Source organism: Podarcis raffonei, chromosome 16 (assembly GCF_027172205.1).
Source record: "Podarcis raffonei isolate rPodRaf1 chromosome 16, rPodRaf1.pri, whole genome shotgun sequence".
Taxonomy (NCBI): domain Eukaryota; kingdom Metazoa; phylum Chordata; class Lepidosauria; order Squamata; family Lacertidae; genus Podarcis; species Podarcis raffonei.
The window spans coordinates 33,684,482-33,895,813 of record NC_070617.1 but is presented as its reverse complement, the minus strand read 5'-3'; the positions used below and the strand labels follow the sequence as shown (position 1 = coordinate 33,895,813).

Below are 211,332 nucleotides of genomic sequence, written 5' to 3'. Positions count from 1 at the left end.
TCCCAGTCGATCAAGAGGTTTTCAAGCGGTGCATCTAGCTGCTTGACTAAACACTGCATCCCTAATCAGCCAACCCTCTTACATCCCTTGCGACGAGATCTCTGAGAGCCTTGGAGAAAAAGGTCCACTGGACCCAGGTGAGAGCGAAACAGACAAGCGGAACCATAACAGCGTGGCAGCCTTAAGAGAAAGAAATTGGTTCACGCCACTGGAGATGCTTGTGAACCAGGCCCAGTGCCAGCATGGAGGATCCTTGAGAAGCTGCTGTGGTCCTCGCTTGCTCCCATCTTTCCTCCAGTCAGTGCCAGGCACCCAGGCCCTTGTGCCAAGCTTAATTCCATTGGGTTCACCCTCCCACAGACCTAGGAGAGGGTCCCATCACCCCAGCCATCGCTTCTTGCTCTTCCCGACTCCCCAGTACTCAAGCCAGTAGCTTTGCTCCAAGGTTCGCTTCGCAAAGAAACTTACCTTTTCCTTCCCAGCTGTTTCTGAAAGGCAGTTCTTTAGAAGCCAGCTTTCAAAAGCCGTGGGGTTTAACACAGCCACCTATTCTCTGCCAGCTCTGCATTTAACTTCCAGCTGTACGTAGTTACTTGAATGTATCAAAAGTTGTCCACAACCATCCTAGTTGCTCTCCCCATGTCCCTCACATCACACACAAAAAAAGATTATGTGGTTTACAGAACTTCGATAGATAGATAGATGATAGATAGATAGATAGATAGATTAGATAGATAGATATAGATATATTTTCCTCAATACTTGAAATTTAGCCACTGCGCTTGGATTACAAATAGTAGAGGCAAGTTATCTCTTTTTGCCACCATGTGGGTGATTTTAATATTATTTTTCAATCTTAAAACTGCACGCAAGCATGAAACGTCAGGTGGGTGGGTTTGTGTTTGTGTGCTTTTGTTTTGCTTTCGGTGGGAAAACTAGTATTTATTGCTTTGTTTAAGGAATAGAAGAGAGGTTTGGGAAAGAGAGCAAAGGAAACCAAGCAGAAGTGGCTAATCCAGTCTATTCACTCTCATTCATGGGTTTGTTACTGTCTCAGCGTCCCGTATGTAGCGTCCTCACTAGATTTCAAGGAACCTCAGCCCAGATAACATGTATGTGAGAAAGTGTGCTGTATGGGGGTTTTTCCCCACATGGTTATGCTTGATAACTTTTGTTGGTTGTTATTTTTTAAAATTTCATGTTGTGTGACTTTTTTTTTTGTTCGTTCTTGCTTTAAATTGTACAATGCCGACTTAAGAAAATAAACTGATTTTTAATTGTTCGTTCTTTGTGCAAAGACTGCTACTGTACCTTTCCATCTGTTCACAAAAACGGGATGTTTTCTAAAACACGAATCCAGCTACACTAGCATGAGGACTTTGAGATGCCCAAAGGAACTAGCTAGCTCCCCTCTAAATGTGTTCTGGGAGGTTACACCAACACCCTGTCAAGCCTAGATCCAGGAAATGCTCATAAACCATTGTTTCATTTTTATATGCAGTTTTGTATAACCCCCCCCTCCCCCATTAAAATTATAAAGTGATCTTAGACATGGGTGTATTATGCCAATAGCTTATCAGCAATTGCCTCTTAATATGGGAACACCTCTGGTTTAAATGATGTCAATCGGATAACAGCTTTTTGGGCACTCTGGATGCAGTCTGTGTGTGTGTGTGTCATCATTGTCGTCTTCTGTAAAAGTGCCGTATTTTTCGCTCTATAACACGCACCCGACCATAACACGCATGTAGTTTTTAGAGGAGGAAAATCCGTAGGTATGCCACCCGTAGGCATTCCCTCCATAACACGCACAGACATTTCCCCTTACTTTTTAGGAGGAAAAAAGTGTTATGGTGCAAAAAATACGGTACTTTCCCTTGGCCAAGGCTGAATAAAACCAGTGAGAAATGTGTACAGTTCAACCCCACACATTTCTGCAGACCGAAGCTGACGTACAATTTGACCTCTGGGGCAGCTTAGCTGCAATGGAGGAGGCCTGAGAAGTTTGCCGGGAATCTCAGAACGGGAGCCTGTTTGGCTTGAAAACCTAGGCAGGCGTTTCCTCTTCAGAAGTGTGGGAAGAAATCTGGAGTAAAAGGGGGGGCTTGTCTAAGGTTTCCAGATTTTTTTCCCATGAATCCGGGGACACTTTTTAACTTCAGTAGGAGTGATAGGAATTTGTAGGGGGACTGATTTGTAAATCTGGGGACTGTCCCGGGAAACGGGGACATCTGGTAACCTTAGGCTTGTCGTTTTCGTGGGCTACATCCCAGCAAAGAGTATTCCGTGGCAGATTAGTACTGGCAACGGAGGCTTCATATGGAATGAGTGCCAGTTGCCACAGCTAGGTCTCCTTCCTGTGAATTTGTCTGGCCCCCTTTCAAAGGGCATCTACATGAGCGGCCATTGCCACCACCTTTTCTTTTCCAGAGCAGAAATGATGACCAATAGCACCTGGGTAGTTCACAGACCATCCTCCTTGCTCTGCCCCATGCAAGCGTTTCAAATTCACTTTGTGACAGATTAGCGTAGTAGGGGATGTCGGAGAATCAGTGGCCGCCTCTTGGGTTTGTGTGGCTATGGGGTTTATCATCATGACCTGCTACACTACAAATTGGACCACTGCATTACTGATTTGCCATATTTTGTGGCAGCAAATACCATTAACTAAAATGAGAGAGAGAGAGAAGACACAAAAACTAGAAAGACCTTTCTGGATCAGGCCAAAGGCCCATCTAGTCCAGCATCCTGTTCTGACAGTGGCCAACCAGTTGGCGGTGGGAAACTCGCAGGCAGGTTTCATGCACAAGAGCCCTTTCCCTTCCCATGGATTCCAGCAACTGAACACTTCTGCTAGGCAGAATAGTCATCATGGCTTTTAGTCCTTGATAGCCTCATCCTCCTTTTCTAATCCTCAGTTGGCATCCATTACTGCCTCCAGTGGGAGTCAGTTCCATAGTTTAACTACAGTGGTACCTCTGGTTAAGAACTTAATTCGTTCTGGAGGTCCTGAACCTGAAACTGTTCTTAACCTGAAGCACCACTTTAGCTAATGGGGCCTCCTGCTGCTGCCGTGCCGCCAGAGCACGATTTCTGTTCTCATCCCGAAGCAAAGTTCTTAACCCGAGGTACTATTTCTGGGTTAACGGAGTCTGTAACCTGAAGCGTATGTAATCCGAGGTACCACTGTATGTTGCTACATGAAGTTACTTCTTACCTGTCCCAAAATTCAGCTACATTGGAGGCTCAATAGTTCTAGTGTAGGGGTCGGCAAACTAAGGTCCGCAGGCCGGATCAGGCCCAATTGCCCTCTGGACCTGGCCCGCGGACGGTCCTGGAATCGCTGCTTGGATCGGCGTGATCGGGCTGTGCCATTATTTTGCAATTGGGGGGAGCCATCCCCCCCCCTCACATACACCGCGGCGGCACCTCCTACCTCCCTTCTGGCTTCTCCCCACCCTGCGGAGGAAGGGAGCTGGGCTTTGATTGGTGCCAGCAGCCAGTCAATCCGAAGCCTCGCTGCCCGTGTGCTGAGGCGCAATCCAGACTCACCACCTGCCCACCAGCCTCTCTGTCCATGGCCGGACTGTGAGCATCATGACAGGTGTGTTGCGGGGCTTCAGCTGGAGCTTGGTGCGCCTGCTGGCGCGCCTGGTGCCTGGCAAAGCTGGTCAGGAAAGGAGAGGTGCTGCCACCACTGCCGGCTCCCAACCGCAAGCAGAGTGGAGGAGGAGGTAAGAAAGTAAGGAAGGGGGAAGGGGCTGGGGGGGGAGAGAAGCCCCCCTCCGCTGCATGTGTGTGTGTGTGTGCATGCATGCATGCAGTCCAGCCCCAAAAAAATACAGTCTGGCCCATCACATGGTCTGAGGGACGGTGGAGCGGCCCATGGCGGAAAAAGGTTGCTGACCCCTGAACTATCCTACTGTACAAAAGTAAATTTTGCAATCATTGCTTTACCCACGATTGCTCCTGGCGTGTGGCGGCTTGTGCAGAAGGGAAGGCACCCCTCAGGCTCAAAGGGGTACCCCAGCCCTGGTTCACAAAACAGGAAATGAGAGGGCATACTATGCATTTAAAGCATATCTCCCTCACCCACCTGCTTTCTGGGAACTGTGGCTTACCCAGAGAGCTACAGTTCCAGCACCCTTAAGCAAACTGCAGCTCCTGGGATTCTTGGAGGAGAGTGGTATGCACTAAATGCATGGTACCCATGGCAGGCTTTGCAATCTCCCCTAAAATCTTCCTCCTGCTGCAGTTCTACAGGTCGGTTTGGAGGTGCAGGCTGCCCTCTGCTGCTCAGTCCTAGCATTTCGGGGAAAGAAGGTGAGATTCTTGCAATAGCAAAAGAAGCTCCATCTGCACCAGTCTGAAAAACGGCCTCTTTTTTCACTTGCTCCTTCAGTTTTTTCAGACGAACCATAGGATTTTTATGCTGATCGGATTACATGCCGATTACATGTGAAATCCGCCTTTCTACTAGCTGGCACAGTGAAGGTTTCACAACCAATTAGAATAGGTGGTGATTTGCTTGGCCATATGGCTTTTGGGTTATCCAATTTTCCCCCCTGTCTCTTAACTGCACTTCTGTGTTGTTTCCTATGCCCCTTCCAGCTAATCTCTGCCCTGCTTTCTTTTCTGCCTTGTTTATTTTATGTTGCTGCTGCCGATCATTTCTGGGTGTAACTTTCTCTCCTGAGGGCAATTTACTTGGAAGAAAGTCTCTTTGCACTTCGTGGGGTATGCTTCTGTGTTGGAGTGCCTGAGACTAAGGAACTCAGGCTGGAATATCCTTTATTATTCACTTGTAGGATCGCTGATCATCAAAGCGCATTGTTAGCTGCATTCGGAAGTGAAGTTTAGCTGGAGTGCAGTAGCAGTCTAACGATGCCCTGAAACCACAGGCGTTTTCCTTATTTTCAATAGGAAACAATGATAGAAAGAAGAGTCAGCAGATTTTATGTAATGCTTAAACACTGAACATGGGCTTTTCTTTTAAATGAGCAACATGACCCTAGACCTGAAAAACGAATAAGCAGAATTTGTGGCCCTGGTCTAATGATAGGTGAGAACAGTGAACAGACCCTCCGTAGTTCTACGCTTCCGGGTTTCAGCAGGCAAAACAGATTTCAAAAATGTGTATTTTCAGCTGTGGTGCAGGTGTGCCTAAACTGATTGTGGACATTTCCTCCCACTTCTGGTGAGCCAGGGTGGCTCAGCAACGCAACTGGTTGTCTCCGGTGGAGGGGAGTTCCTCTTTCACCTTCACGGAGCCGCCATCTCTCCAGGCGATGAGAGTCTGAGACCAACCCTGGCAGGCATGTCCAAAGTCTGTTTCCGGGCCTAATCTGGCCTGCCAGTCGGTTGAATCCAGCCCCTGTAGCAGTTTATTTTGTGGGGTAAAATCCTAAAAAAAGCTCAGCTTCAACCCTAAAAAAAGCTCAGCCGGGGTAAAATCTACCACAGCACTGACTGCGACATGGTCACTCCCTGGTGGTGAGCAAAGAGGACCTGTAGCCAATCTAAGGTTCTGCACTTTGGCAGGAAGAACCAGCGGCGCCAATATAACATGAAGGACACCTGGTTTGCTGGTAGGGAAAAGGATCTAGGGATCTTAGTGGACCACAAGCTTAACATGAGTCAACCTGAGAGTAATGCAGCAGCAGCAAAAAATGCTAATGCTATTTTAGGCTGCAACAACAAAAGCGTCCAGATCAATGGAAGACAATAGCACAATGAAATTCAAAACAGTAACAATTTATTGTGCATTTATTCATAAATTCTGCCTCACAGGATGAGGTCGCAACAAATCCTTGTTTCTTTGACCTCCATCCAAAAAATATTTATTTTTATTCCATTCTCTTCCAGTTCTTTTTCTTCTTGACATGTGGAGTTACACAGGGAGTAGATCATATATCCTAAGGAACGGAAAAACCTAAAATTCCGTGAGATCTTTCGAGGCAAAATAATATTAACAGTTTTCGGATCTCTCTCTGTCCCCTGCCCTGTCCTGTCTTTTGCAAAACAAAGGTGTCAACCCTGTGCCCAGACAGCAAGACCCTCCCCCCTTGGCCTCCCTGAGGTGGTCCAGAAGAAAGAAGAGCAAGGCATAAGGCACCAGCTGGGCTGCAGGAGTTGCCAGAAGGAGGCCTGCAAAATGCCACCCAGCCATCTTAGGGACTCCACTCTGCATCTGTGTAGGGTTTACTCGGGAGCCTTTTCTTCCCCTGAAGCCATCCGATGGGATCCCTGTCAGTGTTTGTAAAAAAAAAAAAAGGAAAGGGTTCTGACCTCCCTTTGTCTCCTCAGACCCTTGTCGGCATAAGAGAGTCCACAAGAATATCCTTGCAGAGTGCTTTCTGCTTTTATTCTTAAAAGTCTTTGTGCACAAGCGACTGACCAACTGTACACACCTCAACACTTCCAGCTTTCACTAACTAACCAACCAACCCAACACCAAACTAACATTTCTCACTCTATATATACAATCTGGTGCAGACCGCTGACTCATGCTGACCCAGCTTTTTAAAGCATTAAAGAAACAGCGGCCATTTTAGCCGTGACACCCCTTCTGTTTCTTAAATGCGAAAAACCCCAGAGGGTCAAATACATACATACATACAGTACACTATATACATAAACCCAGTTTTGTCATCAGTTCATTATGACATGTTGCTGGCAAAGGCTTGGTAAACAAATCAGCAATATTATCCTGTGATTGACAATACTCCAGTTTGATTACCCCATTCTGTACACAAATCTCTAACATTTGCATGACGGATAGCAATATGTTTTGATGCGGATTTCATTATTTCCGAGTCCGCTAACGCAATGCACGATTGGCTATCTTCATACACTTGGATAGGCAAATCTACTTTACAATCTAGATCTTTTAGTATCTGTATAAACCACATGATTTCACTGCATGCTAGCGACAGGCTCCCATATTCTGCCTCACAGGATGAGGTCGCAACAAATCCTTGTTTCTTTGACCTCCATCCAATTATGGAATTGGCAAACATCATAACCATTCCACTTGTAGATTTTCTAGTAGCTACACAGCTTCCCCAGTCCGCATCAACAAATACTTCTAGTTTTTCGTCTTGTGTACTAGATATCTTCAAACATACATTTAATGTCCCCTTTAGATATCCGATAAGCCTTTTCAAAGCACACCAATCAGCAGTACTGGATTTAGATAAACGTTGGCTCAGAACATTTGTAGCGCATGCAATGTCTGGCCTTGACCACTGGCTTAAATACAGCAGTGATCCTATTTTTGAGTGATACAACTCAGGCTGATCAAATTCATCCTCACACACTGTCTTTGGGAAATCTGGTGTCATGGGAGTCTGAACTGGCTTGCAGTTTTCCATGTCAAACTGCTCTAACAAACAAAGAATTTTCTCTTTCTGGCTCAATAGGAAGCTTCCATCAGCTTCCTGACTTACTTCTACTCCCAAGTAATTGCTTACAGGCCCTAAGGCTTTAAGCTTAAACTTCTTTTCCAGTTGACTTGTGAGCTTCTGGATCTCATCTGTGGAACTCCCTGCTACAAGCAAATCATCAACAAAGACTAAGAGCATTAGATATTTGTTGCCTGTTCCCTTGGTGTACAGGCATGGATCAGCCGCACTCCTTTTAAAACCAAGTTTTACAAGGGCTTCATTTAAACACTGGTTCCAACACCTTCCACTTTGTATGAGACCGTAAACAGCCTTTTTTAAAGGCCAGACTGCACCATTCCCTCTTCAAACCCAGGGGGTTGTCTCAGCAACACTTCATGGTCTAAATTTGCATGCAGATATGCAGTATCAACATCAAAATGGTGCACTGCTAATTGTCTTGCAGCAGCAATAGAGAGCATTAAACGAAAAGTTTCACTCTTTACAGTTGGAGAAAACACTTCATCATAACTCTCCCCTTTAATCTGAGTGAACCCTCTGGCTACTAATCTGGCTCGAAAACGTGGTTCCCCAGATGCAAGGGTTTTCCTTTTATAAACCCACTTGCATGACACCACTCTGCCACCAGGTGGCGGCATTATGACCTCAAACACTTTGTTACGTTTAAAAGAGTCCATTTCTTCTTTCATAGCTTGTTCCCACAAAGCACGTTCCCCAGGGGGTAAGTCTAAGACTTCATTATAACTTTGTGGTTCCACACAACTCACATTGCATACTCTCACTCCTCCTAGGGTCAAATGCTGAGGAGGTACACCCTTGTTTGAATGCTGGGAGTGCCTAGGCATAACTACTTCTCCCCCCCCCCATCTCTGGCTCTTCTTCCTCTTCCTCTATAGAAGTATTATCTATTGCCACATCTTTTGGAGAAATCTGTGCCTCCTCCTGCTGCTGCTCCTGTGTTGCCAATGGCTGAGAAGAAGCCTCTTCTCTTACTTGCAGAGGCAGTAGGCAATCTGGGTTGGCATGGATCACAGTCCATCTGTCCTGGTCAGCAAAGTCTGCGCTTCGTGACAGAACCACGCGTTCTGGGTGTAAATTGAAACACCACCCTTTGCCATAGGGTTGATATCCCACAAACCGCAGTCTCTGCGCTCTAGCCCCCCCTTTCTGGCGCTGAGCTTTGGGGATATTTACATGAACCCAAGAACCCAGTTATGAAGCATTGTCCACTCTGGTTCTTTCCCAAACGACACACGATAAGGAATATCTTTTATAGAGCTAGACCAGCTTCTATTAATCAAAAAGCTTGCTGTAAGGAAAGCCTCACCCCACAGCCTATGGTTGTTACCCAATCCTGCATCCACTAGCAGGCAGTCCTTTACTGACTGTATTACAGCCCCACGTCTTTCACACAGACCATTTCCAGCAGGGCTATAAGGGTTAGTCAAACGGTGAGTGATCCCCTTACGTCGCAACCATGCTCCAAATTGTTTGTTCAGAAAATCTGCACCCCTATCTGTTTGCAACTGCACAACAGGGTGAGCGAAGAGCTTTTCAGCTTGGACAACCCATTCTCTGAATGTGGGGAAACACTCCGATTTCTGCTTTAACAAAAACAACCAACTAAAACGTGATTTATCATCTGTTACCAGAAAAGCATATCTGGCGCCCCCTTCAGTCTTCTGTAGAAAAGGGCCTATCACGTCACAAGGGACAAGTTCTAAAACCTCTTTAGATACTCTGTCACTTTTAGAAGCCAAAGGTTTCCTCTTAGATTTGGCCATTTTACATACATTGCAATCTAGGAAACAGTTACAGCTATTTACTTTTAGGTTCTTGCACACCTTTTGCATCTCTGAAAGCACACGGAAATTGGTGTGACCCAGTTTTCTGTGCAGTTCATGTACACACCCCTTATGAACTGGCAAATTATCCTGAACCACCTGGGCTGCTTTAACAGGCTTGTCCTCCATTACATATAACCCATTTTCCAACTTTGCATGGCCACATACCTGAGTTCCATTCTTTATCAGACAACCATCCTGCGTGAACTTAACACTATACCCTGCATTAATCAGACAGCTTACAGACAGTAAACAATAGTCCTAACTGCTGACAGAGTCTCTGGTACAGTAGCGTTCAAGCACTGCAGGAAACATGTTCCCTGGCCATCGATCTTGCTTCTACGATCATCAGCAAGATAGATTCTTTTCCATCAGCTGGCTTCCCCAGGGTCTTAAAGTCCTCCCGACTGTTGCAGATAATCCTGCTGCTACCAGAGTCCAGCAACCATGTTCCTCGAAGTATCTTCCTCTCCTCTCGTCTTGAGAAAATGCAGACACAAGTTGAGCAGAACGCGTGTTCTTCTTCCCTGAAGAGAACCCCTTCTGCTTACATTTCTGCATTGATTGCTGTCTCTGCTCCATGTCGTCTCCTGGAGGCTTTGCCCTGCATTGACGTTGGAGATGCCCGGCTTGGCTGCATCTATAGCATCTCCTCACTGCCATGGCCAAGTCCCAAACTTGGCGTTGCCCCATTGGCAGATTCTGCTGCTGGCCCCCTCGGCTATAACTCCTCCGCTCTTGGAGTTCAGCCTGTCTGTCTGACCTTCTTTCTGCTTCTTCGGTCAATCTTCCAACCACATACTCAAGGGTCAGATCTCAGGGACGCATACTCTCCATGCTGTTAATCACAGGCAACCAGCTTTCAGGCAAACTTGAAAGGATAACGTAGTTTTGGTCAGTTTCATCCTAACGCTTACCTCTCTGTTGTAGTTGAAGAAACAGAGATTTCAGCGTTTGAAGATGAGCTGCCAAACTCTCACCTTCTTTCATAACAGTCCTGAACAGCCTTCTGGTCAGAGAAATTATAGTTCCAGCAGTTTCTCTGACATGCATTGCCCTTAATAAATTCCAGCACTCAAACGCTGTGCTGGCATTTGCTACATGCAATAACTGAGAGTTGCTCAAACACAGCATAATTTGGGCATGAGCCCTTTCATCCAGCCGTCTTTTCTCAGTAGAGTCCCGTCTCAAAACCGCAGTTTCAACACAGTCCCATAGTCCATCTCTCCTTAACAACTGCTGCATTTTTATTGACCAACTCAGCCAGTTGCTTTCTGAGAGAAGTTCAAAAGGGATGCCTCCCCCAATATTTACAACTTGGGAAGACTGGAAATCTGCCATCTCTGCTGGTGCTTGCTGAGCCCCTTCTGTGGGGTCTCCAGCGATCTCTCCTGACTCTCTCTTTAGAGTCCGACTGGACAGTCCTGGCTGGCACTCACCGGCTTCTAGCTGCTGCCTCTGTTGACCCTCAGGTCCCGCCTGGCTCTGCAACTGGTGTAGCTGCTCTGTGAGTCACCTACTGTGGTCCTCTAGCAGTTCAAACTGTTCCAGTAGCCGACGCTGAGTGCTTTCCTGATCCTCAGATCCTAGCCGCTCCAGCGTCACTGCAGACAGTTATGGCTATAGATCTTCAATGATGATGTCATCTGGATGGAAGAGAATGAGAAGAGAATGCAAATGAAAATGAAAATAAAAATGAGATTTTCCCACAGGCCTTTAGTCAAAGGTCGCTGTCTCCAGGTGTGGGGCTTACCTTCTTTTGGCTTCCGGCGGAAACAAGCCAGTTCTGGCCGAACAACTGTCATCTGCAGAGGAAAGAAAAATCGGTGTCAGATGGGAGCAAGAGAGCACAGAAGCAGCGCCAAATCAGGAAGGACGGGTCTCCCTCTGTCTTGGGCCCAATCCCTTGTTCCAGAGGACCTCCCTGGGCCCTGCAGCCTCCTGGGCAGAGGTGGAAGGGCAGCAGCAGGAAAGGGGGCAGTAAAAGCCTCTGGCCTCATCCTGGCCCCCAGGGACACACCCCGCAAATTCTGCGCTAAAGATCACTTGGGGATGTGATCTTGGGGGGGATGGAAGTAACCAAAGAAATGAATAGAAGAAGGCAAAGTACTTACTCTGAGTTTGGGGTACTTCCTGGCAATGGCCAGCAGCAAAGAGATGCTGCTGGCCGCAAGTTGTTGGGCCTCGCCACTTTCCCCCAGGGCGTATCCTCTGAGGTCCTGCAGGAGGAAAGAGCATTTCAGAGTCAGGGGCCAGTCTGGGCCAAAGCGGCCCCCACTGCCCCCACCACGGAGTCCCTGGTACTTCTGCACCATGAGGGGTTGCCAGCTTTGGTCTTGGACCAAATTGGGGGCCAAACAGGCTCTGTGCCCCAGAAATGGGGCAGTCCATTGGGTAAGGGATTGGGGGGGGACAACCCTAAAATCACCCCGGATGCCATAGGGACACTTACACTGAGAAGTTGGAGGAGGGTGGCAGGGTTGGGTGCCTCCATAAGAAGACTGCCCAGCAGAAGCCGGTAGTGCCTCTTCAGTTCCTGTGGGAAAAGAGAGAAGAGAGTTAGATTCTGCAAGGGTGTGATGAAGAGGAAGAAAGAGCCTGTGAAGGGAAGTCAAAACAAAGGACATACATCTCTCTTCTCCTCCTCCTTCTCCTCCTTGGCCCCACTGAGCACAGCCTCCAACATCCTGTGCAGGATGGCACTGATCATGTCAGTGGTGAATCTGGGCCTCATCGTGCTGCAGAAATGAAAGGGAGAGGGTTAGAGTCTCCCTTGCCCCTTTCTCCCTCCCGCCTGCTCTTTCCCCCTGGAGTTCTGCCCCCCCACCCACAACCCCATCCATGCCAAAGACCCCACTCACCTTAGCTGGAGGAGGGCCTCCAAGGCAAGGGCCAGGGTCAGGGGCCGATCCCTGAAGTGCTCCAAGGGCCCCAAGATGTCCTGGAAAAGAACAGAGGAGGAAAATCAGCTCCCACCCCAGACACCAGGCTTGGCTTTGCAGGGGAATGGCAACCCCACAGCCTAAGCCGGCAGGGTCCTCCTCCCCACAGATGCACAACCCCTTCCCCCCACCTCCCTGTGGGGGTCCCTCACACCCCCCATCACTCACCAGAATTTTATGGGCTGTCTCCTCCTTGGAGCACTTCAGGGATCGGAGTCCCCTGAGCTCCGCTGCCTGGCAGCTCTCAATGACCCCCAGGATGTAGCGCTGTTCATCCTCCAGCAGCTGAAATGCAAAAGTCAGGCTGTCAGTTCCTCGTGAGGGGAGGGCTTCTCCGCATCTGAGAGTGCAGAGTGGGGGGCAAAGAGCCCGGGGGACAGCGGGGGGCAGGTCTGAGGGATCCAGTCCCTGCTCTTGTTTTCTCCAATACTTACCCCTGGGGCTGGGATGCTGAACCGCAGCAGAACTGCAAACAGAAGGAAATGGGAAGAGGTGAGTCCTCTTTTGCATCCTTGGACTAGTCGCCCCCCATGCCAATCCCTGCCCTCCTCTGTCCAAAAAAGGAGGGCCACTGGCTTACCTGGCGCCACGGGCTGCTCTGTGTCTGGCTGGGGGGCCACCCTGTGGCAGCGCCTGAAAAGGCGTCTTAAGCACCTGATCCTAGAAGAGATGAGCGGGAAGAGTGACTCAGATGCTGGCAGCCCCAATTCTTGGGGGGTGTTTGGGTGTGAGGAGGGGAGTCTGGAGAAAACAGTGAACCACTGCCGAATTGGCAGAATGGAAATATGTATGTGGAGCCTAATTGATCCTTGCCGGCCTACTCTGACCAATTCCTTCCATCTCTGCAGTTCAGTGACCTGAAGGGGCATCATCAGAGCCTGAAAGAGGCAGCCCAAAGCATGAAGGGCTGGCAGAGAGAGAAAGGAGGTCCCAAGTGCTCTGGGTTCAAGAGCTACCGCCATGTCAGGGCCCAGAGAGCCTGGCCCCCTCATTCATGCAGTCAAGCAGTGTATAAATTTCATGAAGCATTGTTACCAGAATTTTTGGAAAGGGTGGCGGGGGTTTCGCCCTCTAGCAGGCACCATACCCCCCTCCGACCCTAGATCAACACCTTCACGTCTGCAAATGTCCCCACAAAAGACATCCTGATACAGTCCTTTCCTTTTTCTATTCCAAAGGCTGCCATAAATAAGGGTAGAACATTTGCCTCAATGAAGGCCGAGCCTTTCGCTCACGAGGCGCTCAACCAATCCGCTCAGACTATCCAAATATCCAACAGCAACCAATGAGCGCCACGAAACAGTGCCCTCCAGCACAAAGCACTGGCGACAACAACAGAACAAAGCACACAGGCACTGCAGCTGCCGACCAGCCGTGGCCTCTGCTCTACAAGTAGGAATTCCCACTGGGAAAAGGGGAAAGTCAGAAAAGCATTCTTGGTCCATTGAAACTAGTCTTTCAAGTTTCAGTCTAGGCTCTTGAACTACCAACCCAGCTGTACGCTTGTGAAACATGGACCACTTATAAACGCCATCTCCAACTCCTTGAAAGATTCCATCAATGGTGTCTCCGAAAAATGTGACACACCAATTGGGAAGGCAGGCGAACTAACACCAGTGTCCTGGAAGAAGCAAAGATCACCAGTGTTGAAGCAATGATTCTTCAACACCAACTTCGTTGGGCTCGTCATGTGGTTCGGATGCCTGATTATTGTCTTCCAAAGCAAAGACTCTACTCCAAACTTAAAAATGGAAGGCATAATGCTGGTGGCCAACAAAAGAGGTTTAAAGACTATCTCAAGGCCAATCTAAAAACATGTTGTATAAACAAAACATAATACAAAAAGGAATAAGAGAGGCTAAAATCAAGCATTTACAAGAAGAAATAGGCAAACAAGAAAAATTATTAGCGAAAACACCAAAAAAGAGATCGCAAACCAAACCATTAAAATATTACAAACACAGCTCTCAACGCTCTTAAATGATGAAATAGAAAGAAATATAAAATGGATGAACAAAAATCATTTGAATTTGGAAACAGACCAGGTAAATTACTTGCGTGGCAGATAAAGAAAAGACAAAGAGAAAGACAAATAAAGTAGTATATGAAGGAAAAGCAGTGGAGACGGAAGAAGGAATAAATAAATGCTTTGTAAAATACTTCACCAATCTATATAAAAAAGGTGCAGAAACTCGACAACAAATTATAAAATATCTTCAAGGAAAACAAATCCCAAAAATAGGTGAAACCAAACAGAAGCAGCTAAACGTACCAGTAACAACAATGGAGATACAACAAGCAATTTCCAATCTTAAACTGGGGAAGGCTGCAAGTGCAGATGGACTATCCGTGATATACTACAAAAGGTTAGAAGATGCTATAACAATGCCTTTTAAAAAATTAATGAACGAGATCATGCAAGAAGGAAAAATACCAAAGTTGTGGCAAGAAGCCAATATTGTATTAATTCACAAACAAAGCACAGCTAGAGAATTAGTTAACAATTACAGACCCATATCATTATTAAATAATGATTATAAATTGTTTGCGGGGATATTAGCAAATAGGCTGAAATCGGTCCTAAATGATGTAATAGACCAAGACCAAGTAGGATTCCTCCCAAATAGGCATATAATGGCAAATAGGAGAATAGTATTTGATCTAATTGAATATTTGGAAATGAGACCCAACAAAAAAGTGGCGTTTATGTTAACAGATGCCGAGAAGGCTTTCGATAACCTATCAAAATCGTTCCTTCAGGAAGTAGCAGAAGCAGTAGGACTGGGTGAAAACTACTGCAGAGCAATAAACACAATATATGAAAACCAGCAGGGATGTTTAATAAGAAATGGTGAAAAGACGGATCCTTGAAATCTAGAGAAAGGTACCAGGCAAGGATGCCCGCTTTCACCATTCCTTTTTATACTAACTTTGGAAATCCTGATTTTAGAAATAAAGAAAGAAATAAAGGGAATTACATGAGGCAAGGATGTTTTCAAAATTAGAGCTTTTGCGTACAATATTATATTAGCACCTGAGGAGCCAGAAACCAGTCTAATGAAAGCACTGAGGATAATGAATGAGTTCGGGAAAGTAGCAGGCTTCAAGATAAATATGTCAAAAACAAAACTTATGGTAAAAAACATACAGGAATTAGAAAAGAGCGAACTACAGGAGAAATTGGGTTTGGAAATTGTTACAAAAGCAAAATATTTTGGTATAGAATTGACGATGAAAAATATTAATCTATTTGGAAACAATTATGAAAAAGCCTGGAAGGAAAATAGAAGAGATCTAGAAACTGGGAGTAGATTAAAGCTGACGTTAATGGGGAGAATATCTATAATTAAGATGAATGTTTTACCCAAAAAGATATATTTGTTCCAAACAATACCAATAATAATGAAAGAAAATTGTTTTGATGAGTGGAGAAAAGATCTAACAAAATTAATATGGCAAACCAAAAAAACCACGCACAAGGTATAAACTATTAACAGATAAAAGGGAGAGAGGAGGACTGGCATTACGAAATCTAAAATTATATTATGAAGCAGAATGTCTGGTGTGGTTAAAAGAATGGATTATATTGGAAAACACTAGTATTTTAAATCTAGAAAGTTTTGACAATAGGTATGGATGGCAGACCTACCTAGCATACGAGAAGGTTAAGGTACATAATGGCTTCAAAAATCATATACTCAGAAATTCATTGTTTAAAGTTTAGAATAAACTTTAAAGTTTTAAAGTTTTGGAATAAACAGCTATTAGAACCACAAATCCCTTTATGGATCTCTCCATTAGAAGCCCATGCAGTTAAAAAACACAATATGAATCCGAACTGGGCAACATATAGACAAATACTGGAAGAAGACCAAGGAAAGTTAAAATTAAAAACATATGAAGAATTAAAACAATCTGGGATAGATAATTGGCAATATATACAATTAAAAAGTGTGTTTAAGGCAGATCAAAGAAAAGGTTTTGCCAAAGAACAATTGCTATTTAGCACCATTATATTACGAAACAATAGGAAATTATTATCAAAAATTTACACTCTATTATTAGACTATGATTTGATGAAGAGGTAAAAGAAACAATGGTCAAACGGGCACAAGATATCGGCCATACTATATATTTAGAACAATGGTAGAAACTCTGTCGTGAGGATGTTCGCTTTGCCCACCAACCCAAACAGATAAGCTTTGGGATTTTTTTATCAAGGGTTTGTTTAGCATTTTCTTAAGTTCCTCATGTATTATTCCCCAAAACTTCTTTATTTCCTTGCAACCCCACCACATATGAATTATCATTCCAGGTTCTTTGTTACATTTCCAACAAAGGTTGGATTTGAATTTATAAATTTTGGCGAGTTTAACTGGTGTTAAATACCACCTGTAAAACATTTTAACCAAATTTTCCTTTATCGTATAGCAGGTGGTAAAGCAAATATCCTCGCGACAGAGTTTCTCCCATTGTTCTAAATATATAGTATGGCCGATATCTTGTGCCCATTTGCCCATTGTTTCTTTTTCCTCTTCATCCATAGCGATTGTTCTTTGGCAAAACCTTTTCTTTGATCTGCCTTAAAACACTCTTTTCTGCTCAGAAGGAAGATGGCGACCAGAGGAGGCACTTGGGACAAGGCTAGGGGCAACCATCAACCCTGAAGCATGAGACCATGTACACAGCAACCCTTCTGCCGGGGTGATCATCACTGCCCTCCTGGTCTCTGAGTGCCAGACAGGTAGCCATCTCAAGGACAAGAGTGGATCTGAAGGAGGTGAGGACAGGTGACCCCACCTAGGCCCGAAGTCACCCCCCGCAACCAGGCCTCAAACTGTCCAAAATTCCTTTTCTCTCTTCTAAAAAATCCACAGCTAAAGTTTTCCTCTGTTTTCTCACAAGATGCTGTTGAAAGGCAAAATGTTACTCTTTTATCAGTACGAGAGAGCTTCAAAAAGCCAATGAATAGACTCTGTCAAGCAAGCCTGAGAACTGAGTCTTATCTCGCTCTAGTTGCAACATCTTGAACACGCTGAACCGCAAGGCTCCTCGACCCCCCCCCATGGCTTCTCATCCCTCTTTCCTGGGAAGAGTCCAAAAGAGTCCCAAGACAGGAGCTTTCTGTTCATGCTCAGAGGCAGGACTCTTGAGGAGGAGAAGGGGAGGGAACTGGAAGGGGACTATATACTCTGTGCAAATGGCTGTGAACTCGTGCTTGTTTTGTGACTATATCACACTTGCTCCTTCTACCAGCCGGATGGCAGAATAAAGCTTTTTCTCTGAAACTATTCCTTGAGTGTCTGTTGACTCCCATTTCCCTTTCCCGGCGCAAAGCTCTTCTCACCCAAGGCTAAAAAGGCGACATGGATTGGGGACTTGGCCAGGACAATAGGGGGTACTCAACTTGGCTGGGAAACAGGAACATGTATATATTTTTCTTTGTTTTACTGAATGGGTGTAAGGTGGAGGTCAAGGGAGGGACAGGGACAAACCTGATACTCAGGTGTCCACTAGAAAAACCTCCCAGTTTGTGACACACACCCACCCCCCGGAGATGAAGAGAAAGGATGCTACTTACAGTCTGCCCATGTCGTCCACAAAAACCCTAACTATTCCTCTATCTAAAAAATAAAAATATATACAGACTATGCACAGGTGTGCACAAAAAAACAAAAAACAAAAATATTAAAACAAAGAACAAAAAATAAAATAAAATAAATAAAAATGTTAAAATAAAAGAATAAAAGAAAATCAAAATAAATCAAATAAAATAAATAAAATAAAAGTAATAAATGAAATCAAAATCAAAATAACAAAATGAAAAAAGAACAAATCACTAAATCTCCGCTTGCTCTCACCAACTGCCACCACCAACTGCCACCTCCTCTAAGCTCTCCTCACTAACCCACAATGGCCGCCTGCAAGTCAGTGGCTTTTAAAGGAGAAGCAAGAGATGTCATAAAGGAGGGCGGGTCCTTGTCACCGTGGCAACCCCCCCACCAGGACCTGGCCCCACCTGGCCCCTCCTGAGTGGTGATGCTCCTCTGTCAGAACTCGGAGGCACCTGCTGTTCCGCCTGCAGAATGCTCTGATCCCAAACTCTCTAGCCCTACGACTGGCTCTGCCACGTTAATCCATTTGTTTCTAAGGTGCTTGGTGGCTCTCTTTTTCTACGTTTGCTGCGGGGGGCTTAAGAATATCACTACCCTTCTGCACTCTGTGAATTAAGCAGGGCATGGATTTGCAAACATTTGTAAGTTCTGCCACATAATTTTCAGGTGGAACTCAAATCGGGAGAGAAAAGGGTAAATGCAGCCTGCTCTTTCCATGCGGGGGGCACATTTCGTGGTGCATGCAAGTTTAACGGTGGGCCATAACATTAAAGGCAGGCACATTGTGGACCTGTCCGGCCTAAGTGGGGAAAGGAACCATCAAATCCGCTCATAAAACCTCTCTGGCATGGGAGCACATGAATTCCAGAGCCATGGGCACATGAATGCTTCACAGTCTGTTGTCTTTCTGCGGAATTCACATTTGGAAATATGCCCAGTCGACTGCAAAGAGCACGTACCTGCTTGTTTCCAAAGGAGTGCTAAAATCAATTAACAAGTCCTCAAAGAGGCAGGCCTGTTCCAGTCCCCCCCTCAGATAGTCTCAAAGGGCGAGGAAGCCAGTGCAAATTTATCCGCAATTTCAGCAGAAGTTGTGTCTCAAGAGTGCAGCAGCTAACTTTTGGCTGACAAAAATTCTGGCACCTTGGCTGAGTGTCCTGGAGCATGCACAAAAATCCTTGACCTCCAAGGGGGATGTAGCATTTCAAAGACTGCAGGGCAAATGTGTTCCTGAGCATATGCAGAATCCTTTTCCTCTGGTGAGGTGTGGGGAACCTTTGGCCACCACAGCTCTTGCTAGACTGCAACTCCTGTCAACTCCAGCAAGCAGGAGTTCAGCAACATCTGGAGGGCCAGAGGTTCCCCACACCTGAGCTAGAGACTGTGCAGGTATCTGTGGATTTTGGAGTCCCAGAATTTGCCTTAGGTATATTTTTCCATGGATGTTAGTGACTTCACCTGCCTGATGCTGCATAGGAGGTGATGACCTAGGATGAGATGGCTGGCAGGTACTCATGCTACGGCCTGGCTGACTTGCTTGCACAGTAAACGGGAGACGACTACTCAGTGTGTAATCTGATCACAGTGAAGAACGATTGCAACTTCCCCAAATCTCTTGCTAAGCAGCAAAACTCTGTATTGCTGTGTCTGCCTGCTGGTGTTCACAGCAGAAAGCCATTCGTACTTCTGCCTCTGTTCTGGTCTCTGAATGGAAGCATGGTTCGTATCCCAGTACTGACACCAGTGTCTGTTGACCCTCAGCTGCGGATTCCAGAGTTTTGCAGGAATGGGTAACTTAGCAGCACTTCAAACAGCTCTTGTAAAGTTGGAAAGGACCACAAGGGTCATCTACTCCTGAAATGCAGGGATCCTTTTGCCCAACATGGCATGGCTTCCACCCTGGGATTAAGAGTCTCATGCTCTACAAACTGAGGCGTATGTTCTGGTTTAAAATAAAAATAAATTCAGCTGATCTTAAGAAAGACCCTCAGCTGTGGATTGTTGGTTGACACTGCAGGGGTGTGTGAGAGAGAGTACAGATCCTCCAAGTGTCCCTATTTTCCAGAGACAGTCCTGGATTTACAGAAGCCATTCTGGTTTCTGATTTGATCCCGGAAAGTCCCGCTTTTCCTTCGGACGCCCCTATTTTCATTGGAGAAATGTTGGAGGGTGTGGTATGATGTCCCTGTTTTGATCAGAGAAACGTTGTGAGGGAATGGAGTCGTGCTATCCTGGAGCCAAGAAGATTGCGTAACTATGCAACCTTTAGAAGGCAGCTGAAGGCAGCCCTGTATAAGGAAGTGCGTAATGTTTTCTTATGTTTTTATGCATGTTGGAAGCTGCTCAGAGTGGCTCTGGCAGCCTTAGTCAGATGGGTGGGGTATAAATAAAATAATTATTGTTATCATTATCATATTATATCATTAATATTATATTATTTTTATCATCAAATATTATTGTTATAAGAATTTTAAGGTCTTACATATATAAAATAAATGTTCATAAATGTACCAAGCACACACACACACACACACACACACACACACACACACATATACCACATGTCTGAAGCCCACAGAAAAAGTTCTGAAAGCCTTTTGTCCCTCCCAAATTTACCTCAAATATTGTCTCCCCATTGTCTTTTTGCCCACAAATCCTGTCTTAAGGGCACATTTAAGATTTCCGAAATTAAGTACTTATCATCACAAAAGAATAGCCAGGCTCTCCAGGTAAACCCATCCACAGGTTTCCTGCTGGCCCCTTCTCTGATGTATGTATGATGTATTGGGGGTGGTCTTGGGCTACACCCCTCCTGTGATGTATGTATGGGGCTGGTCTTGAGCAGCAGGGCGGGGAATTTCAAAAGTTTCTTCGTATAGGAGTTTGCCCACCATTGTTCTGGGTCCCTCTCCCCCTTTGTGTGTGTGTGGGGGGGGGAGGCGGGAGCACCTTGCTGCAACAGCTTTAAGAAAGATCAGGCTTACGAGCTGCTTTGCTTTTTAGCATTCTCTGCTTGGCCTCTGTTATTTCCTCCTACCGATAGAGAACCTACCAAAGGACTCTAGATGAGCTCTTGGGGACCCCATAAGCGGAAAGGACTTGTTCTTTTTCTTGTAACAATATCATGGGATAGGACGTTCCTATTTTGCGTGGGAGAAACCCTGGAGGGTATCTGAGCGCGCACCACATATGCAGACGCCGCTCCCCCGCAGCCCCAGCCGCTTCGCTGGGGGGACGATGCCCGGGAGCGCGCATTCCCCCGCCCGCCCCGCGGCGCTCTCCCTCGCCCTCCCCGCCAGCTCCGGGCTCCTCCCCTTCGCGAAGCCGGCGCGCTGCTGCGCTCGGCCCCGTTCCGGCCCTCCGCGGCTGCCGTAGTCGGGCACCGCCGCCGCCGCCGCTCTCCCTTCCCTTCCCTTCGCTCCCACGTGGTTGCCGGGCAGGAGCAGCTGCGGCGGCGGCGGAGTAAGTGGCCGGAGCGGCTCTTGGCGGAGGGCAGGCGCGGGGAGCGAGGGGATCCCTTGGTGGATGGAGGAAGGAAGGAGAGGGAGAGGGACCCCGGCTGCGCCCCGCTCGTATGCCCTTCCTAGCCTGGCTGCGGTCGGGGCGCCTGGCCGCTCATTCCCTCGGGAGACCAGCCGGTGGCTGGCGGCTGAACGGCATGGCTAGCGTAGGTATCGCCTCTTGATCTTCGTCCGGCAAAGCTTCCTTACAATATGACTCTTATCAGCTGGCGATTCTTAAGCAAGGAGTTCATTTTAGGGCGCAGGAGTTAAAGCGCGGAGCTAGCTCAGGACTGCCGCCTCTTGCAGGGTTTGAGAGGGGGGACTTGGAGATGCCACCGGGGGGCGTTCGGCATCATCGGCATCCTTGTTCTTACAAGGATTATAGAAATTTAATTTCTATACCGCCCGACATCCGAAGATGACTGGTCGGTTTTGGAAGACACAAAGATTCATGCGGTAATAACAAACCCAATCCATACAGAAAAAGAGATACAGTGCAGATAAAAAGATAAGATGCATGCCACTGGACTACAGCCTTTCCCTATGCAATGTGGTGTTTCTGTTGGTTTATATTCCTTTCTTTTTTAATAAGTGTAGTTTTACCTCTTTGTCCCCTGAATTGCAGGGATTCTTCTGTTGTTGATGCGTTACCTGATCTTAAGAGATGTGCCTTGTGAGCTGCGCCAAAGTTGCTCGTTTCAGCTCGGCGTATGGCCTTGCGTTGAATGATGATGTCTGTATACGTATCTATATGTGAAGCAGAATTAAAACGCCACCAAAACCCCATGTAGCTCCTTTTGGACTTACTTGCTTAGTTGCCTTAAGAGAACTGTCTTTTGTCAGTTGATTTTGAGTGACCGATTCAATATCTGTGTAAAGAAGGTTTCTATGGCTGACGTGCCCTTTAAATGAAGGACTTCATTATTTTTCGGATGATCTCTTCTAGTGCTTTGCAATGGCTGAGGAGTTGAGAACCGTGGCCGGCAACCAAGCCAAGAGGCTGAAGAGCAGCTGCAGCAACATAGAGGAGGCAGCGGAAGAAGTTGGAAAGCAGGAGGAAAACGGGCATGAAACGAAACGGATCAAGACCAGTGGGGAGGAGGTGGAGGACGAGGTGAAGAGATTCCCCAAAAGGAAGGTTGTGATGCTGATGGCATATTCAGGGAAAGGCTATCATGGGATGCAGGTGAGTGGCTCAGGTACCTATGCTTGGGGAGTGTGTGTGGAGTTGCCAGTCTAATTTGCCATTGGCCTTTGCTTAGGCATGTAGGTATGAGATGAGGATGGGGATTGGTGGTCTTGCTGCTGCTGCTCTGTTTTGTTCACCTATTTATTTATTTAAAGCGGTGGGGAACCACTGGCCCTCCAGATCTTTGAGGCTGGTAAGAATTGTAGTCCAACAACATTTGGAGGTCCAAAGGCCCCCCCCCCGGGCTATGATTCTCACAGGTGAATACCACTGCTTCCTCCTGTGCTATAGGGAGCCTTCACTGCCTTTGTGACAGTAGAATTTGAACACAAGGCTGCAGAGTGGAAGAGAAGCAGGGCCACTCCCATCTCGCCTCCCTTGAGAGACCATGTGCCTTTGGGTCCCCTCTTAGCCACCACTTTTAAGACTTGGTGTCTGAGTTTGCTTTCCTCCCTTCTTCCTCTCCATTGCTTTCCCTGCAAGTGCCATGTCTTCTAGATTGCAAATCTGAGGGCAGGGACTAGCCCACTACTGATGTTTGCAAGTTCTTCCTTTTAGCTAAAGGGCAGGCTAAAGAAACCAGACCAGTTACCACGTTAACACCTTTCTTTGATCCATCCCAGGCGCTTGTACCTGGGCTGACTTCCTGATCCTTAGCTCATCCTGGCGAGTGAGATGCATTCAGTCTTTTCTTCTTTTTCATTCCAGCGCAATGTGGGGAATGCTCAGTTCAAGACGATTGAGGATGACTTGGTGACAGCCCTCATTCGATCAGGCTGCATCCCAGAGAACCACGGTGAAGACATGAAGAAGATGTCTTTCCAGAGATGCGCCCGGACAGACAAGGTGATGCGGTTTTGCGTGTGCAAATGGGAGTTTCAACAGCATGGAGTATCAGTATTGTGGATTGCAGCCCTGGGGAGCTCCTGCCACACAGTTTAGAAAATACTGAGCTTGATGGGCCAATGGTCTGACTCTGTATAAGGCAGCTTCTTATGTTTCTATATGTGTCACCCTAACACATATGTAAGATACATGGTCCCCAGGTTATGGTTCGGCATAGAGACCCTTGCATTCTTCAACTCAGTTCCGTTTTGCTTGCTTTCAGATTATACTAACTTCCTGAATCCATGCTTAGGACCCTCAGCCCATCACTGTCTGATGGAGACTTTTCTGGTTCCCTCCCCCCTGTTGATTTTAATCCCTACCTGTTGATCCACGCAGGGTGTATCTGCAGCTGGGCAGATTGTGTCGCTGAAGGTCTGGTTGATAGACGATATCTTGGAAAAGATAAACCACCATCTTCCTCCTCATATACGAATTCTAGGTAAGGGAGTAAATAACAGGAGCTTTTGGTTGTGGGCCTTGATCTTGGTGATCTCACCTTTCAATCTTTCATAACCAGAGCAATAGGGATGAGCCCTTCTCGCCAGCTTGTAAATGCATAGGCGAGGTGGGCCTTGGTGTTGAGGGTGCTTTGAGTTAAGCTCTGTGACATCAGAAGACCCCTCCTGTCCCCCAGGTGCAGGAGTAGCCAACCTGGAGCCCTGCAGATGTTGGATTCATGTCTACCAGCCCCAGCCATCATAATCAGTGGTTAGGGATGATGTGAGCTGTCATCTAACTACTTGACTGCCTGGCTCTTCTGGATAGACTCCAGAAGGGACCTACGATTAGTTAGGAACACCACGTTTCCTTACTGGTATCCACATGAGAACAGGGCATTTTAGAGCTCGTTAGATGACCACAATTCTTGCCAGCTTTCTTAAGAAATGCCTTTACTGAGTTGCGTTTCCAAGTGATGCCCGCCGCAGTCTTGGATGACCGCTATAACTAAGGTCCCATACACAGATAGACTTTGTATTTGTGGTCAACCACAGGTGAAAGACATCACTCATTATCTGGTAACCTGCCTCTTATATAGGTTTCTGAAACCTTGGTTCTGAGGGACAGCTCAGTCGGTAGAGCATGAGACTCTTAATGTCAGGGTTGTGCATTTGAGCCCTCTCCTGGGCGAACAGTTCCTGCAATACAGGGGGTTGGACTAGATGATCCTTGTGATCTTTTCCAACTCTACAATTTTATGATTCTGTAAAAGCATCATGGCAGAAAGGGTTTGGTTTGAGTGACAGTAATATCTTTGTAACGCACAAAGTAACCTTTTTTGCATCGTTTACAAAAAAATATCAGGAAAAGGGGGTTCAATAAAATCACTATACATTGTTTCGGTGATTCGGAGGTTTAATCTGAGATATAAGACTCTCTTACATCATGGAAGCCCGCTTATATTATGTAGGTGTGTGTGTGTGTGTGTGTGTATTGCATTATTTTATTAATCCTATTGCTGCAAGTTTGTCATGGCCTTTGGCTAGAACAATAAACTTCTGAACTGGCTCCCCATGGCCCTGGAAGGTTAGCAGAGGCAGGGTCTTTGGCAAGCACAATTTTTTTGCTTTTCTTCACCAGTACCAATGTTCCCTATGACCTGGGGTGAGTTAGCATTTTTAAAGTAGGCCCTTACACTTAGATGGGAGAAGCTTATGTGCCAGGCCAAAATGATATAATTGCTGATTGTGGAAAGTGAACAGTGCAGCAGCCAAGACAGTTGTGCCAGACATGATGCACATCCTTGTGTGGTCAGTTCCACACACACACACACACACACACACACACACACCCTGCCAATGGAATGTGAATAGTTTTGCCACCTATACATTTTGAAGCCTCGGTGTACTGAGAAATTTGAGAGTTCCATTAAGCCAAAACTGTGGACCCCTGAACCTAAAGCAGGCCTGGGGGGCCTGTGATCCTTCTGATGTTGGGACTCCAGCTCCCATCGTCCTCTGCAAGGATGGACAGTGGTCAAGGATGATGGGAGCTGAGCTTCAGTGACATTCGGAGGGTTACAAGTTTCCCCCCATCCCTGAGGTGAAGTATCCTGGGTCCACGGTTCAGCTGAAACTTGATGGGATTGTACAGACCCTGTTAATAGAACATGCGTGTTTTAATCTAGGACTGAAACGGGTCACAGGAGGATTCAATTCCAAGAACAAATGCGATGCCCGGACATACTCTTACATGCTGCCAACTTTTGCCTTGGCACACAAAGACTGCGACCTTCAGGATGACATGTACCGCCTGAGCACGAAGACGCTGGAGACCGTCAACAGCCTTCTGGCTTGCTACAAGGGGACACACAACTTCCACAACTTCACCTCTCAGAAGGGGCCCAAAGACCCCAGCGCCAAACGCTACATCATGGAAATGTACTGCGAGGAGCCCTTTGTGAGGGAAGGCATGGAGTTCGCCGTGATCAAGGTGAAAGGGCAAAGCTTCATGATGCACCAGATCCGGAAGATGATTGGGCTGGTGATCGCCATCGTGAAGGGCTTCGCTTCCGAGGCCATCATGGAGCGTTGCTGGGGGGAGGAGAAGGTGGACGTCCCCAAAGCCCCGGGGCTGGGCCTGGTTTTGGAGCGGGTTCACTTTGAAAAGTACAATAAACGTTTTGGGAACGATGGGCTCCACGAGGCCCTGGAGTGGGTGGAAGAAGAAGAAAAGATTGCTGCTTTTAAAGAGCAACACATCTACCCCACAATCATAAGCACGGAGAAAGAAGAGAAGTCCATGGGGTGTTGGGTGGAGACGCTCTCCAACCACGACTTCAATTCCACTGTCTCGAGGGCACCGGTGGACAACAGGGATTCGAAGGTAACCCAATTGGTGGCCATCACTGCATTCCAAAGTTTAACTATGCACAGTGTGAGGAAGTGTTTCTTTCATCTGTCGTGAATCTTGTAACGTGTAGCTTCATTGTTTTTCCACTATGAGAGTGGGAGGAAAACCTTCCTGGATCCACTTTCTCCACGCATTCCATAATTTAAAAACCCGTATTTGTGAATGCCACTGACAGTTGTGACTACTCTGTTTCTTTATCTCCTTTTTCCAGAGTGATGATCTTGAGGGCAGCGATGGATGCGGAGATGACTCGGACTGAATTGAAATCCGCTCCAGAGGGCAGAAATATAACAGCATGTGGGTTGCCCCACACCGTTCTGGGAAACTTCTGCTTGATAACCTTGGGGTCATCTCTCAATTGGTGGTGCTTATCTGCTTGGGTGATGAGCACTGCCCACTAGGCCAAGCTGTGGGAGAAGAAAAAGGACCTTTAGAGCAACTTTGTCTACAGTGGGAAATAATGTCAGCTGGAGCCAATAGTGCATTAATTATGCTTTACAAAAGAATTATGTCATTTTTACTGTGTCCAATGCACAATAGAAAGTAATTAATAATCGGACTCTTAAGGCAATGGAAATGTTTTTTAAGTATCATTTTCCCCTCCTTTTTAAAATGAAGGCCAAGGTTTCTTCCTCCTTTCTTTTGGGCTTTTTCTGATTGTACTTCATTCCAGCTCAGCTTGCGGAAGGGGAGAGAGATACCCTCTACCTTTCCTTAGCTTGCCATGTCTTTGCCTCTGGTGTTCCAAGAGACAAAATAGTTTCTCTGAACAAAATCTGACTGTGGAATATCAAACTTTTCACCTTCTCTCCTTTAAAAAATGAGCTACTTGTGTCAGAGGGCTTTAAAGAGAAAAAAATTGTCTCTGGTTTTTGTTTTCTTTTAAAAAAAATAAAATAAAGACTTCTCGTGGCACAATTAGAAAAGGAAAATCATCCCTACGTTTTCTGTGTACGAAATAAAAGAGCTTAAGATTGTGAGAAGAGCCATCACCCTGTTCTCACTGTGGCCAGCAATACTCTTGTGGGAAGTTTGAAAGTAGGACCCGAATGCAACAACGCTCTCTCTACTTGTGATTCCTAAAAACTGGTACCCAGCAACACATTGCCTCTGACAAAGGAGGGAGAACATTGCCATGACACGTGTGTGTAATAATAGTAACAATGGGATGCTTTCCTGCCCTGATCCTAGGTCTGCAATCATATAGTACCTGGGTCAGTGACTCTGGGGTCATAGATCTGTGTGGATCTCCGCCTCCATGGGCAGAGAGGGGAAGTTGCATCTGGAGTGACAGGTGCCTCCATCTTCCTTTTTTTCATCAGATGAACACCACATCAGCTTTTTAGTGGGGTGCACGGTTCTCCTCCCTCGGCAAGTTAAATCCTTGCAGCAATGCTGAGAGACAGTGACTGGCCCAAGGACACAGTGAGCTTCCTGGCTTGAGTGCAGATTTGGACCCTGGTTTCCTAGATCCTAGTTCAGCATCCTAACCTCTACACTGCATAGGATCTCGGTGGGATCTTGCTTTAATACTGGCAATGGGGCAGCTTGCTTCTTGACACCTGAAGGAAGAAGGCTTTGCACATACTTTGTGATTGTATCATTAACTGCTAAGCTGCACCGGTCATATACACATAGCACTCTTACACAACCTGCACAGACACCCTAAGAAGAATACTGAGAACCAGTGCTCCCCCCCAAAAAAAAATGTTTAGGGGTGCTCTCATTTTCCTACTCATATTGAAATACTGTCCCTCAATGAGACGAAACTTAGATTCACAAAATGTTTAGGGGTATGCGTCCCCCCGCCCAGAAAAAAACACTGCTGAGAACTGTAGTTTACCCCACAGTGCTACAGTTCCCAGGATTCTTTTGTACGGTGGGGTGTGTGTGCTTTAAGATTGTGCTTTGCAGGCAGCCAAAATATGTTTTCTCATTTATATGTGCAACTTTCACTTCAGAGGAGGTAGGGATCTGTGTCTGAAAGTGAAGTGTGGTGTCGTGGTTTAGGCTAGGTTTGCAGAGGCCCACGTTTAAATTGTTCTTTGGCCAGCGACTCTACTGAATGGTTCGGGGGTGATTGCTATTTCTCAGCCTGGACTTCCTCACTGAGTTGTTGTGGAGGACAGAGTGGATGGTAGTAAAGCCGGGGGTGGGGAGGAATTAATGGTCCACCTTGAAAGTTTGCTTTTCAAAGATTTCCCAAGCAGCCTCACAATAATTACAACTCCCATGGTTCTCTCTCTCTGTGAAATAACCCTGTCAGTTGTTTTTCATCTGAGTATATACTACAGCAGGCATTCAATTGCCGCCAGGTTTGTTTACTATGCATTAAAGAGATTTCTATCCCGCCTTTCCTCTTAAGGAGCTCAAGACAACTTATACTGTATACAGTAGTTTTTAATAGATTATAACTATCTATATGGTTTCAATTGTATCAATGTTTGATACTTTAAAAAAAAAAGTTTTGTTCTGTGTTTTTAGCAGGTTTTTTTGGTCTGTAAGCAGCCTTGAGTCTGTCAGGGTTTTAACAAACGTATGTATGTATCAGTTACAGAAAGGTAGCCGTGTTGGTCTGCCATACTCAAAACAAACAAACAAACAAATTTCTTTCCAGTAGCACCTTAAAGACCAACTAAGTTAGTTCTTGGTATGAGCTTTCGTGTGCATGCACACTTCTTCAGATACACTGAATCTGAAGAAGTGTGCATGCACACGAAAGCTCATACCAAGAACTAACTTAGTTGGTCTTTAAGGTGCTACTGGAAAGAAATTTGTTTGTTTGTTTGTTTTGAGTATGTATGTATGTATGTATGTAATAATATGGTTCCTATTTCTTCCCTCACCCATTTTATCCTCACAAGAACCCTGTTAGTAGGGTCTCACTGAGAGAAAGCAGCTGGCTCCAGGTCACCTTAAGCCTCTGCTTTAGCCCAACAGCCTTAACAGCTGCACCTTAGTAGTGTAAAAGCCAGTTCTGAGAGGAATGGGAATTTAGTGGGGTGTGTGTGACTTGTGACGTAATATGACGTCCCAAACGTCATGGTTCATGGCTTCCGAACCGTCATGCATCTTGGGAAAGAGAACGCGCATCGCGTAGGACCCTCCTTATTACGTCCCTGCTGGGTTACCGTACCCTTGCTCGCCAGCCCGCCCGCCCGTCCCGCTATTTGACTGCTGAGCTTGTGATAGGCGGGCTGCTCTAACAGTCACTACCGCTTGCCCAATACCGCGAGAGCTCTCGAGCGGCGCCGGCCAATGGCACCTTTAGCTCGCGCAGCCCCTACTTCCCGAGCTCGCAATAGTATCCTATGGAAGGGGAGATCTTGCGCGCGCGTCCTTCCCCCTACGGTGTCCTTCAAATGGCATCGCCCACCGTAGATCCTCCGCGGGGCGGTGGCGGGACAGACCAAATGCAATCTTTCGAGAGGGGTGAGCGTGTTTAATGGATAGGTAGGCTTGGTGCAAAGGCGGGTGAGGTTTTTAATGTTAGATACTGAGGTGGTATTAGCATTATTAGCTTGACTGCCTTTTCTTTTCTCTCGGCAGGAAGGTGGGGGGCGCGATTTCTGCAGTTGGTATGGAGCAGGCTGAAGTTCCACCGGGAGAGTTTCCCCCCAGCCTTGCATTCACTACCCAGAGGACACGAAGTGGCACAGAAGCGAAGATGTAACCTGCTGTTGGAGGCCCTCTTCTGTCTTAATCAGGATCTCTGTTGGGGCCTTCTGCGTGCAAAGCAGGTGCATTCCCACTGAGCTGCTGTCCTTTCTGCATGGTGCTTTAAAAATGCAATAAGAGAGGTAAAGTGATTAAAGGTAGCGATCAAAATCACGTATGTGTGCATGTGATGGTGGCCTCAATATCTTTATTCCTTGCAGCATTCCAGTGTGGTGGTTGTATAAACTAACAGCACTGAATTTTGAATTGCATTTTTAATGTTTGATGTTTTGTTATGTTTCTGTATACGTTGGAAGCCACCCAGAGTGGCTGGGGCGACCCGGTCACATGGGCGGGGTACGAATAATAACATTATTACTATTATGGTAATATAAACTACCAGTACTGTGGTGGGTAATTAGTCCTGAGTGTCTGGGTTAGCACTTGTTTTCCTCTACCTTACTCCAGAGGCTCTCTAACCAGTAGAGTGCTTTGGCATTGCCTGAGGATATATTGAAGTCATGCTCATATCCCTCCCCAGTAGGATGCTTGGTTCCCATTGGGGTCTACAATTTGAGCAAACATTCATCTGATGGTAGGTACTTACAGACTCTGGGCGCAGGCATGACGCGGCACATGTACAGAATGCATACAGTGGTACCTCGGTTTACCAACTTAATCCGTTCCGGAGGTCCGTTCTTACAGATACCATAGTAACAAAAAGATACAATGCCCCACAGTTTAAAAGGCCACAGATTTATTTTTATATGGAGACAAAAAAGTGGTGTTTTTATTTTCTATTCATATATAGTTAATACTCTTCTGTTGTTTTTAAATTATTATTTCTTTAGGCACTTTGATCATAGCTGCAGTATTCATGCTGAAGAGAGTTTGTGGCTCAGCATCATATTCAGCCATAGCAACGCTATGAGTGGACCTATCCTGCAGTTAAGCCAAGTTTCCAACACACCTGCTAGAAATGGAACTTCCTGGCGGTGTCTAAACTCTGAAGTTTGTGAAAGGAACAAAGCTCTTGTTGAAGGAACCATTAGTGCTGTTCTTGTAATTAGTGCTGTTCAAGCTAAGCAGCTGTGAATAATTTGTATGCATCTAAGGCATTACCTATAGGGATGCGGGTGGTGCTGTGGTCTAAACCACAGAGCCTAGGGCTTGCCGATCAGGAGGTTGGCGGTTCGAATCCCTGCGACGGGGTGAGCTCCTCTTGTTCGTCCCAGCTCCTGCCCACCTAGCAGTTTGAAAGCACGTCAAGTGAAAGTAGATAAATATGTACCACTCTGGCAGGAAGGTAAACGGCGTTTCCTTGTGCTGCTCTGGTTTGCCAGAAGCGGTTTAGTCATGCTGGCCACATGACCCGGAAGCTGTCTGCAGACAAACAGCAGCTCCCTCGGCCAGTAAAGCAAGATGAGCGCCGCAACCCCAGAGCCGCCCGCGACTGGACCTAATGGTCAGGGGTACCATTACCTCTACCTTTAAGGCATTATCAATTAATGTTCATATTTTCCATTCATCCAAACTTTATTAGATATTTATATAAATATAGATACATATATAATTTCTGAACTTTGAAGTCCGAGAAGATACTTTTTAATTTTTTTAATGCTGTGTCTGATGTAATAAAGTAGATCATTATTTGTAAATTGAATACAGTAATAAAAAGTTTGATAGTTATTCATATTGAATATTATATTAATATATTATTAAATAAAGCATACCTTTGCACAATTCTTCTTGAGTCTTTGGTATTTTCCTCATCTCATCCTGTTTATTAATATAATCAATAAAGCAGAATCTGTTTCATAAAATGAATCCATTTCCTGTTTTTGTCTTTATGCCAGGCCTTGATTTAGTTAGTTTTTCTGCTAATATAAAAATGCAAACTTTATTATACCAAGCTTCTAATGATGGATCTTTAGAGTATTTCCAGCATTTTTCAACCAGTAAATACCATGATACCCTGATAAAAACAAGAAGAAGCATTTCCTTATATAGGATGTGGACATTTTGACAATGAAAGATTTGATAATGATACTAATTTTGGAGCTATCTGTATTTCCTTCTTTATAATAAGACTATACAGTATTTTTTAAAGATGCCCTGTCAAAACCCATGCACATATTGGCATTCCCAGTATATGTAGGAAATATGCCTCCCATCCCTCGCATCTCCTCCAACAAGTTTTGTGCCCATTATTCTTTTAAACTATGGGCTGTTCCCATTGTCCCATTGTAAATGTTTGATGCCAGAACTTTCATTGTAAAGTCCAAAGCATCAATTGCTCAAATCCTGTTAAAGACCTAGTAGCCTGATTCCTGCTATTTTGGTTTGAGATAAAGAAAAGACTGATGTAACTGGGACCAGTTTACCCGTATCGTACCCAAGTTGACCTAATTTGGGAGCTTCCCCTTCAAAAAGATCATGTATAGAAACTATGCCCCACATTTGCCACTGGCTTAAGTATTGAATTTTGCTCCTTAAAAAAAAAGTATTTAAAAGGGAGTAACAGGAAAGAAAATGGAGTTTACTCTGTCAGGAGTTCAGCCTACACTCGAGTAGGACCCTGGCAGAGACACATGCCCAACTGGCATGTTCTCTCCCTCCTGGTCTTTCATTCGGGAGCTTCATAAGTTTTCTTCAGCCCAAACATCACAGCAACCAATGCCAACCGACACCGGCACACTTAGGGATCCGCAGAGTTTGCGCATGGCTTGTGTGACAGACCTCAGCAATTCAGCATTTTGGCTAATCTACTGTATTTACATATAAACACACACGGAGCACTGCAACATGGCTCCCTCTCTCTCTAGCATCAGACAGCAAAGAGATAAAGAACAAAGGACAACAGTCCCACTTCACAGAACACAGTAACTCAAAACATCCTGTCTTTGTCACTTCCCACCCTGTGGAGCCAAAACATACACAGTCATGTGAAAGACAACAATTCTATGACTGCAATCACGGAGCCAGGAATTCTAACATACTCTGCCCCCCTCCCAGGCTATAAGTGTGTAACTGAGGGAGGGATTATCTGTAGTTTCTGGATCCCCCCCCCCCAAATTTGTAAGGTAAACTGTGCACTGCCCTGTACTTAGTTAAACCCTCCAGGGAGACTCACCAGGTACCATAATTGTATACTGTACAGTGTTTTTCTTCTGGAAAAAAGTGCTGGAAATACCTATCCTTCAGTACCCCCCCCAAAAGAGCACTGATTATATACAGCTTTAGGTGCCAGACTTTTGGCTCTGAATTCTGTGGCCTCCTTTTGAGTGGCTGGAAAGTTTCAATCTTGCCTTGTTTTTAATGGATTGCCTTTCAGATTTTTCTTTGTTTTTCTTTGATGCTGGTTTTGAGTTATAATAATGATAAAAAAAATATTATTTATACCCTGCCTATCTGGCTCGGTTTCCCCAGCCACTCTGGGCGGCTTTGGGTTATCACAGTAAAAAAGAAAGAAAGATGAATAAATCCAATAAATAAAAATAATTGAGAATTTATTATTCTCCCCATTTCTTTTAGTGGATTTATTCATCGGTTTTCAATGTTCTTTCAAGTTGGATGATTATTATGGATTATTATTTATTGTATTTGATTGAAGTGGTGCACATTGCACTCTTAAAAATTGCTGGCATTTACTGCGTGATTTTACAATCAGGAATTATAGCAGATTTTTTAAAATGGCTATTTAATTTTTTAACCCGAGTCTAAAATTATGCAGAAAACAACTAGTGCGCATGTACCAATTCAGATTCTTTCCCTCCCTCCTTCCTTCCCCCTCCTTTTCTGTCTCTCTTTGGCACATGCGCCGTCAGGGCCGTCCCTTCCCCGCGCTTAGAAAACGTACTTTACGTTCACGCTGGGCGGAGCCTCTATTCGCATGCGCATTTCTCCAATCCGAAGCCAACTAGTGGAACTGGGCGGGCGAGGGTGGGGTGAGGCTGGAGTAAGCGCGCTTACCCGAGTTGACCGGCGCGACATCCCACGAATTGACTCTCACCGGCGCCCGTACCACCAGCTGATGCGCATGCGTCCCTCTCTTTTTTTTGTTTCCTCCTCCTCTTCCCCCGCCAGTTTCCTGTCAGGAGGCGGATGGCAGAAGCAGGGCCCGGCTCGGAGCGGGAGGGACGAGTTGGGGAGGCGCCTTGACTGGAGCGCAGCGGGCTGACGCCTCGCCGGAGAGACAAGGTAGAGCCGGCCGGTCCCGGGAGGGCTTGGCGGCTTGTGTGTGAGGGCCGAGGTGCCTAGGCCGCTCTAGGCCCGGCCTGAGAACCGAGCCAGGCCTCGAACTCGGACCTCCCCCCCCTTTCTCGCCTGAGGGAGTTAACGGGCGCCGGGAAGGGCCAAGAAGGGCCGGTCCCGCCGGCAAGAGAACGCAAACGCCGCTCCAGGCTCCCAAGGGAGAGCTTTTTCTGCCGGGTGGGTTACTCGGGCGCTTCCACGACAGGGTGACGGGACTTTTTTCGCCCTGCCGGATCGGGCCAGCGGCCCCTGTATCCCCAGCATCCTAGTCTCAACAGTGGTAGCGAGGGAAGGGTTGTGCCGGTCCGTGGCTGCAGTTTAGGGCATCCGCTTTGCACGCAGGGTGTCGCAGGATCAGGCCAGGTAGGCTGGGAGGAGAGGAGCCAAACTGAAACCCTGGAGAGCCAGTCGTTACATATATTTTTTTAATTGCAGGCACCCGCAAACTCGGCCCTCCAGATGTTTTGGGACTACAACTCCCATCATCCCTAGCTAACAGGACCAGTGGTCAGGGACGATGGGAATTGTAGTCCCAAAACATCTGCAGGGTCGAGTTTGGAGATGCCTGGTTTATTGCATTTACTCCCCGCTTTTCTCTCCCCAAGGAGCTCAAGGTGGCACACATGGTTCTCATTTAACCCCCTGCAACAACCCTGCGAGGTAGGCTAAGCCGAGAGGCTGCAACTGGCCCCAAGGGCAAGCCCACTGTGTTTCGTGACTGGGGATTTGACTGGGTTCTTAGTCCGCTAACACTAACCACCACACCACAGTGTAGAACAGCCTTTCCCAAGGCTAGGGTGTTGTTGGACTACGACGCCCATCATCCCTGGTTAGTAGGACCGATAGTCAAGGACGATGGGAGTTGTAGTCCAACAGCACCCCAAGGTTAAGAGGTGCTGCTGTAGCTGTACCAAGCTAAATGGACCCAATTGTCTGACTTGTTTAAGGAATTTTCTTGTGTTTCTTTGCCTATTTTTTTGTATTGTTGTTAATATTGATATGTTATGGGCGTAGAGAGCTGTTGCTTTGGGTGTCATCGATCATTCGCTTCTCACGGCCAGACCCTTACACAATGACTTGGAGAAATAAAAGTAATAGAACCATTCAGACAAGAGTACAGATTTATATGATTCATTTTAAAAGGATCATGAACTCCTTAATCAAATAGATCTTTTAAGTGCCATGCATAATAAAATTGTCGATAAAATACAACTAAACTCCACCAAAAAAAGCATGCATAGAATAATTTTTAAAATTCAGATTTGTTTTAAACATTTTACAAATTAAATGTAAGTAATTAAATTACATGTCTGGATAGACTTGTGAAAGTGCTACTAGGTGCAGAGAAAATGATACTGTACTGGATTAAGACACCAATTTTTTTTTCCTTAAGGAAAGAAGATTAGCAAAAATAAGGTTTTAACTCCCACAGTGACATTTATTTTAAGTTTGTTTCAGCAAAAACCTACAGAGAATCTTGTGGCTCCTTAAAGGTGACCACATTTATTATGGCACAAGGTTTTGTGGACTACAGTCTTCTGTATCAGAAGTATGAGATTTTTAAGGCTTTCCTGAATACTAGAACTGAAGGGGCCACACAAATGTTAACTAGAAGGGAGTTCAATAGCTGCTGAACTACCACCTGGAAATAACTTATTAATTAAATATTTAAGAATTATTTTATTTTTATTACCGTAGTGCTTTGGGAACCTGCTGCTATTATTCAGAGGCAAGTGAATGTGGTTCTCTCCCTCTCCCAGTTTTTTAAAACACCCACAACAACCCTGTGAAGTAGCAAAACAACAAAACAATAACAGATGTATTATGACATAAGCTTTCAAGGTCTGCTAGAGTCCTGTCCTTCAGATGTGTGAGGCGCTGCCCTGAGTTGAAGTAGGGAAAGATTGTAGAAAGAGGTTAGAGAAATGCTGAATAAGCATGTTAACGGTGGCAGTTCCTACACCCAAGTTATTAGCAACTTGAATAAGACTTCATGCATCATATTGTCCACAGACGTGAAAGTCATAATAAATGTGTTTGGTTTTAAGAGCCAGTGTGGTGTAGTGGTTAACAGCAATAGACTCGTAATCTGGTGCACCGGGTTCGCGTCTCCGGTCCTCCACATGCAGCTGCTGGGTGACCTTGGGCTAGTCACACTCCTCTGAAGTCTCAGCCCCACTCACCTCACAGAGTGTTTGTTGTGGGGGAGGAAGGGAAAGGAGAATGTGAGCCACTTTGAGACTCCCTAGGGTAGTGATAAAGCGGGATATCAAATCCAAACTCTTCTTCTTTAAGATGCCATTTCATGCTTCTATTTATGTTTCACATCATAAAAATGAGACAGTAACTGCAGAAAACAATTTTAATCCTATTGTGGTTCAGCATAAAACATTTAACAGAGTGTGCAGTACTATCCAGGAGAATATTAACCTTTCCTTTCTTGTCTTACACTTGAAAGGTGCAACTTGTGGTAATAGATCTAGTAGCAATCAGGTGGAGCACATCTGTTTAAATAATTTGGAAAAGTTGGAAAGAAATTAAATACATTTATTTCTATAGTTCCACCAAGGTACATACATGCATTTTCCAGGGTGACATAAAAAAGCCTGGACTGGAAACTCGGGGAAATCTTTAAAAACCCCTCACAATCATTTAATTTCAAAAGTGGTTGAGGGCACAAAGGGAGTGGAAAGATAAGCTTGACAAAACACTGGAGGAATTCTGTCTTTATTGTGTTGCTTAATGAACTTTTCTAAATTTCCCTTTAGACATTGAGAACATTAAAAAGGTGATAATGCACCATGGCAATGGTCCTCAAAATGCCCAACGCCAGCTCCAAAGGTCCCGCTCCTTCACTGGCAGCGAGGGTGAAGACCAACAGGCGAACCTACCCCAGTCCCCAGCACCTTCGTTTGCTCCTTCAGCAAGCCCATCAGCACCACAGTCTCCCAGTTACCAAATCCAGCAGTTTATAATGAGCAGAAGCCCAGTCGCTGGGCAGAATGTGAACATTACCCTGCAGAATGTTGGACCGGTTGCGACAGGGAACCAGCAGATCACACTTACTCCGTTGCCGATCCCGAGTCCGACCTCCCCGAGTTTCCAGTTCAGCCCTCAGCAAAGGAGATTTGAGCATGGGTCCCCCTCCTACATTCAAGTTACTTCGCCGTTGCCGCCACAGGCTCAGTCTCAGAGCCCCACGCAGCCTAGCTCTATGCCAGTGCAGTCCATATCAAATGTTCGGGCGGGCACCCCAGGACCTGGCTTGGGGATGTGCAGCCAGAGCCCGACACGAGGCTTTGTTGATGCAAGCGTTCTCGTGAGACAGATTAGTTTGAGCCCTTCAAATGGCGGGCACTTTGTGTATCAGGAAGGCTCCGGCATCACCCAGATATCTCAAGGCACCACAGCTCAGGTGCAGCTTTCATCTTCCGGAGCACCTGCTGCAGTTCGAGAACGTAGGCTGTCGCAGCCCCACTCGCAAACCGGTGGCACCATACACCACCTTGGACCACAAAGTCCCGTCGCTAGTGGAGCAAATATCCAACCTTTACCTAGCCCTGGTCACATTGCAACAAATAACCTGCCACCTCATATCAGCAACATCATCCAAGGCATGCAGCAACAGCAGCAGGTTCTCCAAGGTCAGCAGTTGAGCAGATCCCTGGGATATGACCGGACGTCTAGTGGGCTGATAGCTGGGGTTGGAGGAGCTTCTGCTTTTGGAATGACATCGCCGCCACCTCCCACAAGCCCTTCCCGGGCCAGCATGCCACAGGGGCTGACAAGCCTCCCTCTTGCTCCTTCAGTAAGTGCTGTGGTGAAAAAAACAAAGAAACTGGAGGAGATCCCCCCAGCCACTCAAGAAACCGCTCAGCTGAGAAAGCAATGTTTGGACCACCACCTCAAGGAAATGGAGGTGTTGAAAGACGCTTTCAAAGAGTATTTGATTGAGTTGTTTTTCCTGCAACACCTGCATGGAAATATGATGGATTTTTTAGCTTTCAAGAAGAAGCCTTGTGCGGCGTTGCAAGCATACCTCAGGCAGAATGACTTGGATTTGGAGGAAGAGGAGGAAGAGGAACAATCTGAGGTTATCAATGATGAGGTAGGAACTTGCTGTTCCAATAATTTAGAAACCTACTGAAGCCTAGAATTATTTATACCAGTTATTTGATTTCTAATTCTATAGTCTGTAGCGTGCATACTTGGAACTCAGTACATTTGAAATCAGTTAGATTTGCATTGGAGTACGAAGCACGATTGGGTTGCAAGATTTATTAGGCCAGTAGGTAGCGCAGCATATCCTGCAGCATTCGTCTTTAAGGTTTGGTGTTTTGATATTGCAAACAGATTTGCTGGACTTAGGTTTAGGATCTTAAATTTAGCTGTTATTTGTAATTCCATTTGATCTTATTTGTGGTTTTGTTCATAGATTGGTTATAGTGTAGTAGGTAGAATGTTCCTCTTTGATCAGGAAGGTGCGAGTTCAAGTCCTGTTCTTACTTTAGCCATGAAATCCAGTTGGTGACTCCAGACAAGTAGCCACCTCTCAGCTTAACTTGTCTTGCAGTGTTGTTATGATAAAATTAGAAAGTGAGGGAAATGGAGAAAATTCCTGTGCAATGTTGCCCTCAACTTTTTAGAGGAAGCTCAGGGTACACATATGAAAATGATACGAAGTTATGATGTGCTGGCTTGCAGTGTTACAAAAATAATGGCAAAATCCTTCGGGAACCCCTTAGGGAATTGTCACTTTATGATATAAATATTTTCTAGTTGTAACCAAAGTGTCAGAAAAGCTGGTTTAACATGGAAGCAGAAGTTGTAGGGCATTTTTTTGTTTGCTTGCTTTCTCACCAGTCATGCTCACACAGGAACCTTAAACTTGAGTATAAATTTGCACAGTAGGTTTACTGGCACTCAGCTCAAATGGCAAACTTAGCTGTCAGTTAAAAGAAGGTTCAGCTATGTAATTTGTGGTGAATCCAGTGTGTGGTTACTCAGAAGCAAGTCGCACTATGTTAATTGGGGCTTACACCCAGGTAAGCGTGCATAGGATTACAGCCATGATTTTGTAATAACATCAAGTGAAAACTTGAAGCAGGCTTAATTTAGGGCTCCACCAGTTTCTCCAAGTATCACTGTAGTGCAAAATAATGATAAAGGCCTGGATACAAAGAACCCGGTAGCTCGTTCCACATTAGCAAATAATACACTCTGGGGCTATGTTTATCAAATAGCTTCCTCCTCTCTTGCTGCATAGCAGAGTTTGAAACTGAACTTCTCAAGCAGGCTCTGGTGTCTGCTGTTGAAAAATGGTTTGTTTGTTTTTTATAATCAGCCCTGGTGAAAGAAAGCTGTAAGCAGCTACTGGGATCCTGATCCATGTGTCTAATTTTGCTACATTAAAAAAAAAGTGCATTCCAAAAGAAATTTAAACTCTTCATTATCTGTAACTATCTGGCGCAGACACCACTTTCTGTTGTTATCTTGCAAAAACTGTCAAGCCTAAAGTCTGTGTCTTTTTTTATAAAAAGCAAATTAGCAATGCAATCTTATACATGCATACTCGGAAGTCAATTCCATTGAGATTTGCAACTTGAATGGTTTTGCAAGCTTAGCAGTAAATTGTCTAATACTTATACAAATGTTTACCGGTAAAACTCAGGTATAAACAGGATTTCTGGAGGTCCCATATTTCAAAGGAGTTCATTCCAATTTATGATACTATTGATTCTAAAGGCGATGTTTACCTACTTTAAACTTCCAAATAATGTGTTTATTTTTTAATTTAAATAATTTATTTACCACTTAACTACAATAGTCTCTAAGTGGTTCGCAAAGATACAATACAAAGAGTAAAAATATGTTAAAATTATAAAATAAAACTTCAATTAAAATGCCTGCTGGGATAAAAAAAGCCTTCAGTAGGCACTGGAAGTTCAATAGGTGACACTTTATGTGATGCCAGATCTCCAAAGTGTTTCCTTTTGTGACGAGTTGGAGGCCTTTGAATCCCCCAGTTTGGAACAAATTGATCACTCACATAATGGGAGCTTGTAATGTCATGAGTGAGGCATATAGTGCTTATATGCAGGGAATACCTCTGAAACAATTTCAGGACTGAGACCTTGTAATAGGTGAAGGATGTATAGCTACTGACTTGCAAACTACAATTTCCAAAGAGCCAGTCTCTTCTTCCAATTCAGTATTGTAAATATGTTGACATTTTCAATACTATCTTGATTACCTAATTAATGGCAGTTGTTAGTACTCTAATGACCTATTTGCTTCCATCAAAATGGTGGGGGCTGTGTGGTCTCACAAAACTATAGAGTGGAAAGCAGGTGAACATCAATTTGAAATTCATTTTACTGAAAAGTGACATAATCAACAAAACGAAAAGGACAACAAATAAAAAACAAAACAAAAAGGACAACAGGCACTTGACATAAAACTCCTCAAGGGGTTTCAGAGTAAGACACTCCTCCTTCAGGAGCTTGAAATGCTTGAGAGTTCTTAAAATTCAAGAACTCATAATTAAATATAACCAGCTCAAGCTTGAAAAAATAGTACGTACAACCAGGGCTTTTTCCAGCCAGAACTCACTCAAACTCAGTTCCAGTACCTCTCAAGTGGGCGCCATTGCCATTCTAATGAAGGAGGTGTTCATGGTGGGCTTTGGCACCTCTTTTTCTAGAAAAATAGTACTGAGTACAACTATGTTTATTTAATTCATAAAATTTATGTACTGCTTGACAGTAGAGGACCTCAACATGGCTGAACCTCTGCAATTTATAATCAAAGTGATACTACTTTGGACCAGTGTTTCTAAGTTTTACAGAAGTGCTTGTCAGGAATACTCAGAACACTAAATGTGGAATCAACTCTTGCTTGTCAAACAAAATCAAATATGTTTTCCTGCAGAATCAATTCTAATGAAAAATGCAGCAAAAAACTATCTCATTGGTGTTGTGCATCCCTTTGGTTTCAAACTTTTGCTATGAAGACAGATGCTCATAATTTTCGAAATAGTTATTCTTCAGAAAATCTTTCCAGAATTCATTATAAAGGTTGAGTAAAGTTCATCTGAGTAGGCCTGGTGGCATGGCACATAAAATCAAATGTATCACTTCTTAAATTTTGATAAAGTGCATTCCTTTCTATAGACAGTAATTCTATAGACTGATTTTAACCTATATCCCCCCCAACAGTATATCATTTCCCACCCCTTTACTTTTTGAATGCAGGTATCCCTATTTAACACTCAATTTAAGAAAACTTTTTTCCCTCTTTGTAAAAAATAAAATGGACTTACGGAAGACGTTTGAAGAAACAAGTAATAAACTTCCAGGAACATTGACAATGTTACATTTTCTTTTGAAAAACAAGGCACTTTGGGGGGTACCTCCTTCTCTTTGTATTTTGTGCATTTCCTCACTCTTATTCCCCCTTCCTTTTATCACCTTCTGCTAAAGCAATGCAACTTCATCCCTTGCCTGGGTGGGCTGATTATTATGGGAGTTTGGGGGAGGCTGCGAGGAGGGGAGAGAATGCAGGCTATGCTCATTGCTTAATAAATGTTGGGGCTCTTCTGAGTGTGAACTGTCTGTCATGCTAATTTTGTTGTCTGTTAGAAAGCCAATATCTCAAGTTAACCCATGTTATTTGCCTATTCTAAATTTCAGTGGAGACTTTAGGTGGCGAGTGTTCGCAAGTAGCCTGTGCCTCGCCCCATTCTGCTGTCTATAAAGACAAAGCAGAACGTCTTATTTCTTCTCTTTTTTCTTAAAAAAAAGTGGGTTCAAGTCCCATCACACCTATGGGCCTTTTCTTAAAATCCCCTCTTCAGTGAGGAACCATCAATGCAATGCAAAGTCGAGTGTGTTGATCAGATTTTTTAAAAACAGAAGAAAAGAAAATGATTTCCCTTTTTGTTTCCCCCCCAAAATATCTTCTCTCAGGTAAAGGTTGTGACAGGAAAGGATGGTCAGACTGGTACTCCTGTTGCTATAGCAACCCAGCTTCCTCCAAATGTTTCTGCTGCTTTTTCATCCCAGCAGCAACCATTTCAGGTACTTTTTCAATGGTTCTAAACTTGTAGTTTCATCCCAGGTGATTATTACTATTCCTTTTTTCTCATTCAGATTTGGTATTTGAAAATAGAACCTGCATTTCCCCACCCCACTCCCTGAGAGCCCATCCCTTTTCATCTAAAAAACAGAAATGAATAGTAAAAAACCTCTTAAAATTTCAGATGCATGAGTGTTTATGGAGCTTTGAGGAAGTTACTTTTTCCCACCTCTTGTTTCAAAGTTGCTGGCTTATTTCATTAACTTTCAGCTTTTGATGTGTTCCGCTTTGGTTTGCTTGTCTTTGGTTCCCTTGTGCGTTCTGCCTAGTAACAGTGTGGGTCTCTGTGTCTGTGGAATATGACTGTGGATTCTTTCTAAAATTCTGTTCTCTCTCTCCTCCCCCTTTTGTCCTTGATTTTGAAGGTTTTTGAATACAGATACAAAAAAGGGGCAGAACTGCCGCTGCACCTTTTCTCTTTCTGATGTAATTTAAATTACCACACTTTACAAATGCATAATAAAATGCCTTGCTGTTTCATAGTCAAATGTATGCATAACAGACTTTATGAATTGTTGGATTAAATTGTGGGTGCCAGAAAATAGAGTGAACGAGTTATCATGCCCTGCGCTGAAGGGTTGTGCTCGAAATAATGGTCTGGTTCAGATGTAATGTAATCATGTAAAACCATGATTGATTGTAAGGTTAGAGAGCTTAACTCACATACTATTTTTCTCTCTCTTTTTCTCCTGAGAGGAGGACAGCTTCTGCTTTGACCTAAGCACAGTTGTGGGACCTCCTGTGGTCTGCTGTAACTATAGCTTGTTCTTCACAAACAACCTGTGGTTTGGTATCTTGGTTTGTTAACTAACCGCAGTTAGAGCAAACCATAGCTCTCTGAGTTCAGAAATAATGGAATCGTGGCTTAGTTCAAAACTGGAAGGTTTTGATCATAGGAACATAGGAAGCCGCTTTATACTGAGTCATGCCACTTGTCCATCTAGCTCAGTATTGTTTACAGTGATGGGCAGCATCTCTCCTGGGTTTCAGGCAGAGAAACGGGGAAGACATAAGTCTGAGCCTTTGGCCAGCTCATTCTAATAAAGACAAATTAGCTGCTTCTTTTTTTGTTTCTTAAGCAGGCCATTATGACAGACTAGGGTGGCTCCTAGGCAGAAAGGCAGTTCAAAAGATTGCGTACAGAAAATGTCATCTACAATTAGTGTGTGGGACATTATTTTAATGATATTTTAATTGCATATATTCAAATATTAAGAACTTGTTTTGTGTTCCACACTTTATTTGGTATTACAATTTCTTTTATTATTTTGCTCTAAACCATATCTTTATGGCAAGCATCAATTCTTTACACAGGGTGAGGGTTTTTCCCCACCCTTACCTGATTTATCATATGTGCACCAGGTATTACCCCCTCGGTAAACAAAACAAAACAGAAACCTAATGTCTACAAGTATATCTCAATCTGTAAATCTAAATTTATGTAAAGCTAAATTTCATATTTACCTAAAGTGTATATTTTTTAAAATTGCTGCCTCTATTATAGTTCCAATTCTAAGCCATTTGGTAGACTCTGATGAAACTCTCCAGCCTTAGGCTGTTATGCCAACACACTAATGCCAACACACACATTCAAAGGAGAATTCAAAGTAGGACTTGCGTCCAAATAAATGTGTTTAGGTACTGGTGCTAATGGTAATACGTACACAATTTGTAGTAATGTTAGATCATAGTCTTAGATACTCTTACCTGGGAATGAGGCTGCAGTCCCACATCCCTTTATTTGTGAGTAAGCCCCTTGAATTCAATGAGACTTACCTCTGAGTAGACATGTGTAGTGTTGCACTGTTAGTTTAATGTTCCATTAAACATTTTACACTATATTGACATTTCCATTGGAATCTAGATGAGCTCTCCGACGGCAGCAGTCTAATGATCTGTTTGCTCCCATCAAGACAGTGGTGGCTATGCAGTTGCAGAGAACTAGAGACACTGACTACGTGAGCAGATATCTGCCCAACCTCCTGCCCTCCAAGCGTTTTGTACTACAACTCCCATCAGCCCCAGCCAACATAGGCATGTTCGGGGTGATGGGAGTTGTGGTCTGAGACATCTGAAGGGCACCAGATTGGGGGGAACCAATGGGGGAGGCTTCTTTTCCTGCCAGTGGGAACTACAAGCCCTCCCTCCACTCAGCAGGCCTATAATAATGATGGACTTTTTGCCATTGTATGGTGATTGGCTTAATGAATCACTTTTGCTCGTACCCACTTCGTTTTCAGATTTCTGCCTCCAGTATCTTGAGGATTGGTCTGTCCTAGCATGGTTGTTTCTTGCATACACTGGCATCTACTGTTTTGGGGAAATGGGATGGTCCCTGTGAACTGGGGGTGATGGGAAGGGCACAGAATCTTGGTGGGATTGGTTGTAGTATTGAAAGCACCAAATTCTCGGTGGCTCTATACGTGAAGCAAAAAAAGGTTATGATTTCATTCCAGGATCAAGCACATGAAGGTTTTCAGCTGTGGGGGAAGAAGCTTTTACCTTAACTTTGCTTTGTTAGGAAAGAGAGAGAGAAAGCCGCGTAGATTTCCCTTTCTGTAGCATTAACTGTGTCATATAAAAAAAATTTCTTTGTAAAATGGATTCAAAATCATCTTAAATAACAATCATTGAAAGCTAAGAGGTAAGTATACTGGGGTTGCTTTACATTCCTTCATTATAGACATGTTTTTAAAAATGGCCAGCAGCTCTTGGACAGATTTTTCTCTAGATTTTCTCATGCACCATTTTTCTTATTTAAAGAAGGGTTCGTGCATATAAGGTTCTGTCAAAGAAGTTGAGGATTTAATTGAATTCTGACTGCTCTGTTTTTGTTTTATAATAGCAGGCGCATGCAGGGACTCCAGTAACAGGAACTGTGAATGCCATAGAAATTGAAGCTTTTAAGAGACAACAGGCACTTACATCAGCAGGTATGGTTCCTTTCAGTGGAACTTTGATCATCCCTTTCGGCTATTAACACCAGGACCATCTTAAATCTAGTGCTTACTTTTTAAAAAGCGTGCTTCAGTGTGACCATGTGGCCTGTTCATTGCGATGGGAGTTTTGGCTTGTGCCATGTGCTCCTCCCACAGCCAGTAAGCTGGATTTCACATGGGCATGGTGTGCATTTGAGCCAACTACTGCCCTGATTCTGTACTTTTCCACAGTAGAGTTGTAGATAAACAGAAAGCCGAATTTAAAACTCACGGGGCATCTTTTTAAAACACTGTAACCTGAACCCCTTCCACTATACCCTGCCGTAAATGGAATTTGAATATCACCAGATTCGTCTAAGAGACCCCGAATTGAAGTGGGCCGTCATGGGATGGTTTTTCAGCATCCAGGTGTGACTTCAGGAGTCCCTCTTCAACAACTCATGCCAACAGCACAAGGTACTGTGTTGCCACATGCCAACCGCAGATTAATTTAGCAAGGGGGGGCGTTGGCACCAGAAGCAGAAACCTCACAAAACACAGCCTTTCTGAGGTCTCTGGTTCTGCCCTGTGCTTTCCCCTTGTAAATTAATATTTGGTATGAAATGCCTCGTTCCCTTCGAAGGAGCTGAGTCGTAGGCTCCAGTAGTGCATGTGGGCCTGGAAAATGGCCACGCGAGTTGATGCAGAATCATTCACTTGGGAGCTTTCCAGTTTGCAAGAAGGGTGGTTCTCTTTTAGGCGTTTTTCATTTTAATTCCACACTAGTTCTTGCATTTGTGCGTATTTTGTTTTGTTTTTGCTTACCATTAACCATGTCAACAACATTTTAAGACCATAGGACATGTAGGTGACCATTTAATAAAGTTGTTTGTGTTGTGTTGTGTTGTGTTGTGTTGTGTTGTGTGTACGTGACTCATGATTGGAAAAAACCATAAGATTTTGTGCATGGTAGATTGATGTTGACCGAATTTCTTACTGCGGTTCACCAATGCTAATCTTATTTTAAGTGACGCTGTAAGTGTGTCAAAGTAAGTACAGTCGTACCTCTGCTTACGTATCCCTCCGCTTACTTAAACTTCAGGATACATAAGTGGCAAACCAGGAAGTATATTTCTGAATTTATGCCACATGCACAGAAGCGGTCCCTCCGGTTGCAGAAACCTCAGGATCCGACCGGAGCTCCGGAACGGATCCCGTCCGCAACCGAAGGTACCACTGTAAAGAGTTAACTTTTATCTCCTTGACATGCTCTGGTGTCCTACGAGTCCAAAAGTCTTGGCTTGTGTAATTCAGCTCTTTCCATTTTTCTTCTTGCTTGCAGGTGGAATGCCTCCCACCCCTCAAGCGGTACAGCTCACTGGGCAGAAGCAGAGCCAGCAACAGTATGACCCCTCCAAAGGGCCTCCTGTGCAGAATGCGGCAAGTCTCCACACTCCTCCACCTCAGCTGCCTGGGAGGCTGCAGTCAAGCAATGTCCCCCTCCCGCCTCTCCCAGCGACCCTGCAGCTTACGCAGCCACCACAGCCGCCGATCACAGACTCTCTGGCGCAACCTCAGATTCACGTGAAGGCCCAGCCGCAAAGCGTATCCGTTGCCGCTGCCGTGCCGCATGGTCAAGTTCAAGTGCCACTTCAGCAGCAGGTTCAGTCAGCGGCACTTGTACAAGGGCAGATAACAGCCCAGGTATCCCAAGCACAAGCTCCAGCACAGCAACAGGTATTTGGGCAGGAGCATGTGAAAATGTAGCCTTGGTGAAAAGTCTATCCCAAATGTTTATTTATCTGTGCAATCTCAGGAACTCCAGCCTGCACTTCTACAGGCACCACACTGTTTCCATTCTGCATTTGCAAGAAGTCATTCTTTTGGTGTGGTAGCATCTGTACTTTGCAACTCCCTGCCTGTTGATATCAGGCAGGCACCATCACTGTATTCCTTTAGACTCGCCTGTTGAAAAAACATTCTCTTTCAGCAAGCCTGTTAGACACATGATTTTTTAAATAATCAGATGTTTTATTGTGTTATTTTTAGACCTTTTTTTACAGCTTTAAAATGTTTCAAATGTGTTATCATTTTATTTTTTTGCTGCCCTGAACCCCTTTAGGGAGGAAGGGCTGCATATAACTTGAATGAATACACGGAAAAGTAAGGGGCTGGAAGGTCCCATCTAGAAATATATAACTGGCCAGTCGCATGTGTGTTTTGCAGCTGACCAGCTTGTTCCTTTTTATGGAGGGTAAGCGGTCATGCAAACAGGCTTCAACACAGGGGTACCACAAATAGAATTATTTTCTATTCAAGTGTGATACCAGGATACAAAATGCACAGGGTGCACACATGTGGAAATGCGCACATGTGTGATGTCAGCTGCTTGCCTTCTTAAAAATATATGCAAGATGGGCAGCTGATCATTTTCCAGTCACTGCTCACATCTGGAGAGAAGCAGCTAAAATGCACAGGCATTCATATTGGATACAATACATGACTTGCACACTTTGTTCCTACACATCGTAACCAATGCCTATCTAGGTGCTCATAGGTGGTCTAGATTTGAACATTCCTTGTGGTTTGCTTCCCCCCCCCCGCCAGGTGAAAGCTGAAGTTAGAACGAGGAGATTTATAGGGGGGTGTAACTGACATTGTCCCCCAACACTCCCCTGCTTTTCATGTTTTATGGTTACAGTTGCAGATGTTAGAATCCAAACCATGTAGTCTGAACCCCTGAATTGGCAGAGAGTTTCAGTTGGCATGCTTACTGCAACTTAAAAAGCTATAAATGAATAAATTATGAGAACAAACTTCTTTAAGGTGAATTGACATTTGACGTTTTATTATCTTTTATATTCTGCTGGGTATAAATAAAAAGATGGTGATAATTAGTGTTACTTACATGTGTATATTTGTGCACCCAGAGTGAGGCTAATCAAGATTAAGGCTTTCTCAGTTCTCAGTGGCTTCCATTGACTTCCACAGAACAAGGAAAAAGGATGAGATGGGTGCTGCTTTTGGGGACGATGAATGCAAAGGCTACCCTCAGTTTCTGACATTGGGTGGCATGGCCTTTACTTGTAGGTAAACTGCAGCTCTTCAAGCTTGGGATGGCGCTTGCTTGTGTGCTCATTTTTGCAATACAAAGGCATTGCACCAGGCACCTCACAGGCTAAAACAGCTGGTGTTTCCTATGTGCTGTTGTAACTGGCTACAGTAGTATTTTCTTTGAAACAGCCTAGTTTGCATAATTAGGCCAATATTTGTCTTTGTATCATATTGTAATTCAAATGGCAGCAGTGTCTCACTCCTGAACCCCTTTCATTTGGTCTTTTTAACATGGATGTGTGCCTTTCACAGGCAGTGACCCCAGCGCGACCTTCGGCAGACACCGTCCAAAATTCCCAGCGTCTTCCAGCAAGCGTGCTTCCTCCTACCTCATCCAACCTACCAGCAACTGTTTCCAACGTGGCACCACAGACCACTTACCCAACACAAACCAGTCGAACTTCGCCAGCGACAAATAAAGCAACTTCTCCTATTGCTTCCAAGCCCCCAGGCTTGGCTGTGACAACAGCACCAAAGATTCAGAGTCCGGCTCAAAATACAACAGTTCTAGCACAGGACAGCTCCCAAGAGAAGCTGGCAGAACAAGTTAAGCTGGTAAGAAAACCCACTGCACAATCCGATGCCAGAATTCCCAGTATACACACAGATTATTCATTTTTTTTAAAAAGAGAAGCTTTGAGGTGATGGCTGGATTCTTTTGCTGCTGCATGAGAATATTTGCAATATCATCTGCCTTACGATTAGCGGTAATGAACAAGGAGACCCTTTGTTAGTGTTGTTGAGTTTCTCAGAACAACCATCCCTGATTGCAGATCAAAAGCAGAACTTGGGTTTGTCCTCTAGCTGTGATTTGATTCCAGACAGTTGCAACGGTTTCTTTTATCGTACCAGTTAGACATAGTTCAGGAAAGATTACTTTAGGTGCCTCTCTTTCCACGGGTTTCCTGATCTTTCAGATAGCGGCTAACCACAGGGCACCCATCTCAATCCTGATAAACTGATAAGTCACCACAGATGCCAGTCTGATGGGATGGGGCATAAACTGCCTAGATCTTGCAGGATGGGAGGTGTGTTCTTTCTAGGTATCCAGTCATAGCATCAGCTGACTGGAAGTCAGAGCAATGAACCTTCGCCTATGTGCCTTTAAACCCTTTCTCTACTAATGCCATGTCCTGGTGAGGATAGACAATACAACAACCAAGGCCTGTGTGAACAGACAGAAATACCCAGGCCCAACACCCTAAGCATCCAGACCGAATCCCCTCTCATCTGAACAGAGGCCAACCTGTTACCCATCTTGGCACAGCTCATAGGACAAATTTTATTACTTGAATTTCTAAACTATGGATCTGGGAAAGTGGGCCTTGTATCAAGAAGTACTTCAAGAGTTCTTCTGCCCTCCTCTCTTCAATTTTGTTTGCATCTCCAGAAAATACAAAACCACCTTACTTTCCCATGGTACTTTTTCATTTGAGCAGAGAGCATAGATGTGTTTCACTCTACCGGGCTGAGGGGCCTCCTGTATGTCTTTATTCCCATCCTCTCCGCCTGTCCAGAGTCTTGAGAGAAAAAAAGCTGGAAAGGGCTACTCTGTGTTTCTGATTGCCCCTCAATGACTGAAGAAGCCTTAGTTTTCAGAAATCTCTGTTAGTATGACATCTCCCCTAGTCCCACTTTCCTAGGGTTCAGTACTGCTCCCACATCCTAGCTGGCTGCATCCTGGTGACTGAATAGTAGGCTCTCCTCAATTTCGGAGGTGTAGCCTGAATAGTACATATAATGCTATTCTCCAGATTGTTGTCGTTTAGTCGTGTCTGACTCTTTGTGACCCCATGGACCAGAGCACGCCAGGCACTCCTGTCTTCCGCTGCCTCCCACAGTTTGGTCAGACTCATGTTTGTAGCTTCGAGAACACTTTCCAACCATCTCAACCTCTGTTGTCCCCTTCTCCTTGTGCCCTCCATCTTTCCCAACATCAGGGTCTTTTCCAGGGAGTCTTCTCTTCTCATGAGGTGGCCAATTCTCCAGATAGCATTCTCCAGATAGCATTCCACTAACGGAATATATGAGACAACCTGGAAGGCCTTCATAAGGTGCTTCTGCTGAAAAAGCCTGGACTACTAAGATCTCTTCAGAGTGGCCTGGACCGGGGACTTGAGCCCAACAGCCTATACGAGCAGGCTTCATCTCCCTCTTCCGTACTGTGAAATAAAGGAATCCAGCCACATTTACAACCCTCATATAGTCCATAGGTTATCTTGGAGTCTTCAGAGGGTCCCCTGAAGCTCTCACATTCGTTTTCTTTGAACCTGATAAGGAGGTGCAACTTAACTACTTATTTTGAAGGTACCTTTTCTGGTGGCCAATAATTGCAGCTCACAGAATATCTGAACTGGGGGTCCTATCTGTGAGTAGTCTACACTGACGGAGCCATCCTGTGGATGTATTCCTGAGGTGACCTCGGCCATCCATTTTGTGTAGGAGCTGATTCTTCCATATATTGCACCTGATACGTCATAAAGCTTAACAATACGGTATATTCCCTACTTTTCCTGGGCAGAAGGATTACTTAACCGATTACCTACTGAAAGTGTTGTTCAATCCAAAACAGAAAGGTCATTCATGACTTTTATTTAAGTGGGCCTTTTAATCCAACTTGTTTCCATTCTTGTTAACGTTAAGTACTGCCCCCTTTTAGTCTGTTGCAATCTTCAGTTTCGTGTTAAAATTGGATGGTTTTCTTTATTTTACTCTTTGTGTTTTATTATTATCAACATCACATACCCCAGTGAGTTTTACTTCTCTATGCTTCAGTTCAGTGAAATAAAATTTTCAGCAAAGGGTTATGAAACTCTAGAAATAGGCACAAACCTGCCTATTGAGTTAAGACCCTCATTGTATTCTTTTCAGCACCTGCTAAAAACGTTCCTGTTTAGACAGACCTTTCCAGATGCTTAGAAAGTTGAAGTAATTTTAATCAGTTTTAGTATTTTAATTTTTCTTGATTTTCCTGTTTTATCTTTTGTAAACCACTTTACTTTTTTTTGTTTTTGCAATCAAGAGGTGTATGCATTTTATGGAATAAATAAGTGCACAAAACAATAGGAGCTGCAACAAAATGTTTCAGTGTGGAGTACTTCTGTTCAAGATAGGTAGCCAGCCATGCTTTCTTTCAAGGTAATCCGTTCCATCCTCACTTATACTTGGTTTTCTGTCCCATTCCCCCACCTCAAAAGTCAGAATTCCATGGCCACTGAGAATGCAGTGAGCTATTTTGGGGGGGTCTCTCCAGTTTTTCTCCCTGACTACTTTTTTTGGTACTTCTGCAAACATCGAGGTACTTCTGCAAATATTGATTATACCTTCTACCTGTGTGTTGCTGGTTCCACTTGAGCTACATAATGATCTGTCCTTGGAGAATGAGTTCCATATCAGTATGCATACTGAACTTTTGCCTGCTGCGTGTGGAGAAACAGAATGGGGTGGGAGCAGCCTCTCTCTTGCTTCCTAACTCTTTATGTGTCTTAATCACAGTCCTCCTCTTAAGCCACACCAGCATGTGTGGATTCAGTGAGCTGTAACCCCTCCACCCCCTGAAATATATTACGTGACAATGCTTCAGGTAGCTAAATTACCTTTTCACCTGTTGCTGTTGATGTTTACTTTGGCCTATTGGAAACGCAATTTATTTTCAACAGCACCCATTTTTATTGCTTGCTTGCTTCAATAAGGAAAACCAAGTCCATCAACGGATAGCAGAGCTGAGGAAGGAAGGTTTGTGGTCTCTGAGACGGCTGCCCAAACTTCAAGAGGCTCCCCGACCCAAATCTCAGTGGGATTATCTCCTGGAAGAAATGCAGTGGATGGCGACAGACTTTGCTCAAGAAAGGAGGTGGAAGATGGCCACTGCTAAGAAGGTATTACTGTGTTTCATTTGTATCGTATTGGCAAAATATTATTGTTAATTAAATTTATGTACCTCCCTTCATCTAAAGATCATAATTAAATTTATGTACCTCCCTTCATCTAAAGATCTAAAGGGCACATTACAACATAAAAACTCAAAACCACAAACTACTTAACATTATAACCAAAACAATAACACCCCCCAGACACATTTAAAAGGCCATAGATCGGGGTCGGCAAAATTTTTGTGGCTTGGGCCGGTTCACGTTCCTGCAGATGCTGCGGTGGGCCAGAGTGTGTGCGGACGCATGTGCAGCTGCTATTTCCATTGTTCCTATAAGGCTTTATAGGTCAAAACCAGCACTTTGAATTAGGCCCGGAAACTGATTGGCAGCCAGTGCAGTCAGGTCAGGATTGGTGTTATATGCTCAATCTGTCTTGTGCCAGTGAGCAGCCTGGCCTCTGGCCTTCTTGGTGGCTGTTTCCAGACTTAGGAACTTTCTCCCTAGAGCAGCTGGCAGGTGAAGACTTACTTGTTTCAACAGGCTTTAGGGAACTGACTGCTTTTAATGAAAGTGCCGGTGCCATGCTGCTTTTTTGTAATTATTCATATGGTTTTAATAGATTTTTAAAGTATGTACTGTATATAGTTTTCATTTTATCAGTGTTTAATTGCTTTTTAACTTTTTTTTACTACGTTTTTAGAGGTTCTTATTTTTATCTGTAAGCTGCCTCGAGTCCTATCAGAAAGAATAATAATAGTAATATTAGTAGTAGTAATAGTAATAATAATAATAATAATAATAAATTTGCACCAGCGTTGGTTTCTAAATCATCTTCAGAGGCAGCCACACGCATAACATGTTGCAGTAATCTAACCTAGAGGTTACCAGAGCATAGACAACAGAAGTTAGGCTATCCCTGCCCAGTAGGGGTGCAGCTGGGCCACCAGCTAAAGCTGATGGAAGGCACTCTGTGCCACCAAGGCCACCTGAGCCTCAAGTGACAGCATTGGATCCAACCTCTACAGCTAGAATAGGAATAGCCAAGTTCTGTTCTGAGGGACTGCACTGTTTTCCAGGGCATGGTGGCTCTTTTGCCTCACAAATTTAGGTTTTCTTTTCTTAAAATTTCTCCTGTGCTTGAGTATAATGGAGGTTTTCCCTTCTGGTTGAGATATTGAAATTCCTGGTCTCCCCTAACAAATGGTTAATACAATTGTTACTATGGTGTGTAAGCCCTCAAATGACTTTTGTTAACAAAGAGCAAAGCCTGCAGTAAGCTCTTAATGCTGGGAAAGCTTAAGTGACAAGGAGGGCTCAGTGTCCTCCATGCTAGGGAGCTTCTGTTTCAATTTCAGAAGTAACAGTGAAAACCTAGTTTTGGTTTTTCCACATCCTCTTACGTTTGACAAAGTCTAATTCCTTTTCCAGAAATTTCCTGTTTATGCCTTCACTTGACAGTTTGCTTTTCAGTCCCACAAAAGTGGAGCCCATAACCCACCCCCAGTATACATGAAAGCTCCCAGGTTCAGTCCCTGACATTGCCAGTTTAATTTATTGGGTAGCAGGTGGTGTGAAAACCTTTTGCTTGGGACCCTGGAGAGCCACTGCCAGCCACAGAAAACCAGCCTTCCTCAATTTGGTGCTCTCTAGATGTTGTTGCGCTCTGAGCTCCCATCAGTCCCAGTCACTGTGGCTAATGGTCAGGAGTGATGAGAGCTGTGGCTCAGCAACATCTGGAGGGCACCAGGTTAGGAAAGTCTGGAGCAGACAGTACTGAAATGGATGAACAAATAGGCTAACCTGCAATACAGCAGTTTTCCTGGAAGCTGGCTACTTGATAATTAGATATGCTAAAATGGCCATACAAGTAGTTGTAAAAAACAAAAGTGTATTGGCATGGAAGAATCCTTTCTCATTGTCCGGTGATTTTATTTTGATTAGATGGTCCGGACTGTGGCTCGATACCATGAAGAAAAGAAGCTTAATGAAGAGAGGGCCAAGAAAGAAGAACAGAACAAGCTGAGGCGCATTGCTGCGACGATCGCGAGAGAAATAGAGTATTTCTGGTCTAATATTGAGCAGGTAGTGCTTTCCTTTCCCTTTGCCATTCAGCAGTCAAGCGGTATTGGTTTTTAAAGCCTAATGCCACAATCCTTCAAAATAAAACCTTGTGTGGAAATAAGTCCTGTTGTGAACCCAGTCAAACTTAACTTCTGAGTAGACATGCAGTATACATTGAGTTGCACGTCATGTTTAATTATTTGTTTAAAATATTAAATACTTAATTTAAAGCATTTTAACCTCCTATTTGAAGGCTCTTTGAGTGGCTTCCAGTGATTAGCAGTAAGGCAGTCTCTTTTACCACCTTGGCTCTCTTAAATCTTCTCCATTTCTTGTTTTTTTCACTGCCTCCTGAAGCGGGGGGGGGGGGGGGGAGCAGAGTGAGCTGCTGGCAGCTGCTCCATTGCTGGTGTGGAGGGCTGCAGTAGGTAGAGGAGTACAAGTAAAAATTGGATGCCCTGAATTGTAGGATACAACCGCCTTATCTCCACTAAGATAGTTTTAAAGATCTTCAGTGTTATCTGATTGTTCTGTCTGTCACATTTCATACCCACCTTTAGGTTGTGGAAATAAAGCTTCAGATTGAATTTCAAGAGAAAAGGAGAAAAGCATTAAATTTAAAGCGACGACATTCCAGGAGAGGTAAGAATTTCTACTTTTGGATTGCTTTCTGCAAACAAGGCTGCTGCATAAATTGCAGGATGTGTGTTGTTGCTCAAAGATAGAATGCCCGCTGATAACTACGGTAGTATACTGAGAATGATGTAAATATCTTTGCATTCTGCAGTACATTTGGAGATGCCTTAACTAAACAACTACCCTAATCTGCTTGCTCTCCTTGCTATTCCTACTAATCTTTGTTTACTAAAGGGTTAAATTTTTTTTTTAATACAAACTTTACAGGACAGGCAATGCTAAGTGTTTCCCTTACGTTGCAAGTTACAGACATTTTTTTATTCTTCTATATTTGTTTTAATATTTTATATTTCTTGTATTTGCATTGTGAACTGCGAAAGGTTCACAGTGAACCCTATGGTCTCTCAACGAATATTCACCTGTTCTTTACTGTGCAAGATTTTATGTATTTATTTTCCCCTTGTTTCTAGGAAATATAAATGTTAGGCTAATAAATGCAGGAAGTATTTAGTGACTTATAAGAGGCATAACACCTAACAATTTTACAGGTAAAGATGCAAGACATTTAGAAGATATTCTTATGGACAAAGAAACAGACGTGGTAAGATTATATATAGGTTAATGGCTTTTGCAAATAACAAAGTATTTCATGGATTCCCCTAACTGAATCCCATGGGATGTCAGGTGACACAGTTTTTGCACACTGTTTCCCAAGAGCTGACAATCAGCTGATCGTCAGTGCTGAGGAAGCCCTGCGCACAACCCTTCCCACCCAAACCTTACCTTTACCTGCCCTGCATCTGATCATATACAGTGTAAGTGTAGGGCCAGTGAAACAGCCTTGCAGGAGTCCTGGTGGGCCTCATTAGGCCTGCAGGTGAGCGGTTTTCCAACTCCGATTTATAGAGAGAGGCCAATATAGAAATGTATCTTTTTCCTGTCCTCTTGACCCATAGAAGCAATGTGTTTCAATGGCTTGGTTAAGATCCTCACAAAGTTTGATTTGGAATAGTGAAATGTAGCAAGAAGCATAAGCTCTGTTGATGGCTCTCTTAGTTTTCCAGCTGCCAGTCATGATATAAAGTTGGCCCACTTTATGGATGGGACTTGGATCTTACAAATACCAGGAAATATGCCTGGGTTGTAGGAATCTTTTTGTCTTCCCTTTGATGAAATTAGCAGGAAGAAGTAATGGCATTTTGACTTTAAACTTAGGGACCCTTGTTTCAAACAGGAAGTGTTAGGTAGAGGTCTCCTCTAGGTATTACTGTGTGTTTGGCATGTATACCAGTAATTCCCTTGCTGCTTTTAAAATTTATTGGAAACATTTATATGTATTTTCAGGGGCCATGGACATCTGGAAGAAAAAGAAAGGCAAGCACTTCATTGACAGATGATGAAGGTTGGTCACTTAATATACAGTGGTACCTTGGTACACGAACTTAATCTGTTCCTGAAGTCTGTCCTTAAACCAAATCCGTTCTTAAACCGAGGCACGCTTTCCCTAATGAGGCCTCCCGCCGCCGGTGCCCTTCCACCGTTCGGCTTCCGTTTATAGACCGAGGTAAAGTTTGCAAACCGGAGCACTACTTCTGGTTTTGTGGAGTTCGTAAACTGAATAGTTTGTAAACAGGACTGTTCGTAAACTGAGGTACCACTGTAGTAATTTTCTGCTCCACTGTTTTAATCTTAGCTTATCTCACCCATTTCTCTGTAAATCTGATAAAACAGACTGCGCAAAATGGTGAGGTGTGGAAAGCTCCTGTTCACGATGCTCTGTTGCATTCCCCTTATCTTTAGGTTCCCCACCACCACACACAGGTCAGTCAGCATTATGTGGCTACTGAGCATGCTCAGTCCTCACTGGGCTCTTATAGGGGATGGGGATTGTCACCTCAAGGTATTCTTTCTAAAGATTTGTTGGTACTTCTGCAAACCTCGTGAGTTCCCTGACCCTGTCGACGCCTCCCACTTGTCCATGGATTTTGCCATTTTGACTTTGTAACGGATTGGAACTCACACAGCTGCCTTTCAGCCATACAGTTCCCAAGGGTGGCTTAGAATAATTTAAATCACTATCACAATGGAAAAACCACACCAGAAACCCAAAGGAATTAGTGAGTTTTTAGAGTGGAAAGAAAGGGAGATAAAAGTACAGCTTAAAAATACAGAAATCTGTTAAATGCCACAAAATCATTGGTTTGGAAACTTCAAGTGGTGCAGAAGGACCCTCGTACCTACGGGACCGCCTCTCCTGGTATGCCCCACAGAGAAACTTACGGTCTTCAAATAAAAACATCTTGAAGGTCCCAGGCCACAGAGAAGTTAGGCTGGCCTCAACTAGAGCCAGGGCTTTTTCGGCTGTGGCTCCGACCTGGTGGAACACTCTGTCACAAGAGACTAGGGCCCTGCGGGACTTGACATCTTTCCGCAGGGCCTGCAAGACAGAGCTGTTCTGCCAGGCCTTTGGCCAGGGCACAGCCTGACTCCCTCCCTCGGCAATCTTCGCGGAGCTCTGGCCCAATGGTGGCCAGTGGCTTGAATTTAATTAATTTTATAATGTGTGATTTTAGAGTGTTGTTTGTGTTGTACTTTTGTATTGTTTTATTGTTGTTAGCCGCCCTGAGCCCGGCTTCGGCTGGGGAGGGTGGGATATAAATAAAATTTATTATTATTATTATTATTATTATTTTATTTTATTATTATTATTATTATTATTATTAATTCAGCGGCTAGTTTGCTCACTGGGGCAAGACGGTTTGAGCATATAACTCCAATCCTGGCTCTGCTGCGCTGGCTGCCAATTAGTTTCTGGGCCCAACTCAGAGTGCTGGTTTTGACCTCTAAAGCCTTAGACGGCTCAGGACTGCAATACCTCAAGGACCACCTCTGCCCATATGAACTGACCTGGACCCTGTGATTATAATCTGGTCCTTCTACATGTGCCCTCTCCACGAGAGAATGGCTGGTGGCTCCCCATTGTGGAATGCTTTCTCCAAGGAGGCTTGCCTGTCACCTTCATTACATCTATTTAGGCGCCAGGCGGAAACGTTCCACTTCAAACAGGTGGAACTATCTATGGCCTTTTAAACGTGGTGTGTGTGTGTGTGTTATTGTTTTGTTTGTTGTTATGGTATGTAGTTTTTTGTGTTTTTCTATTTTAAACTGCCCTGGGATCTTTGGCTGAAGGGTGGTGTATAAATTTAATTAGATGATGATGTAGTAGTATGTAGAATATGACCATGAAGAAGGTCATATCATCACTGGTAGCTGCCTGCCTCATCTCTGAAGGCACGAAGACCCGGATCAGGTCCTCGAGTGAAAGTCTTGATCCAGGTGTCCTCACCCTTTTTGGGGCCTGGTGGCACATTACGAAATAATGAGAAACTGTTATAGGCACCACATAGTGCCCATTTCACTTAAAGGAATACTGGTCATGTTCAGAGAGACACTCCTCAGCAGGCAAAATACCACATGTGCTCCCCCACATAACCACAGGCAACTCTCTTTGCAGCAGCTAGCTCCTCTGAAGCAAACCAACAATATACACACTACTACCACATTCATAATAAAAATAGGCATACACAAAAAGCAGGAAGCATCCCTTCTCAAAAAGCAGCAAACGAAAGGTCAGGGGAAACACCACACCCTAGTTTCCCCTCCATTTCTCAAGCTTACTGGGTAATGGCAGCATTACCAGGAGTTTCAGCAGGAGGGTGGAAAGCTCAGATTCCTCTCTAGCTGAAACGTGAAGGGAAGAAGGCAGGGCAGCTTAATGCCTACATATTGTTTTCCAGCCAGTCCAGTTGTTGCCCAAGTTTAAAAATGAAAAAGTTCCAACCTTTAAAAGGTTTCAGACTTAAAGAGAATATCAGCATCTTAGCTGGTGCTAAGGGTAAGTGTGTGTACGTATCTGGGGGTGCCGAGGGGACCCCAGCTCTTGGAGTAGGAGCCTACAATAGATGCTGGTCCCTATTAATGGCAGTGCAACTTAGGTGAATGTATTATGAATGGGTGTATCTTTAGCACTATGTTTGATTTTTAGTTCTTTTTACAGGGGCGGGGTGGGAGGGCTATATACTGTAATGCTAAAGGTGACAAGCTGAATCTTATGCCAGCAACATGCAGCTTCCTACACTCAACTTGATTCATTGAATTTGTGTTGTCTTCTAGTTGAAGATGAAGAGGAAACCATCGAAGAGCAGGAAGCTGAAGAAGGCAATGTCAATCATCAAATCGAGCTATCCACTTTGGCAAAGGAAGGTGAGTCCAAAGACTTCTGAATAGCATTTCCACTGAATGACTGAGAATATATGCCTGAGAGTATATCCCTTTCTCTTTGCATACTGCTTTCAGCCTTAGCATCATTGATATTCTCGTTGACTTCTTATATATTTGGAGAGGTGGTAGGCTAGACACTTTTGGAGTTCAAAACGCTTTCCAATTCATATGTTGGAACATGGCACAGATAAGAAATGCATGATGGTCTGGTTCACACATAGCGAATGGTTTACTGTGAACACGCTGATCTTTATGTTGTTTCACTCCTCCCTGCTAGTGCGCGGAGAAACAAACCACAATCCTTGGCTTAGTCTTCCATCTGTGCCAGAGAATTCTGGTTTGTTTTGCTCCAAACAAACCATGGCTGGCAAACCAAGAACAAACCTTGACTTATCACTATGGTTTGTTTTGTGTGAAACAAACCATAACCTCCGGTTTGGACATAATTCTAAGTTACTGTGTGTGTGTAGCGAAGGAGGTTAGTCAGGGTCAGGAGTCTTTCTCTCTACCCTCCGCCTCCTCTTCCCATCATCCATAGATGCTCCTTTGGTTAGACCTGGTCATACTACTCCATATTGGTTTGAGCACTGATGAGACCAGCTGTGGAAGGAGCATGGAGATCTAGTTGGAAAAACCCAAAAACCCAAGAGAGGTGATAGGGAAGGAGTGGTGTGACATACTCAGAATGCCCCCTTGGCTGAGAAAAAGAAATCCAGAAGGAGGCTGAACCACCTTCCCCCTGGTCTGACTCTGCATCTGTGAATGAGTCCTCTTTTTCCTCTCCCAGCCCTCCCAGTGCCTGTGGGAACTCTGCTCTCTGGTGAGCCTGGGCATATAATCTCATTTGTGATCTTAATTAAATTGAAGCTTGAGAATGCAGACAAAAAAAGTCTTTTCTGCTCTAGAAATGAATACTTTTCAAAACGAAACATTTTTTAAAAGCGCTCTGTTGATGTTTACATGAAAGCCTTGCGTGGATGTTAATTAGGAAGTGCCCTTTTAAAAATAATATTGTTTGAAAACACACGACAAAATGGTTTTTGTCGTGCTCAGCTTTGGTGCTAAGTAACTGCAACGGCATCACACTTTGCTTTTTCAATCTCATTCAGCTGAACTGTCGTTGGATGATTTGGTGAAGATGTATGAAGGTGCCTTTGCCGAGAATTTTCACTGGCCCCAGCCAAAGCTTGAAGAAGAGACTAGTGAAGAAGGTATATTTTGGTGGCGTTTCATTCCAAAATGCCATTGAGCTGCTCTAACCTTTTTAGGGGGAATGTTTTGCATCCACAGTTCCGCAGATGTGTTTTGTTTTTTAAAATTTAAGTAGCCTACCTTCATCCTGTGTCCTTGGGATGGTTAATATAATAATACAGTGGTGCCTCGCAAGACGAAATTAATTCGTTCTGCAAGTTTTTTCGTCTTGCGAATTTTTCGTCTTGCGAAGCACGGTTTCGGAAAAGTTTTGGAAAAGCTTCAAAAATCACCAAAGTCTTCAAAAACCTCAAAAAAGGCTACCACACCGCGTGCTATGAGTTGCTCCTCGAAGTCAAGTCGCAACTGTATTAACGGTTTTAAGAAAAAGGAAACAAACTTGCAAGACGTTTTTGTCTTGCGAAGCAAGCCCATAGGGAAAATCGTCTTGCGAAGCAACTCAAAAAACCAAAAACCCTTTCGTCTTGCGAGGCATTCGTCTTGCGAGGTACCACTGTACTTCATATTTATGCAGATCTTTAGAATTTTCAGTGGATGCTGTCTAGTAATCCGTGCAACAGCTCTGTCAGGATTATAATCCTCATATCGCAGATGATGGGTGGAATTAAAGCTGAGTATGAGAGCCTTGTTTAAGGCCACCTAGTTGCAACCTTGTAAATTTGAACTATAAGGGCATATTCATTCTTAAACTGCTACAATACACCAACAGTGTATTTGCTCATGCTTTAACGTTAGGAAGGTTGCAGGGGAGGAAGACAAAGGAGAGAACAGAATTCAAAGCATGTGTAAACAATTAGCAATCTTTCCTCAGTTATGCATGTTAACAGGGATTGGACGTACTCATGTGCACAAGATCCCTACAGTCAGTGTGCATTTGTCCCATGCATTTTTGTTTAGTTGGTGGCCGCCACAGGAAGTGATCAGGCTGCGTTACTTAACAAAGCATGATTTCTTCCTTTTTCTCTCAGTGGTAGGGCAGTGCGGGGTGTGTGAATGGGCCGGCCTTTTCCAAAGGCCCTTTCACAATTCTGCTGTTTAAATTTTATTTTGTTCTCTTGATTGTTTTGTTTAGAAGTGCAGCAAGTGGTGAGTTAGTCTGAGAAAGACTGACTTTCTCAAGGCCACCCAGTGAGCCTTGTGGAAGAGCATGGATTTGAATCCAAGACCAGCTCTACACTATATTTCCTGACAGTGGAACGGCTTCATGCTGTCTCCTGAAGGCCTGCATGCTGAGATGGAATGCCATCTAAACCAGGCGGGGTAGATAACCCGTGGCCCACTTTCTGGACTCCCAACTTCCACCAGCCCTGCCTATTGGCTGTGCTGGTTGAGCTGTATATGGAAGTTGGTCTCTCCAAAACATCTGGAGGGCCACAGGTTACCCTTTCCTGATCTAGGTCACTGGGTTATTGTTTATGATCCCATTCTCATCTGGATTCACTGTCTTGGATTCTAGTATGTGCAGAAATATTTTAAAGTGTCAGGTGGTACTCTGACGATTCTGCCTGTGCAAAAATGATTGTTTGGTGTATTGTTTTGTCAGAGATGGAAGACCACACAGCTGAAAGGGAGAGTGTCCAGAAGGAAGTTATCCTGATCGACTCTCTCCTTAGCATTGATCAGTATAAGGGCGCTGAGAGAGCAGTTCCTACTAAGAAACATGGGAGGGACATCGCAGAGGTAGCGGCTGCAGCAGAAGCGCTTTTGCCAAAAGGCAGCGCCCGGATCACAACTTCGGTAAGTATTTTCTGTTCCATTTGTGGCAAACAGTTGACTGCATGTAGAGATGTCCCCACCGCATTCTTGCAGTGCAGTTCTAAACTCATTGGCTCAGAAGTGAGACCTGCTATGTTTAACAACACTTTCCCCCCAGATAAGTGTGCACAAGATTGCTGCTACTATCTGCTGCTTTCTTCTTGCAACACCCGCCCCCCCGAATCCATAGTTGTACAAGTGTAAAAGTGATCTTTAGTTTGAATGCTCAGCAATCTTACAAAACTGTTTCCTCCGTGCAAGCCTAAGAATTGATATGAAGGTGTCATTTTTGTTCAATTGACCATTTGAGTGCCCCTGGAATTCCTTTAACATTTGTATTATGAAAGAATTCTGCAATGGTGGGGGTAATGCTGCTAGATAGAAAGTGGCGGTAGGCTAAACAGAATTGCCCCATATTTTAAAAAACAAATATCCACCGGCATCCAAGACAAGTTCTTTGTGAACTGCTCTGAGATCTGAGGATGAAGGGCGGTATACTACCACTAATTCTGTTTGAGAAGGGGGAAACTTGTCTAGATCTTTAGAAATAAACTTGACTACATTAGTAAAAAGCTGCTGGTTGTCCTGTGGAGGAATCTTGGAAGTTTTTAAAGTGTGGGGCTGCATGTCATTTTGTTGCAGGTTAAATACAACACTCCTCCCCTCTTGTACGGGTCCCTTCGAGAGTATCAGAAGATCGGATTGGACTGGCTTGCCAAGCTGTACAAGAAGAATCTCAATGGCATTTTGGCAGATGAAGCCGGGCTTGGCAAAACGGTGCAAGTTATTGCTTTTTTTGCACATCTGGCGTGTAATGAGGGTAAGCCTGCCCTCTGCTTTGTGGCTATTATTTACTGAAATGGGAAATGGTCCAGGGCTGGCTTTCTTTCTTTTTTTTTAATAAATTTTTTATTAATTTTTCAACACATATTAAAAGACAATACAAAACAATACATAAACAAACAAACATATAAACACTTATAATTTCTTAACCTTCTTTTCCTTAAGCCTTCTTTCAGCGACTTCCCCATACCTCCTTTTTCTGCATCCCTGTTTTAAATCTTTCCAGCAACCCCTGATTTTAATTACTTATAACACTTCCTTTAAATCCTTTTTCTCATGTCCAGTTGTTTATCGCTGCAATTCTATTTTGATTACTCAAAACATTTTAACACTCATTAATTTTACAACAGTTCTTAAGATAAACTTTAAATTTCTTCCAATCTTCTTCCACCGTCTCTTTCCCTTGGTCACGGATTCTGCCGGTCATCTCAGCCAGTCCCATGTAGTCAATCACCTTCGTCTGCCATTCTTCCAGTGTGGGTAGTTCTTGTGTCTTCCAGTACTTTGCTAAAAGTACTCTTGCTGCTGTTGTCGCATACATAAAAAACGTCCTATCTTTCTTTGACACCAATTGGCCTACCATGCCCAGGAGGAAGGCTTCTGGTTTCTTCACAAAAGTGCATTTAAGCACCTTCTTAATTTCATTATATATCGTTTCCCAGAAGGCCTTAATCCTTGGGCACGTCCACCAAAGGTGATAAAAAGTACCTTCAGTTTCATTACATTTCCAGCATTTGTTATTGGGCAAATGATAAATTTTTGCAAGCTTGACTGGGGTCATGTACCACCTATAAATCATTTTCATAATATTCTCTCTTAAGGCATTACATGCCGTGAACTTTATACTGGTGGTCCATAACTGTTCCCAGTCAGCAAACATAATGTCATGTCAGGGCTGGCTTTCATGCCAGCGTTGGGCTCCTCAGAACTGAAGAGCTCTCCTACATCCCTCTCCTTCTCTTCCCTTTGCCAGGTGACTGGGGCCCTCATCTCATTGTTGTTCGGAGTTGTAATATACTGAAGTGGGAGCTTGAACTGAAGCGATGGTGCCCTGGGTTGAAAATCCTGCTCTACATTGGCAGCCAGCAAGAACTTCGAACAAAAAGACAGGTACAGCACTCTGTAGATATTTAAAAAAATAATAATTCAATATCTGACGGCTGAGCAAAATTCCACCTATATTTCTCATTCACTATAGCTATGCCCCATCTTCCAGCTGAGATTGGCTTAGCAAGCAAGTAGCTTACAAAAATTAAAATCCAAAATATATGTGCAATATATTGGGAATAGTGTATGTACATGTCAGGGTGTTTTTGCCCCTGGCAAATTGCCTGTAAAGGAGGAGTGGGGGAGCATCAGACCTGGCAGATAAATGTGTTCCTTCAGGCCTCTAGCCTTTGGAAATCTCCGCAGGTCAGATCTCCTTCCCAGGGCTCAATCCTTAACTGGATCACTACGTAGTTTTCCTTAGCTGGAATGTCTCCTTGAAATCTGATAATGCCCCTTTCTTGCCTGGATGGAGGATGCAGAAGGGTGTGTAAGTATGTGTAGAAACTAGCATGCTGTACAAAGGCAAAAATTCACATTTGTCGCCCACTTTTGCCTCTGGCCATGCCCACCACATGCATTTTGCCCCCAGAGGATTGCAAAGAAGGAAAAGTGGCCCTTAGGCTGAGACAGGTTCCCTACCCATGCACCAGATGGATGAGGCAGATTGACCTGGGCTGTTGAATAGCAAATGGTGCCAACTCACAGAGATAACCGCCTTCCATTGACCTGAAGGCCTCTTCTGATCCCTGTCGTGAGACACAGTCCACTTTCCACAATCTGTGGCTATGGACGGTGTGGCTGTGAAGCTCACTGGGTGACCTTGGGCAAGCACTGCCTCTCAGCCTAACCTACCTTGCAAGGTTGTTGTGGGGAGCAGGAGAACCATGAGATCCTTGGAGCGAAAGGTGGGATATAAGTGCAATAAGTAAATAAATTGGTTGCATTTATATCCCCACCACCACCTTCCTTAGAGTTGCTCAGAGCAGCACTTAATTCAGTATTGGTGGATTTGGCTCCTGGCAAGAGATTCCCCTGTAGTAGTTTAGACCAAGAGGAAGGGTCAGTAGTTCAGTTGTAGAATTTTTCCATTGCACGCAGAAGGCCTGGAGTTCAATCCACAGCATGTCCAAGGAGGGTTAGGAAGGTCTGAAAACCCTGGGAGCCCCTGTGTGTCAGTACAGAAAAGATTGAGCTAGATGGACCCAGTAGAAGGCAGTATAAGTTGTAAGGTAGCTTCCCATGTTCCTGTTTTATATATGGAGCTGCACACCTCAACAGGGACTTTGATTTGTGTTTGTAAGCTTATTTAACACCAAATTATTTAGCCCTTGAGGTAGCCAGGACTTTTCTCTTCCTTGCTCTCAAGTCAGAATCTTGAGAAGGCAGGCAAGATGGGCATAATTTCTTGTCCCGAATCTGGATGTTTTTCGCTTTCCTTACATTCGCCAGGGGCCTTAGCAAGAAAATACAATACGAACATATGAAGGTGCCTTTATTCTGTAAGACTTAACAGTTCATTACTGTGATTGGCAGTAGCTCTCTTCAAGAGCACTGGCAAAGGTCATTCCTGGCCTTGCTGTCTGGTATCTTTTCAGCTCGGGAATCAGTTTGCAGTCAGTTTGCAAAACTTGTTCTCTTATCCCTTTGCTGGGTAGATCCTTCTTATTTGTTGTTGCCTGGAGAAGCTGCAGTTCATTGGGAATGAGCTGCTGCAAGAACTCCCCACCCCTTTGCAGAGTCTATAAACAGGGTAAGGGGCAGGGGCCTGCCTGAGGGAAGAAAGTGTATTGCGCGCTGATGGATATTTATTTAAATGAACATCCTCAGGGCAGCTTAGAACAGAGCAATAAGATGCAATAATAACAACCAGTGAACATTGTCAATCGAATCCAAAGGGACCAGTAAAAATAAAAAATTGTTACTCTCTCTCTGACACTGTACTAAATGCTTAGTGGTTTAGCAGGTATGCTTTAAAGTGCAGTGAGATTTCTGGAAAGAAAAGGCCAGGGGAAATCCTCAAGTTGTCTCAAAGGGGGAGCAGCCAAAAGACTGATATTCACCACTCCCTTGCTCTTCATCCATATTGCCTGCCTGCTGACACACGTATAACTGTATGAATGCCCTTATTTTGAATAAAGCCATAGGCTTGGGAAGTTCTGTTTTCTGACTGAAAGTTTTGACAAGTATAGTCATCTCCCTCCCTCCCTCCCTCGTTTTTTGCAGGAGTGGATGGAACCCAACCGCTTCAATGTGTGCATCACATCCTACAAGCAGCTCTTCAAAGGCCACCAGGCCTTCACAAAGATGCGGTGGAAGTACCTCATTGTTGATGAGATGCAACAGATCAAAAACATGACGGAGAAACACTGGGAAGCACTTTTCAGTCTCCGCAGGTCTGACACATGTGGAAGTCTTCCACCTTGCACTTCATAGTGCTTTATGTTGGTCTAGGACAGTGGTGGGTAGCCTGTGGTCCTGCAGATATTGTCGGAACAACTTCAGTTCCCATTATTCCTAACAGTTGGCCATGGTGGCTGTGTGATCCTAGTTTGGACCAGGAAGAAATCTGTGGGTTGAAAGGGGGGTGAAATTGCTAAATGGGACACCCCAAGTACAGGTGAGCACAGCATTCAGTGCCACAGGACACTACTGTCTTACATGAGAGGTTGGAGTGCAGATGAGCATAAGCTGAAGACTTTCTCCCATCATACTGAGTTCTCAAAATAACATCTAAGGCCAGGGCCAGGTTATATCTTTGCCATGTGATTGTCTGTTCTGAAGCCAGCTGCAGGGAGATAGATCTGGACCACAGCATGTAGAGAGGGGGCGTGTTGGCACCTTTGTAGTCAAGTAGCAGCTGAGCAGTGTAATTTTTGTCGAGAAAATGAGAGTAGTAGTTGTCTTAGAATCATGCCCCACCCCACTTCAGTTCTAATTGGGGAACCCAACTGCAGTTGCTATTTCTAAGGGAAACCTGAGCCAGGCATAGATAATCACATGACAACTTTATTGTTAATTCCTCATCTTAACTGGGGCCTGAATGTGTTTCCTTTTTACCTGTGTGGGGTTCCCCCCCCTCTTGATTTTATTTACTAGTTCTAGTAAATTGCTAGATGGACACCAATGGGATAACTGTCCCTTCATAGCATTTTGAACTGTTCTTCACAGCCAGCACCGCTTGCTCCTAATTGATACACCTTTGCACAACACATTGATGGAATTGTGGACCATGGTGCACTTCCTGATTCCAGGAATCTCCAAACCTTACCTGGATTTCCCAGTAAAAGCAGCCAATGAGGAGAATCAGGATTACTGCCACAAACTTGTCATCAGGTTACACCGAGTGAGTGAACTGACTTTTGTCTGAGCGCATGCATGGTTCTCCCAGCTTTGCTTTAGTAATATGGTTTAATTTAATGAAGACAATAGTTATGTTAACTTTGGTTTTTCTATTTTCATTCCCCCCAGATGATCCAGCCGTTTATTTTGCGAAGATCGAAACGAGATGTTGAAAAGCAGTTAACCAAAAAATATGAGCATGTGCTTAAGTGTCGGCTTTCAAACAGACAAAAACTGATGTATGAAGATGTCATTCTGCAGCCAGGGTATGAGATATGCAACTTGTTGAACTTGTCGGTTATGCAGTTCACAATGCAGAAATTTCAGATTGCGTTTAACGTGCTAACCAACTCTTTAGCCACCTTCAAATAATAGGATGTAGTTTAGTTGTAAGCACCTGCACAAAAAGCCTTGTTGCTGCTTTATTCCTCCTCCTGTGCAAGCTGCAAAATGAACCAGGAATCACAACTTCATGTTGCATTCAAACTAGGAAGTGTGGTTGAGGACTTCTAAATGTGCCAGATTCAGAAACATGGTTTAAAAATTGGATTCTGAATCTTGCTCATTTGGGAAGCCTTTAACCAAACCTAGGTGGTTTGCATGTAACAGGAAAGTATGATTGACTAGTGGGTTCCTGGTTTGTTTAACTTCTTGCCTGAAAGGAGGAACAGATTGGCTGCAAAGAGCACACATAACTCATGTATATTCTGGCATATTAAGTCAGGATTTAGTCAGTGTATTGTAGCAAGGGTTGGGGGGGGGAGGAGTCCTAGCTTCAATTTTAATGTAGCTTTTAGAACTATAATTGAATCGTGTGAGTCCTGGTCAGCACATGCTCAGAATGAGGTAGAATGGGCTGCATCTCTTCAGTCATCAGGTGTGGAGACTTGCAGTATGGAATGTGTACCTGTGTTTAAAATGCCGTCACTACAGATCTAGGAAGAGTGCCCACTGTTGCAGAACTGCTTAAGCTAAGCTGCTGTGGATCTGATTAGTGTTTTGATAGGAGGCTGTCTTGTGTCTCATGTAAGCTTCTTTGAGCTTTCCAAAGAAAAGTGGGATACAAGTACTGTGTAATAAATTAACGTTTGAGAATCTGCACCACAGCCATAAAACTGGTTCAAGCGATGAAGGATGTTTCATGGGGCTTTCTTAACATTTGATTCAAGTTGCCATGCTTCTTTCCTTTGGCAGAACCCAAGATGCTCTAAAAAGTGGGCATTTTGTCAGCGTTCTTCATGTTCTGATGCAGCTGCAGAAGATCTGCAACCATCCTGATCTGATAAACCCTCGGCTCTCCAGTTCCTCCTATGTCTCAGAGACACTGCAGTATAGAACTGCTTCGCTGGTCTTAAAAGCACTTGAACGTGACGTTTGGAAGGTGAGTCAAACAGTGGACAGGGATTGGGAAGCCGTGGCTCTGCAGATATTCTTGGACTCCCATCAGCCCCTGCCAGTATGGAACAAGGATGATGGGAGTTGTAGTTCAGCAGCTTCTGGAGCAGGGTGGTCCAACTTTTCATACCAAGTGGACTGTAAGAGTACTTTGACATGGAACCTGCAGGCCACATACTGCCTTGCGTGCGCAGTGACGGGAGGGAAGAACAGCAAGACCAAACTTTGACAAGCTTGTAACTCTATTTTAAAAGAAGAAGAAGAAGAAGAGATATTCATCTGGCACGACTTGTTTGTGAAACCCATGCTGGATCTTAGTAATCTCAGCATCCTTTTTTAAGCGCTCACAGACCGACCATTCAATTATCTGTTTTATGACCATTCCTGCTTTACTCAAGGGCATTGTAGAAGGTGATCTTTACAAGCCTGCTTCTGTCTACACAGAACAGCATGGCATCTTCATCAGATAGTTAGTAGCACAATGTTGGGAACTGGCCTCATCTATAGAATTCAGTGGGAGTCACTCAGAGATCAGGATCCAGTACTCTCCCTGTGAAGATTCACTGTTGCTTTTAATACAGAAATTGAAAACAATTTCTATTCAGGCAGTCTGTCACTTCTTAATATTTTTAATTAGGCCCCCCATTGACTATTTGAATTCTTGAATGTGTGGAATTGTAATGGTGGTTCATATAATGTGGTACGCTGCCTCGACAAGTTTGTCTGGAAAGGTGCCCCAAAAAATACTTCAAGTAACTAACTTGGTGGGTTTTAAACATTTAAATTATTATTTCATTGATGTTTCTTGGGTTTGTTTTGTTTTGTGAACAGAAGAGTAGGTTATAAACGATAACGTCGGATGAGTGGTACTAATGCTTTAAATTTCTCTTTGTCTACCTGTAGGATACGGACCTGAGTCTCTTTGATTTGATTGGGATTGAGAATAAAATGACTCTGTATGAGTCACAAGTGCTGCCAAAGCAAAAAGTGACCAGAAAGCTCATTGAGGAAATATACACCTCTCCTCTACCTCCCCCAAGGCCTAATCCAGTGAAGTTGAAGCCAAGCAGGTATGCAGCTTTTAAAACAAGCCTTGAAAACACATTTAATTTGAGCAGCTATTCAGTTGAGGCATTGAGCTGGGCATTTGACTGCTTAATGGCTTATGTTGCTGCTGGTTTGAAATTATTTCTGAAGGGAGGGAACATCCCCCCCACGTGTGTGCCCCCAAAATGTACTCCAGAGTGCTGGGGGGGGGAGTCTAGTGGAGCAGATGCAGAGGGTGAGGTACAGATGGAAGGAGAAGAAAGGGAAGCTAACATTGGGAGTAATGCAATTAGTTTACATGGGTTTTACTGAGCGTTCTGCTGGACTGTGAAATGATTTTAGACTGCTGTTTCTAATGGTTTAGTTTTATTGGAATGAGGCTTTGGGTTTGTCTGTTTTTAATGTTTTATTTATGTTTGCAAGCTGCCTTCAGAAGTGCTTTTCCCTAAAAGGCAGTATGGAAAATTGTTCTAATAAACTGGGACTCAATTGCACATATTTTTCATTGAGGGGGGCAAAGTGGTGTCTGTTCTGTTCTTTAAAGTTTATGTTTGTTGTGCACTGCCTAGAGTGCCCTGTGACTGAAAGGTGATTTGTAAAAGCTACTTTCAAAACATTCTGTTTACTGTAATGACAACCACGTCCCATGTTGTACCGTATTTTTCGCCCTATAGGACGCACTTTTCCACTCCAAAAATGAAGGGGAAATGTGTGTGCGTCCTATGGGGCGAATGCAGGCTTTCGCTGAAGCCTGGAGAGCAAGAGGCATCGGTGGGCACCGACCCCTCTCGCTCTCCAGGCTTCAGGAAGCTATCTGCAAGCCTTGCGAGCCCGGGGGAGTTCCCGCGGGCTCGCAAGGCTTGCGGGCAGCAGCCTACAGCCTGGAGCACGGGGCGTCCTCCGGAGGACCTTCGGGCAGGTGTCTGCAAGCGGGCGCGCCAGGCTTGGGGCGGCAGCCTGCATCCCGAAGCATGGGGCGCCCTCTGGAGGACGCCCCGTGCTTTGGGAAGGTGTCCGCAAGCCTCGCGCGCCCGGCGGGAGGTGCTGCCGGGCTCGCAAGGCTTGCAGGCAGCAGCCTGTTCTGGGGGCTGGGGTCGGGGGAAGCTCGGGCTTCCCCCGTGCCAGCCCTGTGCCTGGGGGGGGGGATAATTTTTTTTATCCCCCCCCAAAAAAAACCCTAGGTGCGTCTTATGGGGTGGTGCGTCCTATGGGGCGAAAAATACGGTACTTTTAAGCTATGCAAGTGCTTATGTTCTGTTGTCCAAAACTGTAATTCAGAACGAGGTTTTGTTAGTGTTGTGCTTGTGGGAGGAGGTAATAATGAAGTAACGGCCAACCTTTTCAGGTTGTTCCAACCCGTTCAATATGGCCAGAAGCCTGAAGGCAGAATTGCGGCTTTCCCCAGTGCTCAAGTGCAACAACGCACAGTGACGACAGCTACGGTGGCTCAACAGGGGCAAGTGCGTGGAAGGTCACCTGTAGCTACAGTGTCTGCAAATCAAGGTACGAAAGGTATTGCCACTCTAGTTTTCTTCTGGGTCTCAGATTGTCATATACCAGTCTGATAAATTGAAATTGTCCTCCCACCTGACTACAAGTATGGCCGTTTCTTTCAACTAAACTGCCAGGTTAAAGCTGTGCACTGAGTGGATCAGGGTGAAATTTAACACGGTTGTGATGGTGTAAGTGCTTCCTCTCAAACTCTGTTCATCACTCTTACCTGTGTTTACTACGCCATCGGAAAGCTGCCCAAAATAGGTTGACGGGGAATTTTTGTGTGTGAAATGCGAAGTATTTGACTTAGGTTTGCTGCCTTCCAACCTAAGCAGGGTCCTGTTTTAGCAGTTTGAAATTGGCTCTTAGTTGCATGCAGTTGTGGTCCTCAAAATGTGAGGTGAGCCTCCCTGAGAAAAGATTTAAGCCATGTCCTGACCACGCCACTTTTTTGTGGGTGCTGACCTTTCCTGCCACCTGAAAAAGGATGCACCGTCGGCTTTTGCCTACACAACAGTTCGTTTTGAGATCAAGCGGAGACCACTCCACGATTTTTCACGAGCTTCTCTCTGAAAGCTTTTGAACCAGTTAATGGGACAAACATACTACAGTGGTACCCTGCAAGACGAATGCCTCGCAAGACGAAAAACTCGCTAAACGAAAGACGAATTTCCCTATGGGCTTGCTTCGCAAGACGAAACGTCTTGCGAGTTCTTGCGAGTTTGTTTCCTTTTTCTTAAAGCCGCTAAGCCGTTAATAGCCGCTAAGTCGTTAATAGCCGCTAAGCCGTTAATAGCTGCTAAGCCGTTAATAGCCGCTAAGCCGCTAATAGCTGCTAAGCTGCTAATAGCCGTGCTTCGCAAGACGAAAAAACTGCAAGACGAAGAGACTCGCAGAACGGATTAATTTCGTCTTGTGAGGCACCACTGTACTATGATAACAGTTATTTGGGGGCTATGCCAATATTAGGATATGGTTAGCGAACTGTGTGTGGTTTTTTTTAATGCTTTCCCATGGCAAGAGCTCCTTGTTGCATTGAGAAAAAGGATTCTAGCCTAGTCTGTTTGCTGATGTGCTAGTTTTCCATGTGCAAGGAACCCTTGATGTGGGAAGAACATTAAGGCCTCTGAATACCAGTTGCTGGGAAGAGAGTTGTTGTGCTCAGGCCGTGCTTGTGGGTTTCCCATAGGCACCTGGATGGCTGCCATGAGAACAAGATGTTGCACTAGATGGGCCTTTGGCCTAATCCAGCAGGGCTCTTCTTATGATGCTAATCTTAAGTATGCCGTTTTCACCTTCACTGTCCTGGGAAGGAAGATACCATATGCATTTTTTTTGGGGGGGGGGGGAGATTTCTAATGCAGGATATTCAAGCCTGCACTCTTTTTGCTTGCAATGTCCTGGAAGGCTTGCACCATATTCCTCCACTCCTCCGGTGTTTCTATCAGCTTGGAGAATGAGCATTGTAAGATTTTATCAGCCTTAGTTATACTGGCAGTGGGGTGGGGGCATAATTCCAATTTGTTCATCGGGATCTTTGATTTTTGTATTAGATTTTGTCCGAGCAGCTCATCTTTGGCACAGCTCAAGAACCCCACGTCCTACAATACTAACGGCTGTGGAAACAAACTAATAGCTGGTTGATGATTTTGTGACCACCTAAAGTTGTGTGTGTGTGTATAATGAGCAGGAGGGCCTAATTGATAACACATGGAGTTTTTCATGACTTCTGTGACCAAGTTGGTATTTACGTTGCTGGTTGTTGTTATAGCCTGTGAAAACAAAGGATTTTGCAGCACTTCTGTACCTAAAAGCTGTTTTGTTTTGTTTTTTTAATTACAAAAAAAATCTCCAATGCTATAACCCTTAAAAAGCGGACTGAATCTAACAGCTTGCACAACCCAACCTTATTGATTGCAGCCTCCGCAGCCGTCTCCTCCGCAGCTCCACAGTTTCAGACAACTCAGTCTTCCATCAGTGCTCCTCCAAGACAGCAGCCAGCAGTGACCTTCACAGCAGCAACTAGCCCGGCCAATCCTGCGAAACTGCGGGGTCAGACCACTGTGCAGGCCTTACAGCTAGGCCAGGCCCAGCCACAGGCCCCCCCGCACACCATCCAACAGAGTGTGCTGCCTCAGAGGCTGGTATTGACCTCTCAGGCTCAGGCACGGTTGCCTAGTAAGTGCCCCACCTCCCCACCCCACCTCCCCTCTACAGGTTTCTCCCACTTTTTTATTTTTATTTTGTTTCCAAAGCTTCCCTGAGGTTAAGTTATTAGGCACCCTAAAAAAAATGTGTACAGAATGATTTTGTTGTGGTGGCTTGTTTTGTGGTTTTTTTTGTTTTGGTTTTTTTAAACACAACCCCCCCTCACTCTGAGTAGCCTTGCTCACTGTTTTCCACTGCTTATAGGACCATGGAGAAAGGTCCCAAATTTGGATGAGAAAAAAATAATAATAGAAGAAAAAAAATTGCTGTGGACATAACATTAGCGGTGTCAACTTAATCTCTTCATTTCTGCATGTTTCCTTCGCTGGCCAGACTTCTTTTGGACCCGGAAACAACTTCTACTCCCCCTGCCTTTTTTCTTTCCTGCAAAGCTCTCCTCTTCCTAATTTGACTCTCTCTTCTTTCTTTTTTCCCTTTTTTTCTTTTTGAAAACACTAACTTCATCCTGCTAAGAAGGCCTCTCGACTTCCTTGGAGGCGAAAACTGCAGCTGTTAGGTGGAATGGGGAGGGGAACGGTTCAGATTGTATGTGCACTGCCTACAAGCATGTCTAGAGATTATTGAGCACTGATATACTAATGTTTTCATCCCTGGGGGAATAAACTGCCTTTGCAAAAGTTCAAAGATCCATGGTGACTCGGATCCAGAAATTCAGGTGAAATTCTTATTTGGAGCTTTCTCAGTGCATTGAAGCACAGATCTATGCTTTCAGATTTTAAAAACCTGTTGCGAATATTTTTCCAGTTGACCTAAATTATTTTATGATTGTTGTTATCATTACTTTAAATCTGTTCTGAGATTAAAAAACCCCCAACAACCATACCTTAACAATGCAGTTTTTTGAATTAAGTAGATTGTGGAACTGATGTGAAACAAACTTAGCACATTTTGAAAATGCATTATAAAATGCTTTCAGTGGAAGTTCTACCACAAGCACGATAATGATTTATTATTCTTGATTTGTTACCTTCCTGTTTGTTTCTTTCTATCAAAAAGGCTTACAGACAGGGAGTACAGGAAACAAAATTGCTTCAGCCAAGTCACTAAACACTGACAGTCCTGCTGAAATTCTTGGCGTCCCTTGAATGCGTTTTGCTTTTGAAAAGGCAGTGGAGTCCCGCTTAATGACTTTCTACTCTCTGGTTTACAAAGTGTCACATGAGTTTTTTCAGGTTGCTGTTGTTTCCTGCAAAAATGGAAGGGTAACTTCTACACACCGCAACCCCCTGCGTTGTTCTACATTAAAACAAAACAAAAGAAACCTATTTGTTCACCCCCTGTATGCAAGCAGTACCTGTGGAACTTTTATATGACACTTTCCGCCCTCTGCACTATGTATAATTCTGCATGGGAGCAGCTTCAGCATCAGTTTTACTAACTGGAGTGAGGACAAAGACTGTTTGGAAGGCAGCCCCTCCCCTTAATGTGTGGTTCTGTTCCTCCCCCTCCTCCAGGTGGCGAAGTGGTAAAGATAGCCCAGTTGGCATCCATTGCAGGAGCACAGGGCAGAATTGCTCAGCCAGAGACTCCTGTGACGCTGCAGTTTCAGGGGAATAAATTTACTTTATCCCACAGTCAGCTTCGCCAGCTCACTGCAGGACAACCTTTGCAGCTGCAAGGTATTGTACAAACTTAATCTCAAAAGAGCACATCTCTCTCTCCCTTTCCAAATGCGCACACTCTCATACACACAATATATCCATGTTGGGTATGACGGCTTGCACCATCTCTGTCCATTCCCTATGCCGTCTGGGGCTGTTGGGAATTGGAGTCCAGAACTTCTGAAAGAGCCACAGCTTACCCTTCCATGGGCTAAGAAAAGGAGTTGGGGTTTTTTTCCCCTGGGGGGGGGGAGGAGAGAGTCATGTGGCATTGTCACTTTTATTACCTGCATTTTAAGGATAGCTCAAGAGACGTGGAAGGTTTAGGCTTGCCTTCTTTCGCGATGCATGGTGTAAAAAGAAAACCGGTGGCTGGTTTTTCCTTGTTAATTTTCGAATCATTTTATGACCTCTTATGTTTAAATTTCTACCAATGCAGGCAGCGTTCTACAAATTGTGTCAGCTCCTGGGCAGCAGTACTTGCGGCCTCAGGGCCCGGTAGTCATGCAGACCGTCTCTCCGGCGGGGACTGTTCAAAACGCTCTGAATGCTTTGGGAAACCAGCATCCAGCTGGCTTGCCAGCTCCGGCAGTAGCGCAGCAAGGTAGGGCCTCTTTCCTGCATGTCTATCTCTGGGATGTTTTAAGAAGCAGATTTTTAAAACCATATGGGGATTTTCTGGCCTTTCTGCCTTCCTATGTTCCCTCCCCCTCCCCATCCCATAAGTAAATAGGGGAAATGATTTCAGTTGGATGAAGCAGATGCGATTACTTCCCCATCCCTAGACTTGCATCTGCAGCTTGCAGGGCTCTCAACTGGAGCTGTTTCTCTGCGACCAGCTTTTTACATCCCTTACTAGAACTCCCACACCCCAAAATTCAGGAAACAGCTCTTCCTCTCTGCACCCTTGCCCCTTTCTCCCTCATTGGTGTCTCCTGCAAGCTGAATACCACCTCCCCCAGGTAATCATTTGCCCCCACCACAGAAGCTGTGTTTGGACATTGCCATAAACTATGGTTTATTCACAACAGGAGTGGTCACCCAAGGGATGGTACAAATAAAATAAAATAAAATAAAATTGCATGCTAGAAATGCAGTGGGCTGGCAGAGGAGAAGTAGAGTATTCTGCACCTCTTACAGCAGCTCATTTAGTTTCCTACACCAGGTGTGCTGCAGGAGCAGACTTTATCTTCTCCCCAACACAGCATCTAAACAAAGTAGGCTAGCTAGCGGTAGAGGAGGCACAGAATGCTCTGTCCTCCCACCTGCCAACCTGCACGGTCTACAATTCCTTGTCCCCTATGGCAACCAGGCATGTGGTTAAATGCAAGGCTGTCCTTGGGATTGCCTTGGGTGGGGCGTGGCATGTTACCGCTTGTAGTAGCTTGAAGTCCTTTGTAAAGAGTGTATTTGGGATGTATAAACACATGGTTTATCTTTAAGTGTGTGTTCTAGGTAGAACAATGGGTGGTACTAATTTAGCTTCGGGGGACTCGGCGTCATCTTTAAAACCCGGCCTTATTCACGGAGGACACTCACAGGTACTCTTACTGCTTTTTTACTGTGTGTGTTCAGTTGTCATATGAAATAGCTTCTCTTTCAATTCCTTCAAGGACTGAAAAGTGAAAATAAATGTAGTTGCAATACTTAGCTCTTTGATTTTTCCACTTTATTTTGCTTGTCAGCAAAGTTGTATGTTATAGCTTCTACTCCCCAATTGTGGGGGTGTGTGTGGATACAGATACAGATGCACTCCTGCAGGTGAATTACTTTTGATATAAGTTAGGGCTTGTAAAGAAGTGAACCCCACCTTTAATTATTAGAAGCAACTTTTGGCACATTGGAGAGGTTATGAACATATTTTAAGTATGGAGAAGGAAAAAATGAAGCTTGGCTCACTTTCAAAAATTTAATTTTTGAAAGAGGGACAATGAAAGGTATCCACAGAAATAAGAAAGGGAAGCTATGTATTAAACAACAAAAAAAAGGAAAATAACTTCTGTCTGATTTGGAAGCTGTATAATGTTCAGTATGCAATGAAATACATGATTGTAACAAGCTGCTTTTTATACTGTTAGACCATCTGGCTCAATGTTGTCTACTCTGATTGGCAGCAGTTTTCTGGGGTCTCAGGAAGAGTTCTTCGCCCTTCCCTTTTCCCTGAGACCTTTTTTTTAAGGGAAGGTGCTGGGAAACTGAATCTGGGAGCTTCAGTATGCTATGCATGTACACTGCTACTGAACTGTACCCTCACCTGCTAAATTTATGCTTAAGCCTAAAATGTAGACTATAACCTTACAGAATTTAATTTAATAGAAGTAGAGCAGAATTGGGGGGGGGGGATTTAATTGATTATTCTGGAACAGAATCTACAGAGCGCTCCAGTAGCGATGCTAGCATATAGCTGTATGAATCAGAACTGTTTTGTTGGAGGTTGTGCCAAAAAAAGGGGGGGGGGAGATCCCTTTGCCTTGGGGTACATATGCAGTTGCATTGTTATGCATCTTTGCTTGGAATTAAGACCCATTGAATTCAGTGGAACTTACTCTGGGGCAAGTGATTTTAGGATTGTAGCCAGGTAACAGACTTTGAACTCTTTATAGTTCTGATTTCAAAGCATTCTGCCCATGGTATACACTTTTTCTCGTGGTTTTTTCAATTTTTTATTGCAAAGGAGTCGTTTGAGGAAAAAAACAGGATTCTAAAGGAGCGCCTCGACCGGATCTTTTCTTGCAATGAGCGCCGCTGTTCCAGAGCACCAGTGTATGGCCAGGACCTCATGAGAATTTGTTCTCTAGTGGGGGACAGAAAGATGACCCCTCAGTTTTCCGCTGGAGGCAGCAAATGGAGCTGGGCTGGTTTTGCAAACTGTCTCCTCTCGTCAAATCCCTCTTGGGACCACAGTGATCCACTGCAGGGGATGACACGGACACTGGAGCAGCAGCAGGACTCTCTGAGGGATGCTGTTAACAGGTGATCACTGGAATGTTTCCCTTGCTCTTGATCCTGAACAGAATCTGGAACAGAAGCCTGCCTTCAGCCACCTCTCATGTTCCTCTTCCCCAGCCATGCCACCCCTTTGAAAGAGACCGGAATGAGAATCTACCGGTTCTGTAGTTAACAAGGCCACCATGTACATCCAAAGTACTTAGCCACGTGTCTGCTTTTTGTTTCCCAGGCTGCTCTGTGTGCTGCCATCTGCAGTGGCTACTCCTCCATCTTTGCACATGGCGAGGCTTCCTCCTTTGTACAGCCATAGAATGAAACTACTCAGGCACCATCTGAAAGAGGCGGCCTCACCTTACTTGAGTCAGCTGCAGCAACTCACCACCCCACAATTGCTTCAGTTTCCTGATCTCCGACTTGTTCAGTACGATGCAGGTAGAGGAGAACCTTTTTCTCTTTTCTTTTCTTTTGACAGGATTGTGTAGAACCTGGAATCAGGCAAATGTCCTGTGGGAAGGCTTTACACTTTCTTATTTTCCAAAATTTAGGCAAGCTGGAAGCCCTGGCGGTCTTGCTTCAGAAGTTGAAGTCGGAAGGACGCCGGGTGCTGATCTTGTCCCAGATGATTCTCATGCTAGACATCTTGGAGCTCTTCTTGAATTTCCATTTCTTCACCTACGTGAGGATTGATGAGTGTGCTAATCAGGAAGAGCGGCAGGTAAACTTTACTTGGAGCAATCCCTCCATCTCATTCTTTATACGAGGAGTGACTAACATGGTGCCCAACGGATGCTGCTTGACTCCAACTTCCAGCCAGCATAGTGAATGGGCAGGGGCAATGGGAGTTAAGTGGGTTAAGTCCATCCCCACTTGCCCAAGAGAGACAATGAATCATGAGGTTTAGTATCTATCCCGCTCCGTGGTAGCTCCTCATCGGTTTAATGCTTTACCTTGCCCAGTAAAGAGCACTTCACTCCTTCTCTAAATACCATATTTTTTGCTCTATAAGACTCACTTTTTCCCTCCAGAAAGTGAGGGGAAATGTGTGTGCGTCTTATGGAGTGAATTCAGGCTGCACAGCTATCCCAGAAGCCAGAACAGCAAGAGGGATTGCTGCTTTCACTGTGCAGCGATCCCTCTTGCTGTTCTGGCTTCTGAGATTCAGAATTTTTTTTTCTTGTTTTCCTCCTCCTCCATAAACTAGGTGCGTCTTGTGGTCTGGTGCGTCTTATAGAGCGAAAAATACGGTAGTTTGCTATCACTTTTGATTTCTTCCTTGCTTCCGATTCTCAGTCTCTGTCTCTGTTTGTTGTTCATTTGTTCTCAAAAGCTACTTGGTGGTTCTGGGTACTTCACCACTTTTCCCACAGGGAAGAGGGGATCCTCGGATGGTTTGCCCCTCCCACTTGCTCCACTTGGCAGGTCCTATGTTCAGTGTACTAACTGTACATCCACATGGGAGGGAAACCTCTCTTCAGTTCCTTCCTGTCTGGCTCCCTGTGCAGGCCGGGTAAAAGGGATCTCTGTACATTCAGCAACCGGGGAGAGGCCTGGTTGTTTTTTGGATCCCGAACACCACATCCAATCAGATAGGGTGGCCCAGCACTTGATCCCATGTGTGACAAAGGTGTCTGCTCTGAGAATAATGTGATACTTGTCATCTCAACAGTGAGTGCTAAATGCCTTATGGTCTGTGATGCTTTTCCTCCCCACCCCTCTTTTCTGATCAAGGAACTGATGAAGACTTTCAACAGAGACAAGCGCATCTTCTGTGCAATTCTTTCTTCACACAGCCGCTCCACGGGTGTCAACCTTGTGGAGGCTGACACCGTTGTGTTTTATGACAACGATTTAAATCCAGTGATGGATGCTAAGGCTCAGGAATGGTGTGACAGAATTGGCAGATGCAAAGACATCCACATCTACAGGTGATGCTTGCAAAGTAGCTGTTCTACAAATAGAAAATGGTTCCTCTAGTGAGATTGGCAACATGCAGCCTTGCCCATGGTAGGAGGCACAACAGAGGCTATTTGTATTCCGGAGATTCCTGATACCATAACTTCATCATGTCATCTAAAGAGGGCAGGCGTTGCCCATATTTTGTGATAATCTTAACAGATTTGCACACACCATCACTTGGGAGTTCTAAGGAAGGAAGGAAGCAGTGCATTTTTGAAAGATTAGTCTGTCATGTTGATTCAATATGGCATCAGTTTGTATTCAAACATATAAGAGAACCTGCTTCTTGATCCCAATAATCATGATGCAAAATTTGGTTGTGAAAGGGTGTCCATAGTGAACAAAGAACTTTTCAAAATATGTAGTAGATAAATGATTATGTCCTAGAGCAGTCAACTTTGCTCTGCTAACATGCCCAGCAATAAAACATTGCCTAAAAACCATTTTCTGATCTTGACTACTCAGTAAATTCAGTCTGTTCTGGCTATTCTCATATTGCTCTCAGCTTTAAGGTTTTGGTACATCTCCTTGGTTTCTTCTCTAGGCTTGTCAGTGGAAATTCAGTAGAAGAGAAGCTCTTAAAAAATGGCACTAAGGATTTGATCCGAGAAGTAGCAGCTCAGGGAAACGACTATTCTATGGCCTTTTTAACACAGGTATATATATTTTTAATAAGTATAATAATTTTATCAAGAAACCTTCCATGTTTCCCCAGATACTTTATACCCTTTGTTTCAAAGTATTGGCTCCTGAGCCTTTATTGTTGTCTTGAGACACAACTAGCAGGACTTCTAATTGGCTTTCATCATGGAGGTTATTTAGGATTGGGCTGCTCCAACTTGGCTTTGAAAGGTGGGAGGACTATGCAAATGTATTGGTGCTTGGCCCCTCCCAGTAGGAGGAGCCTCCTAGTCCTGCCAGCTTCAAAGCCACTGGGACTTCATAGTAGATTTGCTGGAGAGTGTTGATCATGGTTTCTGATGGCTACAGCTTTTCTTCTACTCTCCACCCACATAGTTTAATCATAAGAAAGGAAATGGAGAAAAAGATGCACTTATTAGTTTGACCTCATTGAGGAGAGTTTCTGCTCATTGTATCTTTTGTGAATCTGAGAAAATGCTGAGGGTACTTCGCACAGTGCATCATTAGCTAGGGTGTCTCGGTGGTGTCAGGTTTCAGACCCAGCCTCTCTGATCCCCTCTGAACTGGTTTCCCAAATCCTGGCCAGTAGTAGCATCTGTATTTTGTTAATGAATGAAGAAGGAGTAGGTGTGTCAATTTTAATTTATTTTGTCCTCAAATCCCTCCCCTTCAAAGAGAACTGTTAATGGAGTGCTGTGGGGTGAGGAGACGTTTCTTTTGTTCCTCCTTCGGATAGAAGTCTGGCCCTGAGATAAGTTAGAGGGGGGGGGGCATAAATTGACACTTTTCCAGGAGCTTGATATGAGACATATTTCCCCTCCTTTCACAGCAAACGATTCAGGAACTCTTTGAGGTTCATTCTCCAATGGAGGACTCTGGCTTCCGCGTGAAGGCTGAAGAATTTGTGATGCTTACACAGGAGCCCTCCCCGGCTGAAACCATATCTCCTAAAGTTGCAAGACCTTTTATAGAGGTAATTAAGCACAAACAGAAATAAAAGAGGATATATAACTGTGTGGCAGACCTGTTTTGATTGCCTTTTGGGACTTTCCAAGTGCTCCCTTCAGAATAATCATGTCATCTTCTTTTTTTAATCTTCTGAATCATTTCTTTTAAAGGTTTCTTGAAAGCTTATAAACTATTCATGTAGGTAATACACTACTTCCCCTGAGAGCTATTTAAGCCTTTTAATAATACATGCATTCTCTCCTCCTCTTTCTCTGGGTGCAGTATTTTAGCACGTTTAGGAGATGAATAGGGTGAGGTATTTGCATGATGCAAATGTTTACTGGTTCTGCAAAACATTAAGGTTGCCTGCAACTATTTTGACAGAAGCCTAACATGGGATGTACTGGTTAAACCACAGGTGGGCTGTCTGCAACTTGGCTGCATTTTATGCAGCCTCCTGCACCTCTTGAAGCTGCCCCATTCTCCCATCCCATCAGAGTTCCTCCCTCCCTGATTTTTCATGCCTCTTTGATGTCTCCCCCCTTATATAGTTTGAGAACAACTGCATGCCATAGTATTTTATTAAATAAAAGCATACAGCCATTGATAACCGCCACCATCATAATTTAGCTGTTGATCTCCTTCTATACAGTCGTCTTAAGGCAATGCACAATAACAACTGCAGGAACCAGTTGAAAGCTTAGAGACAGCAGATGCATTTAAGATAAAACTAAAACCCTATGGAATAGATACTCACAGCAAGGACTCATTTATCCAGCTGGGAAAGCCTGTGGGAACAAAAATGTCTTCCAGTTTCCAGAAATCCCAGATAGTGGGTGCCTGTCATATCTTGATATAGATTCTATTTCGTAGATCAGCGGCAGCAGCAACACTAAAAACCCTGCTTTAGTTACTGTAAAGTGGGCTTCTGAGATTTTTCTAATTGTGTTTTGGGGTCTTTATAAATGAGATTTTTTTTTATGGTGCTTAGTTTTGAGTAGACCTGCATCGTATTAGGGGTCTGCGGGAGCCACAGTGAAGACTGAAATGGGGAGGTCTTTATCCTTGTTTAATTAGTCCAACTCCAAACAGATTACTCTCAAGGGAATGCAGCCCTTGACTAGGGTGGAGTTGGGGAGGGTGTATGCCCTTTAGTCAAAGCAACACATTTTCCCCAAATTCCTAGTTATTACTGCAAAATCTAGAAGGCCCTTTCCATGCAATATGCTAAGAATACTTCCAAAATAACCCAAGTGAATAGTTCACTATTCAACAAACAAGTGCCCTGCACATATCTACATTGACAGCCCATGTGGCACAGTGGTTAAGTGCTGGACCAGAATGCTGGAGACTTGGGTTCAGATTCTTCCTGAGCCTTGAGACTTGCTAAGTGACACTGGACCAGTCAATCTCTCTCACCCCACCTATCTCACAGGTAAAGTGAATATGAGATTTCCATTGCTCCGAGTTCCAGGCTGAACAATCTCTTGCAACTTCCTTACCTATGAATAGCAGTAGAAATTGCCTTAATTTGCTCAGTTTATTTAACTGATAAAAATTTGGTTTTCTTATCAGAATAACTTTTTTTAAAAATGTGATGGATGTGCCACTGCATTTATACAAAAAAGCACCTTTTGTGTGTTTTAAAAAGGCTCTCAAAAGTACGGAGCGAGAAGAGGAGGAGGAGTTGAACACATGCATTCAGGTCTCAAAGACTGAATCAGCTTTGGAACCTCTCATTTCTGAAATCGGCAAGTCCCAGTATCTTGATGAGCCTTCTCAGCTGCAGGAGTTGGTTGCTGTTGTGGATCAGGTACACTTGCTTTACATTAACAGTTGAAGGTATCTTCTGAACATTGCAAACCAACCTTCCACAATGTGGCGCTTCCCAGGTATAGTTCACTCCCAGCTCCCATCAGCCCCTGCCAGCATGGCTAGGTGTGGCCAGGTGTGGTGGGATCCAACAGCATCTAGAGGGTACTAGGTTGGGGAAGGCTTGTTGTTGTTTTGTCATTTAGTCGTGTCTGACTCTTCGTGATCCCATGGACCAGAGCACGCCAGGATAAGGGTAGTGTAGATGAAATCAGTTAGATGGATCAATAACTTTGACTGTGTATGCAGTAGCTTCCTGTGGAAAATGCCAACTGTACCTAAGTTGTCTCAATCACTTTGGAACTTATTATTATGGCTGTTAGTTAATTCAGGGAAATGATAGCTAATTTGATGAATCATTTCCCAAATGAGCAGAAGCAACCGTTTTGAAGCAGGAAGCACACTTTTGTTTGTGAGATACACATTTGTCTCTAATGCCAGTGTGGTGTAGTGGTTAAGAGCGGTAGACTCGTAATCTGGGGAACCGGGTTCATGTCTCTGCTCCTCCACATGCAGCTGCTGGGTGACCTTGGGCTAGTCACGCTTATCTGAAGTCTCTCAGCCCCACTCACCTCACAGAGTGTTTGTCGTGGGGGAGGAAGGGAAAGGAGAATGTTAGCCGCTTTGAGACTCCTTCGGGTAGTGATAAAGCAGGATATCAAATCCAAACTCTTCTTCTAAAAACAAGAACAATCTTAGAAAAGCCTTCTGCCCTGGACAAGAGAGAAGGAGGAGAGGTTCATTTTCTAAGATGATTCTTGCCATGTTCTTCTTTTTTTTTTTTTACAAACACATCTGTTAAAAATAATGCACTTAAATCTGTTGGCTGGTTAATTGGACGTGCTTATTGCATTTATGGTTTGGTAGTCCCTGGAAGAAGCACTGACGTACTCTTTGTCGGATAATTACTTCTTTGTATCTTCTCTCAGCTCACCCCAATTGAAAAGTACGCTTTGAATTACCTAGAGCTCTTCCATGTTTCCACTGATGATAGTGAACTGAAGGAAAATGAGGTATGGCATGTATATGCAGTTACTGCTACAGCAGTAACCTTTCGGGGGGGTTGGGGGTGCATGCCCTTGGTGTGTGTGGCCAGACATACCGCGCTCCCCATCCAGGCAAGCAAGAGGTCTTACCACAGTTCAAAGACACATTGCAGCCTGGTAAGAGGACGGCCACTGAGGGATCTGGCCTGAGCAGATTCCTAAGGCACATAAAGTACTGTGGGAGGCCTTCTGCTCTTACAGTATTATGCAGCAAAGTATCTGTAAGGACTTCATGTGAACGAAAGCAAAATCTACAGAAGATGCTTAGCAGACCCAGGATTTTTTTTAAAAAAAATAAGTCGTGGGAGAGTGACATTTTTATTTCTGTAGCCCATGAAAGCTTATGCCATGGTACATCTTGTGGCAATTAAATATGCGCGCACACACATACTGTATATAAATATAATAGTTATTTCCACCCTGGAAATCATTGCCTCTCAAATAATTAGCTCAGGGGTGGGCAAACTTGTGGGATCTACTTTGTTGGGTTTTTGAGGTCCAGCGCCGAGGGCCTTCTGGCGGTTCCCTCATTGTGAGAAGCAAAGCTACAGGGAACCAGGCAGAGGGCCTTCTTGGTGGTGGCGCCCATCCTGTGGAACACCCTCCCATCAGATGTCAAAGAGATAAACAGCTACCTGACATTCAGAAGAAATCTGAAGGCAGCCCTGTTCAGGGAAGTTTTTAATGTGTGACATCTTAGTGTATTTTTGGTCTTTGTTGGAAGCCGCCCAGAGTGGCTGGGGAAACCCAGCCAGATGGGCGGGGTACATATAATAAATTATTATTATTGTTGTTGTTGTTGTTGTTGTTGTTGTTGTAGCAGAACCTGGATATCCACCAACTGGCTCTTGATGTAACAGCTGTGCACTTAGAATTAAAGGATTCTGAGCCCACAAGATTGTTTTGAATACCAGAACGGAGCTCTCGGTCTTTCCACACAAAAATCCCCTCCTAGTTACTTCAGCCTAGTATACTTTAGATTGCAGGGAGGTCATTTTGTTGCTGCTATTGTTAAATAGTATTTGGGGTCAGAGATCCTTATCGGTCTACTGCAAGTAACCCAGAAATTTATACCTCCTGCTGATTCCTGAGTTAGTTTTGTAATTGATCTTAATACATTACATTTTTATTTTAAATATATAAAAATATATATCTTACCTAGATGGAAGTAAGAACTGCCAAAAAGGTGTGGGAAAATCATCACCTGAAGTCGCTGAAAGAACAAGAGGAGAAAATGCTTTTGGATGGGGAAGAGGAGGAACTGCTCACCTACACTCGGGAAGATGCATATAACAAAGTAATTTACCTGCCAGCTTTTATGCACTTCTTAAAACATTTGAGGGAAACCTGCAGGAAAACAACACTTATGTCCCTTCATCTCCAATGGATTGCCAACCTAGCTCTCCTCTAGGATACTAGAAGCTATAAGAACCTCAAGCAGGGCAGGCCATCTCTTCCACTCCAGAGTTTTTCCATTTTTCTAATATTTCATTGGGTACTGGTCCTTAGTTTTCATTGGGCTTTTTTAATTTAAGGGGGGTGTATTACCTCCCCTTAGCTTTTTCTTTTTTTTTTAAAGGTTGTATCCAGTGTTAATCCTAGATGCATTGAAATTAATGGACCAAAGGTAGAGACATAATTTCATTTAGTATACTCTTAAGTAGGACCACCACGGGGATAAAACCCACAATGAATTGTGCTTTTCATAGATTCTTGGAAGAAGTTGGAAGGCATTCCGAGGGTCGTCTAGTCCAACTCCCTGCAATGCAGGAATCTCTACTAAATCATACATGACAGGTGGCCACCCAAACTCTGCTTAAAAACCTCCAGGAAGGAGAGCACACCACCCTTTGTGGAAGTCTCTTCCACTGTTGAACAGCTCTTACTATCAGATGTTTAGTCGGAATCTCCTTTCTTGTAATTTGAATCCATTGGTTCGGGTCCTAGCCTCTGGAGCAGGAATGAACAAGCTTGCTCCATCCTCCATGTTACAGCCCTTTAGATATTTGAAGTCAGCTATTTTGTCCTCTGGTTTCATCAGAACTAAGTGTGTCTCTCTTCCTCCCGCTCCCTGCTCCAGGAATATATTTATGAAGGCCCAGATGGACAAACTGAGATAATGCCGGTAAGTCTGTATTGATTTTATTACCTCTTAAGCGTGGGGGTGGATGTGGGGCGGAGGCGAGGAAAACGCATACACACACGCTGTATGCAGAGGGGCAGTATGCTCTTGAGTACCAGTTCCTGGAAACTGCAGGAGGAGAGATTGCTGTTGCACTCATGGTCCTGCTTGCAGGCTTCCCACAGGTAGCTTGTTGGCCACTATGAGAACAGGATGCTGGACTAGATGGGCCATTGGCCTGATCCAGCAGGGCCTTCTTATGTTAGTGCATTCACACCTCTGCTTACGTATCCCTCTGGTTACGTAAACTTCGGGATGCGAACACGGCAAACCTGAAAGTATTTTTCCAGGTTTCCCTGTTCGTGCATGTGCAGAACCTCTAAACCGTGCCACGCGTGCATGCACAGAAGCGATAAACTGTGCCATGCGCATGTGTCCTCTGGGTTGCAAAAACCTCAGGATGCGGCCGGACCTCTGGAACGGATCCCGTTTGCAACTGGAGGTACCCCGTACACACTCTTTCTCTTCCTCTTCCACACGCACGCACACCCTCTGTTTATCCAAGAACACAAAGCGAGGTAACTCTCTTCTAATGCTTTGTACAGCTCTGGACTCCCCCAACGCCACCTCAGGATGACAACGACATCTATATCGACTCCGTCATGTGCCTGATGTATGAGAGCACCCCGATCCCAGAGTCCAAACTGCCCCCAGTGTATGTCAGGAAGGAGCGTAAGCGCCACAAAACGGATCCATCCGGTAAACATTGGGTTTTTATGTAGGATATATACATTGTCAGACACCTCCCGGCTTTGCCTCTGTGGGTATGGAACTCCTTTGTTGCAGGAAGCCCAAGCTGAGAATGTTGCTGTTATGGCTAAGGGGCCTGTCATAGGCTTTCCAATGATTATTTGAAACTGGCTGAACCCATATGGGAAGTGAGGTTGTGCTGTTGTCAGGCCCAGTAGGAGGAGGCTCCTCAGGCAATTAGGTTGTGGGAGGGTGCTGGTGGTCAGTCCGAGGCAAGAGGCAGGCATGGATCAAATTCTGAACATTCCAGGATAGGCAAGAGATAAAATCAGAGCATGTGCTTTTCAGAAATTCCCGGTTCAACCTGTGGCATCTCCAGTTTGTTTGTTTTCTTTAAAATAAGGTATGAAGTAGCTGATGATGCAGAAGACCTCTCTCTGCGTAAGACGCTGAAGAGCTGCTGCCAGTCAGCAGACCAGGGATAGCCAGTGTGGTACTCTCTGGATAATTGTTGGACTACATCTCCCATCATCCCTGACCATAGGCTGTGCTGGCTGAGTCTGATGGGAACAACATCTGGAGCGCACCACGTTGGCTACCCCTGCAGTAGACAACCTTGGGCTGGGTGGACAAACAGTCTGACCTCACACAAGTTTCTTACCCAGAAGTCTCAGGGCCAGAGGCAGGGAGTGTAAACCAAGGCAGACAGGAGGTGGTGTTACAAAACCAGCAGTATAAGGGGATGGAGAAGGAGAGGTTAGGTTTTCTGAAATGAACTGGTGGCTCAGGTTGAGGAGTCTGTGGCCCTCCAGATGTTTGTGACCTTCAGCTCCTGTCAGCCCCAGACAGCATAGCCCAGTGGTCAGAGATGATGGGAAATGCAGTTCAACCTGAAGAGCTTTTGCGGGGGATGTTCAAGGATTGACTGTTATGGTCAGCTGACAAAGTGCTCAGGCAGGTGATGACACTTCTGGTACTGCAGCCTAGGGGGCACCTACGAAGCACAGAGCTCAGTCTGCCAGGTTTGTGGATGATACAGCACATGGGTGACAGAGGTGCTAAAGCATTAGCGCCTACTGGCTGGTTGCAGTGGCACAAGTGCTCTTTGCCCCTCATTTGTCTTATGTCTGTGGGTCTCCCCCTGCCCTCCATATTGGGACAACTAGCACCTGCCCAGACCACTGAATTTATGACCATGTTAGGGATTTTGTGTTTTTTTATTCCCCAGCAAACAGCTCAAAACCTCCCTGATCTGCCAGAGTACCATAGGTGTTTGGGTGGATCAAAGCTTATTACGCCTGTGGCCTTTGAGGGCTTTGGAAACTCTTTCATAATTTTTAACATCCTTTCGTAGTTTGTATGTTCATTGCCCCTTCCCACTCCCCGCCACCAACTGCTTCACTGAGCCCAGCATCCCTCTTCCCAGCTGCAGGAAGGAAGAAGAAGCAGCGCCACGGGGAGACGGTTATCCCTCCCCGGTCGCTCTTTGACCGAGCCACTCTGGGGATGCTGAAAATGAAGCGGGAAGGCAAAGAGCAGAAGAAGAACATCCTTCTGAAGCAGCAGACCCAGTTTGCAAAGCCGCTCCCGACTCTTGTGAAGCCGGCTGCAGAGGCGGGCCAAGACAATCCCGAGTGGCTCATCAGCGAGGACTGGGCGCTCCTCCAGGTGAGATGGTGTCTGCAACACTGGGTTCACCGCAGATGCAAGAAGTCTTTGGGTTACACTCACCTCTGGCTGTACTCCGAATAGATCCATTGAAACTGATGGGCATAACCAACGTAGGACCCTTGATTTTCAGCGAGTCTGCTCTGAGTAGAATTTAGTTGGCTAGAACTCCATTGCTGAATAGCTAAATGTGCGTTTCTCCCAGTTTGTCGCCATCTGGCGGTCCTGGGTGCTTGATGCTTTCCCACTCCATCCACTAGGTGCCAGGTATGTTCCAAGAAAGACTTGGCCAGAACTGGGCTCACTTCCAAGTCCTTCACCTGCCTCTGCAGCGTACATACATAAGGTCTGGCGGGGTGTGTGCATGCTGCTTATGTTTATTTATTGAGTCCCCTGTGCCCAATAAGCGTATTCCCAGGGTGGTAGACATTGCTACATGAAGTCATTTAAAAGGCAAAGACAACAGAATAAACCAGTGCAAGAACAGGTGGATTTGGTTGCAGCATAAACCAGCATCCTCAGAAGTTTTAAAAGCCTTTGAAAATAATAATTTTAAAAGTTCAACACTTTCATTTGATTGCCTTTCTTGGAATGTCTAAAACTACAACCGTTAGCCACTATTTTTCTTTATTTTTTGTGCAGCTACTAAGCTCTGTATTCCTTGTATGGGTATGTTTCTTACTTGAAATTAAAAATGAGTTTAAAAGCTTAAACGTAATAATTTGTTGAGTGGGATGCCAGGTAACCCTCCCAGGTGGGGGTATTCCATAGGCAGAGCTCCCCATCTTACCCCGCTTACCAAAGATACTCAGAGGTGTGTGTGTGTCCAAAGACGACCTTATATTGTATAGGTTGATTCATCTGGCATGTGTTGTGCCTTTTGGGATCCCGCTTGGTGGACATAATGGCCAACCAGTATCAAGCCAGTTTTGCTTCAACCACAATGGTGACCTAAACTATTACCTGTAAAGTAAATGGAAGACACTTGCTAATTTTGGAGAAGGTTAAGGAGACACCAATGGGGTGTTGACTAAACCTACTCCAATGCCTCCAGTTAATAAGGAGGAGTCAAGTTTTTGCAGTTGTGTTGATTTTGTTTTGCAAAACTGCAGCCCCACTCTGCATACCCCATTCCTTCATTTATATAGTCCTCACTCGCCACAATGGCTATCTTCTGCTTTTGCTGTCAAGAGGCAGTGCGCCTCTGATTATCATTTGCTGGGGGGTCAAAGGGAGAGTGCTGTTGTGCTCATGCTCGTAGGCTTCCCATGGGCGCAGAGTAGGATGCCGGACTAGATGAGCCTTCAGCCTAATCAGGCTACACAGGGCTCTTACCTTCAGTTTTGTGCTGATAAAGTGTGATAAAATAGTGAGTTCAGCTTCACGTGCAACATACTAACCTGTAACGTATTTTATTAAGCAAGTGGGACCCGCAACAAAGTCTTACAGTGTGGGGTGCTCTTGTTCAAGTACCCCAGAAAGCAGCTCTGTCTCTCTGGTTACTTCATTCCATTCCCCTTCTCCCGTCCTGTTTTCTGGGTCCTCCACTCCAAAGATACTCCACATTCTGTGGCCACTGACCATGTGTAGTCCTGTTTTGTCACACACACACACACACCTCAGGTTTGTGTTTTTTAAAATTTCTGTTGTACTGCTGCGAACCTTGTGTTCCTCCCAAGTGCCTCCTCTTAGGGAACCAGAACTGGACCACCCACACATCAGAATCAGCACTCACTCCCCAGATATCACTAGTGAAGAGGATAGCAATAGAGTCTTACTTCCTGTCTGTCCTCCCCCTTCACGCTGGTGAGCCAGTGTGGTGTGGTGGTTCAGAGCGGTGGACTCGTAATCTGGTGAACCGGGTTCGATTCCCCGCTCCTCCACATGCAGCTGCTGGGTGACCTTGGGCCAGTCACACTTCTCTGAAGTCTCTCAGCCCCACTCACCTCACAGAGTGTTTGTTGTGGGGGAGGAAGGGAAAGGAGAATGTTAGCCGCTTTGAGACTCCTTCGGGTAGTGATAAAGCGGGATATCAAATCCAAACTCCTCCTCCTCTTCTTCTTTGCAGGCGGTCAAACAGTTGCTGGAGCTGCCTCTCAACCTTGCAGTCGTGTCCCCGGCTCACACGCCCAACTGGGATCTCGTCAGCGATGTAGTGAACTCCTGCAGCCGAGTTTACCGCTCCCCGAAACAGTGTCGCAACCGCTACGAAAACGTCGTCATTCCGAGAGAAGAAGGGAAGGTGGGTGTAAGCCGAAGTAGGCAACTTTCTTTCACACGCTTTAGGGAGTCAGAAGCATAAGCAAATCCTTATGAAATTTGTAAAGAGAGGACCCGTACTTGTGATACTTTTCTCTTTTGCATCGTTTTACATGGCACTCTTTTTCCTCCCTTTTTTTTTTGTATTTGGAAATAAACTAAAATTCGGCAATGTGCTATAGAGTTCTTGCAACAGCCCTGTGAGTTAGGCCAGCATTTTGCCCGTTTTACCAATGGGGAGTTGAGACTGAGACATAGTGGCTTGTCCAAGGCCTCCCGGCATGCGTTCCCCCTCCCCCTCTTTTTTTTTGGGTTGATCAGGGTACTGACCTCTGATCTCCTGGGCCTTAAGCCTCACCCTCTGTCCACTTGTACCACACTGGCTCTTATAGAGACTTTCTATTTATGTCACTAATCTAAATCCAAACCCATCGCAGAAAGTCAAACTTTGCTTCTTATTTTACAGCTTATGTATGAAGCGAACCCTAAGAAGAAGACAAAAAGCATTTATAAGGTGTGCACTTACAAATTGTTGTTCCAATTCAGACAGTCTGGTATCTTAAGCATCAGCAGAGGTGGACACAAGATGAAGTAGGAGATCCATATTTGAGTCCTGATTTGAACGCTCAATCAGCCATTTAAAGCCTTCCCATCTATTTCGCGTTGACGCAATAGATTGTGGCGCCAGGCGACCTTTGTCTCAAAGATGTGATTTGAAGAGTGATTTCTCACACATTAGCCAGCTTGAATTAAAAAATAAAAAAGTGTTTTGTCCACCTCCCAGAAATGCCACCTCATTCCGCATGATTATTATAATTAGTACCTTTTTTTTGGTTTTTTGTTTTGAAAAAAAAAAATGTTTTGTTACTAGCATTTTTTTACTTTTCATTTTGAAATCTGATTGCTTTGCAGACATTTAATGAATTAATCCCTGCAACGCCCCATCAGGTAATGTATCACCCCCAACTTAACAGCTGCAGATGCGTAGTTGTAAATTAGTTGTAGTAGGGTTAGAGGTGATAGCAGCAAATATAAACAGCTTTCCGGAAACCAGACCGCAAAGGGGCAAAGTTGGGCGCCATGGAGAAAGAGCTTTTGGCCTCAAGTTACAGTTCCTGCTAAACTACTTCTTCTGACCAATATAATCACATTTAGGGAAATTTATGGGATGTTGCCGATTAACATGGCATTTGTTGGGAGACCAGTATTCCAGTGAGTGTGTGAGAGAATGCACATGTGCATGTTTTTATGTGCACCTGGTGAAGGAGTACCTGAGGAAGTAGCATCACTGAAGACAAGCAGGTGTGCACCAGATCAGTGGCTCAGCTATTTCAGACCTCTGAAGTCCCCATGCATGCTGCTCTGTGCTTTCCACAGAAGAGCAGGGTTAAGTAAGTACAGGAAGCAAATTAGTGCTAGCAAGTCCATCTGGCAGTGTGTGGCCGATATGGTCTGATGTGACGGTATGGCTGGTTAGGCAAAGTAACTGCCCTAAGCTCTCTGGCCCACTGACTTGACTGCTCTGACGTCTTAGGGTACGTGAGCCCTGGGTACGTGAGCTCCAAGGCGGGGTGGCGGGACCAAAACAGGGGGAACGAGCCATTTTGTAAAAACAAAACAAAACCCGGCGCCAAAACAAAACCTTTGGCACTTAATCAAAGAAAGGGAGTTGTGGGACACCTAGCCAAGCTGCTTCTCAGTGGTGCAATTTGACTGGTTCAGGCCAGGTTCCCTGTTTCTGGTCCCAGTCAGCCCAGAGTTCCTACCTGCCCCATGGAATAGGGGGGGTCAATAATGAGAATTATTCAGCTGCTCAGCCTTAATCTTCTGGCAAGCGGGAGAGGCTTGTGGGATTGGGGAAGAGTGAGGGTGGGCTGGAGAAGAGGGAAAGAGGAGAGTAATAAGAAAGGGGGTGGAGATGAGACAGAATCGTTTTGGAGTGTGGGGATAAGAAGTCAGTTGTTTCAGGTTTGTGTACACTTCAGAAATACTACCCACCAGGACCTCCCAAGTGTTCCTAATTCTCCAGTCTCCATTTTCATGATTATATAAAATGGGAAATTAATCTGGTATTATTTTTCTTTCCCTACATTTCTGACACTTGAATCGGCAGCTTACAAACTTGGTACCGATGCAATATTTGGCATAACCTATTAGCCATGGTTATAAGAGGGAAAGCAAGCCACATATCCCCCTTTGCCTCCTGCCCATCTCTTACACATGCTCTCTCTTCCTTTTCTGTTTCACGGCTGTTTATAGAGCAGGTTTATCTCTGCACTGATGACAGCGCTAACCATGGTTGGCTTTAACCAGAGTTTGCAAGGCTCCTTCAATCTCTGTATACAAAGCTAGCTTGAAGCCAGCCATGTTGAGCAATAATACAGATATTCATTTGTTCATTCATTAAATACATCTGTACAGTGCCTTTAATTCAGTAGATTCCCAATAAATCCAGGAGCCATCTACCCACACCGTGTTTTGCTCTGAAAAGCAAAGGAAGAGGGACAAACGTGAGAAATGGAACATTCAGATCCATGGATCACCCTGCTATTGGGATTAAGCTCTAGTAGTTTATAATCGTAGTTTGTGCTTTACTTGTTTCTTAGTATTTGTATACTTAGTATACAGTAAGCCTGCAACTTATGCATTTAACTTGTGTGCATTCAACTTCATGTGCTTGGCAAAAATAGCAAATTAAAAGGGGGGAGGAAAGGGAGTGAATTTCGGGGGGGGAGACTTTGGCAGTCCCACCTGTCATTGACTCAAATACGATTTTGGCTTTAGGCGCAGTCCCTGGAACAGAAGCCCTACATAAGTTGCAAGCTTACTGTACCAGATCTCTTACGTAGGCAGAAACATTACAGAGTCTTGTATTGTGCCTTGTAAAACTTTGTTGTTGTTTGTTCATATTTAGACAAAGAATAGCCGACCACTTCGAACAAATCAACTCTATGCCCAAGATGAGGGCTCCACGCACACCCAGCTTTACACTAATCATTTTGAGATTATGAAAATCATTGCTGGGAAGAGAAGCCCACCGATCAAACCCTTGTAAGTTCATAGGGAAGACGCTCCTCTTGCAGCCACTGCAGTAAAACTATTCTATACAAAAGCCATTTGCTATGCAAGTCCATTGCAACAAAAACAACAGAGGCTTGGTGACACATTGCAAGTGGCTTTTTATGGCATAGCCTTTTTGTGGACCCTAGTCTAGTTCATCAGGTGCATGAAGTGCTATCCTTGAGTTAACAGGTCTTGAATCGGGTGGATGTGACTTAATAGCAATGACATGAGAAAAAAACTTCATCCAGTGATTATTCCATATTTAATTTGGTTAGTTTAGAAGACAGCTGTTGATAGCACAAATGTTGTGGCATTGGGTAGCCAATTAACACATGTAATTGACAAAAATCCCATGTGTTTTCATATTGTCTCCAATGGCAGTTCTTCATATACAGTGTATTGATTGTAAACAGAATAGAAATCTGAAGTCCACTATATAATTCTTCCTTGGGGTTCTTTGCCAAATGCAAATATGTTGTGTTTTCTTAAGGTCAAAAAGTGTTCTGGTGGATCTGTCAGTGCATGTGTTGGCGCCGTGACTTTAGAACATACAGCACTGCTCCTCTCTTCAGGAGTATTCTTTCTCCCCTCCCCTTCTTGGCCACCTTTAAATAAAGGGGCATCTTGGAAATGTGTTTCTTTGACAACAAATGTCCTCTTGGGTTGTATTTCAGGCTTGGTATGAACCCTTTCCAGAAGAATCCAAAACACACTTCAGTACTTGCAGAAAGGTAAGAATCTTCAGGTGGGAGGGAGGGGTGTGACAGGGCAAGATTAGCACCCGCCCCCCTCTTCTTTCTCCAAGCACTTTTTAAAAAATAATAATTTTTATTAAGTTTTCCATTTAACAATCCAATCATATCACATTAATTATTCTAAATTGTACCAATATATATCATAAAGTCCAAATATTTTGCCAAATTATAAATTTTTGTTGGGGGTTCCCATGCTTTGAGTTCAGTAAGTTCTCCAAGCACTTTAAGCAAAGAACAGCGAAAGGATGGAGTTGATCAAGGGTCAGCAAACTTTTTCAGCAGGGGGCCGGTCCACTGTCCCTCAGACCTTGTGGGGGGCCAGACTATATTTTGAAAAAAAATAATGAACGAATTCCTATGCCCCACAAATAACCCAGAGATTCATTTTAAATAAAAGCACACATTCTCCTCATGTAAAAACACCAGGCAGGCCCCACAAATCACCCAGAGATGCAGTTTAAATAAAAGGACACCTATTCATGTAAAAACACACTGATTCCCGGACCATCCGTGGGCTGGATTTAGAAGGTGATTAGGCTGGATCCGGCCCCCAGGCCTTAGTTTGCCTACCCATGGAGTTGATCTTCTTTTTTGCAGAGACATACACATATACAGTGGTGCCTCGCAAGACGAACGCCTCGCAAAACGAAAAACTCGCAAGACGAAAGAGTTTTCCGTTTTTGAGTCGTTCCGCAAGACGAATTTCCCTATGGGCTTGCTTTGCAAGAAGAAAGCCCATAGGGAAATCTCTGGGGACCTCTTTTAAATGCTGGCGGTGGGGAGCAAAGCCTTTCGCCCCCCGCAGGCCTTCAGAAGAGGTCCAGGAAGGCCGGCGGGGGCCGAAAGGTTTTGCTCCCCACCGCCAGCATTTTAAAAGCGGTCTGGGATAGCAGGGCTTTCCCGCTATCCTGGACCGCTTTTAAAATGCTGGCCATCGGGAGCAAAGACTTTCGCCCACCGCCGGCCTTCAGAAGAGGTCCTGGACCTCTTCTGAAGGCCGGCGGGGGGCAAAAGTCTTTGCTCCCCCCCCCCGCCTGCCTTCCCGGGACAGCGGAGACTTCTCTGCTGTCCCGGGGCGATCTTAAAATGCTGGCGGGGGGCAGCGAAGCGTTCGCTGCCGACCCCCAGCATTTTAAAAGCCCCCGGGACAGTGGAGAAGTCTCCGCTGTCCTGGGGGCTTTTAAAATGCTGGCGGTCGGGAAGGAAGCCCTCCTGTCCCCAGAGCTTGCGGGGTGGGAGGTGGGGAGAAGGGCTTTTCTTCCCACCGCCAGCCTTCAGAACAGCCTTCTGAAGGCTGGCGCTGGAAAGAAAAGCCCTTGTCCCCCCCCCCCCCAGCCTTCAGAAGAGGTCGGGGGACAGACTGTCCCCGGACCTGGTCTGAAGGCGGTTTCCATAGGAACGCATTGATTGATTTTCAATGCATTCCTATGGGAAACGGTGCTTCGCAAGACGAAAAACTCGCAAGAAGAAATAACTTGCGGAACGAATTAATTTCGTCTTGCGAGGCACCACTGTACAGAGAGATGCTCTGCATTGGGTGCAGTCTAGCTAAAGCGAAAGGCTTCTAAGTCCTTGTTGATATTGCTGGAAGAGATTTTAAGCATGTGCTCAACTCTTCCGTCAAAATCAGTAGGCCTTAATAAAAGCTCTGGAATTTTAACCAAATGGTGCCCCAGTTCTTCCCCCTACATAATTTCTAATTTAGTTTGTTCCTCTTCATTCCCAGCGGCATCAACTACGACAAGCCACTTCCTCCCATTCAAGTTGCATCTCTCCGAGCAGAGCGTATCGCAAAGGAGAAGAAGGTACGTTGCGAAGGAGATTCCAGTTCCTGCGCCGAAACAGTGAGTCGGGGGATGTTGTTTGGTGATAGGTCCAGTCTCACCCCTCCCCCTCCATAGTGGGGATGAACTAATGTATATGGTATGCTGCAGCTATTTGAAATATGTGACATAAATAAAGGCTTTGTATTGACACTGTAGGGGCTTTATTCACAGTCTAATCTGGACTTAGTTCATTTATGAAATTTATTGTTTTACCAGCACGGCTGGTCTCTCATTGTGTTACCAGTTCATGCTTTTTTAGGGCAGGTTCTCATGTTCATTTTGCCAGTGCGGCTGGGGGTGGGGACAGTAATATTGAAACTTGGGAATAGTGTCATGGGTGTCTCTTTCATTCGTCAAGTGGTAAGTGTCTCCCATGCTTCTTATTTTGTTTAGAAACAGAAGCTGAAGTCAGGTGGTGGTGGTGGTGGGGTATGATCCAGGCTGGGACAGCAGTGTGTGGGGTTGATCCTGTCTCCCTGCACCATTATTTATTTAAATATTTGGAAACCACACTTCCAAACATAACAAAGGTGCCATACAGGCTAAAGACATAGCATTGCAATAAAAATGCCAAACAGATCAGTAAGAGTGGGTTGGCAGAGAATCTGAGATTTGAAAGCAGGCTTTATGTTGGGCGGGGGGGGGGGGAGCAGAACCAAGTTATCTGTGGCATGATTGGTCAATTACAATTAAGTATTTTTTATTATTTTCTTAATGGGAAGGGCAGCTGCCCCCCTGCACCCCCTGACAACACCCATGTTTGAATGGCCTGTCTGAATAATACAATTTTTAGAAGACATCTAAAAAATGAACAGTGATGTCTCCTGCCAAACTTCTATTGGCAAGGAGTTCCACAGGGCAAAACGTGCCACACCAAAGACTCGGTCCCTGATTAGGGCAAGCTGAACCTCAGGGGCATGTGAAACAAACCAAAGTGTCCCAGGCCTCAGTGTCCAAGGTGGACCGGAAGGAATTCCTTGCTGTGAATCCCCCAAATCTCAGCTATTTACCCCTCAAGTAAATTCGTATTTTGGGGCAGGTCGGAGGAAAAGATTATTGGGAAATGGCACATGGAATTTTTCTGTACCACAGTCCCAAGCTGGATTGGGGGTTTCTCTGTTGCTTCTGAGGACAGGAGAGACTATCCTGTGGTGAACCTGTTGCTTGTTTGGGGCCACTAGCGCTGCTGTATATAATGGGGTAGAAGAGGCATATGAACAGCTATTCCCAAGTCTTTATATATTTCTCTCCCCCCCCCCCAAATTTTGGGAAAGGTAATGTGAAGATCTGCCCTAAAGAACTGACACTAAATGAAAGGACTGGACCTTGTAAGATGTCAAGTCTAGGCAAATTCAACATATCCACCTGTTCAGAGCCAATTGAAGAGAGGAGCGTGAGGATGGCTTGCCTTGTTCAGGATGCTTTTATCTGCCCTTTGAACAGGAACCAACCACTTTTTCTCCTTCCTTATTGCCCAGGCTCTGGCTGAGCAGCAACGGGCCCAGCAGCAAGCTGGACCTCAGCAGCAACAGCAGGCCGGCCAGCAACAAACACAGCAAGCGGCGGTACAGCAAGCCCAGCCTCAGCCCCAGGCTCAAGCCCAGGTAGTCCAGCAGCCCCAGGCTGTGGTGCAGACGGCTGTTACCACTGTGGCAAACACTGCAGTGCTGGTAAGACACTCTAGAGGGGTTGCAAATAGCCACTGGCCCGGATGCCTGTGGGGAGTGGAGAGCATGTCCGGATTGACGGAGTCTCCTCTTATTTCTAAAACTCAAATGACGCATAGCATCATAAAGTGCGGGAGAGGCAGGCTAAGAAGTGTCACTTAGGCATGCCAAGCCACATTTGCAGGGGTTCTTGTGGGCTTGCAACTTTCACGGGCAAAACTGTGTGGCTGCATTCTTGTTTTAAGACCAGCATCCTGTAGCGCTACAGGCACAGGCAGTGACCAGCCTTAACATCAGGCACGTCCATTTATATGCTGACTGTTTGTTTGACTGGTGGCAGCAAAGATGTTACCCACTATAGGCTAGAAACCATAACACTGACTTTCTGTAGGGAGGGAATCAGATAGTTATAGGCTAAATTCATGTTTTGTACTCCCCACCCCCACCCCTGCTCCCAAGAGGACCTGTTATTTTTAAAATAAGTTTTGAATTTATAAGCAGCACATACCCACTTCATTTTTATTATTTTATTACTTTTCCACTTGTGCTTACATTTATCGTTGTGTATTCTGCGCTAAATCCTTAAAGCAGTTAGAAACATAGCTTGAATATCCACGGAGATCATTTGGGACTCTGGCTAATTCTCAGAAAGCTGTGTCACATATGAGCAGATAGCTTCACAACTCTTACATGGTGCCCACATTCACACATAATGCTGAAATTTCTGGCTGCTTCAGCCAGAGCACACACAAGTTTCCATGGCCCTTTTCCATTCGCTTCACTTCGCCTGAACAAGTCAAGGTTTAGCACTTGACTGTATCTTCCAGCTGCTTCTGAAAATAGGGCTAATGTCTTCCAAACAAACCAGGATAGGAAGCCATCATTTAAACTTTGCATCATATCCTGGCTTGTTTGGAAGGCATCAGCCACAGGTTTGGGGTTCATGTGCAAAGGGGAACTTTCATTAAAATGCCAGCTTTTTAACTAACTGCCGGCTTCAAAGGTTTGCGAAGAAGTTGTGTGCAGCTGCACACAGCTCCTGCCACATCCTGGCCAGCATTGCATGCCAACCCTTCCACGTCCCTCTTTAACCAAAATTATCTCTTGGCCAGGCTGGCACAATGAAGACCTCGGTGACTGGGACAAGCATGCAGACAGGTAAGTTACACCACCCATAGTAAAGCATTGTGGGTGGTGGAGAAATGACTATGCCTGCCTCCATTGCAGGCCCAGACTGACGTTTTGGTTTTGTTTCTCAGCTACAGTGAGCGGGAACGTTATTGTAAATACAGTGGCTGGGGTTCCTGGAACAACCTTTCAGCCAATCAACAAGCGACTGGCTTCTCCCGTGATACCGGGATCACTGGCGGTGAGTATTTTCAGATGCCCAGTGTATCACTTTCAGGCTCCCAATGAGGGCAGCAATTTCAACTAGAGTCCAGTGTGTGTGCGGATGCAGTTTGATTATAGATAGGGGCACCTGGAAAAAATCCTACCCCAGAAGTGGGATTCTTTACTACGGCGAGGACAAACCTTGTTTTGCCAAGATGTTTGAATTTGAGCCATTTGGTCAAAGATAGCCTTAACTCAAGAGCTGCGATGATTTACATCTTTCTTCCTTTCCTTTAGACCGCAGGAGGAACGGCTACAGCCCAGGTGGTACATACTCAACAGAGAGCAGCTGCCGCACCTGCTGCATCTGCAGAACTGGTGACCATAGCATCTACCCCAGGGGTCCGAGCAGTGACATCGGTGACAGCGCCAGCGGTTGTCACTACTAACCTGACCCCGGTCCAGACCCAAGCAAGATCCTTAGTCACTCAGGTTACGCCAGGTAAAGAGTGCACATTTTGCATAGTCTGATTTTTTAAAAAAGTTAAATCTTACCTATGGGATACTTTCCCAAACTGGTAGTAACAACATCTGCTTCTTGTTTCCAATCCTTTGCTGACTTGACCTTACGTGGGTTTTAACAACAACAGCAACAACAATTTATACCCCGTCCATCTGGCTGGGTTTCCCCAGCCACTGTGGGCACCTCCCAACAGAATATTAAAAACACGATAAAACATCAAACATTAAAAGCTTCCTTAAACAGGGTTGCCTTCAGAAGTCTTCTAAAAGTCAGATAGTTATTTATTTCCTTGACACCTGGTGGGAGGGCGTTCCACAGGGTGAGCACCACTACCGAGAAGGTCCTCTGCCTGGTTCCCTGCAACCTCAATTCTTGCAGTGAGGGAACTGCCAGAAGGCCCTCGGGAAGCTAGACCTCAGTGTCCAGTCTGAAGGATGGGGGTGGAGACGCTCCTTTAGGTATAATGGGCTGAGTATATTATATTTAGCCCATGGATGGGGAACCTGCGGCTCTCTAGATGGTTTTAGACTCCAGTACCCATCGTGCCTGCCCACTGAGCATGCTGGCTGGGGCATCTGGAAGGCCAAAGGCTCCCTGCCCTCAGTTAAATCTGTGGGGACCTTTTCAACTCGAAGGGCAACCTCCCCGGAGCAGGGAGCGCATGACAGAGTGCTGAGGCAGAGACGAAAGAGGGCACCAAGGTAAATGCTGCCTTTGTACTTACCTCATTTCTGCACCCACTCCCACACCCCTCTCTATCCCATATCAAGGCAAGCCAGAGGCTTTATCAGAGTTCAAGGACACGTTCTAAGCTCTCTCAGAAACTAGAAACTCTCAGGGAGGGTGTGAAGCAGGGCCAAGCAAGAGTGTGGACTGGGAACAGGGCTGGCCGAGTAGGGAGGGCTGTTGATGACTTGTACATTGTGCTACTGAAGCTTTTTGCTGCTTGTTACTGGGAATTGTTTTGTGAAATCTTTATGAATTGCATGCTGTAGGTTTTGTTCCTTAAAAACGTTGCAGGTCGCTTGGAGGTGAGTTTTTTGTGTGTGTAATGAATGGCTAGGAAGTGTAATCAATCTCCTTTTCTTCTCTTCCCCCTGCCCCCAGCAGCTCCAGCAGGTGTGCAGTTGTCGGGGAAGGCTATCAGCCCGGCTCACTTCCAGCTCCTGCGGCAGCAGCAACAGCAGCAGGCGGCAGCAGGCCAGGTCCAAGTCCCACAGGCCCAGTCGCCAGCCCAGATTAAAGCTGTGGGGAAGTTATCCCAGGTGAGGGAGAGGCTCCTCGATTTGTGAGCACTAGCGTCGGTCAGAGCGCTGCATTGCACCCCATCTGCACCATGCATTGAAAGCAGCACTATGCTGCTTTAAGAGACAGAAAAACCCTGAAGTGGCCCTCCAAGACCCAATTTTCAAGTGTTCAGGGGGTGGGGTGGGGAAGAATGGTGGGGTAGAAGAATGGTGTAAATTGGGCATATTTGCATCCTGGAGTTGCGGGAAAGGGCAAGGAGTTTGCCTGAGTGCTGAAGCCCTGCCTCCAACCCCTAGTGATTTAACCTGATCCCCTCTCACTTCTGAGAAGCTTTGCCCATGCACAGCTGTCAAGCATATCTTTACAGTCATCAGACCTGGAAACCTGCTCTTTGAAACCAAAGGATAAAAGCAGGGGCTCTGGGAAAGGAGGCTCCCGCTCTCAACACCAGATTCTGTATTTTTAGCTCCGTCACTTCCGTGGAATCCTAGCATACACAAAGCATTCATGTATTTTTGATAACGCAGCATTTGATTTTACACGTGCACCTAATATATATATAGCAGCTTTCTCCAACCTGGGGCTGATGGGAGTTTGCAGTCCAAAGCATTTGAAGGGCAACATAAGAACCTGCCTTATACTGAGTCAGACCCTTGCCCTGTCTAACTCAGTTACTCCCTGTGTCAGCTGGCAGCGCCTCTCCATGGTTTCAGGCACAGACTCTTTCCCAGCCCTACCTGGAGAAGCCAGGGATTGAACTAGGGACCCTCTGCATGGAAGGCAAAGACTCTACCACTGAGAGCAACCTAGATGGGGAAAGGTGCAGTGCATTACGTAACGTGCACTGTGTTTTGAGATCTATATGCTCAGCCAGGGTGGATAAAAATCAATGATTTTTTTAAAAAAATCAGATTTTAAAAAATTTAAATCGGATTTTTAAAATAAAATGCTTTTGGAGGAGAAATCTTTCTAAAGATAGTTTTCTATTTAAGTTACATTATAGTCCAAAGTCTATTCATCAGGAAAGAAGGATTTGTTTTATGTTTTTCATGTGCGCTAAAACTCAGTCTAAGTTTTTTAATAAAAAACCCCATTTAACCACATCAGTTAACAGACATGGATACATATGCTATAATGTTATTGTTTTAGTTAAATTGTTTATTAAGGAAGTGATTATTTTTCTCCTTCCCATAAAGTACAGCAGAAAAATTGTCCAAATACAAACAGTTAACTTATTAAACCTCACAATAATTTCATAATTATCTGTCTATGTATTTCTAATAGTATAACCAAATCAGTAATTTTTGATATAGCTGTAAAAACTGCTCTGAAAATTGATGATTCCAAAAATGAAACCTTCATCTGGTTGTAAATGTTAAGATTATACCAGCAAGAATGAGTCTTTCTGTAAAAAAAAAACAAAATGATTTAAATCAGGTCTTACTGACTAGTGATGATTTAAATCGAATCCACCCTGCGCTCAGCAAACCTTGTTACTGTATCAGAAAAGAAAAACTTTGGTTCCAATTCTCTCCTGGTATCAGAAGCCATTTAGCAGAGCCAAAAGTCGTGGTGGTGGTACGATGTTGTGTTTCTCTCCCTCTCTCCAGGAGCAGCTCATCAAGTTACAGAAGCAGAAGATGCAGATTCCCCAACAGCAGGCTGCCCAGCAGCAGGCCCAGCCTGGAGCCCAGCAACAGGCCTCTCAGGTTCAAGTGCAGCAGCAGCAGCAGACCCAGCAACTCACGGCTGTTGCAGCACCAAGGCCAGGGGCGGTCCTCACTGGCACCACCGTCACGAACCTCCAGGTTGCTCGCCTTGTAAGTCAGCCTTGGGGATCCCGCAGAGGTTAATAAGCCAGCAGAAAATTCAGTTAGCCTGGCACTGGTGGGACGGTTGGCAAAGAGGAGAGACTGGGCACAAGCCTTCTCCTCTCTCTTTTTTGGCTTGCCTAAATGCTGCCTGCTGTGTGTGTGGGGGGGGGGGGAGAGAGAGCTCTGCCCTTCCTCTGCTGGCTCATTCACTCTCCTGCATGGTCTTCTGCACTGGCTGGGCAAGTTCTTAAAATGTATTTAAGCCCTGGACTGGCAGCCGCAGAATTCTGCTCAGCTAGAGCACTCTTCATTGTGAACGCAAGATGAAGAGTCTGTCTGGAACAGCTGTCTTCTTTCTCACAGACATTATATATTTGGGAAGCAGACCGCTCCCCACTGTTGACCCCTAATCAACTGACATTTAGAGGACTTCTTCTGAACACCAGGGCTCCATTTAGCCCTCATGGCTCCTGGGGGTCAATGGTGCCTGCGCCTCCTCCATGGATTTGTCTTAAGCCCCATTTGAAGTCACCTGGGCCAGCCTTCTCCAACCTGTTGTCCACCAGGTGTTTGGGACAACCACCATTTGTTCCTGTCCATTGGGCTGATGGGTGTCATAGTACAAAACTTCTGGAGGCTGCTGGCTGAGAGTTGGGAGTGTAGCAGCATCTGCAGAGCCACAGGTTCCCCATCCTGTTTTAATCCAGGGGTAGGGAACATTTTTAAAGTTGAGGGCCACATTCTCTTGCAGAGAACCTTCAGGGGGCCACATGCTGTTGACAGGCAGGGCCAGAGGCGAAAGTGGCTGGAGCACTTCGTACAAACACTCACGAACCTTTCTCTGTTCTGCAAGCAGGGCAAGCGAGAGGCATTATCAGAGTTCAGGGAAACGTTACAGACAGGCAAAGTGACTCGAGGAGGGTGTGAAGCAGGGCCAGTGAGGGCCTGAGTAGAGTTCCAAGGGCCAGATAGGTTTCTCGTTCCTGCCTCATTGCGTTGCCGTTCTGTGGAGCGGATTGCATTCCACCAGAAATAGGCAGGTCTCTTCTCATGCTTGTGCAATTATCCCAATTCCTTACTGCTCAGACTCGTGTTCCTGCTTCCCAGCTTCAAGCGCAAGGTCAAATCCAGGCCCAGGCACCGCAAGCAGCCCAGGTGGCCTTGGCGAAGCCTCCGGTGGTGTCTGTTCCAGCTGCCGTAGTGTCATCTGCAGGAGTCACCACGCTCCCTGTCACAGTCGCTGGGATTAGCGTCGCTATTGGACAACCACAGAAAGCAGCAGGTGTGTCAATCATTATTCTTAACCTATGTGTGAGAGAGAGAGCATATCAAACTTTTGGAAGAAAAAACCCGAGCTTTCTAAGTCTCTTTCCCCCCTTTTCCTCTCTCAGAGTGATGCCCAATATGTCACTTTCTTTTTCTTTCTCTTTTTAAAATCAGAGACTTACTAACGCCTATACTGTACCATGCTTGTGACAGTGAATTCTCCAGTTGGCCAAGGACTTGGGATATTCAGTGGGTCAGGGAATCAAACAGATTGCAGACTTGCTTCTGTGAAGCAGAAGGAAAGCTGTCGGTTTAGCTGTAGCACAGGAGCTGGTGGAGAACTGGCAAGAGGTTTTATTTCTGTATCAAAAACTTGCCCCCGATTCATCCCAAGGTGATTTAAAAGGGCAAGATATGAAAACAGTAAGAGATCAAAACAAAAAACACAGCAGCAGAATAAATACATCCCAGCAAGAGCAAAAGAGCAGAATGAATGCAAGTTGCACAAAACACCTGTCCATTTCAAAGACTTTTCAGAGGAACTATATTTCATCTTGGCACCTGAGGGACCATAGCTTCCTCCCCCTCTCTCTAAAACCACCCCACTTTGGGTTGTACTGCGTGCACACAAATTGCTGCCCAACACATTGCCTACAGTCATCCTGCTCCAGTCAGGTCAGCAGAGTTGTGGGGACGTGCTAGTGGAGGGCAGGAGCAGCAGCACCGAGGAGGAGGGTGCTCAGGTTTGCAATGCTTCAGAAAAGCCCCTCCAAAGCACAGGTGCTCCAGAAACTTGGAAGGAGATCAGTAGGATCATCAATGGACATCAGAGGCACTTACCTCCAAAATTCAACAGGACCCCAGGTGAAGGCCTCATCCTTCTGGAAGCAGGCTTGCTTGTGTGGCTACCACAAATGTCAGGTTCGTTGAGTGGCCAGGACAGGTGGGCCTCTGACTACTGATAAAAGAGCAGTAGTGGGGAAAGACAGGTTGAAGGAGGAAGGCCTTCAGCAGGCACTGAAAACACAACAGGAAGGAATTCCAAAAAGGTATTGTGGAGCATCATTGTAAACAGTGTCTCAGAACTTGCAGTGTCCAGTCTTTTAGTTCTGTCCTTCGTATCCTGCACAGGAGGACAGACTGTGGTGGCTCAGCCGCTGAACGTCCAGCAGCTCTTGAAACTCAAGCAGCATCACCAGGCAGCCCAGCAGCAGAAAGCCATCCAGCCTCAGGTTGCCCAAGGACAAGCTGCTGTTCAGCAAAAGGTACCCCTCTCTGTTCCCGTTACTGCCTTTGCAAACGCTGCATTGCCACTAAGGTGGGAAACTGGATACTTTGGCTATTAGAAGCATGCTAAAGATGGAGGAATGGCCTGCTCTTATCACCAACTCTTACCTGTAAGTAAATTGTTGCAGTAGAGCACAGCTGCATAGGGCAAAGATTTGCATGTACTTAACCATGTCCTGGATTCAAACAACTCCATTCTGTTTGTTATGTTCCATATATTGCCTTTCCCTGAAGGAGGTCAGGGCAATGTGCATGCTTCCACACACCCCTGTATCCTCTAAGCAAGCCTGTGAGGTAGGTTGGGAAGAGAGGTCGTGACTTGGCAACGGTCACCCAGTGAGTTTCCTGGGGAAAATGGGGAATCAGAACCTGATTCTTCTGGTCATAATCTACATATTTAACCAGTGCGCTGACTCGAAGAGGTTGAATGCCCTATTTTGCCCTTTCAGTTAAATGCACAGCAAGTCACCGTCCAGGCCCAACAGCAGACATCACAGCAGCAGAAAGTCTACGCTACGCAGCCGGCCATTAAGGCACAGTTCCTACCAACGCCGATTTCTCAGGCCCAGAAACCTGGTGGAGCCCAACAAGTCCAGACCCAAATACAGGTAAGGCTACTGTGCCTCTTCCCCTCTCTTTGACGAGGATGTGATATTGGTACTCATACAATAAGAGCCTCTTCCGTTTCCCTGCCGGTTGTTCAGTGACTGTTTCTACCGAGTTCATCCCTACATCAGTTGGTGTGGAACCCACAGACACTGGCTTAAGTCAAACATTTGCAGAATGCTGGATACTTTTTAAATGACAAACCCCTTCTCCCCCAATGTGTTGTTCTTAAAGGTTGCAAAGCTCCCACAAGTGGTCTCGCAGCAGGCAGCAGTAGCCAATATTCAGCAGGTGGTGTCCCAACAGGTAAGGTTTGTGGGATTCCATATTTCAAACTTGCATACATTTTTTAAAAAATATTGAGCAGGGAAGTGTAACTTCTGAAATTGCCTTTAGAAAGGATCGAACACTTAACAAAGTGTGATGTTCACTAGCAAGCATTTCTGTTTACCTCTTCCTCTTTTTCTCCCTCCCCGCACCCCCCAAGGTTCAAGCTCAGCCGCAGACGGTGACTTTGTCTCAGACGACAGCAGGACAGCATCAGGTCCAAGTCATCCCTGCCACCACCGCCACCGCTCAAGTGGTCCCACAGAAACTGGTCCAGCAGCAGGTTGTCACGGCAGCATCTCCCCAGATTCAGGCAGCCGGCGTACAGAACCCATCTCAGGTTCCGGCATCGTCCGACGGCCAGACTCAGCAAGCGAAAGTGCAAATGAGGACTCCAGTCAGGATAAAGGCACCCAACAAACCCAGCTGAGTCCATGGTGACCTCACAGCAGTGAGCAAAGGAGGACACACTGTTTGTGCTTCCTGCAACCTGGCAAAAGCTGGAGCCTGCAGACCTGTTTGCACAGGAAAAACTTTGCCGGCAGTCCCTTCACCAGAGAGCCTCTCCCCAAAAGCTGCAGGCGCACTTTGTGACTCCGATCCTGTGTGAAGTTCCCAGGAAGGCCGCATGTTCAAACCATACGCCGTGTAAATATTTAAAGACCTGGGTCTCTGCTTGTTTTCATAAGAGAGATAAGCGAAGAGGTTGCTCTCAAGTACACGTAGAAATCGGCATAGTCTTGCATATCACCATCACTGCCATAGGGAAATCCCCTTTGAGTGGGTTTCAAATGACTAAAAGGCAATGCTCAGTCAGTGGCTGGCAGAGCAAGAGTCCTCTCCACTTGTTTTGAAGTTGAGTTGTGACAAGCCCTTCATAAGTTGGCTGGGAGTGGGGATGTGTTGGAAGCTCTCTCCAGAACATTCAGCCAATGAATGTGAAGATTTGTAAGTATCTGTAATTATGAACCATATTTCAGTCTCCATTTTTGTAAGTCCTTTTTTTTAAAAAAAACATTTGCTAGCTGTGTGTCAAGTTGTGTGTCCTGTTCCCTTCCCCAACTGTACAGTTTTTTTTAAAGCACTCACCCATAGGCTTTCACTCTCATTTTCCCACTTTTAAGGTAAATAATAATCCAGGCGTGTGTCTTGGGGAAATAAATACTATGTGATAGTATCTGTGTGTTTAATTATTACCCATTGTTTCTTTTCCTATCCCACTTAATTTCTAAAAAGAAAGGTTTCGTTAACAATTGATAAGCAAAAATGGTTCATTGCCCTTATTTCTTGCATGGAGCAGAATGCTCTGGTATTTTTTTCACTGTTGGGATCTGTTTTAAATGTCTCTGCTTTATAGGAAGAGGAACTTAAAAAATTCAGTCTAAATTCTTTAGTTGTGTAAAGAATTGGATCTAAATGCTTTTATGCTCTTCTTTTACCAAACGATAAGAAACAAAATCTTCATGCGGGGCATTTGTGGGTTGCTAATTTTGCAAATTTCGCCTGCCTTACTAATTTTTGAGTTCCTGAGCAACTGTGAAACAATCAGGGACAGCAGCTTCTGACTCCCTCAAACCCCCCCCCCCAATTCATGGCAAAATATCTTTGCCATGTGTTAAAAACTGACACTGCTTCTGGAACCTCAGATTGTCTGCTGTTTTAGCTACTATGCTGCACAATGTGCCATGAGAACAAAATGAGATATTATTAAATGCTAGAAAGAGGACCATGGTTTGCAGGGAAGTGATATATCTGCATGCTACACAACTGGGGTCCCAGTTTTGGTGGGGTGGGGGTTCTGCCGTTCTTCTCAGACTACAGAGCCAGCCCATGACTACAGAGCCTGCCCAAAGCTTGTGGGTCACAGTGGGCTCTGTGCTAAGCTCTTGTGGATTGTGGCCAACGTAGATTCCTGTTCTGCATACATGAATTATTGGACTGCAACTGTTAGAGAGCACAGGCAACGTTTTGAACCTGCAGAGCCCCTAGCCCTTTCATTTAAATTCAGTTCCCTCTTGCAACATACCTGCTTTTCTTGGAACCTCAGTTTTTACAATTGTCAGTTGTGTGTGTTTGTTTGTTTTGGGTTTTTTTAATAAAAAATAAGTGTTTGTACATAAAAGAAGTAGCGACAGATCAACCCTCCCTTGATAGCTTTGTACTATTACGTTTGTTGGTTTGTGTTTGTGAGAGCTGCTATTACACAGGCAGCGGAAGAATTAAAATGCAAGCTGAAGGCAATGGCAACACACACAAAAAGATGGTTGGGAACCACTTGGAATGTCTCTTGCGTTAGCAGAGGGCTCGCCAACCTGGTACCCTTCAGATGTTATGGACTACAACTCCCATGAGCCCTCACCAGCCGAGTTGGCTGGGAACCACCCAGAATATTTCTTGCGTTAGCCTCTTTGGAGATGAGTGGGTCATGCATAGAAGCTGGTTCCTGGTAGATCATTGCGCCTATTTCATACTGTATACTGATGTCCACCCCACCCCCCTCCAAAAAGTGTAGTTAGTTCTGGTTTTACTTCTGAAAAAAAAAGTTTATATCTTTATTATATGTATAAATGCAGTGGGGTGTAAATGTAAACAGAAAAGAAAAAGTAAAGGTTTTTCTCCTCCCCACTGCATTTTTTTTGGCAGCCTCTGTGTTTGGTTTTGATTGTGTCAGCAGAAGCAATGTCTATTTCTACATACAGTGAAGATGAAAATTAGACTCTTCCCCTCTGTCTCTCCCTCCTCTTCCCTCCCTCTCACAAAAAAGTGTGTAAGGAAGCCGGTCTAATTTGTAAATATCTTTATGAACATAAAACATTTGTACTTGACCAGTAGGATTGTAAGGACTTGTGATGTATCCTACCTGAAGGTGTAATAAAGTGTACATTTTTATAACACACGGCTGCCATTATTTCTTTGGCCTTTTGTATTTTGCATTGACCCCTTAGGATCTGCTTCCTTGCCATGAAATGTTAGTTCCTTCCCCCCCTGGAAACCATGAGGGAAGGGGAGGCTAATAAAACCCCAGAAACTTTAAAACAGCTTTGCAGGTTCAACCTTTTATCAAGCTGCATTATTTTAGAGGTGATAAATAGGAAGAAGCTGAAATTAGAACTCCATGTGCACTAATGTCAAAACAGAGACATCTCCCCGTCTCCAAAATAGGGAGAGCAAGTCTTTTTTTTAAAAAAAAAATTATTGAGATTTAAGATCACCCACCAACACCAATAAAACATCAAATCTTATTACATATATCCTACTTTATGCTCCGTAGAGCTGTTGACTTCCGTCCTTCCCTTCCACCAGTTTTCCTATTCCATTCTATAATTCACAGTTTCTTTGATTAAATATTGCAACATGACATAAGATTTGCTTCAATCCTGCCAACGTTTTCAAATTTGTACAGTTCTCACTTATATAAATCAAAAATTTACACCATCCTTTTTGGTACTTTGTCCCCTCCTGATTGCGAATTCTGTGTGTCAATTTAGCCACCTCAGCGTATTCAACCAGCTTTATCTGCCATTCTATTGTCTGTATCTCCTGTTGCTTCCACTTTTGAGCTATCAGAACTCTAGCTGCTGTTGTTGCATACAGATATAATCTCTGATCACTCTTCTTAATATCTTCTCCCACCAAACCTAGCAAGAATTCTTCCGGCTTTTTGGGAAAGCTATACTTTTAAAGTATCTTTTTTAACTCGTTATAAACTGCTTCCTAGGGAGAGCGAGTCTTGAAACAAAAGGAACAGTTGCAGTATAGGCTAAGAGCAAGACTCTGACCCTGATGTAGGGAAGAAGGAAAAGTTGCATTTGGTACTTTACCTGGGAGTAAACATCACTTGAGAGAGAGGAAGTCAGACCTTGCCTTGTCGAGGGGGGAGATGCTTCCGGAGGGGCAATTGCCAAAAGAGCTGAGGGTTCTGGTATTTTGAATGTAGGTATAAAATAGGGTGTGTGTGGGGGGGGGGGAAGTATGCTTAGTTACCTAATTAAATTAATCACTGAGCAGGGCTTTGAACATGATTCACCCAGGTCAGAATCAATATTCTAGCCAAGGCACCAGAGTGCAGGACAGATGGGGCTTGTCAACCTGGGAAGGGAGCCACATAGGAGGAGGAAAACTGACCCTAAACCTCCGCTTCCTTGCGCGATATATTTGGGGGGAGAAAAGGCTAAGGCGTAAACCTTACACATCTGGAGTGCAGTCCCTAAGATGGTTGGATGGCACCTTGTACACCTCCTGGTGCCAAACGTATTTCCCCCCCAGTTTTCAGGGTTTTTATTATTTGCTTTTATTAAAAGATTTTCATGGATAACAAAGATACACATAACATCTCTGTTTTCAGTTCATAGAGTCCTTTCTACATGTCAGTTACACCCTGTGAGACATTGCTGTCGAAGGGGAAGGTATCCCCAATATACGAAAGTATTGCTCTGCTGTCCTTTGGACCTTATTATCAGTGAGGCCGAGAGGGGGTTCTTGTCATCTGGGCATCTCACGGGGAGGTCACTTTTGAGTTGCTAACACAGAAGTTTGACTTCACCTCCAGAGGCTTACTCCATTGTCTGCGAGACAGATGTCGAAACGATAGCCTCCTACCAGCCAGGCCAGATCCCTGAACCCAGAGGAAAGTAATTCTAATCATGTGTGGCCATGTTTTTCCTATGCTTCTGGCGCCTAATGATGTGAAACTTCTGCCTAATGATCTCTCAACTTCTGTCAACGCTTACTGTGGAAGCCCTGAACAACCTGAGATCAGGATACCTGAAAGACCAGCTGAGTTCTTTTTCTTTTTTAAATATGTTTATTAAAATTTTCAAAAAAATATAAAAGAAAAACAGAGAAGAAAAAAAGAGAGAAGAAAAGAAAAAAGAAAAAACAACAGTTGAAAAAGTTTACCTTAATTATATTCCGTACCCAATTTCCTTGACTTCCCCAGACCTGCCCTTCTTGTATTCCAATTCCAATTTTTAGTTCAGCAATTTTTGTCCCCCCACTTTACCTTGTTTCCTCTAATTCAGTTTACTTAATCAATTTTAACTTCTAAACCTCAATCTTTATATTTCAAAACTTATTCTTAAAATACTTTTCCTAAATTCCCCCCATCAATTTAATTAACCTATTTTAACTTAAAAATCTCAGTCTTTATACACCAACACTTATTCTTAACAATCTTTTGCTAAGGTCGGCCCCAAATCCCTCCCCCAAATCCCCATTTTTATGTTAGTGGCAAAACCAACTTAATTAGAACAGAATATATTTATACACCCTTTGGATTCCCGAAGCCCTACCACCCCCTTTCCCGGTTTCGATCCCCAACCAAAGTCCATCAGTCCATCCGAAATCAGTCTGGCGATCTCACATCCGAGGCACTTAATCCTCTCTCAATTTCTCTCTGCCGGTTTTCTTGATAGTCCTTTATTTTAAATTCCGAATCTCGAAGAGGCTCTGTTCCAATAAGGTCCATATTTCTTCCAGCCAGACCTCCATATTTAACAATGGAGCCAAAATCTTGTTTCTTACTTCTCATAAGTCCAAATGTCCCAAAGGCTCCAAATTCTGCATTGGCCATATTTATATTCCATATGTCTTCAGATCCCCATAAAAGGAGATCTCTCCAATTTCCATTCTTCACTTCCAACCAGATTTTCATCGTCATGTTCTTATTTTCCTTTATGTCCAGCTTAACAGGCCTCTGGCTCTCTTTAGTCGTCTGCAGCATCACAGCGCCTCCTTCTTTCTCATGTTCCTCTTTAAACGCCTCCTCAAATGACTCAGATTCCTTCTCCTGTTTGGCTGTAAGGATTTTTGGATCAGCAACAACACTTCCCTGTTCATCTGCAGGAGCAAGACCAGCTGAGTTCTTAAATCCCAGCCTGGTCACAGAGCTCATCCTGGTCACAAAGGCCCGACTAGCCTCACTCACTTCTTTAAGTGTAGCTTGATAAATCTCCCCAAATGTGACAGGGATGCATCCTGAAACACTTTTATTTTTAGTACGTGAAAATTGTTATACAGTATATACTACAGAAGTGTAGAGTTGGAAGGGACTCAAAGAGTCAGCTAATCGACCCCCCCCCCCTGTGCAATGCAATCTTTATTGTTGGGGTTATAAGATAAAAGGAGTGGGTTGGAGGATATTATTTTACTGTATTTATATACAGTGGTACCTCAGGTTAAGTACTTAATTCGTTCCGGAGGTCCGTTCTTGACCTGAAACTGTTCTTAACCTGAAGCACCACTTTAGCTAATGGGGCCTCCCGCTGCTGCTGCGCCGCCGGAGCACAATTTCTGTTCTCATCCTGAAACAAGTTCTTAACCCGAGGTACTATTTCTGGGTTAGCAGAGTCTGTTACCTGAAGCGTATGTAACCCAAGGTACCACTGTACCGCCCTATATCTGCAGGTCTCAGGGCTGTTTCCAGTATAAAATCAGAATTATAATACCCCAAAGTACATAATCAAAATAAAAACAACAACCCAATAACACACACACATTTTAAAAAGGGCATACCATTCCAGCTTAGGAAAACAAGTTTGCAACATTACTGTCTAGGCCCCCAAAAAAATCTGATAAAAAAACAGTGTGTAAAAATGCACGTGTTGAAGAGCCGCTTTGTCTCTTCGGCTCCGGGCGGATCCTCGGCTCTTTACGCGCGCCTTGGCTTGGGCGCTTCGCTGCGCATTGCGCTTGCATCTAACGGAGCCTCGTGCGGCTTCCTCGCGAGGAAGGAAATAAAAGCAACATAAGGATACACACTGCCAGGACTGGCGGTCGCTGCTGCCGCTGATCCGGAGCGGAGGCGGAGCCGAGCAGAGTCTCTTCCCGCCCCGGGGGCGGAGGAGGAGGATCGGCTCTGGAAGGCGGCGCCTGGCCGGGTTTCCTTCCGCGCACGTGGGCGCCCGGGCCCCGGAGGAGAGCAGAGAGCCATGGCGGGCCGTGGGACCGGAGGGAAAGGCGCCGCCGCCGCCGAAGCCGCGCTGGGGGCCTGCTTGGAAGCGGTGCTGGGCAGCCGGAGCAGCGCCAACCGCGTCTTCGAGATCCTGGAGCTGCTGCAGGTGAGCGAGGCGCACGGGCGCCGCCGGGGGGACCAGGCGCCCCGGCACCTCTTTCTTTTTTGCGTGGTGGTGGGGAAATCCCAGGAGCCGCATGACCCGAAGCAAAGAGGATGGAGAGGAGGAGCCATGTTCAGGAAGGGCAGTTGCCTCTGGCCACGAGTGGACACCAGTCTCTTTTTTTGCATATAAATTTTTATTGATTTTTCAACACATATTAAAAGACAATACAAAACAATACATAAACAAACAAACAAACATATAAACACGTATAATTTCTTAACCTTTTTTTCCTTAAACCTTCTTTCAGCGACTTCCCCATACCTCCTTTTTCTGCATCCCTGTTTTAAATCTTTCCAGCAACCCCTAATTTCAATTACTTATAACACTTTATTTAAATCCTTTTTCTCATATCCAATTGTTTGTCACTGCAATTCTATTTTGCATTACCCAAGACATTTTAACACTCATTAATTTTACAACAGTTCTTAAGATAAACTTTAAATTTCTTCCAATCTTCTTCCACCGTCTCTTTCCCTTGGTCACGGATTCTGCCGGTCATCTCAGCCAGTCCCATGTAGTCAATCACCTTCGTCTGCCATTCTTCCAGTGTGGGTAGTTCTTGTGTCTTCCAATACTTTGCTAAAAGTACTCTTGCTGCTGTTGTCGCATACATAAAAAACGTCCTGTCTTTCCTTGACACCAATTGGCCCGCCATGCCCAGGAGAAAGGCCTCTGGTTTCTTCACAAAAGTGCATTTAAGCACCTTTTTCATTTCATTATAAATCATTTCCCAGAAGACCTTGATGAGTGGACACCAGTCTCAATGCTTCCCATGCTTGCGTGGATGGATGGATAGATGGATGCTGGGTTTAACTCAAAGGAGAAGCCCCACCGGGTTCGCAGGTGCTTACTTCCTGGCAAGTGTGGTTCACATTGCAGCCTTGGGCTGGTGACACACACACACACTCTCTCTCTCTCTCTCTCTCTCACACACACACACACACATACACACACACACACGGACACACACGCGCGCAGGCAGGCAGGCACACATACAGTCCAAGCCAGCACCTCCCATAGTTCACCAGTGCCAGATTTATGTATAAGCTAAACAAGCTATAGCTTAAAGGTAAAGGGACCCCTGACCTTTAGGTCCAGTCGTGGCCGACTCTGGGGTTGCGGCGCTCATCTCGCTTTACTGGCCAAGGGAGCCGGCGTACAGCTTCCGGGTCATGTGGCCAGCATGACTAAGCCGCTTCTGGTGAACCAGAACAGAAACGCCATTTACCTTCCCGCTGGAGTAGTACCTATTTATCTACTTGCACTTTTACGTGATTTCGAACTGCTAGGTTGGCAGGAGCAGGGACCGAGCAATGGGAACTCACCCCGTCATGGGGATTCAAACCGTCGACCTTCTGATCAGCAAGCCCTAGGCTCTGTGGTTTAACCCACAGCGCCACCCGCGTCCCTTGTTAGCTAAAGCTTAGGGCCCCACTTTCTTGGCTTCCGTTTCCCACACTTTCCAAGCATGGAATGTAAACACAGACATGTGATATAACAATCACACATCTAGCAACGGGAGAGAATGAAAATACTGACAAACCCTTCATTATTCCATTATTGCGTTCATCAAAACTTATTCACACTATTGAATTTATCTTAATGCTGCCAGTGTTTTCAGCTGTACACAATTATTTCCCATATATTCAGTAAATGTTTTCTAAATAAACGTTTTCTAATCTCTATATGTATGTTCTTCTTGTGTTGTTATTCTATATGTTAAGTCTGCAATCTGAGCATATTCTTCTTTGGTTGGGACCTTGCTGGTTTTCCATTTTCCCTCCTTCCCGTTCCCATACAGGATGAGCAGAAGGAGATTGTCTTGTGTGCCATCCGGACCTGCAGCCGCCTCTTTGGGTCTTTGCTTGAACGGGGAGAGCTCTTTGTTGGGAACTTGCCTCTGGAAGAGCCATCTCTGCAAGGTGAGGATGAATATTGTGCAGGACACTGGTCTAGGGGGGAAATTGTGATGGGCACCACTGGTATTTATGTATTGCTTGCCTGCCATTCACCCTAAGGTCCTAGGGCCAGGTCACATCATTAAAACATAACATTTAAACCAGTTTAAAACAACTCTGTGGTTGAGCCACAACCAGCTGAAGACTAGTGACTCCTCCTATTTCTGATATACAGGTGTAGCTGCCAATACAGTGGTACCTTAGTTCTCAAACTTAATCTGTTCCGGAAGTCCGTTCCAAAACCAAGGTGTGCGTTCCCATAGAAAGCAATGCAAAATGGATTAATCCGTTCCAGACTTTTAAAGACAACCCCTAAAACAGCAATTTAACATGAATTTTACTTTCTAAGGAGACCATAAAATGAAAGCAATAAACAATGTACTGCAGTCGCACAATCAATCAGTAGCTGAACTGGGTTCCACACAGTCACCAAAAAAGCTGCAAACAGAAAAACGCAAAATAAATAGCAAAAACAGACAGACCTCAGCGTAACACTCAAAGCAGAAGTGTGGCACTCAAAACGGAGCACATTCGGCTTCTGGAAAAAGTTCGCAAACTGGAACACTTACTTCTGGGTTTGCAGTGTTTGAGTACCAAGGCGTTTGAGAACCAAGGTACCACTGTATTTATGCAGTCAACACAGCTCTATCTGAAATGGATATTGAATAACAGTATCCATGAGTTTAAAAAAAACATGTATAATTAAAGGACTCTCAGACTTATCTAATGTACAGTGAAATAGGTGGAGCACTCTTTCCCTGGGAGAAACACTCAGAAGTTGTTCAGCAAAATAAAAAACCCAAACAAATTCCTAACAAGAGAGGTCATCCATAGAATAAGATTGATGAACTTGAAAATCCTGACAAAAATCTGTTTGCTCATTTGTTTTTTTCTTTCTTTCTTGACTATAACCTGAACTTGGTTGACCGATAAACATTTGATTGACAAAACCCCTGTTTGTCATTCCCATCTGCCTTCTCTCTTTTCTCCCTCCCCGCTGGTCCCACATCCCCATTTTCTCATCTCGCCCCCTCCAGAGAGTTACAGTGCAGAAGACAAGTACAAAATTTGGATGAGGCATCGATACAACAGTTGCGTACATTGTTTGGGGGAACTGATGGGCCATGAGTCTTTCCAGGTTCAGGTGAGTTTTGCTGGGGTGATGAGTTTGGCTACATGACTCTACTGTCAGGGAGAAAGGCAGCCCCCCGTTTATGCAAGTTTATAGCTTTGTAAACAAGCATTTTGGTTTCCCTGCAATTGTCCCGGTCCTCAAACACTCTGCACTTCAGTCGGGAGAAAGCCGCACTCACAGAGCTCAGGCAATGCTGGATTTTGGCATTAATGCTGGCCCTTGTGGAAAGATAACTGCTAAGAGGAAGGTACACTTGGCAAATCCACACCGTGATCGACTCCTGCCTGGAAACCAATGTCCTCGCTGTGGAAGGATGTGTGGATCCAGAATTGGCCTCCACAGTCACTTACGGACTCATTGTTAAAACCGTGTTTATGGAAGACAATCTTACTTGGCTATGAGTGTTCGCCAAACAAGAAGAAGTAAGTTTAATATGTGCACAACCGTGTATATGCTCATCGCTCCAAACCTGGAAGAGACTTGGAAATGTCATAAAGGCGTCACTGGAAAGGGTGGAGTGGGGTGTCTGCAGGCTTTTTCAATGGGTTTCAATTATACACAATTTCACTGGTGCGTGCAGTGCCTTGGAATATAGCCCCTGCGTAAACAGGAGGCTGCTTGTAATAAAAATAAAAATAATTTATTATTTATACCCCACCCATCTGGCTGGGTTTCCCTAGCCATTCTAGGCGGCTTCCAACCAAATATTAAAAACAATACAGCGTCAAGAATGCTTGGGAAGGAGGCCGGCCGGGCAGAATGACCATCACGACTTAAGACTGTGGCTGCATTCGCACGTGCATTGCATTAGTTTAACTGATTGTAAGGCTAGCTCTTCTGTCCTGTTTCCTGATGTTCTCTTTCCCTCTCCCCCTGTTTATTTAAAGGAATCTGCCCTCTGCACCCTGATGAAATTTGTTGAATTGGAAGCCAAGCACCCTCTGGTCAAGAACGAGTGGCGGTTTAACTTCCCGCGAGAACTTTTAAAAGTAAGTCGCACTTTTGATACCATCGACCATGACATCCTTCTGGAATGTCCAGTGGAGCTGGGGGCTCTGTTATGCAGCAGTTCCGCTCCTTCCTCCTGGGCCGTGTCCAGAAAGTGGTGGTGGGGGATGAGTGTTCAGACCCCTGGGCTCTCACTTGTGGGGTGCCTCAGGGCTCCGTCCTCTTCCCCTATGCTTTTTAACATCTACATGAAGCCCCTGGGAGAGATGATCAGGGGGTTTGGGCTGGGTGTTCATCAGTATGCGGATGATACCCAGGTCTACCTCTCTTTTAAATCAGAACCACTGAAGGTGGTGAATGTCCTGTGAGGGTGTTTGGAGGAGGTTGGAGGATGGATGGTGGTTAACAGATTGAGGTTGAATCCAGACAAGACTGTTTTGGGGGGGATGGGCTGGGCCAGTGTGTAGAACTCCCTGGTCATGACTGGGGTAACTGTGCCCCTGAAGGACCAGGTGCGCAGCCTAGGAGTCATTTTGGACTCACAGTTCCCTTTTTGCCATCACTTATTCCCTCTTCGTCTCTGAAGATTTGTTTATGGTCCAATTTGGGATTAACATAAAGTGCTCCCCCCTTTTTTCTTCTTCTTCAAGCATATGAATTCCTGTAACAATCATCTTCTGTGTTGTCTCTTTATACAGGTTGCTTGGTAGCAAATAACAGCTAGTTTTTGTCTCGCCAAAATATGTGTTATCCTAATTCATCAGTTTTTATTGTTCAAACCATTAACATTCAAAGAGAGCGATTTTAAATCCATCATTGATTCTTTTTATACAGCTTAAAGTCATTTTAAAAATTTGTAATGACCTTATTTACTATCTTCTTCCTCCCGCTATTCCACCTGCTTATCCCATAGTTCCTTTTTGTATTTCCTCCAAAATGCTTCTGCTTTTATTGGCTTTACACATCTTTGCTTCATATGTAAAAGAAAGTCCTTCTGGATATTCCCTTCTCACAGATACCCTTTGTCCTCTATTGGCCTGTTTTAGGGTTCTTCCCTCTTGGGGTATTTTGTTCCCTTAAGCATCCTTTTATCACCCTCTTTTCTGAGGGAGCTTAAGGATTGGCACTAAGAAAGCAAGTTTATTGTTTGTGTATCGCAAGCCAGCTCACACGTGGCTCTCCAGATGTTGCAGAACCCCTAACATCCATAAGTTCTGACCGTAAAGGTAAAGGGACACCTGACCATTAGGTCCAGTCGTGGCCGACTCTGGGGTTGCGATGCTCATCTCGCTTTATTGGCCGAGGGAGCTGGCGTACAGCTTCCAGGTCATGTGGTCAGCATGACTAAGCCGCTTCTGGCGAACCAGAGCAGCGCACGGAAACACCGTTTACCTTCCTGCCGGAGTGGTACCTATTTATCTACTTGCACTTTGACGTGCTTTCGAACTCCTAGGTTGGCAGGAGCAGGGACCGAGCAACGGGAGCTCACCCCGTCGCGGGGATTCAAACTGCCGACCTTCTGATCGGCAAATCCTAGGCTCTGTGGTTTAACCCACAGCGCCACCCGCGTCCCTCCCAGTTCTGACCATAGCTGTCAACTTTTTCCCTTTTTTAAGGGAAATTCTCTTATTCCAAATAGGATTTCTTGCAAGAAAAGGGAAAAGTTGACAGCTATGGTTCCGACCATTATCCATGCTGCCTGGGAATGATGGGAGTTGGACTCCATCAACATTGTTGGACAGCCACACGTTTTGTGGCATAGCTAAAGGTCCATTTGGGTCAGCATTTTTGTTCCAGCTAATCAAATGGCCTGGGAGGTATGCAAGCATGTAGGAAGGCCTTGCTTTGCTTGGTTGCTTGTTTTCATAGTACACGGCATTCAGAGATACACTGCCTTTGAAAATGGAGGTTCTGTTTGAGCAAGAAACTGCATCTTGGTGAAATGGGGGGAGCGTTGAGTGAAAAGGGATGGGCAGTATGATGGTTCAGCTGATCTTGCCTGCTCAGCTCCTGCCTTCCTTTCCTTGCATTTTTCTTCTTTAAAAAACATTTTTTTAAAATAATTTTTTGCTAGGTGGTTGTGGACGGCTTAATCCCGGTGGAAGCTAATTCTTCGCTCTTGATTTCTCGCTTCCAAGAATACTTGGAACATGACGATGTCCGGTTCTTTGTGATGAAGTCAGTGGCTGAAAATGTGGGTGGCGTCATGCAGAAGACCAAAAAGGTACTGGAAAATGTCAGCCGGCTGCAACGGAGAGGCTGAGCCCAGGGTGGAGCCTTGTAAATGACGAGGCATGTCTATATAGATGAACAGGTGGCGCTTATCGGATAAGGGTCAGTCTCCAAAGTCTGCTATATCCAGGAGCAGAGAAGAATATAATAATAATAATAATTTATTATTTATACCCCACCCATCTGGCTGGGTCTCCCCAGCCACTCTGGGCGGCTTCCAACAAAGTATTAAAATACAGTGGTCTGTTAAACACTAAAAGCTTCCCTAAACAGGGCTGCCTTCAGATGTCTTCTAAAAGTTTGGTAGTTGTTCTTCCATTTGACATCTGGTGGGACGGCATTCCACAGGGCGGGCGCCACTACCGAGAAGGCCCTCTGCCTGGTTCCCTGTAACTTGGCTTCTCGCAGTGAGGGAACCGCCAGAAGGCCCTCAGCGCTGGACCTCAGTGTTGGGGCAGAATGATGGGGGTGAGACACTCCTTCAGGTATACTGGACCGAGGCCGTTTAGGGCTTTAAAGGTCAGCACCAACACTGTGAATTGTGCTTGGAAACGTACTGGGAGCCAGTGTAGATCTTTCAAGACTGGTGTTATGTGGTCTTGGCGGCCGCTCCCAGTCACCAGTCTAGCTGCAGTCCTTAAATCAGTGGTGTGTCCCTCCGTCCCCCACCCTCTCTTCAGTTCAACTGAATCAGGCCAATGGCCCATCTAGTCCAGGATCCGGCTTCTGTAGTGGCCAACCAGATGCCTGTGGAAAACCTGAAACCAGGACCCCCCCCAAGCACTACAGCACTCTCTCTCTCGCTCTTTTTTTTAAAATAATATTTATTACTTTTACGACAATTTAAACACTACAGAAAAAAACCAAAAAAAATACAGTACAATACAAAAACACTACATAACACTAAAACATTAAATTAACAAGACAAAACAAAAACAATTTAAAAACACATGAAAAAAAAATCAATATCTTATCTTTCTTTCACATATTTCCACGACCTCCTCACACCTCCCTTTTTGTATTCCACTTCTATTAATTATTTCAGCAATTCCTTTCCATCTTCCCCTGTTTTCTATCCTATAATTATCTTAACACATTTTAACCTTATTTTTCCTTTAATACTCTATTTATACTTAATTCCTTATAACATTTCTACTAAAGCCATATCACTTCATTCCAACATTCTTCTAGTATTCGTTAATTTTACAATGTTTCTGTATATAGTCTTTAAACTTTTTCCAGTCTTCTTCCACCGACTCTTCTCCCTGGTCTCGGATTCTGCCAGTCATTTCCGCCAGTTCCATATAGTCAATTACTTGCATCTGCCATTCTTCCAAGGTGGGTAATTCTTGTGTCTTCCAATACTTTGCGATGAGTATTCTTGCTGCTGCTGTAGCATACATAAAGAAAGTTCTATCCTTCTTTAGCACCAATTGGCTGACCATGCCCAGGAGAAAGGCCTCTGGTTTCTTCAGGAAGGTATATTTAAATACCATTTTCATTTCGTTATAAATCATCTCCCAGAATGTCTTAATCCTTCGGCCTGTCCACCAAAGGTGAAAGAATGTACCTTCAGTCTCATTACATTTCCAACATTTATTATCGGGCAAATGGTAATTTTTTTCGAGCTTAACTGGTGTCATGTACCACCTATAAATCATTTTCATTAAATTTTCTCTTCGGGCATTACATGCCATGAATTTCATACCTGTGGTCCATAACTGTTCCCAGTCAGCCATCATTATGTTATGTCCAACATCTTGTGCCCATTTAATCATAGCTGATTTCACCGTTTCATCCTTAGTGTTCCATTTCAACAGCAAGTTATACATTCTTGACAAATTCTTGGTTTTTGGGTCTAACAATTCTGTTTCCAATTTTGATTTTTCCACCTGGAAATCAACTTTTTTGTCCAATTTGTATGCCTCCATTATTTGGTAATAATGGAGCCAATCTCGCACTTTGTTTTTCAATTTTTCAAAGCTCTACAATTTTATTCTGTCTCCGCACTACAGCACTCTCTCCTGCGGTTTCCAGCAAGTGCCATTCAGAAGCATTTCGGTTGAACACAGGATAAAGGCTAGCCTGGCTCTCGTTGATAAGAGGGTGTGCTGAAATGCATCTCTGTAGAGGCATCTTGCCATCCCTTCCAGCCCTTGCAATATTATTGTAATAATAATAATAATAATAATAATAATAATAATAATAATAATAATAAAAAATTTATTATTTCTACCCCGCCCATCTGGCTGGGCTTCCCCAGTCACTCTGGGCGGCTTCCAACAAAATATTAAAATACCGTAATACATCAAACATTAAAAGCTTCCCTAAACAGGGCTGCCTTCAGATGTCTTCTAAAAGTCTGGTAGTTGTTCTTCTCTTTGACATCTGACGGGAGGGCGTTCCACAGGGTGTGTGCCACTACCGAGAAGGCCCTCTGTCTGGTTCCCTGTAACCTCACTTCTCGCAATGAGGGAACCACCAGAAGGCCTTTGGCACTGGACCTCAGTGTCCAGGCAGAATGATGGGGATGGAGACGCTCCTTTAGGTATACTGGACCGAGGCCGTTTAGGGCTTTAAAGGTCAGCACCAACACTTTGAATTGTTGAATTGAATTGTTATTATTAAAAGTAGTAGTAGTACCCTGCCCATCTGACTGGGTTGCCCCAGTCTCTCTGAGCAGCTTCCAATATATATAAAAACCTAATAAAGCATTAAACATTAAAAACTTCTACATACAGGGCTGCCTTCAGATGTCTCCCTATGGATTTTTTTAATATACTGCTTTCTTTTTTACATGCACAGACTACTTATTATAATGATGAAAAAATTCAGCTTGGAGAAATGCGCTAGGAAAGCATGGTTCTAAAGCAGCAGTCGTATGAAATCATGTTATTAGTAGTCGGATTACTTTTACTCTTATTATTATTACTACTACTATTTAGGGTTAATGGCTTCTGAGCAGTTCACAAATTAAAAAAACCAATTGCAGATTGGCAACACCCCTTCACCAAAACACCGGATGATTCTCAGCACATGGTAACATGGAGGCAGGCTTTTTGCATCAAGAGAGGAAAATGTAGCCCTCTCTGAGCTGGGGAGAAATTTAACCGCTCATTAAAATAAATTGCGAGAAATGTTTTTGCCAGCTCTGTTAGAAATAAGGAGGGACATTTTGCTCGTTGCCGGGAAAAGATTCCCCATGCTTCTTTTTGATGCTTGTGATCACTGCCCAAAGCGGGGAACTCGCGCAACACCCTCACCTTGAAATCAGATATTTTTATTTTTATTGATTTTCCATTTTTAACAATATTATAAAATCATATTACCTTTTACAAATTTTAGCTCTGCTGATCTTTTGACTTCCCTCCGTTCCATCATTTGGTTTTTATAGAACACAACTTAAATCCGCACATTTATAATCGTCAAAATTCTACATTTATCTTAAATTATTTAAAACCTGAAGCACAAGTAGAAGGTTTATTCTTTTAAACGTTGCGAGCTTTATCGCTGTCCTGCTAGTGTCTTTATATGGTTACAATGATGGTCTGTGTATTGAACAAATTTACTCCACTCTCCCTGGAACGCTTGGTCCCTCTGGTTTCAGATTCTCCCTGTCAGCTTTGCCAATTCCACATACAGTGGTACCTCGGGTTAAGTACTTAATTCGTTCCGGAGGTCCGTACTTAACCTGAAACTGTTCTTAACCTGAAGCACCACTTTAGCACCACTTTAGCCTCCTGCTGCTGACGCGCCGCCGGAGCATGATTTCTGTTCTCATCCTGAAGCAAAGTTCTTAACCTGAAGCACTATTTCTGGGTTAGCGGAGTCTGTAACCTGAAGCGTATGTAACCTGAAGTGTATGTAACCCGAGGTACCACTGTAGTCCATCATTTTTGTCTGCCATTTGTCTATCGTCGGTAATTCTTGCTGCTTCCACTTCTGGGCTAATAAAATTCTAGCTGCTGTAGTAGCATACATAAACAATTTTTGGTCAATTTTTATTATTTCCACTCCTTTCATCCCCAAGAAGAATGTTTCCAGTTTTGGGGGGAAAGTATATTTAAACTTTTTTTTTAACTCATTGTAAATATTTCCCCAAAATACTTTTAACTTTATCACAAGTCCACCACATATGATAAAAATCACCCTCTTTAACGTTACATTTCCAACAATTCTTATTACTCATTTTATACATTTTAGCTAATTTAGTTGGTGTTAAATACCATCTATGCACCATATTCATTATAGTTTCTTTCAATGCCATGCATGCAGTGAATTTAATTCCATCATTCCATAACTTGGACCAGGCTTCGAATTTAATATTATGTCCAAAGTCTTTTGCCCATTTAATCACCACCTCTTTAACCACTTCATCTTTTGTATGCTGTTCTAAGTCATGCATTTTTGATAAGATTTTTATTTTTCCTCCCCACAATTCGGTTTCTAGCTTAGATCTAAAAGTTTCAAGGCCATTTTTCCTATTATCCTTTTTAAGCAGATCATTTATTAAATGATACTGCATTCAAGTTTGGTTCTTTGTGTGTCTTCCACGATACAACAATGTGGGGTTTTTCTTCTTCTGCAGGTGCCACTTCCAGTGTACCAGAAAAATGCCTTTGCTCTCATTTCATCTATTTCCATGCCGAGCGAGGAGAGCGAGATACAGAACTTCCTAGTGAGAAACAGTGAGTGAAATGTGGCAGCTGCTCGTTCGGACATATTTGTGTTAGGACTGGGATGCTTTGACCCACGCAGCCCCCCTAAAGTGCTCGGCGACTCTACCTTGCCAGCATTGGAGATTTCAGTGAGGCAACCCAAGGGCCACATTCACTTGAGAGCAGCTTTCTAGGGGCCTCAGGCTAGGGGTGGGCAGGGTCAGAGGCAAAAGTGACCAGAGCCCTTCATGCAGCAGGCTGCATCCCATCCTCATGAATGCCGAGAGTTTTCTATCTGTACAGATGCCTGTCGAGAGTTTTCTACCTGTCCAGATGCCTCTCCAAGCTCCCTGGCCTAGGAAGCACCAGGCATTTGAAACAGCATCACACCACTTTCAACGGCCATGGCTTCCCCCTGAACATCCTTGGGACGGGGCTGTTGTTTGCTAATGGTGCTAAGAGTTGTTAGGGGGCAGCCTCACAGAGCTAAAATTCCCAGACTTATTATTGCTTATTATTTAGATTTGTATAATGCCCTTCATCCATAAATCCCAGCATAAAGGTACTAGATCAAAATGCAAAATGCACGATAAAAACAAGAATGAAACAAAACAATAAACCAGTAAATCAGTAGTACAAACTGTAGGTAATGCAAATCACTGCCCTGTGATTTCATATATGAGTTTGTACTACTGATGAAGCCCAAGATGGTGAAACAAGGCCAATATTCCGGAAATCCTTGTCTTAGACTCTGTGAAAGGATTCTGTGGAACTGCAACAACCTTTCGTGTGGATTGTTGGACTCTATGAACAGACAGGTGGAATAGACACTTTCATATATATGGACCTTATGCATAAACTGATTAGAGAATGAACTGGTCCACTGGGTCTTCTACATTTTTCGTTGAACTTTATGAACTACTTCCATTGAAATCTACAACTCAATACAATGAATAGGATATATTATTTTTTCAAACGTACAGCCGGTTACGTCTTGTGTGTTTCACATAACCAGAGGTTTGTTGTTGTTTTGGGGTTTGGACTTTCTGCAGGCTGAATGGGCTCCACTGCAGAGGTGTGGCTCCTGCCTCGCAGACTTGGTCGCACTTTGCATTTTTGTTTACCTGACGGTCTCCTCCTTTTCCTCTCCCCCTGCAACAGCTAACCAGGAAGAATGGAAAGTCTCAAAGCTGAAGGTAGGTATTTTGTGCGGCTGAATGGAATTCTGTTTCTGCTCTTGTCTTACACATCCTGTTTTGTTTACAACAGGATGGGGAGGGTCGGCCTGGGTGGGCGGCCAACCTCTGGGGAGCATCTCAACTCACATCAGCCCCAACTAGCATGTCCCACGATTGGGTGTGGGGTTGAGGGCACCAGGTTGGCTAACTGGGTTTGGGGTTGCTCTCTGATGCAACTGTTTTGCACCTGTGCAGGTGGCCGTCTGAGTGTTTCTGTCATGAATTCTACTGATATTGACCCACAGCGGATTCCAACATGTAGTTAGCAAAGTAAAAACCTAAGCATGTTGCAGGATTCCCAAAAAATGGACCAGAGGCAATTAATATTTCATCCAGCAGAGCTTTACTGCTATTGAAGGCAAATGAGCATAATGGTCACAAATCCAATTCATTCAGGATTGGCACTGCCCATAAGAAATCCAGTTGCGGCAGACCTAACTTAAACTTACAATAACTTATGCAGTGGTACCTCAGGTTACAAATACCTTAGGTTACAAACACTTCAGGTTACAGACTCAGCTAACCCGGAAGTAGTACCTTGGGTTAAGACCTTTACCTCAGGATGAGAACTGAAATCGTGCGGTGGCGGCGGCAGTGGGAGGCCCCATTAGCTGAAGTGGTACCTCAGGTTAAGAATGGCTTTAGGTTAAGAACGGACCTCCAGAACGAATTAAGTTTGTATCCAGAGGTACCACTGTAATAAGACTAAAACCTTAACGCTCAGCATACTATATACAGAACACCACACCAGAAGGAAAGAGAGATAGAAAGTGAAGCCCAGGTTCCTTCCGACCTTATCATTCTAGTCAGACAGAAAGAGATAACAAGCCCGTGTTAAGCAAGCCGTACTCAGCTTCTCTGAAAGAATAACCCAAACACCATGAACCTTTTGCTTGGTTCCAGTTTGTATCACACAGAGAAGCTTCCAGAACCCTCTTGAATTAATTAGAATAGGAAAGATCTCCACACATCAGATCGATACTTTCTGTTCCAAGAAATGCAAACTGATAGTTTCTTCCCAGAAGTGACGAGGGAGCAGGGATGGTGGCCGTCATAGACTCCTTTTGTGGTCTTGCGTCAGTAGCCACTGACTGAAGTCCAGGCTAGCCATTCTCAAACTCTCTTCCTTCAGAGGGACTGCTCTGCATATATTCCTGTGTCAGCCAACCCCAGAGGATCAGCTGTAGAACCCCCTGTTGCAAAGCAATCTGCAGAATGTTCTAGGGTCTTCTGGAATGTTCCGGAATCCATTCTGGAACATTCCTCCCGTGGTTGGAGGTTGCTGGGGAAGAAAATGTGCTTGATCTTATAAATCCTCTGAGGAAATCTGAACCCGCCGAGAAGCTTTCAAAGAATTCCCTGGTTTTCTCCTGGGATGAGAGTGTGAAGACCGTAGTGGTCGATCCACGAAGCCCCTTTTGGTGTGATAATGCTTTCCAACATGAGCCCACTAAAGCCCAATGAACGCAAGATGGTTCCTGCGGAGACCTACTTCCTCCATATTCTTTCTGCCCTTTCTGTTTACAGGAGCACAGACGAGCTTTTGAGAGGATGTGGCTCGTATTTCTCAAGTACAAGGTGAGTGGCTGGTGCTGTTGAAGGTTTTAATAGAATTGTAGAATTAGAAGGGACCCCTGGGTCATCTAGCCCAACCCCCTGCAATGCAGGAATCTCAAAGCATCCGTCGTTTTTGCTTTAATGTCAACAACTGCACTCTTTCATTACAGTAGGTTTTTAAATGATTTCTTTCAAGCGGTTTTACCCCAAAGAGGGCTCCCAGAGTGGTTTGCAGTGACCAAATATCGCACCAGCCTTTCAGACTAAAAGGGGACAGCGCAAAAGGGGGAAAAGGGGGATTTGGGGGGAAGGAAGGGAAATGCAAAAGCTGGGTGCCAGTTCTAAGGTTCTTCATAAAGATCATCTGGAATAAGAACGGTTCTGGGAGAGGAGGAGCCGGAAGTTGTTATTCTTCCAGCAGAGCCGATGGTGTGGCCCTGCTCTGCTTTCTTTCCATTCCTCTTCTGCAGCCTGATGGATCATCATCCATGGTGGATGATGCTGGAAGGAAAACCTGCTTGACTGTGACCGTCTGACTATCCTTCCTCTCTCCCCAGCTACCTGGCAGCCTCTACAAAAAAGTGCTGGTAATACTTCACGACTCAATCCTCCCTCATATGAACGAGCCAACCCTCATGATAGACTTCCTGACAGTCGCCTACGACGTAGGTAGGTCGAGAGGTCGCATTCTCCAGGTGTTGGAGAGTGGTGATGCTGGACTGGCAAGTCACCTGTGGGCCATATGAGCGTTGGGGTGAACCTGAGTGGCCAACCTGGGGGCACAGGGGCTGCGAGAGGCCTGAGGAATCTGGGTCTTTTGCACTCCTGGCTAAGGAGGGTCTCTGGCTTGGCTCTGGCAAATGCTGTATTTTTCGCTCCATAAGACGCACCTGACCATAAGACGCACCTAGTTTTTAGAGGAGGAAAACAAGAAAAAAATATATTCTGAAGGAAACAGTGGATGTATGATTTTTGGGGTTCATGCTGTGGCCACAGACATGTGATTTGACGGTGAGTTTGGGGTAGCCCAATGCAAAAATCCATGTGGATCCGTGCTTTGTAACCACATTTTTGCGCCATTGCGGCCCCACGAAACAGTGGATGCGGGTTTTTTTTCTATTCAGGCTGTAGCCATGGACATGCTATGTGATCTGATGGTGAATTTTGGGTCACCCAATGCAAAAATCCTGAGGATCCATGTGCTTTTACATCCCCCCTCCCAGGCAGCCTCCTTTATCACTAGTGTCCTTTATCTTCCTCCCGATCGCTTGCCAATCAGCTGCTCAGCAGCTTTGTTTTAACACCTCCTTTCCTCTTTTTTTTTAAAAAAAGCATGATCTGCTTTTTGCCCCTGGGGCAATTCGGCTCCAGGGACCACGCATTCGCTCCATAAGATGCACAGACATTTCCCCTTACTATTTAGGAGGGAAAAAGTGTGTCTTATGGAGCAAAACATGTGGTAATCAGTCAACCCTAAAGTGTTTTCTGCCTCTCTGCCAGCATGGAACTCGATGATGGTCTGTGTGGGCCTCTTGGTAGTCACCCTTCCATGCTGGGCTGCTGCAGTGCGCTTGATGTAGGGCTGCCCCTGGAGACTGTCTGAAAGCTGTGGTGAACACAGGATTCGGCTGCTAAGTTGAGGGGGGGAAGGCAAGAATAAAAACGGAATTAGTAATACAAAATATATAATGATAATAATTAGCTTCAGCAAGGCAGGTGCATCATGTGCCTTCATAATGTGACAACTTGGTAAAACATTCTGACTGCATGTCTTGTGAGTAGCCGAACTAGGATTTGTGATCCAGTATATGCTGTTGACTTATGTATGCAGGTTTTCAGCATTTTAGAAATTTGTTTCTAATATAATAATCTATTGTAATAATTTATTATTTATACCCCGCCCATCTGGCGGCTCCCAACAGAATATTAAAAACACGATCAAACATTAAAAACTTCCCTAAACAGGGCTGCCTTCAGATGTCTTCTAAAAGTCAGATAGTTGTTTATTTCCTTGACATGTGATGGGAGGGCGTTCCACAGAACGGGCGCCACTACCGAGAAGGCCCTCTGCCTGGTTCCCTGTAGCCTCGCTTCTCGCAATGAGGGAACCGCCAAAAGGGCCTTGGAGCTGGACCTCAGTGTCTGGGCTGAACGATGGAGTTGAAGACGCTCCTTCAGGTTTAAATACCGTATTTTTTGCACCATAACACTCACTTTTTTCCTCCTAGAAAGTAAGGGGAAATGTCTGTGCGTGTTATGGAGGGAATGCCTACGGGTGGCGGGGGGGATCTGCTGCAGTTGTGAGCAGAGGATCCATGGTTCCCCTTCCTTCCCTCCTCTGTGGCTTGCTTTGAAACAGCAAAGCGGGAGAAGAACCGCTGAGTGGGGAGGAGAGAGGGACAGAGAGCCTGCTTCTTTAAAGGAGCAAAGCGGGAGAGGAGAGGAGCCTTCTCCCCTTAAACCCCTCTCCTGCATTATTAGCAGCATCCTTCTCCACCCACCCCACGCGTGTTCCTTCTCCCCTTAAACCCCTCTCCTGCATTATTAACAGCATCCTTCTCCACACCCCCCATGCGTGTTCCTTCTCCCCTTAAACCCCTCTTCTGCATTATTAGCAGCATCCTTCTCCACACCCCCCATGCGTGTTCCTTCTCCCCTTAAACCCCTCTTCTGCATTATTAGCAGCATCCTTCTCCACACACCCCACGTGTGTTCCTTCTCCCCTTATACCCCTCTTCTGCATTATTAGCAGCATCCTTCTCCACACACCCCACGCGTGCTCCTTGTCCCTTGAGTGCTTTTCCTTCCCTCCCCACTTAAAATGTGGTTACAAAGCACGGATCCACATGGATCCTCAGGATTTTTGCACTGGGTCACCCCAAATTCACCATCAGATCACATAGCATGTCCATGGCTACATCTTGCACCAAAAAAATCACGCACCCACTGTTGCCAGGGGCAGCAGTGGTGCAAAAACGTGGTTACAAAGCATGGATCCACATGGATCCTCAGGATTTTTGCATTGGGCTACTCCAAACTCACTGTCAGATCACATGTCTGTGGCCACAGCATGAACCACAAAAATCATACATCTACTGTTTCATTTAGAATATTTTTTTTCTTGTTTTCCTCCTCTAAAAACTATGTGCGTGTTATGGTCGGGTGCGTGTTATAGAGCGAAAAATACGGTAATAGCATTCAGTCCACACGCATGTGTAGTTCTGCTTACGAGCTAAGAGCCTGGTTCCTACCCATTTGTTGCTTCCCCAATAACGTTCCCCCCCCCCGGGCTTTCCCTGATGCATAAGACTGAACCCTATTATTACAGAATTCCTGCTTTTATAATATATACTGTTTTCGGTTGTTTTTCTGGTGGAAGGTGGTGGACTGGAGGTTTTTTAAACAGGTTGCATGGCCATCTGTCAAGTATTCTTTAGCACTGCAGGGGGTTGGACTAGATGACCCTCGGGTCCTCTTCAAGCTCTACAATTCTGCGGTGTGGTTATGGTTTTTTAAAAAATTGGTGTATTTCTGTGTATTGCTTAGAAAAAAATTAAGCAGTTTAGAATTGCTTTTAATTTTAAATAAACGAATGAATGCTTCTCTCACAGGTGGAGCAATCAGCCTCCTAGCCTTGAACGGGTTGTTTGTCCTGATTCTGCAGCATAACCTGTAAGTTTCCCCGGCTCCCTGGGATGTGAGCCACTCTTGGGATAATCATGCATTGAAGCCCTTTCATATGCTGAATGGGCGGTGTTTGGCGAGTGAACCTTGGTTAAAGATCTTGGTTGTTGCCATCTCTCACAGAGATAGGGAGGCCAGCTCAGGATGCTAAATGTACAGGGACGTTGTACAGGGAATGTGCAGGCCCCTCGCTCTGTATCTGCGTCAACTGTGGGAGCCATGAAGTCATGGCAAAGGCTTGCAGCGCCACCTGGTGCCTGGCTGACCTCGGTGACCGGCATGTCTGTGCCTTGCAGTGTATTAAGTGCATGACCTTATATGGAGTTGTGTTCCCTCTAGGCAGTAATTACCTTATATGGTGATGGGTGTTGTAAAGCCATGATCGGGCGATGTAACGTGAGACATTGGCAGACGGCCATGCAGGTGGTTAGACAAAGGATAATAAAAATACCGGACAGGAGAGAAGTTCGAGTGAACTGCCCTCCACCCTGAAAATACTGCTGTCTCTCTGTGTGTTTTTTCTATGCTGTGCCCCACTTTTTGACGGCTGGTTTCCGTCAGTCAACCCCACGCGAAACTCGCCTTTTGCAAGCCGAGTTGCGCCCAAACATCTATCGTCAACCGTATTATAGAAGCACCATAAGTAAAACACAGAACACCACACGACACAGCGCAAAATAATCTTTAAGTGACTGGCTGGACAAGAGAGTTTGGGGCAGCTGGACAGGGGCGTCTGAATGAAAAAAGTCTTTAAGAGACTCCCACAAAGCAAAAGCAAGAATTCCTACCAAATTCCACAGCACTGGGAACAGTGAGGCTAAATCTCCAATTTCCGTAGCGCAGGAGACAACTAACAACCCTTATCCAAAATATTTTTGGTGATCGAGCTAGGCTTTATAAGGCGATCCTTAAGAGCTTTGTGTATTAACTCTAGAGCCTTGAACCTGGCTGGGTAGGCGTGGTTTATTTATTTTTAAAGAGATGAATTTGAGATTGGCTTTGAACCAAAGAGCCACTTCTGGTAGTTCTTGCTGAATCTCCTGCTTGTTGCGCTAAACCGTGGTTTGGTGTGAAGTGCAAACGCAGCTGCTGTGTTAAATGAGAGTTTTCACTATCTTTGGAGTCAGTAGTCCCTCAGATGTGTAAGAGGGTTCAGTGAGGCAGTTTGTCTATCTGTTTGGTCTCCATAGGGAATATCCGGATTTTTACAAGAAGCTCTACAGCCTTCTGGACCCATCCATCTTCCACGTGAAATACCGCGCCAGGTTTTTCCGTTTATTGGATTTATTCCTGTCTTCCTCGTAAGTACGCACACGACCAAAATGCCACAAGGCCCTTTTGTCTCCTGCTTGCTTAGACTTTGATCAAGTAACCTGAAGGCTCATTTCCCCTTTGGCTGTTTCCAAAGACTGACCTCCTAAAACCTCCTAAAACCTTCTTCATTTTCTCTGGGAACAGAGAATACAGTGGTACCTCAGGTTACATACGCTTCAGGTTACATACGCTCCAGGTTACAGACTCCGCTAACCCAGAAATAGTGCTTCAGGTTAAGAACTTTGCTTCAGGATGAGAACAGAAATCGTGCTCCGGCGGCGCGGCAGCAGCAGGAGGCCCTATTAGCTAAAGTTGTGCTTCAGTTTAAGAACAGTTTCAGGTTAAGAACAGAGCTCCAGAATGAATTAAGTACTTAACCCGAGGTACCACTGTAAATGAGACAGGTTTGAGGATCTCTTTTCAGTAGGTTTTAAATCCACAAAGAACCTCTGAAAACCCACCCACCTCCTCCAAAAAACTAAACACCCCCCCTCCACTTCAATTACTTTGATTTTAGGTGCTGGAGTACTTTTGAAAGGCCTGCTTTTCTCTGCAGCATGCCTTAAGCATAATTTGCAATAAGCAATTGGCAAGACAGATGCTGAGATTGAGAAGCAGGGGAGAAAAATATATGGGGGAAGCTGTGTTCCGCATCATGTTTAAATTATGCAAATAAGTATATTTGCATATTTGTTTTATTGCGTGAAATTTATACCCTGCTTGATTGTGACCAAAAAACAAGAAGAACCCTCCAAAGTGGTTTACAATTTGAAGAGTTGTGTGCCCGAGTACACAATAGAATCCCTTCTGGAAGTCCGTTCGACTTCTGAAAACGTTTGAAAACAAAGCCTTGGAAGTGCCGTCGGACGTTCAGGTTCCAAAGAACGTTCGCAAACTGGAACACTCCTGGGTTTGCGGTGTTCAGGAGCCAAAACGTTCGAGTTGCAAGGCGTTCAACAACCAAGGTGTGACTGTACTGATATTCAGAGGCCTTTTCTTTGAGTGACCTTGAACTGGGCTTGTGTGATGGTGGGGAAGAGAGGAAGAGAGTTTTCACCACCCTCTCCTCTTCCCTTCCACTAGGCACTTGCCCGCATATCTGGTGGCTGCCTTCACAAAACGACTCTCTCGCCTGGCACTCACAGCACCGCCTGACGGCTTACTGATCGTCATCCCCTTCATCTGCAACCTCTTGCGGAGGCATCCGGCGTGCAAGGTCCTCATCCACAGGCCCGAAGGCCCTGCAGGTAAGAGGAAGGTGCAAAACAACAACAAACCTGTGGTTACATGAAACATATTCAATAAACACACAAGACGTAACTGGCTGTACATTTGAAAAAATAATATGTACTATTCATTGTATTGAATTGTAGATTTCAACAGAAGTAGCTCATAAAGTTCAACAAAAAAAGTAGAAGACCCAGTGGATCAGTTCATTCTCTAATCAGTTTACGCATAAGGTCCATATATGTGAAAGTGTCTATTCTACCTGTCTGTTCATAGAGTCCAACAATCCACACGAAAGGTTGATGCAATTCCACAGAATCCTTTCACAGAGTAAGACAAGGAATTCCGGAATATTAGCCTTGTTTCACTGTCTTGGGCTTCACCAGTAGTACAAACTCATATATGATATCACAGGACAGTGATTCTTATAGCATAGTAGTAGCTGCTATGGACTCTATGAACAGACAGGTGGAATAGGCACTTTCACATATATGGATCTTATGCATGAACTGATTAGAGAATGAACTGATCCACTGGGTCTTCTACTTTTTTCGTTGAATTTTATGAGCTACTTCAGTTGAAATCTACAATACAATGAATAGTATATATTATTTTTTCAAACATACAGCCGGTTATGTCTTGTCTGGTAAGAGGAAGGTGGCACAACCTTGAACCATTTCTGGACAAAGGCAAAGGCAGGGCTGAGCTTTTCTGTGAGCGTTTTTTGTTTGTTTGTTTGTTTTTGCCTCTGTCCAAATTTGTGGGACATGCACATGCACATAGCTTGCATCAAAGGGGCGCCAACCTTTTGAACCCTATGGAACAGGGGTCAGCTTACCAGGCATGGGCCAGATCACTCTCGGAGATCCTCCATGGAAATCACTTCTGCTCAGATGTGATTTCCGGTGTCTGGGCATGCGCAGAAGCGATTTCCAGAGCCACGGAAGAGTGTCCCCGCGCCATGCTGTGCTGGTTTAGCGCAGCGCGTGGGTGCTCACCAAGCAGGCGGTTCGGTTCGGGAGTGGCTCGTGGGCCGGTTAAACAGTCTCCGTGGGCTACTTCCGGCCCATGTGCCTTAGGTTGCCAACCCCTGCTATGGAAGTAGGAAAGCCTGGAGGTTTTTTTTAGTACTGTTTATTTAATGTTACCGACAACAACAAAAGTATTTCCAGTCTTAATGCTTCCATACCATGCATTCAGATACTCAACAAAAAACTGTCCCACCTTTCCTCAAAATCAGCATTCCTTTTTATTTTTTGAAGGAGTGAACTTATCCATTTCGGCCACTTCCAAATGTTTTATTAGCTGCCAGAGTGTGTTGGCGCTTCTGTTTTTTAGGTACCTTTCAAGGGAGAAGAAGAGAACCCCTTTCACAACATCATAAATAAGGGAGGCTGTTTGGGTGGGGCCCTCAGAGGCTTTGTCGGCATTGGGAAAGATTTCAAGAGAGCTCTGTTGTGCCTGAGGGGGCACCAGGCCCTCTGGCCTAGATGAAATATATGCCAAATTCTCTGGGCAACCTCGTCATGCCAGCTGGTGACCATTGGGACTGGTAGGGTGGAAGGCAAGCAGCCCAACAACAGCAGAGAGAGCCAGAGTTGATGACACCTAAAGGCATAAAGGGACGCTGTTGGCGCTGTGGGTAAAACCTCAGCGCCTAGGACTTGCCGGTCATCAGGTCGGCGGTTCGAATCCCCGCGGCGGGGTGCGCTCCCGTTGCTCGGTCCCAGCGCCTGCCAACCTAGCAGTTCGAAAGCACCCCTGGGTGCAAGTAGATAAATAGGGACTGCTTACTAGCGGGAAGGTAAATGGCATTTCCGTGTGCTGCGCTGGCTCGCCAGATGCAGCTTTGTCACGCTGGCCACGTGACCCGGAAGTCTCTGCGGACAGCGCTAGCCCCCGGCCTCTTAAGTGAGATGGGAGCACAACCCTAGAGTCGGACACGACTGGCCCGTACGGGCAGGGGTACCTTTACCTTAAAGGCATAAAGCAGGGAGGCCAACAGTAGGTGGCGCTAGAGCCGGTTCTGAGGTGTATCCTCTTGGGACACGGGCCTCACATTTTTGCTGGTAATGGCGTTCTGTGTTTCCTTGTAGAGATGTCAGAAGATCCCTACTTGATGAGTGAAGAAGAGCCTTCGGAAAGCAGAGCAATGGAAAGCTCCCTTTGGGAGATACAGGTACGTTTCTGGGTATCTGAGCGGCTTCCTTGTGTGCTGGTGCCAGGTTGCAGTGAGGGAGCCTGGTCACACCCACTCCAAAAGATGGCCCCCTTGCTACGCCATTGATGGGCTGCTCTAAAAGTGATGCAGAAAGCGCTGGTGGGATTCAGCACTGTGTACCTCTTCAGCTTGGCCTGAATCTAGAAAGCCAGGTCACCGGAGAGAAAGGTTTTGCAGAGACCTCTCCCTGATGTGCTTGCTCTCTGCATGCAGGGAGCTCTTCGCATCGGGCAGCATTCGAAAGCATGACTGCATTCCCTACCTTCAGAAGTGGAACAGTCCAGAATTTCGCCACTTCGTTTTGCCTAAAATGTAGAAAATGTCTAACGCTTGCCTAGGGAGACACGGGCAACTGCAAACAGGAGCGGGTAGCCCTTCTCTCTAACAAAAGGGGTGAGGAACATTTTTCACCCAAGAGCTGTCTTCCCCTTGGGGCAATTTGTGGGTGCGGCAACTGATGTGAATTCTGTCTTTGCACAATGAACCCATTTTGCAGGTGGAGGATGAGAAAACAGTGGCTTCTGTAAGGCCACCATTAATTTTAATTTTTTTATTGAAAATATTTCAGTTGAACAAAATAAAGTGAAAAATAAATGAAAAAAGTAACAAGTAGTATGTAATTTTTTAAAAAACAAAAAAACCCCAAAGCAAAACAACATTATGATTCTATACGCATCTAGTACAAAGGTGTACAAAAGAAACTTTTATTCTAATACATATCCATTTATTTATAACCTACTATAATTTTTAAAATGTTTTCCAAATATAATATTTGTCCATACACAGTCTATGTCTATAGACTCTCAGATCGTATGTAGCAAGAGTTGTCATGTCTTCTATCCATTCATTAAAGGGAGCCATAGATTTATGTTTCCTGTGGATCAATATCAGACTTTTAGCTGTAGTGAGGGCATGTAGAATCCTTTTATGTTAGCCAGTTGTCACATTCTGTGTAGTAGGTAGATAATTTAAAATAATAGTACCCTCTGGCAACGTTAACTTTCCCCCCAAAGTAATATTTGTACAATCTAGTACTCTCTCCTAAAACTTCATAGGCATAGGACATTGAATAAACATATGTGTCAAAGAAGCATTATTACGTGTACAACCTGTTGTCATAGATAGTCCCTTTCTAGACACAGCCACTGGGAATTTGTGGCAAAATTTTGGTTTGGACAGGGGAGCCTATCCCCAGCTTGCTGACAGGAGTGCCTGTCAGAAGCAAGTCGGCAATAACGCACACGGTATTAGCGAAGTCTTTTTTCAAAGAAACAAAACGGCCCAGGAGGCCAGGCCTAGTGGGCACAGCAACCCTTCCCCTTTCTGCAGTTGTGAGGACTGCCTTCCCACCGCTCTCTTAAGTCTCCTTCTCCAGGTCCTTCCCAAGCAACCTGAGACTTCTCTACCTGGTCTGTCTTTGCTGTGTCTTCTTCATACCTCCTTGGGAACTAGGAGGAGGGGAAGACAGCCTAGTTTCCTCACCAACCGGACTCATCACTGGTTCTTGGTCCCTCTTGGTCCCCCTCCCCTCCAGCCTCCGCTTCTGCCTCTGCTTCTGAACTGCTCCCCGCCACACACTCATCCTGCTCACTAAACCCTGTCGCCTCTCCAGCTTCCGGCACGTCTTCCTCTCAGTCTGCTCCCTCTTCTCCCTCTGACCACTCATCATCGTCCCACCACCAATCCCATGGCTCTGAGTCTTCTTCCCTTGGGGTTCCCCAGCTGGTGCCTCCCACCACTTTTCTGTGTCCAACCAGTCCATGACACTTGCACACTTAGCTGCCGTATTTTGCCAGGGATTTGCCGGGGCCACTCTAGCAAGGCCTTGACTTAAGCTGACGGTGAGTTCTGTTCTTCCCGGCATCTCAGACCCTGCAGAGCCATTACCATCCAGAAGTGTCCAAGGCTGCTACCACAATCAACACGTCGCTGTCGGAGATGGAGGACGACTTATCAGAACTCCTGGAGTTGACTGCCTATGAGGTAACGGATGCTCTTTGTGTGAATGCAGCAGTATGTGTGTGAGACTGAAATCCCAGACCCCCTTTTTAAAAACAAAGAAGCTGTGCATCTCCAGTGTTTTCGTTTGCAGAATCGCTAACTTATGTGCTAACTTGGGGGGGGGGCTTTTTCCAGCCTGAGGGCCCCACCTGGCCAACCTGCCTCTGGCCATATTCCAGTAGTGGGCGGGGCCAGAGGCAAAAGTGGGCGGGACAATGGGATGCAAATGTCACCATTGCACAGTAAGCTAGTTTCTTCATATGCACAGAAAAACCTCTCTCTGTCTTATATCTAGGCAGGCAAAGAGTCAGTGTTCAATCTGCCCCGCTGGTGCTGTTTTCCCAGTCAAATTTGCTCCACCGGGGTGGGCAGAGGGAGAAAATGGGGGCCCGCAGTATTGGCGAACCAAATTGCAAAAGACTGATATTTTGTCTGCCTTTCTCTCTCTCTCTGTCTCTCTCCCCACTGCTACCAGATCTTTGATAGGGATGTAAAGAAAGAAGCCACAGAGATCCCACTGGAATTTCAAAAAGCCCGAGGTCTGTTTGGCAAGAAGGATGATATTTTTGCTGAATATTTTACACTGGGATGATTAAAAAACAACAACAACTTGTAGTGTTGGAAATACTGTACAATAAAGCTTTGCTTTTGTTATTTAAGAGATTGCACATTGCTTGCATCCCTGGGGTGGCCGGTGGGGATGGGAAACAGATCATACCACTTCAGACTGTATGGTGGGTGTGGGAGAATGATGATTTATTCAAAACTGTATCCAACATAATTCTCCCCACTGGTACAAGGGCTAAGTTTTAATGTTGTGCAACCCTGCAATTCAGAGTGCACAATCTCTTGTGCAGTAAAAGTACCAGCAACTTGGTTTATGCATGCAACCCCAATCTCCGAGTGGCGAGAGACTCTGGGGTTATGGTGCTGCTTACCCTGGTCCTCAGTTCCTTTGGAAGGAAGGTCAGCAGAGACTGGTGCCTTCAAGATGCACGGTTTCATTTATGCATATATACAACCTGAGTAGGGACGCAGGTGGCGCTGTGGGTTAAACCACAGAGCCTAGGACTTGCCGATCAGAAGGTCAGCGGTTCGAATCCCCGCGACGGGGTGAGCTCCTGTTGCTCGGTCCCTGCTCCTGCCAACCTAATAGTTCGAAAGCACGTAAAAGTGCAAGTAGATAAATAGGTACCACTCTGGCGGGAAGGTAAATGGCGTTTCCGTGTGCTGCTCTGGTTCAACAGAAGCGGCTTAGTCATGCTAGCCACATGACCCAGAAGTTGTACGCCGGCTCCCTTGGCCAATAAAGCAAGATGAGCGCCGCAACCCCAGAGTCGTCCACGACTAGACCTAATGGTCAGGGGTCCCTTTACCTTTACAACCTGAGTAGGGTGTATGGGGTGTTAGGGGAGGGGAGGGCTCAACCAGGTGACGGTGGCCGATGGGTCTCAAACCTTTGGAGAGTTAGGGACTTCCCCTCCATGTGAAGACAGGCTCCAGCGCATAGAGCAGACAGGATCAATAGTGCGTTCAGCTGTCCAGAAGGCGCTTTGTGCACATGCTCTAGAGCAGTGGTGGTCAAACTTGGCCCTCTAGCTGTTTTGGGACAATTCCCATCATCCCTGGCCACTGGTCCTGTTAGCTAGGGATGATGGGAGTTGTAGTCCCAAAACAGCTGGCGGGCCAAGTTTGGCCAATACTGCTCTAGAGAAGGTGGTCCGTCTAATAAAAGGAAAACTCTCATCTTGTCTTAATCTGGCCCAGCTTGTCCACAACGTTTGACGACCCCTGATGTAAAGCTTCAGGTACACTGATGGTGTATGTATATAATAATAATAATAATAATAATAATAATAATAATAATAATAATAATAATAATATATTACTTGTTTGTTTATTCAATTTATATCCCCCACTTCCTCCCAAAGGAGCTCAGGGCAGCAAACACGCCAAAAATAAAAACATTTTTAAAAGGATTCTAAAAAACTGGTTTTGAGGTTGCCAGGAATCTCTTTCAGCGATCAAATGTCTGAGTAAACAGGAATTTATTCAAATTCCTCCTGGACATTCCACAAATGAGGAGCCACCACTGAAAAGGCCCTGTCATGGGGCTAAGGTAATTGGCTGGCTGGTGTGAGAATCGAATGCTGGACTTGTCGGGCCGTTGGCCTGATTTTGCAGTGGCTTCTTAACGTTCTTAGGTCGCAAGTCCAAGTAGGGCACTTGGGAATAGCCAAACCTTTTCGATTCATTTTCTCATTTTTTTCAGTCTTTTTTCAGTTCATCTCCTTTTTCTCGTCCCGTGCTTCCTTCTGAAGTTCAGGGCAGCAAGCACATCAATACTAATAACACAAAGACAGTTTAAAACTATCCCGGCCATCAACCAGGGTTGTTAGGGACAGTTATCTTTCAGCCATCAAATTCCTCCTGATAGCTAATAATGAGGGAGATAGGTGCACCTCACCAGGGAGGGCATCCCACAAACAGGAGCCACCACTGGAAAGGTCCTGTCAGGGGGTCAGTGCCAACCAGGCAGCCCCCAGCAGCGGCACCACCAACAAGCCCTAACCTGCCGATCGCAGATGTCCCCAAGATGGTTGACATGGAAGAAGGCACACTTTTAGGTACTTGGGGTTTTCTAAAAAGGTAAAGGTACCCCTGACCGTTAGGTGCAGTTGTGGACGACTCGGGTTGCGGCGCTCATCTCGCTCTATAGGCCGAGGGAGCCGGCGTTTGTCCGCATACAGCTTCCGGGTCATGTGGCCAGCATGACTAAGCCTCTTCTGGTGAACCAGAGCAGCGCACAGAAACACCGTTTACCTTCCCGCTGGAGCGGTACCTATTTATCTACTTGCACTTTTATGTGCTTTCGAACTGCTAGGTTGGCAGGAGCAGGGACCGAGCAACAGGAGCTCACCCCATCGCGGGGATTCGAGCCGCCGACCTTCCCATTGGCAAGCCCTAGGCTCAGTGGTTTAGAGACCACAGTGCCACCCACATCCCTTGGGGCTTTCTATGCTAGTACTAACACCTTGAATTTGGCCCAGTAGCTAAGAAAATAGTTCAACCCATGTTGCTGTAAAGAGGGGCGATAAAACTATTACATGACTTGGGATTGTCAGTGTCCTGACCGCAGACAGAGTGGGCTTTTCAAAACACTCCTCACGATTTTGTGTTGCCGTTGATTTATGGGGACTGCAAAGCCACCTCTCTTTTCTTTCTGACTTGATGACTGTCTTGTCCTTGAAAGCAGGTGTGTTCTTGTCTGCTCAAAGAGCTGCTTATCTTTAAACTTCATGCAGGATTTCTGGGGGCTGGTGGGGTGGGGGGTGGGGGGAAAGGATGCTCTGCCCATTCTCCGCTGAGTTGGAAAGCTGGCTGTTTATAAATATTAAAAGTGCGAGGCTGTTCCTGGCGACGGCGTGAGCCTTATCGGCCTGCACACCCGCTCTCCCACGAGACTTTCCGGGGTCTCTGTAGACTTGAAGATTATAGATGCTTTAATCAGTTTTGGTATTAACTGCAAGGCGAGATGGAAGCGGCAATGCAGAGGGGAGCATAAATCATTCCAGCTGTGATTTGATTTTTATCAGTCTTTTAAAATAAATAAATAAAGTGTGATTACTGAAAGGAAGGCACCTTGCCTCCATCTCTCTGGGCAGCTCATAGGAACACAGGAAGCTGCTTAATACCTAGTGAAACCCTTGGCACATCTAGTTCAGTATTTCCTGCACTGATAGGCAGCACCTCTCCAGGATTTCAGACAGGCCTCTCCCAACCCAACCGGCAGATGCCAGGCATTGAATCTGGGAACTGTCTGCCTCGCCAGAGTGGTGCATGCTCTGGTTATCTCCCGCTTGGACTACTGCAATGCGCTCTACGTGGGGCTACCTTTGAAGGTGACCCAGAAACTACAACTAATCCAGAACGCGGCAGCTAGACTGGTGACTGGAAGCGGCCGCAGAGACCACATAACACTGGTCTTGAAAGACCTACATTGGCCCCCAGTACGTTTCCAAGCACAATTCAAAGTGTTGGTGCTGACCTTTAAAGCCCTAAATGGCCTTGGCCCAGTATATCTGAAGGAGAGTCTCCACCCCCATCGTTCTACCCGGACACTGAGGTCCAGTGCCAAGGGCCTTCTGGCGGTTACCTCCCTGCGAGAAGCCAAGTTACAGGGAACCAGGCAGAGGGCCTTCTCCATAGTGGCGCCCTCCTTGTGGAACGCCCTCCCACCAGATGTCAAAGAGAACAACAACTACCAGACTTTTAGAAGATATCTGAAGGCAGCCCTGTTTAGGGAAGCTTTTAATGTTTGATGTATTACAGTATTTTAATATTTTTTTGGAAGCCGCCCAGAGTGGCTGGGGAAGCCCAGCCAGATGGGCGGGGTATAAATAATAAATTATTATTATTTTATTATTATTATTCAGAGTTTAAGGATTAACAGGAACAGATTCCATACCTTCCAATATTTCTCTAATGAAAATAGGGATGGCTCATTCAACAACAACCACAACAATAGTCATAATAGTCGTAATAATAATTTTTTTATTTATACCCCAGACATCTGACTGAGTTGCCGCAGTCACTCTGGGCGGCTTCCAACATGTATAAAAACATAATAAATCTTTAAACATTAAAAAAACTTCCCTATAAGGGGCTGCCTTTAGATGTTTTCTGAAGGTTGTATAGTTACTTAACTCCTTGGCTCATGGGTCACATAACTCTATACCCTCCCAACATTTGAAAATAGGGGCATCCCAAGGAAAAGTGGGACATTCCAGGATCAAATCAGAAACCAGGACGGCTTCTGTAAATCCAGAACTGTCTCTGGAAAACAGGGACACTTGGAGGCTCTGATCCGATTCACACATAAAGCAAGAATGGAGAAAGGGAATGATGGGCAGAGCAGAAGATGAAAATAATCTGGTTTATCTAATTCAGACAGCAGGTGTCAGCAGTAGTCCTGCCCAAGAATGCCATGTGGAGATGCCAGGCGTAAGCAGAATCCATTGCAGTGCATGAGGGCATTACTTGGTGGTGGGTGCCTAGAGTTCCCTGAGAGCTGAAACTTTTGCAGAGTGCTCAGCTCAGAATTCCTGTGCTGGTGGTGTTCACCAACATTAATCTGGATCTAGAGATTGGACACTAGAGGTCACTAACGCCTTTTGCAAAGAGCAAGGAGCACTAGCAAGCTGTGGTTAACGGCAAGGAGAGGTTGCAAAGCAGAGATGTGGCGTTACTTAGGTGTTTTGCACGTACATGTCTGTATACAGCATCACTCTTGAGGTACCTGGAACCTGGTGGAGGCATAAAGGTGCAGAAGGTTGCATGCAGTGTGCCTGGAAGAACGTTGCAGGGGGTTGGGCTAGATGATCGTTGGTGTCCCTTCCAAGTCTACTGTTCTATAATCCTGAGAGCTATTGCATTGGATTCTTCTGTTGCACAGCATTAAAACTCATCAGAGCCCTCTCCTTAGAGGACAGAAAATGTTGAATGCAGCCAAAAGTATCAACAAGCTGTTGTTCGCAAGAGCCTTCATTCTGGGAAGAGCAAAAGGTATATAACAATAACAATAACAATAACAATAACAATAATTTATTATTTATACCCCACCCATCTGGCTGGGTTTTCCCAGCCACTCTGGGTGGCTTCCAACAGAATATTAAAATACAATAGTGTATTAAACATTAAAAGCTTCCCTAAACAGGGCTGCCTTCAGATGTCTTCTAAAAGTCTGGTAGTTGTTTTTCTCTTTGACATCTGATGGGAGGGCGTTCCACAGGGCGGGCGCCACTACCGAGAAGGCCCTCTGCCTGGTTCCCTGTAACTTGGCTTCTCACAGCGAGGGAACCGCCAGAAGGCCCTCGGTGCTGGACCTCAGCGTCCGGGCAGAACGATGGGGGTGGAGATGCTCCTTCAGGTATACTGGACCGAGGCCGTTTAGGGCTTTAAAGGTTAGCACCAACACTTTGAATTGTGCTCGGAAACGTATATTTGTTTTTTGAGCTGGCAGTGGTGGCTTGGTTTCCATCTGCCAAGCTAAAATAGCGGGACAGAGCACGGCAAAGGAATCAAGCTGTGTCAGGTGGAATCGATAGGGCTACTCTGGGGAAAGAATGCCCCTTCCTGCCATTAGGAACTTTCTCTACAATGTTTAGCCCAAATCTCCTCCTGTGCCATTTCCACCAAGTGGTCGCAGTTTGCCCTCTGGAACCGCAGAGAACAGATCGCCACTTTCTATGCAACAGGCCATTTGAAATTTGAAGGTGGCTGTCATATCTCCCTTTCAACTTCTCCAGGCTAAATAGATAAATAAACGCTAATAAATATTCTCCTCGCCCCCTCCCCCACTATGTAATGGCATTGGATATATGTGTGTGTATGTGCACGCACGTGAGTAAGAATCTCATTTGTTGAGTAATTAAAGTTATCTATTTTGACCCAAGTGTTCTCGATGGTGTGCGCATTGCGGAAAGCGGAAGGGAGTTCGTTCTTAACGTGATAAATTTTACAAATGAGTGAAAAAGAACCAAATGGGAGGGAGGTGTGTTGAGGCAAGGAAACGAGGGTTTAATTTGATCCAGGGCTGAGCCAAAGACCCTGACGACTTAAAAATACTAATTTATATAGCATTTCCCCCTCCAGTGCTCCGAGCCCTCTGCGTTACAATATCTCGCTTTCCCCCACACCACAGCATTTTCCAAGTTTATCCTATGGACTTGTCTGCAGGGGAACCCCAAGTTCCTGGGCCAGAGTTCCGGAGATTTGCTGAAGATTCTGGGGGAAGAGGTTTTATCTCAACGACTGCCACATGGCTGTCACCTCTCCTGTGAAACCTCCCATACACTTGAACCACAGCTGCCTTGTTCTGTTCTTCCACATCAGCTGGATGTGCTGGAAGTGGCTATGTGAAAACGGAGTCTTTTCCGTGGTGGCTCCGAGGTTGTGGAACTCGTTGCCCAAAGGGGATTCAACTTGCCTGCTTTTTTCGTATGTTTGTCATCATTGTGCAAAAACAATTTTAGGGGGTGAATATTTGGATGTTGCAAGTTGGTGATGTTGGCAGCTTCCCAATAAGAACAGGAAGTTTCAACAGGGCTGGAGGATTTGTGTGCAGGGGAAATGAATTCGCAAAGATGTGCAGGAAATATGCTCTTTGACCCAATGAGTTTTGGTAAGTTCTTTCTTGGGGGATATAGATGCAAGGCCGGGTTGGGCAAAGTTTTTTCTTTGTTTATGCCTTCCCAAACTTTGTTGTTGTTGTTGTTTAGTCGTTTAGTCGTGTCCGACTCTTCGTGACCCCATGGACCAGAGCACGCCAGGCACCTCTGTCCTCCACTACCTCCCACAGTTTGGTCAAACTCATGCTGGTAACCTCGAAAACACTATCCAACCATCTCGTCCTCTGTCGCCCCCTTCTCCTTGTGCCCTCCATCTTTCCCAAACTTTATAGTTCTCATAAACTCACCCCCAGTGCTCCCTAACCTATGTTGTTGTTGTTGTTTAGTCGTTTAGTCGTGTCCGACTCTTTGTGACCCCATGGACCAGAGCACGCCAGGCACTTCTGTCTTCCACTGCCTCCTGCAGTTTAGTCAAACTCATGCTGGTAGCTTCAAGAACACTGTCCAACCATCTCGTCCTCTGTTGTCCCCTTCTCCTTGTGCCCTCCATCTTTCCCAACATCAGGGTCTTTTCCAGGGAGTCTTCTCTTCTCATGAGGTGGCCAAAATATTGGAGCCTCAGCTTCACGATCTGTCCTTCCAGTGAGCACTCAGGGCTGATTTCCTTAAGAATGGAAAGGTTTGTTCTTCTTGCAGTCTATGGGACTCTCAAGAGTCTCCTCCAGGACCATAGTTCAAAAGCATCAATTCTTCAGCGATCAGCCTTCTTTATGGTCCAGCTCTCACTTCCATACATCACTACTGGGAAAACCACAGCTTATACTATACGGACCTTACCTAAGGACCCTAATCTATAAAAACTGCTATTTGGAATAACGGTTTGCATGACCCACTAAGGAACATAATAACACAATAAAACTCCAAATACATTGGTACCTCGGGTTACATACGCTTCAGGTTACATATGCTTCAGGTTACAGACTCCGCTAACCCAAAAATATTACCTCGGGTCAAGAACTTTGCTTCAGGAAGACAACAGAAATTGTGCAGTGGCTGCGCAGCGGCAGCAGGAGGCCCCATTAGCTAAAGTGGTGCTTCGGGTTAAGAACAGTTTCAGGTTAAGAACAGACCTCCGGAACAAATTAAGTACGTAACCAGAGGTACCACTGTAGTAACAATAGCACATTTGTTCAAAATTCTCTTAGAACTATTTTGTTCCATTAATCCAACAAACTTGATAACTTGATTCAGTGAGAGCAGCTTAGTCACTTACACTCCCAGCTGCCCCCTGCCTCTTAGCGCCCCCTAAGTAATCTCACACTTAATACACTTAAAAAATACACTTGCTTGGGTAAAAAGTACATAAGGGGGGGCAGTGCCACCCACTTTGAGAACCACTGGTTTGACTGTTTATAGACTGCCACCCAGAGCAGACCGGGGAGGACTAGATATTTACCTCCTTCACACACACACACACACACACACACACACACACACACACACACAGCTACAGTGGTACCTCGGGTTACATACGCTTCAGGTTACATACGTTTCAAGTTACAGACTCTGCTAACCCAGAAATAGTGCTTCAGGTTAAGAACTTTGCTTCAAGAAGAGAACAGAAACCATGCTCCGGCGGCATGGCGGCAGCAGGAGGCCCCATGAGCTAAAGTGGTGCTTCAGGTTAAGAACAGTTTCAGGTTAAGAACGGACCTCCGGAACGAATTAAGTACTTAACCTGAGGTACCACTGTACTTTCATCTGTGAATGGTCTGATGTTACAATGAAGCCAGGTGACTCCTTTTCGCTTGCTCATGTGCTTTGGAATCAAAGGGAGCTTCACCCTATAAGCAGCTGGCAGGGCAAACAAGGGCCAGAGGATCTGCTATCGCCACTACTCAGTAGACAATCTTGGGCCAAGCAAACAACATCACCTGGTCGGAGGCAGCAGCTTCCCTCCCCCCCAAAGATCTCCTAAGCTCCTGAAATATATTGTGGGGCAGAATCCACTCACAGAGATTAAACAGCTGAAATCTGGTTGAGCTCAACCAGCCTCCGGTTATCAGCAGGACCGCAGGCAGCGGAGAATGAAGCAGGACTTATGATAGATGGCTACCTTTTCTGATTCCCTGGCATGTACTTGAAGATTGCGTCGGGAGCCGATCGCTGGCGCAACATGATGAATGTCTCTTTGCTAAGCTGTGCTATGTACTTTCTAGAGCTGGCGGGGCATAGCCAGCTGCTGATCTAGCCGAGCGAGGCCTGTTTGTCCCTGTCGCCGGCGTTGCTTTGTTTTGTGTGAGTGATGGCGCCATATCGACATTTCAGTTTTGCTCTTCCTCCTTTCGGCCATGGGGATGAGGCTGGGGTATGGCGTTGCAGCTACCAGCAGGGTTGGCCCTCCATATTGCATTGCTCCCCACTCCCTCCTGGGGAAAGGAAAACATTATATATCTTGAAGTACTGGATTAAAGCATAAACGGTTAAGGGAGCTTGAAGACTCGAGAGCAAGGGATTGAAAACAAAACTGAGCAGAAGAATGTCTGCAGTGTGTGTAGTCTGTCTGTAGGGCCGGCCCTAGCATTAGGCAGAGTGATGCAGCTGCCTCAAGTGGCAGGTGCTGGGGAGGCAAGGAGCAGTGAGGAGGTGCTAGAGAAGAGAACTTTGTCTGCTGAGCAACCCTGCCCTGCTTCCCTTAAGCTAGTCAGCTGCCCACAGGTATGGTGGAAGCAGGGCTGGCACAAGGCATTTTGGCGCCTGAGGCAAACCACAAAATGGCCCCCCGCCCCCCCACAGCCAGGGAAGAAGGGTCCCAAGGGTCTTGGGAACAAGAGAGAGGAAATAACGATATCCATCAGCAATAAGGGGGTGAGTGACGATCTACATTGGGAGCAAGCAGGGGATCAAACCAGCCTTACCCAATGGTTGAAGTGGGAATCAATAGCCATTGTAGTGAGGAAATGGGCTCACTCTGAGTCATGCTGGTTGGCTGCAGACCCCAGGAGACCCCAGAGGGCAGCCCTAGTTATTTCCTCCCTAGGTGTGGAAGGAGACCAGCAATGTCTCCCGAAACGCAGCCGCCCTTCAAAAGTTGCGCCTTTCCTGGATTTTGCAGTACAGCTCTCCTGCCAAGTAATGTGTACAAAAATACACTTGCTTGGCTAAAAGGTGCATAAAATGCGTATATCAGCACCATTGTTTTGCAAAAGAAATGTGGATTTTGGGCAAACCTGAATGGTAAATTTTGTAGATTTAGAGGAAAGTGTACCAAAATGCTGGTAAATTTTCATGAGGATTTGAAAAGAAAAGAAAGAGCAGATCAATGTGAAGAATTCAGCTTAAGATTGGAAAAAGGAGAACTTGAGAGAGCTTCAAACTGCCTGGTTGGCCCAACCCTAGTGATGGGGGAAATCCTGGAGAGCTGCTCCTTGCCTGGGCTACATGGGCTGACTCACTATAAAACAGCTATCTTCTTTATAAGGAGCAGGTCCATAGCTGAGCAGTAGAGCACCTGCCTTGCATGCAAAAGTCCCCAGGTTCAATTCCTGACATTGCCATGTAGGGCTGGGAAAGCCACACACACACACAGCCTGAAAACCCTGGGGAACTGCCTGCCTGTGTCAACAATACTGGGCTCAATGAACCAATGGCCCATGAATGAACAGACATTGTTAGACCACTCCTCCCGTTATCCTTGGCTGGCAATGATGGGAGTTCAGCAACATCTGGAGGGCCTAAGCCTTCCCACCTTTGATATATGTTCTATGTGGGTTTCATTAGATCTGCACCTATGCCTATCAGTTGGTTTGCCTGCAGGCATAAGCAGTGGCAGGATCTTTGGGTCTGTCCTGTTCTGCCTGCACGCAGCACTACCCCTATAGGAAAAGCCAATGCTATGATCTCTTTGGGGACCTGCTTGGATCATTTCTAACCTGTTACGTAAGTTTTATTTGAGCCTGTAGTGTGGTTTTGTTTGTAGCAAAAATAAAGAATAAACCAAGCTTCTGAAATAGGTTTGATGGCAGCTGATTGCACTTTCCAGTTGTTAAATTCAACAGCCATATGTCTGGAAGTAAATCTCACAGTGATTCACAGGTGCTTACTCCCCAGGTAAGTCTTAGAAATTCAGCACATTAAGATGATGCTAAGCTTTGCTTTTTAATGACTGGCTCCCAGGTGGGTCTTTTTTTTTTAATAAAAAAAGCATTTAACGGTATGGTTACGAATACAACATACCAACCACCAAGACCATGCAGTAAAAATGCATAAATGATGTTCATTGCATGCCTTCACCATATGTGCATTAACAAAGGTTTCCCGTTGCGTGATATATTTCCCATGTGGCCTTCAAAGCTCAACAAATCATGCACCTCCATTTCTGGTGCTACTTGCTCAGTAACTGATGGATGGAAGACACACACATGAAAAATCTAGATTAATTTGCAAAGGTGTGCATGCATTTAAATTGCTCATTCCCTCCTTCTTTTCAAAACAGTATTATGTGCACGTGAATTATGATATTTTTTTGCATTTATAATGACATGGATTAACAGATGGCAGGAGCTTCTTTTGAATCAACGTGATCATAAAAATATCTCCTTAATAGCTCAGTTTGTTTCAGGTAGGAGGCAAGAGAGAGAGAGAGAGAGGAAAGAAAAGAAAAATGTTTTTCTCAATAATATTATCCACATCCTGACTCAGCTGATGCCATATATAGTGCTATGAGTTTGCAGGTGAGTCTGGCTGGTACCCTGTGCCCCTTCCACACCTGTGATCTTGTGTACGTGTGAGGGTTACAGAGCATAAGAGCAAGCCTAGCAAACAAATTCCTTTCTCTAGATCAGTGGTTCTCAACCTGTGGGTCCCCAGATGTTGTTGGACTACAACTCCCATCATCCCTGAGCTCTGGCCTTGCTAGCTAGGGGTGATGGGAGTTGTAGTTCAACAACATCTGGGGACCCACAGGCATAGCTGTCAACTTACAGATTTGAAAATAAGGGACCAGCAGCCAAAATAAGGGACCTGCAGCCTCACCTGTTCCAGACACTCCAGTCTTCCTGTCTTCCTGCAGTCTGGTCAAACTTATGCTGGTCGCTTCGAGAACACTGTCCAACCAACTTTGTAACCAGAGGTTCAACTGAATAGAATCTGAATCACATGCACCACAAGGCCTATGCAACCTCAACTTAAGATGGCTCCCTGGTCTGGCTTTGCATTGCAAAGTTTGCAGCAGCACGTGCAACAAAATGGCATCCAGCATTCAAAAAACCCCTCAGCTTGCATTAACTAGCCACACACAAGGCATGCAAGCTCCACCCCCCAGTCCTTCTTAGACTTCTTATTGGGTGAGCAACACAGCCAAGCAACACAGTTGGAGCCTCCCTCCTCCCTGGCCGGCAGGGAGGGAGGGAAAGGAGCTGCTTCCTTTGAAATTGAAGGGACATTTAAGGGACATCCATCAATAAGGGACAGCAGCGGGACATGGCGCTGGAATAACGGACTGTCCCTTCAAATAAGGGACACTTGACAGCTATGCCCACAGGTTGAGAAAGGCTGCTCTAGATAATGACTTTGGCCGGCTAGTTAAGTACCATGATCAGTATAACCGAAGAAGTTGCTCTGTGCCATAGGAAAAAATGGATGGGCTCCCTCTGCCCCAACTAGTTGCTAGGTAGGGAAACAATAGCAGAGGAAGCGTGTGAGAGCTGGGCCGGAAGTGGGAGACACAGAGGACTCAGCTACATTCGTAGAGATAAAGCGATTTATATGCATTATAACATTGTCACACCAGATGGCGCTGTAGAGTCCCGTCTTTCACCAACAGGATTTCCCCCATATGAAATCTACAACACATTTAACTGTATCGATTTTTTTTGAGGTGTCTAGATTAAGCCAGAGACATGTTTTGCTGTGTTTTGGATCTAAAACTGACTCATAAGAAGCAAGACCTTTGGGGGTGTGAATGCAGTGAGGCTCTCTATCTTAAGCTCGGGTTGTATATATGTATAAGGAAAAATCTGTACCCACTGCTATGTGGGACACCTTCGGAAGCAGAAACGGCTAAGGAGAAATCTCTAAGATGGTTGGACGGCGCCTTGTACACCTCTTTCCGGCAGTTCCTGTGGCCAATCTGGTGCCCATCGTATTGCTCTGCTTTCCTTTGGATGTCTTGTCATCTGGGCAGCCCAGGACCTCCAGACACACTGCCCAGGCTTGTGCCCTGGAAACAATACAGGAGGCAGCAGATGCAAGTTACCAGTCTCTGCAGCCACAGCAGGCGCTGTGATTCTCCAGCAGTTTGGCTTCACCTCCAGTCGCACACTCCATTGTCTCTCTAGACAGCTGGATGGCAAGAACATATCCTAAAGACACCACTGACCTATATACCAAGGAAATTGAGCCCTGGATAAGTGCTTGGAAGCTCCAGAGTATCTCACCACTCAGAGATTGGGATGTTGTCTCATAATACCCAAGTGGACCACCTTGTTTTTCTGTGTACAGTGATACCTCGGGATAAATACGCTTCAGGATAAGTATTTTCGGGTTGTGCTCTGCGGTCACCGCTCGCGCATGCGCAGACGGTAAAAATGACATCAGCGCATGCACGGAAGCGGCAAAACGTGACCGTGCATGCGCAGATGCGCTGTCACGTCTTATGTTCTGTTCAGGATGTGAACGGTGCTCTGGAACGGATCCTGAGGTACCACTGTACACGTAATTCCCCATCCCCAGCCTTTATGTGCATGGTTTCCCAGGTACGTTACCTAAGGCTCCTAGAGCCCACATGCACATAGAGCATCGGATGCTCACTTTTACATGTTGCTAAGAAAAGAAATGAGATGTGGGTGGCACTGTGGGTTAAACCACAGAGCCTAAGGCTTGCCAATCAGAAGGTCGGCGGTTCGAATCCCTGCGACGTGGTGAGCTCCCGTTGCTCGGTCCCTGCTCCTGCCAACCTAGCAGTCAGTTTGAAAGCATGTCGAAGTGCAAGTAGATAAATAGGTACCACTCCGATGGGAAGGTAAACGGCATTTCCGTGCGCTGCTCTGGTTCGCCAGAAGCGGCTTAGTCATGCTGGCCACATGACCCGGAAGCTGTACGCTGGCTCCCTTGGCCACTAAAGCGAGATGAGCGCCGCAACCCCAGAGTTGTCTGTGACTAACGGTCAGGGGTCCCTTTACATTTACCTTTAAGAAAAGAAAAGGCGGCAGTTTTGTGTAACTGATCAATAGGTGTGGCTTTAAATTTAGAAATGATTACTGTTATTTTAATAGTGAGGCAATACACCCCCCCATAGTGGAGATGGCTGTGACCTGTGCGCCTGCTTAGTCAATGTCCACTTACTGTTGTTGGAAAATAATATAATAATAACAATAATTTATTATTTATACCCCGCCCATTTGGCTGGGTTTCCCCAGCCACTCTGGGCGGCTTCCAACAGAATATTAAAATACAATAGTCTATTAAACATTAAAAACTTCCCTAAGCAGGACTGCATTCAAGATGTCTTCTAAAAGTCTGGTAGTTGTTTTTATCTTTGACATCTGGTGGGAGGGCTTTCCACAGGGTGGGTGCCACTACCAAGAAGACCTGGTTCCCTGTAACTTGGCTTCTCGCAGCAAGGGAACTGCCAGAAGGCCCTCAGCACTGGACCTCAAGGCCCCTGCTTTCTCTCCCTTCTTATGGTGCTTGACTTCTAAACTGACTTGGACCAGATAACCCTTCATATAAAAGACTCCGTCGAATTGCCTCCACTGAAATGGGGAATGGCCGTAGCTCTGTGGGAAAGGTTTGCATGCAGAAGGTTCCTGGGCCAATTCCCGGCATCTCCAGGTAGGTCTGGGAGAGACAACCCTGTCTGAAATCCCAGAGAGGCACTGCCAGCCAGTGTCAACAATAGTGAGCTGGGTGGGCCAATGACCTGACAGGCAGCTTCCTGTGGTCCTATGAATGAAGCAAAAGTGTGGTGATTTAGCCACATCTCACTTGATAATTTCCACCTTGAACACTGTTGCACGATGGGATTATCTTGGCCCTTCGGTAGATTATTTTAAAACAGGCCAGGCGCGAAGCTAATCAATTTTCTTACTGACACAAATCTCCTTTCCTTATCTGTGTTTACAGGCAGTAATCCCATATTTACATAGAAAATGCTGTCATGCTAGCCAGCTATCCCATAATATAATAGCTAGGCTTCAGGGATCAGAGCGAGATGATAGGCACCGCTGAATATTCTAATGCTTTGCCTCGTACACAGCCAGTGTTAGCACTCTGGGAGAAAATAAGCAGAGGTGATCGTATGCAGTGGGAGGGTGCTGGGGAATGAGAAGAGAAACATGCAAAAAGAAATGCTCATTAAATGTATTACAAAGCAATGTTCTAATCAGAAGTTTCAACATGCAGGAAGTTGCCTTATGCTGAATTAGAGCAGGCAGGAGCCTCTCCCAGCCCTGACTGGAGCTGCCATTATAGATCGAATTTGGGGCATTCTGCATGCAGATGCTTTAGCACTGAGCTACGTGCCCATTCTCCAGCAAAATACAGGAGATTGAAAATGCATTTTTTTGGGGGGGAAATGAATGAATTCCTATGCCCCACAAATAACCCAGAGATGCATTTTAAATACAGTGGTACCTTGAGTTATATACGCTTCAGGTTACAGACTCCGCTAAACCAGAAATAGTACTTCGGGTTAAGAATTTTGCTTCAGGATGAGAACAGAAATCGTGCGGCAGCAGCGGGAGGCCCCATTAGCTAAAGTGGTACCTCAGGTTAAGAACAGTTTCAGGTTAAGAACGGACCTCCAGAACGAATTAAGTTCTTAACCCAAGGTACCACTGTAAAAGCACGCATTCTACTCATGTAAAAAGACCAGGCAAGCCCCACAAATAACCCAGTGATGCATTTTAAATAAAAGGACACATTCTACTCATGTAAAAACACGCTGATTCCCGGACAGACCGTGCGCCGGCTTTAGAAGGCGATTGGGCCGCATCTGGCCCCCGGGCCTTAGGTTGCCAACCCTGCTCCAGTGTCTCTGCTGGCCTTCATTCCAAGGACACTGAACGCTAGTAAGCACTGGGGTTTCTCACGGCTTGGAGACCAGGGTGTCTTAAACATTGCCCCACTCTCCCCTTCTCTCTCTAGCTATATATATGCAGTGACTGTTCTTTTAAAAAACGTATCTGATTGATTCACAACCTCATTGTTGTACTCTCGGTGAGAAAAATAGCAATAAAAAAAGCCACCATCCACAACATACTTTGAGGGTGATGAATGGACTATCGCTGGCTGACAAAGAGACAAGCCGAGCCATTTCATACACCACTGAGTCCTTGCAGTGGGCCTTGTGCTTTCTCTTTTTGCAGAGCCTGCCACAGGAACGGGGTGCATCCCTTATGAGCAGAAAGCTGTACAACTGAGCAGGGAGAAATCTGTAGCAAAGGAGGGTTTCTTCACACTCTGCTATTCTTTTCCGCCTGGCACCTGTGCTTAGGCTACCTTAAGCTATGCTGCTCTTTTTCATTGAAAATTCATTGCCATCAGTGGGCTGTTCCTTTTTTAAAAAAAGGTATATTTATTAAGTTTCTGTAAACAATAACGTACAACCATAAAGAAACAGGCATCTACAGAAAGCAGTTTGCCTGCATAAAGGAGCATACACAATAACTGAGATTTAAATGGGGTGTGCATAAGAAGTGAATGGTGGGGAAAATCACCAAGGAAGGGTATAAATGAGTTGCCAATAGTAACATGCAGAAGATCAGGCAGATTAAAGCTCAGAACGAGCTCAGGCTACCAAGAGGAAGAGGAGTCTCTTGGGCTTGCTGATCGGAAGGTCGGCAGTTCGAATCCTTGTGACGGAGTGAGTTCCTGTTGCTCTGACCCAGCTCCTGCCAATCTAGCAGTTCGAAAGCACACCAGTGCAAGTAGATAAATAGGTGCCGCTGCAGCGGGAAGTTAAACAGCATTTCCGTGTGCTCTGGCTTCCGTCATGGTGTTCTGTTGTGCCAGAAGCGGTTTAGTCCAGCTTGCCACAGGACCCAGAAAGCTGTCTGAGGACAAACACTGGCTCCCTCAGCCTGAAGCAAAATGAGTGCTGCAACCCATAGTTGCCTTTGACTAGACTTAACCACCCAGGGGTCATTTACCTTTTACCTTTCCAAGTGGTTGAAAATAATAAGAAGGATTTTTCTTGTTTAAAGCAAGATGAAGAACAAGCAAGTGGTAGGTCCTCTGCGTGGAGAAGATGGAGAACCGCTATTGGGGGACAGAGAGAAGTTAGAACTGCTCAACACCTCCTTTGCCTCTTTCTTCAGCCAAATGGAAAGCAGTGCCCAAGCTGATGGCCACAGAATAAATGATGCAGGGTTCTGTCCTGAGCCTGGTGTTGCTCATCTAGTTAAACCCACTGCAATGCAGGAATCTCAGCTTTGGGACCCGGTCCAGCTCTCTGGAGCAACACTACCTCCTTCGAGCACAGTGAAGTTGTCTGTCCACCCCCCCCCCCGCCATTGCATTTCACAGCAGGGCTTCAATTAATTTCTGGTGGGATGTTGTTGTTTTTGCTTAAAAAAACCACACACAACATTTTTATTACAGTTAAATAAATACCTCATGTATGTGCACCAGCACCCTTTTATAAATGACCAAGCATGACCATTTGCAAAGAAGGGCAGGTGCAATTAATTTCTGTTTGCGTGTGCATCAATGGACATTGATAGGGATGGAGTGTTTTTACCCTACGCAAAGGTGCTCACATCTTGGCCAGAGAGGAATTAGGAATGGCTTAAGGCAGGCTTCCTCAACCTCGGCCCTCCAGATGTTTTGAGACTACAATTCCCTTCATCCCTGACCACTGGTCCGGCTAGCTAGGGATCATAGGAGTTATAGGCCAAAAACATCTGGAGGGCCGAGGTTGAGGAAGCCTAGCTTAAGGACTCCAATCAGTGTGATGAAGCCGGTTTGAGCAGCCACAACAAGCAGCAGCATTTTGTAAGGAAGCACCGGGTCCTTATGCATTGTGGACAAGCGTCTTGCGGGTAGAAGCCCCAGCTTGGGAATGCCGTGAGTGCAATGTCAAATGGGAATGTGAGCACAACCCAGGCCTGCTCTATCTTCCTCTGCACGACAGCCCTTCAGAGATCTAAAAACACGGTGAGTAAATCCAGGGGTGGAGGAAGGGGGGTGCAGTGGGGGCGGTCCACCCCGGGTGTCACCACTGAGGGGGGTGACAAAATGCCAGGTGGCACTCACTGCGGGGCCTGCAGTGTGCCCGAGCCACACGTCTCTTCTGGGAGTCACACAGTGGCTTGGGCACCCTCAGGCTCCGCGCTGCTCAAACGATCTGCCCACTGCCTCCCTCTCACCTGTAGGGCAGCTGAGTGGGAGGAGGCAGGCAGACTCTTCGGAGACCCCACGGATCATCCTGCCTTGCCCTGCCCTGTCCCGCAGGTTTCTGGCCTCGCCCCTGGGCTCAGGGCAAGCACACTGCCCCAGCCGCCTGATCAGCTTGCCCCGCCACTGAGTAAATCAGGCGTCAGCTCCAGGAACCAGGGAGGCGGAGAACAAACCAGAGGATCCCGAGTAACAAGTCAGCGTTCACCAATTTGGTGAGTGAGCCATCGCAGTGGTGTAGAGTGTGAGTGACTGATGTCTCTCCCTCCTGCTCAGAGCCATCTGCAGCCTGGCAGTTGTCTAGCCATCACCTGCCCGTGGACGGCTCGGCAGAATGGAAATTACAGTGCAAGCAGGAACCAGTGGCTTTTACAGGAGAAATCATTATTATTGCCATGTTTTATGGGGAAAATAACCCTGAAGAATGTTTTGTAAGGCAGCCGTTGAGACGGGCATATGATAACATCGTAAACCATAAGGGGAAAGGCGGGGAGGGGTGATTCAGAGTCGTTGCGGAGCAGGGAGAGGGGAGGGGGAGACGGGAATGAATTGCGGCTGCCTGTCATTGTCCGATGCTCTGTTGTCCTGTACAATGCATGCACACAAATACAGGAGTTCTGGGGGCAAAACTCATTGCTGTCACTGAGTCACTGCTATTCTCAACTCCCCCTTTAGAATGTCACTGGAATGGTGGTGGGGGGGGGGAGGGAACCTCAGGCCTGTGGACCAAATGCTTTCTCGTGTCTCTTCATCACAAGGCCACATTCTTCCCACACCCTGCTATGAGCCCTATTTGAGTGTCTTTCCCTGGCTGGAATTTTATGCTACTGAAGAGTAATAATGCACAGGTGTCTAGAAATCTCTGACTTTTGCATGAAGCTGCCATCTTCTGTGTCAGACCACCGGCCAACCGAGCTCAGCATTTCCTACACTGACCGGCAGTCTGTCCTGATCCCCTGGCCTGTTTGGCAGCCAAACCCAAGACCAAAATCCGAGGGTCGTTCAGCATCCGCAAAAACCACAGTTCAAGATCCAAAGCTGAAAGCCAGAAAATGAGCTTAATAATAATAATAATAATAATAATAATAATAATAATAATAGTTATTTATTTATACCCTGTCCATCTGGCTGAGTTTCCCTAGCCACTCTGGGCGGCTTCCAATCGAGTGTTAAAAACAATACAGCATTAAATATTAAAAACTTCCCTAAACAAGGCTGCCTTCAGATGTGTTTTAAAGATAAGATAGCTACTTATTTCCTTCACATCTGAATGGAGGGCATTCCACAGGGTTGGAGACACTACCGAGAATGCCCTCTGTCTGGTTCCCTGTAACCTCACTTCAGGGTCAGTCCAAGTCAGGATGCAGCCCAGCATCATGGCTGAAATAGAAACCCACAGAGGTCCAGGAGCATCCAACATGAGCAGTTGAGCATGTGGGATGTGATCCATAAGAAGCAGTCAAGTACAACATTCCTTGTGATGCTAGAGAAGACATTTGAGGGAATGTTCAGTCCAGCCAGTCGAAACCTCCTGTTCCTCCTGGCTGGAGCACCCTTCCTTTTGCATGTGATAGAAGGTGTGTGTGTGCCCTAACCTGTCCAGGTAAGAAAAGGACGAGTCATGCAGCACAATTCCCTCCTTTTGACTTCCTTCTTCGTTTGACCAGCTTTTAGCTAGGACTGCTCTGCTAGCTCTCAGCTAGCAGAAGCACTGGGATTATTCCCCCATATGGGGTAGATCCTCATGTACATATTTGTAACTGAGTCTGCCTTCAGGGATCCAACTGTGAACTGATGTGAGTAAACTTCTTTTATTGACTTTGAATAAAATTTTGGCGTCTTTATTCTTTTAAGAGGGATTCAAGGGAACTTACCAGGAATGCACAATTCAATTTGAGACAGATTGAATTGTATAATAGTGAGAGGCTCACACGAGCCTGCAACCAGCCATCTGCTGTGGATATCATAGGGGGGAATGTAACTCTGCTACATAAAGGAACTTGCTAGTGCAAGTTAGGAAGGATATTAAGAAACAATATATCCTCTCCTGCTACCCTGAACATTCCCACAGAGCAGACCCAACCCCTCAGCTCTGCTGCCTTCTGACACTGTGCCTGCCGATTGCAGCATCTGGGCTGGATGAGGCAGGTGACCCTCACCTGCTCTCCGCTTGCCCCAGCTGAGGAATCACATGCCTCCTTCCCCAACTGGCCAGTTAGTAAACTAGGCTGCAGAACCTGGCCTTCCTCTGCTTCCTGGAGTGCCCTGCCCACTGTTCCCTACATCTCAGGATCCACCATGTTCGTGGGGATGGGGACTTCTCTGGCTCTGGGTCCCACTGCTTGGCTTTCAGTGCACCGGCCCCTGTCCCCTCATCCTCTGTCACCCCACGAGTACTACCTACAGCAACCTCTCCTTCCCCATCCCCAGCTTGCTCCTGTGTGACCCAGTCAGCTGCATCCCTCGCTGGGATCCTCTTCCTCCTCTTCCTCCTCCCCAAAGTCCTGCCAGTTCATGACACAGTCCCTCTCCTTCTTCTGCAGCTGATGCTCTGACACCTGACATCCCGGGATTGCTCCAGGCCACTACATTTAGCTTCTTTGCAACGGGTTGGGCTAGATGTCCTCTGGTGTACCCTTCGACTCTACAATTCTGTGATTCCGTAATACACTCCAGATGAATATGTGACTTGGATTAGGATGAGAAATAGATTCTCCATTATCCAGAAGCAATCATTAAGCCCCCTCTCTGGGAGGTGGGGGGGGGAATAGAACACCATACTATAAATAAAATGGAAAGAATTAATTATCAATGGCTAAGGCCCAATGAGCTTTGATGTAATATATCAGCTGTGAGATGTTCAAGTCTGTGCTTTTAAAACAAGGACCGAATCTATTGAGTACAGAAATAAAGGGTTGTAAATAGAGAGAGAAATGTTCCATATTTATGCGCTAAGCTTCTTTGAGTTGTGGTTGACATAGCAGAACAGAAACATAGATGAACTGACCCTCAAATATTCGTTTGACCATCTTGGTGTTTGTTCCTTGTAAAACAAAAGCAAAAACTCATGCTGCTAGCCCTTATGGTGCTGTTTCTTTAGGATTCTACTGGTTTTAATTTGGATAATTGCCGAATGGCAGCAAGAGCCCATGGGGTCACAGGCATGTCAAAGGTCAGTGTCCCTTTGGAGAATGGCAGACATGGCAGGGACTGTTGTGCTTTAAGAAATATTGTTTATTCACCTATTTACACCTTCCGTCTGCATGGAGGGAGTCCAGATCTTACAGCATGGCCCATGGCATTGCAGGCAACCTTCCTGCTCCCTGGCCAAGATGGATGCTAGCTCAGCTTCCTCCTCCTGATTCCCAGACAAGCCCTTGCTTCCAAACTCCCTTTTCCTGTCTCCTCGAACACACAGTGACCCCTGCAGCCTTTGTGACATCTGACTCCGCAGGCCAAAGGATCCTTCTCTGACAGCCCATTAACACCTTTTTGTCATGCTAATGCTGTCTAGGTTTGTCATTGCTTTTCTCCCAAGAAGCAGGCATCTTTTAATTTCGTGACTGCTGTCACCATCTGCAGTGATCATGGAGCCCAAGAAAGTAAAATCTCTCACTACCTCCATTGCTTGATGTTGGGATAGATTGAGGCCCAAGGTGAAGGGGACGACAGGACAAGATGGTTGGATGGTGTTCTCAAAGCTACTAACATGAGTTTGACCAAACTGTGGGAGGCAGTGGAAGACAGGAGTGCCTGGCGTGCTCTGGTCCATGGGGTCACGAAGAGTCGGACACGACTAAATGACTAAACAACAAAGCATCTTCTGAGACCCTGAAGAGCAGATTCCAAATACTGGGTTAGATAGCATGTAAGGCGGCATTCTGTGCTCCGCATCTCCAGCCCATTCGCTTAAGGTTTGATCTCCACCATCTCTTGCGCAAAGGATCTCAGGGAGCCGGAGAGGGGGCAGTCCATCTGCTGCAGAGAGCCGCTGCCAGAGGGTGGTCAACATGCTGCACTCTAGATCCAGTTTGATTTTGTATCCCAGCTGTCATCACCAAGATCAGATTCTGTAGCAAACGCATAGAGTTGGAAGGCACCACAAGTGTCTGTTAAGGTCACCCTCCCTTTGTAGCACGTTAACTCAGGGCTACAAACTTGGCAAAGTCCTGCTGCATCAGGCTGCTTTTCCCTTCCCTCTATGTAACTTAGGGACTGGGATTTTTACCCTTTCCAAAAGGTCCATTCCGCAGCTTAGTTCAAGCTGGAACTACCTTTTACTGTCCTTAAAGGTAAAGGTAAAGGGACCCCTGACCATTAGGTCCAGTCGTGGCCAACTCTGGGGTTGCGGTGCTCATCTCGCTTTATTGGCCGAGGGAGCCGGCGTACAGCTTCCGGGTCATGTGGCCAGCATGACTAAGCCGCTTCTGGCGAACCAGAGCAGCGCACGGAAACGCTGTTTACCTTCCCGCTGGAGCGATACCTATTTATCTACTTGCACTTCGACATGCTTTCGAACTGCTAGGTTGGCAGGAGCAGGGACCGAGCAACAGAAGCTCACCGCGTCGTGCGGATTCGAACCGCCGACCTTCTGATCAACAAGTCCTAGGCTCTGTGGTTTAACCCACAGCGCCACCCGTGTCTCTTTTTACTGTCCTTATCAAGCTATAAATCAAGTCTTCTTCTGCCAGCCTTAATTGCCTGGCAGGAACTTCAAAGACTTCTGCCTTCTTCTGTGCGCTAGCCAGTGGCATTGGCACAAAACAGTCCAGCCTGCCTTTTACTTTCACTTTTAGGCATTCACCGTACTCACACAGTCTCCACGCAGTTGCTTTTTCCCATCCGTCTCTGAAGAGGCTTGCTTCACTCTGCCAGTTCCAGGAGACACCAACTGGGACAAAAACAGCCCCCGGTCCTTTCTCTGCTGGCAGTGGGTCTGTGGCCCCAATTCCTGGGCCCATAACCATTGTTAGGATCGTCCTACTCTCGTGTGGGACCCTGGCAGAGACACATGCCCGACTGGCATGTTCTCTCCCTCCTGCTCGATTGTTCAGGAGCTTCAAAAGCCTCCTTCAGCCCAAACATTACAGCGACTGATGCCAAAAGTCATTAGCACACTCAGGGATCCGCAGAGTATTCACAGTTTGTGTAACAGAACTCAGTAGCTCAGCATTTTGGCTAATCTATGTTTATTTACATATAACACACTTGGAGCATTCTGCCTTAGCTCCTTCCTCTTTCTCATCAGACAGCAAAGAGAGAAAGAACAAAGGACAATAGTCCCACTTCACGGAACACAGTAACAGAAACATCCTGTCTCCCTCAGGTGGAATGAAAACATACACCATCATGTGATAGACAACATTCTCATGACTGCAAACATGGAGCAGGAATCTTAACAGTGTCATCTAGTCCAACCCCTACAATGCAGGAATCTCAACATGTGGTCCCCCATCCAATCTAAAACCATACCGGACCCTGCTTAGCTTTGCAAAATGTGCATGCAGTTTTTAATCCCTATCGGTACCAGCCAGCAAGGCCAATGGGCAGGACTGGTGGGAATGGCAGCCCAACAATATTTGGAGGGTTGCAGGTTCCCTGTCCATGCCTTACAAAGACCCCAGAAGCTTTTCCCTCACTGTGCAACAGCACCCTCACTCCCTGTCATTCATGGGAAGCAAGCTGAGAAGTGCAGGCTTCTTGGAAGTAGAAAAGGATCGGCAGATAGATGCAGAAGCAACTGCAAAAGGTCACAGAGCAAGGCGCTGGAAACCAGGAACTTCCATTCCATCGCAATCGGTTCCTCGAGGACATATCATCCAAGAACCCAGGAAATCAGAATGGCAGCTTATAAAGATCATGCCAGCCTATTTTGGGGACTGTAAATGGAACTCCTATATCTAGGAGGGTCTGCGCAAGCAACCTCAGCTTCGACGTGATCTTGCCCGGTAAATGGAAGCCTTGCTGCTGAACGAAAACACACACACGGGGTATCCCCCCCCCCGCTCTTCCGATGCACTTTTGTCCCTCAGGGTGGCTTACAACATATGTTGAAGACATTGCTACCTCGCATTTATTTATCTATTTCATAAAATTTATACATTGTTTGATTGGGGGAAAAGAAAGAAACCCTCAAAGAGGTTGATGGAAAAGATAAAACAATCAAATTATTGATAAAAACAATGAATGAGAATAATTGAAAACATCCAAAACAATTAAAATCAACAATAAACCATATTACACTGGGCCTTAAAGACTTACATTGGCTCCCACTATGTTTCCAAGCACAATTCAAAGTGTTGGTGCTGACCTTTAAAGCCCTAAATGGCCTCGGCCCAGTATACCTGAAGGAGCGTCTCCACCCCCATTGTTCAGTCCTGACACTGAGGTCCAGCGCCGAGGGCCTTCTGGTGGTTCCCTCACTGCGAGAAGTGAGGTTACAGGGAACCAGGCAGAGGGCCTTCTCGGTAGTGGCACCCGCCCTGTGGAATGCCCAAACAACTGACTTTTAGAAGACATCTGAAGGCAGCCTTGTTTAGGGAAGGTTTTAATGTTTGAAGTTTTATTCTGTTTTTAGTCCTCTGTTGGGACCCACCCAGAGTGGCTGGGGAGGCCCAGCCAGATGGGTGGGGTATAAATAATAAAATTATTATTATTATTATTATTATTATTATTATTATTATTATTATTAAAAAGCAGATTAAACGATGCACTAAACATGTCTCTCCACTTCATTAACAGGGATACCGTAAGCTCCTGCAAAACATGCCTGTTTTCTTTCCACAAACAATCTTTCCGCAGCAAGGAACAGGATGTGACAGATAACTTCAGTAAGGTCTTTCAGTCCACCCATGATAGATGAAAGGTGTTTGTGGGAAAAGTCACCTGATACAATCCATTGTCAAACCATCTTTCTGATTAACAGGTATGACCCTTATGGAGCACCACCAGTCGTAAATTTGTCATGGATGATCAATGCTTCCAGTAAAAAGCTCCCCCCCCCCACATTTTGTGAAGACAATGCTAAGGCTCTGTTTATAAGTTATAGGTGCCTTTACCTCCTAGAAAGATCATCACAGGAAATCAAAGAGATCTGATCTTGGCTTAACTTTTACAATCAAGCCTTGTGATGTTCCTGTAGTGTTCTTTCTTTGATCTGAGCAGGCGGCCTGAGTTACTGCATTTGCAGACAAGGCCAGCCCTATTGTGAGATACTGCAAATTGGCTCTATCAGGGGTCGCACCCTCCTTTCCTCGGCCAGCCAAGGAGCAGAGTGCACATGGGCACCCTTTTGCTGGCCATAAGGAGAAGGAGGTGCCACCGCTGCCCCAACCATGAAAACCTGTCCCAGGCATGGCTTCCTCATGGGGTCTCTGCCATGGGAGCATATTCACCCAGTGCTTTTCCAGCTGCACTGGCTCCCGGTGGAGTACAGGGTCAGATTTAAGGTGCTGCTTTTGACCTTTAAAGCCCTTCACGGCCTAGGACCCTCGTACCTAAGGGACCGCCTCTCCTGGTATGCCCCACGGAGAGCCTCAAGGTCCATAAATAGCAACACCCTAGTGGTCCCGGGCTCTAAGGAAGTTACATTAGCTTCAACCAGAGCCAGGGCCTTTTCAACTCTGGCTCCAGCTTGGTGGAACGCTCTGCCACATGAGACCAGGGCCCTACAGGATCTGATTTCTTTCCGCAGGGCCTGTAAGACAGAGTTGTTCCGCCTGGCCTTTGGCTTGGAGCCAATTTGATTCCCTCCCCGTCTTCCTTTTTTCTTTTCCTTTCTCCCCCTGCGATGAGGCTACATTTTAATATTTTAATGTTTCAATATTTTAATGTTGTATTTTAATTTTGTTTTTAAGTTGTATTCATTCAACTTGTTTTTATTATTGCTTGTTAGCCGCCCTGAGCCCGGCCTTGGCTGGGGAGGGCGGGGTATAAATTTTTTATTATTATTATTATTATTATTATTATTATTATTATTATTATTCCTTTCCTGTGGCTCTGGCCTCGATGAGGGAGCCTGTTGTGTGGGGACCAGGTTGTGCCCCCTAAAAAAACTGTGCCTGGGGCCACGGCCTCCAGCACCCCATGCTACGTCACTGGCCACAGGCATAACTGGGTGAAGCAGCAAATACCAATTCCTCTTTGAAGCAGGCAAATTTCTACCCACTCCGTCACATGCCCCTCTCTAGCCTCCATCCATCCAGGCAGGTGGCGTTATCAGAGCTCACCTGTAGCTGTATGGTGAGATGTGATTAGAGACAACCCAGTCTCTGCAGGCTTTTTTTTTTTTTAATCTGAGAGTTAAAAATACTAAGAAAAGATTATTGTTTTTTTCATGTCTGCCTGCCAGCCGGGCACAAAACACTTTAAAAACCTGCCTCATCACAATATTGTCACTCTCTTTGCGGTGCTTTCCTCCTCTGAAGCATTTTTCATTACTGATTGACGTTGCTTCTCGGGGAAGTTGAGACGGCATGTGGAGAAGGGCATGATTAAAGAACTGGTTTGAAACTGTAAAAGCGCTGATGATTCCTGACAAGTGTTTGGGTTTGTTAGAATCATAGACTTGTCGAGTTGGAAGGGATCCCAAGGGTCATGCAGTCCAACCCCCTGCAGTGCAGGAATCTCAACTAAAGCATCTGTGATGGCCTGGGAATCGGATTCAGAGGCTGAACCCGAGGAATCCCAGCCTGCACAGGAGTCCCTGCCTCTAGGGCCGGCTGAGCCAGGGCTGGGGCTTGAACCTGAAGGGCCCTCACCTGTGCCGGATCCTCAGGAGCAGACACCAGCTGAATCTGCTCTGGCTCCTGAGGTGATGGAGGACCCATTGCCTGCAGGTGTTCCACTCGAACTCAGAACGCAAGGGAGAAATGTGCTAACAGGAAGGCACGCTTGGGAAATCCACATCGTGATCAACTCCTGCCTGGGAACTAATGTCCCCACTGTGGAAGGACGTGTGGGTCCAGGATTGGCCTCCACAGTCACTTACGGTCTCATTGTTAAAACCGTGTTTATGGAAGACAATGTTACTCGGCTACAAGGGATCGCCAAAGAAGACGAAGAAGAGAAGATAAAAAATTTCAAAAGTAGGGGGTCCATGGCTTAGCTTTTGCAAAACAGAGGGTCTGCAGTACTTAGCTACCGTATTTTTCGCTCTATAACACGCACCCGGCCATAACACGCATGTAGTTTTTAGAGGAGGAAAATCCGTAGGCATACCACCCGTAGGCATTCCCTCCATAACACGCACAGACATTTCCCCTTACTTTTTAGGAGGAAAAAAGTGAGTGTTATGGTGCAAAAAATACGGTAATTGGGAATCACTCTCCCAAACCATTTTTTCAAAAATTTGCTGTTTCTGATAATGATGTCAATTCCAACACCAGAGAAATAATCTGTGTGGACCAAGTGTTCTTCAGAAATGGCTTTGCCACCACATCTACAATAAAGACTTTTGAGGCCATGCGTTGATGGAAAAGGCTATATTTATCAATTTAATAGGAAGCTGACAGCCAGGGAACCCCCTTGGATTGATTGGCAAGGGCGGTGGGGTCAGGGGGCTGCCTGAGGGCTGCCTGAGGTTTGTGAAGCAGCCCCCCATTCGTGCCAAAGGACTAGCACCCACCGAGTAAATCTCAACAGTCTGCAAGCTACGGCACACCAGACTTGCTTAGCTTACTTAAGAGGTTGCAACAGATTCCCTTAACCTTTCAAGCATTTTGCAATGCATTCGACGACGCACCCGTTCTTGCTGAACTTGACAAATTCGCAACCGGGATCAGTTTGCCAACTGTGCTGCGGAACAGCAGGTAAAGGTCAAGCTCAAGAACGCATGACAGATTGAAGCTTGTTCCTTCCAATGTAGCAATTTTTTTCCTTAAAATGCTGTTGTAAATTCGGCATGACACCGTGCAACATGAGACTATTCTTAAATATATTATTAGACTGCCAGAAGGGGAAACTATTACAAATGTGACCGATTTGCAAGGCTTAGCATACTAATGTCGATTCCCCCCCCCCCTTCTCATACTTCTGCTGCTGCAAGAAATTTTGTTGTTTGGCTTCTCTCCCAGTTGTGCTTCCATACAGGGCCGGCCCACCCATGAAACAGACTGAAACAAGCACATCAGGCAGCAGAATCCCACAGAGCACTGCCCTATGTGTGCCCTGCCCACCCCTGCCGTCAAGGTTGCGTGGCTGTGGCATCTTCTAGTGAGATGTCATCAAAACCCACAGCGCAAACCTGGTAAGCGATGCTTCTAGGGGTGGGCCACACCTTCCAATTTTGCCTCAGGTGGCGAAATGGGATGGGCTGCCCGTCTTCATGCCATGACTCCATCAGCCTGCCACTGTCAATCAGCTTGTGCCTTCAGGGTTTCCCCCCCTAACGTTTAGTCATAGCATCATAGGAAAAGGTAAAAATTGAATTATGGTGCTGGAGGAGACTCTTGAGAGTCCCATGGACTGCAAGAAAATCAAACCTATCCATTCTGAAGGAAATCAGCCTTGAGTGCTCACTGGAAGGACAGATCCTGAAGCTGAGGCTCCAATACTTTGGCCACCTCATGAGAAGAGAAGGCTCCCTGGAAAAGACCCTGATGTTGGGAAAGATGGAGGGTACAAGGAGAAGGGGACGACAGAGGACAAGATGGTTGGACAGTGTTCTCGAAGCTACTAACATGAATTTGACCAAACTGCGGGAGGCAGTGGAAGACAGGAGTGCCTGGCATGCTCTGGTCCATGGGGTCACGAAGAGTCAGACATGACTAAACAACAACAACAACAAAGGTAGATAAAGAACCCCTGGACACTTTAGTCCAGTCAAAGGCGACTATGGGGTTGTGGTGCTCATCTTGCTTCTGGCCAAGGAAGCTGGCATTTGTCCACAGACAGCTTTCTGGGTAATGTGGCCAGCATGACTAAACCGCTTCTGGCACAACGGAACACCATGACAGAAACCAGAGTGCATGGAAACACTGTTTACCTTCCCGCCACAGTGGTACCTATTTATCTACTTGCACTGGTATGCTTTTGAATTGCTAGGTTTGCAGAAGCTGGGTCAGAGCAATGGGAGACCACCCCTGTGGGATGTGATCCATGAGAGGCTGTCAAGTACAACATTCCTTGTGACGCTAGAGAAGACAATTGAGGGAATGTTTGGTCCAGCCAGTCGAAACTTCCTGTTCCTCTTGGCATCCTTCCTTTTGCATGTGATAGAAGGTGGGTGTGACCTAACCTGTCCAGGTAACGAAAGGACGAGTGATGCAGCACAATTCCCTCCTTTTGACTTCCTTCTTCGTTTGACCAGCTTCTAGCTAGGACTGCTTTGCTAGCTCTCAGCTAGCAGAAGCACTGGGATTATTCCCCCCATATGCGGTAGATCCACATGTACATATTTGTAACTAAGTCTCCCTTCAGCAATCCAACTGTGAACTGATGTGAGTAAACTTCTTTTATTGACTTTGAATAAGATTGTTGTGTCTTTATTCTCTTAAGAGGGATTCAAGGGAACTTACCAGGAACGCACAATTCATTTTGAGACAGATTGAATTGTATCATAGTGAGAGGCTTGCACGAGCCTGCAACCAGCTCTCTGCTGTGCATATAAAAGGGGAATGTAACTCTGCTACATAACGGAACTTGCTAGTGCAAGTTAGGAAGGATACTAAGATACAATATATCCTCTCTTGCCACCCTGAACATTCCCACAACCCCGTAAAGCGGATTCGAACTGCCGACCTTCTGATCAGCAAGAGCCCAAGAGGCTCAGTGGTTTAGACCACAACACTCCCTATAGAATCATAGAATCTGAGAGTTGGAAGGGACACCAAGGGTCATCTAGTCCAACCCCCTGCAATGCAGGAATCCCAGCTAAAGTATTCATGACAGATGGCCATCCAACCTCTGCTTAAAAACCTCCCTGGAAGGAGAGCCCACCATCTCCTTCAATGACCTCAGGGTGCTGTGTATGGTTCTCCTCCTTTCCATTTCCTCCCCACAACAACCCTGTGAGGTAGGTTAGGCTGAGAGACCATGACTGGCCCAAGGTCACCCAGTGAGCTTCCTAGTGGAGCCGGGATTCGAACCCTGGTTCGACACAATACCATTACCCCACAGTGGCTCATTGTTTGGCTGGGGAACCACGTTTCAAAAGAAATAATGTCTCACACTTTACCTTCTGTTTACAGACATATTCATTTGCCTCCCCCCCAGCCCCGTTTTTGTTTTCCATCAACATGCACACACACATAAAGTCACTGTTCATCTTTTATTTTCACGCTGTGCTCCAACCAAAGAATAATTAGAGCTGGATCGATGCTGGTGGAGTTACAAGAAGGTAATATTTCTACAGCAAAAACCCTGCAGAAATAAAAGGATCTTGGAAGTGGGGGGGTAGTTGTGGATTGTGTGTGTGTGAAGCATAAGAAGCTGCTGGAAGGCAAACTAACAATCTCTTGGGATGGCCATTATTCAGTCTCCAAATTCTCTTGTCCCTCTTCCTTGCACCTCTGCCTTTCACCACCTGCATCTCCCCTTGTACTGAACACATCTCTATTTTTTCTTTTCCCAGGGAAGGTGAAACACAGATCAGAATCTATTTAAAGCACTGTGTGCGCTACCCCACCCCCCCACCATTTTCATTTTTGCAAAAATGTCATGGAGATATTCAAAGATATTAGGACAGATTAGGACATGCTGTAGCAAAACTGGGAGGTAGGAATGGGCAAAATGTCAATTTTGGATTCTCCCTATTTCTCATTTTGCCAGTCTTAAAATCTCCACATTTCCACATCAGTTTGTGATGATGATTATTTTGTATGAAAATGTATCATCACGAATTTCTGCTAATATACACGTTTGTAAGCATTTTTGCTCAGACATTTTTGCATAGCAATTTTGCCTAATATAAATGCATTTTTTTTTGCAAAGCAATTTTAATAAAGACATTTTTGCAAAGCAAGTTTCCTAATATATAGACAGGGGAGTTGTCCCCCACAGGGAGACAAGGAGGAAGGGCCACAGAACACATCTGGCTTGAAGTGAATATGTAGAAGCCCAATTGTGCTGCAGAATTGTACATGCATGGGAGCTCCCTCACCCACAGGGAATCTCTGGCCTGAGGTTAACATGCAGAAGCCAGTTTATGCTGGAGATACATAAACACCAGGGAGCTCCTCCAGCCTATGGTTTTTTACTGGTGGTCTCCCTCCATATTCCCTCAAATGAAAAGTAAATACAGGATCAAATCCAAAACTCCTTTCTCAGGCCTAACTTCATCTTTACATGCGCGAACAGGTGATAAAGCATCCAAGATTAACAACTCTGGGATTTCGCCTCGCTCGCGTTTTAGCCATTTATATAGCAGCTGATTTATAGATGCCATTAGAACTGAGAGTGGTATTGATTAGTCTGAACCGCTCAAATTGGTAAGTAGATATTGAAAAAAGGCAGAATGCCGAGAGAGACAGAAAGACATGGTCTAGGGGGAAACTAGAGTTTTGCTGCATTTATTCTGTGCCCCAACTGGGGCACTGGGGGGTAAAGCAGTTTTTCCTGAAAGTTTTTGAACCCAGGTTCTCTTTCGAAACTTACTGTACCAGGTCAGCATTAACAGTCATGCAGGTATCCAGTGCTGTTTTCTAGAAAAAGAGGTGCCAGAACTCACCATGAACACCTCCCTTGTTCTCTTAGAATAGCAATGGCACACACCAGAGAGGTAGCAAAACTGATTTCAGAGCGCTCCAGCTGAAAAACAGCCCTGCGGCTATCTGAGTACTCCGATGTGTGTGGCTTAATTCTGCAGATTGTGGCTGCACTTGAGGACCTCTGCTTTGAGGCACCAATCTTATTATACTGTAATTCATGAGAGATTCTGCCATAACAAATACACTGGACTTTAGGGTGCCACAAAACACTTCTTGCTTTTAATCTGCCCCTGCCTTTATTTAATCTGACCTTAGGCACTAACAGACGTGGGTGGCGCTGTGGGTTGAACCACAGAGCCTAGGGCTTGCCGATCAGAAGGTTGGCGGTTCGAATCCCCGCGATGGGGTGAGCTCCCGTTGCTCGGTCCCTCCTCCTGCCAACCTAGCAGTTCGAAAGCACATCAAAGTGCAAGTAGATAAATAGGTACCGCTCCGGCGGGAAGGTAAACGGCGTTTCCGTGCGCTGCTATGGTTCACCAAAAGCGGCTTAGTCGTGCTGGCCACATGACCCGGAAGCTGTACACCGGCTCCATTGGCCAATAAAGCGAAATGAGTGCCGCAACCCCAGAGTTGGCCACAACTGGACCTAATGGTCAGGGGTCCCTTTACCCTTTACCTAGGCACTAACAGCACCTTCTCCCAGCTTCGGCTAGTATGCCAGCAACAGTAATTCTTGGACTGGGTTTGTTTAGCCACAATGACTCAAGGCTGGATTGCCGCCATGTGCTCTATGTGGGACTTGTTAGGGAAGTCGCTTAAGTAATGCAGGTGGAGTGCAGAGAGAAAAGAAATCCTGATAACATTTCACTGAGGAAAACTGAACAAAAACAGCGTATAATTTGAGGAGAAAGGGGGCATTGTTGTGCTCGGGTTCTGTTTGAGATCTTCTCCTGAGTATCTGTTTGGCCAGTGTGAGAAAGGGATGCTGGACTAAGTGGAACTTCCACCTGGCCCGGCAGAGCTTTCCTTGTGCTCTTAAGCTCATTGACAGGAACAGAGAGATGCATTGCTCCTCTGGGGGCCTTTGCTATATCTATTTTTTCTGTCCATATACTGTGTTTACCCTAAACGTGAGTGTGGTCATATGCAAAGGGATCAGAACGCCCCCCCCCAAGAGCAATTTTGAGTGTGTGAGCCCTAAGCATTCTAAACGGTTGAATTAACTTGCCACCGCCGTGATATATAAGAGAGTTGGCATTGTGAATAAAGATTAGATAAACTGTTTAAAAGCTCGCAGGGCTGAATCATCGCGTTTGTTAATTGTTCTGTCTCCATTTATCTCTGTGCCTTATTTATTAGGAAACAGGCCCTGAAACTTTAATAAAATGGATCCACAAAGGGGAGGGGGAATTGCAAACCTACCAACAACGACAACCCCATACCAACCTATTTAATTAGTTCCATTTAATTGAGCTTACAACTTGGCTCCTGCTACAACTTACAACTTGGCTTCTTCCTGTTTCTCTTCCAGCAGAAATAGCTGCGAGCATTTAGTCTGTCGTCGCTCTTTGGTAGAGGGCCTCAGGAAGAAATGCGGCCCTCTGTTACTCTCTGCCTGGCCTCCAGTGCTCTCTCCAGGCCACACACCCCATTGGGCCTGTTTCACACCCCAATTGTTTCTTCTTGGTTGGAATGTGTGCTTGAGCTGTGATGCTGCAGTCTGCTTGTGTGGATTGGAGGATGGAGATACGTTTTTGTGTTGAGAAACTAGCCTGCTGCACAAAAGAAAATATTAGCAGTGATGTATAGAAGTGAGAGCTGGACCATAAAGCAGGCTGATCGCCGAAGAATGGATGCTTTTGAATTATGGTGCTGGAGGAGACTCTTGAGAGTCCCATGGACTGCAAGAAGAACAAACCTCTCCATTCTTAAGGAAACCAGCCCTGAGTGCTCACTGGAAGGACAGATCCTGAAGCTGAGGCTCCAATACTTTGGCCACGTCATGAGAAGAGGAGACTCCCTGGAAAAGACCCTGATGTTGGGAAAGATTGAGGCACTAGGAGAAGGGGATGACAGAGGACAAGATGGTTGGACAGTGTTCTCGAAGCTAGATGCATGAGTTGACTAAACTGTGGGAGGCAGTGGAGGACAGAAGTGCCTGGAGTGCTCTGGTCCATGGAGCCACGAAGAGTCGGACATGACTAAACGACTAAACAACAAGAACAACAAATTCCAGGGGTTGGCAAGACTCACTGGCCATGGGCTGGATCGCTCATGCGGAGATTGTCTGTGGGCCGGACCGGCACAGAACAACGCCGGAAACCGCATCTCTGCATGTCCGCGGCACTGGTAATCACTTCTGCGCATGCCCAGACACTGAAAATTGCTTCTGCACAGGTGCCATTTCCAGTGTCTGGGCATGCGCAGAAGTGTTTACCAGTGCCGTGGACATGCACAGACGCAGGTAGCTTCGAGAACACTATGCAACCATCTCGTCCTCTGTCGTCCCCTTCTCTTTGTGCCCTCCATCTTTCCCAACATCAGGGTCTTTTCCAGAGAGTCTTCTCTTCTCATGAGGTGGCCAAAGTATTGGAGCCTCAGCTTCAGGATCTGATTGGGTACATACCAGAGAGTAAATTCTATTGAATTCAGTGGGACATACTTCTGAGTAAAAATGTTTAGGATCGCAGTGTAAGACTACACAGTTATCTGGGAGTAAGCTCCATTGAATCTTACCTACTCTAGTTTGTCTTACTTCTGAGTAGGCATGTAAAGGCTAGCAGCGTAAGACTCTATTTACAATAAAGGAACAAAAACGCCACATGTTTTCTAAATAACTGCTGGCTGCTGAACTATTGCAATTCAAGAGTTTAAAGTGGGTTGGGTACATTTTCCTTTTTAAATTGTAGGATGGCCTTCATATGTCAGCTTCACCATTTATTTCATTTGGTGCAGGAATTTCATTTCCAGTATAAACAGGACTCCAGTTTTGCTACTGACACCTTCATTGGACTAGAGCGGAGCTGAATTTTCTAAGAAAGTCACTGACTTTTCCAGGACCCCTCTGGACAGCTAGATGTTAGGAGAATATTCAGTGACGTGCCCCCACTCCCTGATGACACGGCCTGGAAAGAGGGGGCAGTCCCCCTCTTTCAGCCATTATATACTTTCATTCCTTGCCAAACACACATTTACCTCCACCTCTGCCATTTGTGAATGGTAGGCTAACAGTCGCATTATGATTTGCAGACAAATCCTCAGCGTATCCCATCGGTCTCCATTTCCCTTTCCTCTTTCATTGCTGAAAAGACACCCTCTTTTGCAGTGAAAAGGCCATTTACTTTGCCACAGAATATTTGTTTCCGTGCCTCTTGTGTCCTGATTCTCCACTCTAGAATGATGACACATTTGACAGCATCTCAGCACCCTTTGGCGCAGCAGAGAATCCATCACACATAGTTTGGCTTCTTATTTCCCCAAAGCAAAACTAGATGCCACAGGACTCTTGTTGCTGGACTGCAGCTCCCATAATCCCTTGCTATTAGTCATTGTTGTCTAAGACAGAAGGGAGTTGGAGTCTGACAACATCTAGAGGACCATAGGTTCCCCATCTCTGTGTAAGCACAAGATACAAACCAGATGAGATGGGCTGAGGGTATTTTTTCGGAACACACAGGAACCTGCCCTGTATTCAGATTGAATTTCTGGCCCATCTGTTCCTGTGCTGACTACTCTAAGGCCTCAGGTAGAGGTCTATCTGCTATTTAAAAAAATAACAGCCAACAATCTAGAACCTTCTGCTTTATACCACTGATGGTCTTCCCCAACTAATATCTATCAACATGCAAGCATTCAAAAGATGTCAGCCAGCCAATCAAAAATTTCACTGCATTAAATGAAGGTCACCACACTTTCTTCAAGGAACAAGGCAGGCAGGGAAAGACAAAAATAATATTAAATTACCTCCAAAACAAGGGATAGGTATCCTTAAGAATGACAACTATAGCAATTCAACCCTAACCTAGTTTTAATAATCTTCAAAAAGACAACCATAGCAATGGGGATTTATCAGCAATGGGAATGAGACGGCTTCTGTGCACAGGGACAGCAGAAGCACACATTGCTTTCACATTGCTGTGGGCCTTCAGATTTCCCCTGCTTCTTCACCTCTCTAGTCTTTTTATTATTATTTTTATTGAATAATCTCTACGGATCTATTATGCGCTCCCAGCTTGCAGTGACATATGCCTGAAATTGGAGAGATACATGGCAGTGCTCTCTTCAGGGGGGCGCACATGGCAGAGCCAGCTTTTCACTGTCAAACACATCATTCTTAACAGGATGTATGAAAACGGAAAGTGTCTGTCGCGTTGATGGATGCTCGGATACATTCTCAAAAGCCAGGGCATCTAGGCTGCAGTGTTTGAGGGAAAGAAGAAAGGGGGGGGGGTGTGTGAGCAAGAAAAGATACCGAAAGAGGGAGATGTCATGGTTTAGTTATTCTGGCCTAGTACCTCCTTTAGTTTCAATAGCAGGGATTTTTAAAAAGGGCAAAATGGAAGGTTGCCTCTGCCAGACAGCAACTAAGGTTAGTTTTGCATTGTTAAGCAAAGGGCTTAATTAGCAGACACACGATATATATGAGATCGCCTCACTATTTCTAATGGAGGGGTTCTTTCGATGCATTGTACGTACCTTTCTCTTAAGAGAAACATAACTACCACTTCTTTTCAAGATGCCTTCGCCCTTAAAAAAGCAACATATGTTTAGAATGGCATTCATGTTGAGGTGTTTTTGAAGCAGGGCATTCAGCGAGGCTGAAGAAAGGCCACTGACAACAATTGCACTTTAAAGGCTGAATAGCACAGGGATGTCAAAGATCACGGACTCAACGTTGCTTACTATTTAAAGCAGGAGGTGTTCACCTTTCTGTAGCCAGAGAGCACGTTTCACCCCAATCGCAAAGCGCAACTCACTTTTCCTCTGGCTCTGTGGCATTGCATAGAGAAAGCTGTCCTATATTGAGTCAGAAGATCAGCCCACGTTGCTCAATATTGTCTACACCGGCTCTCCAGATTTGCAAGACAGGGGATACTCCCAGTCCTATCAGGAGATGTTGGGCATTGAACCGGGAACATTCTGCAAAGAAAACTGATGTCCTACCATTGAGCCACGGCCCTTCCACTTTCTCCCTTGCATGCAGAAGGTCCCAGGCTCAATCTATGGCTAAACCAGCGGTAGGAAATATTTTGCATTCCAGATGTCTTTGGGTTCCAACTCTCATCAATCCCAACCTGCTGGAAGAGACAGTCCAACCACATCTGGAGGGCCACAGAGTCTCTATCCCTCTCAAACTCTCCCCCCCAGGTGCTTTTTCTAAATGAATTAGATGGCAATCCTAGTGTCTAGTGTCATATTCCCAATAGTGAAAATCTGGACAAAGTGGCTGAGCCCTACTTGCCATACGTCTAGGTTTTCCCCATTTTCCGATTTGGTAAAAATCTGCTGAAACGCCATTTTGCTGAGTGATTCCCTTATGAGTCCAGCAAAACCGGGAAAAATACGACAGACATACTAAACACACCTTGTTGTTGTTTAGTCATTTGGTCGTGCCTAACTCTTTGTGACCCCATGGACCAGAGCACGCCAGGCACTCCTGTCTTCCACTGCCTCCCACAGTTTGGTCAAACTCATGCTGGTAGCTTCGAGAACACTGTCCAACCATCTCATCTTCTGTCATCCCCTTCTCCTTGTGCCCTCAATCTTTCCCAACATCAGGGCCTTTTCCAGGGAGTCTTCTCTTCTCATGAGGTGGCCAAAGTATTGGATCCTCAGCTTCAGGATCTGTCCTTCCAGTGAGCACCCAGGGCTGATTTCCTTCAGAGTGGATAGGTTTGATCTTCTTGCAGTCCATGGGACTCTCAAGAGTCTCCTCCAGCACCATAATTCAAAAGCATCAATTCTTCGGTGATCAGCCTTCTTTATGGTCCAGCTCTCACTTCCATACATCACTACTGGGAAAACCATAGCTTTAACTAGACGGACCTTTGTTGGCAAGGTGATGTCTCTGCTTTTTAAGATGCTGTCTAGGTTTGTCATTGCTTTTCTCCCAAGAAGCAGGCGTCTTTTAATTTCGTGACTGCTGTCACCATCTGCAATGATCATGGACTACACACACCTACTTGGGAGCAAGTCCTATTGGACTAAGTAGGGATTACTTCTGAGTAGACATGCATGGTATTCAAAGGGGCTAGATCTTAACTATGGTTGCTTGCATCTTAGCCATTTTCTCTGATATCACCATTCATTGTTCACTTTCTCGTAGACAATTGAAAAACCTCATTGTTATCACGCAGTCCAGTGTTTTCTATACTGTCTTCTGCTTTTTCAAACCTGATTGCTCATTATAGATATATTTTGCAATAAAATGCAATCATGGTACAAAACTATCAGTGTGGACAGGTGAAGCAGTATTGAAGCTTCTAAGACAAGAGTAGGCAACCACTGGCCCATACGCCAAATTAGGGCCACAAAATCTCCCTATATGGTCTGTTAGCGTGGGTTGGCTCAAGCCACGCCTACCTGCCCACCATCAGACATCAGGGCCCACACTGAAAAGAAAGAGTTGAGAGCAAGCAGTGGTAGAATTAGGCATTGATTTTCTGCCTTTTGCTTTTGCCAAAGTACAACTGGAAAGGAAGAATTGGGAGTGCACTTAGACTGTGCTCCTGATTCTTCCTTTGTGCCTGCAGCTGATGGTTGAATTCAAACCATGGTTGCAAAGGAAAATTAGGCACACTTAGGGGTATGGTGCCAATTCTTCCTTTGCAAGCCACAGATTCAAAGCTGAATCACCTGACATCAGATGATTGATAGCTGGGTGGCCCTGTCAACCCATCAAAGGGGCCTGCAGAGGCTGGGGGATTTCTGGATGTCCTCCTATCTGAATCCAGTTCCCCACTGCTCTTCTATGGGCTACTGTGTTTTTAATTAAAAGCTTCCTGCTTGTAGGTTCTGACTACATTATTTCTTCCTTCTCAGAATGACTGGGGGTGAACTATTGTTTAATTGGCTGCTGTTTTCCAAGGGGATGAAGTTAATTAAAGGTTTCCTTTAACCATTGTTTCTTTCCTTTATAGTGAAATAATACTGTTTCACTAGAACATAAAGGGGCAATCAAAGGGCAATTCATCATTTATCCTCCAACCACTCTGCAATGGTAAAGTTTTCCAGGAATTGGAGTAGCTTCCCCTATCTTGTTTGGTCACTGGGTGTTTTCAAGCGGAAATGATATAAAGGCTTTCTATTTCAATTTGCGGCTGTACAACAATAGTCTTGCCTTGTTTTCATTTGTTCTGATTCTGACCTCTCAGTCCTGACACTTGGCTCTAGGAATGGAATGATCTCACAATTTTGGTCCTCTCAGTTTCTCATTTCCCCAATCTTAAATTCAGTTCTCCCCATTTCTCAAGGCATTTGCTTTTAAAAAAAACAAAAACAAAATATCCTCATGAAAATTCTTCAGCATTTTAGTGCAAATTTCTCCCAATAAACAATTTTTTTGTATGCAGCTTTTGACCAATGTACACATTTGTGCAAGCAATTTCTCTTGATACCACGCATTCCTCCATGTTATTTTCACTAATACATTCATTTTTATGAACATGCATGCCCAATTTATGCATTTTGGTACACATTGTCTGGTTGGAGAACTGCATCAGAAAATTCGGATAAGTGCAAATTTTCAAGTTGGGCTGTGTTTTGGTTCTCATATCCTTTCAGAAAGTGCAAATTTGATAGATTCACCTTTAAATTTGAACTGCATCAGATTTCTCCCCCATCCTAACCTGGTTCTCCTTTAGCAGCTTATCTCCAGCCATCTCCATCCAGGATGTGCCCTAGTCATGGATCACAAGGCATCAGCTGTAGATGAATACAATTGATTAATTGCCTCTTAATGCTCTTGCATATAATCAGAACTGTTACATCCACAAAGCCAGAGAGAAGGCGAGAGGAAAAGAAACCGTTCCTGGCAAACCCCATTACATCCTGGAGTTAATTTATGTTCTTGCAGGGCGCCTACATTGAGAATGAGCGATTGCCGATATCCATATACATGAGGCCTCAAGTGCAGTTGGAACACACTTAAGCAGCTCACTCTTTTTCTTTTTCTGCCTCGGAGAGGTGTCAAAACTGGTTCGCCATTGTTCTGTCTGAGTAATTTAATTTCCTTTGCGGTGTTTATTAGGGCAAGAAAGAAGGGACGTTCTTTGGCATAATTGAAGCAAATCCCAGCAGGACGAGAGGAGAACAAAAACCTCCCAGTTACGGTGTGTCAGATCCTTACCTACAGAACAAATGCATTCTTTGTGGGTAAAGCCAGTTTCCCACTGAGCTCATTAGCTTGTGAAGTTTGAGAATCCTATGATCACACACACACACACACACACACACTTTGTAACTTTTCTATAAGGAATTTTAACTTGGGGTGGGCAGTTGGGGCAAGGATTCGCAAGGCACGGTGTTGCTCTGTTATTTAATATGTCTTCTTTACTCAATACATCGATTCCTTGCCTTTTGTGCAATGAGCTCAGGGCAGAAGACAGCGCCTCCCATCCAAGCTGACCAGCTCTACTTTAGGAGCCCAACTTGGCAAGTGAGTGAGCAACATCAGAACTGTGAGGGCATGGGGGGGTTGAAGTAGAACATAAGAAGATCCTTCAGCAACCTGTTCTCACAATAGCCAACCAGGTGCCTTTGAGAAGCCTTGAAAGCAGGACCTGAGCTCAGCACTGCTCTCCCCACTCACGATTCCCAGCAACCGGTAACATGAAAGTCCATAACAACATGAAGGTTGGGGAAAATGAAGGTCTTTAACAGCTACTCGGTCCAGTATATCTGAAGGAGCAATGTATCTGAAGGAGCGTCTTCATCCCCATCGTTCTACCTGGACACTGAGATCCAGCACCGAAGGCCTTCTGGTGGTTCCCTCGCTGTGAGAAGCCATGTTACAGGGAAACAGGCAGAGGGCCTTCTCAGTAGTGGCACCCGCCCTGTGGAACACCCTCAAAGAGAAGAACAACTACCAGACTTTTAGAAGACATCTGAAGGCAGCCCTGTTTAGGGGAGATTTAATGCTTGATGCATTACTGTATTTTAATATTTTGTTGGAAGCTGCCAAGAGTGGCTCTGGGGAAGCCCAGCCAGATGGGCAGGGTATAAATAATAAATTATTATTATTATTACTACTACTTTTGCTACTTTTGATTCCCAACAGGTAACTTAAGAGCCCTGCTGGATCTGGCCAAAGGCCCATCTGGTCTCACAATTGTGGTGTCCATGGGCAGCCTCCAAACATGACACAAGTGAACAGTGCTCTACATTTGGGATTCTCAGCTACTGGCATTCATATGAAGGCTGACTCTGACAGTGGAGATACAGGAGATAATTGCTACTAGAGATTGAGTGGCAATCTTTACCTGGCCAGGTGAGAGATGGGGAAGGGAATGAGAGGGGAGACCCTGATGGGAGCTGGGTAGGAAGGCTGCCACAAGAGGTGTGACTACCATCCTGAGAGTGTAAATTAATTGTGGTGTGTAAGCTTTTGTGGAATGTCCTTTGGGAATAGTGGCCTTTCCACTATTTTATTTCTATGCAGTTTAGTCTTAAGTTGTTAAAGCACATGACCTTATTTGTATTGTTTTTATATAAGGATTTATTTTGATATTTATTGACATCTTGTTTATTGTCTAATATATAGATATTTAATTGTTCTATTTATTATTACTCATTTAGAATGTTGTGAGCCACTGTGGGAAAGTGGAATACAACTAATATAGAGGGATCGCAAGAGACATCTGGCCCACCCTCTGCAATGCAGGGATCACATCTAAAAAATGCCTTTGGCTATTTGAACAGCTGCAACAGGAAAGCGACTGGGTCAGGTTGATTCTAGATTTAGAGCACTTGTTTAGCCCCTTGTTGAGCATTTCTCCTATGTTCCCACCCCCATTCCCCAACAATTTATGAGAAAAGAATTTCCATTAGAAAATGATCAAAGGGGCATCAAGCAAAAGAGCCACCCACTGTTCTCAAAAACTATATCAATTAACAACCTGCTAGCCTGCATTATATCTGGGAGCTGTAGAGAATTCAATAGATGGATGAGCATCGACTGACTTCTTTCGGAGATGACAGCTCTTCGACGTAAGATTAGCACAACTTGATTCTTAGCAATACAGATTTCAAGGCTGCGGCCATCAAGGCCAAACATGGCTTGCATCATGCACATTAACGGTTAAGGTCCTCTTCATAGGCATGAATGAGCAGCACGGCAACAGTCGTCTTCATGAGTTGGTGGTTGGTGATGGGGCTGTTGGCATGCAGAGGGCCGGGAGGCCAGCTGGCAAGCCCCAGCTTGGCCGACTCCTTCCATCGGCCCACGCTCCGACGTAAATCAGTGACCCCGGCTTCAAAGCCAGGGCACGCTATTAGCAGAGAGAACTGCACACACAGAATAGGTGTGAGGCTTGTGGAAGCATACTACAACTACAGATTTATTAATCATAAATCAGGACAAAGAAACATGTCGTCTCTCTCTCATGTCGTCTCAGAGAGAACAGCTAAAAGCAAAAGCAATACACAATGGAAGTTCCCAGCATACTGTGCTGGAATGTAAACAGACGTGTGGCATACAACAATTCCACACATCTGCCCTTAAGGGGCCATCTTGAGGTTGTTAAGAAAGTTGTAGGGTTTTTAAGGTCATTTAAAGGCACAGGCTGCAGTGGTATCAGTCCATAGATAGGAACTCAAGAGGCTTGTGAAAGCCATGTGCTTGAGCTAGAGCAACCAGATAGATTCTCATGGGTGGAGCTGCTGTTTTTGTTGCTATTGCACCCCTCTTTGACATGTTGAAAGTAAGCTGTGTTCATAGAACAGCAGAGTTGGAAGGGGGCCCAAAGGTCATCCAGTCCAACTCCTTGCAATTCAGGGATCACACTTAAAGAGTCCCTGACAGATGGCCATCCCACCTTTGTTTAAAGAAACCTGCAATGAAAGAGAGTCCACCACAATGCCAGGTAACCCATTCCACAGCCGAACAGCTCTTAATGTCATAAAGTCCTTCCTGTTGTTCAGTTGGAATCTCCTTGTCATTTGAATCCATAGGTTCAGGTCTTACCCTTTGGAGCAGCAGAAAACAGGCTTGCTGCATCTTCCATGTGAGCCCTTCAGATACCTGAAGATGGTCCAGGTCATTGGATTGGATGGGTCTTTCGAGCCTGTTTTGAATTTGACTCGGGGCTTAGTGACGTTCAATCTGAAACGGTCCATTTCAAAGCACAAAGTAATCAAGCATTAGTAGGCTTACCCAGTGACCTCTGAGGTCTTCTGCCTACCTGCCCATTCAGAAACTTCAGCTCAAAGAAAGAGAGTCAGAGAAGGAGTTGCTGGAGCAAACTATTGAATGTTACAAGAGAGAAGTTAATAGATATTGACTATTCTTTGCTAAAAGTAGGTCATACATTGCAGGGAAATGTTACGAATGCTGTCTGAGCTGGAATAAGGGAAAGAGAGAAAAATCTTACCATTTGCTCAAAGCTTCGATCAGTATGGCATCAAGCGAAAGAGCCACCCATTGTTCTCAAAAACTATATCAATTAACAACCGGCTTGCTGCTGGTCTGCATTATATCTGGGAGCTGTAGAGAATTCAGTTGATGGATGAGCATCGACTGACTTCTTTCGGAGACGACAGCTCTTTGACGTTAGATTAGCACAACTTGATTCTTCGAAATACAGATTTCAAGGGGACTGCGGCCATCAAGGCTAAACATGGCCTACATCATGCACATTAACGGTTAAGGTCCTGTTCATAGGTATGAATGAGCAGCATGGCAACAGTTGTCTTCATGAGTTGGTGGTTAATATTTGGTGATCTTGAGGTTGTTAAGAAAGTTGTAGGGTTTAAGGTCATTAAAGGCACAGGCTGCAGTGGTATCAGTCCATAGATTATTGGTATAGGAACTCAAGGCTTGTGAAAGCCATGTGCTTGACCTAGAGTGAGTTTCTCACATAGACTGGCGTGGGAACAAAAGGCTTGATTACCTGTTTCCTCCCAAGGTAAGGGAAGTGACATAGCTGTTCTGGAAGGACAGTTTACTCTATGGTCTTAACCCCTTCATGCATTAATTAAAGCATGTTGGTTATATGGGTTATATGGGGACTTCCTGCAAGTCAATTTCAACTTTATGATCAACACAAACAGCAAACAAACTCATAAATGAATATGATCTGGCAGGGGGAATTGAGGGTTTCCTACACTCTTGCAAGCCACTTTGGCAGGTGGCTTGGGCTCCACCCACTTGTCAATCAACTGACATTACTATGACACTAAAGACCTAATTTTCCTTCATAGTGGAGCTTGAGTTTAAGCCACAACAGAAAGGTTGCCAGGGTAACTGGGTGTGAGGTGATAGGAAGAGAGTCCTGAGCAAGGGTTGCTGGGAAGAAGAGGGGGAAGAAAGAAGACTGGGATCCATCTTGGGCAGGCTGGCAGCAGGCTGTCTGGGGAAAATGCCTTGGACTCCACAGCTGCACTGCTGTGGGGTACAAGCCTCAATGACTGTGCTGAAAGGTTCAGTCCTGGCAACTGCCTTATAGCCGCAAGACCTGTTGGTAAAGGTTGCTGAGTTATATGCTGTTTCCTTGAATAAAGACAATTAACTCTGCCTCTGCATGTCCTTCCAGCCCTGACATACTGGCATAATGGGTTGTATCCAAGTGAGCTCTGCTCAGAGTAGAACCACTGAAATTAATGCACCTAAGTTGATCATGTCTATTAACTTCAATGGATCTACTCCAAGTAGGACTAAGCATTGAACGCAACCCAGTATTTCTGCTTAAACCATACTAATCATTTCTAAATCTGCATCTCCCTCTCTATAAATTAGCATATGCAAGATTTATGCAAATGCACACTGTCTTCTGCCCTCCTTTTGGAGGGCAAGTGGAATTTGGAATCTATCATTTCTGCATTCATGAAAGCCAGTGAATGCAACTCTATTGCTGGTAGGAGGAAGCTGACTTTAAAAGCATTATGTTGGCACAAGTGGGGTATACATTTAGTTGCATGTAATTATGTGTAATGAGATTTGGATAATAATAGAAGGAGGCGATAAGAAATGTTCATGCTCCTAATTGGCATTGAGCAAATTAACTGCAGCAAATTAGATATCAATGAACACGGACATTTCACCGCAAATGTCAGTTATTCATCGGAATATTAATTCATGCCTAATCAATTTTCATTTTTGGTAGGACGTGTTGACATTTACCACTGTAACCGTGATCCATATTTCATGAGGAGTTCATAAACTGCTACATGGAGCAGAAAATAGGCGCATCCCTCCCCATCCTAAAAGACAGGGATACGAGCAAGAAAAACCCCAAGAGAAAACGCTGAATTCGTCCTTCTGTTTTAAGTGTGTGGAAGTGACTGTCACAGTTTATGCAGTCAAAACAGCACCATCAACACCCAAAAGCAGCCTGCAGTAAATCTCAAGGGTTGCAGAAGGACAAAAGTCTTGGGGGGGGAGCCTAAGGGGAGAGGGACCCCCAAAACAGACTAGTGAGGACTGGTGTGCTCAGTGAGCATCTAATATTGACTGCTGGAATTAAAAGAGAAAACTGGGTTTGAGTTGGAAATGGAATTGATTATCCAGGCACAGGGCATGACTGACTAGAACAATGAGCAAGAGCTCCTAACATGGCAATAATTTGGTGGGTTCTCCCTTGTAACCTTTAATTGCCACTGATTAGTCTCATACTTGAAAGGTCCACGAGTTAGACCTACCTAGAAGCTGTATGATCTGGCTCTTCAAGACACCTCATACCTTAATTCCTGTCATAGATGTCAGGCAAACCTGAGTTGTGGGCATCAACTTATGGCAGTCAGGTAGAAAGGCAGGTGGGCCGACAATGTAGAGGTAGAGTTTGGTGCCCCCACTAGGAAAATATTTGCCCAGACCAAGAGAAAGTAGAAGATCTGGGAGCACTGTAACAGACAGTGGCACCTGACTCTGGACTCAGGAAGATTCTAGGTTGTCATCATGACAGTGCTCTGTAGCCAATGCTGGTCCTACTCAGAGTAAACCAATTGGAATTAATGGACATTGCCACTGGGAGTTAAGGTTCAATGGGGGGGGTGGAGCTGTCTGCCCTTGCCCACCCCCAAAATGCACCCAGGTTTGGACAACGTGCTAAGCCTAACGTGCTAAGCCTAACTTGATCTGACCAAAACAGCTTGGGGAGGAACAAAGCAAGTGCTATATCTGACTTGGGAGCCAGTAGGTTCATGCTTGAGAGTCCCATGGACTGCAAGAAGATCAAACCTATCCATTCTAAAGGAATGCGTGCTCACTGGAAGGACAGATCCTGAAGTTGAGGCTCCAGTACTTTGGTCACCTCATGAGAAGAGAAGACTCCCTGAAAAAGACCCTGATGCCGGGAAAGATGGAGGGCACAAGGAGAAGGGGACGACAGAGGGTGAGATGGTTGGACAGTGTTCTCAAAGCTACGAACATGAATTTGACCAAACTGTGGGAGGCAGTGGAAGACAGGAGTGCCTGGCGTGCTCTGGTCCATGGGGTCATGAAGAGTCGGACACGTCTAAACATCTAAACAACAACAACAAGGTTCATGCTAAACTATGGTTTGTCTTAGAATGATGTGTGAACACAGCCAGGGCGAGACAGCTGCACAGATTGGGCCCTTGCATGGGCAGAGCAAAGGACTTGCCCATTGAACTTCACTACCCTTTGCAAAATCATGCTGCCTAGCAAAGAGGCTGTGTACACACCATATATTTACACACACACACGAATCCCAGGACTACAGCTTACCCCTCACAGAGCCCAGCACCCTTAACAAACTACAGTTCCCAGATATGTGCTTTAACTGTATGGTGTATTCACAGCTCAAGCCAAGTTTTCGGCATCGTTAGCCTGTAAATTCTCCAGGGCAGGAGCATCTTCTCTTGTATGTTGCACAGACAAACACAGAACGTGCACAGGATAACAAAATTTTGTATGTGATATTGTTATCTCAGCTCCCCACCCCAAAAACTCCCTGCATAAAATGGTTAAGTCAAGGAAACCACAAGGTCAGCCTGCCGACTCTTTACAGAAGGAGCCTTATATTTCAAAAAAACAAAAACAAAAATGTACAGGGTGATCTGATCAAGCAACAAATAAATATGGGATCTAATAATCCAAAGATTCAATAAGACAGACACATCAGTAGTTAACATCTGACAATCTTCATCAAGGCAAGAAGTCGTTGTTGGTTTGGTGAGGGGGTGGGGTGGGAGAGACTCTATGCTTTTCAAACAATCTTTTTCCAGAGCTCACTACACAAAATGAAAAGACCTGGGACTCTGGGGTCTTGAGGTTCCGGGGAACTGCACAAATGTGACTTCTTCAAAACAGCAGCTAGCCCTGAGTGAATTCCTAATTTCACACATCTAGAGAAGTGGCACGGCAGTTGAAGCTGTCTATGCGGCGGTGTGACCCGTCAGCATCTCATCTTAATTTCCAAAAGGTCACCATCCCATGTGCACACACAGCCGCGCTAAGTATCACAGAATCAAAGATCTCCATCTGTGGCCTCCAGTTCCCCTGAGGAGCAAACAAGATGAACACTGTCAGGTTTGAAGGTTGAGAACTTCTACAAACACGCCAGGTTCAAAGGCAGCCACAAGTCCCAGAGTGAATCTGTAATTAGGCGGCGGTTGCGCCAGCCCATCTCTATTTCAGACTTACACATTTTTCCTTAATGAAATGTTTTTCTCAACTCCTCATGATCCATGTCATTGTCCTGCCTGCTTATGGAGACCTGCTTATTTTATTATCTTCCTATTGAAGATTCTTCCTACAAAGCTTAGTGCCTTCCATTTTGGGAGCCAGGCTGCTATTATTATTATTATTATTATTATTATTATTATTATTATTATTACTATTACTACACCATATTAGTGCATAGCATGGCATGCCCTGCCTCAGGCACAATTTAATAGAATAATAGAATTATAGAGTTGGAAGGGACCCACAAGCGTCAACTAGTCTAACAGCCTGCAATGCAATTTCAATCCATTAGCAGTTTTGTGCATAGCATAGGGTGCTCTCCACAGGGTCTGCATTTCAGATTGTGAATTGTTTTGGAACGTGTGAATTAGGTAGAGCTCTGTTGCATCAGGAAGAAAGGCCTATCTTCTACATCAGGCACGTCCAACTCCCAAGAGACTGCGATCTACTCACAGTATAAAAAAAAACCTGGCAGTGATCTACCCATTGTTTCTGTTTTTTTTTTTTATAATATTTTTATTGAACAATTTTTTATATAACAAAAACAAAACATACATGAACAAACATTCAACAATAATAAAACATAAAACAAGTACCATTTCATAACCCAATTTCTAAACCTTGCTTCCTCGACCTCCTCTTACTTCCCGTTTCTGCATTCCAAATTCTTACAGTTATTCAGCGAAATCTTGCCTTATTTTATTATAAATTTATGCTAATCACCCTTATTCTCTTTGTCATAACCATTACTGATAGTAACCATTTGTTTTAATCCAACATCATTCTAACTGTCTCCAATTTTATAATATTTCTTTAAGTAGTCCTTGAACTTTTTCCATTCTTCTTCCGCCGCTTCTCTTCCCTGGTCTCGGATTCTGCTCGTCATCTCTGCCAAATTCATATAGTCCATCACCTTCATCTGCCATTCTTCCAGTGTGGGTAGATCCTGTGTCTTCCAGTACTTTGCAATAAGTATTCTAGCTGCTGTTGTAGCATACATAAAAAAAGTTGTATCTGTCTTTAACACCCCCTGGCCGACAATACCCAAGAGAAAGGCCTCTGGTTTCTTGGGGAAAGTATATTTAAATACCTTTTTCAGTTCATTATAAATCATTTCCCAGAATGCCTTAATCTTCGGGCACGTCCACCAGAGGTGAAAGAATGTACCTTCCTTTTCTTTACATTTCCAACATTTATTATCAGGCAAGTGATAGATCTTTGCAAGCTTGACTGGGGTTATGTACCACCTATAGATCATTTTCATTATATTTTCTCTTAAGGCGTTACACGCCGTAAACTTCAACCCGGTGGTCCACAACTTTTCCCAATCAGCAAACATGATGTTATGACCAATGTCCTGAGCCCATTTAATCATACTTGATTTTACCATTTCATCTTGTGTATTCCATTTCAGCAGCAGATCATACATTTTTGACAAATTCTTAGTACTGGGTTCTAACAGTTCAGTCTCTAATTTTGATTTTTCCACCTGGAAGCCTATTTTTCTATCTAGTTTAAACACTTCATTTATTTGGTGATAATGTAACCAATCTCTCACCTTCCCTTTTAATTTTTCAAAACTCTGCAATCTCAGTTTGTCCCCTTCCTTTTCCAAGATTTCCCAATATCTTGGCCATTTCGACTCCATATTTAGCTTTTTAACTGCTTTAGCTTCCATTGGTGATAACCATCTTGGAGTCTTATTTTCCAGCAAGTCCTTATATTTAACCCAGACATTCAGCAGTGCTTTTCTGACAATATGGTTTTTGAAACTTTTATGCGCTTTAACCTTGTCGTACCACAAATATGCATGCCACCCAAAAATATTGTTAAATCCTTCCAAATCCAAAATGTCTGTGTTTTCAAGAAGCAGCCATTCTTTTAGCCAGCAGAAAGCTGCCGCTTCATAGTACAATTTAAAGTCTGGCAGGGCAAACCCCCCTCTTTCCTTTGAATCAGTTAGTATTTTAAATTTTATTCTGGGCTTCTTGCCCTGCCAGACAAATTTAGATATATCTTTCTGCCACTTCTTGAAACAGTCCATTTTATCCATTATTTGTAATGTTTGAAACAAAAACAACATTCTTGGCAAAACATTCATCTTTATAACTGCAATTCGACCTAACAAGGAAAGCTTCAAGTTTGACCATATTTCTAGATCTTTTTTCACTTCTGTCCAAGTTTTTTCATAATTGTCTTTAAATAAATTCACATTCTTAGCTGTCATATTCACACCCAAATATTTCACTTTTTTAGCCACAGTCAACCCCGTCTCATTCTGAAACCTTTCTTTTTCAATCTGTGTTAGATTTTTCTCCAATACCTTAGTCTTTAACTTATTCAATTTAAATCCAGCCAATTGACCAAACTCTTGGATTATTTCCAAAACTCTTTTCGTGCTAGCTTCTGGCTCCTGTAATGTAAGTACCAGGTCATCTGCAAATGCTCTCAATTTGTATTGTTTGACTCCGACCTGAATGCCTTTAACCAACTGGTCCCTCCTGATCATATTAAGCAAAACCTCAAGGACCGATATAAAAAGTAATGGGGAAATAGGGCACCCCTGTCGTGTCCCTTTTTCAATCTTAAACTCTTCTGTTACAACATTATTTACAATTAATTTTGCTTTCTGTTCAGAATATATTGCACCTATACCATTTTCAAACCCTTGGCCTACCCCCATCCCCCGGAGGTTCTTCAACATAAAACTCCAAGAAATGTTGTCAAAGGCTTTCTCGGCATCCACAAATATCAAAACAGCCTTAGTGTTTATATTCACTTCCAGCTTCTCCAAAATGTCAATTATATTCCTTACATTGTCCGACAAATGCCTTTTCGGGAGAAAGCCCGCTTGGTCCCCATGAATCTCCTCCATCAAAACTCTTTTCAGTCTCTTTGCTAAAACATCAGCAAAGATTTTGTAATCCACATTTAGTAAGGAGATGGGTCGGTAGTTCTTAAGTTGGGTCTTTTCAGTCTCTGTCTTTGGTATAAGTGTAATGTAGGCCTCTCTCCACGTATCGGGTGCCCTTTTCCCCTTCATGATCTCATTACAGACTTCCTTCAAAGGTTGTATAAGTCCTTCCTTCAAAACTTTGTAATATTTGGAAGTCAGTCCATCCGGTCCAGGTGATTTGCCCAACGTCATGTTTTGAATGGCATCTTCTATTTCCTGTATTGATATCTCCTGATTCAAAATTGTCTTACTTTCCTGCGAGATCTTTTTCAGCTCATTTTTCTCGAGGAATTGTTGTATATCTGTTTCATTCTGCGGCCCTTGTGTATACAATTGTCTAAAGTAGTTCTGAAAACAATTCCTAATTTCTACTGGGTTGCATATGTTCTTTCCTTCCACTTCTAAGTTTGTTACCGTGTTGAGCTTTTGTCTCTTCTTTATTTGCCAAGCCAATAACTTGCCACATTTATCTGCAGATTCAAAAGACTTCTGTCTCATTTGTTTAATTTTCCATTCTATTTCTTGATTCATCAGTTCCATATATTGTGTTTGGTACAATTTAATTTCTCTTAGAATCTCTTGCGATTTTGGCTTCAATCTTAATTTCCTTTCCCCTTCTTTTATCTTATCCAAAATTTTCTCCTTCCTCTCATTTTGCTTTCTTCTCTTTAATGTATTTTGTTGTATCAAAAACCCTCTCATCACGGCTTTGCTTGCGTCCCATACTATTCTTTTTTCTACTTTAGTCCTTAGATTAATTTCAAAATAATCTTTCAGGGTTTTTTGGGCCTTTTTACAGATCTCCTCGTCTCTAAATAAGATGTCATTCATTCTCCATCTGAAAGAGCCAGTTGTTGTTTGCTTCATCACCATCTTTACTGCATTATGGTCGGAGAGAGTTTTTGGGCAGATTTCCACTTTCTTTATATTCGACGCCATACCGCTAGTCACCCAAATTTGGTCGATCCTAGTCCATGTCATTTTGGCTTCAGAAAAGAAGGTTCCCTCTCTCTCTAGTGGGTGTTTTGTTCTCCAAATGTCAATCAAATCCATATTGTCAGTCATTTCAAAAAAGGTTTTTGGTAGTCTTCCATCTTTTGTGACTACCTGTCTTTGTGCTTTGTCCATATTTGTTGAAACTACTCCATTCATGTCTCCCATCATAATCAGTTTATAGTCCATATAGTCCATTAAAGTCTCATGCAACTTCTTAAAGAATTCTGTTTTCCCTTCATTTGGTGCATACACCCCCACTATCAGAAATTTTTCTCCTTGAAATTGAATTTCAATTGCCAAATATCTTCCTTGGTCATCTTTAAAAATTTGTTTCGGCTGCAAATTTTCCTTTACGTAGATCACCACTCCTCTCTTTTTTACTTTATCTGAAGATATAAATTCTTGTCCCAGTCTCTTATTTATTAACAATTTTCTATGTGCTCTTGTCACATGGGTCTCTTGTAAACAAATCAAGTCCAAATGATCTTTCTTCAAAGCATGAAATATATTTTTTCTTTTTCGGGGGTTGTTTAGACCATTACAATTCCAAGTTAGAAGTTGCAAAGCCATGATGGGGTTATTTAATTCCTCCTACAGCTCCCAATTGTTGTTCGTCCTTTGTCGGTGGTTCTGTGTCTTTGTCTAATCTTGAAGGATGTCCTTCTCCTGGATGGGTCTCTTTCTGTAGGTCTTCTTCGTGTTCTCCCAAGAACTTGTCTTTATCACTCACTGTTTTTATTCTTCTTTTCTTGCCTTTGTATTTAAAAGACAAGCCTTGGGGAAACTCCCACCTGAATAGTATGTAGTTCCTCTTCAGTAGTGTCACCAAATCCTTATAAGGACCTCTTGCATCCAAGATACTTTTAGGGATGTCTTTAAAAATCTCAATATAAGAGTCCTCAATCCGAAGGGTTGTTTGATAATGCAGGTTCAATATTTTATCCCTCTCTTCTTTGGATCTTAGAGTTATCAAGCAGTCTCTGGGTCTATTCTTCTTCTGCCTTGTTCCCAACCTAAATGCACTCTCAATTTTAAGCTCTTCTTCTTTCAAATCTTGCTTCCAAAAGTCAGAAAACTCTTTTGTCAAATAATCCACCAAGTTGTCTCCTTCTTTTTCCGGCACAAGTCTGATCCTTAGATTTTTCTCCTTGCGTTGCATGTCCTGCATAGAAAGTGTCAGTTCATACTCATCCAATTTCCTGTACACCGGTGGAAGTTTCCCTTCAACAGCAGTAGCAATTTCTTTAGCTTCTTCGGCTATCTTTCGCGTTGTAGATGAATCTTCCAATAGTTTCCCAATTGCTTCTGCATTAGAGTTCACTTTATTTCCAAGGTCAGTTATACTTTTTGTATTCAGATCAATTTTCCCAGAAATTTCTTCAATTTTCTTATTTGTTTCAGCACCTTGCTTCTTTAATTCCTCTAAAGAATCACTTATTTTTCCCAAGGCCTTTGTAAACGCGTCTTCTGAAGACATTGTTTTCACTCTTGCCTTTGTTGCAGCTGCAGTTCCCGGGGCCCCTGATACAGAGGCCCTTCTTTGCATAGAAGAGTCCACTTTGTATTGTCTACCAGATCTCAAAGTTGTTTCTTGTGGATCTTCTTTCTGTTTACCATCTGCCATAACAAAGTCTTTCGTTCAAGGTCATTCCCACACTCTTAAACTGTCAACAATAAAAAGTTCTCAGGTTTTAAATTCCACTTAGTTCCTGAAGCTGGCCAAATCCTCTAGAGGGCGCAAAATCAGTTTCTGAACTTTAAATTGTTCCCACACTTCCAAAAAGCAAAAGCCCTCCAAGTCCCTTACTTTGTAAAAGATCCAAATTAAAAGTGTCCTGTAAATGACTTACTATGTAACCAAATACGATGTTTCAAGTTGAGAGTAACCAAAGTCTATATGTCAGTTACTTTCTAACCTTATTTGTAGCAACCGTCCTTAGCCGGTGTCTTTCCTCCGGCAGTCCGACCCCCAGGTAGAAAAGCAGCAGTAATCAGTTCACTCTCCTTTAAATTAGACAGGAAATCCCTTTAAAGCCTTCTTCCCCCCCTCCCCTGCCTTTTGGGGGGGAGTTCTTTGCTTGGTGTTGGGTTTCTTAGCTCATAAAAGCTCCTGTCAGAAGTTACAGCTTCACTGTCTTTCGCTTTAATCTTGCTGCAGGACGGTAAGCAGACTTCCTTTTTAGTGCTTATCCGTCTCGGTGCCCAAATTCATTAATTTTGACGTCCAATTTGTAATGCAAACTCAATCCTACTCACGGAAAGTTGCTCTCTTTTAGTCCAAAATCTTTGGAAGAAGTCAGCGCTCTCCGCTGATGGCGACGTGGCTTCGCTTCGCAGGCTGGGTGAAAGCGACTCTCAGCACCGCTCCACGCACCCCTCCGCTGATCTATAGCCTTTAAAAAGGCTATTTCACAACGTCGGGGGGGGGCAAAGGTGCCCGCCGAGTCTCCGGTTCACAGGCTACGCGCCTGTGACTTTTAGGGGTCTTTGCTCCGCCGTGAGCAACAAGACCCGAACCCGCGAAGCAGATCTCTCCCGGAGCTCCGGGAGAAATCCGCCATTCAGCGCTGGCGCTAACCCGGAAGTCCTCTACCCATTGTTTCTGGAGGATTGACCAGAGTTGTTGAGCTTTTGTAGACATATCAGGGGGTCCAAAGATCAACCAGGGACACCCCACAACCGACCACTTTGACGTGCCTGTTCTACATCATCCAGTTCTCTCTTTTTTAATATAATTAATTTTTATTCAATTTCCAATATGCATTCCATCCATGTTTAACATCCACTTCTAACATATACATCTTTTAGACTTCCCTCAGCCTGTCTGACAATTTTCCATATTATCACAATTACTCACATTTCTTAAATTTATATTGCGCTTTAACAATCTTAATCTTATCATATCTTTTAAGCAACATTTCTATCAATCATTTTCACAGAGCTTCTTGAAAGCCAACAAGCGTTAATTGCTCCTCACATACATTTTTGATATACTCTGTAAATTTATTCCAGTCCTCGCTGAATCTCTGATTGCGTTGGTTCCGAATTTATTTGTCCATTTCTGCATATTCCATCAGTTTCATTCTCCATTCTTCCCTCGTCAGCATTCCTGTTTCCATTTCTGGGCCATCAAAATTCTAGCTGCTGTCATTGCATACCTAAATAACTTCCCATCCTTCTTTTTAATTTCATTCCCTAATATTCCTAATAAAAATGCTTCTGGTTTCTTAACAAAAGTATATTTCAACATTTTCTTCATCTCATTATAAATCATTTCCCAGAAACCTTTCACTTTCTTACACTCCCACCACATGTGATAAAATGTTCCTTCTTTTTCCTGACATTTCCAACATTACTGACTTTATACATCTTACCAAGTTTCACTGGTGTTACATACCATCTATACATCATTTTCATAACATTTTCTTTTATTGTAGTGCATGCAGTGAATTTCATTCCTTCTTTCCACAATTTTATCCACTCATCAAATTGTATATTATAACCCATCCAGTTCTCATATTAGTCAACCAGACGCTTCAGGGAAGCCCACAAGCTGGGCACGAGCACAATCACATTCCCTTGTTGTTGTTGTTGTTGTTGTTGTCCTGCAGTTTCTAGTTTGGGGCAGCTTTTAATGTGTGATTTTCTATTGTGTTCAGAGTGGCTGAGGCAACCCAGACAGATGGGTGGGGTATAATAATAATAATAATAATAATAATAATAATAATAATAGCCAATAGCGTTATCCTCCATGAATTTGTCAAAATCCTGCCTTGAAGCCATCTAACTTGATGGCCAGGGATGCGGGTGGCGCTGTGGTCTAAACTACAGAGCCAAGGGCTTGCTGGTGGTTCGAATCCCCACGGCGCGGTGAGCTCCCGTTGCTCGGTTCCTGCTGCTGCCCACCTAGCAGTTCGAAAGCACATCAAAGTGCAAGTAGATAAATAGGTACCACTCCGGTGGGAAGGTAAACGGCGTTTCCGTGCGCTGCTCTGGTTCGCCAGAAGCGGCTTAGTCATGCTGGCCACTTGACCTGGAAGCTGTCTGTGGACAAACGCCGGTTCCCTCGGCCTATATAGCAAGTTGAGAGCACAATCCCAGAGTCGTCCACGACTGGACCTAACGGTCAGGGGTACCTTTACTTTTACCTTTAACTTGATGGCCAAGCAAATACATAAATAAATGCTTTCTGTTTCTTTGACCAAAATAATGGATAAGAACCCCCTGGCATTTTTCAAATGCCCCCATTCCCATTACAACTCTGTTTATCATTCAGATTTATATAAGATCAGGAGACAGGGAGAGATATAGACACACCAGTTCTGTAGGGGTTGAGTTTATGTGCAAAAGATAGGACCCAAACCAATGGATTCAAGCTACAAGAAAAGAGATTCTGTCTAAGCATCAAGAAGAATTTTCTGGCAGTAAGAGCTGTCCGATAGTTGACCACACTCCCACAAGAGGTGATGGACTCTATAGTTGGAATGGGAGGCAAAGGATGAGCAAGTAAAATGCTCAATGATACATTGGGCAATAGATATTGGTCATAATATAGATATGGAAGCATGGGAACAATTGTGGAATATGGTTATAAAATTTACAGCATGTTATGGTCTAAGAGGGGATGCGGGTGGCACTCTGGTCTAAACCACTGAGCCTCTTGGGCTTGCCGATCAGAAGGTCGACAGTTCGAATCCCCGCGATGGGGTGAGCTCCCATTGCTCGGTCCCTGCTCCTGCCAGCCTAGCAGTTCAAAAGCACATCAAAGTGCAAGTAGATAAATAGGTATCACTCTGGCGGGAAGGTAAACAGCGTTTCCGTGCGCTGCTCTGGTTTCGCCAGAAACCATGCTGGCCACCTGACATGGAAAAACTGTCTGTGGACAAATGTTGGCTCCCTCGGCCAGTAAAGCAAGATGAGCGCCGCAACCCCAGAGTCGTTCGTGACTTAACTGTCAGGGGTCCTTTACCTTTACCTAAGAGAAAATGATATGAAAATGATATATCGACGGTACCTAACACTGAGTGAATTGGCAAAAATGTATAAAAATAAATCAAATAAGTGTTGGAAATGTAAAGAGAAAGAAGGTTCTTTTTTATCATATGTGCTGGTCTTGTAGTAAGGTTAAGGCTTAGTGGGAAATGACATAAAATGAAATGAAAAGGATGTTTAAAATAACATTTGTAAAAAAAACAAAAGCCTTTCTTTTGGGAATTATAGGGACAGAACTACCTAAATTGTATAGAAATTTATTCAAGTATGTGACTACAGTGGCAAAAATGTTACTTGCCCAAAAATGGAAAGAAGAAGAAGTCCCAGCAAAGGAAGAATGGATACAAAAACTTATGGAATATGCAGAAATGGTGAAACTTACTGGAAGAATAAGAAATCAATTTAACAATTTTTTAAATAAAAGAATGGAAATGGTTTATTGAATATTTACAAATAAATTGTAAACAGATAAAAACATTAGCAGGATTATTGTAATAACCTGCAGTTACATAAGAGTAAACGTTTAAAGAAGACGAATGAGTAAATTAAGTTAATTTGGATATGCAGAAGATATTAAAAATAAATTTAAGGAAGCACAGAAAGAAGGGGAAGAAAGTCAAGTTTTAATATGTCATAATGATTGTAAAATCGGTGAAATGTATATATCTGAAAAGTATATATATATATATATATATATATATATATATATATATATATTAAAGAAGAAGAGGTGATAAACTCTCCTTCCTTGGAGATTTGTAAGCCTAAATTGATCCCTCCCAACTCTACAATCCTATGATGCTATGAAAAGTTGCAAATAAAAACTGATTCCACAAGTAACAGTTCTTCCTATTTTTTTATTGGCAGCCTCCAACTCTTGTCAGAATGTGGTCCCCACAGCTCTGCACCAGGTTACTGGCAGCAATTTTGTAAAAGTAACAACAACTCATTGCCCATGCAAATGAATTCAGAGCTTGAAGAAAGGAGTCTTGATTATGAAATGCTGCAATCATACCATTGCTTCTGGCCAGCTGAGTGTAAATTCATCAAGCTTTTTTAAAAAAACCCAAAGCAAGAACAAGAACCAAAAATCCGAGTGATGAATGAATATGTGCCTTCATATATAACCACAAGCTAAAGACAAGGCAGCGTGTGTGGAACACTGGCGAATAAATGAGCAAGGACATCATTGACTTCTTGGTTAAAGTTTCTGGATATGGAGGTTGCCATGCAAAAGCTGGCTACCTAGTCCAACACCTCTTTGATCTAGAGCATAGTTTCCCAAACTCCAGCTGTTTTTGACTACAACTCTCATCGTCCCTAACTAGCAGGACTGGTGGACAGGGATGATGGGAATTGTAGTCCAAGAACAGCTAGAGAACCAAGTTTGGGAAATCCTGATCTAGAGCTAGAGGATCTTCAACATGTCTAGCCACTGCTTGAAGACTTCCTTCCATTACTGAACTGCTCTTAGCAAGAAGTTTCTTCTAATGTTCAGCTAATGTTTGTGTAGCTCATGTGTGGGGCCATAGGTCAGCAGTCTTGCATGATCATCCGGATGGAGGGTAGAGATGGGAATGGAAGTGTGGACAGAAACTATCCTACAGTGCAAAAGGTGAAATTTGCATTCATTGCTCCTCCTGTTTTCTCTTGTTCTCATCTTGTCCACCACCGTCGTGTGGCCTCAGGGAGGTTGCCCAGGTGGGAATGCAGCTTCTGACCGAAAATTTACCCCCACCCCAGCTGTAGAGCAAGCATGGCGGAAATGATTGTTCTCTGGTTCTTATATTATAATAATAATAATAATAATAATAATAATAATAATAATAATAATAATATATTTATACCCCGCCCATCTGGCTGAGTCTCCCCAGCCACTCTGGGCGGCTCCCAATCAAATGTTAAAAACAGTACAGCATTAAATATTAAAAACTTCCCTAAACAGGGCTGCCTTCAGATGTCTTTTAAAGATAGGATAACTGGTTATTTCCTTCACATCTGAAGGGAGGGTGTTCCACAGGGAGAGTGCCACTACCGAGAAGGCCCTCTGTCTGGTTCCCTGTAACCTCACTTCTCGCAATCAGGGAACTGCCAGAAGGCCCTCGGCGCTGGATCTCAGTGTCCGGGCTGAACGATGGGGGTGGAGACGCTCCTTCAGGTATACAGGACCAAGGCCATTTAGGGCTTTAAAGGTCAGCACCAACACTTTGAATTGTGCTCAGAAACGTACTGGGAGCCAATGCAGATCTCTCTTCTTCTGCAATGTCTGTTGTTTTGAATTAAAACGGGACACCTACAGGTCTTATGAGACAACGAGAGCTTCTCAAATGGGCACGCTGCGATTCCCCCCACCCGGCCCGGTTGTTGGGTGTCTTTTCTCACACGGCCTTACCAAAAAAGGAAATGAATTCACAACAGTAGAACCTTAACGTCCCAATCGCAGTCAATTGCAGTGACAAACAATGTACCGACCTGGGTGGTGTTAATCATGATGAACGCTTACGCTAATGAAAGTGGAAGCACCATTTCGAGCCGCTGAAATTCTACTTGGTGTTTAGCTGGGGTGAGCTGGGGAGGTCCCCACACTTTTGCCAGCAAACAGCAGGCAAGAACTGATTGCTCAGGAAGGCACAGCCGCAAGGGTGCAAGGCAGTGGCGGAGGAAAGGGATGGGTTGTGGGGGTGGGCCACCCCAGGTGTCATCACTTGGGGGGGTGTGCTGGTCTGGGGGGGTTGTTACCATGAAGTGTGGTCAGAGTCCAGTCCTGGGTTGAGGGTCTGGAGTCTGTCCACCAAGGGCGAAGCCGGGCGTGGTCAGGGACTCCGGAAAAAACAGGTCTGGGTGCTGGCAGAAACAGGTTTCCAACGACGTTGCTCCCGCAACCTGGGACTGGGCTGACTGGCCTTTATCTCCTCTGGGGCCTAGGGCGGTCCCGGCCCACAGGTGACTCGCCTCTCCTGGCCTTAAGGCGAGCACTCCTCCTAAGAGAACCTAGTTCCTTCCACCTCTCTGCCCTGAGCCTCTGCAGCTCAGGAGAGGCTGGAGGGTTACTGGACCCAGAGGCCGCCTCACCTTCCCCTGACAGGGCTGGGAGAGGAGCACCTGCAGGCAATGGGTCCTCAATCACCCCCAGAGCCAGAGTGGATTCATCTGGTGTCTGCTCCTGAGGATCCAGCACAGGTGCGGGCCCTTCAGATTCAAGGCCCTGCCCCAGCTCAGCCGGCCCTGGAGGCGGGGACTCCTGTGCAGGCTGGGGTTCCTCCGGTTCAGCCTCTGAATCAGATTCCCAGGCCATCACAGGGGGTGACAAAATGCCGGGTGGCACTCACTGTGGGGCCTGCAGCACACCTGAGCCATGCATATCTCCTGGGAGTGACATGGTGGCGTTGGCGCCCGCAGGCTCCGCGCTGCCCCAAACGGTCCTCCCGCCACCTCCCCCTCAGCTGTTGGGTGGCTGAGTGGGAGGAGGCCGGAAGACTCCTCAGAGGCCCTATGGAACATCCTGCCCTGGCTGGACCCGCCCCCACAGGTGGCTGGCTCCGCCCCCGGATGCAGGGTATGCACGCTGCCCCAGGTGCCTGATCGGCTTGCTCCACCGCTGGTGCAAGGTCATGAGTGCACCAATGCAGTGCAATAGACAAGATGCAGCTCGTTTACACTGCCATTGCAATTTTGTAAGTGTGGCAGCGTGGGCCACTGTTCACATGGGGGAAGGGGAGACTGAGAACCCTTTGCTTGTGTCTTGGACTGGAAAAGAGTGAGCCATTCTGGGAAACGATATATAATGAGATGAAAAGAATGTTTAAAATAACATTTGTGGAAAAACCAGAGGCTTTCTTGTTAGGCATTTTAGGTACAGAGATTCTAAAAGAGCAGAAAAGACTATTTATGTACGTGACGACAGCATCAAGAATATTGGTCCAGAGATGGAAGGAAGACAAAGTTCCAATCAGAGAAGAATGGCTGATGAAGATGATGGATTATGCCGAAATGGCGAAACTGACCGGGAGAATAAGAGACCAGGATGAGAAGAAGTTTAGGAAAGAATGGGGAAAAAATATAGAAGAACTTTAGGAAATGGGAAAAAATTAAATTATATTTAAGAGAACATTGTAAACAGCTAAAAGCTTTGGCAGGATTTGAGTAATACTTGTAAAAGATAAAAATATAATGAAAAAGCAAATAATAGATATGACAAATTGGGGTGGGGGGAGGATAAGTTGAATAAAAAGGGATGGAAAATAGAAACCAGAGAAGGGTGAAGGGAAGTCAAGGGATTCTGAGAATCCTAAATGAAAAGCTGATTGATATGTTTAAACTGAAACTTGTTATGTAAAATTTAATAAAAATATTTAATTTTGTTTTTTAAAAGGAAAAGAGTGAGCCAGTGGGAGAGCCAGCCCATCAGTTCTGGGTGAATTCAAGACATGCCTCCTATTGAATAAAGGATGGAGAAAGATATTCAGAACAGTTTGCATTTGAATTTAAGCCTATCTAATTTTCATGTCTCAAAATAAGATGCAAACAAATGCACAGCTACCCTTCGAAATCTGCATGTCCCCAGATTTTGTGGTGCAATTCTCCAGTGAAATAATGTATCTAAAAAGGCTTGTATTAGGGGAACATGTGCACAAAATGCATATATTAGTGAACACAATGTGCAGAAATTCATATCAGACAAGATTGCTTACAAAAAAGTGTATTCTTAGAAATACACGCTGACACAGATTTTCATGAGGACTTTTTTTTTAAGCAGACTGATGCAGAAATCTGGATAAGTGAATTCAACATTGGAAAAATGAGAACTCGAAACTGAGATGTTCGTTCATCCATCCCTATGAAGGACCCAGGCATGTCTAGGGAGATGTCTAGGGAGAGAGTTTAACAGTTTGTAAAAAGCTAGCAGCAGATAATAGAGAGGGACAGTCAAAAAGATGTGTTGTTGCTATGATGCTCTTAAGCTTACAACCTTTTCTTTAGCTCTTTAATTGCATGTCATGTTATACTTGAAAAGTGACAACAGCCTGTCATTCATTTGAAAATAAAAATGCACTCTTAGTAGGTGTGTGAGCACAATCAGGTAAAGTTCACAGTCAAGGAATTTATGCCTCTCTAATTCGTGGAGAAACTTAATGATCATGCTTGGCTACTTGAAAATGCTGTGGGATAACCAGCCTCATATGACCAACATGCTGAAGTCTAATTAATGCATGAAAGGGTTAATGCCATAGAGTAAGCTGTCCTGCCAGGATTAACTCACCATGGGGATGGGAGGACTGGGTAATCAAGCCTTTGTTCCCCTCCAGTCTACCAGAGAAGATCAACGTGTGAGGAGGTCTAAGCTGATTGCTTCAGCTCAGACCGCATGGCTCTTACAAGGCTCTCTTGAGTTCTTATACCAATTTAGGAACTGTGTCACCCTTGTAAATAAGCCAAGTTTTACTGCCTGTGCAACTTTTTCTGAATGCTGTTTGGAAAAGCACATGAATCTGACATTTGGAGAGTTTGCAAGTAAACCATTGTTAACTTACCAAATGTGTGGCCTTTTTCTACGCTAGGGGATGAAGGAAGTTTTGGAACTCACAAGAGCATATTTTAAAGGTCTCTATTTCCACCATATGCTGCATGTGTTGTGATTTTAAATATCTATATATCCTTGCACCAACAAATGCCTGAGATGGTGGTTCCCCAAACTGAGGAATAGCATAAAGGGGTTTAAACTCTAGCAGCCAAGTCGGAGTTAAACAATATAAACTGAGAGCATTTGCAGATGACTTAGTACTTACTTTACAAGAGCCAGAATCTAGTACAAAAAGGGTTTTAGAACTAATTCAAGAGTTTGGTCAAGTAGCAGGATTTAAATTGAATAAAACTAAAACTAAGGTTTTGGAAAAAAACTTAACACCTATGGAAAGGGAGAGGTTTCAGAATGAGACAGGTTTAACGGTGGCTAAGAAAGTGAAATATCTGGGGATAAATATGACAACTAAAAATTTGAATTTGTTTAAAGATAATTATGAAAAATGCTGGGTAGAAGTGAAAAAAGACTTGGAAATTTGGACGAAACTGAAGCTTTCCTTGTTGGGTCGAATTGCAGTTATAAAGATGAATGTATTGCCTAGAATGTTATTTTTGTTCCAAACTTTGCAGATTGTGGATAAGATGGACTGTTTCAAGAAGCGGCAAAGAGATATTTCCAAATTTGTCTGGCAGGGCAAAAAGCCCAGAATAAAATTTAAGATATTAACTGATGCAAAAGAAAGGGGGGGATTTGCCCTGCCAGACTTAAAACTTTATTATGAATCAGCAGCTTTCTGTTGGTTGAAGGAATGGCTACTACTTGAGAACACAGATATTTTGGATTTAGAAGGGTTTAATAACATTTTTGGGTGGCATGCATACTTGTGGTACGACAAGGTTAAAGCCCACAAAGCTTTTAAAAACCATATTGTCAGGAAAGCATTATATAACGTCTGGACAAAATATAAGGATTTGTTGGAAAATAAAACTCCTAGGTGGTTATCGCCAATGGAGGCGAAGGCCGTGAAAAAACTTAATATGGGGCTGAAATGGCCGAAATATTGGGAAATTGTGGAACAGGAGGGGGACAAATGGAAATTGCAGAGTTATGAGAAATTAAAAGATAAAGTGCGTGACTGGCTTCATTATTATCAAATAATGGAGGTCTTTAAGTCAGACAGGAAAAATGGCTTCCAGGTGGAAAAATCAAAACTTGAGACAGAATTGTTAGAGTCCAAAACTAAGAATTTGTCAAAAATGTATAACTTGCTGCTGAAATGGAATACACAGGATGAAACAGTTAAATCAGCTATGATTAAGTGGGCACAAGACATTGGTCATAACATTATGTTTGAAGACTGGGAACGGTTGTGGACCACCGGTATAAAGTTCACGGCGTGTAACGCCTTAAAAGAAAATATTATGAAAATGATTTATAGGTGGTACATGACCCCAGTCAAACTTGCTAAGATCTACCACTTGTCTGACAATAAATGTTGGAAATGTAAAGAGAATGAAGGTACATTCTTTCACCTCTGGTGGACGTGCCCAAAGATTAAGGCTTTCTGGGAGAAGATTTATAATGAAATAAAAAAGGTATTTAAATATACCTTTCTGAAGAAACCAGAGGCCTTTCTCTTGGGGATGGTCGGCCAGTTGGTGCCAAAGAAGGATAGGACATTTTTTATGTATGCTACAACAGCAGCAAGAATACTCATCGCAAAGTATTGGAAGACAGAAGAACTACCCACCGTGGAAGAATGGCAGATGAAAGTTATAGACTATATGAGACTGGCAGAGATGACCGGCAGAATCCGAGACCGGGGAAAAGAGACAGCGGAAGAAGAGTGGAAGAAATTTAAAGACTATCTTAAGAAACATTGTAAAATTGTGGAATGTTGAGACGTTGTGGATTTGGAAAATATGAGGTTGAATGCTGTAACCATTATGTAATATGAAAAGAAAGGTTAAAATTATTTATTAGAAACTAGGGAAGGATTTGTTGATCAAAATTAATTAGGGATTGGAATGCAGTAAGGGGAGGTATGAGGAGGTCGGGAAATTTTTTTATGAAAAAGGGTTTGAAATTATACATGTGGTGTTTTTTGTGTTTTGTGTGTGTTTATGTTTTTTGTTGTTGTTGTGATTTGTGTCTTTATAATTTGTGAAAAGCTAATAAATATATTTTTTTAAAAAATAAACTCTAGCAGCCAAGCAGGGAGTGATGGGGATCCAGCTTCCTTAGGATGGGCCAGAGGAAGCATCGTAGGTGACATTCCATGGAATCACCTTTTGTCTGCAAGCCACACTATTCCCCAAATTTTCTGTTAGTTACAAAAAGTCTTAAAGAAAACCTGAATGGGAGGGATTATCTAAAAACAGCCAAATGAAGAGAAAATGTGTCCACCAAGTTCACATCCTCACCATACATTTAAAGCACATTTAATGCATGTGTTTTCCACCCAAAGAATCATGAGAACTGCAGTTTATGCCTCACGGAGCTACAGTTTCCAGCATCTGTAATAAGCTACAGTTCAGGGGTGAAACTAGGCTTTCTTTCACCTGGGTCAAATGCCGAGTTTGGCATCCCCCATGCATTTGTGTACACACACACACACACATAGGTTGGGAGCCTCTGGAGGCTTCACCCAGGGCAATAAACCCAGCTAGACACCCCCCCATTGTAGCTACAGCACTGGTTCTTTGGGAGAGGTCATGTGTTTTACATGTGCTTTAAATGCATGATGCGGATGTGATGAGTGGCCACAAAATTCAGATTTGTGGTGATGTTGGGGAGAACGTAAAACTCTTCAGAGCAGAAATGGAATGTAGTAGTCTGGAAAAGAGCTTGGCTGATTGGCTGGAACAGTGAGCAGGACACCCTGCATTGCAACATTTTGTTCCAATGACTGGAAGCATTTGATGCGAAGTGTAGACTGTGCAAAAATGCATTTGCCACCGAGACAAGTTTTTCAAGTGGAAGAGCTTAGAAAATAATATATAAAGTGGTAGACTTTTTGATTGCCCACAAAAGACAATTCAGACAGAAAAAAGAGAAATGGCAACATGATTTGCAGGTTGTTTCGATTTTATTCTGTTTGGGGCAGAAAACAATCCAGTTTTTAGTGGCGCTTAAGAGAAATTATTGGTAGTCCTAGTGTGGGAACCTTTCTAAATTTCATGAATTGATTAACCATTATGATAGTGAAGTTAAAAGCCATTTGTTCAGCTATGGGCTGTGAAGTATTTATCACATAAAATACAAAGTAAACTCCTCAAATTATCAGGCGAAAATGCTCACGGTGAGATGATTTTTGGGATAAAAATCCAGAGTTTTACTCACTACTATTTGAATGTGTTCCAGACATTTCTCATCACTAGGCAGAATGTCAAAATTATCATCTGCCTCCATATTGATGCTGGGAACTTTTTGATCTAGGAAATTTTCTGTAGAGTTCATTGAAGTAAAACAGAGAACAGGCAGTGATTTAGCAGACAAAATAATGAAGAGATTAAAAGAAGATGGCACTGAAATTTAAAAGGCCCAAGGCCAAGGATACAACAGTGGGACAAATATGTCTGCTGTGTGCAAAAGTGTTCAAGCTTTTAAAGGTAAAGGTAAAGGGACCCCTGACCATTAGGTCCAGTCGTGGCCGACTCTGGGGTTGCAGCACTCATCTCGCTTTATTGGCCGAGGGAGCTGGCATACAGCTTCCGGGTCATGTGGCCAGCATGACTAAGCCGCTTCTGGCGAACCAGAGCAGTGCACGGAAACACCATTTACCTTCCCGCCAGAGCGGTACCTATTTATCTACTTGCACTTTGACGTGCTTTTGAACTGCTAGGTTGGCAGGAGCTGGGACTGAGCAACGGGAGCTCACCCCGTTGCGGGGATTCGAACTGCCAACCTGCTGATCGGCAAGTCCTAGGCTCTGTGGTTTAACCCACAGCACCACCCGCATCCCTGTTCAAGCTTTTAGATTAATACAAAACAAATTCAGCAATGTTTAAGACATAAAATAGGGAGCTGGCTTAGGGGTGCATTTCATGGTGCTTACCCCAGACACCAAGATATCTAGTTCTGGCCCTGAGTGGAACCATAGGAGGTGGAATGTTCATAGCCACTCAGAAGGTCAGCAAGTCCTTTGGAACGTTTGTCCTAAGCCCTTATTTGTTTACAGCTGTTGGGACCAACATCTGCTTGGCCAACCCTCTCAGCAATGTGTTTGCTGTGTTAGGTGGCACTGGGAGCATCTGTTCTTTCACCCTTGGGCTCCCCAGCTCCCCAGCAGGAGTAAGCATTCACTATCCAACTCTGCCCTGTGTCACGAGCTTGCTCCTTCTGCACCAACAAGAAATGCTCCTTTTGCCTCTTACTCCTCTCAGGCTCAGTGGCGCCATTAGGATTGGCCTGCGATGGCCTGGCCTGAGGCAAAACAGGAAGATGCTGTTGCCTTGCTTACTGGGGTCACATGATGGTGGCTTCCGGTGAGATCTTACAAAAGTTCCACAAAATGTTGAGTGACATGGTTGCCGCCACTTCTCACTTCTCCAGTGGTGGTGGTTAGGGGCACCTGCAGAGAGCGTCTCCCTGTGGGATTCTGACGCACCAAATGGCTACTTCAGCCTCTCTCATGAGCAGCCTTGCTATGTTGTTGGCATTTCTGGAAGATTTCCAGGTACCCCACTTAGCTCAGTGATCCAGAGGTCCTCTATTGCCACCACTTGGAAAGCTGAGGTGTGGAGCAGAGGGAGCAACTGTGAGGAGGAGGAGAGCAATGTGCATTTACTGTATTTTTTGGGCACCCGCTGAAGGCATTCTTATTTAGAAAAGCCTACCCAGTTGCTTGGGATGCGGGTGGTGCTGTGGGTTAAACCACAGAGCCTAGGACTTGCTGATCAGAAGGTCGGCGGTTCGAATCCCCACGCTCGCTCCCTGCTCCTGCCAACCTAGCAGTTCGAAAGCACATCAAAGTGCAAGTAGATAAATGGGTAGATAAATGAAAAAAGGCAGAATGCCGAGAGAGACAGAAAGACATGGTCTAGGGGGAAACTAGAGTTTTGCTGCATTTATTCTGTGCCCCAACTGGGGCACTGGGGGGTAAAGCAGTTTTTCCTGAAAGTTTTTGAACCCAGGTTCTCTTTCGAAACTTACTGTACCAGGTCAGCATTAACAGTCATGCAGGTATCCAGTGCTATTTTCTAGAAAAAGAGGTGCCAGAACTCACCATGAACACCTCTCTTGTTCTCTTAGAATAGCAATGGCACACACCAGAGAGGTAGCAAAACTGATTTCAGAGCGCTCCAGCTGAAAAACAGCCCTGCGGCTATCTGAGTACTCCGATGTGTGTGGTTTTATTCTGCAAATTGTGGCTGCACTTGAGGATCTCTGCTTTGAGCCACCAATCTTATACTGTAATTCATGAGAGAGTCTGCCATAGCAAATACACTGGACTTTAGGGAGCCACAAAACGCTTCTTGCTTTTAATCTGCCCCTGCCTTTATTTAATCTGACCTTAGGCACTAACAGACGTGGGTGGCGCTGTGGGTTGAACCACAGAGCCTAGGGCTTGCCGATCAGAAGGTTGGCGGTTCGAATCCCCGCGATGGGGTGAGCTCCCGTTGCTCGGTCCCTCCTCCTGCCAACCTAGTAGTTTGAAAGCACATCAAAGTGCAAGTAGATAAATAGGTACCGCTCCGGCGGGAAGGTAAACGGCATTTCCGTGCGCTGCTATGGTTCGCCAAAAGCAGCTTAGTCATGCTGGCCACATGACCCGGAAGCTGTACGCCAGCTCCATCAGCCAATAAAGCAAAATGAGCGCCGCAACCCCAGAGTCGGCCACGACTGGACCTAATGGTCAGGGGTCCCTTTACCTTTACCTTTAACCCAGTTGCTTGGAGAGTTAGGGAAGGGGTAGTACCTTAGTGGGGGACATGTTGTGCTCCTTCTGGGAGAGTTTGTCCACCTTTGGTCCCCACCCTGCACTCAGCTCCCACCTGTGGCTCCTGGAAGCTGTCAGCATGTGACAGTGGCCATACCCTGGGAACAGCTTTGACTGGCTGGCTAAACCAGGCGAGGGTAGCCAATGGGTCTCAAACCCTCAAAGAGTCAAGGACTTCCCCTGCATGAGAAGACAGGCTCCGGTGGATTGAGCGGATGAGACCAATAGTGCGTCCAACAGTCAAGAAGGCAGTTTCAGCCCATGCTGCAGGGACAAGTGAGGAGCAGATGGGGTTCATCAACCTGGGAAGTTAGCTCATCTAGAAGAAGCAAGCTTATGGTCCTAAACCTCCGCTGCCTTGTAGGATATCTTCAGGTGAAGAAAAGGCTAAGGAATAAACTCTACACAATTCTAGAGTCCCTTAGATGGTTGGATGGTGCCTTGTACTCCTGCCAGGGTGGTGTAGTGGTTAAGAGCGGTGGACTCGTAATCTGGTGAACCGGGTTCGCCTCCACATGCAGCTGCTGGGTGACCTTGGGCTAGTCACATTTCTTTGTAGTCTCTCAGCCCCACTCACCTCACAGAGTGTTTGTTGTGGGGGAGGAAGGGAAAGGAGAATGTTAGCTGCTTTGAGACTCCTTCGGGTAGTGATAAAGCGGGATATCAAATCCAAACTCTTCTTCTGCTGCTGCTTGTGGAAACTCCTGCAGACAAGCTGGTGCCAATGTATTGCTCTGCTTTCTTTTGGATCACATCAGTGTGGCCGAAAGATGGGTCTTGTCATCTGGGCAGCCCAGGACCTCCAGACACACTGCCCAGGCTTGTGCCCCAGAGAAGTCACTTCAGTTTTGCTAACATTTCAGTTTGATTTCACCCCTGGAGGCTCACTGCATCGTCTCTCTAGAGAGACAGATGTCAACAACAACAGCCATGCAGTTGCTTAGAAAGTTTGATTGAGTTTTAATTTGTTTCAGCCTATTCTATTGTGGTTTTAACTTTCTGTATCTTTTAAACTTTGGATACAATTTTTTTTAGTGGTCATTTTATTGTTTTATCTTCTTTTGCAAATTGCCTTGTGGTATATAAAGTTTATGAAATAACCCTCCTCCCCGCATATTTGTACATATTATTTGCTTGGAGAACTGCATTACAAAATTTGAATTTTAAAGGATAGCTGCATTGCGGTTCGTCTCTTGTTTCAGAAAGTGGAAATAAGGTAGGTTTCTCCCCCCACTTTTACCCCCAGAGGTGAATTAAAGTTATCCAGGGACCCATATAGGGCCCACAGGTTGCCTGTTTAACATCAAGGGCTGAACCACACCATGCCTTTGGGTGAGGATCCTGACAATAATTCTTGCAACAACCCCTTCGAACCAGCCAATATTACCGTATGTGATGTTTGACTTGCTCAGATGCAAGAAACCCAGCTCTCCAACCTGCCATCCCACAAGAAAATGACAAGAGCGTTCCAGGGGGAGGAGTGACCTCACTTTATTCGTTTATTTACCAAATTTATAATCCACACTTCACTGAATGGTTCCAGGGTGGAAATACATATAACATTAAAACAATAATTAATAATGTCTCTAAGGGCTGAAAACCACAAAACATTAAGCCATGCATGAAACATCAATAGCAATCTACATAGCAGCGAGTGAGCAAATAAAATGAAATGATACCTTTGCAACAGGAAACTTCGCCGCTCCCAAAAGCCTGGGCACAGAGGTACTTTGTCACCTGCCAACGAAATGCCAGTAACATTGGTGCACGATGCACCTTGGAGGAAAGGTCGTTACACATTCTTTATTTGCATTAGATAATTGAATCCATCCAGATTTGTGCATTTCGCCCCCAGGAGATAACCCGGAGAATTATGCTTCAATTGACTTTCTCTAGACCTTTGTTATTAGATGAACTTTTCAGAAAATGGGAGCGTTTAGTTCAAATAGGCTCCGAGTCAATATATTTACTATGGACAGGCATGCGTTCCTTTCATCTCTCCTGGGTGTTTAGTGCCACAAGAAGTGATTGGTCCATTCATCTTCTGTATGCACAGGATAAAGCGCTAGTGGCTCAGATGCCCAATTGCCAAAGGAATGGAACTTGGCAGGAGTATTAAAATAACTTAGAATCATAGAATTGTAGGGTCGGAAGGGACCTCAAGGGTCACGCCCTAGTCCAACTCCTTGGAATGCAGGAATCACAGCTGACAGATGGCCATCCAACCTCTGTTTAAAAACCACCAATGAAAGAGAGTCCACCACAATGCCAGGTAGCCCATTCCATAGCCGAACAGCTCTTAATGTCATAAAGTTCTTCCTGATGTTCAGTTGGAATCTCCTTTCTTGTGATTTGAATATATAACTTTAAAAAACTTCCAATGAAGGCGAGCCCACCAGCTTCTGAGGTAATTCATTCCATTGTCAAACAGCTCTTGCCATCAGTTCTTCCCAATGTTTAGTCATAATCTCATTTCTTGTAATTTAAATGCTTTAGTTCAGGTCCTACCCTGCGGAGCAGCGAGAAACGAGCTTACTCCATCTTCTACGTGAACACCCTTCTTATATCTAAATGTGGCTATCATATCACACAAGGAGGGCACAAGGAGAAGGGGACGACAGAGGACGAGATGGTTGGATAGTGTTCTCGAAGCTACCAGCATGAGTTTGACCAAACTGCGGGAGGCAGTGGAAGACAGAAGTGCCTGGTGTGCTCTGGTCCATGGGGTCACAAAGAGTTGGACACGACTAAACGGCTAAACAACAACAACAATCATATCACCTCGCAGTGTTCTCTTCTCCAGCCTAAACCAGGCCCAACTTCCGGGAATCATGTGTTTTTACATGAGTAGAATGTGTGCTTTTATTTAAAATACATCTCTGGGTTATTTGTGGGGCATAGGAATTCATTCTTTTTTTTCCTCCCCCCACAAGGTCTGAGGGACAGTGGATCAACCCCCTGCTGAAAAAGTTTGCTGACCCCTGCTCAACACCATTAAATCCAATTAAAGGTTCTCCATTAAATCCAATTAAAAGTCCTGCCCTCCAATCACACTTTCTCACTGTCCTGTGACAATGCCAGCACCTTAAGCTCCCCCTCCAGTGGCCTTCAAAATCCAATGCCATCCATTGCCTCAAAGTCTTTTGCTTTTGGGGTGGCATTTGATGAACCCAGGAGCATTCTCCAAAAGTCATGTTTGGAATAGTGGCTTCTAGTTGCCACTTCACCATCCTAGTGTATTCCATTTTTCACCGACTGTCTCCAGTTTTATTTATTTCTTTAAAGAGATTCATGCGTTATTTAATTTTTAAAGAGCCCACCTCGAAATGATTTATACAAAGTAAAGATTTCATACAAAAATACCAGTAAAATCAACAGGCTTTAATGACAAGCAGACATAAAATTAGCCAGATGTATGCGAAAACCGACACTTTTAGTTTTTTTTTGTTTTTTTTTAAATAAATTTTTATTAATTTTCCAACACATATTAAAAGACAATACAAAACAATACAAAAACAAACAAACATATAAACACGTATAATTTCTTAACCTTCTTTTCCTTAAGCCTTCTTTCAACGACTTCCCCATACCTCCTTTTTCTGCATCCCTGTTTTAAATCTTTCCAGCAACCCCTAATTTTAATTACTTATGGCACTTCCTTTAAATCCTTTTTCTCATGTCCAATTGTTTATCGCTGCAATTCTATTTTGCATTACTCAAAACATTTTAACACTCATTAATTTTACAACAGTTCTTAAGATAAACTTTAAATTTCTTCCAATCTTCTTCCACCGTCTCTTTCCCTTGGTCACGGATTCTGCCGGTCATCTCAGCCAGTCCCATGTAGTCAATCACCTTCGTCTGCCATTCTTCCAGTGTGGGTAGTTCTTGTGTCTTCCAGTACTTTGCTAAAAGTACTCTTGCTGCTGTTGTCGCATACATAAAAAACGTCCTATCTTTCTTTGACACCAATTGGCCTACCATGCCCAAGAGAAAGGCTTCTGGTTTCTTCACAAAAGTGCATTTAAGCACCTTTTTCATTTCATTATAAATCCTTTCCCAGAAAGCCTTAATCTTTGGGCATGTCCACCAAAGGTGATAAAAAGTACCTTCAGTTTCATTACATTTCCAGCATTTGTTATTGGGCAAATGATAAATTTTTGCAAGCTTGACTGGGGTCATGTACCACCTATAAATCATTTTCATAATATTCTCTCTTAAGGCATTACATGCCGTAAACTTTATACCAGTGGTCCATAACTGTTCCCAGTCTGCAAACATAATGTCATGTCCAATGTCCTGTGCCCATTTAATCATAGCTGATTTGACCATCTCATCCTGTGTGTTCCATTTCAACAGCAAGTTATACATTCTTGACAGATTCTTAGTACTGGGTTCCAAAAGCTCTGTTTCTAATTTCGACCTCTCCACCTGAAAGCCAATTTTCCTGTCCTGTTTAAAAACTTCATTTATCTGGTAATAATGAAGCCAGTCTCTTACTTTAGACTTCAATTTCTCATAACTCTGCAATTTAACTTTTCCCTCC

At 44.9% G+C, this 211,332-nt stretch overlaps 4 protein-coding genes, 1 long non-coding RNA gene and 1 other non-coding gene across 26 annotated transcripts; 5 read left to right on the top strand and 1 right to left on the bottom strand.

The window, feature by feature from the left end:
* Positions 1–9,723: 9,723 nt before the first annotated feature.
* LOC128403951 (uncharacterized) lies at positions 9,724–18,470 on the bottom strand. The gene is made up of 10 exons (XM_053369150.1): positions 17,771–18,470; positions 12,770–12,849; positions 12,624–12,655; positions 12,358–12,474; positions 12,109–12,188; positions 11,877–11,985; positions 11,700–11,783; positions 11,362–11,466; positions 11,001–11,052; positions 9,724–10,893 (listed from the first exon to the last, which is right to left on the bottom strand). The coding sequence occupies exons 1-10, from the start codon at positions 17,779–17,781 to the stop codon at positions 10,868–10,870; spliced, it is 696 nt and encodes a 231-aa protein (XP_053225125.1). The 5' UTR covers positions 17,782–18,470; the 3' UTR covers positions 9,724–10,867.
* A 2,734-nt stretch (positions 18,471–21,204) lies between these two features.
* Positions 21,205–27,219, top strand: PUS1 (pseudouridine synthase 1). Of its 2 annotated transcripts, none has more exons than XM_053368870.1 (6): positions 21,205–21,471; positions 22,254–22,493; positions 23,205–23,342; positions 23,721–23,823; positions 25,510–26,207; positions 26,446–27,219. In XM_053368870.1, the coding sequence occupies exons 1-6, from the start codon at positions 21,379–21,381 to the stop codon at positions 26,491–26,493; spliced, it is 1,320 nt and encodes a 439-aa protein (XP_053224845.1). In that variant the 5' UTR covers positions 21,205–21,378; the 3' UTR covers positions 26,494–27,219. The 2 variants fall into 2 exon arrangements, with proteins under 2 accessions (XP_053224845.1, XP_053224846.1); XM_053368871.1 differs by having other exon boundaries at positions 21,220–21,266.
* A 1,863-nt stretch (positions 27,220–29,082) lies between these two features.
* Positions 29,083–31,636, top strand: LOC128404017 (uncharacterized). The gene is made up of 2 exons (XR_008328042.1): positions 29,083–30,034; positions 30,743–31,636. It is a non-coding gene; the product is annotated as an uncharacterized LOC128404017 (long non-coding RNA).
* LOC128404537 (small nucleolar RNA SNORA49) lies at positions 30,340–30,477 on the top strand. The gene has a single exon (XR_008328134.1). It is a non-coding gene; the product is annotated as a small nucleolar RNA SNORA49 (small nucleolar RNA).
* Positions 31,637–33,951: 2,315 nt separating the features above from the next.
* Positions 33,952–109,946, top strand: EP400 (E1A binding protein p400). 20 transcript variants are annotated; one of them, XM_053370036.1, is made up of 55 exons: positions 33,952–34,091; positions 36,914–38,253; positions 42,113–42,223; positions 45,127–45,214; positions 45,569–45,676; positions 46,542–46,936; positions 48,566–48,868; positions 52,006–52,191; positions 54,127–54,267; positions 54,807–54,888; positions 55,431–55,483; positions 56,227–56,284; positions 59,056–59,145; positions 60,273–60,374; positions 61,919–62,112; positions 62,773–62,950; positions 63,947–64,083; positions 66,247–66,416; positions 67,192–67,366; positions 67,492–67,628; positions 68,557–68,743; positions 69,661–69,827; positions 71,150–71,316; positions 73,219–73,476; positions 74,982–75,146; positions 75,568–75,732; positions 76,572–76,669; positions 77,803–78,101; positions 78,307–78,509; positions 78,623–78,792; positions 79,806–80,002; positions 80,578–80,689; positions 81,505–81,648; positions 83,275–83,436; positions 84,425–84,508; positions 85,704–85,838; positions 86,622–86,666; positions 87,269–87,422; positions 88,846–89,081; positions 91,150–91,323; positions 91,807–91,854; positions 92,253–92,288; positions 94,255–94,391; positions 95,078–95,134; positions 96,885–97,002; positions 98,463–98,654; positions 99,764–99,809; positions 99,911–100,020; positions 100,281–100,485; positions 101,614–101,771; positions 103,365–103,574; positions 104,655–104,850; positions 105,966–106,099; positions 106,571–106,729; positions 106,962–107,234. In XM_053370036.1, the coding sequence occupies exons 2-55, from the start codon at positions 36,940–36,942 to the stop codon at positions 107,088–107,090; spliced, it is 9,279 nt and encodes a 3,092-aa protein (XP_053226011.1). In that variant the 5' UTR covers positions 33,952–34,091; positions 36,914–36,939; the 3' UTR covers positions 107,091–107,234. The 20 variants fall into 20 exon arrangements, with proteins under 20 accessions (XP_053226011.1, XP_053226009.1, XP_053226012.1 ...); XM_053370034.1 differs by having other exon boundaries at positions 88,840–89,081; positions 105,969–106,099; XM_053370037.1 differs by having other exon boundaries at positions 71,150–71,307; positions 88,840–89,081; positions 106,962–107,233.
* A 3,955-nt stretch (positions 109,947–113,901) lies between these two features.
* On the top strand, positions 113,902–139,004 carry NOC4L (nucleolar complex associated 4 homolog). The gene is made up of 15 exons (XM_053368798.1): positions 113,902–114,112; positions 115,974–116,094; positions 117,168–117,274; positions 118,153–118,254; positions 120,288–120,437; positions 125,034–125,133; positions 126,265–126,299; positions 127,869–127,919; positions 128,456–128,567; positions 131,510–131,570; positions 132,773–132,883; positions 133,980–134,143; positions 136,220–136,302; positions 138,214–138,327; positions 138,821–139,004. Exons 1-15 carry the CDS (start codon positions 113,984–113,986, stop codon positions 138,935–138,937), a joined length of 1,557 nt encoding a protein of 518 aa, XP_053224773.1. The 5' UTR covers positions 113,902–113,983; the 3' UTR covers positions 138,938–139,004.
* Positions 139,005–211,332: the final 72,328 nt, after the last annotated feature.

Excerpts from the sequence above, each read along its gene's own strand:
- LOC128403951 (XM_053369150.1), bottom strand. Across the intron at positions 12,656-12,769 it reads AGAGCAGCCCGTGGCGCCAG|TTCTGCTGCGGTTCAGCATC; the intron begins GTAAGCCAGTGG and ends TTCTGTTTGCAG. Across the intron at positions 12,475-12,623 it reads TCAGCATCCCAGCCCCAGGG|CTGCTGGAGGATGAACAGCG; the intron begins GTAAGTATTGGA and ends TTTGCATTTCAG.
- PUS1 (XM_053368870.1), top strand. The coding sequence starts at position 21,379 with ATGCCCTTCCTAGCCTGGCTGCGGTCGGGGCGCCTGGCCGCTCATTCC. Across the intron at positions 21,472-22,253 it reads GGCTGAACGGCATGGCTAGC|TGCTTTGCAATGGCTGAGGA; the intron begins GTAGGTATCGCC and ends GATCTCTTCTAG. Across the intron at positions 22,494-23,204 it reads AAGGCTATCATGGGATGCAG|CGCAATGTGGGGAATGCTCA; the intron begins GTGAGTGGCTCA and ends TTTTCATTCCAG.
- EP400 (XM_053370053.1), top strand. The coding sequence starts at position 36,940 with ATGCACCATGGCAATGGTCCTCAAAATGCCCAACGCCAGCTCCAAAGG. Across the intron at positions 54,889-55,430 it reads GCGACGACATTCCAGGAGAG|GTAAAGATGCAAGACATTTA; the intron begins GTAAGAATTTCT and ends ACAATTTTACAG. Across the intron at positions 64,084-66,246 it reads AACTTCGAACAAAAAGACAG|GAGTGGATGGAACCCAACCG; the intron begins GTACAGCACTCT and ends CGTTTTTTGCAG.
- NOC4L (XM_053368798.1), top strand. The coding sequence starts at position 113,984 with ATGGCGGGCCGTGGGACCGGAGGGAAAGGCGCCGCCGCCGCCGAAGCC. Across the intron at positions 125,134-126,264 it reads GAACTTCCTAGTGAGAAACA|CTAACCAGGAAGAATGGAAA; the intron begins GTGAGTGAAATG and ends CCCCTGCAACAG. Across the intron at positions 127,920-128,455 it reads TCGTATTTCTCAAGTACAAG|CTACCTGGCAGCCTCTACAA; the intron begins GTGAGTGGCTGG and ends CTCTCTCCCCAG.